Source organism: Seriola aureovittata, chromosome 3 (genome assembly GCF_021018895.1).
Source record: "Seriola aureovittata isolate HTS-2021-v1 ecotype China chromosome 3, ASM2101889v1, whole genome shotgun sequence".
In the NCBI taxonomy this organism is placed as follows: domain Eukaryota; kingdom Metazoa; phylum Chordata; class Actinopteri; order Carangiformes; family Carangidae; genus Seriola; species Seriola aureovittata.
Genome location: NC_079366.1, coordinates 8,173,801 through 8,429,239, shown reverse-complemented (window position 1 = coordinate 8,429,239; position 255,439 = coordinate 8,173,801). Strand labels below are relative to the sequence as shown.

At 41.1% G+C, this 255,439-nt stretch overlaps 17 protein-coding genes and 2 long non-coding RNA genes across 34 annotated transcripts; 8 read left to right on the top strand and 11 right to left on the bottom strand.

Moving 5' to 3' along the window:
- Window positions 1–28,582: 28,582 nt before the first annotated feature.
- On the bottom strand, window positions 28,583–33,247 carry rps15a (ribosomal protein S15a). Its single transcript, XM_056372941.1, has 5 exons — window positions 33,223–33,247; window positions 32,187–32,324; window positions 31,787–31,866; window positions 31,325–31,410; window positions 28,583–28,715 (listed from the first exon to the last, which is right to left on the bottom strand). Exons 2-5 carry the CDS (start codon window positions 32,317–32,319, stop codon window positions 28,622–28,624), a joined length of 393 nt encoding a protein of 130 aa, XP_056228916.1. The 5' UTR covers window positions 32,320–32,324; window positions 33,223–33,247; the 3' UTR covers window positions 28,583–28,621.
- Window positions 33,248–40,949: 7,702 nt separating this feature from the next.
- notum2 (notum pectinacetylesterase 2) lies at window positions 40,950–47,358 on the bottom strand. Its single transcript, XM_056372246.1, has 12 exons — window positions 47,211–47,358; window positions 46,692–47,034; window positions 46,500–46,552; window positions 45,817–45,912; window positions 45,644–45,704; window positions 44,947–45,059; window positions 44,693–44,795; window positions 44,119–44,307; window positions 43,818–43,918; window positions 42,727–42,874; window positions 42,562–42,609; window positions 40,950–41,988 (listed from the first exon to the last, which is right to left on the bottom strand). The coding sequence occupies exons 2-12, from the start codon at window positions 47,030–47,032 to the stop codon at window positions 41,685–41,687; spliced, it is 1,557 nt and encodes a 518-aa protein (XP_056228221.1). The 5' UTR covers window positions 47,033–47,034; window positions 47,211–47,358; the 3' UTR covers window positions 40,950–41,684.
- Window positions 47,359–57,623: 10,265 nt separating this feature from the next.
- Window positions 57,624–61,398, bottom strand: coq7 (coenzyme Q7 homolog, ubiquinone (yeast)). The gene is made up of 6 exons (XM_056368351.1): window positions 61,208–61,398; window positions 60,508–60,686; window positions 59,961–60,075; window positions 59,602–59,741; window positions 58,396–58,464; window positions 57,624–58,060 (listed from the first exon to the last, which is right to left on the bottom strand). Exons 1-6 carry the CDS (start codon window positions 61,290–61,292, stop codon window positions 57,983–57,985), a joined length of 666 nt encoding a protein of 221 aa, XP_056224326.1. The 5' UTR covers window positions 61,293–61,398; the 3' UTR covers window positions 57,624–57,982.
- A 13,273-nt stretch (window positions 61,399–74,671) lies between these two features.
- Window positions 74,672–99,380, top strand: abcc6a (ATP-binding cassette, sub-family C (CFTR/MRP), member 6a). Its single transcript, XM_056372082.1, has 31 exons — window positions 74,672–75,122; window positions 78,108–78,284; window positions 78,483–78,608; window positions 82,835–82,972; window positions 85,579–85,701; window positions 86,844–86,905; window positions 87,037–87,168; window positions 88,151–88,357; window positions 89,655–89,832; window positions 90,074–90,235; window positions 90,336–90,428; window positions 91,012–91,215; window positions 92,101–92,247; window positions 92,382–92,469; window positions 93,023–93,092; window positions 93,192–93,318; window positions 93,408–93,584; window positions 93,689–93,856; window positions 94,087–94,270; window positions 94,431–94,515; window positions 94,610–94,727; window positions 94,870–95,077; window positions 95,196–95,506; window positions 95,803–96,002; window positions 96,110–96,236; window positions 96,376–96,477; window positions 96,581–96,727; window positions 96,857–97,015; window positions 97,179–97,345; window positions 97,510–97,704; window positions 97,971–99,380. The coding sequence occupies exons 1-31, from the start codon at window positions 75,081–75,083 to the stop codon at window positions 98,077–98,079; spliced, it is 4,533 nt and encodes a 1,510-aa protein (XP_056228057.1). The 5' UTR covers window positions 74,672–75,080; the 3' UTR covers window positions 98,080–99,380.
- On the bottom strand, window positions 94,355–94,953 carry LOC130166471 (uncharacterized). Of its 2 annotated transcripts, none has more exons than XR_008827150.1 (3): window positions 94,817–94,953; window positions 94,586–94,733; window positions 94,355–94,492 (listed from the first exon to the last, which is right to left on the bottom strand). It is a non-coding gene; the product is annotated as an uncharacterized LOC130166471 (long non-coding RNA). The 2 variants fall into 2 exon arrangements; XR_008827151.1 differs by having other exon boundaries at window positions 94,356–94,492; window positions 94,632–94,733.
- Window positions 96,124–101,374, bottom strand: LOC130166470 (uncharacterized). Of its 2 annotated transcripts, none has more exons than XR_008827149.1 (5): window positions 101,257–101,374; window positions 96,845–96,918; window positions 96,559–96,702; window positions 96,354–96,436; window positions 96,124–96,250 (listed from the first exon to the last, which is right to left on the bottom strand). It is a non-coding gene; the product is annotated as an uncharacterized LOC130166470 (long non-coding RNA). The 2 variants fall into 2 exon arrangements; XR_008827148.1 differs by lacking the exon at window positions 101,257–101,374 and adding an exon at window positions 100,556–100,757.
- Window positions 99,883–102,512, top strand: cep20 (centrosomal protein 20). Its single transcript, XM_056372081.1, has 4 exons — window positions 99,883–100,110; window positions 100,775–100,972; window positions 101,346–101,430; window positions 101,979–102,512. The coding sequence occupies exons 1-4, from the start codon at window positions 100,083–100,085 to the stop codon at window positions 102,106–102,108; spliced, it is 441 nt and encodes a 146-aa protein (XP_056228056.1). The 5' UTR covers window positions 99,883–100,082; the 3' UTR covers window positions 102,109–102,512.
- A 6,057-nt stretch (window positions 102,513–108,569) lies between these two features.
- On the top strand, window positions 108,570–139,862 carry myh11a (myosin, heavy chain 11a, smooth muscle). Of its 3 annotated transcripts, XM_056367566.1 has the most exons (43): window positions 108,570–108,725; window positions 112,266–112,630; window positions 112,923–113,079; window positions 117,678–117,705; window positions 123,144–123,243; window positions 123,371–123,397; window positions 125,777–125,869; window positions 126,006–126,069; window positions 126,336–126,434; window positions 126,723–126,866; window positions 126,986–127,081; window positions 127,261–127,379; window positions 127,508–127,660; window positions 127,770–127,943; window positions 128,108–128,281; window positions 128,412–128,526; window positions 129,135–129,328; window positions 129,810–129,931; window positions 130,065–130,134; window positions 130,272–130,432; window positions 130,676–130,784; window positions 130,908–131,039; window positions 131,350–131,556; window positions 131,682–131,819; window positions 131,909–132,032; window positions 132,160–132,331; window positions 132,475–132,687; window positions 132,908–133,052; window positions 133,182–133,388; window positions 133,492–133,596; window positions 133,752–133,904; window positions 134,054–134,302; window positions 134,579–134,791; window positions 134,912–135,124; window positions 135,218–135,379; window positions 136,267–136,395; window positions 136,481–136,569; window positions 136,666–136,789; window positions 136,902–137,110; window positions 137,412–137,520; window positions 137,677–137,849; window positions 138,207–138,239; window positions 138,741–138,878. In XM_056367566.1, the coding sequence occupies exons 2-42, from the start codon at window positions 112,289–112,291 to the stop codon at window positions 138,229–138,231; spliced, it is 5,832 nt and encodes a 1,943-aa protein (XP_056223541.1). In that variant the 5' UTR covers window positions 108,570–108,725; window positions 112,266–112,288; the 3' UTR covers window positions 138,232–138,239; window positions 138,741–138,878. The 3 variants fall into 3 exon arrangements, with proteins under 3 accessions (XP_056223541.1, XP_056223523.1, XP_056223532.1); XM_056367548.1 differs by lacking the exon at window positions 138,207–138,239 and having other exon boundaries at window positions 138,741–139,862; XM_056367557.1 differs by lacking the exons at window positions 123,371–123,397; window positions 138,207–138,239 and having other exon boundaries at window positions 138,741–139,862.
- Window positions 139,863–139,864: 2 nt separating this feature from the next.
- On the bottom strand, window positions 139,865–146,821 carry LOC130163398 (nuclear distribution protein nudE homolog 1-like). 2 transcript variants are annotated; one of them, XM_056367579.1, is made up of 9 exons: window positions 146,679–146,821; window positions 146,162–146,254; window positions 145,921–146,074; window positions 145,268–145,416; window positions 144,947–145,083; window positions 142,968–143,144; window positions 142,782–142,867; window positions 142,486–142,640; window positions 139,865–141,993 (listed from the first exon to the last, which is right to left on the bottom strand). In XM_056367579.1, the coding sequence occupies exons 2-9, from the start codon at window positions 146,245–146,247 to the stop codon at window positions 141,900–141,902; spliced, it is 1,038 nt and encodes a 345-aa protein (XP_056223554.1). In that variant the 5' UTR covers window positions 146,248–146,254; window positions 146,679–146,821; the 3' UTR covers window positions 139,865–141,899. The 2 variants fall into 2 exon arrangements, with proteins under 2 accessions (XP_056223554.1, XP_056223562.1); XM_056367587.1 differs by having other exon boundaries at window positions 146,162–146,249.
- Window positions 146,822–147,595: 774 nt separating this feature from the next.
- LOC130166485 (pannexin-1-like) lies at window positions 147,596–153,043 on the bottom strand. Its single transcript, XM_056372111.1, has 6 exons — window positions 152,397–153,043; window positions 150,373–150,494; window positions 149,976–150,175; window positions 148,767–149,268; window positions 148,495–148,654; window positions 147,596–148,383 (listed from the first exon to the last, which is right to left on the bottom strand). Exons 1-5 carry the CDS (start codon window positions 152,575–152,577, stop codon window positions 148,505–148,507), a joined length of 1,155 nt encoding a protein of 384 aa, XP_056228086.1. The 5' UTR covers window positions 152,578–153,043; the 3' UTR covers window positions 147,596–148,383; window positions 148,495–148,504.
- An 873-nt stretch (window positions 153,044–153,916) lies between these two features.
- LOC130166974 (meiosis regulator and mRNA stability factor 1) lies at window positions 153,917–171,539 on the top strand. Of its 7 annotated transcripts, none has more exons than XM_056372855.1 (27): window positions 153,917–154,001; window positions 154,541–154,751; window positions 156,750–157,649; window positions 157,857–158,019; window positions 158,242–158,456; window positions 158,906–159,023; window positions 159,115–159,287; window positions 160,003–160,134; window positions 161,359–161,513; window positions 162,020–162,181; window positions 162,300–162,486; window positions 162,657–162,835; window positions 162,993–163,073; window positions 163,213–163,452; window positions 163,591–163,710; window positions 163,825–164,006; window positions 164,169–164,389; window positions 164,547–164,689; window positions 164,819–164,952; window positions 165,093–165,295; window positions 165,657–165,884; window positions 166,546–166,785; window positions 166,919–167,170; window positions 167,348–167,408; window positions 167,507–167,608; window positions 167,891–168,058; window positions 168,550–171,539. In XM_056372855.1, exons 2-27 carry the CDS (start codon window positions 154,596–154,598, stop codon window positions 168,732–168,734), a joined length of 5,100 nt encoding a protein of 1,699 aa, XP_056228830.1. In that variant the 5' UTR covers window positions 153,917–154,001; window positions 154,541–154,595; the 3' UTR covers window positions 168,735–171,539. The 7 variants fall into 7 exon arrangements, 6 of the variants coding, with proteins under 6 accessions (XP_056228830.1, XP_056228829.1, XP_056228825.1 ...); XM_056372854.1 differs by having other exon boundaries at window positions 160,000–160,134; XM_056372850.1 differs by having other exon boundaries at window positions 159,616–160,134.
- A 57-nt stretch (window positions 171,540–171,596) lies between these two features.
- Window positions 171,597–189,707, bottom strand: LOC130167067 (uncharacterized). The gene is made up of 10 exons (XM_056373036.1): window positions 189,067–189,707; window positions 188,316–188,386; window positions 187,831–187,860; window positions 187,123–187,365; window positions 184,222–184,360; window positions 179,753–179,873; window positions 177,028–177,101; window positions 174,472–174,586; window positions 173,354–173,436; window positions 171,597–173,238 (listed from the first exon to the last, which is right to left on the bottom strand). The coding sequence occupies exons 1-10, from the start codon at window positions 189,368–189,370 to the stop codon at window positions 173,120–173,122; spliced, it is 1,299 nt and encodes a 432-aa protein (XP_056229011.1). The 5' UTR covers window positions 189,371–189,707; the 3' UTR covers window positions 171,597–173,119.
- Window positions 189,708–190,423: 716 nt separating this feature from the next.
- On the bottom strand, window positions 190,424–196,102 carry ntan1 (N-terminal asparagine amidase). 2 transcript variants are annotated; one of them, XM_056372863.1, is made up of 10 exons: window positions 195,948–196,102; window positions 194,531–194,633; window positions 194,060–194,125; window positions 193,843–193,951; window positions 193,662–193,735; window positions 193,513–193,566; window positions 193,359–193,412; window positions 193,168–193,265; window positions 192,476–192,589; window positions 190,424–191,911 (listed from the first exon to the last, which is right to left on the bottom strand). In XM_056372863.1, exons 2-10 carry the CDS (start codon window positions 194,607–194,609, stop codon window positions 191,741–191,743), a joined length of 819 nt encoding a protein of 272 aa, XP_056228838.1. In that variant the 5' UTR covers window positions 194,610–194,633; window positions 195,948–196,102; the 3' UTR covers window positions 190,424–191,740. The 2 variants fall into 2 exon arrangements, with proteins under 2 accessions (XP_056228838.1, XP_056228837.1); XM_056372862.1 differs by lacking the exon at window positions 195,948–196,102 and adding an exon at window positions 195,184–195,402.
- Window positions 195,532–204,004, top strand: ddx17 (DEAD-box helicase 17). The gene is made up of 13 exons (XM_056372861.1): window positions 195,532–195,903; window positions 197,449–197,608; window positions 197,715–197,811; window positions 198,121–198,254; window positions 198,535–198,600; window positions 198,695–198,836; window positions 198,993–199,153; window positions 199,248–199,420; window positions 199,589–199,699; window positions 199,827–199,888; window positions 200,083–200,142; window positions 202,313–202,546; window positions 202,708–204,004. Exons 1-13 carry the CDS (start codon window positions 195,851–195,853, stop codon window positions 203,208–203,210), a joined length of 1,956 nt encoding a protein of 651 aa, XP_056228836.1. The 5' UTR covers window positions 195,532–195,850; the 3' UTR covers window positions 203,211–204,004.
- A 1,270-nt stretch (window positions 204,005–205,274) lies between these two features.
- On the bottom strand, window positions 205,275–215,062 carry LOC130166977 (ADP-ribosylation factor-binding protein GGA1-like). Its single transcript, XM_056372860.1, has 17 exons — window positions 214,969–215,062; window positions 214,128–214,212; window positions 213,136–213,211; window positions 212,842–212,940; window positions 212,318–212,441; window positions 211,582–211,682; window positions 211,291–211,371; window positions 210,579–210,716; window positions 210,384–210,465; window positions 210,143–210,253; window positions 209,907–210,035; window positions 209,465–209,508; window positions 209,037–209,230; window positions 208,554–208,834; window positions 208,256–208,425; window positions 207,422–207,532; window positions 205,275–207,312 (listed from the first exon to the last, which is right to left on the bottom strand). The coding sequence occupies exons 1-17, from the start codon at window positions 215,012–215,014 to the stop codon at window positions 207,202–207,204; spliced, it is 1,983 nt and encodes a 660-aa protein (XP_056228835.1). The 5' UTR covers window positions 215,015–215,062; the 3' UTR covers window positions 205,275–207,201.
- An 88-nt stretch (window positions 215,063–215,150) lies between these two features.
- micall1a (MICAL-like 1a) lies at window positions 215,151–231,236 on the top strand. Of its 2 annotated transcripts, none has more exons than XM_056372859.1 (16): window positions 215,151–216,073; window positions 219,441–219,489; window positions 221,963–222,104; window positions 222,443–222,543; window positions 223,747–223,895; window positions 224,635–225,236; window positions 225,322–225,382; window positions 225,580–226,013; window positions 227,079–227,428; window positions 227,520–227,654; window positions 227,777–227,903; window positions 228,121–228,211; window positions 228,815–228,888; window positions 229,359–229,473; window positions 229,559–229,605; window positions 229,730–231,236. In XM_056372859.1, exons 1-16 carry the CDS (start codon window positions 215,928–215,930, stop codon window positions 229,861–229,863), a joined length of 2,757 nt encoding a protein of 918 aa, XP_056228834.1. In that variant the 5' UTR covers window positions 215,151–215,927; the 3' UTR covers window positions 229,864–231,236. The 2 variants fall into 2 exon arrangements, with proteins under 2 accessions (XP_056228834.1, XP_056228833.1); XM_056372858.1 differs by having other exon boundaries at window positions 227,037–227,428.
- Window positions 230,730–233,892, bottom strand: c3h22orf23 (chromosome 3 C22orf23 homolog). Of its 2 annotated transcripts, none has more exons than XM_056372864.1 (7): window positions 233,726–233,892; window positions 233,097–233,197; window positions 232,876–232,938; window positions 232,417–232,590; window positions 232,091–232,225; window positions 231,821–231,921; window positions 230,730–231,551 (listed from the first exon to the last, which is right to left on the bottom strand). In XM_056372864.1, exons 2-7 carry the CDS (start codon window positions 233,188–233,190, stop codon window positions 231,432–231,434), a joined length of 687 nt encoding a protein of 228 aa, XP_056228839.1. In that variant the 5' UTR covers window positions 233,191–233,197; window positions 233,726–233,892; the 3' UTR covers window positions 230,730–231,431. The 2 variants fall into 2 exon arrangements, with proteins under 2 accessions (XP_056228839.1, XP_056228840.1); XM_056372865.1 differs by lacking the exon at window positions 233,726–233,892 and adding an exon at window positions 233,670–233,711.
- Window positions 233,893–236,371: 2,479 nt separating this feature from the next.
- klf1 (Kruppel like factor 1 (erythroid)) lies at window positions 236,372–241,119 on the top strand. The gene is made up of 3 exons (XM_056373080.1): window positions 236,372–236,772; window positions 238,370–239,210; window positions 239,292–241,119. Exons 1-3 carry the CDS (start codon window positions 236,698–236,700, stop codon window positions 239,465–239,467), a joined length of 1,092 nt encoding a protein of 363 aa, XP_056229055.1. The 5' UTR covers window positions 236,372–236,697; the 3' UTR covers window positions 239,468–241,119.
- An 8,414-nt stretch (window positions 241,120–249,533) lies between these two features.
- On the top strand, window positions 249,534–252,562 carry LOC130163465 (nuclear factor interleukin-3-regulated protein-like). 2 transcript variants are annotated; one of them, XM_056367691.1, is made up of 2 exons: window positions 249,534–249,690; window positions 250,381–252,562. In XM_056367691.1, exon 2 carries the CDS (start codon window positions 250,468–250,470, stop codon window positions 251,731–251,733), a length of 1,266 nt encoding a protein of 421 aa, XP_056223666.1. In that variant the 5' UTR covers window positions 249,534–249,690; window positions 250,381–250,467; the 3' UTR covers window positions 251,734–252,562. The 2 variants fall into 2 exon arrangements, with proteins under 2 accessions (XP_056223666.1, XP_056223674.1); XM_056367699.1 differs by having other exon boundaries at window positions 249,539–249,694.
- Window positions 252,563–255,439: the final 2,877 nt, after the last annotated feature.

The following is a 255,439-nucleotide window of genomic DNA, read 5'->3' as shown; positions in this document are numbered from 1 at the left end:
CTCTCTACTATAACACGGCCATCTGCACATAGAGAGCAGGGGGAGGCATGTTTGTCACCACTGAATACATTTACAGTCACAATAACGCACCTTTATTAAATGATAATACAGATCATATGTGAGATGTATGGTTTTACTCACCATACTATCAGCCTTAAAGATTTTGCTGTTGAAACGTCATTTTTTGTGAATATAAAATGCTGATTTATTTATTTATAACAAAGAAAAAAAAACAGGATTATCTCCAAATTGGTTGAAGGATGAGTCTAAATCTATCACCAGCTTTATTTTATGAAGTTTACTTTGTGAGTGAGTACTTTCAGACTTTTCTGTTTGGTCTTATAATTATCAGTGTGTGTGAAGATTTTGGGAGATTTGGATTCATAACAGTAAGGGCATTGAAGTAACGCCTCACAACGGTTATATACTATCGTCTCTCTGTCTTTCTATATGAAGATGTATACATCTGACAAATAGACTCACACATAGCATGTGTACATCACTCTTCTTCCTTTTAATAATATTTAATACACTTAAATCCTATGTAATAAGCAATAGGTTATACTTAATGTCACAAACTCACCATCTAATAGAAAGATACTCGATGATTGATTTCTCCTCTCATCCCTCTTCCTCTATCTGTGTCGCCTGCAGTTCTGAGATACTGAGCATCAACATTTCACATTCCAGCTGGCAAAACTGTTCTGTAGTCAAACCCATCTTCAAACCAAGTCAGCATCCTCCGGGTAAACTGAATGCAAAATATCAAAAACTCACTACAATTACAAATTCTATTTCCAAGGCCCAAACACAGACAAAAAACAACATTTATTGCAATATTTCTTCTGTAATATTGCAACAACAAAAAAATCCTGTGGTTTAAATGAAAAACTAGATGAATGTCATTTAAAAGAAACAATGTCTGAAAAGGAAAATGACTGAGCACATTTTTAAGTATACGGCTCAGCAGCCTGTACAAATAAAGCTAAACGTTACAGTGAAGTATTATAAGCATGTACTTACAGGAAACAGAGACTTGCAGTGTTGCAATAGTTTTTATATTCTACTACAGACTTGTGGTCTGTTTGATGTCCAAAATTTGAAAAGCCACTTTGCGTTTGGAAACAATGAAGACTTGATCAGAAAAGCCTGTGGCCATTTAACCAAGAAGCTCACATTCAAGTGTCAATCCAAGAAACCATCAAGTGTCCATCTGGCCACTAGCGCATGCCAAAACACAGATGGCGGATTTTTGATGCTTTTCCATGTTTGCATGTTTGAAGAGTCAATCACTAGTTAATCCAAACCCAGACCATCGGTGCACTAAAAATGTACAAGTACATGCTCAGTCAATTCACATGTGACCGTTGAACTACGAGCAGGAAGACATCTTTATTGTCCTCCAGCTTGTGCAGATTTTACGGGCTGGCTGAGGCTCAGGAAGTACGGCGGACTGTTCACTAATCGGAAAGTCGATGGTTCACTTCCCGGCTCCTCCGGTCCGCATGTCGACGTGTCGTTGGGCAAGATACTGAACACCAAATAGTGTGGGCGTGTGTGATAGTGTGTTGCAGTGTAAAGCTCTTTGACTGGTAAATAATACTAAAAACGCGCTATATAAGTGCAGTCCAATTACAATACATAAAATTCAACTGGTGGCTGTATTTCATGAGCGCTTGCTGCCATATTTCATAAGAAAATAGTCAAATGCTTCTAAAAAATGCCTCTAAATTTGCCATCCGGGCTCTTCCTTTTGTCACATATTATTTTAATTATTGGCGATTTTGACAATTTATAAATTGAAACCTAACTTGGAAGCACTGAACTGTAAATCCCCTTAATTAGCATTTAGTATATCAAGATTTACTAAATGGTTAATCACACACTATAATGTAGTTGTAAGCAGATATAAGGATATTTCAATAATATGGTCCTATGCATGGATCATAGTGAACTTGAATAATTTTGATCTCCTTTCATGTTGTTTGTTGACAGTGGGAGCTCCAGAGAATTTTAACAAAGTTTTTCCACACATAATGGTCAGTTTCACATTTCTCTGTATGAGAAAGAGAGGTGACATCGAACCGGCCGGCACCACCTCAGCACCTCAAAGTGAGAAAAATCTTTTATAGACCTGTTACCAATCCATTCTCACTCCTTCAGGTTAGGTTTCAGAACTGACCAGCTCATCAACAACAACAGCATAAGCCCAAAAACTGTCTCCTTAACCCTGATGACATCACTTGCTCCTGGACAGTCGACGCCACCTTTTATGGAAAGAAGCATCTCAGACTGCACAACACGTTTCATTCCAGTCAGCCAAGAACAGAAACCTGAGGCTGCAGCGGGCACAGGCTCACCAAACCCGGACAGCTGAAGACTGGGAAAACGTAGCGTGGTCTGATGAGTCTGGATTTCTGCTGAGGCAGCAGATGGTCGGGTCAGAATTTGGCATCAACAGCATGAATCCATGGACCCAACCTGCCTTGTGTCAACAGTCCAGGCTGGTGGTGGTGGCGGTGGTGTAATGGTGTGGGGAATGTTTTCTTGGCCCACTCTGTGCCCCTCAATACCAATCAACTCCCAGCTACTCCCAGCTATGAACAAAGCAAAAGTTGTCTGAGCTGCAGTTTTTCTGGATAAAAACCACTATAAAATGTTGACATTTCTCAACCGATTTCAATGAGTCATTTTTATATTCAAGGGTTTATGATGTACCTGGAGTACAGAAAAAAAGTTTTGCCTCCAGTTACTTAGACTCTTGATAGTTCGGCTATAATCCCCGCTAGATGCTGAAGAGAGGAGTGTGTATCAACCTTATGCTTGAACTGAATGACATGGCGGAAAATGAGGAATCGTAAAAACCCGTATTCAAGCAATAATTTGGTTGATTTTCTTCTGTTGACACTTGTGGAAACATCCCTACATGACATAATAGAATGTACATGAAACATGCAGTTTTTTTGTTTTGTTTTTTTACATTGTGGAAATGGCTTTTTCTGCCTGCGTCCCATTCCTTTTAGGTTTTCTTGTGCTCTAGGTCAAAACACAGCTCATTTGCTTTAAAATACTGAAAAAAAGATCTTTAAGTACTGGTAATTGACCATAATTTAAAAAAATGGAGCAAAATCAGATCAAATAGTGAGTGAATGGCAATCTGTCCTCTTTACAGATAAGACAGATAATTACAGACAAAGATAAGATAAAATAATATTGATCCCCAAATTCAGATAGAGTCGATTATCTGCAGGATGTATGATTGATTGGTTGCCCTAATTCCCTATAATTTATCATAATTCTAAAAGGGCACACTTTGTTCATTAACCACACAGATTTTTCTTCTATATATTGACTTATATCTTTATGGACTGAAAAATAATACAGACATGTTGTATTGTTTGCGATTAAAGGAAGTCGCCAAACCTAAATCTAATGTATAACACAGTCCTCTATAAAAACCTTTCAAACCCATTAGACGAAGTGAAAAATACAGGGCTGGCAAGCTCAAAACAACAGGCCTCTTCTCTTCGCTTCACCCACACCTTATATAATCCTACCTTATGATACTTTTCTGTATTGTGTATATTCATTTATTACATAACATATTCTCTGTCTTTCATGGGTCTGATTTAGACCTGCACAGCCTGCAGTTCTCTGAGAAAACCAGAGAAGAGTGACTTTGACACAGTCAAGCCTGTTAGCAGTGGCGCCTTTGGGTGAGAAAGACAGACTTCTCTCTTTGTGTTCAAACTGACTCTTTGGATAGTGCAGAGAGTCTGGTCAAAGCAGGAAAGAAGATGAAACGAGGATGTGATGTTGTAGAATATTTTTTTGTGCTTACATTAAGAATTTGTCAGTGAACAGTTTCTTTTCAAATTGGAGCTGATATTCAAGTTGAAGAAGTTGCTCATGTTTCTGGTATTTTATCCAGGACTGTAAACCTCATGTACCACAGGGAGACCAGTCAGGCGTTTGCCATGAAGCTGATCAAACGGCAGAGCTTCACCGAAACATCAAATATCCAGCAGGTCTTGGTGGAGCGTGCCATCCTCACCATCACTGATAACATCTATTTGTTGACTCAATGTTTTGTTCGTTCGAGACAAAGATGGACCTGATGGAATATGTAGGAGGTAAGTATAGCTTGCTTTCACACTAAGACTATATTATATATATTATTGTATTAAGTGCAGCATTAAACTTACTGTTTTCCATATTCTTCGGATTAGGCAGTAAACATCTGACACACACTTAGAGGACCTTGTAGGTGGCGATCGTGCCACCCTGCCACAGCAAGCATCTTCTGGTGGACATGGCATTGGATGTATGTTGACTGTCTTGGCTGTGGAGTATATCCACAGCTATGGCATCTTGCATCGAGACCTAAAACCCAGCAAGTGAATCCTCCATTGCTCCCCTTAAGATGCCTCCTTAACAATATGACAAGTGTCACTGATAGATTTTATCTGCTGTAGCTATAGCAGTTATTCAAGCTAATGTTATCTTTATGAGTTGGTTGAAAAAGTAATCTCCAATTCAGTTTTAGTGTTTCCTGCTGACTCATTTTAAAACAACAATCCTATAGGATTTGGATACGGGTCTTTAATATGACCTTTACAGCTAAATGAATAAAAGACAGATGTAAGACTTAGAAATGCTTGTTTGTATTTTTCATGTTTTCACTTTGAGTAACAGTAAAAAACAGACTTTTATGATGAGGATTAACCATAGACTGTATAAAAAGAAAAGGGATTAAAGGATGTGTTTGGCATCCCTAATGCTAGCTCAGGTTTGGCTGGAGTGTAAATTTCACCAAATCCAGTAAACAGCAGGACAGATCAGCCAACGTTCAATTCTGATAGCTAACACGCAGTGAGGAGGTGCTATTGTAACGGGGGCTTCTTTTAAAGGAGCTATTTGTAAGTTCTGCTGTCGTTACACAGCCAACGTTTCTTCTTGTTTCTTAAAGATTTGTGATATTAATCTTTACACTATGTTAATGATGTTTTTCTAAAGGATTGCTGCCTTTCCCTTCTTCCCGTGTCTTTGGTGGCATTGAGAATTTTTTTAATTACTTGATCAGATGAGTGATATCTGCTTCTTTTTCCAGTTAAGCCCTTTTGGCAACAAGGGGAAGATGCCATGCCAGCTGACCTCATCACCCTTCTCCTGAAAAAGATCTGTGTGAAGCGCCTGGGTACAGGTGAGTGTCAGCGTCACAAGTGATGGACACATGGATGAACACAGTATGACACATAAACTCCTTGGAGGAAAACCTGTGGAGTAATAGCGCGGGGGATTCCAGGTTGTTTCCACACATGCAGAAGAGTGTTTTTGTAACAAAAGAAGATATTAGTGCAGCCATGAGGTGGTGTGAAGAGACTGTCTCAGGTGTAGCTCTTAAGCCGGGCCAAAGATGTGAAGAAGTACAAATAAATGTTTGATTCACATACTTCTTAGGAGGAGCCAATAAGGTGAAGTCATAGCCATTCTCTCATGATCTGGACTGGACCGACCTCCTGAGTCAGGACCCTCAGCTGGAGATTGGGGGAGGACACCAGCTACTTTGAAAGTAGTTGCCAACAAAGACACGTGACAAACCAGACTCATGTTGGATAGAAAGCACAGGACATTTTCTACTCTTACCTTCCACTTCAGAAAGGTGCAGCTTTTATCCTGCTCCTCAACCCCACTCCTGTTTGAGATGATCTTCGTCTACCTTTTCACCATTAGATGCATATTGAATATCAATAATTGACAGTGACTGACTGATTACAAAATTGCTGTGATGGCCCAGTAAGTACTCATGTCCTGGATAATCATCAGGATTCAAGAGACTCTGTTGCCATTTGCACAGGCACAAAGTACTTACACACTGGAATTCTTCAGTCAGGTGACAGCCATCAACAACATAATGTAATATGTTCAGGTGTGTGGCGGCCCAGTGCCCCTGTCCTCCTACACACTGTTCAAGCAGTGTCAGAAGTCCACACGGCCAAGACGCAGGAAGGAGGAGGAGGAGCAGGAGGAAGAAGAGGAGGTCGATGAAGGTTATGGGGGGGAGGACTTAGACAACCTTCATGATGAAAAGGACAACATGAGACTTCTCACACCCTCACCTGACTGAAAAGAGCCGAGCCACATTTAGAAGGAGGAGAAGAAGAAGAAGACAAAGAGGACAGGGAGAAAGACGAGGTGGAGGAACAGGAGGAAAAGGAGGATGTGACGCTATCCCTCCACTACTACTCCTCCACAGGGTAAATTAGACAGGAGAAAACCAACAGGGAGCATTATTTTACTGTTTAATGTGTTTGTTTTGTTGTCACTGCAAAATTAAAAAAAATTAAATTAAATAAAAACTTGTCTTTTTTTTTGTAACTTTATTAACAAGACAACACCAACTGGTCATTTCGTTGCTGAGATTGAGACAGAAAGATCAAGGAAACACAGCACAACTGATGGATGTCAAGACGCCAATTTATCATTGCACAGCCAGAGACCAGCAGCTTAACTTTATTTTTTCTTCGGGAGCATTTTGGAATTTGTATTTGATTTTGTTCTGAGTATTTGAAGAGTGTTTTTTCAGTTTGGTTGTGTTTATTTGCAGCAGGTGATGAAGATGTTTTTCTGAATTTACTGGTGTTTTATCTATTTGCATGTGTTTTCTTAAGTTGCAGTGTGTTGAGCTCTCAGGGCCACCGTAATTATTTGACCTGGCCATGGGTCCCTCAGAAAACAAGGAAAGCCAATCAGAGGAGAGGCTCAGAGACCAACACAAAATGCCCTGATCTTGCTAGAGCTCCAGAGAGAAGTGTGTGAGAGATGTAAAACTATTCTGAGATGGTTTTTGGTACTTAAAACCACAAATATATCTACTTATGGACATCAAATCTTCAAATGAAACACTAGGTAAGAGTAAATTATGGACCCTTTAAACAGGTACAGCAGTCACAGCAGCTAAATGAAGAAAGGAAATGAAGTGCAAAACAATGAAATAGTTCAAAAATCATTACAGTTACTGGCAACTCCATCAAAGCGTACCTCAGTTCTTCCCCACCTCTCTGACTCACTGGACTTGTGGTGGTCTGAAGATCTGCTTTCAGCCCCATTAGTGGATTGATTACGTTAGCTTTGTACTATTTATTCCCACCTCTGGCTCCTGCTGAGCATCCAGCCATCTGAGGGAGGCACGTTTGTTTGAACTGCCTCTCCTGTGGTATCCTGCATTGGTGTTTTTCTCAGCTGTGCACCGTTAATGTTGTGGGTCAGTAAAGATGTCAGTAAATCTGAGTTACACTACCACTTGTACACATAAAGCTTCTTCTTATAAATAATATACGTTTATACGAACCTGTGAATCGAGCCTTCGGTCGTGCTTCGACATCTTGAAAACAGATGGCATTCAGGTTGGAGAATCGTGTGCAGGGAGCTGGAGGGAATTTTCATGCGTTTTCAAACATGTGAAAAGGAGTTGATCGCTCTTAGTGTTGTCATTCGCGAACGTTACATTCAAAAGAACGAATCTTTTGGTTGAATAAACTGAACTGAACCACCTCCTGAAACAGTCAGTTCAGTTGAGCTCTCAGGCAGTTGCAAGTGAACGTTGGTTTCGCGGGAGGAATGGGGTGTGTCCAAGTCAGCGATTACACAGCTGATTCGGGTCGCCAACATTTAGCTGCAGGGATTCAACAATGTTGCTTTTGGACTACAATCCAGATTTATAACATTACCTAGATTGATATTATAGATTTAATGTTACTGCACACAGCGCCACATGCACGTATACAAACACACATGATGTTTTGAAATGAGGACAGCTAAGAATACACTCACTGAGAAGATCATGTGTGTAGGTGTGTGTGTGTGTCTTCTGCTAGTGTGTATATAATAATAAAAAAAACATGCAATATGCAATATTTTTAGAATACAGGGCAGTTTCGAATTTGGTCGGATCAATACGGCCATTTGTCATCTCTGGGCCACATGAACTTATGGTGATTGTAATTTTAAGACCAGGCACAGAGAGACAGCTTAGATAGATACTTTCAGGACAGGTAGCAATTGTGTGGTGACACCTGCAATTAAGTCTGTTTACCAGTAAAGAGGCCAGTGAACAGACTGACAGGATTCGTAAAAACTTTATGGATTTTTTGTCAGTGAGCTGACAATGGATGAGAAAAGAAGTGTGTTGCGTGTGGGGACGGGATCGTGGTGTGACATAACTTTCTGATTTGCTGAATGAGTATCTCGATGGCATCCGCTGGACGGAACGCCAGGCTGTGGAATATGAAAAATAAACTTTCTTGACATTATTATGTATTAAGCTGCCAATCAGATTTATTTGACTATTAATTGAGGAGCGCTGCTGCATTTTTCACCAAAAAAAACCCCAAACTCTGGTTCCTTTTCCAAGGCCGTTATTGATGCATCCTTCGGGCCTGAAATGTATAAAGTTTGAAGAATTGGTGACAGCTCAAGGGTATGCATGTATTCTTTCATCAGCTACACTGAATATGCAATGAGCTTCATTGATTTTCTATTTGCATGTTTGTTATGGTCCCACCCCACTGGTATGCCTTTATGAACAATTCCTCCTCGCAACAGTTCCTCCTCCCTTCAGCAACAAAGCTGAAAATGTTGTTTCCTTGTGACTTTTAATAATCTACGCAGGGGCCAGTGAAACACTCAAGCTCAGATGAGAATCGATCTGAAACCGTGGGTTGGGGAAACTATCATCTGAAGCCACGTTCGCCAGCCACCAAAAGATTTAAACGAAATAGACTCTGATCACCAGCTGGCTGGTAATGACACTTATCTCTCCCATCTTCTTTCCAGTGGACAAAATAATGACATCATCTTTCAGGGCCATCATGCTGCACATCCGCCGAACACGAGAAAATGATCCTTAACAGTCAAATCCGATTTGAAGCACCTCCGCACTGCACAGCTTCAACTTACACTGCCAAACCAATACATTTCCAGGCAGGCAGAAGAAAGACAGTGCATGCTTGTGAGCTGGAGTGGGTGCTAAATATTTCATTATAACAGCTCACAGACAGTGAAAAATAGAGTGAGAGAGCAGAAGATGCAGCAGGGCCTGGTGCTAGACGCTGTGGGAGCAACAATGAGGGGTGACAGGTCTGTGCCTGTGTTACATGAGGAAGTGTCTGAAAACATCAGCGATCGGACGGTTAACAACACCAGGAACGGTAAGAGCGAGTAGAGGGCCAAGGCCACATGGCACATTGATCAGAGACGCTGGGGGAAGGCATCCGTCGAGCTTCCACTTATACACCTGCTGGTACAAGGTGCGTGTGAGCGGGAGAGGGGCAGGAAGAGACGAGCTTTTACTCTCACAGACAACATGACCACAGGCGAGGATACCCAGCTGAGAATAATGTGAGTTCATACACAGTGTTCATAAATTTATGTATGGAGAAGAAGAATGGGAAGCGTCTGCAGAGATCTGCTGCACATCAAGCAGACATGACCAAAAAAAAAAAAAAAAACAGAGAAAAGGTTTATGGATGTTGGACATAGATCTCATTTTCTTTGAAGAAATACAAGCAACTGTCATTTTTTATCATGCTGGTTGGTTCAGTGCTAGTCATACATTTCAAAGTCTGGACCCAAATCATGAAGACCAGTGGGGAAACCAGCATTGAAAACACAAGTCTGGCAGTTTAATTCCCCCAGCCTCCCCAGTTCGCCCTGTGTGTCCCGAAGAGTTCAACTGTGTCAGTCCCACACACTCACAAATTTAGATTACAAACTGTTGCTGGATCATCATCACAGTAGTTCAAGGAGTCCAGGTTATACCACCCTAAATTTCAAGAAAAAAGGGACAGTATCTCTCTTTCACAGCGATCTTCTGTCTTATGTTTATTTCAAAACCATTAACAAGAACGGTGAGTTTAATAGTGCTACTTTAAACAGTGATGACAAGCTGCAGCGAAATGTCCCTGGACAGCAACTGATATACAATGCAGGATGTGATGCTGTGCTGATGCTGTTTTAGGAGCTGTTTTATTTGGGTTATTTCCAGGCTGCGAAAAAAAATTACATCATTCTTAACATGGGAAAAATGTCCATATCAAACTGACACTCCATTAACACATACGTTTTCCAACAAGTAAAATTATAAGGAAAGTTATCCAGCTTTATGGCTGGTCATTAGCTAGCTACATACTAGTGAGTAACGTAAATATCCCAGTTCTTGCGACCCATTTGTACAGAGGCCTTGAGGTCAACGCACTGCAGACAAACGCACTACAGATTCAGAAAACACCTTCATCAATTTGACAACAAACACCTGCCAAAAATCACAACACATGCCAATAAAAAGCTGGCTTCATTTTCTTAATGAAATCATTCAAAACACAAACTCATTCCCCTGTGCTGCTTAATGCCACGCTAATTACAAACTACTATATTATCTAATACTACTTAGCTAGACGTCTAACATTTGATCATGTGGTCTGGCATAGTTGACTTATGTATGTAAATTTGCCACTTGTGGTTACATTATCTTGAGAAAGAGCCACAACTTAACCGTGTGTGTGCATGGTGCGCTCCAGTGCGTAAACAAAGAGCATCACACACCTGGTCACAGTGCAGCTTTAACCAAGTAGTTTTAGTTGCCTTTGGTTGGCAGCTTTATTTCTTTTTTACTGCAGGAAGGATATTATTTGTTGTCCATTTTTTCCCATAACACTCTCCATATAGTCAGTAATGCTTGATTCATATTCAGTGCTACTTGTGATATTTTTATTCATTAGATGACTAAATTTGCTCTAATTTGGTCCCAATCGTTGAACTGAACCCAGGATTTGTGTAGGTTAATGGAAAGCATGGTCATGTCCTGCCAGTGCCAACTTTTATGCAGGCCTACGTTCAAACTAGTCAACATTTTAAGTTGTCTGAGCCTCCTGTAGATAACACAAAAACAACACAATATCACACTGAAAAGAATCAATACACCTGTAAAAAAGCTGCCATTTATTAAACTGAAACACCTGCTAAGGAGGCTTTTTTTTCTAACAGCTTTTATCCTAAAACAAAACAGCTTTTTTTTTCTCCAAGCCCACTCTGTTGAATTAACATATCAGGATTATTCAGTCTCAGTCTCACACAGCCATGGATTCACTCGGAGCAAAGAGCCCTAGGTCGATTTTAAAATGCTGATCAGCTGTATATTTGAGTTAAGATGTACAGTGGAAAGAAGTAGGAGGGGAAACAGAGGGAGCCTGAGAAGTAGGCATAGAGATGGAGACAGAGAGAGACAAGGGAGTGTGTGTGTGTGTGTGTGTGTGTGTGTGTGTGTGTGTGTGTGTGTGTGTGTGTGTGTGAAGCAACTGAGAAAGAGACAGAGACAAGGAGACAGCTCCCAGCAGAACTCTAAAACAACAACGTGTCTTGCTGACGGATGATACGCAGAGGCCGGCTGGCCAGCCATGCGAGCAACCCATTCCCTCCTGGACAACCTGTCACAGAATAGGATCCACATCAGCAGTGCAAGAGGAGGAGAGGAGCGGGAAGGAAAGGGAGAAAGAAAGGGAGAAGGAGGGAAAGGGAAGGTCAGATGAGGAGAGAAAAGGGTACAAGAGGAATAGGTGAGAAGGGAGGAGATGGCACGATAAGGGGAAGACGTAGATCAGTGGGGGAGAAAGACGAGAAGCAGGGAGGCGAAGTGAATCAGAGAGGAGGCCAGGGAGATTTGAAAAGGGCAGTTAAGCCTACTTCCTCAATTATTCATTTAGAAATCGATACAACCCCGTACGCAGCAGCGAGGGCGGTTAAAGAACGAACGTCAGAGGAGAAGGTGGATGGCAGAATTTCAAGTGATTTCGTTTTTTAATTTGTCATCAATTATTTAGCGTTTGGATATTTGTGATTTCCAAACAGCCTTTACTGTACTTTCTGACAAGTTGACCGTGGGGTTATGAGAAAAAGGATGTGAATGTTGTGGCCTGAGAGGTCAGACTGCGCTCAGTGCTGTTTTAATGCAGAGATGGAGAGAGTTAAGCTGAAAACTCAAAGACAAGCATGAGTGTTGTGTGGGGAATGTGTTCTTAAATGACCTGCCTGGATTAGGGAGAAGGTTGTAAAAGAAAAGAAAATGGTTGTTAAAATAACAATAAAAATACGTCATGGATTTACATTCCAGATCAAGCTCTTCCTCTTGTTTTTAATGTGTTGCTGTTAAGTTGTAAGGCTAGGAAAGCTGCTGACTGGTATAACAAGAGAAAATACACATAAAGTGAGGGCAAGAGCCTGTTGTTTGTGATCAGATCCCACCCATTAAACCCCCTGACTCATCAGGTCCTCGCAGCCTCCTCTCCCAACTTCTCCTTTGTGTGCCATGGCCAGAGGGATCGAGGGATAGATCTCTTAAATGTCATGAAGACTGATGGCGGGTGTGTTAAAGTGTGGTGACATTACTGCCTCTACTCTCCCTCTTCCTAAGTCAGGCTTGTCTGCCTTCTGCACTGACATTTCGCCGGCCGTGTTTACGTGGGACTCGCCGGCCAAGATGTCACTCTAAGATTTATAGCTGTGAACACTGACTGGTGGAGCGGAGAGAAGGTGTGTGCAACCAGGTAGACAGAAGCGGAGAACAAATGAATTTGAGCATTCATCGGCTTTCCATCTTCTCGCTTTCCTTTTTTTAACTTTCATCTCCTTCTCTTTCCCTAGATATCCACTGTCATCTCCTTTGTACTGTGAAATTCTTTTCCCCTCCAGTCTAGCTTTTTTTTTTTTGTCGAAAACAACTGACTCTCTTCTTATGTTTCAGCTTCTCTTTTCTCTTTATTTCTCTACTCTTCTCATTATCTAGTTGTTTAGTTGTTTAAGAGAATGACCAAGGTACGTTTAACCATTTGGTTTTTTTTGGTGCAATTGACACTTGCAGAAACCAGAAACAGTTTGTGCTACAGTTGTTTGTGGTGAGTGAAATTCTAGTATTATTTTATTTATATGTTAGCACTAATTAACAGGTATCAGTGTCTGCGCCCACTGTACATGGCTTGTTAGCTAAGCTTGTTAACTAGGTAATTATTATTATTATTATTATTATTCTTTAACCAAAAAACAAACAGTTAAAACATACCTTGGTATACTAATAATACTTAGCAGTATTATACATTTTTGTTATTGTCAAGAAATCCTATAAAAAGACCTCTGAAGATGTAAACCTTTAAAAACTGGCCACAAATTTACGAGTGAGTCCCCCATTCGTGGATCTCTTACACATGCGATGTGTTGCTAACTGTCAGTCATTAACATAGCTCAGTCGTTAACAGGAAATAAGTTCACACAGTTTCACCGACGCCAACCGATCATGTGAAATTTCACCAGTCATTTTTTAAATTATTCTGCTCATGTTTTCAGTTTTTCTTGTTCCTGTCTTCTATTGTCGTCTATATATCATCTCTTTTTTTTTTTACCCTTAATTTCAGCTTCTTTTCTACATCTTTTCAAAAATGAATCTATTATGAATCACCTAAATAATCCTGGCCATCATATTTTTAAATAGACTCACTGTAAGTGATGAAAGTGGCGCTGTGACAACTGCGTGTCTCAAATCACAGTTTCTCCAAGTCCTGATTTCTCCCCTGGGGAGATACACAGACCAAATGACAAAAATTTAAAGCTTGCACTTCCAATGCAAATTCTATTTTGCTTTAAACACAATTTTACTACTTGTTAAATGCCACTTTTACGTTCCTGGTCGGCAACATGAGATGAAAAGAGAATAGTCGGAGGGGAAAATGTGACCAAATGCAGGATACAAAAGGAAGAACAACATAAGAGCGCAACTTTTCTCATGGTTCAATGTCACGGACATGTACCACATAACTCTGTGTGGTGATTCCCTGTGAGACATGAAGTCACGTCTCAAGGGCGTTGTTTTTCCTTCCTTTATGGGTTGCATGAAAAACGTCCTTTCTCCCCCGCTGCACCCCAGTATGCCGGGTGTGACCCACATAAAAGGAACAATAGCTCCAGCCTATGTGCTTACTGTTTGTACACACATCATATGTCATGATGCATGACTGCCATCATCGAATGGTGGGGACATCAACTTCCTCTGTGGGAGCAGCTCTGCTGTATAATGTGTGGGATGCATCATTCATCAGCCTCTGCACCAACCTCCAACCACCACAATCTCTCAGTGTGAAGAAGTGATCTGTCATGCTGGCAAGGTGGCACACTGAGTCCCACTAAAACATACACTGTGAATTGTTTCTCTGTGTAATGAACTACATCTCACTGATGTCATGTGTGACTGTTTGCTCTGAATACACACCGATTAAAACCACTAATTGGTTTTAATGTTGTGACTGATTGCTGTATATACATACAAACACACACAAACACTAAGAATCAACCTTGTTATTTGAATGAGAAATGAAAATGCATGTTTGACATTATCCAATCAACTCTGGAAAAGTTTTATGAGTCCAGTGGGTCACATCATTTCCTCACACATAATCTTCCAATAGCTGAAAATCTGAAAACAATTACAGACACTGGAAGCACAAGGTTTTTCAACTTCTTTGCGGTAAACTGTAAACTGAAATGCAACCGCACTACATTGTGCACCAGCACTGCCTGGACGCTCACACTAATCACAGGCTAAATGAGTAATAATAATAATAATGAATATTGGCTTTAATAGATAAACATATTGCTTCATCCTCTGTGTTTATTTCTGTGTGTTGTGTCACCATACCATCAACACACCTCTGAGTCCAGATTAGAGTGAGTGAGTGAGTGAGTGAGTGAGTGAGTGAGTGAGTGAGTGAGTGAGTGAAAGAATTAGGAATGCTTAGAGAACACAAATAAAAACTTAATGCCAGGCTGAAAAACAGTGTATAACTGTCTGTTGTTTGTCTGCTGGGTGTGGTCAGCACTGTGCTCTACTACATCTGTAACCACACCCAGCAGTGATGTCACAGTGTACCGACCACACCCTGTAGTACTACATCACTGCAGCAAGAAGACAAGTTACATGGGTGTAGATCAGAAAAAAAATCTTTTAAAGAATTAATTTGCTGTTGATGTTCATTATTGTCTAATGAAGCTTAGTGAAACTTCAGTCAGGAAGACTATCTCCTTGCGCATGCCTTCTAAGTCACAAGCAACGTTTCCCACTATCTATAAGCTCCACCCACTCATTCACGTCTTCGCCCAATCACAACCGTACATGGTGGCCTTCAGCCAACCACCTGTAAGCTGTCAAACTTTAAAAATTGTCTCTCTCTCTGCTGTCATTCAGCTGTCATTGCAGCACCACAAAGACTCTGCGACCCACCTCCACCCCTTCTCCACCACAACCATAGACGCCAGATCATCTCCAATCAAACCATCCAATCAGAAGTTTCCCTCATGAAGACCTTCCCATTCACAAGCTCCATTCCTCATCACCACCACCAGTGTCTAGACTCTGGGGGAAGATTCCTCTTAAACCTATGGATCTCGTCCATGGTGATCCACTTCCTGCCGAGGTCTAAGTGCCAAAGTCTAATCCTTCTGTTCACAATGAATTTCATTCTACTTGAATTCTCATACTCTCTTGTTCTTCTTATTAGCCTCTCCTGATTGAAATAATGCAATGCACAAAGGAATGGCAGCTCATGGTGGATCTTGGGAAACAAAAAACAAATATATATATATATTAATTTTCTTGCTTGAAATCTGTCAGCTACTGTCACATATTGCATCATTTCCCGTCAGAGCAAATCAAGTACATTCATTTAATTTATACTAACAGCAAAAAAGTATACCATTAAGTAGTACATAAAACTTACTTAGTATATTTACTCAATTTTTACAATTTTGAGATACTTGGGGACATATTATGCTTCATAATACTTCTACTCCACAGCATTTCAGTTTTTATTCCTTTTCAAATATCTCTGGTTAGAAGTCTCTTCTCAGATTAATATTTTACATTAAAAAAAATGTTGCACTAATAAAATAAAACGCATAATTAAACATTTAAACTTGCCTAGAGTACATGAATTAGTTAACACAGGCATGGAGCCTCAAACTACAACAGTAAAATGCTATTTGTATGTATTAACAAACAAAGGTTGTGTATGATAATATCATAATACTTTAGAATTAATCATTTTACTTTTGCTATTTTATGTTTATTTTTCTGATGATACTTCAGCTGTGCTTAAGTAGGATTTGAATACAGGGCTTTTACTTTTATTTTTTATGGTAGTTTTACTTAAGAAAAGGATGAGAGTATTTCTTCCACTACTGCTGTTTACAGCCAGTTTATGTGGTAAAGAATTGGGATACATTGTGTCTGAAGGTGATGATAAGACCATGTTTTATTAATCCTTTAATGCTAGAATATTCAAATTATCTACCTCACAGTATCTGCTATATCTTCCTCTCATTTTTCTTTTAAGCTCCATTACCAGGTCATCTCTTGTCTTTGCTCCAGCACAACACAGCCTGCTGCAGATGCCTTTGTAAGTCAGACAGACAAATATCATATCCTCTTTCAGCCCTGTGAGGTTTTCTTCTCCCTCTTTTCCTCTCTCCCTGCCTGCCAGGCTCCACCAGTCTTTCAGTCCTGCCTGCTCTCCGGGCTCCGCAGCCCAGTCAGTCATGATGAATGTGGAACAGGGCCCAGCCCAGGCTCCTGCCATTACCCTGTGACAATTTATTACCCTTTATCTGTGGGCACAATTAACCCAGGCCCAGGAAATAGGGACTTATCAGTCCTTCATTACCAGGACCTGCCCATGTCCCCATCCCTCTCTGTCACCTGACACACGCACCCTCACATACAAACAGACACACGCACGCACACTTCTCGGTTTATGTTCGCTTTCAGTTTCTCTTTTTGTACATAGCCTGCTGTTTCTCATGCCATCTCCAGTGTACCCATACAATCTCTCTCTCTCTCTCTCTCTCACACACACACACACATACACACACACACACACACACACACACACACACACACTTTGATATTCTGTGAGATTTTATTTTTATACTAAGATGATGAGCACCCAGAGTAACTTTACAGCTCCGGTGTTCTCATCTGTGTTTTTATGACCCGTTACATTTACACACAACTGACCTAAAGCAGAACGGAGAAACGGAAACGTCCTCACTGTCCACAGTTTTCATTGGAACAGCTTTTTACTGAAAAAAATTGTTCCAGTGAAATTTCTTGAGAGTTGGTTCTGGGGAGTTTCCAGAGTAATGGAGACATTGTTTCTGAAACTACTCTTGCTGTGGATATTTTTTTTCAGAGAGGTGACCATAAGAAAATACATTCATCTCAACTAGAGCAGCAGAAATTCCAAAGCCTGGGCAAATTGAACCTAATGACTAGATTACACCACTTCTTTATTTTTTTTAATTTTGTTTTAATTTTAACTTGGGTAAACTGAACCGTTGTGATACAGATGGGCCAACATTGTCATAATAACAATGCCTGAATTTCCTGTTATTGTAAAGTGATTAAATGTTGGGGATGACTGTTATTTTCTGAGGAAATTTTGCAGGCAATATATTTTTGAGAGGCAATTACTAATTTACTCATTTGGATTTAACTACACTGTTGATTTTACACAGCTACAACAGTCTAATTATGGCCTAAAAACGTGATTTCAAATCTCAAGTTTTTCTCTTTGAAATTCAATATTCATGACCAAATAAGCAACTATCGGAGTTAAAGATGGGGGAAAATATTAACTTTTGGTGTTAATTATAAAGATTATAAGTAATTAAGATCATAAGAAGTATTTTCCCTGCAGACAATCACTCAGAGAAGCCACTTGTATGTGCGTAACAGCATCTCAGTGTAAAGTCTATGGGCAGAGCAGGATGGTTTGGGCAGGGCCAGCACGTAAACCCAGTTTACGGCTTATGCACTGGGAGGGCGACATTCATTGAAATGAAAAGGTGCCATCTTAGAGTCTGGTATCCAGTTCTTATCCATGCTGAAGTCTGATTGGTGCAGGGAAGTATTTGACATCACCTTTTTCCATCTGAGCCTCGCCCTCCTTAAACCAGTAAAAAGAGCTCAGACCAAAACACAAATACACAAATCTCTCATATGAAACGACTGAAACAGTTCAAACTTTGCCATAAAATGTAGTACTCACGTAGGGAACCTGTCTCCCGTAGAGAGATGCTGATTGAGAGAACATTACATTTAAGCTACATCACAATATTATGATAATGAGAAATCTAGATTAGTCAGTTTCCTCATGTTATCGCTATATTGTTCTCAGCTGTTCATGGCAGTAATATAATCTGTAGGAGTACCTTTGTGTGAATGATAGGACTAATCTCTACACATTATCCATGCATGTCTGGGGTATATCCTCCCAGTGTGCATCCAGTCATCACACAATAGCCTACTATGTACACCACAGGCCAGGTTGCTATTCAGGCTTATTCAAAGCTAATCGGTGCCAGTCTATGAGCAATTGTCATTGGCACCAGCAACTGGCGACTGCTGATATTTTAGACTGCGCTGCAAAATGAAGGACCAGTATAAAAGCCACAGTCAATCAGGTCCGAGGTGAGCCAGCTCTCCTGCAGTCGTGGCCCCGACCAGTCTTCACTGGAAGCACCCGGGCTCTGCAGTCACATAAACTGCTGCTTGTAAATATTATATAAGAGTATGAAGTTGACTAATGAATGCAGGCCCTGTCCAGTTTGCCAAGAGCAGGAGGATGATGACAGCCAGGCTTAACAATACAGACATTTAGGAGAGCTGTTATGTATTTGTGTGTGTGGGTGTGAGTTTGGGAGGTGTTCTTCATTTGCAGCCTTACAGGCTTATAAAGCGATCAAAACTAAGTTCATGTGTTACATAAACAAGATATGTTGAATGATTTATAAAATCCATCTGCCCTTTGCTCTCTGATTCTTTTATTCCTTCCTTCAGCTAAACATTTCTCCTTATCCGTCTTGAAATCTATAACAGCTCTTCCTCCTATAGAAGACATCCCCCGTGAGTCTGTGTGTCTGTATTTGTCAACATACATTACAGTCACATACAGTATCTAACTCCATTTTGGCAATGATAACTTTCCCTTGTTAAGCTGGTGGGGAGCTGACTGAAAAGCCGGGGTCCATGTGGGAGCTGACTCTGGAGATGCAGTCGCTGGAAGCAAAGAAGAATCAGAAAAGCCAAGACTCCTGCTGCTAACTGATAACAACGTAAACAAATAGTCCTAGTTAGACATCCCTCTTGCCTTCCTCTCTGCACCATATATTCCACTGCATGTGGTTTACAAATTGAACAAATTAGAGGACACATATTTCAAACGATGCAAAGAGTCCGCACATGCCAAAGCGTGTCCACCTGCAGCCTCGAATTGACCAGATTTCTCGCCCTAAAGGAATCTCTCCGATAAAAATGGTATTACAGTGTTTACCTCCTCCTCTCCTGTAGGCTGCAGACAGAGACAGACAAGGATCTAAGAGAGCAGGCAGGCAGTCATTTTGGATAAAAGGATGAATTCAGCAAGGAGCACATTCAACCCCAAAGGACCTGGGGCAGCGGCTTGTTATTCTAACACAGATGTTTCCTCAAAGACACAGTTTGCGAGATGTACGTTCAGAAGAATATCTCAAATGTCACCATGAAATGAGCAGCAAGAAACTCCTCTGCGGAAACAGCCTTCATAATAGAACACTATTCCCATCTACGGAGCTTTGAAAATCTGGTGTCTTGACAAACACAAAAAGAGGATCTTAAAGCTCATAACTCCTTCTCCCAGAGGCACGCCACTAAAACTGCAACAGCTTGTGTGTTGTTTGGTTGTCTTGCCAGGAGAAGGGAAGGTAGCAAGCATCAAGGCGTGCTGGAGGCAACATGCCCAAACAAACGTCCACTGGCAGGCGGCGTTTTCTTTACAACTTACAAACTGCATCTTTAAGCAAAGATTAGCTTAAGGATTACAGGGCCGGATGCTTTTAGCTCCTTGAGAGTGCTCGATCTCTTTCCTCAGAGAATTATCCTCCCTCCCTTTTCACTCATCCTTTATACTCATTAAACAGAATGGAGATGTGTGATAGAGCAGGGAGGGAGAGAGAGACGGAAAGACAGAGGGAGAGGGTGAAAGAGAGAGAATTAGATTCTCTGACACCCTGCTAATTGAGCGATCTCCTTTGTGCCCGGCCCAGCCTGCCAAGTTTTAATTAGCAACTAATCAAATCAATATGGAGGCTGCCAAGCGAAGAGGAAAGCACCTAGATTGTGGGATGGCTGCCTGGATCACAGCTGCCTCTGACCTTTGCACCTGGAGGTTGTTTTTTTTTTTGTTTTTGTTTCATGGCTATAGATGATACTGGCCAGAGTTGCTGATGGTGGGTAGATCTTTTCTGTAAGAGAAGGATGAAGCGATGCTGAGACAGGCGGGGTAATGATATCTGGCATTACCCAGCTGCTTAAACAGAGGGGGAAACCTGTGAGCTCAGAAATGTTTTCTTCTAAGATGTCCGTTTACATGAGGGGAAACTATGGAGTCGAAGTTATTCTTTTGAAAGCAGCTGTGTCCACCCGGTAACTTTTCACATGCGAGCATAAATACCAAGGGCGTTTTTAATCGAATGAGGCGTCAAAGAGGAGGGTGTGTACGGATGCACATCTGCTCTGGATACACACACGTTTGCAAATAAATTCTGACATTTTCACATGAATTGATGACACATACAGTACCTGCACGCACGCACTCTCCGTCCTCCACCAGACACATCGAGCCTCCAACAAACACTTGAAAAGTGTTAATTACAGAGAAACCTGATGTGATGTGTTGTGTGCCATCTTCAGAGACATCCACATACGCTGGAGATGAAAGGCAGAGCCACTTCTGCTCTCTCATCTGCCTCGGGAAGCTGTCAACACATCCTGACCTCCCCTGGAGGCGTCCAGCTGGGTCTGACGTCTTCTAGAGCCCAGGGGCCCCCCCCGGCTCCTACAGCTGCTACCTCTCTCTCTCTTGGTCAAACACACACAAATACATAAATATACACTCAAATGCACTTTCATAAATAAATTAAAAAACACACACATAAAAGTACAAAGATTCACATGTGCCCCAGAACTCTAACATCTTTCCAGTTGCAGTTACGTGCACACACATCTTGTCACACGGGCCCCTCAGACTACAAGTGTTCTTCACTCACAATAAGCACAAAGTCAAAGTATTCGTCGCTGTTCCTGGCCTGTGATATTTAGGTTTCATTTCCCCGCGAAGACGTGATGATGTAATTGGGATGCGATGCCATTTTTTACAAAGTCTCTGGTGCGTTGAGGGTGTCAGGGTTTCAAATTACACAAGCATCCCAACTGAAAAATCTCACCACAAATACACTCAGCAGCAGAGCACCGTGGTTAGAGGAGTGGGTTAACATAAAGTATGTATGTGTATGTGTATCCATAAGGTGTTAGACGATGATCAAAGCATCAACAAATTTCACAATAACTGTCGTTAAATACAGGAAATGCTGAAACAGCAACAAGTGCACCCACAGCAGATTGTTGTACGGCAAACATAAGACAGCATGGTGAAGTAAAAGACGGTTGCCAGGCTAAAAAGAATTTGTCTATCATTGCATTTTGAGATAAGATTGTATGTGCTGTGAGGATTTTATTCTGTAATGGCCCTGAATCTTCAGAATGCTTGGAGGCATGTTGAAACTGTTAACACATTTAGTAAAAATCCTTGGCTTTCAGAAAGCTCTATTTTATTTCGATAGGAATTCTCATAATCTTTATAAAGGAAACGCTTATGTTCAGGGGGCATACTAGAAAAAGTGTTTTATTTTTGAGATACAGAGAATACACAACCTTAAAGAGGATGATTCACCACCTGCGAATAATAAACTGACTCGGATGTTGGCAGATGGGAGCCTGAAGCAGCGACTGCACAGAAAATGTCTATCAAGTATATGATGCAAGTCGGAGCTCAGGACTTGCAGGAGGTGCAGCGAACAGTTATCTGAAATCTAACGAAGAAAAAAAATACAGCGATCTTGTTCAATAGGTGCAGATTACATTTGATAATGTAATGAAATGCAGCAGTGACATGTGTTGCATTCACCATATGGCCCTATGTGATGCAATCAGATCAGACGGGGAAAAAATGACATCATTGGTTTTGGTTTCTACGTGTATTCTTCGGTGGTGGAAATTCTGAAAGGTCGCGTCCTGCACTGTGCCATCTCGCAACCGTATAACAGGGAGGGACTCACATGCACTAACATGTGTCACACGTGTGACCAGACTGGCTTCCAAGACTAACAACAGAGAAGCTCAATTACAAGACAAGCAGAGGGAGTGTGACTGTTCTCTGCCCAGGACGCCATTACTCCACTATATCTTTCCATAGAAAATAATTGTTTGCTGCTACATTATTGTTAAAAATGTCATATATACATATATATATATATATATATATATTATATATATATATATATATATATATATATATATATATATGTATATGTAACCTTTAAGTAACATTACATACTCACTCATCATTAATTATTAAAGCCTGAACAGTAATCACTTCTTACACTGTGATTTACTGCGGGGCATCATCCACATAAGAGGCCAAACTGCACCATAATGCTCAAGGTGATCTATAGCGGACAAATGAGAGGCCTAATTAATAACAGCCTCTCGCTGGCACCTCTCGGCCTCCCTGTTATTATACGTACATTAGCAGCTTGTGTTTATTACCTGCTAATTAAACGTTGCTTAACATACAGTGAGGGAGGAGGCGGATTGGTTGCTGCAGCGTTTACCTGGACGACTTGGGCATCATCTCAGCAGCAGCAGCGGCGGCGGTGGTGGTGGGACCCCCCAGTGAGCCACCGACGATGGGACCCGGAGGAGCAAAACGCCCTTGGGGACAGCCAGGGACTGCAGGGCAGAATGGATGGTTGCATTCACAGCCATAAATTCACTGTTTCCTAACTATCTCATTCATCATATGCACACCAGACTCCTCCGCACCGTGAATACACCAGCACCGCTCCTCCGTCCCTGGTTCGCCCTAGTAAATAAGGCATACAGACAGAGATAGGGCAGAGAGTGAAAAACATGAGATAAGTGTATCAGTGAAATGACCATATGACAATGCACAGCCCTCTATTTCTCCTTGGAATGTGTGCATTCATTCGTACTGGGGTGGGGACAACCGTCCTCCTCTCCCTCTCTCTCTACAAAAGATACATTTTCATATCTTCTTCTCAGCTGGTCACCATTTATTTCAGAATTTCCTCGGGTCTTTGTAGATATGGCGTCTGTTGGAGCCGTGTTGGGTGGTGGAATAAATCACATGGCTGGATGTAGAATGCAGAATATGATCTCTTGCAACACCAGTGCGGTAACATAAACAAGATGTTTGTGCAGAAGGAGCCGTGCCTGAGACTCTGTAACCTTATAAACTGAAATCCCTTTTATGTTGTTGTTTACACTCATGCAAAGGTTTTTTTTGTCCGCTTTTGATTTTGACTCTCACTGTAAATGCAAATTTGTTGTGACAGAGAATGGTGTTGATCAAAGTTTAAATAATTCCTCTCCTTTTATTACATTTTTAGTTGAATGAAAAAACCCTGACTTTGCTGATGAGCTTTATTGTTTCTTCAAACAGATCTTATAAAGATCCTGTCAGTGAGTCAGATTTGATATCCAACAGTCTTTGTTTCCCACTCTGTTTGGATCTTGTTATTAAAAGTATATTTAATGTATAAATTTATAAGCAAAAAAATTGCCTCAATTCACTTTGCACATCCCCTTTCCCTTTTCCAATTGTCTTTGTTTTTCGCCCTCATTTCACTGTGACCCGCTAAGTGATTTATGGCAGCAGAAGACAATGTAGAACTGGGTATAAAAAAAAGAATTCTTTCTTTTGGATGAATCTACGTTTCATACTTTTACTGCTATTCCAATATTAATTCTGTTATCTCTGAATCAATCATAATTAGTCTTGCTGCTTGCCAACCAGCCTGGCCTGAATGCAGTATGAGGACGAGGACCGGAGGAGGGATACGCAACATGAGACATGTTTCTACTGCCCTCAAGTGTTCGCAAGAGGAACGTTATGAACAGAGGAGGGAGAAAAAGTGCTGGTATCAGACCTCTGCCGACACCATCTGTTACCCACAGTACAGCTGGATGTGGGGGCGCCATGAAAAGCGATGCCCTAGCAGGAAGCATATAAGTTTCCAGACTGATGGTCAGTCCCTCAGTTGTTCCGTGGTAATGGGTGCGATGTTTGCACAAGGACCTCGGTGTCAACTGTAAAATGTTTTCTTACTGCCAGGAATTTGCAGCAGTGAATTTGCTTTGCTCCAGCTCCATCGCCATCACACTGGGAAAGAACACTGAGAGACCACAGCATCTCACAGCACACTGCTTTTTCAGCCCCAAGTCACAAAGAGAGTTCGTCGAGGCGATGAGATTTTGTCTACAGGATGAACAAAGATCAATGTGGATAGAGTGGTGCTGTTTCATCACTGGGGAAACTCATTCAGTATGTTCCCTTGAGTCCACACCTTGGCACAAATGACCTGGACTAAAGTCTTATTTTAGGATTTTTTTTTTTTTTCACCATAAAGAAAAGTCATACCACTGTTGCCAGACTGCAAGAAAATTTTACTTGCTTTTAAATAGAAAAATTTATTTAAAAAAAAATGCTTTTTTAAATTCACTCCTAATGACATACAGTAAAAAAAATACCATTTTATAGAGTTGGTTGGTTTAACATGGGAACTACTTTCTAGCAGAGGCAGTAGTAAAGAGAAGCAGGGAAATAAGAGTGAATGACACATTGTTTAAATTGTTTTAAAATTTGGCAAAATATGGTTAAAAACTATATATACTAAGTATTTAAATGTGTGTGTGTGTGTGTGTGTGTGTGTGTGTGTGTGTGGTGTGTGTGTGTGTGTGTGTGTGTGTGTCTTATAATGGTTTCAACAGCCAATACATTTCTGTGTGTGTGATTTGTGTTTTATATTCCACCAGCAGGTCAAATGGTTCAACCACCTTTGATTGTGTTTGTTACTCAGATTCTGTGCCAAAGAAAATATTCGACACATTAGCATATCATCATGTGTCATCATGTTTTCATAAGTACAATATTTTCAGTCTCACGCGTTCAACAAAGGCTTGCAAAGACGTGACCAAGTCGCTCTGTCGCTCCCTCTGCCCCTGGCGCTCTCTATCAAAGCGAGCCAAACAACAGACTTTTTGTTTCTGTATTAATGTATTCTATTTGTTTTGCGAGCTGCACATCTCCTCTTCTCCTCCACAGTTGTGCTTTAAACCCTTCAGGGATATGTGAGGGATCCAGCTGACATATGGTGAATACTGGAGGGACATGTTGGAGGCTGCCAGGCTCTGGACCCAGAGTCCCCAGATGTACGGTGGCATATTGTGTTCAGGCGGACTCCATCACTGTGGCGCAAACACTGGGAGGTTTGGAAGAACGAAGCAGACCTCTCAGATGTGTTTCTGACGTCAGGTGTTTTCCTCCTCAAGCCATTTTCAGTTTTTAAAAGCCTCGGGAGCTTTTCCTCTACTCACAGTTACAGTTAGGGCTCCTTCTGGCTACTGCTTCCTCCTTTAGGAGCTAAAACAGGTGTCTGACCAAACTGTGTTAATACTTCAATATCTCCATTTAATGTGTGCTAATAAAACATGGACACATGTTTGAATTATTGAATAAATGAGGGGCCATAATGATCACATGTCCACAACTACAACAAACCATCAAAGTGATCAATGTGGGTGCAACAGCGGGAGTTACTTTTTTTTTTTATTAAATAAAAATAATAATAATAATAATAATAATAATTACAGACAGTGGGTGTTTTATATATTGAATATTTTTAAACGAAATGTTTTAAAATTTGACGACTTGTCCTCTTGTTAACAGCCTCCTGCTCTAACTGTTCAAAAATCCTGGCCACGTGTGAACTAGACACAGACACTTGAAATTTGCTTCATTCTGTCGAGCTGCTGACATTTACCTCACTGTGGTCAGAGGCTCATGGGAAATGGGGTCAATTAGAGGCCACTAAAAACTGGATTATTAAATTAACAACAGAAGATCAATTAATTAAAAATATTTACCGTCATTATCAGTAAATATGTAATAAACCAGGTGAAAGAGTTGGTTGATGCTTTAGGGCTGGTTTTGTAGTTATTTGTGTTCATTAAAACGTCAGTGCACTTTTGAATTAGATTTTTTTTTAACTTCTGAATCAGCCTGGTTTTGTTTTTGGCTCTGTTCAACAGTTGAATTTGAACTATGAATAAACCAAGCGCGATATAGCAGTACTGACCATAACTGAAATAATGTTTCATACTTTATGAAATTCCTTTGGTAACAAACTCCCTATTTGACATTTCAGAGTTCTTCAGTTTCTTATGGCTTTTCATTTTATACCTGCAATTTAAGATTGGGTAACATACTAATCTTGATGAGCAATAAGAAACTCAAGTATATTACTTATTATCCTCTTGAAAGGGTATGTAAATGCCACCATCCAAAGCTCTGAAGTGCTGTTTCAGAGATTCTTTCTAAGCCTTTTCTGCTTCATTAGAAAGTTCAAAGTAAAGAAATATGATAAGAGACAGGAGAGAGGGGGCATTTGAGGTTTTCACCATATGGTCAGTGCTTTTAACCTACTCAGTGTTGAATTTGCTCTTTGGGAGACCGTGCCCCTGCATCTTTCAGTGCATGCCAAATAGCTCTTTGACACTAAAGCATCCTCCCTGTTGGAAAAAAAACTACAAGTAGTAACATTGCTCACAAGCTATCTAAATAATTGGTTTATTTCTTGCAGCAAAGACAGCTGACCCCCAATGCTTTAATGTCAAAAGGCTCTCTGCTAACAGAGCATTAAAGCCATATTTCTCCAGCCCTTCTGAACTCTCAGACCTTGGTATCCTGGCTGGTATCCCCGGTCTTTAAAACAGCAGCAGCGTTAAGAGTTTGTTTTCTTTCCTTTACAAGGCAGCGCTTAAGTGCTGTGAAGCCATGAGGGAGGCAATCAGTCTGTGTGCTTAGCCCACAAGGAGCACTTGGACAGAGCTATTGCATTAGCAGCCTGTTACCTCTCCTCTTCAGAGTCTAATGCAAGGTCAGCAGCCAGACTCCAAAGAGGTTGGGGACGCGACAAAATACGCTGAGGACCCCTGAAAAGGTCACGAGTGAGAGGATTGCAGGGGCAGAAAGCCGGGGCTTTTTACAAGCTGGCAGCCGTGTAGCAGAGATGTAGCAGCTCTTACTAGCCACTGGGGGGGACAGCTACTACATGGATGTGCTTATTTGAGGTTTGTCTGAAGGCAGGAGCACAACTTCTGTACGCTGTCAGGTGCATACTGTTTTATAGACATGGTCCTCTGGGATGTGTCCCCTGGTCATGTCATAAAATTCTCCACTTGCTGTATTGCTTCAGTTTTGCTGTCACAACAGGAGTCCACATGCCTCCCATAAGCTGCGATTGGTGGGATGACTGATGAATGTATTTCTCTATCTCAGTCACACACACACACACACACACACACACACACACACACACACACACACACACACACACACACACACACACACACACACACACACACACACACACACACACACACACACACACACCAGCTGAAAAGTAATGACCATAAATGACCTTCCTCCAACTCCTTTCATCACTTCATTACTAGTGTTCGAAGTTATTTTTCATGCCTACACAGTCAAACAAGCGTTTAATTTGAGTCTTAAAAAATGCCATTAAATCTTGTCTGCACATTTAAAGCATGCTTGTTTGGTCCCTGGATCCAGCAGTCTCTTTAGTCTCTCTAGATTTGTTGTCTCATGTTGCCTTGGAAACTGGTGTTATAGTGCTTAACATTTTGTAGCTAAAACTGACATTAAACCCAAAATTAATCTTATTTGTAGTTTTCCTTCATTTTCATGTCACAGTTCTTTCATGTTGTCACTTTAGTGTACACACATATACAAACACACACACACACATACAGTAGGATCCATAAGTGTGAGACCACTTTAAGTGAATGGGAAAGTGGTCTCAAACGTTTGGACCACACTGTATATAAGCATCTCTTTGAAGATCGTGCCGCTCTGCCAGTCACATGAAATTCTTTTCTCCCACTTATATTTGACATTAAGTGAAGCTCCTGACCTGAACCTGCATGAATGTGTGCATTGCTTTGTTGCTACATAATTGGCTGATTGGATGATAGCATGAATTAAGAAGTGAACAGGTGTTCCTAATAGTGTTTGGTGAGTTTTTGATCAACAGGAAAGTGTGCACATTGTACCTTTTTTGATTATTGTATGATGTTTTAATGTTTTGTCCATTATACAAACGTTTATATGTCTGTTATTTTGAGGACAGAATCAAATGTTGTTGCAGGAGTTAGATTGTCAAGTTGTGTTACCAAACACGACCAACACCCTAGTGTGCTCTCCAAGGATTTTTGTCCTGTCCAAAGGACAGTTATTGAACCTCTACAGACACCTTTTTGTATGAAATAAGTCAACAGCAGACGACCAGCTTTCCCCTGGTTGGATTTTTATTTGCAGTTCTTTACATCTTAGAAAAAGAATCCAAGGATTTTGCCTCCTGTGTGTTTCCGTCTGGCCTCTTCGTGGTCCATGATGCCAGCTGAGGTGGTCAGCACAATGTATCTGTGGAAAGAGAAGTCAACATGTTATTTGCATTACCTGAACCTATCATACTGCAAGTTTTCAAGGTAGCATTAAGACAGGCAGTACGTGAAGCATGATTCACATGCAACAGAATTAATCAACAGTTAATACATCACTTTAAAAAAATTAATTTGAATTGTCTTCACTCTGTCAGTGTAGCACGTGGAGGGGAGGCTTCTGAAAACATTGACTTTAGACTAGAGGGGGAGGTTACACACTGAACCATGTGATTAATACCAAAACAAACTTTATGACCTGCATTTCACACAAGTTTATAAACTATATGAAGACAATTTCAACTGTAGAAGAGAAAGATGTGTAACAGGGTGATGCTCTTCGTCTACAGGTCACAGCAGGGTGATGCATTTAGTGCATCTCAGACTGCTAACGTGAGCGTCATATACAACAGTGAACTGTAATCAACTCCAGGCAGGTTGGCTGTGTATAGACAGAAAAGCTTTCTGATTATGGTGTGAGCAGACAAATCAAAAGCAACAAAAACAGGCCGGTGAAACTCTGGAAGTAAAGCATGAAACCAGTCACTACACTGATGAACAACTACAGGCGACCTATTCAGTGAAGCCGTGAGCCAGCCAGCACCCACTGGAGCGATCAAAACTAAATGTGATATGAGATGCAAATTTCATTTTAAATCTAAACATAATGACATCTTTATAAACACCCTGTAATCCTCAATGTACATTTTAGTCAAGCTCATGACCTTTACATGCCATTCCCTGTTGTAGCTGCTATATCCTCTAATAAAACAAAAATGTCCAATATACAATGCAGAATAAAGACTTCAAAGAAAGTTTTACTTAATACTCATGCGCAGAGAACTCCTTGTACCAGTGAAGGGTTGAAAAAAAATTACTTCAAATAATTAACACCACTAAAACTAATTCAGCATGTTCAGAGGAACAGACGCCTGGTGCCTAATGAATCAATATTAGTTTAAGTTCATATTTTTCAGATTTGATGTTGATAAATGATCAATGTCTGAGCTACATGTGATGATTACACATACAAATCAAGTCATGCCAACTGCCCACCACAAATGTGCAATTATGCTCTAATTCAGGCATTACCACGATGTATATACAAAACCCATTTAGTCAGCCATTCTATATTTATGTTTTAGCCTCCTTGAATATGTACGATGTATGAATACCAGTCAGTTTGTACAAATATACAGGAAACACCATGAAGGGAGTGACAGACCCTTCGTCAAACAGTAACCATTTCTGTCACAAAAGACCAGACGTGGCTGTGTATCTACAGGGCAGTGATCATTAGCGCACAGCTTCTGGAGGGATTCTTTTCATCATTCATCTTTGCTTCCTCTGACTCAGTGACCTGTCAGACAACTAGGGATGGGAACCGAAACCCGGTATTTAATAGACCCATGTGCTAAATTACTAAAAGACAGTAGTATTGATAAACTCTGATGTTATGGATTCATCTTTCGCTGCTATACAAATTAAGAAAACAGATTTCCTATTTATTATTGCAACCTGAAAGTTATCTTGCACATTTTATTTCACCAAGTCCATTTCTGATTTGCTAGTCCCAATCCAGAAGAGGGATCTCTCCCACAAAGCCTATGTGCGAGGGGTGGGGGTAGCATTGTCACACTGCAGTACCGTGAAGCACGCACACAACACTGAGACCCTGCTTTAAGTGACAGTGGCCGAGTGAACCAAACATTCAAAAGTGTGGTTACACTCAAGTGCAACAAGTCTTTAGCTTGAAAAGGCAGAAACATCCAGCCGAAGTACATCACATACAGATGGAGAAATGCAGTATGACTGCCTGGCTCGATCTGTTATCCCAGGTTTGTCATGTACGCTAACAGCATGGAACCCACACAGTTAACCAAATTATACTAATGTGGGTAAATGATTAGAAGTAATCATTTGTGAAATGTTCTAAATAATGCTGTTCCAGTTTGAAACTCAAGAATGTTAATTTATAAATCAGTACATATAAATAAACCAATGTCAATTCTGTCCTTAATTTGCTTCTTTTCTATTAAAGTAAAAGAAGCGATACAAGTGTTGTTGAGAACCACATTTGATGAGCCGGATGAGCTGTTAAAATCTTAAGGATGCCCCTCCCTACAGACAACCACTGAAACAATTGTATTTAGGGCAACATTAACTGCTGTAGAAAAGAAAACTGTCAGTGAAATTTTTGCCACTGATATGCATTACCAATGCAGATCAATATTTAAAAACATGTTGAAATCAACACTACTTTCAAAAACAAGACGAATATGGCATTTTAAGATTCTGAGCCTTAACTGACCGACTATCCATAAATCTCTTGATTAAATCAACTATGTATCAATTTCTCTTAACCACTATAGAGTGATGAGCAAGAGAAAGCACGATGACAGCACACACTTCACACCGCTGCTGTAACTCTGATCAAGAGACCAGGACTGGAGACCATTGGGACTGATAATGTCAACAAGCTTTACTCTAAAAACAAGTCTTAACTCTCATTTCCAGTTCACTCACCCATACATTACTTTGACATTTCAGTTTATAAACTGTACAATAGAGTCAGTGTACAGGGATTCTCACCCAAACTGTCTAGAGGGCAGCAGGTTGTTCTGCCACTTCTCAAGGTCCTTGAGCTGGAGATCAAAACGTGGACTGATCACACCACACTGAAAGAGGAAAAAACAACAACATCTGGTTCACACTCCACCCATACAAGGTACCAAACACATAAAAAGCTACAGGTTGAATATAATAAGATGTTCCATCTGTGTTAACTTTGATAATCCACTCAGTTTGGGGCTATTGTATTTACCACTTAACATCACACAGTTAAGCACAGAGTAAAAAGAATAACAGTAGTTAGAAAACATTTTAAGTCTTGAGAGACTGGCCTGAGGGCACTGATGCAAACAGCTATACAGAACAGAGACTTCAAAAATCAAAATTTTCTGTGTAGTTTATGTTCACCCTTCGCCAGGACAAATTAGAAACAATCTTACAAATAGTGTTAACTAAAGAGGATATGCGGTAAATAGACTTTACCTTGTTCAGCCTGCCTGTGAGATTGACGACAATTTTTCCGGCTCTGTGGTCATCAATGATCTCAAACTCACCAATGTAACCTGGGGGTACAAATGACAAACATCAAGATTAAATAAACACTCACATACACCAGACCTTCCCCCTTTTGACAAGATGAGCTAGTGTCTCAGATTTGATCCAACTGAGACACCGAGTTCAACAACCATTATCACTACTTAAAGAACCTCTTCAGCTAGATGTGGACACGTTTACTTCCTCTCTTTAGTAACAGATACCTCCTTCAAGTAGGTTTACAGCAGCACATATATTAACTGGTCCAAAGCAGTGCCACTATTATGTAGCCATAGTAATAATTTAGTGTTTTCAGATCACCACAGACTCAATAGAACTAATAACTCACCGTGCTTCATCATGACGGTTAGGAAGCGCACAATAACCTTGGAGCATGGCCTGATGAGGACCTGGCGTTTCCCACGCTTCTCAGCATTGTTGATGCATTTCAGAGCATCCGCGAGAACGTTCATGCGCACCATGATGCCTACAGACATACGGGAGAAAATAATTAGGTTATTAACACGAGCTTTAACTTTATAAAAACTAAGCACCGCCTTATTACATATCCCATACCTATTCCAGTGATCCAAAACCATTCTACCTGTCAATACTTACTAGTCCAAATTAATCACATCTCTACATGATGTACCTCATACACATTGAGACTTGAAAGCTGCTTTTCCATGGAAACAGGAACACACTCAAAACAGGACCCAAATTTGAACCCCCGAAAATGTTACCGTCAAGATGTAATTCAAAATGTAAGCACAGTCTGGCTAGCACTTAATAAATCGCGACGCCTTCAATTATCACAATTACCAATTAGCATCTTGGCTACCAATCATATGTGACGTTGAGTAACTGCTTTTCTGATGCCACCTGAACATTACACACAGCAGTTACCGCTTTTTTTGACTGGGATACAGTGAATAAGTCATGCACAGAAACTCCCACAAAAGCATGGTCCTTCATGAGCAGACTGTAGCTACCTAGCCTCGTCGGCTACATTAGCAAGCTATTTGCTGACATTTGCAGAAATAACGATAAACACTGGACAGGCTGCGCATAAAATGTGTTGCACATGGACATCACCGGAGAAATTAAAGTTCTCATTTTAAGAGTGGAAACACATTTATGTGGTCGCTAAGCTAACAGTTCATCAAGGCGCATTGAACGCACCGATTCCCAGGGCCGTTCAGAGACTGTTAGATGAAATCTGAAGCCCAAATATGAATTATTCTTTTCAATAATCGAAACGATAATCGTCCCAAATCATTACTATGACCGTTCGCTTCAAGATGGTCAAATAAATGTAATATTTAACATTCAGATGCTTTAGATACTTAAAAGATTGAAGGTGACAGTGGAAAAAGACATCTTACCGGTTCTGCAATATGGCGGAAAGAGGAAGTAGAAAGAAACTGCAATGCAATATGGGAAAAAAATCAAAGACATTTTCAAGTGGAGATGACCCACACCCTCACGAAAATACTGTCTCTAATCGCGTCAATAAGTAACGTAGCCTACTGTACTGTGCCCATTATAATATAAAATGCCACAAAGAGTTTTTGAATATTTAGTACGTTTTTGGTAATTCGTCTTATGACCTCGTTACTTTGATGTAATCTGAAAGTTTTTATTGAGCATATTTCAATACTTACTCAGCCTCCCGTCATCTCTACAAGGAACTTTCTGAACATGCTTTATTAAGACATTTTATTCAAATGTTGATCTTGCAACCAGATTTCCAATACACGATCTTTAGTAATTACTTGTCAGATTTAAAGCAGCGCCACCCAGCACTGAGGATGAATAACTACATGCACCATTCTTATGCATTTGGTTTAGCCATAACTATTTGGTTGGATTTATTTGAAACCAAAGGGAAAAAAAGCTTTTTAGTGCCTCATATCAGAGCCCTTTATAAGGCATGTAGCCAATGACACAAAAATCATAAAATCCTTAAGACATAATATAGTTCTAAATCTAGGCTTAATATGTGGTTACAAAGGGACCTGACCTGATTTTGGGAGGACATACCTAACTAAAGAGGAATCTTTAGTAAGGGGCATTTACCCTGCATATTTAGGGACCATACCCAACAGGTTCTGATCACACATTAAGAAATTAAGAACTAATTAGGTTTTGGTTTTCAACCAAAAGCCAACTACTTGCACCTACCGCAAGAGAAATCATTATGTGTGGTATTAAAGCAAATGTCATTAAGAGTGATTTCATACTGAATAACCTGATACTCCAAGCAAAATATTTGATATTGTTATACAACACAACACAACATGTTTTTATACATAACCTTTCTCTCTATTTAGTCTCAGTTGTGTATGAATTTCATAACTGACAGCCAGAGCTCATTTCATATATATACATTTTTTTTATTTCCTTGTAGAAACACCAGAATGAACATGAGGTCTTCATCACCAATAGCAGCAGCCATCACAGCACATGAGACAGCCAATCCACCCGGCTTACCATGGATCTCTGTGCTGCTCTACAGCTGACCAATTACAAAGAAAGAGCTGACAGAGAGACTGGCTCCTCTGGGGGAAACAGGAGGCATCAAAGAGCTCAGGAAATGACTTTTGTAGCAAGATGTGATCTATTTCATTGGCTCTTGTCAAATAGGTCTCTGTAACTTACTTACACTGTGTCCATGTACATCGACAATTAGAAAGACATCTAATCTAGGTCTTTTATCTTGCAGACAGCGACCCTTTTTATTTATTTTAAATCTAATTTTTTGGCAGCATCCTCCTGACTCTGTGGTAGTTGGTGTTATCTCCACCAGCACGAAAAGGTTGTGGTTGAGAATGTGAATGTTGTTCACACCTCAGGACGAAATACAACTCAGTTAGTATCCAGAGAGGGAATGTCGATTATTTAATGAGAGAAAATCTAATCACACTTTCAGTATTTTGATTTTTTATATCTGCCTTTATCGATCTGTTACAGAGGATCAACTTCAGCCCATCATTTAAGCAGCGAAGTTTCTAAAACTGATAAATAAATGAGATATAGCTTGTCCATATACACAAAAAAGTAGTGAATTAAATTGAATTTTCCTAATAGGGGTGGGGGAATGTAACTATGTACATTTACTCAAATACTGTACTTAGGTACAATTTTGAGGTGCTTTACCTCATATACTTTACTTCAATATTACCATTATTTGTTAAGTTTGCCCCTACAGCCAACTTCATTTCAATTTAAACATAAAATATGGTGCATTGTTACAGATTTAACTATCATATAAAGTACTTCAAATGAGCTCCACTTCACAGCCTCGACAGTAAAATGCTGATTACACATTAAAGTGCCAGTAATAATGATATAATAAAATATATAATAATACTAGAAGGGCACTCAGAGAGCACAGAACTCCACCAAGACCACTGTCAAATAACATATACCACACTTTGGAGAAAGAAAATTAAATTTAATGGGTTCTTCCCTGACTCATGCCCCATCCCTCCACCAAGTTTGGTGCAAATCAGTTCAGTACTTTCTGCATAATCCTGCTGACAATGAAACAAACAAACAAACAAACAGACATGGGTAAAAACGTTACCTTCTTTTTAATATTTTCTTTAGTAAGAAAGAAAGAAACACATTTTCTCTCCGTCTAGTCTCCAACTGCTTCATTTTCTGCAGAATCTTCTTTTCTGAGATATTGAGGCCTACAGAACCCAACCTCAGTAATTTACATGCCGCTCAGGGATCCAACCTGAGTTATTTCATTCTGGAGGAAGCACAGAGACATGGGTTTTTTTTTTTTTTCAATAAAAAGAAGTTTTGACCTGTATTGTGTCTCTGTCGTCCCTGCAGCCGACCCACCAGCATGTAATCGACGCCTCACTGCTGCACAGGAGAGAGCTTGGGCAGAGGTTTGAGCTCAAGGTCTTGGGCGAGGCCGTGCAGCAATAAGTTTTCTCTTTTTCTCTCTGCCTTTGTGTCTCTCTCACCCAGCGTGGCTAATAATTCAATTTTACACTTGTGTCCCAGGAGGCAAATACAGACTGAAGAGAAGAGGGGTCATAATCCCAGCTCCAGGGCTGTGGCGACCCTGGAGCTGGCCCACTACTTTATTAACACAGGACCTCGTGAGGTAACCCATTGATCTCTAACACACACACACACACACACACAGAGAGAGAGGGAGGGAGAGGGAGGGAGGGAGAGAGAGACAGAGAGAATTGATACAACATTTTCTTTGTATGCTCACCGTCAGGTTGCAGAGCATCATCTGGAGGAGCTGTGGGGATACAAAATACAATCTGTATACCTCTTTACTTTCTTTACATCTGACTACATTCACTCAGACCTTGTCCACATTAAATCAGTAGAGCATATAGATAGATCCGTCCTCTGAGTTTTTGGCGTCTATAACCAAGACAGCAACTTTCACATTTTCCAGAGACACTCTCCATGATGGATCAATACAAAAACACAGCCTTCACATTTGAATAAAATGTACCTTTTAAATAACAATGACATAAGCCTCCGCACACACAGAAATGACACATTGAAAACATTGTGGATGCACATTGTTTTCAGGATTTCAGATTAACACAGTGTGGACCTATTTTGAGTTAGTCAACCGATCCCTAAATGTCTATTTAGTTATACAAAATGATTCCAGCTAAAACCAAAGGGTTGAAAATCCAAGATGATAGGAGAAAGATACATGTTTTTATCATGAATGAAAGCATGAAAATCTCACGGGAAAAAAAATCTTGCACATCTTTTGTTATTAATAGAAGGATTCTGGTTTCTTCATTCTCAATGTGAAATCCATCTAAACGTTTGACAAATTCTCCCTCTTTTCATGTGCAGGTTTGCTGACATAGTCCAGACACTTGTTCGGTCTCTAGCCTTTTTAAGCGTTCCACCACAGCTCTGGATCTGCCGAATCAGCAGTGGCACGACTCTGACACAGATGTTTGAAGTAAAGTGGTTTTGACTCAGTAGCCAGTCTATTCCCTCTTCCCAAACTTCCCACACTGCTCTGTCTCCAACATGTTTGCTTGTGTTGTGCATTTTAAGGTCCAGAGGTCTGTAAATGAGTCAGTGCTGGTCCTGGATCCAACTCTTGATGCTTTGATGGGTGACACTAACAGTCACCTCTATGTTGTTAAATTAAACTCCAGTATGGCAATAGATGCAGTTTTTGTTGAAGTAAAGGGTGAATTGTAGCAGCTCACCGCCACAAAGTCTTAACCGTCTGTGGAAACATTGGTCACTTTGGGACGGTGGAGATAGTCATCCTGCCTGCTGCCAAACCTTAAGATAATGCAAGGCTTGCATACACATGTGTGTGTAGAGCTGCAGTATTCACTCTCAGAGTATCACAGTATTCATACAGTCTCCTGCTGTATTTGTGGGCGTTTGCACAAAGGTTGTGACATTCTCCACTTTGTGTCTAGTTGACAGTTTGAGAGTTCAGAGGGCAAACATGCAGCCCTCAGCTCCTCTGAGGATTTCTGGAAGGAGGACTATTTCATCCGTCCATCCCTGACTCCAGCTGTTATGGGTTACCATGACAACAACGGTGACAACAGTGGACGCACAAGAACTGCAGTTCACAGGAAAGAAACAGGCTGCATTGAGCCGAGCCTGAGACTGATCAAAGCTGAATGAAGCCCGTAGAGCTGACCCGGACAAACTGAGTCTTGCCTCACTCCATCTTTCATCCATCCAAACACTTGTTTTCTGGTGTGTAATGACGATAATAGCCACACGGGGCTGCTAGTGTAGTTAGTCTTGTACTTTCTGCCCTGAGCTGCTACAAAGACAACAACTGTTTGGGAGATGTTTGAACATCATAGCTCAATGATTGTTCTGGCTTTCAGATGCCTGCCTCAGATAATTATCACTTCATATATTCTACACAAAAAAACTGAGCGTTTGAGATTCAGGGGGGCTTTGTGAAGCTCATTTGTCATGACATTTCTGTCTGCCAGTGATTGAGGGAGTTGGACTGCCGCCTTGGGACGGTCTTTGGATCTCTCCCAGACTGCACCTTTGCTGTGGTTGTGCTTCCTGGATATACCAGATGAGGACTCTGACTGTATCTGGGAAGAACTGCTACTACGTTTGGAGGTATGCCGCCTGGAGGAGAACACTGATCCAGCTTTAGGAACAATTAACAAAATATCTTTGACTCCAATGAAGCCTGATCCTGTGGATAACCTGAACCAGCTGAATCAATGGGGATGAGAAAAAGTAAAATAGAATAATGAAAAATAAATTGCCAAAGATTTAGTGTTTTTGTAAGACGTCCTTGACATCAGGTTTGTATTTTTTTACTGAAAGAGCTGACAGTAGTGAACCTGCATGATACATTTCCCTATTTGGTACATGTACAGTAAATAAAAGGAAGGTAAAGTAAAACAGGAACATTTAATAAAATCCACATCTTTCAGGATCAGCTGACTTCCAGTCAAACTTTGGAGTCCCGCTGAACTCACCCAAACGCTGGCAGTTGTAGAACAGGAGCTTTTGATTGTATCACCTGATCTTACCTTTCAGATCTGACAAGCACTTTAAGATGAGGTTTCAGTCTTTCAGAGTCTGCAGAGCCCTTGCCCTCAGTGGCTGACCTCGCACACTGTCAGCCTGAAGTCCTAAAGTGACAACCAACCTTTGCCGTCCGCACAGTCCAAGTCTAATCTTCATGTGAAGCCTTATCCATTACGCCTGTCCTCAGAGAAAGTCAGCAGCAACCTGGCAGGGTTTCGTGGCTCCTGTCTTCAGGTACTAAAGGGCCTTCTTGCTAGGTTTTTGGCCTTGTTCTACCCACGGAGTTTCAGCCTGATGACCAGTCCACGCAGATCATGCCTGCCCACCTTGAAGTCTGTTGCCTCTGGCATTTTGGACATCATAGTCTATGGTGTGAAGGAAATATGTCAGAAAAAGGAATCAAGAAAGTTCCCACTGAGAAGAAAGACAAAAGTAACAGGTCAATTCCACACCGACTGAGGTCTAAGTCACTCTGCAGGAAAAACTGCGAGTTTCTCACCTGCCACAGAGAAGCTGTGGAGGAGGGGAAAGATGATTGTGTCCACACTTGTGTCCAACCAGAGAGAAAAGACAGCAGAGCGTGAGGACACCCAGCAGGAGCAGATATCCACCTTCTAGATTATAACCAGTGCTGTCAGGACTCTGCTGCATCAGGTCGACATACGCAGCGACGACAGGGACAGATGGACTCTGATCAAACTGGAGGATCTGATCAGGGAGGACAAACTGTCCAGCTTCTCCCCGCTGCTGATGAGTCCTCTGAGTCCACCTGAGTTTCATTTGTTTCTTCGTTTGTTCTGTGAAGCAGCTGTGAAACATCTGCTCAGGTTGTTCTTTCTCCCTCCTCTCTCCTGGGGGAGGGGGTCTGGTCCTACGGGTCCAGAGCAGCAAATCATCCATCGACAGGTTCGCAGAGTCAGCGCAGCTGTATGATGACATCATCAGCCAGTACACTCAGCTGATGTCCAACCAGATGAAGAGCAAGCTCAGCAGGTCGCTGGAGGGGGACAACAGTGCACCACAAAAGAAGAAGAAGAGAAAGAACATTGTGCATTTCTTCCAGAAGCTTCCAAGAAGATCCAAAACTAATGGAGGACACCAACAAACGGGATGGACACGATCTTCATCTGAGGATGCTGAGGATGAGGAGGGAGGAGTGGATGCCTCTGAGCTGAGGAGGAGGAGGGTTGTGAACTCGGGCTCTCTTCCCTATTTAAAAAACTTTCTGTACTTGTCTCTGTAGTTCACTTAGGAGGAGTGAACTTCAGCCCACCTGCATCTAAAGGAGAAGGGACACTCATTTGAGGACAGCAATGTTGACATTTTGTGCAGAGAAGACGGACAGTGTGAAAGAGGAGCAAAAGAAGCTGTCCATGACAAACTGGAACTGAAGAAGCCTTTCAGAAGAGAAACCATATTATATACACAAGACATTTTATATTGTTCCAGCTGTGTTTTTATTATATTATCATTCATTATCTATTTATACAGCAGCCTCCACAGGAGGATTTAGTATTGTTAACAAATACATTAATAAGCACTCATTACATTATAGTCCGTCAGAAACCACTCCACCTCTAGCAGTCCCTCAAGGTTACACTGATTTTTAAATCATGTCAAACAGTGTGAACTTTCTTTAAATTTAGTGCATCTCCGTAGTGGCACAAACGTTAAAGATAAAAAATATAAATTAAGAAAAAGCAAAAACACACAATTAATAGCTTAAATAGCATACACATGAATTATAAAAGTAGGTGTGATTAATAAATAGACTGTATTGCATCAATAAGTCTGTATAACCCCAGTTGTTAGAGTTTAGCAGTATTATTGCACTTAACCAGGATTTTATTGCACAGAACCAGCCTCAAGTATTTCAGTTGATGAGTTCAGCTCTTTGATGGCAATTGAGTAAAAGCTGTTCAGTCTGGAAGTGCAGGTCTTAATGGATCTTTAGCGCCTTCCAGAGGGCAGCAGAGTGAAAAGGTGGTTGTGTGTTTTCTTTAGCAATGTACTGTACTTTAAAGATTAGAAAGGCTGCTTTCAGTAATTAAACATTTACTTGTGCACACGTTTGTGTTGACAGCAGCGGCATATTTAGTTTATGATGGCAATGACAAAGTGTAGACCCAAGACCCAGGTCAAGGTCAGTAATCCGACCCAAAAAGGGGTCAGAGGGTAATAGACAGGCCAGAGACTATGGGTGATGAAAGGGACCAATTAATGAAGCAGAGATATCAGCCACTGTCTCCGCCTCCATAGTCTCAAAAGTCAACTTGACGGGCAAGCAAGTGTTGAGCAGTTGCAAGCACACATGGGTCGAACTCACGCTCATCACAACCTCGGTCATATCATATGCATGCGTCTGTTTTTTAATGTCCACTGGTGTTGTGACTAATTGAATACCATATCTTAAATGAAATACCAATATCCAGCATGAATCATGTTTGTTTCCTTCATTGGGTCAATTAACGCAAAGAAAAATCACAGAAAGTATCAGATATAATAAATTTAAAAAATGAACAAACAGACTTGGATGAAGCAAAAAATGCAATTTAATATTTTTATTCCCTGTTTCAACATTTGCAACATCTCAATCTGATACATATTATCAGCAGATACAATTCTCATCAAATCCTTATCATATGACATAGTTACTACAGTACCTAGATGAAAATAAAAACATACAATTACAGTAGCATCTGTAAATGCCTGGCAAAACTAGCATGACATTATGAAAAAAGCTGGTCTTTAATGTTGACAATGACAAAGAATTGCAATACGTCATCTTTATTATGTCTTTGCATTCTAACAGCTGAGCAATGAATAACCACAGATTCTTTTTATTGTACACTTCACATGTCAATTAGCTAAACAGGACGTATATATTTTTTATAGATTATCCACTATGCATGAGAACAAATTATTGTAGTTTCATCTCCTGCTGGCCTACACAGAAATATATCAATAACTAATCAAAAGTATGACTGTTAGGTAAATAAACTTGGCCATCCGCTAAAACTCAAAGCTCTTCAACCAGTACAACTGAAACAGTTTAGTTTAGGCCTAAAGCTCTTTCCTCTTGTGTCCAGTAGAGGGAGAGCCAAACCACTCAGACCCAGACACAGTGACATACCCACCAGCCAAGTCACCAATTTAACACACACGGAGCATTATGGAATGCTGAGCAGCACAAGATGTAGTAACCAGATTTCTGTACTATTTCTATGGTTACATTAAAATTTCAACACATTCTTTTCCTCTTAAGCCTTTGCCTGGCCATCTCTTAAGCTGCAGTCCACTTTTACACTTAGCCACCATTGCTGACCATGCTAGCGAGAGAATCTTCATCTCCCTGGGGTTCCAAGGCCAGTTTCTGGAGGTCAAGGCCCATGGCTACTAGCATCTGGAGCAGGGTGAGCTCCTGCTGGGTGGCCTGGTCCACCAAGGCCGGGCAAGTGGGGTTGCACTGGGGCGACTGACAGGTGTCCACCAGGTGGAAAGGACAACCTTTGGCAGGGGTCCTGTTGTTGCGCGTTGCGTCCAGACTCCTGTCCCAGCACTGCAGTGCCCGTGGCAGAGAGGTGCCTCTAACTTGGAAACTCATCCAGTTACTAGAAGAATAACAAAATGTCAGGGAGTAGAAATAAAGAGAGGGGCAAAGTTTGTAAAAGAAGAGTGAAGGGAAAGGTTAGCAGAAAGCAAAAGAATAGGTAAGACGGTTGGGTAAGTAACTGAGGACCAGGAAAGTGTAATCAGCCACGTCATGGTCTTATCACAAGTTTTGCAAATTGCTTTGGACACTTTTGGCTCATCGTCTTGGTGTCGCAGGTGTTACAGCACAGAAATGCAACTGCAAGATTTCCTACAACGACCTTAGACCTTCAGCTCCTCCCATAAAGAATCCTCACCCTCAGTAAATACACCTAACGTAGACTGACTCTGTAAACTTAGCTCCGACTGCACTGACCCATCAATGTCCATGTGTGCAGCAAAACAATGAGTGTGTTCAAGGGGTACCGAGGGGTTAGGGAAAGTGTGAAATGGCATTTGGTGACATGAAGAATGTGGCGTGACGAATGAGTGAGCACAAACAGCAGCATAAGCTCAATTGGGAGAGATGGCTACTGAAATAGGTAAAAGTAAAAGTGTATTAAAAACACCACAAGTCAAACATCCATTCTTACCTTTTAGTGATCACTGTGTGGGAGAGGCAGGATGGGGCAAATACAGCCCTGAAAAACAAGCACAGTCAACGCTTTAGTTCATCCTTTAATTTAACCATCTAGTGCGTATTAGATCTATTCTTATCATTATATGTAGGTTTTCTAAATAAGTTGTTGGGAACGTACGTGACATCTCTCAGGGAGTTCTTGAGCTCCCTGCCCAGGTTCTGTATGTACTGCCACTGCTCCTCAGACAGAGTCTGTCCTCCCATGTAGATGTTCTCCACCCTCAACTGCTCCTCATCAAACAGCCACTGCACAACAAACAGTGGGGCTACAGGGAACACAGAGTTCAACATTAAAGCTGTTCTCATCAATATGTTAATATTAACAATTGGTCAGATGACTATGCGTAATGTGAACAGAGTCGCTGGTAGAGACAAACCCACTGAGAATTATCCCCCGATCACTCGAATTATCCCCCTGCTCTACAGAGCTGTAGATCGTTTTAGCTAATTGTTTTAGTTTTACAACATGTGACTTTACTGTTTTGGTTCATTCTGACAACTCTCATTAGCATCATTTCTATAGGCAGCTGGCAATTGTTCGCTCCCTGCTCAACACCAAGCAGCAGACAGACAAAGTAAGGGACTAACTGTTGAATAAAGTGAAGCATTTAGCAACTAAAGGCTCAGATATTCCCCTCAGAAGTTGGTGGAGACCAAAACGGAGTGAAAAAGGAGGATGTATATTGGACTTCCATACATCTTCTGTCTCTGCTGGATATGTAAATAGGCTGTTAAAGTCTTTGCTAACTTCTTCAGCAAAACAAGTTCGTAGCATGATAATAAGTCGATGTTTTGCTTGTAGCTTGTTGCCTCTGAGTGGTCGAAGACATATCAGGTGCTTGGTGGAAAAATTAGAAAATTCTCAGGTTCAGCCTGTATTACTGTCTCCATGGTGTGTTTTTCTGATACCAGCATCAGGAATTCACTGAAGTCAGTAATTGTCAAGCTTAAATGCAGGGCCATTTGTCAGATCTACAAAATATCAGAAGAATTCTGGCTTTTGTAAACTACAGTTTCTGTAGTTCTTCCGGGGGGGGGTTACCAACATGGACCATTAGCATATGTGCAGTCTGTTCACTTTTCAGCTTTTGATTCAATTAAACTCACAACTATCATATTTCTGTGCACCTTACTTCTGAAAAGCTGGAGTCAATCATATAGCATGTTAATCCAATACCATGACAAACTAAGGTATCAACCAGCACTCACAGGTCAAGGTAGAGTAAAGTTTGTGTCCAAAGAAGCACTGCCACTCTTCTCCTCTCTTATAGAGCTGCCGACATCTATCAGGCACAACACCGTTCCACAGCCTGAGGAAAAAATACATGAACCTTTAACACAATTAAACACAAATTTAGAGCTCAGGCACTTTTTTTTTTAACAACACTGTAAAAACCACTGGAACAACACTGTATTTTAAAAGAGCTTTTTTCAAATTATACATCTGTCCTATGAAAGTGACTCTTAACATCAAATCTGCACCGACTTCCAGAAGACTGCACATCTATACCTGAGTCCTATCTTGATGGCATCTTCGGGTGAGCAGGAAACAGTCTCAGGACAATTAGGTGATCTCTGCTGCTTACTCTCTATAAACCAGCCAGAGTCCACGAGGCCTCGGACCTGAGCCTCTGCACCGAGCTGCTCCAGCTGACTGGCCACCCTCTCAATGTTCAGCAAAACACCTGTCCCGCCCGCACTGCACGGGAGCCACAAACATCAATAAATAGTTTGGCTTTGAGAGAGACGTTTTCGTTAGGGGTATCAAAATGACAAACGCATGCCAGCTAACAGCAGGGAAGTGAACATTTAAACAGTTTTGCATTCAGACAGTGGATCTTGTTTTACAGCCTGGGGGTGTCCTAACAACAATGTTGCTAACCTGGGAGGAATGTTCACCATTACACACATTAATGTTCACAGTTGACTGTAAACATCTTTATTGTTGACAAGAGGATGCACCTTAAATAGGGCTTCTCTTGTTTAATGTTAGGCATGGAGATGGTCCATATGGGACAGGGGATTCAGGCTCTTGTCCAAAAGCTGTGGTCAGCAACAGAGCAAGAGCAATAAAACAAACTCACCTTGTGCCAGACAGCATTACAACCTTGGCCAGCTTGATTCCTTTGGGGATGAGGTCTTTGATGACCTCGCGGATGATCAGGGATCCCATGAAGGTATACTCAGCTGATAACAAATACAGACAGCAAATGACTGGGAGCACCACAAACGGGAAAGTTAGATTAACTGTGTTTTCTTATAACCAAGGGGAGCACAGATCTGTCGTTGCTATGAGGGACCTCACTGAGAAGATCTTGAAGGATCTGAAGAAACCTACTTGCGTTTGCATTTCTCTCTCTTTCTTTCTCTCTGCCTTGTCGTGGCCTCGGAGGAGGAGTTGGGGCAGGCCCAGTACCACTCCATACATCACTTGAACAGTACGGGATGAAACTACAGAAAAGGAAACAATCATATTTGTTAGTCTGAACCTTGAGGCCATCAAAACAATTCTTTCTCTCCTCCATAAAAATCAATTCAGGCTGCAGGTGGCTTCTTCTGTCATGTATCAGATTGGGACAATGTATTAGCCGCTATAAGCTACTGATATACCAGAGCAAGTAAAGCTGAAGCACCGAAACCTCTGAGTGTGAGTCTCACTTCAAAGCTGCACGAATGAAAATCTTTATATTAACAACGGATCAAATGACAATGTGTAACGTGATAGGGTAGGGGTCATTCATAGAGACAAAACCACAGCGGATTGTCATCTCACTCTGCAGTTCCCCTCAGCTCTCTGGGGTGTTTTTCTTCCACTCCCCTCAGATGCCAAAAAAATCAATTAGTTCAAAAATAGCTAGAGGAACAAACAAAACAAATTCCCTGCTGTGTTATTTTGTCAGCCATAAGATTATTATTATTATTATTATTCTAGTTTATAGAGAACTGTGAACATTTTACAGATGGCAGTCTTCTACACATGACACCTTCAGTAGCCACAATAATAAGACTCACAGTGAGGATATACAGATACTTACACAATGTTTGCATTATGCCAGTGTGGGTTTTCCTCCGCTTGAGAAGACAGTATTCCAGTTCCTGTAAATCCGGCAGAGATGAGACAGATGTCCTTTTGTCTCACCCAGGGTTACGTAAAGAAAGTAACACTATGGGAACATGTATGACATACTTTTTAAAACAGCTGACCTACCTCTTTTTGTTTGGGGCCACCCCGATGAGCTCATTAGTCGGGGAATATTTTGGTACCTGGAATCACAGGTCTCTTTGCTGTAGCAGCACCAGCCACCTAAAAATAACAGAGACTAATATTAGACATCAGGCGCAGCAAGGGAGACCCTCATTAGCCCGTCATGGAGGCCTGTGAGGAATGGACAGGGAAAGCAATGCACCTGTAGCCTGGTCTGCCAACAAGATTATACAGTCACTGACAGTTGGACAGAAAAGACATGATTCCTTTCATTTACACAATGTCAGCTCCTGATTTGTTGACTGACTTTCAACTCGAGTAAAGTGGTAAATAAAACAGCAGTATGCCTCATAGGCATTTCAATCAAACCAATCTATTAGGCTGCACAGAGCAATAGAGCCATAAATCCTAAATCTAATCATTTCAGCCAGGTAAAATGTTTGTGTTTGGGAAAATCTAAGGCACACATCTTATATTCTCTCAGAAGTCACTCTGGTGTCAAGCAGGATGATAATCCACACAAATTTCCCCCATCCAAAGTCCATCAGAGTGACAGACAACAACCAAAAAGACCAAGAAGATGACAGGACATGACATCCCCATCAAAATTCCAATGGGGGGCGTCGCGCCAAAACAAGCTGACCTTTTGGGACCAAAATTAACCAGTTGGGTTTTTAAATACTCACCTTCCAGGAATAACAGCCATCGGCGGCTTCCTCTGAACTCCTTTAGGTAAAACCTGTAGAAGCACAATTAAACAGGAATGAGGAGATAGTAAAGATAAAGCAGCTATGAACGGACACACTGATGCTCTATGTAGCTTCTGTTAAATCTCTGTATTAATCAACAAACAGATGGGAAATGGAAAAACATCTCACCCAGCGGCTGTTCCATCATTACACGTAACTTGGGTGTTCTTGAGGAAGTGCAGCCTCATATCATCTGTCTGTTGTCCAGCTGCTCGAGCTGCAGCGGCGCCCTCCCGTCCTGCTTCAGCCGTGCCTCCAGTGCCTCTTGTGCTTCCAGTGCCCCCAGTGTTTCCACTGCCCCCAGTTCCTCTAGGAGTCAGATCAACCGTGGGGGGTGACTGGCCAACTTCACCTCCTTGGTTCCCACCAGACTTCTTGGTGGCCTTTCCACTAGCTTTAGCATTACGGTTGTTCTGACACCAGATTCCCCCGAGCAAAAGCAAGAAAGCAAGCTGGCCCAGTATCTTCATATCTGTGTCAACATGAGAGAAAAGATTCATACATATAGTAATTATTACTTATTCATAATCCGTCTTCATATAGAAATTACCATTATTAACACCAGATCTTCTCCATCTTTTAGTCTAATTATCCATAACTTGCTGTTTAAATTAAATCCATCACTTTTTGACCCAGAAATCAGCTTACCTCTCTAAGAAGAATCAGCTTTGAAGACTGCTGCTGTGGCACCCCCGGGGTCAGGCAGATAAGTGGTGCTGCTGAGGAAGGAGTGAGAAGTTCAGAGCGCAGTGACCAGGTGTGAGAGGAGGATGCCAGTCATGAGTGATGAAGCCTTGACCAGGTTTTGATGAAGCCTGCAAATCAGTGGCGAGCTTTATAGTGCCACCGTATGGATCAGATTTCATCCTGTTTTCTCTTGCAGCGCATGCCAGGCCCTGAGATAAACTGCTGACGACACACCGCGAGGGGAGGTACTGGAAGACCAGTGGCGAGGAGAAAAGATAACACACGCGTCTCTTCAACATATTCCAAGTCAATGCACACACCCACCACCCGGCACTTTCCCATCTGACCGTGCCTCAAGAACGAGCTTCTCTTTCTCCCCCATCCCCTCTATTCTTCTCCCTCCCACCGTCCACCTCTGATTATCAGTGTTTTGATTTAAACATCTACGTGGTCGGCATAACTGCATAGCCCCTTTGTGTGGTATGTGACCCAGAGGTCAATGGAGCACACACCTCAAACACTTTCGACATGGGAATGAATAGTACCGTAACGTTCCCGCATGGTCAACAATTTAGTGGACACTCTCAAGTCACAGGTGGTGGACAGCAAGCACATTATGCATGTTCCCAAACTTTTTTAAATCAATTCTCTATATTATAAGTAACAATAACAGAAATTTGCCAAATAACAGCTCCTCCATAACAGCCTTAATGTGCTGTGTTAATCTCCTGGAGAACAACCATTACCATTACCACTGACAAGTTGAGAAGTTTGGTTTTGTTTGTTCTTTCCAGTCAATTTTTAAATTCTGAAATATTTTTTTTAAGTATAAAGCAAATTTATATTCTTTTGATAATAAAACTATCAGTGTTCCACTAAGGGAGATAAAGTCAAAACGAGGAAGTTGTTAACCATTAAAACATCTAATACTGAATTTATTATTTTAGAAAATTCAAACACTTACAATCTGCACTTTGAATTCTCTTGTCTGTAATCACTGAAATTAGATTAAAACTGGCTCCACAAAGTCATTTTTAATCAAAGAAATTTTTTATTTAATTGTTTGTGACTTATGGATGATCTGATTGATATAGGCCTGCTATTATTGCTAACATGCCCTTCAATATAGTTTGCAGATAGGCTACAACTTTCAGTTTCTCTAACACATCCTGAGAAAAAATGAATGCAGAGTAAACAATCTGACAAACTCAAAGAATTGAATCTGTCCATAATTGTTGAATAAATTTATATGTGAATGATACTATTTTGTAGTTATCGCTTACTCTTTTCAACATGTCATTAAAAAATTACAGTTCTCCTGTAATGAATTACATAAGACTTTTATTAACCTTACACTGACACATAATGAGAGTAAAGCAAAACGTAGGCTGTTCCTGGGATCCAGAGATATTGGTTACATTTGAAGGAGGATTTTTGAAGCAGTTCTAGTTCATGAGGTTGTAACAGATATGATGCCACCTCCACTCCTCTCTCTCTTTTAGATCCCATTTATCATTCTAGTCTAAGGTTCACCACTCCAGATAAAAATTTCAAACAGTGAGTTGCAATATGATAATAACTCAATAGTTCAGACAGAGAATAAAGTTAAAGCTTTTCTCTCCCTCAGATTGAAAGGTTTCATGCGGTGTGTGATAAGGTGTCTTTACCTACAGTTGCTTCCCCTGCCAGGTCTTCCTCTGCAGGCTCCTGGGTGGCAGGTTAGGTTAGCTTGCCTTTGGTGAAGAGACAGAGTATTTGAAACTGATCTGTGACTGTGCCCCCTGGGATGGCTGTTGGGTGACGTACCACCGATCGCTGAAGGATCACGAGCCCCAGGGCTCTGAAATTCTCATCAATGAAATGTACACCATCCTGACGTGTCAATCACAGCAAATAATGATCACTTGGGAGGCCAGAGGCTGCACGGGGCTGCATGGGGCTGCACAGGGCTGCATGGGGCTGCTGGGACTGAAAGGACTACAGGGTGGCAGGAGGACTGAGAATGGGTGAAGCACAGAAGACGAGATTAAATACATTATAATTAGGGCAATATATCTTGAATTCACCTCTCCCTCAGGAGAGAGGACACACCGACAGCAGCAGATTCACTCTACATTTAAACTTGAGATCTGAAACACATCAAGGGCTGTACAACAATTTCAGTTTTAAAGGCACACGTTAATACATCATGATTAGGTCAAAGGTGGACTGTAAAATGGGTAGCAAAATAGCTGTCTTTATTCTGGGAGTGTTGAGGATTATCTATCTCTTTTGGCAAAATCATACAGTATGTATACAGTATTCTGTCTGCAATAATCACCTAACCATTTAAAGACTTCTTAACACAGCAGACAGATTTATCAAGGTTTGTCTTATTGCTTTGGCAGGAATAAAAGGGTTTTTTTGTCTCATTTTCAAGCATTTCATGCTATTTTAGCTACTTTCAACTATGGCCAGAAAGAAAACAAAGCTACTCAAAAATATGTCTGTGAGATCGTATGCACCTACGCGCCATAAAAATGTACCCTAAGGACATCACTATACTGAATTTGATCTACCGAGCTGAACAATTTTTCATTCCTTCAGTTGTCTTGAAGCATGCACACCACCATCTGTCTTCCCAGAAATCAATGCAACAATCTGTTTAACAGATACCTCAAATAGCTGAAAAACGAAAGAAGTTGCTGTAAATCTATCACTGTTTCACCAGAACGTCACGAACACAGAGACGGCATTACTGCTATTTTGTTTTTCTTTGATATGGGATTGGACAGAATGATACGTTTTTCAGAGCCGGCTTCAGATCAATGGATTTAAGTGAATTTGTGTTCGACATCTCCAGTGATTCAACTCCCAGAACCTGTAGTGGGTCAAACATTGTCCCTGTCAGCAGCTACAGACACACATACAATGAAGCGAGACCTGACACACTTCTGGAGTCTATTACATTTGTCTCTTTACCTTTGAAAAACAAACATTTTGCACCCATATGAGGCTCAGGAGGCATGTTGAACTTCATCTTGAGCAGGGCAACAGCTTGACCCCTTGTGCAGCATAGGAGGCATTCTTTCTCCACTTGTGTTGTTATTTTTCACAGCCAACCTCCAAGGTCAGGACACCTAAAGCCCGGGTGGTCCGGGCACTTTGTCTGCTGAGCATGTGTGTCATCACCAGCCTCAAGAGCTGAGCGCCCCGGCCACGAGCTAGAACATTTGTCGGCTGATGGCTTCAAAGAACAACGAGCCAGAGACAGCAGTCATATGCTGGATTCTTACGCCCGCACCGAAGTGGAGAGAGGTTTGTGATTCACTGGTAACAACTCCAAAATCCAACACCATGAACAACAGATTAAAACCATCAAGTCCAATCAACAAACTCTTGTTTTAATATAAATTAAAACATCTACGCTGTATCAAACATGAAACAACAAAACCTTCAAATGAGGTTGTGATCCAACCAGAATCATGCAATGCAGCTCCCCTTGCCATGTCGCGTGTAATTTGACAATCTACAATAGCATCAATCTGAATTTATGTTGTCAGCAGCAGCGGGGGAAAAAGGCCCATGATTGATAGGAGATAAGAGTGGCATTTGTACAAGCCACATGAAAACGAGCCTCAGATGAGAGATATGAGACCTGGCAAGAGTAACACCGCCGGAGCTCGCCATGCAATCAGTGGGGACAACAGACGGGGTCTTAGCGGGATCGGTGTAAAGTGCAGGAGGCTGGCAGGTGGGGTGGGCAAAACAATCCCTATAACCAGGTGTTAAGAGGCCTTGCATGGTAACCTTCTGCAAACTGCCAGTGCATCAGCGTGATAGATGGAGGAGGGGTCGATGGCAGGGATACAAGGTGTGGGATTCAGGAGGGGTGGGCGTGGGGGGTAGGGTGATGTAACAGGCATAAAAAAGGATAAGTGACAAGTGGATATGTTTTGTGTGCTGCAAGAAACTGCAGCTCATTCTGCTGAGCCCCTCACAACCAACTATGCATTCTGTCCACCTTACTGGCGTGCCAGACGCATCTTCATTGTAGTGAAATATGTTCAGCCTCCAATATGAATGCCACAGCAACAATCCTAAACAGCCAAAGATGTGTAAAGAACAAGCTATGAAATCAGAGAACTGAAAGCATCAAATCACAAACGTTAGTATGCACAAATTTGAACTAAATATCAGGTCATGCGATTTGCATATACATTACACACAAAATACATACACAAAAATTTGGCCTTGTCCATCTGAGTGGAGGTAGCATATGACAATCTGATAGTAATTTTATTTTTCTAAGGGACTTCAACACATTTAAATGTTGCTTGAGCTTTGCACGTCATTATGTGTGCTCTTTATTGTTACTGATGAGGAAATTCTTTTGGTAATGACAGAGAAACTAAATTACTGACTTCACATGGGTGCTATAGGTCTTGATATTGTCCTCTTGCCTAAATGGGCCACTCATTCTGATGAGGGGAGAGACATACTTTGCTTGAGTGAACAGCTTTTGGGCTCATGACACAGTTGAGCAGCAACGCGGCCTTGGAGTCATGCGGGATGAACTACAAGGCCTGTCAGTGCAGTGATGGATACCAAGTGGAGGGGTCACACCGTGCTCAACTCCACCACAAGACAATAGGTCCTTCACATAAGCCCCCTCACCTGATCGACAATACAACTACGGAACTAATGGAAACAGCTGCTTAAACCTCATTTGATACCAGGAGATACACACAAATGTCACCTTGATGTCTAGTTGTCCATTTAATATCATTTAATATCATGGAGTTTTAAACTTTTGTGCATTCTGCATTAATTAGTTTGTGAGGACCATGGGCCTGTGTGGTTAAGAGCGTCACAGGACAGCCAAGCTAGCGGCTGTGTGAGGCTGCACTCAGGCACAGTGGGGCTTTGAGCAAAATACTAAATTGCAGCATGCTAACATGCAGATGTTTGCCATGTTCACCATCTTAGTTTAGCATGTTAGAAGGTATTTGGTCATAAAACAAAGTACAGGACAAATTTAAACTTTAATCTGATGGGGGTACCAACAGAACTCACTAAGATTCATCCTCTGGGGGCCATGAGTGTCTGTGCACAATTTCATGCAGTACTTCCAATAGTTGAGATATTTTAGTTGGGACCAAAGTGGTGGACTGACAACATGATCAGGCAGAAAACGTGTGTACATGCCATTTTGTTGTGTCAATTTAAGATCTTAATTATTTTATTATATAAACCTAATGTTACCATAAAATTACAGTTACATGCACAAGTCCTTTTTTCAGTATCTGTGTCTTGTAGCTTTATATGTTACATAGTGAAGCTGCTTAAAAGAGACAGATTGTACATTCACCTGTTAAATATCTAAATCATGATCAGGTTTCCTTTACCACTGTTGTGGTTGTTTTCTGCATGCCTGTTTGTTAAAATGGAGGTTGTCATGATAAACATGGAGCGACCCACAGTTTGTCATGATAAAATTCAGTTTTAGAAATTTTACACTGATGAACCTTCCTCGAAGACTGACCTTGGTGTGTTTTTCTTTCTCCAAAGCGATTGGTAGGTGGCACTGTGTGACAGGCCGTAAATCAGAGATTCCAGCTGAAGTGATGTCAGCGCTTTGCATCGTGTGTTGTCACTTCACACTGTGAAGACATGTGGACACGTGTTCACAACTCTTTCAAAGCATACACCCTCCAATCACCCAAAAGATTTATCATGGGTTTAAATAGTCAGACACACATGGACATGCACATATGCGTAGTATATATATCTTTCAGCACAGCAATTTAACATATATTCATTTATTTCTCCTTGGCTGAATGACAGGGGAAGAAATCCATGAATTTGAGACCAACCCCCATTTGAGATTTACTTAATTTATCCACTCTGTGAAGCACAGCAAACTAAAGCATACAGTGACATCACATATGCATGTATATGTATAGACATACCACAGTAAAAATGTTTACTGTTTACTATTTATAGAGTTGCCTGTCTGAGTGTGGCTGTGTTTCACACCATACCACTGTTTGTGAACAGTTGACCTCGATAACCAGAAGTATATGAAAAGCTCAACTGAGTCACTTCAGCTGATGGCCCCTCACTTCTGGGAACCCCTTGTTAAAGGGTCAAGGCGATGCATACTCTAATAAGTATGCTCGATTCATACATGAAATTTATGGTGACATGACAGTTAGCATCTGTGTTAGCTTGAGCACCCCGACCACTTAACTGGGCTGAGCTGAGCTCACCGGGCAAAATATATTATTATTATGTTCCCATAGTTCAGGTTGAATCTATGCTTAGCCATGTCATGCCAAGATATAAAGTTGTTGGGTTGTTTTTTTCTCAAGGTTGATAGATTTGACAACATAAAGGGTTTAAAGAAATTAGAGTCCTGGCAGAATAAAAAAGATATAGAAAGTGGGTTTAAATGAGTAAAGAAAATTATTTTTCACATTAAGGGAGGCTGAGGATAGGGAAATGCAAGCATATATAGGCCAGTGTCTTCAATTCATTCATTACATTTTGGAAAATAAGCTTTTTTGCTCTGTTGCTGAAAGTAAGATGAGAAGATTGATAAAACTCTCATTTGTGCACGAAGCTACAGGCACCAGCTTATTAGCTTAGTTTAGCTTAGCATAAAGACTGGAAACTAGAAGCACCTCTAAAGCTCAGCAAATAAGATATTATATTTTGGTAATCCAGACTATTTCCTGGCTGGGTGCAGTAATTTTGCATTTTTTTGACAGTCAGAGCAGAGATACCAGGAAACATGCAGGGAGAGAGAGAGAGAGAGAGAGAGAGAGAGAGAGAGAGGTACAACATGCAGCAAAGGTCAGTCAAAACGTGGACATTGCAGTTATGTCGTATGCCTCTACCAGGCGCCTTTCACACTACACAAACAAGATGTGACATGAGAATCAGTGTGCTTTGTAGTGTATGTACTTACCATTCAATGGATTTTCAATTCTGAAACAAAACTAAATGTTCATTATGGTCTTACATTCAGAAAGCTGTTTACACAGGACACTGTTAAATGGAACAGTGCATATGAAGCGTGTGTCAAGAATAAGTTAAAATAGCAAGACAAGCATTTACCTTAAAATGCCTTAAAATTACCTTTAAAATAAATTATGTCCTCAGGGAGAAAGGACCAATGCTCTATTCCTTGTCACTGGGCTTTCATTGATTTTCTAAGAGAAAACCTTTTTTGTATGGGCTGTGCATACGTCAAAACTAAAGATGATGGTTTGCCTTACAGCTCTCATCTGGCTTCCCAAGGCCAAGTTTTTGTATCATCAGAGAACAGGAGATGTTTGTTAAAAAGGTGATTCTGTATAATCCATGATTTTAAAGGCACTGGTGTGAGATTAAATCCTTGTATATTAGTGCATTTACAAAATCTGAAAGAAAACATTTTGAAAGTTGTCAGACATGAAATGAATACTATAATACTCCAAGCTGCTGATTCTCACTTGAAACAATATCTACAGTCTCCCGTGGCTTTTCAATGCTCCAGATGGACCTTATGCTACCTATTAGTTTCTATAAATCCCGGAAAGGCCTGATGACTGACAGTCTGCATATATCCAAATAGCCAAAAAGCAATACAATCTGTATCCGAAAGCTTTTATGACTCACAGGGATTTGTATTATTCGTGCTGCTCAAAATTTACAACCACAATTATTCACGCGTAGCAAGACAGTCCCAGTTTAGTTAAGTTTTATTGCCCTCTTCAAATTCTTGTTGCAAATTTCTCAGTCAGTGTTTCAGCAGATTCCTTTGGACGTGATTCTGAGAAAAGAACCTAAACAATTCACATGAATTCCTGATGGCCATAGATGGACACAGAATCAAGCTCTCTGATGTACTGAAGAGGGTTTTACATACAGGTATTGTGTACTATATAAAACATGTTTTATATCTATAGTTATACATGGCAGCTAATTTAGATGTAGAGTTGATGGTTTAGGGTTATTGACACCAGTACTGTGACTGAGTCATCACTCCTGTTTTTATTTATCAGTAATTTAATCACCCAAGGTGGTGCCACAGATGGAGCTGTACATTTGTTGCTTTATTTAAACAGTTGCACCTTGCTATAAAACTGTCAGCACTATTAATCTGGGGCTGAGATACTGAATGATGATCTACCTTTGATTTGCAAAGCTGCCCACTGTCTCATGATGCTTATGTAAAGTGGGTGACCTCCTAAGACCATTAAAGTGACTTTCATGCCTTTTCGTCTTTGTCACATCAAAACTAATTATCCTATATTTGTTTATATTGTACAGGTAAGGGAGTGAGAATGTTTTTCTAATTTTGAAAAAGTAGAAACAACTCTTGCAGCACACAGGGATCTTAACAGGGGCTTATTGGTGTCAGCAAAACTGACTAATTAATATCTCGTCAATATAACAGAATGTCTTAGTACAAATATGAATAAAAGGGGCTAAAGAAGTGGTAGGGTAGCTGCTGCCCTGAGGCAGCCCCCATAGAGGTATACTGACTATTTTTTTAATGAGGTGATCTCCATTGTACAGTATTCAGAAGTGCCAAGAATATCCTGTGATCACTGAACTAGATTCCCATCTTATTTCAGGGTTCAGGTTATTTACCCATAACACGAAACACACTAAATTTTGGCTCATAACATCCACCATCATAACAAACATGTCAGAGGGGGGGTTGGTTAACTTCAGCTTTTACTTGGGCTGATGGACAGTAAAGAAGAACCTATTTTTAAGGAATGGAGGCTATACGACACATTAACCCTTGAGGTCAGGTCTGATATGCAAACACACCGCAGCTAAAATAACTGCTCTGACCTCATGCTGGGCAAAATAGATCAGAGCCTGTGAACCTGGGTAATGGCTCACCTCCATGAGACACATCTAGTGCAGACCCTGACATAAAGATGGTTGATAATTTAAAGGAAAGACTTGAATAAATGAGTGGTGATTTACTTAATAAATGCAAAGGCCATGAGAGATCACTGAATGGTTCCATGTAGGGCTGCAAGTAATGATTATTTTCATAATCAATTAAAATTCTCATCACACTGACACAGTTCACATTGCTTGTTTTGTACAACCAACAGTTCAAAGCCTTAAAATATTCTGTTCATTATCTTGGATGAAGAAGAAAAGCAGATATACCACTGTTATGAGTTGGATTCTTTGTGACAGTCTGGGTCATAATAGAAAAATGTTGTCAAAATCCAAGCCACATTTTGTGCATCTCATGTGTTATCATTACATTTACAGTCACAGAGCTAAGTATCTGTTTCTCAGGAAGACCTTTTAGAAAACCTTGCAGGTCATCTATCAACTAACCACAGTTTTGAATGTATTTCCAAAATCTAACAATCTGCCTTATAAAATATTGTATCCACTGCAATATTCCTAATATTTCCCACTGTTTTTAAGGTATTTGCAGAAATGTCAGACTGTTCTGTCCATTTGGATCAAGATTAGACCAAGATTTCACAGCCATGTTAGCAGCTCTGAGGCTGTACTTAGGCACAGCAGTGCTTTGAGCTAAATGTTAAAACTTAAACACCTATAGATTTTAGGTTGATGTGATACAGACAGTGCTCTGCACCACCATTATTAACATCACTAATTAAAATTTTTAAAATGGTGTTTCATCCTTGCAGAGCTCCAGAGTTGTAGATTGAAGCTGCTCTGACGGTTCATGATGGCCCAACATTTAACCAAGGCTAAGTCCAAGTCTTTTGGTTTTTCCTTTATTTTCCACCCATCAGCATTAATATACTGTACACTGTGTAGTATAGGTTTTCCATTTAGAAAAACCGCCATTACTGTCTGCTCGAGCCAAGAGACAAATTACCATCAAAGGATTTCACTTAAGTCCTATCAGCTCCTGCCACTGATCATAAACCACTGCGTCATCATGTTCTCACTGCTTGAAAAGGCTAAAACACGAGCAAAAGGGCCTTGGGTCAGTACTCAGTGTACACTGAGGACAAACTGATACTGACTAAGAGGGGAATGAACACTTTGCTCAACCTGCTGAAAGGCCTAATAGATTAGGGGCCCCTGGACAAGCCTTCTCAGTGACCTAATGTACCCAGAACAGCTGTGTGAGGGTGCTTAGCAGTTAGGCCAGGCTGACAAGTCATTGCTCAGCTGATATATGAACTATTACATGTGAAACAGGAGAGTTTGTTGAAGGGTATGATGGCATGACCATGCTAGTATCAATATGTCATTATCATATGTATTTTAGGTATTTATCTTTTAGTCAAAGGCAAGCATAAGCTTTTTGAGTGCAGGTTAACATTAATTTCTGCATGTGCACAGGACTACTGAGGTATCTTAAGGCAAAATAAAGGCATTAAAAAGATGTTATGTAAGGTAATTGGATTATTTATTCTGTAAAGTCACATTTTACAAAGCAAAAGCAGTTATTCCACCAATTTTATGAGCGTCATCACTTTAAAGAAATTAAACCTCTACACACAAAACAGTGTAGAGATCTGCCATTTAATCTAGGGAGCTTCACCTCCACCCATTTAAACAGTCCATGAATTATATACTGTACAAAGCAATAAAATCTAGGTTCATGTAGATAACTATGAATGTTTGTATACAATACTTTAAATCTGGCAAAGGTGCAACAACAAAAATTCAAATGAACCTATTTACAAAAACTGAGTCAAAATATCAAAACAAACATTTGAAAAATGTAACTTTTAAATACAGAGTTAGACACGCTGAGAAACATATATTGCAGCTTTGCAGCCCAGCTGAATTGCATTTTTTAGTAGCCAGTATCCAGGTAGCTGAAATAACAAAACAAAACATAATGAGATCACAGTAGTTTACATGGCATTCAGTAAAAACTGCAAAGATAAAACAGTACTTTCATGAATTAATATAGATTTTTATGTATTTTTATGTATTATGTATAACTTATTTTAGCATTGTTTGATATCATAAGGTGTGTTCTGATCAGCTTTTTGTGGGACCAAAGTATTTGTGTGGACTGTGCAGTAAAAGTTAATTTCCTTGATATGTAACCCATAATGAATGAATGGCATTTATCCAACATCACCAGCAACATCAAGCAAAGCAACACAAACATTATTAACCAACCAAGATTATGCAAAATACTTACTTGTTCAGCGTCATGCTCCAATCCTGTATCGTGATGCTCCATCTCGTCGTCTCTGAATTCTTTTATAACCTATTAAAATATAGCCCGAGACATTCATTTAGAAAGTGAATTTATTCAGATTTCACTCCATTAGAGCCCGCTTTCACTAAACAAACCTACCTACCAAGGATGTGTGCAATTAGTCGACTACCCTCACTAGTCGGCTACAGAAATATTAGTAAGTCAAACTAATTATTAATATACAACACCAGTTAACTGATGCATCTAAGATGTTATGTAGTCACCTTCCCCCTTCTCCCCGCGCTAATGCCTGGAAGAAATTGTCCTTTGACACAGTTAAAAACTAAAACTGACATACACACAAATGTTTGATCTAGAAAATGAAAATAAGGCTGTGTCAGAATAAACTGACATACAACCACTCAACTGGAGCAATATGTAACCACATTCAGCAAAGGCATGTGGACATACCTGCAAGGCTGCTGATGTTAGCACTGCTAATGTTAGCCACACATGTCAAACCAATATGACATCAATTGCTTTCTGATTGTTTTCTTGCTGTTAGACTAATTGGGTAGTGTAAATTTTAATTTGCGGTCTCTTTGAAATTAAATAGAAAACGCAACCCACAGACAATGATATGACACTGTTGACCACCAACACAAAGTCAACATTACACTGGCAAGTGAACAAGGCTGTGCGAAAAAATCTCAAGAGGTCTGGCTAGCCTCTCTGCAAGCACTGCAGCAAACAAAGTAAAATGTGGTGAAAATATAGCAATCTGGTTTTGGTCCAGAGAATACTGACAGCCTTCAGTTCTCTATCTCTATGAGTATGCAGTCTCAATACTGAGCCACTGTGCCATCATTTTTACTTGTTCTTCCAACATTTGGTTGCTCACTTATTCAGGACCCAATTAATTATGCATTTGCATTCTGTAATCATCACTCTATTTAACATTTTCCTGAATTAGTGGTGGAGTCCACCATTTCCAGTTTGGAATCAAATTGCCTTTGCACACATGGGGGATTCACAGGAAACGTGGCACTCATGTGATCTCATTGAAACAGCCTCAACTTTTACTGTTCACTCTCTTTACACTGTACCAAGGTAATTTAATTATTGTCGATGCATACATTTTGTCCTACTGCTAAGTAGGAAATATTCAGTACTCCTAAGTTACAGAGAAAACAGTAGTTGACTCACTTTTAAGAGTTCAGTGTATCTCTCTGGGTCCACCTCCATCAGAGCTCTTATCTGGCTGTTGTAGTGCTCTGAGATACTCTCCTCCACCGCCACAGTGCAGGCCATGGCACCCTCCTTTCCAAGCAGTGCAGTGGATGCCCCTGGCAGAGATTTTTAAAAGAAGTATAGAGTTTAAATTTGATAAAGCAACACCGGACTATATTAAAACTGCAGCAGACTAGCTAGGGAAATATGGTTCAATAGCTTGTTAATATACAGTACTTGAACTGTGACAAAATCTTTTATGGATTAGTTTTGTTCTTGCAAGTAAGTGATCTTATAATTTTATGCATTTTACTCTGTTTATTGGCTGTACCAACCTAATAAAAACCCAGCGATGTTCCAGAGGGGTAACAGTGCTGTGGGCCGAACTCTGTTCTCAGCCATGATTTCTTTGAATTTCTCAAGGTGTTTCTTTTCTTGATCCCACATTTCCTAAAGAAAAACAAACTTGTTAATAGAGTATTGAGAATAACGCAGTTACACTCATGCTGAATACACACCTAGGCTACAGAATATAACATTTTTCACAATACAACAACTAAACTAAAGGCGTGGATTCTCCATGTTTGAGTTTTACTTAAGTCCAATAATGATAATCTTAGATGAAACATTAATGACACACTTAAGTAACATTTACACCCAACTTTTCAGATTTACCCCTCTACCTTAAAATCTAGTGTCAGAATTCCTTCAATAGAAATCAATCAAACCAACCACTTTGATGACATTGCTCTGTGTGTAGCTCACATGATTTCAGGTGTTTTGTCCTGGAGAGCCATCAGTGTGAACTGTTGTCTATTGATTTTTGCCAGTGGGCAGTGTTACTGTCGTACTTAAAAGCTACGTGTCGCTCTGTGCCCAGACCTGGATGAGAGGCCCGGATCTGGATCGACCCAACACTGCCATCTGGCCGGCGTAGATACGATTGGCACCATATTCACCCGCATGATCCACGCGCAGAATTCGGTCCAGCATCTCTTTCTCCCCACTGTCTCGCGGGGGCGGGATCACACTGTATGCACGTGAGCTCTGCAGCAGGGGCGCTGTTACAGAACAGAAATGTAACGTTAGAACCGTTGGCTACTCTGAGGCCGTAACCGAAATGTTTAAGCCCCTTCAAACATCCTCAAGGCTCAGCTTAAGTATTTTTTAAAAACTGGTAAAAGACATCACTGTGTCTTAAGTTACAAGATTAGACGATTTTGCTAAAACACACACAAAATGTTATGTTGAGAAAACCTTGGTTCAGACACCTGCTCCTCTGCAAAGTATAAAGTTACATAACGTTATTATTTAGTTAACAAGGCTGTCATGACCCGTCCTATTACACGGTGAGTCTTGACTTGCAGTATTGCTTACGATAATAACAACTGTAGTTGTGAATATATATGAATATGTATTAACGTTATGTATATAACGGGGGAGGGATATATGTAATATGTGTAACGCTCTTCAGGCAGACACCGTGACCACATAAGACAACACAAGACAAGTGTTTTTAGCATTTAGCACTTTAGCTCTTAGCTGTTGTTGCTGAAGTAAATCAAACCCTTCTGCTACTTACCTCTGCATTTTAAACACTGGCGAATCATCGCTGGACTGACAATATTAGACCAGTCGTATAAAGCTGTATGTGCGGCTCTTTGCATGGCGGACAGTTTATGGTTTAACTGCGCGTGCTATCAAACAAACGTAGGAAAATGTGTAGAAACCGATAGAAACTGTCATTGAATGTCAATAGGTGGACGTGGCGCAGGCGTTTGACGTCACACCGTTGCAAAACAAAGCCACACCCCCTCAAACAATATGTGGGGTGCAAAAGTCTGAGGCCACTTTTACAAACTGTATATGCATATATTTTTGCATATCAAGACCAGTATGTATTAGAATTGAAATCACTTTTATTTTTACATAGGTTAAGTTATTAATTTTATTAATGCTACTAAATTAAATTAAACATTATCATTATCACTTTGACAGAACTATAAAACTGTGACTCTGGTTTTTGTTTGGGATGTTTTTACAGCTGTTTATAAATAAATACTCATATAGTGTAGTAAAACCACCATATCTGCTGTCATTTTGAAGCATGGTTGTTTCATTTTTCTCATTTTGTTAGCCTGCAGGTCCATAGTTTGTCCAGTAGATAGCAGTACCATATAGATGTTCAGCTTAAAAAGATACTTGCTGAAATTCACAAATAAACTTAGCTATGTAATGTTAGACCTGTAGAAGTAACAGGTCAATAATAAGTTGGTAATCCTAAAATATTGAGCAAGAAGGCACCAGTGCTGGGGTGTGCAAGAAAAATGGATGAAACTGTTGTTCAAGTTCAAAGAAAACTGAGACACCAACTAACTCAAAGACACATTTTAAAAGTGGGTTTATAAATAAAATACAGTTGGGATCATTTTTTAAATATTAGCATTGTTTTCATTAGCATTGTCTTTTTTTAGCTCACAAAATCATTGATCTTAATGTTTTCTTTTAATATTATTTTCTTCAATCAATTCAGAGGAATCTGCTGTATAGTCATCCATCCAGTCTGCATTGTTGCATATTGCTGTGCACCGTCCCAGGGTCATTTGGAGTCTATCTCAGCATCCTGGACAGGTCACTAGTCTGTCACAGTGCAAACAGGCAGCCCAAATAATGCATAGTTAACAGACAATTTAGAGTTCACTAGTTTACCTGATCCACATATCTTTGGTCTGTGGGAGGAAACCGAGCATTTAAAGGAATAAAGTAAATACAGACAATTACCTTTTGGCCAGACACTCTCTGCTTTTCTGTGTCAAACAAATCATGAGTGCATCCTTTGTTTAGGTTTGTTATGTAAGACTTAACCTGACAAAAAGACAATTAAGCACATTTGTGGAGCAATCAGAGTTATTCTTGATGGTCTATGGATGGCAGTGTTTCACAGATAAAGGTTGTCTGAGGCAAACTTCACCTTGTAAACACCTGTTGGTCCCAGTTTTCATTATTGTTTCAGTTTCAGTCAAATTTATCACTGCACTGTGCCCTCCAAACAAGACAGCATGCAAAACCATTAGAATTCACCATTTGTAATGCAAAAAAACAACATATGTTTGCTCTGATCATCTGTCACCACCATTTACATCCATTACATTAACTAGAAGCTGCAGTCTTTAATGTGCAGAAAAAAACTCTACAAAAATCTTTCTGCAAAGCACATAAAATAGTGCTGGGACACAGGAATCTGTGGAATGATGGGGTTGACTGCTGAAGAACGGTGATGGTCATGTGTAAACATGGCCACGACGGTGAATGGCGGGGTATGTCGGTTTTGTCTGTGTGTGTGTTTGTGTGTTTGTGGTGAGACACCGGTTATGTGTTTCCTTATCTGTCTGTCTGAATGTGGATGGCTACGCATGTGCGGCTGCACATCGGTCCATGTGTGTTGCCTTTTGTCCTCTCTGCAAGAGAGTGTGAGTGTACGTCACAGGTGTGATGAGCAAGGCTGGATTAACAGCAGGGTAATGCAGACCCCCAAGGGTCCCAAAAGCCCCAGGTCCTCTACTTGTCATGTGGTTTTTGGTCATCTAAAAAACTGCAAATTTGTTTGAGAATTTGCAGGAATTTGCGTCACTGCAACACCATATCAATTTTTTCTTAATCCTGTGGCTGAGTCTTGTTAAGAGGCACTCGTCAGTGCACTCGTCCTGGGGGGGACTGAGCTGAAAACAGATGTCTTCTGTGGCTCTAGAGGGAGCTGTTCTAAGAACGTAACCCTACTTATTTCATGTAGTCCTGTAGTGGCATCATGGGAAATGATAGACCCAGCATACTAGGGACCAAAAGTCTTTTTTTTAAAACTGCAATAACAGTTTGTTTGTTTGTTTGATTGATAGACTGATAGACTGATTGATTGACGAACACTTGCTTATTTACACATCCAGCAGCTGCATAGACAACATTAATATTCATTTAGAGTTATGTTTCTGTCCAGCTGATAAATGTAATTCAAATAGTCACTCTCTTTTAGCTTTTTTTTCCTGAAGGAAATATTTGGCTCTTGAGCTGCTAAATTGATCTCATTCATCAGTTAGTCGTTGTAACTGTCTCCTATTGGTGCAGGTAGTGTACAGAACAGCCTGCTGCCTCCTGCAGCTCCATAAAGTTGAGGAGAGTTGCAGGTTCAGTTGCTAATTCTCTGCTAATTGTCATTTGATGCATTGTTATTATAAAAAATATTATAGCTGCTTTAATTTGGCAATAACTTTGTGGAATGTGCTCACATGGTGCACATTCTTAAATAATATTGTGCTTAATTACATCAGGGGAGTGTTATTCGTGCATAGAAGCATGGTTGTTTGGGCTAATAATGAAGCTGCCATGTATAGCCTGCTGTGTGCACTGTAATTAATGGAAGCGGTAGAGTACATCCACAGTGCACAAAGGAGGGGAGGTGAGGGGGCAATGGGGGCCTGACAGCAAATATTGAGACATCATAACACATTAATCCAGGCGTGCATGTGAAGAGTCAGGGCATGAATACCTGAACATCATTTGATTCACTATGATGTCAAGTCCGGTGGAACCTTCAAGTGGAGCTTGAGACAGGTTTTGATGTTGGTGGACAGACTGGAGTGTGTCCGGCACACTCAGGTCGCATGGTCGGGGGATTTGTGGAGAGAAAACTGAGCCTTTCAACACAAGTGGTTTTCAGAAAGGCTTTAAGTAACTGTCTGACAGATGTAACGTCTATCCCCAAAGAGCAAACACGCCTTCTCAGATTGTAGCGGATATATGAAGTAATCAACACTTAAGTCTAAAATTTGGTAGAGCAACTGAGGGAAGATAAGGCCAAGAGAAAGTACATGTTTTCTTGCTCTTTAGTGTGTTGTGAGTGATGAGCGGATTAAAGCACAAACCACAGAGCTGGAAAAAGAGCGAGACTGGCTTATGTATGTGTCTATGTACCTGTATGTATATGTGTCTGACTGTGTTTGTGTAATGTTTGCATGCATCCATGGACGTGTGCGAGTCTGCACACCCTTGCTCCGAGGCTCTGGTCAGACGGTGCATAGCTGTGGTGGGACGCAGGCTAAGAGCCTCGAGACTACAGTGAGTCAACAATGTCTGCTCTCTCACTGAGAGGAGACATGATAGGTCTTGTCTCATTTGGTCCCTGACTGGTGTGGTGGAACTCCCAAAGCTTGTGTGTGTGTGGTATGTATGATTTTAAGTAACATTAGGTTTTTAGTCGAATGTAGAATATATGACACCAACATGCGTCAGCGTCTGTGTTTGCACACGTAATATTGTTCTTACAACCCTCTCCTCACACAAAAATACACACTTAAAATAAAAAAAACAAAACAAAGAATTTGGTTAGAAGCCTCAGGAGCAGGGACAGCATTTGATCCTTGGATGATATTTTACTTAGGGGTGAGCATCTGCATCATTTCAAACTGGAAACTTTCAAACGATTTTGTGAAAATGGTCCAATGTGTATGTGTGTGTGTGTGTGTGTGTGTGTGTGTGTGTGTGTGTGATCATGATGGTTAAAGCAAAGAAAAGGCCAGGAAAATAATGTGGAAGGGGTTATTTGTAAGTTTTCTTTGCCGCCAAACGTGGTCTCTTGCCGGGAGGCGATGGTGATGATTGTCGACAAGAGTTTCGGCCATCGTTGCGTTTAAAAAACGAGGGTATATTACGCCCTCTGAACAGCACTACGTCTTCAGGTCAGATTGGAGGCTGCAGTGAGTCGCTATCGAAAAGTGACGAGGCGGGCCGGGGTTAGTTGGTTAGCGTGCTAGCTTCAGTAGACGAAAAGATGTGCTAGAGACAAGAGTTACCATTGGCGTTGCTTTCCACCGCTGGACACAGCTCTTGGTGAATAAGGAATGAAGTTTGATGCTGAACTTGCAACATTTCCTTTAGACTGGTAAATAAACAGCTGTTAATGCTAACAGCATGTCTATGTAGCAATAGCAAAACTTACAAATCGCTTCGTTCAAAGGGGTAAAGGGGAAGTTGAGAGACTCACATGATGTCCCACATTTCCCATGATCTAATATCTATGCATGCCCTGACACAATCAGGGTTATTTTTTCAGACTTTGGAACAAAGTTGACTGTCTTCCTGAGAAGTACACTGAACTTAATGTGTAAAATTGAAATAGAAAAAAAACACAGTTTCCCCCTTTTTTTTTTTACATCTGTATGTGTCTTCAAAACAGTGTTTATAACTAAATTGTCCTTTTGAATGACTCTTCATAAAAAGTAGCATTTTCCTTCTCAAAAATAAAGAATCCAACTCTCTTGTAAAAGCTTTATGTACATGTTTACCTAGTTGACATGAAAAATCCAAGCTGAAAAGAAAGTACATACCTAAAGTTTCACATCTTACAGTTGTGACAGTTTCTCTTCATGCACATGGAACTGGACACTGACTAGTTACTGTGCCATGACACCTCGAAGCAGTATTAAAAACACATACCCTCACGCTTGTGGCCCAATAACGGTTGTTATTCACTTATCCTGTGGGACCAACCCTGTACATGAGTACAGTTAAATGCTCAATTCATAAATATTCCTTAGCCTCCCATATTAATCCGCTGTCACAGCTGGGTGTTGGCTTCCATCCCAGGACAAATATACTCATAGGATACATAATCTCACATGTAAGGAAAAGACTCCAGTTCACCAAATCTATGTGTTTTTAGACTGTGAGGAGAAGTGCAGCACTCAGAGGAAAATGATCAACAACTTTGGAGGAACTGTGGCTGTTGGGATGGCAGCTCAGTAGCAGTGGTCACTTGTGCTGAATTTTTCATGTTGTTCCTGTGGTTCTTTGCAAAAAGAATGTGAGGTGACAGTACTAACCACTGAAACCCATGTCACTGTTACTGTGATTTTAAGATCTAAGCAGCTTCAACTAATCACTGATTCTGATGTCAAAATCAGCTAAATGCTTCCTTACAAAATTTCTTTTTGTTTTGACCCTCTTCATTCACATGTTAAAGTATAAGATCTGCCAGAAGAAAATGCCCCTTAATAGCCTATAGATTCATGTTTGTCACAACTGGAGTTGCATGTCACTCTGGTTTCATTTATGACCTTGGCTGATACTCACAAATATTGGTGGGGCTGCACTTGACAATATAAATTCTTTAAATGCATGGTATTCTCCTTAAAAACAACAGTTATTTATCCCAAATTGTTACAAAAGGGTTGAGAGAGAAATTAAAGTTATGCAACATTGTTTAAAAAAGCCAAGCATTTTATGGTTTGGTGGTATCCCTCTGGAAAATGCAAGATGTCTCATAAAATAATACAAAAAAGAGGTTCATATTCTGATTTAAATTCACCAAGTCTCCTAAAAAGCCATATACCCCTTTTTATAGATGGTTGTACAAGATTGAAACCAGAGGAAAGTGATTTCTAGTCCATTATTGAATTGTTTACACTCGAAAATCTATCTTGCACACCGTGCAGACCTAGTTAAATCACACTCTAAACCGCCTGTTTTCATGGACACTGGAGAGTGTATTTAGCCTCGTCTGGTACAAGTTAAATGGCCCTTGTTTGTCTGGCACTATTCCTTCAGTGATTCTTTTTTTTTTTACACCAAAGGGATAGGAGATAATGTTTAAATCTGGTCCTTATTGTGGGGGAATAGAAAACTCATGCGTGTTCAGGCAACGCTCATCAAGACACTCAGAGGGATTTCTGAATGAACCAGTCGGATAATAACTACCATTTATGAAAGGAAGCCAATAGAAAAAAAACATCATGGCAACTCAACACAAGACTTTTTAAATGAAGCATGTAAACAAACTTGGGAAAATGAGTCAAAAGCACAGCCTAGTCAACAGAAATTATGTTTACCTCAATGGCAAGCTCAGACGCATCCGCTAGTTTAAACTGTTCATTCTTGATCATGGTTTTCTCATTTACACTGATTTTCAAAGACAGCGACAGATACATTTAGGGAAACGATCCATTTGAAGGGTGTGATAGCAGGGCAAGCCGAGCAGCCCTTTATTTATGAAACCTGTCATTTAACCAGCATTTCCTGTTAGCCGCAGGATGTGGCTCCCTTTGCTTTGACGTCCTGGCCTTTGCTTTCCTATATGGTTTTCCGGAAGTCATGTTTGTGCTCTCTGATTTACAGAGTGCAAACTGAGGGTTAGCAGTGTATGGGTACATACTGTAGTACAAATGGCCCTGCAGCAGGAAGCTGACTGATGAGTGCTACTGTTGAATTTTGGTTACGCCATGTGGGCAGATACATAATTTAGTGTTGTGTATGGTGTTCATTTTTCCAGCATTTTTATGACTGAATTTCGAATGAAGGAAAGTAGAGAAGGATAGTTTGAAAGCATGGAAATAATGACTTGTGCCCATGAATGCTTTGGCATGTTTTAACTCCCTAAGATGAGGGGTTAAAATAAATTGCAGATGAAGTCCTAAGTTAAAGCACAAAAACATATAGATGCAAATATTTCATATGTTTTGGGGTAATTTTGCCACTGAGGTGCCGTTGCTGGGATGATGACTAGCAATCACCCGTTAACTATCTTTGTTACTGTTATTGTGAAACAGCCATGACTCAAGTTGTACTTGACAGCTGGCAGCAGTCCAACAGACATGAAAATAAAGTGAAGCAAACCACGATTAAGGCTGTGGCTGAATGCTGTGGTAATCAGAACATAAAAATATGATATTATAACAACAGCAGCGAGTGGTAGAAAATCCCGCATCACTTCATCATGTTACCACATTGTACTCATCCTATTTGTTTTCCAGCCTGAAAAAGACAATGTTTTTACAGCATGCAGGGAGTGGACGATTCCCCAGTAAATGTCACAACCACGATTCCGGCCTCCCCCTCAGTTTTTCTTGGTGATATTTTTAGAGGGGTTAGGTCCGCAATCCTCAAGTGAAAAGGCGAGGAATTGTTTTTGTTGATGCCTGTCTTACCACTTCAGTGTGGTGACTCGTGATGAGCTGGTGCCTCCATACGTCACAAGAGGCCAGAGCGAGTGGGAGTCAGGCTCCAGGCTCTATTAAGGGGGGAGCCACTCACCCAGGTTATTGGGCAACTAGTGACGGGGGACCGTCCCATGGATTTCCACTCGCTGCTATTTCAGGGCTGCAGCAGGTCTGTTTTCAGTTTAAAGAGAAGCCACAATATCCTATTAAGAATTGTTAAAGTAATTGAGCAGTGTTTACTCAGAGAGCCTGCCTCTGAGGCTCCTGAGTCTCTGCAGATCGAGGCTGGGGATGGATGGATGGATGGATGGATGGATGGATGGATGGATGGATGGATGGATGGACGGATGGATGGATGAATGGAAGATACAAATGAATTTTAATTATGATGTCTCATTAATCCACACCAATTTTTATTTAATCTCTGCATGACTTTAATCTAACTGCTAATTCAAATTATATGTTTAAATAAAATTCAAATTATATGTTTAAATAAAATTCCAATGTATGTTTAAATTTGAGGACAAAAGGGAGTTCGAGAGTTCACCTCTGATTTCTTGCCTGCAGCTGCAAAAGTCCAGCCATGCTGTGTCCTCCTGGCTAGCAGCCAGCGCCTCACTTTGTTTAGAGGCTGTCTAAACCTGTTTGGACTGTGGCTGGGTCAGCTGTGGCACAGCCAGGTCAGGCTCAACCAAAACTCACCACTGGCTGACAGCTACCCAATGTTGTGCCTCTGGCTTGAATTTAGTCCTAAAAAAAAATAGGCCCTCCAAATTATCTATCTATCTATCTATTATATAAAAGAGTGTGCAAGTTTTGGTGCATCCATTCTGATTCTATTCACGGAGTAAATACTACTGACTGACTGATCACAAAGCATAATAATTAGTATATAGTTAGCGATATAGTTTATAGTTATAGTTTTTTTACCTTTGGAAAATAGAATAAAAGTAATAGGTCCAACAATAAAAAGCTGATATCACTTAATTCTTAGTCTTCAGGAGAGTTCATTTTAACTGGAGCCACATTGACAAAATGAGTATCACCAATTTTGGTCGCTAGAATAAAATATAACACATAAGATCACAATTTTAAACTCTGTCTAGTCTCTCATCATTATCAGTGAAAACCTGAATGACCTCATTGGTAGTTTTCTTGAACTCAAACTGAGAAACACACATGACATATGGTAATGTGTTGCCAAACACACAAACAGGAATTTGTGATGAAACTCAAGAAGAAATGGACAACACACTTTGAAACACTCACAATTTCACTTTCTGTGCATTTCCTCTTCTTTACAGTGATAATGTCTTAAATAATCATTAGATTTATAACCAAGAAGCAAACACATTTCATCCTTATATTTAACAAAAACGCTCTTAGAGACTTAATAAGTTATTTCTTTATTGAGAGAGTAACTATACGATATGTACCTTATGACTGGTATATACATAAGCATATATAAGCAGGGACAAGAAATGCAAAAAATAACTTGCATTGAAGTGTTTATTTACATTGTTTGAGAGCGGGTGCTCCAAACTAGTTGTGCACCACCTCTGCCATTCCTCTGACTGGCTGTCGTCTCGCGTGGTTTTCCTCTGAAGGGTAATCACAGCTCAGTCTCATTCAGACACCTTCTGGTTCCAGGGCCGGGTGGGAAAATTATGGCCAGCCATCTGCTGTCTGAGAAGAAAAAGAGCATCTTTACTGTGTCTGAGGTTTGGAGATGTCGGGTTGAGATAAAAAATTTAAAAAAAAACTTGGGGCCCTAGCAATTACCTTTCTATTCTAAACTGGTTCTGCAACCAATTTATCTCTTAATGCTGCATATAGGACAACTGAAAAAAATAAATATCATGTGCAAGGAGCTGGTGAAATTCAAATCTGGATCTTTTCTTCCAATGAGCCTAAATACACGGCCCTCCATAACATTAGCTTGACATTTTGGGAAATGAGCTTATTTCCTTTCTAGCTGAGGGTTAGATGCCCGTCCAATGCAACTTCAGCCAACAGCCATTTAGCTTAATTTAGTAAAAAGACTGAGAGACAGTGAGATAGCTAGCTCTGTCCCAAAGTAATACAGTCTACCAAACAGCACATCTAAAGCTCAATAACTAACATGGTATCCATTGTGTGTTTAATAATTAGGAAATACTGTTAGTCAAGCATATAACCTCGAAGAAAACTGCAATGTGCCGCTTTTACAATTTGGTTTCATGAAGTCCATGTTGATTTGCTTCAAATATACCAATGTAACCAGAGGTTAGCTGTAAGCTAGCTAGCAGCAGACACACCAACCATGTGTGTGGGAGTATGTGTGTGTGTGTGTGGTGTGTGTGTGTGTATGTGTGTTTGGCACCTGTTTAGCTGTTTCCCTCTGCTTCTAGTCTTTATGCTAAGCTAAGCTAACTGGCTGCTGGATGTGGTCATACCAGAGAGCAGGTGTTGGGGCGGTATTGATCTTTAAACTTTATTTTGTGTGTGTGTGTGTGTGTGCATGTGTGCATGTGTGCATGTGTGTGTGTGTATGTGTGTGTGTGTGTGTGTGTGTGTGTGTGTGTGTGTGTGTGTGTCTATTACTTTAACATTATGTGAGTAATCAAGCTGAGAGTGCTTATGAATGAGTAGCTCCTCAGCAGGTGCCAAGGCAGCTGGGTGACAAATACTTTTAGGCTCATATCACTCACAGAGGCATGTGAGACTGGTCTAGAGTCTGCAGAGCCAGGTCTGACACACAAAGATACACACATACACTACACTCACACACATGCACACACACACACACACACACACACACACACACACACACACACACACACACAGTATCATCCTGATTAGATCAACTTGCACAGCACAGCAGTCCTGCCGACAGACAGGAAATGGGTTAGAGTCAAAGCTCAATCTCAACCATAGAGCAAGGACAGATTTAAGATGGCATTGTGGGTAAAAGCGGGAGGGAGAAAAGCAGAAGACATAGCCCAGTTATAATTGCTTGCGTAGGCTGACACACATCTGAATTTACAGGCTGCACTGAAGCTTTGCCACTCATTTAAAACTGCTTTTTTAAGAGCTATGAGAGAAAAAAATACAGAGCTGATATTTTGTTCACTTGTTTCTTAATCTGTTTTAGGCCCCTCCTTTTGCTTTGCTGTTGCTAAATTTGTCTCTGCTCGCTCAAACGTAAGAAGCCAAAATGACACCATTATTTTGACTAGACTGTTTTTCCTCCCAGGGAGAGAAGCCAGAGGAAGTGTAGGTGACCTAGGCTGGTTAACCACTGCTCGACCACGGGTTGGCTGGGGCACTGCCACCCCCGCAGCCACCCTCTGCAGCCACCGCCTGCCAGGTCCACATTACTACTACTACACGCCATGACCACAAGTGGCCCTGCTCCAGTGCCAGCCTCCCATTGGGTCCATGCTGGGTGCTTTCTCTCTCCCCATTGGTGTAAACAGTCTGCCGTCTGGCCATCGGCTGGCACAGCGCTCATTTGGGTCGAATTTACAGGCCAGACATGTGTATGTTTGTGTACGTTGACCCATCTTGGGCCTGGGCCAGCAGTTTGCACAGCTCTTGCTTTTCATTGCATGTGCACGACTCGGCCTCTATGTTGTTTTTGTGCTACTTTTTCTCTATGCATTGCAACATCTCCAACCTCAAGCTCCTGTCTGGGTCAAATCAGCTGAGGAGTCTTGGCTCAGAGGCGGCAATGAGGTTTATTCTGGACGCAACAGGCGAGATATTAAACTCTCTCGTTACTCCTCCAGTACATAAATGCATAGAATGTATAAGCACATTTACTAACAACCTCAATGGACAGCGTTGACAGACAGCACAGCAATTTCAAGACAGCACAATTTATCCTGGGCTGGGGGGGTGGAGACCGCAGAGCACAGGGCCCCTTTTCGAGAAAAGTTCTCACACACCCCTAAAAACGTCCTCCTACAGCCAAGCACCAGATGTTGTCATTGTCTCCTGTTGATTAGAAAACACAAACACACGGCCGCAGAGATTCAAGCATGTCAGTTACGTGAGTTAAAGCAGAAAGGGAACACATGCCAAGTCTCTCTCTCTCTCTCAGTGTTTGGACCATGGGTATTATTTGGGACAAAAAGGTGCACTGTAAACACTGCAGGCTGTGCCACAGTCACACACACACACACACATGCACGCAAGCAAGCACGCACACACACACACACACACACACACACACACACACACACACACACACACACACTGTCCATGCCACTGGTAGTGGTATAGCCCTCGAGGTGTTTCGGACCATTTCTTGGTGGTAGCTACACTCAAGTCAGGCTATGGGACTGAGACATAACACAACTGTGGGTTTGACCATGGATGTTCGCTTTGTTTAGATCTGTCTGACGGCTACATTAGACTTTGTTGCACTAATTTATTTTCTCGTAACCCTTTGGTTAATGCTGAAGCCAGCAGGATAAACTCTGTCGACAGCAAACGTTCACTTTGAACTTTCTGACCTTCTAACCAGACCTGAAAACACACCTAACACAAAATAATCATTTCTGACCAGTACCTTCAACCACAATTATAGCTCCAGTATCCTGTCTTTATGTCACATCCAGATGCGCCATGAAACAACAGCTTCAAATCCAACTTTTTTTTTTTAAATTATACATTCAAATGAATTCAAATGTCACGTTACATAATTGTCATCACTTTGCACCAGGATCCAAAGGGCCAAATAAAAGCACTCGTTTGGCCTGGAAGAGAAACATAAAGTGATGACTCATTTTTAAAAGAATAATAATCTCATATTTGCACATGGCGAGACACAGGGCCTCGTGGTGGTCTGCCTCTCTGCCGAACTTTCCATGTTTCTTCTCTGCGGTGATGATGGCAGCAGTGGTGTTAGTCCCAGTCGAGACGGTGTCATACTTTCCTGCGCAGCTGCTGCCTTGAAGTTTTCCCCTGTGTTTTGACCAGAGTGACCATCATCACGCCATTTGATGATGCGTTTCAGCAGACTACAAAGAGCTCTGAGGGCGCACACTCTTGTTTTTCTGCTCATATAGTGTATAATAATATTTCTCGGGACAAATGTTGTTGCATTTTTTACTTTATGATAGTTTTTTCCTCCCAGTGTCATATGTCAGAGTTACTCAGTTAAAGTATTTGCATACTTCTCCCTAACAACACAAAACAGTGACATTGAATAGTGACATTAACCCATATGTTAAAAGCCGAGCCCGTCTTACTTCCCTCAGTGTTCCTTCACTGACAAGATGACCACAGACATTAACTTAACCTCTCTAATAATTCAACAGGACACTTTGAGAAAAGGTTGAATGATGATTTCATATTTTCCACTTACAGTGCAAGTTTCAGTCCAGTAAGATGACTAATTAACTAGTTTGTTCTTTTTTCTTCCTATATCAGCAAGTTGTTGTGCAATGCTTTGAGATGCATGTGATGCTTTGCAACAGGGAGGTGACTACATTTTCCACTTAACAAAAACAGAAAAATCTATATGCATATGTCTGGCCTGAAATCTTAATTTTGCGACTCACCCAATATGTTATAAGTGAAGGCTGGTGACCATATGAAAAGGTGTTTCCACACATTCATTCTGGTATGGTCAGCTTAACACCACAGTGGTGAAACATATGGATAGATGCCACACAACTAGCAATGCTAATATCTTGGATTTAAGTTAAGTGGAGATCTTGAAACCATGGCTTTTATCCCAGTGCTGCTAGTCGCAGTTTAAAAGGTATGTCTGTGCACAAACAGACACTGTGTGGTCAGACGACTGGTGGTTTGTGACGTGGGGTAAGGGGAGAAAGGGGGGAACGAGAAAGGAGGTAAGGAGGAGTGAGTGAAAGTGTGAGGAGCGTGTCTGGGTGTGGGACTGTCATCCCATTGAGGGGAGTATCTGCGGTGTTTTGATTGAAATCCAGCAGATGTGGGAGCGAAGAGAGGGGTGTGAGTGAGTGAGAGAGAGAGAGAGAGAGAGAGAGAGAGAGAAATATTTCCACCCACCCAACAAGGAGACACACTCATAAACAGCAGGCAGACGGAGTGAGAGTCAGAAAGACACAGGATCTCAGGGCAGCAGCAGTTCAAAGAGCGAGGCAGAAAGACACAGAGTTTCATTGAGAGAAGATGTTTTATTAAAGGGAAGGAAAAGTCACACAGACACACTCAAACACACACACTTATAAACACAGAGTGTGCCACCCAGACAGAGAAGCAGGAACCGGCTTAACCCAAGAAGTACGACCATTAGCGAGAGAGGACAGATCTAATAAGGACACACATACTGCAGGCTACTCTTTCTCCATCCCATCACACACACACACACACACACACACACACATACAAACACACACTGGTGCTGGTGCTGAGTGTGTGTGCTACCCAGCGTGAGGAGCAGGAGGGCTGTTCGATCCTAACAAGTGGAGCATCAGGGAGGAAGGAGCAAGCGGGAGGATGGATGCCTTTTGCAGACTGAGTGGCCTGGACCCTCTGTGGGTGAGTTTGTGATGTGTTCACTGACCCTGAAATCACATTTATTGACTGAGTTTGTCTTTTTTTTTGTTGCCAAGAACAGATCATGTAAAGCCATATCCAGTTCAGTTATAATGAGTCTGAGTATATAATGTGAAGTTTTGTTGTAGTAAATTTGATGCTCAGGTGATATAGGAAAAGAGTTATATCTATCAATTACTAAATATATATATTAAACAGTGTTTTTATCTTTCTGAGGCTGAATAATGAGCCTCCACTGTTATTGATGGAAACTGAACTTGCATAACACAATGCGGCCATTATGATCTTATGTTTACTTAGTCTTTTTAACGTCTTTTATGAGAATTAATTAATATGATCCAGTGATTAAAAGCATTAGCACTAGCCACTTTAGCATGCTGTCCATGGGTCCTTGGCCATTAGTTACACTGTTCATTGGCATTAGACAGGTTTTTACTGGCCAGCTGAGAATTTAAGTCAATAATAGAATGAGAAATATTAAAGCTGTGTGTAGATAGGGGGATGGGTTCACTGGCAGCACTCAGCATTACAGTAAGAAACTCACAATAGCACACACTGACCTTCTCAGTTCACAGACTGTACATATGCGAGTGCTTTAGCAATTAATTCTAAAGGCAAGTCTGAATGGGAGAATTTACCTTTGGTGTGTGTCAGAGTTGCATTTACCGTCACTCTGCTCTATGATTCAACTCATTGAGATGCTGAGAAGTGAGGTTGCGTCACATGAATGAGCTGCTGTTTTTGGAAAGGCTTATTAGTCTTGTAAATTAGCAATCTTCCACATTCTGAATCCCGGCTCGAAAATAGAAGAATGGCTGCGATCCAGCTGGAACGCCAAAAATGACTGGATGCACTCGGTCCCAACTTGCCTCAAAAACCCCCTCCCCCACTTTATCCCTCCACTTCTCTGTTTTTCATTACAGCTCTTTCTCTGTTTTTGCCCCAGCAAAACCTCAAAAGCAACGGACATTAAACTTTGTTGAGGAAGTGAAACAAAACTGAGTATCATCCTGTGCGGCCCAGCTTTGTCATGAAAGTTCAAAGTACAGATATGATGTTGTTAGCTACATAACATCCACCGCAAAGCACTGAGGGTGTTTTAAAAGATGTTTTTGTCCCATGTTGGCTGCTGAGTATCCTCACTTATTATCTGTAGTAATCAACCTTTTACATATTTGTGGGAAGACGTCACTGTTGACTCATAAATCAAAGCCGTAAGGTATAGCTGGGGATTTATATGGCTTTGATAATGAACTGAGCTTGTACAGTCCAGGAGGAAGATTGTATTTAGTTTCACCTTAAATCAAGCCATCCTGTAATTTGAACAACAGGTGGTGGTGAAACTGTCAGGAGAGTGATCGATGCTCTCTGAAATTACAGTCCTTAGTTCGTACACGCTACATACTTACATTAGGTGAATAATGCTGTTTTCAAAACTGTTATACTCACAGCTAATTGGAAGATTTCACTTGTTTAACTCATCATTAGCAGTATTTTCACTACAAGGGCCTTTTAGGCACTGGATTGTTCTACCAAATAAAGAGGATGTAAAAAAAAAGGACATTTTTCTGTACAGTTAAATTCTCTTTTCTCCACTTTCACATCCCTGTGTTTGTTAGGTAAAAATAGACACCTTGCAGCACCCAAGCTGTTGGCATCTACTAGTTTATTGCAGCCACTTCAGCTGAGGGTGAGAAACAGGATAAGTACTGAGCAGAATGCACAAGAAAAAGCTTGGAGTGTGTTTGACAAGTTGGATTTCTTACATAAAAGTGCTCTGTTCATTTGCCTGCCATTGACCGCAGGAGTCAGAAGGGTCTGCGAAAGTAGCCTCCCACTCACTGCTTCTCAAGAGATTCATCACTTAAACAGGTTTTGGTACATCAGTGCTCACAGAGACCACTAGTATGAAGTATGTGCAAAATGGTGCGTTTATTACATAACCATAACCAGGTATGTTATGAAGATTTATGTGGGCATACTACTTGTCTACTTGTGGTGGAAAAGGTAGTAGCTTTGATTTGAACTGAAACAGGCAGATTACAGTGAGACCGTGCTTCAGACCGTTGCGGCTCCAGCGGCGGCAGCGATTGATGGGGAATTTGTATTAATCAGTCTTCATGCTGAGACATGAAGCCCCGAGCTGCAGCAGCATCCGTCCGTGTGAAGTGCATCTCACCTGCCGTGGCTCACTTGCATCAGGGGATGTGGGCAGACAGTTGTTACATAATGATCCTGCTGTTGCCACCAATTGTGGCCACTTTCCCTTATCCCGGCTGGAAGTCTATCAGCAGGGCCAGACTGCGCCGTCATGCTAGAATCTTTAAACCACTTCCTGTGGTGACTCCGCAGGGCAGTCTCGTTAGCGCAGCCAGACACCCGGCCCCTCATTAGGGCCAGTGAGGTGATAAACAAGGGAAGCAAGACAACAACAACTCACTTAGCTCCGTGTGTTTTTCTTTTTCTTTTTTTTAAACGATAGACAACCTATCCTGGTTCTGCTGCTGCTGTTACATAATCTCAAACTTTTGGCAGCATTTGCCCAAAACACCTCGTCTGCATGGGCTGTTTATAGGTTTATTTATTAGTATAAACCTTGACCTCACAGTTAATGTGTTGACAACTTACACTGTCCTGCTCCAATTAGGAAACAAGCCAGAGACGAGGTTAGAAAAATCCCAAAACGGACTCTGTTTTTTAGCCAAAAAAAAAAAAGAAGGCCTCTTCCAACTCACACCGTCTGAGGATTGGGCACAAACACATTTTCTGTCAACTTGCTGTGGTTTCACTCACCACTGCCTTGATGGATGAAACGTAGGACCTGCACCAAGTCTGGGTTCTCTCTGACTTAGCCCTCACCAGCTCTGTCTGTCAGATGATGAATATAATCTCACAGTTTGACCTCAATTTTTGACCCTTTAAGTCTATTCTACTGATCTGAACTTTCTTGTTTTCTCTTTGTCGCAGGACTGGAACCGCACATGGTACACAGCCAACCCAGACCTGACCCAGTGTTTCCAGAACACAGTGCTGGTGTGGGTTCCCTGTATCTATCTGTGGTTGCTGGCCCCTTTCTACTGCCTTCATCTCTACTGCCATGACCGCGGGCGAATTCAGATGTCGTGCCTCTGCACTGCCAAGATGGTAAGACTTCACACAGACTTTGGCCGGTTTTCAGTGTATTGTGTATGTAAGGTTTTTCACATGACTGAAAGCAGCAAAAACAACTGCTATTTTTCCTCAACAACGTCCCCAATTTCAACAGAAATATATCAGCAAATGCGACAGTACATCCAGAAAGTTTCTCAAATCAGTCTCTCATTACTCTCCCGCCCTGTTCAGGTGTTGGGTTTCCTGCTGGCCTCTTTTGGCTTTGTGGAGTTCTTCTATATTCTGCTGGAGAGGAGCCAGGAGATCCAGCAGCACATGGTCTTCCTACTCAGCCCCATCATACGCAGCATGACTGTGGTAAATATAACAATAGTGTTTACCCACACATCTATAACTGACCAAATTGGACTTAAAAAGTATAATTTCATGTTTTATTATTTTTCTAGATACAGCTGATATGTAATTATATGTGATATTTAAGCAATTATGATACAGGGCTTTAACCTTGATCATAAGTCTCTTGTTACAATCAAGCAAGCTTTATTCCTGATCAAGTTTTGAAAGGGTTATTAAACAAGATTGTGCTATGGTGATGCACAGTGAATGCAAAGGAGTTGCGTAATTGTGCAAAAGTTCACTAAACTCTCAATGGGTTCATTGTTTGCGTATGAAAAAAGCCTAAACTATTGAGCCATTGCACATTTTTACATCCCTGCTGCATTGCTCTGGCTAACTGAGAAGTTTGGGGAATATTTCAGCATGTGTCCTGTTGGCTCACATGTAAACGTGCAAACACATGAAAGAATATATAGCGTACGTGCAGTATGTTGGCCAGACACTGAGGCGCAAAGATGCATAGCCAGAGAGAGATTTATAGTGTTGCAGGCAATGCAAATATTACAGTACCCTGAAAACACAGCCTGTGTTTGGCCATCACTCACCAGGGTGCAGAATACATATGTCATGACATCACTTACTATTTGATGTGGACCTTAGTGTACGTATGTGCAAAGTTCCAGTGCAATGAAAATCTGATTTCTAGGTGCCATGTCATAAAGAAACAATTTTTCATACAAACTATAATATTTCAGATGCAGCATGACCTATTCTTTTCTAAAGTATATATTTACCCCACATCGCAGATTACAGGCCAATCAGTCATAAAGTGAGAGCGGCGCGATGGTTAGTGCTTGTCCACTCATGCAAGTGGTGAAAGTGCATTGACTAATCATGTGCTTTAATTGTATGAATCTCCTCCAACCTTTTGATTCATCTTTAAAAAACACAAAACCACTGAATATAAAGATGATGGCATGCAATTGTACCCTATGTTTAGTCTAATTACACAGAGGGATTCAGCCTTTTTGTATACGTACTACAGGTATGCTGTTGGACGAGAAGTTCTGACGCCAGTTTCTTCTTTGCGCGCCATTGTTCTGACCAAAACTGTATTTAAGGTGCAGCATGTTTAATTGCAATGTCTCTACAGACAGGAAGAAAAGACAAAGGACACAACATTCACCCAGAGGTTTAGAATTAATGAAACATATCCGAAATGCACAGTGTGCACAGTAGAAACAGCTCAAACAGCTAAAATGGTTTGATCCAAATCAGTGCAACATCCGTGCCAAATTTATGCTGTCTGGGTGAGCTCTTTAATTTCTACAAATGTTGTTTGTCTTTTCTCCCTCAAAGCATCTTGAATCAAACCATAATGGCCCTCCCTACCTGGATCAGGGTGGTATGTAAGGTGGGCTACAGAACATTATTTATAGAAGATAAGGGCTGGTGTGCAATCACAGAAATGTTTTCAGTGGCTGGTGTTGACAGAAATGATCCTGAATGTTTCGTTCCCACTCATTTTCAGGAGATTTTAAATTAGGCTTAACTGATGTGTAGGTATAAACAGAGGAGGGGTGCAGCTCACAACATGGGTGGCATGACACATTTAAAATGCTGGTTATCCTGGGCAGGAGTGGTATAAGAATTACAATGCAGTAAAAGGGCGCAGAGCCGAGATAGAGAGGGTTTCTGAAGTCCAGTGAGCCTTTAAAGCTGACCCACAGAGCCGTAGAGCTTTACTCACAAAGCTTCCTCTCTCTGCAGCTTCATACAGGTCCTGCACAGTCTCACTCTCTCCAAGTCAGACAGCCTTGACCACCTGTGGTCTTTTCAGACTCCTGAGTAAATACCAGCACGTGTTTGGGTAAAAATACACTGAGACGTCTCTTGTATTGAGGGATACATTTCAAAAAACGTTGTTTATTTCGAGGATATCATTTATCACAGCAGGGGGCCAGACAACAACCATCTCCTTTATCATATTACGAGCATGTCACCAATCTTTAAATCTACTTGCCAGACCTATCTTTATTAAAGGATATAATTTTCTAGATGTTGATTGTAGCCACCCACCACCAGCAGTTCTCTGGGCGCAGGCCTGGAACACTGTGCTCTTGTTGCTCTCACCAACTTGTTCTGTTGCCCTCAACTCATGTAAATGTATGGGAACAATTTTGACCACGTCAGTCAGCCCACATTCGAATCATAGTCACTATTGAAAAGTACAAGCATGACACTGACTATAATCAGTAATACCATGACGTAAAGCTCCTATTCCTTCCCCAGCACCGCTCGCTTCCCGTGTAATTATAAGTTAGGGTTTTGATTTGGGGCTTAGTGATGGACTTAGTTCCACCCACTGACTTGTACAAACAGATGGGCCGATGGTTTGCAGTAATATGGCGAGTCAGAGCGGAAGGCCGGGAATAGGCGGGCCCTTGCCCCAGATGCTGACCCAAGGTCAGCTATATGTTTTCCTCACTTATATAAAGGTTTGGATTTGGACTGATGCAGCCTCAACCTCATCAGCTCAGGACGTAAAGTACCAGCAGTCGGGAACAGAGAGTTCTTGCCATGAGCTTGGTACTGCTGACTGACAGACTGTAGGTCTGATAGATGTAGCCTAATAGTTATGTAATCATAACCAGTGTAAGAAACACACACTACTTGTGTGTAGTAGGGTGTAGTCCTCCTAGAGTTGATCAAAACTAGAGAAAAAGATCCAGAAGCATTATGGGAATATATATATTCAGCTAAAATCTAGTTTTTGACGAAAAGAATATTAAAATATCATCTTTAAGTTAAAGTGCTGTTATTTACTTTGAATATTAAAGCTACACTTATCAATATTTCATATTAACGAAATATTTTCTGTCACCTTCATCATTGCATATCAACTTTATAAGGTGGCTATAGATCGAAGGGTGGCCCACAAGTTGCAAAAAATCAGTTAATTAATGTTTAAGTAAAAGTAAGCTGCTTGCATTCAAAAACTAACAAAGAAAAGTACAAAAGTAAACAGAGTTACCAGTAACTAGAGGACATTTCCACTCGTAAAGCACAAAAAAAACCACATAAAATTCCTGGACGATTGTGTGCTTCGAGTTCACATGTTCTCCCGGTGTTCACATCCCCCCTATAGGTGTGCCTTTGGCTCCAACTTCCCAAACACATTCAAGTCAGGTTGACTGGAGACTCTAAATTCCCCATAGGTATGATTGTAAGTGACTGTCTATCTGTATTCATCCTTTGATGGACTGGCAAGAACCAAGTATGAGGGAGAAATAAATGACCTAAAAAATAAAATAATCACTACATCAAATAAACAAGAACCTTGGATGTTGTTTATATCAACACACACTTCTCTTCCTACAGTGTATCGTGTTGTTGATGCGAAAAACGTATATAATTACCAGACCACTATAGTTTATAACAGGACAGTGCCGTGGCTCATCCCAAAGTTACCAATGTGGTTCTCATTATGAAACCTAAACCCGCTTTCTCCGCACTTGGCGATGAGCTGGCATGACAAAGTGACGTCTCACTTGGCCAACCACTCAGAGACGAAACAATTATAGTGGTGCTAAGGCAGATGCATGACTTCTCTGAGGACGGACAGACAGCCGTGTCCAAACACTGAATCAGTCTTATTTTTGAGAAAACATCACAATTTAGAGTTTTGCTTTTTTTTTTAAGTAAAGTATATAGTAATGTTGAGAAGTGTGTGTAGGGCGTGCGGCATACCATACATGTCGAAGTCTGCCAGATCACATGTGCGCCTGAAACCAGGGGAATCCCAGAAACCCAAGTTCTTTCTTAAAACCACCATCAGCTGCATTAGATCAGCCGAAATCTTATTATATCCTTTGCGCTCTGTTGGAAACATTGGCAGTGACGCTGGCAGCTAATACAAGGGAGCTAGTGCTTTATTTTTCCCTCGATTGAATTAAAGGGGAGTAGCACTAAATGGTAGCTTGCGAGGAAGATTTTCCCAGTGCAACTACAACTTTTCTAAAAACTCACCAAAGAAGAAAAAAGATTTAGCCTGAAGTCAGTTCAGAAGTGATAATAAAAGTCAATTTGTACTTGGAAATCACTTTTTTCTTTGGGTTTTTTTGTCCTTGGTTTTGTCAGTGGAGTCGCTCCAAGCTCTTTTGGCTCTCTGCTCTCTGGCTCTAAAACAGATTTATTCCCTCTCCTGTGCAGAGAGTCACACATGTGAATTCTGTCTTTCTGTCTAGATCCTGGCCTTATGCATCATCCAGTTGGAAAGAATAAGAGGCTGTCGTTCCTCTGTATTCCTCTTCCTGTTCTGGATCTTGGCCGTCGTCTGTTCCCTGGTGCCTCTCAGAGCTAAAATCCAGCTGGCTATGGATGAGGTATGTAGTTAGCCTATTAATTAATATGTAATATAAACATGCCATACCATTTAACATGAATATTATCACCATGTAATTACACACGGTGCTGTATATGGCATCATAAAAAAACTTTCTCACAGTATTCTCTATATTGTATATCAGGAGTAAGTTGCAACCAAAGTGAATGTGTTTTGTCAGGTTCGAACTCATTGAACCTGCAGTGTCAAAACACTGTGCAGGGATATCTAATCAGGTCTACTCTTGCCCATAGTCTAGACACAAGACTCCAGCAACACAGCTTGAGATATATCCTGTGTCAGCAAAGAGTTTCTATTTCATCCCTCAATTTTAACCAAGGTAACCTAAAGTTAACCAAGTTTTGGAGGATGACACTGCCAATTCTGGTCAAGCCTGTGTGTGTTTAAGTTTGCCTTTTCTTCCTGAGTCTCCTGTCAGACACTGCAATCATTGTTGTATGGGGTAAGTTTCTATTTAAGCACACACAGCCATGGGGTAGTCACATTTGCATTTCTATAAAAACACACAAACACACACACATCCATATTTCTGTTTTATCGTCTTCAGTGTGACATTCCCACACTGCTTGGGGGAAAGTAATGATGGCCCTGGGATAAATGCTGGTGAGACATGGCAGCCCAGGGTCAGACCAGAGGAACGTCAGCGCTGTGTTTATGGGCCTACACTGCCGTAAACACAGCCAGATGGAAGTCTATGCATCCACACAGAATGCGAGGCCATTTAAGATCTAGACACAGATGTTTTCATTTCATTCAACCGCACGTGCACGAAGGATACACACGTGACCACCGTGTATTTCTCCTCCATATCGTGTCAATCAATCAGTGAACCAAATCAATATTCCCTGATTTTTTTCATCTGTTCAACTGTAGATCAAGGGCGCTAATAACACCAGTAAACATCAGGTGGATAATTTCTTAAAGACAGAATTGAAATGATATGCTGCAGTGTCAGATTTGCAGATGACAAAGCCACAGTTGAACTGTACTGGAGAGCTTACAGAGGTACTGGAAGGTGGATTTTGTTACCTTTGTACACCTGTGTCTGTGCTATGCTAAGCTAAGCTGCACATGAAAGTGGTATCAGTTTTATCAGTCTTCTTTGCAAGACAGCACAAAAGTATTTCCCAAAATGTCAACATATTCCCTTAATAACCACACAGCTGCAGTAGAAACAGTACAGGATTACCCAACATCCATTCAAAACTGAACTGGAGCTGAACTTATGCTCAGGTAAAATTTAAGGACGGACTTCTAAAAATGTAGGCATTAAATAGTTAAGTAATAGATCTGTTTTACAAATTTGACATTGTAAACAATTTTAAATTTAGATTTCTTGGCTGGAATGGTTCAAATTTTGTTTTTCAGGTATGAGGTTAAAAACCTTCCGATTATGCCTCATTTCATCCTTTCCCCACGTATCCCAACGTCTCTTGGACAACTTTTGGACGACACTGTGTGTATACAGCACATATGTAAATACACACACAGACATATAAATATATAGATATAGATATATCTATAGATATATATATATATATATAATATATATATATATATATATATACTTGTGTGTGTGCAGCATATACTTTACTTGCTGCTGTGTCAGTTCACATTTATATATTATAGGCTGCTGGGACATTTTCTAAAGAAAGTATTTTACATTGCAGTGTTGACGGCCCGAGTTGACAGAGTTCATGTTTGTGGACCCATTCTTAGTTGCTTGACCTACATTTTTCCCACCCACTCTCCGGCCATCCTGACCCTGTTTTTCACTGTGTGGCCGGATCCAATCGGCCCCTTCATATCAACTTTCTGGGCACTGCATACCCATACTGCTGCACAACAGACTGGCTGTGGCAGTGCTGTTGACCTAGTAGTAAACAATGCCTCTGCCAGAACCCACAATTTCTGTATGTCAAGAATAACATGCCGGTCCTACATTTCACAAAAGTCTCTGAGTGGTTAATATCGCAGCTGTTGGCTTTATTGAAAGTATGGGTTGTGGTTTGTAAAACCACAAACTCCCTATTTACAGATACGGCCGCTTCGCGTGACTGAGAGGCAGCTTTAACTGTTGCTTCATTTATATAAAGTACACCATTAAAGACTTTGGGTTTTCACCCTGATTTAGCCTAAAGGTCCAAAATACTCTTTATTGTGTCTGTGATCTCAGTGTATAAACCATATCCTCTGCTATACAATGTGTAAGCATGGGAAAAGCCATTTAATGAATCTGGTGCTGTTGTGAAACTGCACACAAAGCCGCAGTGAAGATAAATAGCGCAGTATACTACAGGATGTGTGATTTCTTTAGTAATGTTGAAAGAGATGAAACAACCGAAGCACATTTTGATCCTGTTGAAAACATTATGTTTTGATGCAAGTAAAACATTTTTTTTTTCTGTGGCATGTGCTTGGCCATGAAGCCAATTAATGTTGGCCTTGGTTTAAAATAAAAGAACAACTTGTCTGGAATAGGTTAAAGTAAATAAACTCAAGGAACTCTAACTCAGAGATTCTGGCAGGGAATTCTTCAGCCCTATAGCAGCCTCCTTAGTCTGTGCTTTCTTGTTTATTCCACAGGGCATTGCCTCAGACATTGTACGCTACCTCGCCTTCTTCTCCTACTTCACAATCCAACTTGCCCAGCTCTTCCTGTGCTGTTTTGCTGACCAGCCTCCAGTGGGAAAAACCGTCTTGGAAAAGGTAAGCAGAAGAGAATGTATCCCACTTCCGTCAGAAATGTCCACTCCGGTCTAATACCCATGACAGAAAATGCCTTAGCAGCTCTCTTGTGGTTTTCAACTTTTTTTGTGAAGACACTTTTCCCTTTTGGAGGAAATGGTGTGATTCACCTCCCTCCCGCCTTCCTTCCTCTCTCGCTCTGGTTTCACCACTTTGACTTCCTGTGTGAATGAGTGCATGTGTGTGTTTGACAATGTTGTCCCACATACCATGAACACGACTCACTCATTTCAGCGTCGGATAACATCATGACCGCTGCCTGGAGTCTGTGACCACACAACAGCAAAGCCAATATTTAATACAGATCTCACCATCCCCTCAAACATGAGCCTGACAAAAACCTTTTCAAGCTCAAAATAGCAAGTTGCTACTGGGCAGCTGACAGGTGAATGAAAATGAGCTTCTGATCAATCAACCAGACGTGTGACGTAATATTTCCCCGGTGATAAACAACATAGCTGGAAAAGTCCCGTACCGGCTCTTGGCCGGCAGTGAGGAGGCTGAGGGTGCAGAAGCCGCAGTCTGGTGTGGTGGACACACCCATTGGTCCCTCCTTGTTGTGTCCTCCTCTTCTTCCTCCTCTTCCTCCCCTCCGACCCACGCTCTGGTTAGAGTTACTCACAGGAAAAGAGGAAGTGAGGGGATGAAGAGCAACAGTTTTGGTAATGAAGCGAGCAAACACCATGGTGAGGGGGAGGCTGGGTGGAGGGATGCCATAAAGAATGCATGAGAGGACAAACTTTGTGTGTATTTTCGTGTGTGTGTGTTTGTGTTTGTGTGTGTATCCACTTGTTGGACAGTTTGTGATGACACATTTCCGATCTGTCTGCACTAGACCTCAAAACGTCATCTTCACCATGCACTAACACTGAGGTCTATTTATTCTGTCCTGTGGGAGTTCATGGCCTCCTCTCCCCACAATGGACCACCTGACTGTACAGTGTTGTTTACACACATTACCATTCTTAAACACATCCCTCACAAGCGCAGCATTCAACCATCAACCGTTGGCCTCGGTGAAGCTGTGTACTTCTCGAAAGCCTTTAAGTGGTGAGAGATTTACTGCGAAAACAACTGTGAGTCTGGTCTTTAATCTGTTTCAGAATCCCTGTCCCGTGAAAGATGCCTCTTTCCTGTCAAAGATCCTCTTCTGGTGGTTCACTGGGTAAGATGGTTCTTCAAAACCCCCTTATTTTTAGTCTGACTCATTACAGCAACAGTTTTTACTTGTTTACAATAATGTGTGTGTTTTGATGACGATTACGTGCGGGAATCATCTCTGCGCTCCCTCCTCAGGCTTGTTGTGAAAGGTTATCGAACCCCACTGGCAGCAGAGGATCTGTGGACCCTGAGGGAGGAAGACACATCATACAAGATCATCTCTGAGCTTCAACAGGACTGGACAGCAGAATGTGCCAAAATTCAAAAGTGAGGATTCATAGATATTTGGTATCTGACGGTTTAAAGGGCGATTTCGTATTGCAGTCATAAAGTTGGGGGACTCACGATTGAATAAAGGTCAAATCTGAAGCAGCAGAGGTTAATATAGCCTGACTTTTAGTAACAAGTATTCCAAAAGCACTGGAACCTACATTTCCCATAATGCAACCTGTAGCATCATTTCATGTGGAATTTATCAATTTATACACTCATCTTTCCGTAACTCAGACTTTCTGATATGAATCTTTATTATCCGAGTCATAGACAAGATCGCCTTGATGACATCATAACCTCAATGAAATCATCGGGTTATTTTCTCAGACTTACAAAAGCTCCGTCCAGAGCCACAGAAGATATAACAGAACTGGTCTCCTCACAATGAACTGACCTTCATGTAAAAAGGAACTGACATGTGCAGGACGTGCACATGTCCCTCATGTTTCCTCTGGCTCATATGGCTTGCTATTTTGACACAGGCCTGTGATCCACTGTACAGCTCTCACTATTGTCATAGTTTAACAGCCAAAGAACCAGTTCCATTTTATTGCAATGTGGTCAAACGTCAACATGGTGCTGGTTGAATTAATGACCCGAGCAGAGCATGACTTAGCCATGATTGCGGTGAACTGAAATTTTGGATGCTTCATCAGAGACATCCAGGGACAAAAATAGGTCCGAAAGAGTCACTTGAGGACATACAGTACCATAACGTCAAGACACGAGCACTGTGTCATTTTCAAGGCTTGTTAACATGATCCAGTGCTTTGAACATCCGTCGTTAAGTCCAATAATTATGGCAGTGAATAATGCCTTTAACCGCTGCTGGCGAATTCTTGAGTCCATCACTGATGGCACGAATAACCTAGCAGTCTGTTTTACATTAACGACTAGAAAGGCGCCAGGACCATGTTGGGGCATCTCTGACACAGATGTCTCGTCTGTAACTGTGTGCATTTTCTCCCTCTGGCAGGCAGGAGAAGGCCTTGGCGTCGGGTGTGGCGCTGGGGAGCAGACTGCCAGACCAGGCTCAGCTCCTCAGGAAGCTGCAGAAGGAGCAGAGCTCTGGCTTCTTTCTGCTCAGGACCCTGGCACGCAAGTTCGGCCCATACTTCCTAACCGGTACCCTGTGTATCATATTCCACGATGCCTTCATGTTCGCCATCCCCCAAGTGCTTAGGTAAGAAATGTGCGCTCAGACATAAACCTAGTCTCAACATGAGTTGAAATCTGGCAATAAGTAGCTGTGGCGTGACTTGCCACTGTTTGGAAATATTAGCTGTATCTCAATCCAGTCTCATAAGAATCAGGGGGATTTGGTTTTGTGGTGCTGAAAACCCTAAAACCCCCAAAAAGCTTTTTAGGTTTCAAAGACAACAGATGTTTGTGATTGTTGTGCATATGTTAGTATAAAGATAGAAATCAGGCAGCTGGACTTTGATGGCAAGACATTCGAAATAAAATTGCTTTTAAGAAGATTACTATTGCGAGTAACTGTCATTATATTTGGAAAGAAATGTTGTTGTTGAGTTTTTCACATACAACTTTTCAGTGCTCGGAGTCCCACAAACCAAATGGCATTGAACACGCTGTATTAAGGAAAGTTGCAGCCAATACTTCCAAACCTCAGCTCAGACTGAAATTACCTGGATGGACAGCAATTCAGGCTTGAGTAAAAAAAGGTTTTATTGTGTTTTTTTGAAGTGAAACTGTCCAGCTCAATTTGGAGATTTAAGCGAAAGACATTATAATTTCCTGGGATGATAATTTAAAGAAACATTGTGGGAAAGCTGGAATACCACAGTCTATAGATATTGCTGTATAAGCAGCTCCTCAGATGTCACCTTCGTTGTTCTGTTTTAAATGATTTGTTATACTGACAACAACAGAAGCTGGCAACAGTGAAAACAGGTCACGGCTGACCCGCCACCCGCCACACCATCCGACCAGCCAGACTGGAATGTTGTTGTTGATGCACAGCGCAGAATCAGTGGAAGTGTTAATTATGGTCACGGAGCTGTGAGCGAGAAAAGTAGACGAGACCACAGCCCTCTGTGCTCCGGCATGGGGGACAGGCAGAGAGGGAGAGGAGGCTCTAAATGGCAGAAATGCAATCAGACCACAATAAGGGAGCCGCTGGCCAAGTGTGAGGGCAGCCTGGCCACAGGCTGAGCACTGTTGTGCAACCCGAGCTACTTTGTGTGGACCAGTCAGACAGCAGCCACAGCAGTGCTCAAGGCTGTTGGTTTAAGGCACACAATGAAAGTCCAATGATACCAGATTGAACACAATAAATAAAATTGTGTTGACAGGGTAAAAGCCTGTCTGTCTGCTGTGATTTGTATCATTCACTACTTTCCAGGGAAATTCACACAGGACGTAGGGTTTTCATACAGCTTCGTCAAGGGTCAAACAAATAAAACATGTGCAAACGACCAATAATCTTGTATTAATCCTCTCCTTCTCTTCCACCACAGTCTTCTGCTGGGTTTCATGAGAGACGAAGACGCTCCGCTGTGGAAAGGCTACTTCTACGCGACTCTTATGTTCCTGCTCTCTTGCCTCCAGTCCCTCTTCAACCATCAGTACATGTACACTTGCTTCACAGTGGGAATGAGGGTGAAGACAGCTGTTATGGGCTTGGTTTACAGGAAGGTGGGTAGATCTGTGTCCACGGACATGTAGCGGCTAACCTCTAGATGCGACATAAATTACGTCTTAAATGGCATAAACAAAAGCCTTGTCTGCTTCCAGCCTGGAAAGCAGTACACAGCATGTGATTAACAGCTTTTACCTAAGATGAATGATCATCTGAAATCTTTATGAGGGTGTAAAATTATATCGGACAAAATGCGCTGAGTGCTAAATGTCTTTGTCTCTTTTATTGTCAACCCAGTCTTTGGTGATAAACAGCTCTGCCAGGAGGACTTGCACTGTGGGCGAGATCGTGAATCTGGTTTCCGCAGACACTCAGAAGCTCATGGACTTTGTGGTGTACTTCAACGCCGTCTGGCTGGCTCCTATCGAGATTGCTCTTTGTCTCTTCTTCCTCTGGCAGGTATGCTGAAATGCAGGATTTTCACAATGCCTCCCATTCATGCACAAATGCAATTTAACTGAAAAGCCCTTGACACTGCTTTATCATTTCTTCTATTCAGCATCTTGGCCCATCAGCTTTGGCAGGAATTGCCACTGTCATCCTTATTTTTCCACTCAACGGATTCATTGCAAAGAAAAGAAGCAAGCTGCAGGTAAAACCTGTTACAGGAATCCTTCACACTTTCACTCCAGCAGCCCTCACATCTGGCATGTTAGGTCAGGGATGCCACAGCTGGTTTAGATAGTGGCTGAAGAGCCGCGCGGGTGTTTGGCCTGGATCGTACATTCTCTCTTGTCCTTTTGATGTCTGCCCCATATAATGTGTTTGAAAAACAATGACAGGAAAGGGTGGGTAGTAAGAAGACATAATTTTTCATTTCTTTGGAAAAACAACAGACGATTCTGTAAATTTGGATGCCAATTTAATCGAACTTAGGCTTCAATGCAGTGACCGCATTCCTGGCCCTTTGTTGTTTCCTTGTCATAAAAATCACTAAAATGTAACAAGCAATAAATTCTTACTGAATTTAACAAGTTCTGTGATGTTCAGGAAAACTACTACAGCTGTAACAAGCGCAGACAAACCCATGTTTACAAATGTATGTATCTGCTTTGGTCTGGTAATTGTCTTTCCACTGTGCCCCAGTTTCAGTTTGGGATTAGGGTTTGGTTTTTTTTTTTAAATAAAATGCATAAAAAAGAAAAAAAAAAAAACATTCTTTGTCTGTTCAACAGGAGATCCAAATGAAGTTCATGGATGGCCGCATCAGACTGATGAACGAGATCCTGAATGGAATAAAGATCTTGAAGTTTTATGCCTGGGAGAAGGCCTTCCTGGAGCAGGTTTTGGGCTACAGAGAAAAAGAGCTCAAGGCCCTGAAAAAGTCTCAGATCCTTTACTCCATCTCCATTGCATCCTTCAACTCCTCTTCGTTCCTGGTAAGAGCACTAAACTGAAATAGCTACAAATAAAGAGGATAATCCTAAAGCTGGCTCAAAGGAGGAGGCTGCTGATATTTGTTTTTCTTACAGTTAATTTCATGAAACACCAAAACCAAAAATTCATTGATTCTGCTAACAAGCATGTGTACCCAAAACCTGATATAGCTTATTCCTCTACTCCATAGACCTCACTGTTGTCCAACAAGACTATACAGCTAAAGCATGCTAAGATGCTGATGTTAAGCAGGCATCCTTTTACATTTTGCTAATTAGCACTAAAGGCAGATTAAAGGTGAGGCTGCTGAGAATGTCATAAACCAAAGTACTGGATCCATTGGACCCATAGTGATGCTAGATTAAATGAGCTATTCATAAATTCTGCTATTGCTACATAGCCAGCATTAGAGTTAACAGCTGTTTACTGACCAGTCTACAAGAAACTTGTAGTCATGGCAAACCGACTAACAGTTGTCCAGACATTTCTCTCTAAACCACATGCCAACCTCATGGTGGGCGCACAGGAAGAGTCAGGGGATCACCAAAGTCATTAGAAAACAGCCTCTGGGCACCATGAATGTCTGTATGAGACTTTATTTTAACCTATCCAATAGTTGTTGAGATAGTACTTGTGACCGGTGTAGGAAAAAAAAAGATTGCCTTGCAAGAAAAGTGGGCTGAGTGCCAAAGACAGGGCAGCGAAGTCAGACAGTACCAAGAGACAGACTAATGCTTTGCTGTTGGTTTTGGTCTTTTCACGGGATATATTGACAATTACAAAAATTTAGAATAATGCCAGCCATATCCTTTAAATTGTGGCTCTAAAGATGATCCATCACGCATTATTCTGCCTGTAAAGGTAACATTTAGTGTCTTTACCCTAAGATTGCCTTTGCCATGTTTGGAGTCTACGTGATGCTGGATGACAGAAACGTCCTGGATGCACAGAAGGTTTTCGTCTCCATGGCGCTGATCAACATCCTTAAGACCCCACTTAGTCAGCTGCCATTCGCAATAAGCACAACCATGCAGGTAGGCGACATTTCACTTTAATACTTATGGTTGCTCTGAGATATTTTCTCCATCCCTGGTGACTGGTCAGGTATATCTTCATGTTCCCGTATGATGGATATAAGTCAGTTAACTAACCACGGACTCTGTTTTAGGCTATGGTTTCACTGAGACGTCTGGGAAAGTACCTGTGCTCAGAAGAACTGAAAGTGGACAACGTCTCAAAGACTACATTGAGTTCTGGTAGGAGCCCCACCCAAGTATAAAATATTACACTGAATGAATAAACTACTATACTTCACTGTTTAATTTGAACAATTTCCTCAATTTGGTTCCCATACTGCCTGAAATCATGGGCTGTCATAACATAAGCAGCCCACAAGATTTTGTTGTTTATATCTGTGGAGTACCACAGTCTTGTATGGATCATGTGCACTGTCACTTCCCGGGTCCAGGCCTGACTGGTAGACATGGTAATTATAGGATGTTCCCATTTAGTGGTTGAACGTAAATCATAGCATGAATTCAGACATATGAATCATAGAGAAATAAAAGAAAATGCTGCGCTCTATTGTCTGTAGTCTGTCAACACTTCCTAAGACAGCTTGTGAAAAAGCAAGAGCTCTGTAATTTGCATGATTAAGCAAATTCACTTGTAATTATGCCCAGACTGCACTCTGACAAGTAACTTCAAGTGGGAATTTTGTTTTGAAAGTTTGTTTGTCTCTCAGGTTAAATGAACATGTCCTGTGTTCAGTGTTTTGTTTATTTCACTCACTCTTTCTCTCTTGTTTAGATGGGGAAGATGTGATGATAGAAAACGGCACTTTCAGCTGGTCTGCAGAGGGCCCTCCATGTCTTAAAAGGTGTGAGTTATAAAAAAAACAAAAAAAAGAACCAAAAAAACAAAATGTCCTATCAAATCAAGAGAGACTTAATGGATAATTTCACTTCTTTGTTGACAGGATCAACATCCGTGTGCCACGAGGTTCCCTTGTTGCTGTGGTGGGACATGTGGGCAGTGGAAAGTCCTCTCTGTTGTCCGCCATGCTCGGTGAAACGGAGAAAAGAAGTGGTCAAGTCACTGTCAAGGTACTGACCTTATGTTCCATGTGCAAGATCTATTCGTAGTTTGTGGGTTAAATGTAATAAATATTGACAGTCTCTCTCTGTCTTCGCAGGGCTCTGTGGCATATGTGCCCCAGCAGGCCTGGATTCAGAACGCCACAGTCCAAGACAACATCATGTTTGGCCGTGAGAAGCTGAAAACATGGTACCACCGTGTGCTGGAAGTCTGCGCACTGCTGCCCGATCTGGACATCCTTCCTGCTGGAGATGCTACAGAAATTGGAGAGAAGGTATTGACATTTTTCTACTTCTCAAAGAAGTAATGAAAAATTCTTTCTTGTCTCCAAATCAGCTAAGTTATGTCTGAGATTTTCTAATAATCTTGTTCTTGCAGGGACTGAACCTCTCGGGTGGGCAGAAGCAGAGGGTGAGCCTTGCCAGGGCTGTCTACAGGAAGGCTGATGTATATATGCTGGATGATCCACTTTCTGCGGTTGATGCGCATGTGGGTCAGCACATCTTTGACAAAGTCATTGGCCCTAAAGGAGTCCTTAGAGACAAGGTAATGCATGTAGCAAAACCCACAATGTGCAATTTAGCCTCTTCAATTCAGCTGCAACAATCCAATGGTTTTATGACACCCAAACCACTTACAAGCACATGACCCTTGCTATTGTTATCATAATGTAGAAACCACCACTTTGCTGATGCTTTTGTTTTTAAGAAAGCCTCAATTTGGTGTTGGATTGTGCTTACATCTTATTTTTCTGACTTGTGTGGCATGCTATACAGACTCGCATCCTGGTGACCCATGGGATGAGCTTCCTGCCGCAGGCTGACCTCATTCTCGTCCTGGTAGATGGAGAAATCACAGAGAGCGGGTCCTACCAGGAGCTGCTCAGTCGCCACGGTGCCTTTGCTGACTTCATCCACACCTTTGCCAACACAGAGCGAAAAGAGAGCGCCATACAGAGAGGTGAGGCCACATTTCAGCAATTCAAAAGACGCTGCTCTGTTTATTTCAGCTTTTGTCAATTAGTGTTTGTTATTTTGTATAAAAGATTTGTCATAAATAAACTCATAGTATGTAGAAAAGAAAACTTAACATGTGCAATTAACATGTCCGTTTCCTGTAGCTGGTTCCAGGAGGTCCAATGCTCGCCTCAGCATGGTCGACTTCATGCCATTCTCCAGAGACCTGTCACAGGAGCAGCTCATTGGGTACGTAAACAAATGTGTAAACTGTCATAAAGATGTGTGGCATCCCAAGCATCCTTTTTATGAAACTGACCTTTGACCTCTCCATATTCTCCAGGGGAGACACCACTAATACCAACCTGCAGAATATGGAGCCTGTGTCTGAAGCAGACCAGGAACAGGTACCAGAGGACTTGGGCAAGCTGACTGTGGTTGACAAGGCCCGCACCGGAAGGGTAAGTCTGAAAATGGATAGATAGATAAATAGATGATTAATTGAATAAATGTAGATGAAAAATATAAAACTGTTGATACAAAGACAAACCAAGTTCTCTGAATCCTTGAGACTGACTGGTATTTTTTGTTTTTCTACAACAGGTGAGGTTGGAGATGTACAAGAAGTACTTCAAGACCATCGGCTTGGCCATCATCATTCCCATCGTCTTCCTGTATGCCTTTCAGCAGGGGGCCTCATTGGCCTACAACTACTGGCTCAGTATGTGGGCTGATGACCCCGTTGTTAACGGCACCCAAATTGATACAGACCTGAAACTGACTGTGTTTGGGGCTCTGGGCTTTGTGCAAGGTCAGTCAGTTAAATTTACGAGTCCTCCTGGACAAACACTACAAATGTTTTGAACGGTTCACAGTGGTTTGTTGACGTACGACTCTGGTGTGATCAAAAATCTCTCCCCGCTGCTCAGGTATCGCCATCTTCGGTACAACCGTCGGCATCTCTATCTGCGGCATCATCGCATCTCGCCACTTGCACATGGACCTGCTGATGAACGTGCTGCGCTCTCCGATGTCTTTCTTTGAGAGCACACCCAGTGGCAACCTACTCAACCGCTTTGCCAAAGAGATTGACGCCATCGACTGTATGGTGCCCGATGGTTTGAAAATGATGCTGAGCTACGTCTTTAAACTCATGGAGGTCTGCATCATTGTGCTGATGGCGACACCTTTTGCAGCCGTGATCATCCTTCCTCTCGCCTTCCTTTACGCCTTTGTCCAGGTACGTTTTCCCCCCTGACATTTAAACTGACCACTGTTGACTCTGATCTTTATTTTGTCTGAGAGCATTATGTTAAAGGCGGCTTAGCAAAAGCGCCGTTCCATTACTGTATGTTATTGGAAAGCTCTGGGCTCCAAAACCAACCCTGCTGATTTTGCCATTCACTTGTATTTTGTTCCCCACCTGCTGACATAGATGCTACACACATTCACTATGAATCATGGGAAAGCCCTCAGCGCTCCCTCTTGGTTTCACTCATTAAAGCTGGTATTTTACTTTTCCACTGTGGACTACAGAGCTTCTACGTTGCCACATCCTGTCAGCTGCGCAGGCTGGAAGCTGTGAGCCGCTCGCCCATCTACACCCACTTCAATGAGACGGTTCAGGGCGCCAGCGTCATCCGGGCCTTCGGGGAGCAGTCGAGGTTCATTCTGCAGGCCAATAAGAGGGTCGACTTCAATCAGACGTCCTACTTCCCCCGATTTGTGGCCACCCGGTGAGATTATATGTGATAATTACAAAGTGCTTTAACTTAAACAGTTCAGGGGGATGGTCATGATTCACATTTGCCTGCCCACAACTAAATCACTGTTACATCCACAGGTGGCTGGCAGTCAATCTGGAGTTTGTTGGTAATGGCGTGGTCTTAGCCGCTGCTATTCTCTCTGTGATGGGAAAAAACACACTGAGCCCGGGCATCGTTGGTTTGGCTGTGTCACACTCCCTCCAGGTAAGAGCCTCTACCTGCACACACAATCACACAGTAACAGTGGAGGTGTCCCAGTATGCATCTTATTAACAACAGAAATATTCATCAAATCATCAAATAAAATGATTTAAAGTAAACCTCATTGCCTTGGATATCGCAGGTGACTGGAATCTTGAGCTGGATTGTGAGATCCTGGACTGACGTAGAAAACAACATAGTTTCTGTGGAGAGAGTCAACGAGTATGCTGACACTGTTAAAGAGGTCAGTGCTCCCGGCACACACACATTCAATCCACTAAATTCACCACTGTGCAGGCGGAGGGCTTTTTTGTTCTCTACTAACCCTTTGTTGTTGTCTCATTTAGGCTAGCTGGAGTAAAGAAGGCAGCTCCTTGCCCCTGGCCTGGCCCCAGACAGGCACTATAGAGTTTCAGGACTACGGGCTGCAGTACCGTAAAGGCCTCGAGTTGGCTCTGAAAGGCATTACCTTGCATATTCATGAAAGAGAAAAGGTGAGTCATTTTGTGTGATACAAAACAATATTTGAAGTCTTCACCGGTCCTAATCCTGGATCACTTTGAATTGCTTAAATTGCAGCATCATGTCATACATAAATTCTCACTCCAAACCTCTTTTTATAGGTTGGCATTGTGGGTCGAACAGGAGCGGGGAAGTCCTCACTTGCCCTGGGAATCTTCAGGATCTTAGAGGCAGCAAAGGGAAAGATCTTTATAGATGGAGTCAACATCGAAGACATCGGACTCCATGACCTCAGATCACGCATAACTATCATTCCTCAGGTACGACAGTAGTAATAACAGAAACTGAGCCCTGGCTTTTATCACATAAACTGTTTGCAATAGTTTCAATCCTTATCCAGTCTAAAATAAGCCATTGCAAATTGTAATAATCCTGTTGCCAATCTGGACAGTGTTGAATAACAACTGCTGTCCTCTCTCCCAGGACCCTGTTCTATTCTCAGGCTCCCTCCGGATGAACCTTGACCCCTTTGACACCTACACCGATGAAGAGGTGTGGAGTTCATTAGAGCTCGCTCACCTCAAAAACTTTGTCTCCAATCTGCCTGACAAACTCAACCATGAATGCTCAGAGGGAGGAGAAAACCTCAGGTATACGACAACATTGATATGACACGTTGCAATCTAGATTAACCACTAGCTGTTGTTTTGCCTAGTTGGTCACCAATAAATTATTATAAAGATACGCAAAGCTCCAGTCCTTGTTTAATATGTGATTCTAACCATCCCTCTCCAACTCTCCTTTGTCTGTATAGTCTGGGTCAGCGCCAGCTAGTGTGCCTGGCCAGAGCCTTGCTGAGAAAAACCAAGATCCTGGTTTTGGATGAGGCAACAGCTGCTGTAGACTTGGAGACAGATACACTCATCCAGTCCACAATCCGCACGCAGTTTGAAGACTGCACTGTCCTGACCATTGCTCACCGCCTTAACACTATCATGGACTACACAAGGTAAAAATACCAAATACTTGATGGCTACAGCTTCTCAAATGTGAGGATTTGCTTTTGTTTCCTATCACTGTGATCTGAATACCTGCTCAGACAAAATAAACCATGGAAAGACATTACTTTTGACTCTGGGAACCTGTACAGACAACACAGACAAAACAACTGATAAAAAAAATTACTGCTAAGTTGCAACTCTACAGTTCACCAATGCATAATCATAAGGTACTGGATCTAAAACTCATCTTCCTCCTTTTTTTGCTGCTTCACAGAGTGATCGTAATGGACAGAGGCCACATTTCCGAGATGGACTCTCCAGCCAACCTCATCGCACAACGGGGACAGTTCTACCGAATGTGCCGGGAAGCTGGGCTGGTCTAGGGGGTCGTCGAGCTTCGTACCATGGTGCTGGTGACCCGGTGTACAGATGTGGCACCTTATTTGTGTGGCTCTCCAACACATGTTAAATTGGGCCATTCCAAGATTTATGGCAGCTCAAAGCGCCTCTCCACGAGGGCATTGTTGATGAATCTCAAGAGCAGCTGCTGACGCAGTCCCTACAGTATTTGTTGGTTTTTAAAACACACAGAAACACTGTCCTAAGAGACATTGTGAACCTCAGATGATGAACATTCAAAAGAAAGCTCTCCAAGCTATAAATATTGTATATAGAGTAGTGGAGTCAGTTTATTCCATGAAAGGATTAAGCCTAAGGCTGGGATGAAAGAGTACTACAAATCTTAAGGATTGTCATTCTCTTTATGAATGGGAGCTATATTATTTTTGTAGTTTTTATAAGTGTTTATAAAGCACATGACATATTGTTGATGTTCTCTCAGGCTTAAATGTTGATGTTTACTCATACTTTTTTTAGCCTTGTATACCAAAAAAGAGGCACTATTGTAATTGTAAATTGATAGAACTCTATTTTGCCTTCTTGTCCCAGAAACTGGGACAGGAAATACTCTGACACACTAACCTTCAAAAGGTTTACTCTGGCAAACGCAGGGGAAGTGAGGTTTTCGCAACCGTCAAAATCTGAGCTCAAAGCAGCCAATTTAGCGTTTTTATATGTCAAAGAAGAAGAGGAAAACACTGAAGTGAGCCAAGGCATTAGCGACCGTCCAACTATGTTGTGGCTGTTGTTTATTTCTGTCAAAGTAAACATATAAAAACGTCAATAGAGACCTTGCTGGTCAGATTTAACCTGATGCCGGTAGTGAAAACCACCGTGAATGAAGAGAATGCCTCTTCAAAACAATGGTGATAAATCTCTGTGTGATTGTCTCTCTGCCTCCACCACACTAACTCAGGCCATACACACATTTGTAGAGAAGAGAAAAAAAATCAGTATTGTTCTTTTGGTGCTGACATGACAGACTGTATATAGTCCACATTGACCTTTACTCTCAATTCAAAGAAAGAACCCAATGAACTTTTCAAAGAGAAGAGGCATTTACTGTTTTTGTCTTACTGGTTTAGACAATATATTCTGAGAGAAACCCTATAGTTTATTTATGTCAAATGACAAAATGTATTAAGTGTCCTTAAAATTTTGAGGATTGTATTATATTTATACTTTTTATAACAAGCTTGTTCATTTTTCACTGACTATTTACTGTTAATGTACTGTCTTGTTCCATACATCATGCTGGATAAATAAAATTTATTTGAGTCTGTAATCATGCTTTAACTGTCTTTTTAAGGGAGTTTGGCATAAAATGCATAAACATACTTGCTTTAAGGAAGCCCTTTAAATACACATTTAAATATAGAAATAGTAATGTTTTGAAAAATAATACTCATGAATAAATAAGGCAAGTTGAAATGAAAGCACAACTGAAGGGATTGTTTAGCTGAATGTACTGACTATTTCACTTTTGTATCATAAGTGATCCAGATCTTATGGTATAGTAGTGGGCTAATATGAATGGCCACGTTTTGATGTTTGAGACCAGGATGTGATTGACGCACTTACATTTATCTTAGAGATCCCCTCCACACATATTTAAGACATCGAAGAATTTTACTATGACATAATAGATTGTGTCAAATTATTATGATCAATTAAATAGTTGAAATTACATTTATTGTGCACTCTGCACATACATCATTCTGCAAAGTGAAGCACAAGCATCAAAATCAAGTGACAATATCCAACACAGTGGAGGAGGGCTTTAACTATCTTTCACCAATCATAATTTTGTAATTGAAACAGTGTTGACCCTCATTTTAAGGGTTGTTAATTTTTAAATAATAATCAATATTACATACTGTGAGGGTTTCATGATCCAGGTAGTTGTAGTTACTACACTCAGTCACTAGATGGCAGGAAGTCTGTGGTATGAACAGGAGCAGTTTGTCGTTTGTTTACACTTGTTGCAATGGCGACCATCACTGAACTTAAATGTGGTAAGCGCTCACTGTCTTTCCTGATTTTGTTGCTTAACTACTTATTATAGTCTTAATTTAAACAAAAGCAAATAAACGACAGACCAAGCCGCTGCACATGTTACTCCACAGCTACTAACACTGGCTAGCTAACGTTATTTTAACCATAACAACATGACGCCCTTGTTTACGAGTCTCCATTCAAAAGTTTGACAATTCAGCTTAACAAACTGGCTCTAAATCTAAGGCAAATGTTAGCCTTTAAACGACTCACCGCTTTCTCTATAATTAAAATGTACATTTCAATTCGGCACAGCTAAAAAACAAATACAAATCATACAAGTCTATTTTTCTATGGATTTCCCATTGTTCGCAAACGCTAGCTATCGTAGTTAACGGTTGCTAGCTAACGTTAGCTTGGTGGCTTTTGGGCCGAAGATGATTGTGATGAAGTTGTGATACACACTGTTTTTAAGTGAAGACGGCTTAGTTATGCATTACGATTTGGAGTCTAGTCTCTGAAGATCCAAATAGTAGTATAAATCATATTTGAAGAGCTCTGTAGTTTTGCTAATTACTAAGTAACTAAAAAGTAAAAATGTCAAGCCTTCCATTAATTGTGGTCACAGGGCCACTTAACCTGCCTGATTATCATATTAATCCGGTAAAAACGTGAACATTTTAGCCGTGAGGGAGACGCTGGAGTCCCGCGGTGTGCTTGGCCAGCTGAAGGCTCGTATCCGGGCGGAGGTGTTCAGCGCCCTGGATGACCAGCGTGAACCTCGCCCACCGCTGTCCCACGAAAACCTGCTAATCAATGAACTCATCCGGGAGTACCTGGAATTCAACAAGTACCGGTACACAGCGTCAGTACTGACAGCAGGTGGGTGGAAATAACAAAGCCGAAGCACAGATAGTATTTTCACACACTGGGGGGTAACATGACCACAAAGCTGTGATGAACTGATGCAGCATATTTGCCAACAGTACAGTGTCACTTAAAGTGTTACACAAGGATTGATACATTGGTTAATATTGCTACACTGTTGGAAACACTATGTACTTGGGGATCATCCTCTTTCAAATTAAGTAAAAGAAGTGCCATTTTTTTAAATGCATAAATGTTTTCATGTGAAAGCCGCACTATAACACTTGGAAAGTACTTACTTTTCAGATTCCAGCTGTTGTTTTGAAACCAATCACTATTGTAGAGCAAAGTGTACTACTTCTAAACTCAGCACTGTTTGTTTTCCCAGAATCAGGCCAGCCCGAAGCTCCCTTGGACAGACAGTTCCTGGCAAATGAGCTGAGAGTCGCAGAGGATACCAGCTCCAAGTCTGTGTAAGTGAGTAAGCCAGGATTTGGGAAATAGCTGACCAGTCTGCTATCCAACACAGATTTCAAAGATTTACTGAACTCTCTAGGGGTATGATCAGTTATAGGATGATAATTTCATAAAATCTGTGAATCATCTCCATCATCATAGGTTCATTTTGAAATACCTTGAGACTTTGAATAATTTCAGCTTGTCCCCCCTGCTTTGGAAAAACATGACTACAACCAGTTTGTGTTGTGAAAGTCTACATTTCTCTGGGGGTCTTAGTTCGGCACATGTGACTCAGCAGATGCATCAGGGATTATAGCCTGGCTAGTGTCATTTTCATATCACTCTGTTTCTCTTCCTAACACTTGTGTACCAACAGGGAAAACTGAAAACCCCATAATTAAAACAATTGGAAAGAGCATGTACCACTGTAACCATCAACCACGAGGACCCTATCAGTCAGACCATTTATCTCTGTCTGCCTTTGCTACCAAAAAAAGAGAGAGAAAGAAAAATGCAAAAATGTTAATTACAAGTTTACTTTTTCCCACATTTTACTTTCCAGACCTCTTCTCTATGGCTTAGTGTCCCACTTCCTGAACAGTAGTGACAATGGAGGGAAGGTGTTTCTGCGGGGTGCCTCTCTGCCAACTGCTCCCACTGGCAGCAACACAGTGCCTGGAACTGATGCTTAAAAACTGACAATGCACTGAATACTGAAATAGCATGGACTGAAAAGATGCTTTGACGCTCCAATACATGACGTGAGATGTTGCAGCATCTCCTTGGACTTCGGTGACATAATCTTCTTACATTACAGCACAGAGTATAAGAATTGTGGTATGTGAATGCAGGAAGTATTGCATTGTTTTTTTAAGTTGCCAAATGACCCCAAATGGCCTTTACCTGTTTTGATTTTAATATCCGGTTTCACCAATTTCACTTATGGTGGTACTGCTTACGTTAGTCCATATTCCTCGCTCTCTTGATAATTCAGACAGAGATAAATTGAGATTACGTTCTATTTCAATTTACAAATGTTTGATGCTTTAATATTGTCCTTTCATTGTTAAAATAAATGTTTTATATTTATACACTACACTGAATCAAAATCATTTGTGGAAGTGTTGTTTTTATCGAGTAACACAAGGTGGCAGTGTTACCAAAGATAAGGTTGAAGACTGGTGCTGCCAGAGGATAAACAGTGATTCTTTGTTTTAACCTGCTGCAGCCTGAACTCCACTTCTCTAACTCGCAATATGCATGAAAACTGTTGTCATGTCTCTCACTGTCGGGCCTTAATATGTAAAACACCAGGTTGATAACAAGTGTCAACAGTGTCAATAGTCTAAGAAACTTGATCGACTTGATTTTAAGATAATATTTGAAAGCTCATCAACCTACACTGGCTACCCATGGCCGCCAAAATCAAATTCAAGTCACTAATGCTTCCTCCAGAGTGACTTCTGGGTATTCACCCATCTACATGAACTCGAATTAAACAAGCTTATGCTCCTTATGCTTCTCAGCCACTGTGCTCCCCCAAGGAATGTTGTTTGGCATCACTATCCCTGCACACAAGGCAAGTACAGTCCACACTGTCCTCGTCTGTGGTTCTGAGGAACAAGCTACTTAATGCTGTCAGAGCAGGGTGTCCCTCTCTATCTTCAAGAATCTCTTGAAGACTCATCTCTTCCAACAGCACCTCATCTATTAACACCTCCAACACCCTAACAAGGCTAACTGGCACTTATTAAGCACTTTGTGTGCACCTCTGTACCTGACCTCCTTACACTTATTAAACAGATGTAGTACTTAGTACTTACAGCAAGGTCTCCTTTAGTGTTGTCCCTCACTTGTAAGGTGCTTTGGATAATAGCATCTGCCAAATAAGTGAATATAAATGTAATGTAAATGTGAAAGCCCTAGCAATAATCTAATATCCAAACAAGGAGACATTAGAGGTCAGAATTACACACAGACCACAAGTGCATTCTAATTCAGCTGTATACATAAATACTGACGCTAATATAATCTTACAACTTACATTATGTCATTCTAATAATATGAAGATATGCAGTTTTGTAAGTTTTATAAAGGTATCACACTCATTCATATGTGAGGTGAACTCCTGAGCATTTGCTTTGTGTGGTTTCCATCACAGGATTGTTTAAATAGAGCTGAAAAAACACTCACCTGAAAGTCTCCTAAATTGACATTCACTGACTTTCCTGTGATTGTCTGAACGCTTTGGCACTCATTGTGTTGTGCTGTGCAGTCACACCCACCCATGTTGCCCCTGTATCCTTGCCCTTGAGCTGGCCACAAATGTATTTACCAATGCTGCTTGAAGCATATTTGTGCTGTCTTATTGTGTTCTCTGCACACGTTTCTGCTAAACTGAAGGAGGTAGTCGCCAGACCTCAGTGTAGACGCTCTCCTGCTTGTTCACTTCTCATGCTCTTGTGTTCTCTGCAGCTTAGGAGCAGAGGCTGAGAAGTCCTAATGGCTGACCCAATTTAGACAAAAGCTAAGACAATCATACGATGCAAGACTAAAATCATATTAATCTGGCAGGAGAGTAATGAGGGCCCCTTCCACTGATTTCTGCAAGTCATAAAAAACCAACACCTTTAATCAAAAATATCCATACAATAAAAAAACAAGACTTACAAAAAAAACAACCACCGTATGTATCCCAGACCCTGTGTTGGACACGCACATGTCTACAGCAACAAGCACATACCTTTTGCATCTCACTTCCTCTCTCACCATTTAAGGGAACTTGACATTCTTATCTCACACGACTTAGACCCCTGAATTTCTGGAACTGATTATCTACGGAGCCGGCCGTTTCTTTCTCAGCCCGATTAGTGATGCTGCACACTCAGTTCCACCACTTCTACCATCTCTAACCAAATCCGTGTCTAAAGTGTTTTGTGCTTGAAAAGTTTATTTAAACTGCCTCCTCTAAAATATCCACATCTCTCATTCTTGATTGTAGGGGCTTTGATAGGTGAGATCATAGCGCTCAGATTAGTTCACTGAAAGAATGAGGTCATGATATTGAGCACACAGTGTTTTGCTGAAGGAGCGAGCTGTAAAAAATGAAATGTAATTATTTACCTTCATTGCAGTTCATACAACAAGATGTAAGTTTATACTAATTCACTGCTTCTCAATTAGAAAAGATAATGTGTTGTTTTGTGCATAAGCATAAGTAGATAAAGTGCCACAACAAGCTTCATCTGGAACAGTCCTAATTGACATTGCATCCTTGGAGCAAACCTTTTTTGCCCTTAAAGGCTGTGGCCTTGCGGCGTCTAGTTTATTGGCACCAGTCATGAGTGTTCTTTTGAAAATGGCTATATAAGCGGAGGAAGTTGAACAATGGCACATGATTGTTCAATTGGCAGTTTGCCCTGTAATAGGTAGCATTTCGTTTCCACTGTATAAATTAGTTGTGTGTGAAAGAGACAGCTGTATAAATAGTATTGAATGCAGTGGTCTTTTGACTGCAGCAGAGTCAACTGATGTTTGCCCCCGGGCTCAAATTAGAATGCAACGGCATTCCACAAGGGTCAAACAGATCCATAAACATATTTTCTCTCCAATAGATGGCCATCTATGGACATGAGGGTGAGGAAAACATTAAACATATTTTATGTAAGAGATATCTGCATTACAGTTTGTGTTGTTTTTACTGTGGATTTGTTCTATCACATTATGTTGAGGGACAGTCCACATGTACGCCACAAACTGCTCTCCTTGTTGTTGCTGGTTTAGTTGTGAGTGGTGAACTGTGAGTCCTGCATCTTCGGTTATTTGCTGTGTAAATAAAGTGGAAATCGCTAAGTCTAATAATATCCAATACAAAATACAATTCAAGTTTACAAATGGGATTCACTGAACACAACTGAGTTCACCATCCTTCACTTAGACTTTTTGTCCATGTTCACTCCCACCGCCTCCTCTCCTCCTTGTCACTGCAGACTTTTCGTAGGTTTATGAATTGCTCTGAAGAATCACATAGACATTATTCTTCATCTCGGAGAACCGGGGGAGGGGGAACATTTTGTCCAAACTTTAGGACAGACTAATTTCGTCAGCACATATTACCTCTGAACTTCCATGTGAACCTTTTCTACCTAAAGTTTTTAGGTAGAAGAAGACTGTCCTACCTCCTCCTTACATGGACCACCGTACATCACACTAAAGAGAAATATTGAAGTGACCTTTTCACTGACAGCAGTCATGGAGTAATGATCCTGTATTTTACCATAGAGTGAAAACCACTGACTCAGAGTTTTGGAGATTGATGCAATCAGATGCACTGTCTGCGTTCACTCAGGTTGATAGCATGAACCTCAAACTGCTAACTGCATCTTTCATACTTCTCTCCTCCGCAATAACAAGGCAGATGTAGAGTGTACTGTGCGGCCCTCCTCTGACGGCAGATGTTACCTTGGTGTATCGTAGATTGATCAGCCATAAACCATTTCTCTGTCACAGCTAACTAAAGTAATTAATAAGAGTTATTTCCATAGAGGCAACTTTGTTTGTTTGAACAATGCTATTGCTGCTGGACCATATTTAGTCACTGGGGCTCGGGGTGCTTGCCTGTGCTAGACTTTGATAGTTACGCGAGATTCCGTACAGACCCGCTGTCCTTATATGGCACACACTGCAACCTCTCTGTTCAGTGTATCTGCGTCTTCCTTTCCCTCTCTCCTCCTCCTCATCCTCCTCCTCTTTGTCTTGTTCTTCAATGCCTCCCTCTGCCTTGTCTCTCACCCTGTCTCCCTTGAGTTTTTCAGCCCTGGTTACTCCTTCGTCAAGGCTGGCCCGCCTCCTTGATGTTGGCCAGAGGTAGCCCAGAGGTCCTCCATGTTGCTCTTTGGTCTGTCATCAGGTTTCTCACACACACATACACACACATTCACACACACACACACACACACACACACACACACACACACACACACACACACACACACACACACATATACACACACCAGTGCAGTGCAGTGCTGTGCCTCTGGCAGAAAACAGGCCCGACTATCAACCAGCAGCTTGATTTATTGGAGCAAATAGAACGGTGTCCTTATATAGGAAGTTCCACTGGAAAGAAGCTGGAAACAGGAGGGATGGAGGGGGCAGGGCTGTTTGTGAAAGTGGAATGTGATGTGCGTAACGATAGAGGACACTTATGTGGATGTACACACACACACACACAAACACACATGCACAAAAAGAAACTCAAATTGATTATGTGAACTATGAGTTATGTGTATTAGGGGGGAAACCTCTCTGGAGCGGTTACAGAAAAGGGGGATTCCTGTGCTGGGGACAGCTGGTTTGCCTTATGAGGAGTTAAAGCTGATTGCATAATCTAACCCTACAGGGTGTGGGACTGGAGCGAAGGTGTAACTGGTTGTGGGTCCATCATATAATGTGATGACGTTTCATTTTTTTTACCCAATAATTTACCTGAGATGTTGTACACTGTGTTCCTGAACGCACCAACATCGATGCTAAGATTGAAAATACTGTATTAATTAGTGCCATAACTGATACAGTTTCTGTTGACATCTACAAAACGTTTAGCTCAACAAGGAACCATAAAACCTCACCTATGAGGAAACAGAACTTTTCATAGACATTGTAATACAGGAACGTTATGATACAACCTCACCAATGAAGTCATTTAAAACCTCAATCAACAACACTCAAAACTCTCTCATAAACCAGTGGTGAAAGTATTCAGATCCTTTACCTACATAAATGTGGCAATACCACAGTGAAAAAGTGGGACTTTTTCACAGGAAACATTTTGGCATGTCACAGTAAGGATGGCTGGTGGTCACGACTTACTGTGAATAGAACAGAGCCATTGTTAATGTCATTAGTAACACCTGTGCTTCTCCCACTACTGTATGACAAGTCAAAATGTCTGCTGTAAAAAAGATCTATTGTATTAAAAATGTTAATTAAGTCAAAGCACAGACGCATCATCAGCAAAATATACGTAAAGGTAAATGTACCAAAAGTTAACGTACCCATTAAGCAGCAGACTGAACCCCTGCTGTGTTGTTTTAGAATAATGTTTTATGAATTGATTATTATTACTGATGCATTAACATGGAAGCAGCGCTTTAATGTGGTAGTGATCAAAGTGAAGCTTATTTTAATAACCACTTCATATACTGTGGGTTGTGTAATCTATAATACACCGTGGGGGAAAGTAACTCAGTACATTTATTCAAGTGCTGTACTAAGTAGTATTTTGAATTATTTGCACTTTCATCAAAGAAACATTACCTGTCTATACTTTTGAGATTGTTTCATTCATTCATTTGAATAACTGTTTGAGGCTCAAAGAGAGAAAACTCACCAATATTTAACAAAAAAGCAACAATTAGAGAAAAGTTCAATAGAAAAAAAATATGTAGTAGATTTTTTTTTTTTTTTTATCCGTTTTGTTTTGTTTTTGCTACCTCATTAATCATCTCACAACCCCACAGATATATGTTGTGACCCTTTTGAGGGACCTTTTTTGGGAACCACTGGACTAAACTACCTAGACAAAGTAGCTATCCCTTAACCAACTACAATAGTAAAATGCTGCTCACATATTGTTTCATCACTATTAACAATCTAATAAAGTCATACATAATAAATAATATAAGTATCAGTCACAGGGGACCTATTACTACAGAACAAGTGCTTTCCATGCTTAAAGAAGGCTACATGTTGCTGCTAATACTTCAGTGCTTTTACTTAAATAGAGGAATATAGTATAAGTTTAATTAAGGATAGTTTAGTAAATTTACTTGTATTCCTCCACTGTCATATGTCTTATCTGACATCCTATTGCACAGGTTTACGCACAAACACAGACAAATGTCAAGTCAGTGTGCATGTTCCGGTAAGCTAAGAACAGTCAGAAGGATGAAAAAGTGACATATTTTAGTCCTCTGTCACTTTATCAGCAGGACTCTCCTCACCGTTCAGCACTTCTCCACTCACACCGTGACTCCCTCTGTCTCTTTTAACCTGCTGATTTCCGCAGTGCGCATGTCCTCTGCCTCCCGCCCCGCGGACAGATGCTGTCGCTGCTGGAGGAGGAGGAGGTGGGCCGCTCGTGCAGCTCCACCCTTGCGCCACAGTGCGCAGTTTAAATGGTAAGGCTGCGAAATTGACGGGGGTCATTTGGACTGTTCGTTTTTGGAGTACCTCGTCAACGCCGGCTGCTCCAAACCCTAACTTTCCAAATCCAAAGCTCCCCTGAACACAAATTTCTTCATAACATGTAAGTATATCATTTACCGCAGAGACCACAGAGAGTCGTTTTACGAGTAGTGATGCTGAAGGTGCACTTGTCAAACTGCATCCCTTTTACAGTTTGCTAACTTTAACTCCGTCTGAGAAAGAGGAAGGATTATGTCGTTGTTTATTTTGTTTCTCTAAATGCTTTAAGTCTGTAAATTAAAACAAGACTTTGTGCTAGCAAAGTTTCAATATTTATTTTCTGGTAGGTTATAAAAACAAAATTAAAAAAATATTAGCTCATCTGGTCGTTGACAAGTGAGCTCTTGTTTGTTATTTGCATCATTTCTTTTAACAACTAGGCTAATTGCCAATTAAATGAAGAAGGGGTCTGAGGTCTACAGTACATTAAGTAAAGAATGTGTGACTACTTTGCCATTTATGCAGACCTTTATTTTTGTATTAAAGTGTACCAGAGTGTAAAATGGTTTTAAACACTGAAACAAATGCTGCATTCAGGACATGCTGCAGTTTATTCTGTAGTAAGGAAGTTAAGTCTGAATATCTTTGACGCTAACCGAGGAGCTTCCTGCTTTCCATATATGGTTGTATAAAGCCACATGTCTGTCAAACTGTTGCACATTGTGGCTAAAGATGCAGACAAACTGAGTCCTGGCGGTTTCACACGTCACCAGTGAAACCCATCAGTGATGGTGTTGAAGGAGTTTATTTCTCATCCTCCATCATTGTTCTCCCCACACTTATGCACTTTATGGATAGTTCAGCACATGAACTGTATGAAATGTTTGTTAGACCAAACAAACACTAGCAATACTCTCATTTAACTTCATGGTACTGACAAGGACATTTACTACAGAGAAAGCAAAGTTGCTCACCAGAACTCGGTAAAGTGGTTCAGGCACAGATACCCAGTGTGACAAATGCCACAACAATGTTCGATCTCTAAGCTGAACACATTTGACTTATCATTTTAAACATCTAGGTTTCTCTGAAGGAGAAGGAAGTTATGTGTTGAGAATTGTTGCATGTTACTGAGCACCACCATTTCTGTAGCGGGACAAGTCAAGTGTTGTAATCAGTCTATTTTGGTCATGATTTAATTATTTTAATGCTATAATCGTAATCATGGCATAATGCATTGAAATCCTAATGTGTCTGGGTTTATTAACAGGATGATAACAGGAAGAATGTTTGTGAAACAGCTGAGAGAGGAAATGAGTAAAATCATTCACAGGCCCTGCAGGTCAACCTCTTTCACCCACAAATAGAAAGGTCACTTAGTCTCCTGGGTGACATTTCCACTTGTTTATTATGCTTGATAGAGGCTCTTGTCCTGTATAATGGACTCATCCTAAGTTTTGCTCTCATATCTGCTTCTGAGCCTTGGTGTGATGTGTTTAGGAACATGGGCCAACATTTAATGATAGTGAAGGATTTGATAATGTTACCAGAAATGTAATACTGTTTGGGCTTGATGGTTTACATTGAACTAAACAGGTCAGTGAGTTTGTGTGCTGCAATGGATACCCCTGTGTTATTGGAAGTTATGATTAATATTATCTTTTTAGTGATTTATTGTGAGCCCCCATTCCCCCTTGTCATCCTTTAGATTTGTAGTCAGTCTATATCAACCTGTTATCCTGTCAACCCCACTTCAGACACCTGTCTTCAACATACACTGGCTGAGTATAAAGCTGTGTTGCCACAACAGAGAGAGGGAGAGAGGAGGCTTTACGAAGCTATTAAGCCAAGGTGGTCACAGTTAAAGGGGGGTAAGGAGGAGGACCTTGACTGGCTGCACATATTTTAACACGGGGGGAGTGTCAGGAAAAGTCTGTTTATGTTATCGGCAGAAATAGCTGATCATCAAAGTATCAGCTGGTCCCTTCCTTGTTTCTCCCGGTTCACTGGACAACCCCAGCTTTGCAGTTTTGTATCAAATAGAAAGTGTCTGTCTCTGTCTGCAGTTAATATTTATACAGTATCTTACAGTTAGTTCTGGGTGGTTTGGTTTTGCTGGTTCCCTCGGGTACGTTTATAGGCTTTCTCAGGAGGCTCAGTGGCTTTTTTTTCTTTTACATAGTTCCCACTCAATTAAAGTGTGTGCCAGTCTCAGTGTACACAGAGGTGGAGGTGGGATGGAGTAACAGCCTGTGGACAGAAGTGACTCATTGTCTGTAATCCAAGAACCACTAAGTTTCCTACTCAGCAGTTCAGAGGCCGATCCAATTTGACACTTCATGGTTTGAGTTTTATTAAACACACTAGACCAGTTTTGCTTGGAGGCTGATTGAGGCGTGTAGTGCAGAACATAATGATATATTTGAAATATTTTGTACCAATCTGTATTTCTTATTCATATTTCTTTAGAGTCAGGTGCAGGTACAATGTTTGCACTTATTCCTGTTTGCATTTTTACATCGCCTCCCGCTGCTACGACTCCAAGACATGGCTGAGTCCCAGACACTTGTTCGTGATTTAGCCACTGACTGGTGCATTTAAAAATGAATGCTGCTAGGGGCCCATATGAAGCATGATTGTTTAAGGTCCGGGCCCCCCTCAGGCTCTCTCCCTCACTGTTATCATTTTGGAGTAAATGACGAGGCCGGCAAGAGACATACTATTCCCTATATGGGCTTTGTTTGGGAGTTCACTTGCCTTGCTGTTTAGGTCTGCAGAAAAGAGTCCTGCTCCAGACAAGGGGCCCATATATGGTCATCACAGCACGAGACTGAAGCCTCCTACCACAGAGACAGGGAGAGAGAGATCTGGAGGGGGAAAAGACATGGAAAAAAAATGGATGTTGTCAATTAAGCAATGACTTAATGATTGAGTGTGAGTACATGGCAGTGAACATTAAAGGTTTTGGGGATATTTCAGATAAAGCTGCTGACAAAATGTACTAGTCCTTGTTACTGAGTTAATTAAATTCAATTTCCCAGCATCAAGTCTTTCTATCTAAATTAGGGAGGGAATTGTTTGTGCGTCTCCCTGGTGGCGTGTGTGAAAGTGTAGGGTTGAGAGGGGGTGGAGGTCTGTGAGAAGGACTGCACTGTGGAACTCCCCGATGGATGAAACATGTTAACTCTTTGAGTTACAACCGCAGGCAGCTTTTGCAACATGTCTCCTACCAATGGAGACTCATCACTTACTGTGGTGTTTAGTTAACCCAGTGCAAAAAGTGTTGTCATTTTACTCAAAGAGTAAAGAGGATTCTAGCACCAAGGACTTTATTCATCTGTGATGTATAGGCTATTATAAAGTTTATGTTTTCTTTATGATATTGTATATCACATTCTCCGATCACAGTTTTTTCATTTAGCATGTATAACTAATGCATCACTGAAGTACCATGTCCTGTAAGATACATTGTGTTGAAATCTTCTCTTGCCCTCTCATCATTATTTATTACCTGCCTTCCTGCCTCGCTTTGTTCCCACTTGCCTCTATTCTTTCCTTCGTTAGTTCCTTCCTTCTTTTCCTCCTTCCTTGTTCTCTTCCTCCCTTCCATCTCTGCTTCCATTATTGTTCACTTAGTCAATTCATTTGTTGCCCCCGACAGCTGGCCCTCCACCTTAACCCAAGATGTCCAAGAAGGCCCCGAGCGAGGACGAGAAATTCCTCTTTGTTGACAAAGACTTCCTGAACAGCCCCATGGCGCAGGCCGACTGGGTGGCCAAGAAGCTGGTGTGGGTGCCATCAGAGAAGCATGGCTTCGAGGCAGCTAGTATCAAGGAGGAGCACGGCGAAGAGGTGCTGGTGGAGCTCGCTGATAATGGCAAGAAGGTGACAGTCAACAAGGATGACATCCAAAAGATGAACCCTCCCAAGTTCAGCAAGGTGGAGGACATGGCTGAACTCACCTGCCTGAACGAGGCCTCCGTGTTGCACAATCTCCGCGAGAGGTACTACTCCGGCCTCATATATGTAAGTATACACCAAAAACACTGATTGCTCACAAAATCATTCACCCACACCAAAACAGAACTATATGTAACTAAAACTACACAGATATTTGTATAACTAAACTCAAATTCACTGATTTAACTTAATCCCAATCTTAACCCACTGAACTATATCCTGATATAATCATAATTCTGATATGCTTAAAAACTCATCAGTGAGTTGCTTTTATTTTCTGACATGTTTCAGCCTTCCCTTACAAAAACATAAACATGTCCAAACTGTCCTCAATACTCTTATTTCTCTGCTCTCTCAGACGTACTCTGGCCTGTTCTGCGTGGTGGTGAACCCTTATAAAATGCTGCCAATCTACTCAGAGAAGATCATTGACATGTACAAAGGGAAGAAACGACATGAAGTCCCCCCTCATATCTACTCCATCACCGATAACGCCTACAGAAACATGATGCAAGGTAGGATTTATGTACTTGCCCCTTGTCATATACCTGTCTCATTCAGTTTCTTTCATTTACTTTTTCACTCTCACAAGACGTGCAGATCAGGTGGATTAGGACTGTAACAAATTGTCACAGTTATGTGTTTCGTGTTTTGTTCGCTCTGTAATGGGCTGATGACCTGTCCAGAGTGTCTGTCCACCCAGTGCATGCTGAGATTGGCTCTAGCTTTCAGTGAGTGGAAATCATTAAATAAAATGAATTAATAATGTCAGACTGAGGCAGGACAAAGTAACACAAGAGCTGGTATATAACTCATCGACAGCTCTCACACATAACAAAACGGACTGTTGAAATTGCAAGCTGCTGGCCTCATAAGGTTTCAAATGATCTGTGTCAAATTGAAGTGTCGGCTAGAAGCTTTAGAGCTTGGTGTGGGTGAGCTGTGGTATCAGCTGTCAGAGGTCTAACTCTTGTCTCTGGGTGATGACAGCTCGCAGCATTTGAGCTCATGTTCACAAAGTGGTTGATAAAACCACAAGTTGGCAGGTGCTGTCAGGCTGATAGATTCAAATGCAGAACTGGGTTTATTATTATGTCCAGTCCAAAAGCAACATCAGAGCTCCATCTGTCTGCTGGAAGCTCATTACAGAGTAAGTTGATATGAACGATATAATCAAATCTAAAAGAGGACTTTATGGACTATTTGACAGTCAGTGTCTCATGGAGGTGACGATAGTGGAAAGCAGCCTTGGCAGAGTTGTGCTTACAGTAAATGGCTCTCGGCTAACCCCTCAGTAGTGCGACTTCAGAGCGGCCAGTTTCCCATAAAGTTATGTTTCTTGTGCTTCCAGAGGGTCATGCCCACTGGACTTCATGTTGACGTGAGGATGTTCTCTCAGAGGAGCTCCCATCTGGATTAAGAGATGGGTGGAGGGCAGTAAAGCATTTCCTGTTTCAGCAACCTTCCCTTCCTCATTCAAATCCTCTAACTTTATTTCTTCTCTTTTGGCCAGTGTAAATAACAAAGGTTCTTTTCCTTTGGGTGAGAAGGGAGATTTTAAATGTCCTATTAAATGGGCTAGAGTCAGTACTTTTGATTTTTAATTTGAATTTTGAGTTTCCCAAATGAAACAGGATGTTTGGACAGGACTTAAAGACATTGTTAGGAAGTAATTGTTTAGAGAGCTCAAGAGAAAGTCGGATCATCCAGGACCACACCATCCCGTCTCTCTGGCTGCAGAAAGAGCTGCAGATGCTGATGGCGTCCTCACATAGACAGCCCGGACTGATGACAGTGCTGTTAATGCCAACTGAACAGCTGAGGACAGTGATAAACCTGTAAATTTTTTATGACAGCAGAGATTGGATGGATCGCTCCAAAATCTATGATCAAAGTCTAGATTTTGACATAAGGGCACACATACTGGGGCTCATGGGACTTTCATTTGAGAAAATGTAGACCGCATCAACAACCTCTTAACAATCAAGCCTCTTAACTGGCTCTCAGCAGCTTGAGGTTTTCCCAAACTTGTCACTTGTCTGTTTGTGTTGATGATTTCATATCAAGTCTATCAGCACATAAAAAGCTGCATAGCAAATCAGGACTCTCACGAGCATTCACAAGTTTGTTGTCAATTTTCCACCTTAAACCATCATTCAGTTCATGAAAACTTATGTCATTATAGACAAAAGTATTTTTCCTGCCTCTTCTGTCGAAACAAACAGTTGTGAATACTGAAATTGATTTAACTGTTTGCTCATTTATGTTTCTCAGCTAGGATGATTTTGAGGATTTTACCAAAGACATAAATTCACCTGTTCTCAGTTAACTACATGATAAAAGTAGCTCAATAGCTTTTAAAATGTTACAGTTATATAATTTTACATTCCCGGTAAGAGAAAATATATTTCATTATCATGCACTGAATACACTGTCCCTACTGTAGCAACTACAGTATGCTCCTGTTGTCACTTCTTCTTCTTAAGGAGTTTAGTTACAACACATGCAATTTATGCAAGTGCATGTAGTTGTTATGAAAGCTAACACTGCTAAGCTTGTAGCTTTGTTTCTTTCTTGGTGGTTAAGTTCTCTGTATTTGAATTATTTCTGACAGGTATCTGGCAGCTCCTAGACATGAATGATGATGTGAAAAGAAAATAAAGAAGCCTAAGAAATGCAGCTGCAACAATATCCATCTCTAATCTGTGGACAGATGTACTGTAGCATCAGCTCAAATGTTAAGGAAACACTGTCCTAAATCTGTTTTGGGTCTCTTCTGATGTAGCGTAATGCTTTCTCTTACTTTAAGAATGCAGCCATCACTAATATGTGTACATTGGAGGATTATACCAGGCTGGTACACAGGACATTTTAGTATTTACTGTTAGAGCTATGGTGTGTAAACACAGGGTCATAAGTAAACAAGAAGGGGGAGGATTGATTGGTGTTTGTGTGGGTGTTTGGATTAGACTTCATCTGCCTATCTTTGCAGAAGAACCGTACAGCTGCAACTTAGAGACTTTTCAGTTAATGGGAGAAACACACACTTGCTGCCGCCCAGGACACTGTGTGCACAAAAAAGAATGTGTTTTGATTCGCTGCATTTATTTCAGACTAAACACATGAGACACTTGCTTTGACTCATGATATATGAAATATATTTTAGCTCATTGACCACCCATTCAGCTTTAAGATTCAACACATGGCTTTACGCTGCTTTACGACCAAATAAAACAAAGGGCAAAGACAGTATAGTCTTTTAATAAATGCAAAGATAAATAAAAAGGCAAAACATCAAAGGAAAGTAGTTGACACAAAAAACATCAAAAAGTGAATCTTTGAAAATGACTTTTAAGATGTGGCAATAGATTTTACCTTTATGACCTCATTAAACAATTTGTTTCAAAGCCCTGGATACCTGACTGAAAGAAATTGGTACTGTAATTGCTAATATGGGTACTGTGAGTTCTGTTTAAAGAATAATATACTACAAATGAGAGAGAAAAAAGAGTCTTCATCCAACATGTTACCAAAAGGTTAGGAATAAAGCAACACATATGAGCCCTCTTTGAACCTTTATCATACAACATTGTGGCTGGCAGGGAATTGTTATTGTTGATGCGTTAGAGGGATTTCCCATGAAGAGGTGGCTAATGATGCAGGACATCCTACACTGACTGATGTAGTACGAATAGTTCACTTGTTAGTGTGGAATTGGTGCATAACTGCCGCAAATCCAGATAACTCTCATAAGCTTTGAAACATTATTCCTCCAGTCTTGGCTGAGATCCCGTCTTTGATGTCCAGGAGATAAAAATGTGAAATTCCCAAAGGGAGTTTTCTGTCCCCATCAGCAAATGACTGATGTGCTGTTCCTTTGTGCTCCCGGTGTATTTGCAGTGCTTGTCAGACAGGTGCAAAGGCATTGACACTATTGTGTAATCAGATTTTGATTTTTACCTCACATGATTGAACCAGCTTCACAAAAATATTCTTAATATTTTGCAGTGACGAAAAACCTGCCTCTCCTTGCCGAGTCTCTGGTGCATAAATGATTGTTTTTGGATGTTTTACAAAAGCTCTCTACTCTGGCGACCACTCTCTCTCTCTCCATCTGCCTTAATTAGGAAATGCAGAGAGGGAACAGGCATTTTGTGTGTGTATGTAAGGAATGGAACGAGTGGAACAGCAGCCAAACATGAGTCCAAACAGAGAAACAGCATCCGTGCTAGTTTACAGTTCAGGGCAGGCTGCGCTCTGTAACTGAGTGTCTGCGTGTGGGTGCGTGTGTGCGTGCCTGTGTGTGCGTGTGTGTGTGTGCGCATGTGTGTGTGCGCATGTGTGTGTGTGCGTGTGTGTGTGCGTGTGGTGTCCTGCACGAGTGGACAACAGTATGAAAGTTACAATGCTGCACATGTATGATACTCTTTACTGTATTAAGATGAAGAATAGTTGCCGGATGCTCTGTGTTGCATCTCTTTCCCACATTGGTTCGTTTTTCCAGTACAGCCTTTAGGTGTCATTTACTGAGAGGTCTCATCTCAAAAACTGACTGCAAAGTCATCTCTTCATTCAGCAGTTCTCCCTGTTTTCCCCAAGGGCCGTTTTTTATTCAAGGATACAGTTACAAAATAGCCGTACATGGACTTGGTGTGTTCTCTCAGGAGTATTTTCGGAGACAATGTAATGACTCATTGCTCAGCACATTGAGAGTATTTGTGGGAGTTACATGTTTCTTTAGGCACGGGGGAGCCATCGCAAATCACACAGCCTCCTCTAAGCTTTGAACTGAGTCCCAGCTGGTGTCTTAAGTTCTGCACTAGATTGATCTTTATTCCTGGAGAAAGGCTTGTGGTTTCACTTGTGGTCAGTACAGAAGTGCACTGTGCTAACTGTACACACATCCTCAGACCAAACAACAGGGGAAAAAGAAAATAAGTCCCTTGTGCTTATAACACAATAAAAATTACATCTGGTTATTAAAGATTCCTTCGGTTTACCACCTAGTTTTTCTGCTTTTATAAGCGATCTGGACACTCACTTACATCCTGTATATTTGTAAAATGAATTGTCATAAAAGTCGTGTAACACTGTGAACTTTTTGTTTCGACAGATCGTGAGGACCAGTCCATCCTCTGCACGTAAGTGAAAATCTGTCACCTCCAAACTCACCTTTGTTGTCTTTGCTTAACCTTTACCCTGGAAGTCACATTAATTCTCGAAGGAGGGCTGTGTGTGCATGTGTGGAAGAACAGTTACATAATGCCTGTGTAAACACAGAGTTAGATGAATGAGATACCTGTCTGGTGTCTCAGCACCCACTTCCAACCAGCAAGAAATCATTCATATTTTAACAGTAATATGCTAGTTTTTTGTTTTTTTTTGAGGATGTTGCTGTTTGTCATAACACAATGCTGTGAGGTTGTGTTGTATTTAGATGGGGCGCAACTGAACGTGCATGAATGCGTCCGCAGCGCTCCCTGGGGGCTGTGGCCTCGCTCTCCTCACAGACTCTTGGTCAGGAAGTATGCCCTACATCTTGATGGGAGAACCAGATTAGATCTCCAAATGTTTGGGCTCCGTTTTGATTGTTTATTTGTTTTAAACTAATTATTGAGAACTTTGACTGGGCGATTGGACATCCAGGAACAAACAGCCTTGTTTTGTCAGATAATTATAACCTGATTTGAAGTTGACTTTCATTCAAAGTTAAGTATCAAGTTCATTTAGTTTTTCTTTATATTTTAAGGGCCTAGTATAGTGGCTGTGTTCAAAAGCAAAAAAGCAGTGTTCTGTTTATTTCAGTCCACTTCCAGTATAAATGTACATCGTTTTTGAGAGAGGAAGGATTCTTATGCATTAAATCAAACAAGTAAAGACAGTAGAAAAAAAATAAAACAGCACATCCTTGTGTATGGACCATAAATGTTCGTCCTCCACTGGCTCTGCTACAGTCGTTGTAATTTGCCGATTAGCATCAAACAGCTGGTAAAGGCTAACTAAGATCATAATATTTACTTTTCTATCTCTGAGCTAACAGTGGCACCTCATGCTGCTCAGCTGTGGTAACAGTAAAGGAAATGAGAGGAAGGGCTCTTTCCTCCTCGAGGCTCTTTTAACTCTGAATTTGCTGATGCCAGGATGCAGAAAAATCTTTGATCACATCAGACCATTTCCTCAACTATCAAAATGTTGGTAGTATTTATCCCTGTCTGTCTGTGTGTGGACATGTTAATGGTTAACAGCACTGGTACACAGGCTGTTTTGAACATGAATCTGACTGTTTGATGCTAATGTGACAAGGCGTACACAAAGCCTTGTTTAAAACCATTTAAAGTGATGAACTGGAAGTGATATGATACAGTTGAGCTGAAATGCAAACTCTGCCTCTGTCAGTCAGGACCACACAGTCACTTTAAGATTTCTGTTTGAGCTACAGCCAGACTGCCTCAGCAGGCCTCTGGAGCCATATAAGGGAGAAATGTTTCTGGTGCGATACATGGAATGTCATGTATGACATTCCCCTCCTTTGTGTGTGTGTGTGTGTGTGTGTGTGCACATGGCACATGTATGTGTAATGGTACTGTATGTTATTTGTCAGTATTTACAGTACTGTTTTTACAGCAGTTCATTTAACTTCCCTATTAAGGATTACAGTCTTCTGTACAGACAGAGACAGTGTTTATAATACATTTTCAGATTAATGCAGATCAAGTGGAGCAGAAATTGTTAAACTGACGCTGAGGCTGTTTTCATGTCCTGTCACTGTGGTACTTGATTGGTGGGAATTATGGCATATAGGAAATGGTCTGAAGAGGAAAACCCTAGCAACACATGTAGTATAAAGAACAACTTTGTAAAACCTTTCAAACTTTTTTTAACCACCTCCCAGAGAGTGAATGATCTGATTTTAGAGAGGCTTGCTGCATAAATGTGAATTCAGTTTGTTTAAGTCCTTTATGTTTCATCCAAGTCACAGATTTCACAATGATACGCCCACCCCCTTTGTATCATGTATAGGCAGTGATGCCAACATAACTATTTCTTGAATAATATTAATCTTTAATAGTAAGATACTTAAAAGCACACTTTAATACTGTCAGAGACCAGTATTGTGTCAAAAAAAACTTCATAAAGTTCATGAAAGTTATGGAGGAAACCCCATAATTTACCTTTCCATTGTGACACCACAAGAAACACCTGACACATCTCTCATACAGTTTCAACTAAATGTTTTTATGAGGTGTTGATTGCAGGGCTCACTGAGTATATTCTGGGGATTCTATAGGTGATTATATTCCTCAGATTCCTCCACACAGTGGCAAGAATTTGCCATGGGAAATAGCTGAGAGGCTACTTAAATCCACTCTCAAGATGTTGACATTTCATCTCAGCAGGGTCACCAGTTTCCTTTGTATGTATGTGTGTGAAAAACTGGACTGATGAAATCTCCACAAAACAATTCTCTGAGTGGGATACAATTCTTATTATTTAATTATTGGCAGGGGAAATCCCAGATTTAGGTTTAAATCTTTACAACTCCCAAAGCAGGAAGGATGTATGGCTATATCACTTCTGCTTGGCTCACATTAGGCTGTTTAATCTGTGCAACCAAGATTGAAAGACATTGAATTGTTACAAATTAAATACCCTCCAATTCAGGCAGTATTGGCCAATAGGGCTTTGGAAAAATGTATTAACCTTATTCAAGACCTATGGATAAAAGTTCAACTTAAACTCTGTAACTCTGCTTTGAGGAATATAAATTACAAGATAAGACAAGAATAATTAGATGGTGTTCATATTACCCTGATTTTAAGCCTGATTATTTTGATCCTAGATTTAAAAACTGGATAGCCAAAGGAATAACAACATTTTAAAAGCAGGAATTAAATATATATCTACAATTACATCATTAAGTTGTTAGAAATGGCCCACTAGATACGGATTACTCAGGGCTGAAAGACATTATAGGAGCCTATTTTTCATAGTTAAACACATATCCAGACCTTATAAGGCCTACATGACAAAAAATCTCATTCCAAAGGCTATGTTAAAAATAAATGGGAAAATTAAAGTAATTTTGAGCTTTCAAAGGAGGAATGGTACAGCTTTTGTGATTTTCACTGGAAGTGCACTAACTCACATACGTGGAGAGAATTTAGATGGACATGTGTAATTAGATTTTTGTATTATCCCAAAGAAAAAAGCACATTTTACAGATGATTCACGTGCTGGAAACAGTGTGGGAGCCTGGACGCCAATCACTGGCATATAATGTGGGAATGTCTAGTAATAATGAAATTACATTTCTGGTCAGAGATGTACAAAACATTGACGGGCATATTTGATATGGAAATACCTTTCCAGTTTAACACTTTTATTTAAGAAAAGTCCGCTTTCACTCAGGGCATTTCAACTTATTTGTTGTTCTGATATCTGCTAAGAAAACCATCACTAAGCACTGTCTGCTTCCTCACTCCCCCACAATAGAAGAATGGACAAATATGGTTAATAAAGTATAAATAATGGGAAAAAATATTTTTCACTTTGCATACAAATAAACTGATTTACTAAGTTATAGTCAAAAAGAGTTTTCTTGTGAGACAGTCATGGCTATGTAAGGAAAGCTTTCCTGGTCTTCTAACCAATTTTGGGTTAGGGTTAGGGTTTGTTTTTAAAACTTAGATAACTTACTGGATTGTCTCACAACATGTTAATGCGTATCTCTGTTGCTAGAAATCCCTCTTTCACAATGAAAAATAGTTATTGGTCATTTTATAGGATGGATATTGTTTTTAAAAAATGCTGTTCATTTGTTGCAGACTTCTAATGCTCCCTTTAACTGCAAAGCTATTTATTTTTTACTTTTAAAATGTTCGCAACTATCTCAACACTGAATAAAGACTTGCAAAAAAAAATTTAAAAAATGATGAAATGAACAAAGTGGCCATAAAGTGGCAGGATGTTGCCAAAGAGTGTAGATTCACTGCCTTTTCTGACCTTGCCATGTATTTATGGAGGGGGAGGAATCCTGTAAGTTCATCTCTCTAGACTGTCGAGATTTTCTGTTTTTTCCTGAAATGCTAAAGAACTTTGCAGGATGTTGAGGGGACAAGTGTTTGTCCTCAGCCTTGTTGACTTGTGACCCTTTGAAATAATATAATCCCTGACCACATTCCATCACAGGTTGCACACACTTCTTAATCTGTTTATCAGTGAAGTTCGGTGAAAGTTTCACAAAATCATAATAAAATGTAATAACACGTGAATATTAGCAGTATGGTACCTGGCTATGGCGTAGGTGCTCTAACCCATTCTATACTTCCAAATAATCTTATGATCGTAAGTGAAACCTGTGCTGATGGTAAGCAGGACATGCAGGATGAGGCAGTTTGGAACATCTGTAGGAAAAACTCCCATCAGAATTAATTTTGCTCTAACAGCTGCCTACAGTAGGAGCCTGGATGTCGTGTGTCCTTACCAGACATGAACAGGACAGGGTAATTAGATTCCTCTCAGAGCTGCCAAGCCCTAACACTGAGAGCATCCCATGCCTTTTATGGACCCATGCTTGAGGATGTGTCTCTGGGTTAGACTGCTGTCTGATAGCTCTGGGATCGTTCAACTTTGTCTAAGTGTCTGAGGTCGTTTTCAGGGAAGAAAGAATGTGTTCTGGCTTCTGTTTGAAAATGTTTGAGTTAAAAACTGTTTTTAAGAGATAGCTCATCTTTTAGACGTCTGACTGGTTTGAGAGTATCTGTCATATAACTCCTAATAATTTTGTAGATGTCATAAGAAGTTAAGAAGAAGCTACTTACACTCTGATTTTGTTGCCATGAAGTGTCAGGCGAATGGTTCTGTGCTGCTGGTCATTTATTTAAAGGAATAAATCAACTTTATTGATATGTTTTTTGTTTTCTTATAGAGATTTACATAAGAAGATTGATATTACACTCATGTCTCTACAGTAAATATTAAGATGTCAGCAGCCTGTTAACTTTGCTTAGCATAAACACTGGAAACAGGGGGAAACTCTTAGCCTGGCTTTAGCCTAATGGCTAACCACCTTTGTTGTATGTCATACATCCCTCTTTCCCCACATTTCCTGTCTTTCTTTACACAGTCTACTATAAAAATAAAGGTAGAAATGCAAATAAAAATGTTTGAAAGAGAAATAAAAACTGCTAGACTTTGTGCCTCTCCGCATTTCCAGCCTTTATGCCAAGCTAAGCTAAGCAGTATCTGGTTGAAGCTTCGCATTTAGCATTATCAATCTCATCTAACTCCTGGCAAGAAAGCATTTAAAATAAAAATTTCCCCTAAATATGTATAGATAATGTAAGTGATGGTGAAAGGATCAGTGTGTAGTAGACAGACTGAACAATAACATTATTCTTTGTGTCAGGTGTTGGTGCGGTTATCTCTGCTGCACATGATTTCCATTCAATTAAACTGGGTTATTGAACTGTGAACAGAGAACCTGTCGGTGCTGATTATCTTCTCGTTCTCTGCATCATTCCCTTTCACTATCTCCCCCTTGCATCTTTTAATCCCCCTCTCATTTTTCCATCTCTAGTGGGGAGTCTGGTGCTGGGAAGACGGAGAACACCAAGAAGGTCATCCAGTATCTGGCTGTTGTGGCCTCCTCACACAAAGGCAAGAAGGACAGCAGTGCTGTAAGTACACATGTTAAGTGAGAATGTTGTATTAAAAGTTAGGATGTGCCAACCAGTTCCCTCACACTTCAAAATATGTAGGAACCTGCCCAGTTTAATCCTGTATATCAACATTTCCTCCAAATAGCAACAATCAGGAGCACAGTTGGCCTACGTGAGTAAAGGGGAATGCCTAAAGTGTGTTTTTGTGTGTAGTGTTTGCGTGTGTTCCTTCATTACGTTAGAAAAGTGCATGAAGATGGTGTCACTGAGTTACCCGAAAACCCTTTTTTTTCTTCATGTAATTATTTTTCTTACAGCAAGGGTCAAGATCCCGAACCTTACTGCTCTTGAGTTAGAAGGCGTTTCCCCTAACATTTGTCGTTTCTGTATCTTTACCCAACCAGAACTGATTTAGACTGCATGATCATCGTCGTCATAGTACTGACTCCGAATCACTTTTCAAACCTACAAAATGTTCAGTGAAGGACGTCTAATGTTGCATACTCCTGAACAGGTTTATCATGTTGAGTTTTGTGTCCTCTATCTTCTCAAGAACACCCTTTCACTGCCAGTGGAGATTAGACTGAATCCTCCCCGGCAGTGAAAGGGTCTCTCACAGATCAACGAGCACAGTGTGAGCATGCCCATCTCCTGGTCTTGTCTATCAAACACCGACCCCCCCTTCTCCCCCCCTCCTCATACACCTACCTGTCAGTTACCCTGACACGGGGCATTGACTGTGTTGTCCTGTAGCATTTATTGGTTTGCACCGTTTCTAAAAACTTCCTGTCTGGGCTAAAACAAGCTCTGACACCCTCTGTAAGGTTTGATTAAGAACTCTTCTTGCGCTTCAGGCTGGATCAGGCCTGAGTAAGATGAGGACTCGATGACTCCTGACTAGATGCTCATGGTTTTGGTTTTGATGGCATTGATGTAGGTAACAGAGAGATTCAGTTATAGGTCAAAGTGATACTTCCCTTTGCCATTGACCCTGCTCACCCCGCTCACCCACAGGGGTTTTGCCCCAGAGGAAATGTTGTACTGTACTCTGTCCTCTGTTGGACTTCAAGGCTCCCACGGACCTTGCCTGAACAGAAATAGCATTGGGTTGATCTCTTTGCTCTGCTCTCACTTTCTCTCCTCCTCAGGCACGACTTTGACTCCTGCTGCTTCTGTCTTCATAAGTATCTTTACATAAACAGAATCTCCAAGAAAACAATCCTTCCCATCTGCTGTTACTTTCACTTTCTTGCCATTTCGCTTTGCTCTGTTTCTCTTTTCCTTCTCTCTCCTTTCTTTCTCAGTGACTTAAATGAAAAGGACCCTCCTCTCTGCTTTGCCAACTCTGAACTGCACCTCAGCAGCTGGTCTGTATCTTTCCTCTCTTTCCATAAACTTAAAAAAGATCTTTGACTTTTATCTTGATGAATCCAATAGACAAACAGGACAATAAAGGTACAAATAAAAAACAACAAAGCAAACAGGGCAGCATATTTTCACAGCTAAAATGCTAAGATTAGTTATCTCCTATCACCTTTACCTCTTCATGTAAATTAAATAACAAAGCCAAACTTCATAGAAATCCCCTCATGAATTGTTAGCCTTTGCAATTAGAGATTCAGAAATGTCCATGGTTAATTCCAACCATTCAGCTTTGGATGGCTTTGGATGTTCGTCTTCCAGAAGGCAGAGAACAACCCTCCAATAGAATTGTTTGTTTTAATTCATCATCATTAGAAAGAACATTTGTCAACAGATATTTTGAAAATGAGTCGTCTCACATTCCCAGTTCCAGTGGCATTTTTAACACAAGTCGTGCTCTCCTTCTCTTCATGGCTTTAGCTCGTTTACAGGGTAGCTGAAGGGAGTGTTTTTAAGTGAGAGAGTAGGTAAGGTAGAGGTCTGTAGCACCTGACCTTGACGCTCGGCTGACACGGACCCCTTTGATCAGGTGGATTAGCTCGATGCAAAGTGACGGTGTGTCTGCCTCATTTACTGACCATCACCCAGCTCCACCTACAGTCCAAAGGCTCTGCAGTCACGCTGGAAGCAAATCGCATCTCCTGCAAGTCTGTTCGTGAATCAGAATCATTTTAGTTTGCCGATACACTGAATCCAAAGACTATGGGGGGATTCTTTAAGGGTTTTGTAATGCTAACATTATTGTAAGGCCTCGTCTGACCCAACATAACCTCAGTCTTTTATCGCCTGCTGTTTTTACATCGTCAACAGCAGCTTCTCCTCATTTTAAAAATTTCTCCCTAAACGGGTAGAGAAATCTTAGGTCATGGGTCTGTGTTACATAATATACTGTAGAAACTCAAAGGAGATTAGCATGGAATTATATTTTGCGCTTACAGATAATTGTACATTTACTTCGGCATCCTTGATCTTGTTCTTTTATGTTTTCTTTTCTTTTTACATATCAGTGAGCCTATCCTAACCCACACCCACCCTGAGCAACCTCATCCCCACCAAACACCCCCTGCTGCCCTCCACCTCAAGTAACCAATCAGTGTGTAACACCAGTGTTTCTCACTGTCATCACTAGGGGGAGCTGGAGAAGCAGCTCCTGCAGGCCAATCCCATCCTGGAGGCCTTCGGAAATGCCAAGACCATCAAAAATGACAACTCCTCTCGATTTGTGAGTTAACTGTAGACGTGGATATTTTGATGTTTTGGTTTCTAATGTGATATGATTCTTTATTTATATCTTGTTTATGTATTGGTAATCACGCCAGTCCATCCTGTAACATCTTCTTTCCTCATCACTCTAACAGGGAAAATTCATCCGCATCAACTTTGATGTGACCGGCTACATTGTTGGAGCCAACGTTGAGACCTGTATCCTTATTTATTTTCTAATCTTTGACATATTGTTCAGATTATTTCTCAGCCTAAAAAAAGAGATGTCTTAAGTCTCTGATCTGGAACATGAAATGTGGTCTAAAATGATTTCTTCATCTGTCCCTCAAGTCACACTCCTACTTTTTAACATGGTAGCATCTTATTTTGTATCATGCTTTCATTCAGATCTTTATATGGGGCTGAAGTTCGTATAGCATCAGCATAGAAAATGTTTGTATTCTTTAACAGCTAACTGCTCTCAGATCTGCTGGAGAAGTCTCGCTGTATCAGACAGGCAAAGACAGAAAGAGCTTTTCACATCTTCTACTACATGATTGCCGGTGCCAAAGAGAAACTGCGTGGTGAGTTACAATCTACAGCTCAGTCTTAGTTTCAGTTTGACTCTCATGTATTTTTAGTTGATCCACTGGGATTTAGAAATAGGTCATGTAATCCTTTAACTGATGTTAAACCATGATAATTAAGTTAAAGCTGAGAAAACATGCTCCTATGTGTGGTTGACCTGTGTTGTTGTCCTAGGCCAGCAACTAATTCACAAAAAGTGAAACCTTCATTCATTCAGAGGACACTGACTTGAACTATTAAGACACATTAAATCACCAACTATGTGACTATGTGTTTTTTCTCAGAGGAGCTTCTTCTGGAGCCCTTCAGTAATTACCGCTTCCTGAGTGCGGGCCACGTTCAGATCCCTGGCCAGCAAGACGATGAGATGTATGAAGAGACCATGGAGGCCATGAAGATCATGGGCTTAACCGATGAGGAGAGAATCGGTATCAGTGACAATTCTGATCTTACCTCTGCTTGGCGAGAGCAAGACAGGCGGCTAAGAGTGGGATTGGGTAAGACGCGACTACTGTCTCACTTTAACTGTCACACTTGTTTTTTCCAGATATCCTCAAGGTGTGCTCCACAGTGATGCAGTTGGGAAACATCGAGTTCAAGAAAGAGAGGAACCAGGAGCAGGCCACCATGCCAGACAACACCGGTTAGACACCTTTACTTCCTGCTTAGAAAATCTGTGTTTATCAACTTGTGTTAATTTGACAATTTTCAATAAAATATTCACTTTACTTTATTTTTATCTATGGACGTGACTCTGCACGTAGACAGAGGAAAGAGACATGCAGTTAAAGTTTACCAACACATTTCTTGTTGTGTCTACAGCGGCACAGAAGGTGTGTCACCTGCAGGGCATCAATGTGACAGACTTCACCCGAGCCATTCTCACCCCTCGAATCAAAGTGGGCAGAGAGGTGGTGCAGAAGGCACAGACCAAAGAGCAGGTACTGCAAGTGGTGCACTGTGTGAAACTATAAGAACAAGGAAACCCAACCCAAACCTGTCATCTGAGTTTAAATTATTCTTCTTCATCAGTCTCATTAGATATCTTCTGTTTGTGTGTATCTGTAAGGCCGACTTCGCTACTGAAGCTCTGGCTAAGGCTGTCTATGAGCGACTGTTCCGCTGGATCCTGTCCCGAGTTAACAAAGCCTTGGACAAAACCAAACGCCAAGGAGCCTCCTTCCTGGGAATCCTCGACATTGCCGGCTTTGAGATCTTTGAGGTATAGACATGTCGATCGCTGAAGAGTCAGAAAGCAGGTGAACACCAAAATATACACAAAATATTCATGCAGGATGAGTGTCTTTAGCTCTGTCTTTTGGTTGTTACAGGATAACTCCTTTGAGCAGCTGTGCATCAACTACACCAACGAGAAGCTGCAGCAGCTCTTCAACCACACCATGTTCATCCTGGAGCAGGAGGAGTACCAGAGGGAGGGCATCGAGTGGAACTTCATCGACTTCGGCCTTGACCTGCAGCCCTGCATCGAGCTCATCGAGAGACCAGTGAGTGGCCTTTAGACAGCAAATACACGAAAATCTACTTCACCTAATGGTTAAGCCAAAAGAGTTCTCTGGCCTTTCAGAGATGTTGTAGTGATTTAGTATGCTGTAATGTCTTAATGTCTTAATGCTGGTAAAACCTTGCACTCACTGCACTTTCTCTGTAGAACAACCCTCCTGGTATCCTGGCCCTGCTGGATGAAGAGTGCTGGTTCCCCAAAGCCACAGATATCTCCTTTGTAGAGAAACTCATGAACACACAAGGGAACCATGTGAAATTCGCCAAACCTAAACAGCTCAAAGACAAGACAGAGTTTTCTATTTTTCATTATGCTGGGAGGGTGAGTATGAATGGATGTGTGTAGTATGATATAAACATGATGTGTTGCCTTATTGAGGTTGTAAATCTTCTATTATATAAAAAAAAAGCATATATGTTTCAAGGTCAGATAACATTGATGTTGTTTGTAGGTGGACTACAATGCCACTGCCTGGTTGACAAAGAATATGGACCCTCTAAATGACAACGTCACATCTTTGCTCAACAACTCCTCCAGCCAGTTTGTGCAAGACCTCTGGAAAGATGGTGAGATGTCTGAATCACCTGCTCTCAGTCAGACACAGCTCGCCAACAAGGGGCTACATTTATATTTGAAGGAATTATCTATGAGAATCAGTTATAAATATAATTTCATATTTGTAGCTGTCAGCTTGCATAGACGATTTGTTAATATACTAATGAAGAAATTTGATCAAGGATCTCAGTGCAGTGATACTAATAAAGATGAATATTTGATAACTGACACTGCAATGATATTTGATTGTGAAGTACATCAGCTTGTTTGTAAATTAAAATTGTGTCCATCTCATTTTGGAGTTAAAGCCTCTATCTGTTAGATCTGAAACAACAAATAACACAGTGGTAGACAGAAACACATGCCGCTGCCACCCTCACACAAACCTTACCTGTGGACACTGAGGTGACAAACACTTCACCGCTTTACATCTAGGTTCTCTCATTTTTCTACAAACAAAACACTCGAAAGACTCACTCAAGATTTCATATTTTACTCACAGGAAATGAAATTACAATAGGAATCAAACACATTAGATCCAGCACACTTTTTACCATTTTAAGTTGAATGGACACACTTGTTTTTTTCCCGTTTAACATAAACGTGTTGAATGTTACAGCTGACAGAGTGGTTGGTCTCGACACGATAGCCAAGATGACGGACAGCTCCATGCCGAGCGCCTCAAAGACCAAGAAGGGAATGTTCCGCACGGTGGGACAGCTCTACAAGGAGTCTCTGGCCAAACTCATGACCACACTGCACAACACCCAGCCCAACTTCGTCAGATGCATCATCCCCAACCACGAGAAGAGGGTAAAGAAAAGTGTCACACGTGTTTCATATGGCCAATTTCCTTCCTAGATGACGTCTGTCTGACACAGTGATTATTGTAGGTGATAAAAATAACTTATTTGACCTTTGACCACTGTCAAATTGTTTCAGAGTAGGACAGTACAGTAGTGTAGTGATTAGCACTGTCATCTATCTAGATGTGTTAACCCTTGTGAAAGGCTGACCCCCTGTGACCATCTCCAGATCCTGTGAACCTGAGTAGGATAAGCATTTCAAAAAATGGATGTATGTTTTAGGGGAAAAAATAGGTATTTACAACAGATCCAGCACTTTAATCTATTGCGTCATTGTACAATCAAACAGTATTTGCTTTTCTGTTACATTTATGTATTTCCAAAGACACAAAAACAACAAAACAACACAGCCAGGCAATATCGAGGGAGTTATGTGTATTTCCTTCATAAAACCTAGTGCATTAAAAATGAAATCCTGATCTCCTCAGGCAGGGAAGCTGGATGCTAATCTGGTCCTGGAGCAGCTGAGGTGTAATGGTGTGTTGGAGGGGATCAGGATCTGCCGACAAGGATTTCCCAACCGAATCGTCTTCCAGGAGTTCCGCCAGCGGTGAGTGGGATCTGAGGGCTCACTAAACTCCTACAGTGCTACTGAGTGCATCGTGTTTTCAAAACCAGTTAATAATATTGCTGCAAAGCTTTCTGAACATATTAAGCTTGACATATTTATTGTCTCCTTACAGTTATGAGATCTTGGCTGCTAGCGCTATTCCCAAAGGTTTCATGGATGGTAAACAAGCCTGCTGCCTCATGGTAAACTTACTTCAAAATCCCAACCAAAAAAAACACATTCAGTGCAGTCACACAGATATTTCATCCCAAAGTATATAGTCTTATTCTTTGAGAGCCATTAACATCTCATCTTCCTCACTGATCTCCTGTCTGCATAGATCAAACATCTGGACTTGGACCCCAACCTGTACAGGATTGGACAGAGTAAGATCTTTTTCCGAACAGGAGTGTTGGCCCAGTTGGAGGAGGAGAGAGATCTGAAGATCACTGTGATCATCATCGCTTTCCAGGCCCAGGCTAGAGGCTTCCTGGCAAGAAAGTATGAATAAACAAGCCTCCTCACACACACTTCACCATCTAAATAAATGTCAATGTCTGTTATGTGTTATGCTGCTCACAGGTTCAGTATATCTCATCTTTAAGACAGTATTTGGGCCTTTTTTTATTTAACTGGAGAGAGGGTTTCATATTTATTTTTTTTGTTCTTGCAGTTTCAATCACTATAAATTTGAACTTTGCATATTATTCATCATATGTTGTTTTTACTGCTGTATTTCTAAAGGGCATTTGCCAAGAGGCAACAGCAGCTCACAGCCATGAAAGTGATCCAGAGGAATTGTGCTGCCTACCTCAAACTTAGGAACTGGCAGTGGTGGAGACTCTTCACAAAGGTCAGCTGCTTATTCATGTAACAATATCACAATACTCCCCTGTGCTTTAGGCTCTCTTCTCACTTTTTATGACCCTTGACCCCATGTTAAAAATGTGATGTTGCCCATTCTCCTGAACTACAGGTCAAGCCTCTGCTGCAAGTGACCCGACAGGAGGAGGAGATGAGTCTGAAGGAGGAAGAACTGCAGAAGGCGAAAGAAGTTGCTTCAAAGGTTGAATCTGAGCTGAAGGAGATCAGCTTGAAACACACATCGGTAAAGGATGAAATCTGCAGGAATGACACAGACACATTTTTGCTTTCAGTGGATGTCACAACCATATAAAACTGCCTCAAAGTATCAAATTGATGCTCCTTTTCAGTGATTATTTATATAATAATAATAATGATAATAATAATAATAATAATAATAATAATAATAATAATAATAATAATAATAATAATAATAATAATAATAATATTTAATAGTGTTAAATAAGAACAAAAAATAAGATACTGTGAGTTGTCCACCTGGAATCTATTGATAATGAAGCTGAGCCAAATCTTTTTCTCTCTGTGTGCTCCAGGTTTTGGAGGAGAGGAACGCACTGCAGGAGCAGCTTCAGGCGGAGACAGAGCTGTACGCCGAGGCTGAGGAGATGAGAGTTCGTCTGGCGGCTAAGAAGCAGGAGCTGGAGGAGATCCTTCATGAGATGGAGGCAAGGCTGGATGAAGAGGAAGAACGTGCTCAGGCGCTGCTATTGGATAAGAAGAAGATGCAACAGCAGATGCAGGTCTACACATCTGTTTCTTGCTTTGCTGTTGTTTTGCTGCTATTGTTGCTGTAAAATGTCACTTTGCTTATCTCCACATTTAGCTACGCATACTCTGACAATGTGATGATATTGGAATTGTGTAGGAATTGGAGGAACATTTGGAAGAGGAGGAGGACGCCCGTCAAAAGCTGCAGCTAGAGAAGGTCACCTGCGATGGAAAGATCAAAAAGCTGGAGGATGACATCCTGGTAATGGAGGACCAGAACAACAAGCTGCTGAAGGTAAGTACAGCATATATCAGACAGGCCTCACTATAGGTCAAGAAATGCAAATTTGGCAAATAGATGACCTTCTTCGTGGTGTTTTGTAGGAGCGGAAGCTGATGGAGGAGAGAATTGCAGACTTCAGTGCCAATCTGGCTGAGGAGGAAGAGAAGTCAAAGAACCTCACCAAGCTCAAAAACAAACACGAGTCCATGATCTCTGAATTAGAGGGTAATCATCTTTTATGCATTCTCACGTATTAAATGCCCTCAAACCATTACTGATGTCACAGTTAAAGCTGTACTATACCAAGAAACATAGATTTATGCTAACTGTTCCCCCTCTTCTGTACTAATAGTCCGCTTGAAGAAAGAAGAAAAGAGTCGCCAGGAGCTGGACAAGGCAAAGCGGAAGTTGGAGGCAGAGTCGAATGACCTACAAGAGCAGATAGCCGACCTGCAGGCTCAGATTGCCGACCTCAAAGCTCAGCTCGCCAAGAAGGAAGAGGAGCTACAGAACGCCTTGGCCAGGTAAAGTCCTGAAAAGTTACATTAGTATCCGTTTACCACCATATCCTGTATACCACATCAACTTTGAACCTGTTCAATGCTATTTCTATAACTTGTGTTATGCTCACTAGTATCTTCCTCTGCCCTTAATATTTTCTTCTCAGGTTAGAAGATGAGACAGGCCAGAAAAACAATGCTCTGAAGAAGATCAGAGAGCTGGAGGGACACATCTCCGACCTGCAGGAGGACCTCGACTCTGAGCGGGCGGCCAGGAACAAGGCAGAGAAGATCAAACGGGACCTCGGGGAGGAGCTGGAGGCCCTCAAGTCTGAGCTAGAGGACACTTTAGACACAACTGCCACTCAGCAAGAACTAAGGTCAGTCATAAAATACTAAAATATAATAAAATGCAAAACTTGATATTAATAAACTTATTTTCTTTGTTATCCAGTGTAATATACAATAATTTTTAAATTGCCAACACTGTTTCTAGGAACTATTTGTAATATTCCTTTGTTATTTAAAATTTTAGATATTGGTGTCAGAGGTCATAATTGTTTAGGAAATATCTGCATAATCCATCCACCTGCTCTGCAGAGCCAAACGTGAGCAGGAGGTGAACCTGCTGAAGAGAGCCATCGAGGATGAGAACCGAACCCATGAGGCCCAGGTCCAGGAGATGAGACAGAAACACACCCAGGCTGTGGAGGAACTCACAGAGCAGCTGGAGCAGTCCAAACGAGTAGGCCTGCATTATTTCATACAGTGTTATACATACTTAGGTGCCAATTAGCTTGTTTATTTAGTTTAAACTTCCCTTTTTTGTCAAATCTAAATGATACTGATGTTCTACTTTCTCTTTTCTGCTCAGGTGAAGTCAAACCTGGAGAAGGCGAAACAGGCTCTAGAGAAGGAGACGTCAGAATTAACCGTTGAGGTGCGCTCACTGACCCAGGCCAAACAAGATGGGGAGCACAAGAGGAAGAAGTTGGAAGGTCAGGTGGTAGAACTGCAGTCACGCTTCACCGACAGCGAGAAGCAGAAGGCTGAGCTGGGAGAGCGCTGCTCCAAGATCACTGTAAATCATCAGTCACATCAGCACTGTACAGAGCAAAAAATACCACACATATACGCTCAATATAAAACTCCAAGAAACCTCATCTATTTTTATTTTCATACAGGTTGAACTGGAGAGCGTGACAAACCTGCTGAATGAAGCAGAAAGCAAGAACATCAAACTGAGCAAAGACGTCAGCAGCTTAGCCTCCCAACTCCAAGACACACAGGTAACCTGACATGCAGCAGAACTTTCTGAGCTGTACTATATTCCTTATACAATTTGTATGTTATATTTCCTCTGATAGTTAAATACACAAAATAATGCTGGCTGGCAGCAAGTTGAACTGAAAACTTTGACCTTTGACCTGATGTGTTGCTACAGGAGCTGCTGGCTGAAGAGACGCGTCAGAAGTTGCAGTTCTCCACAAAGCTGCGGCAAGCAGAGGACGACAAGAACAGTCTGCAGGAGCAGCTTGAAGAAGAGATGGAGGCCAAGAGGAACGTGGAGAGACACGTGTCCACCCTCAACATCCAGGTCAGAGGTCAAACTAGGAGTCGCTAATTATCAGATTATTTAGGCAAGTGGGAGGTTTTTAGATGTGACTCTTGACTAAGTAACCTGAAAACAAAAGCAAAATTCCACTTTTATCATCAGTGACTGACGCAGTCTTGTTCTGCCCGCAGCTTTCTGATGCAAAGAAGAAGCTAGAGGAGATGGCAGGAAACATTGAGCTGCTTGAAGAAGGCAAGAAACGTCTGCAGAGAGATTTGGAGGCAGCCAACACCCAGTTTGAGGAGAAGGCCTCTGCATACGACAAGTTAGAGAAGACCAAAAACCGTCTGCAGCAGGAGCTGGAGGACACGCTGATGGACCTGGACAACCAGAGACAGAACGTGTCCAACCTGGAGAAGAAGCAGAAGAAATTTGACCAGGTCAGATAAATCCAGAAAAAAGAGATACTGCCAGAGGATTTTGATTAATACAAATTTGTATTACCACAAAAAAGTTGACAGAAGTGATTACTGCCACATAAAAGAAATATTATAGTGATTTGAAGCATATTGAGAAAACTAATATTTAACTGAAAGGTAGGTGTAGTCATTTTTCTCAGATTTCGAAGATGTTAATTGAACTTTAGCTCATGACTTTTCAAAAACATGTTGGATTGAAGCTACACATCCATTCATCAGTGGTTATTTGACCTGCAGATGCTGGCTGAGGAGAAGAGTATCTCCAGTAAATATGCAGATGAGAGAGACCGTGCTGAAGCTGAGGCTAGAGAGAAGGAGACCAAAGCTCTGTCTTTGGCGAGAGCTCTGGAAGAGGCCCAGGACGGCAGAGAGGAGCTGGAGAGAGCCAACAAGGCCCTGAGGATGGAGATGGAGGACCTGATCAGCTCCAAGGATGACGTGGGAAAAAATGTTAGTGCTGGAACATCCCTGGACAAATTACACTTCAGACTGATATCACTGGATTCATCAATATGATTTGTTTATGATAAATATAGTATTCTGGTTAATTTGAAAATATATTGATGGCAGGTCCACGAGCTGGAGAAGTCCAAACGAGGCCTGGAGGCCCAGGTAGAGGAGATGAAGACTCAGCTGGAGGAGCTGGAGGACGAGCTGCAGGCGGCTGAGGATGCCAAGCTGCGTCTGGAGGTCAACATGCAGGCCCTGAAGGCCCAATTCGAGAGAGACCTCGTGGGACGGGATGAGATGGGCGAGGAGAAGAAGAGGCAACTGGTCAAGCAGGTAAAGAGCCATAAAAACTATGAGAAAAATATGGTCGTTGAACGTTGCACCAGCTACATCAGAAATCTAAGTGACGGTGTGCACTGATCGCAGGTTCGTGAGCTGGAGACAGAGCTGGAGGATGAACGTAAACAGAGGGCCCTGGCAGCAGCAGCCAAGAAGAAGCTGGAGACAGACATGAAAGATCTGGAGGGACAGATCGAAACATCCAATAAGGGACGAGATGAGGCTATCAAGCAGCTCCGCAAGCTTCAGGTAAGAGTGAAGGGCTGGAATGCACATTTTCCTCCAACATTTCCTTCTATTTCTAAGCTTTCACATTGTTGGAGGCCTTTACTTCAAACAATGAGAGTACCAGCTTCCAACCCATATCCAAATGTAATATATGTACAGTACATATATTGAATTTCCATATATGAAATAAATGTACATATAAAATAAAAACATATTTAAAAATTATATAGGAAACCTATTAGAAATTGGAACAATTTCATATATTGACATGTCCCGCCCATATAAAAATGTATGTTTATGTATGTATGCTTAAATTATAGACATATGTTACATAAATATATATCCATCCCAAAGACTGTCAGTATATATTGATATTATAAATAGTGGGTTCCAAAAGTCGGAGACCACTTTCCCAGAATGGGAAGATAGACAGTAAGAAAAACATATAAAAGCCTATAAAATTTTTATATGTAGGTTGTTTTAATAAACTTGCTTGCAGCATATTATACCATATAAAAATTCATCATAGATATTTTTAATCTATGTACAAATTTTACTATGGGTATTTCATATGTATTATAAAGTTAAATCTCCACATATCCAGAGAATGTATATACATAATAATTATATATCCCCTTATAGGTGACATATATGGCACCATCACTCTTGATATAGGAACATACATATATGTTACATATTAGATTTTTCTATGGGACGTTACCTCATGTTGAAGTGCTCTGGTCAGAAATACTGGGTTACTATGTAAGAACAGACATGGAATGTGCTGAAAACTCGCTTGAACACAGCACATGACTCAAAAGCTCTGGCCTCAGTCCTGTAAATGTACCTGGTAAATAAATTAGTCTGATGCTGATTGTCTCTATTTGTGTTTCTCTTCCTCCCTCCAGGCTCAGATGAAGGACTACCAGAGGGAGTTGGAAGATGCCCGTGCCGCCAGGGATGAGGTGCTGACTACCGCAAAGGAGAGTGAGAAGAAGGCCAAGAGTCTGGAGGCTGAGCTCATGCAGCTGCAGGAGGTAACACTTTAGATTCCTAACAAGGTAGACAATTGTCTGAGAACAGAGGCTTGAAATAATGAATTCATCACTAATCTGTTTCTAGGAACTGGCTGCAGCTGAAAGGGGGAGGAAGCAGGCAGAGGCCGAGAGAGACGAGCTGTCTGATGAGCTGGCGAGCAACTCCTCTGGAAAGTGGGTGGAGAGTTCACGCTGTTGCCTTTGTCTGTGAACTAAAAGTAGAAAAGAAAATATGATTACATTTGATTTCCCTGTGGCCCCTGTGTTCAGGTCAGCCTTGGCAGATGAGAAGCGTCGTCTGGAAGCGAAGATCTCCCAGCTGGAGGAGGAGCTGGAGGAGGAGCAGAGCAACATGGAGATCCTCAACGACAGGCTGAGGAAGAGCTCACAGCAGGTGACCAGACTGTTGCAGCCATATGAGTCTTCACTAGGCTCATAGAGTCCATAGACCTCGTCCCTCTCTCCATTCCTGTTTCTCCTGTTAACAGCACATATTCCCGACACAGGTGGATCAGTTGAACAACGAGCTGCAGACAGAGCGCAGCACCTCCCAGAAGAATGAGAGCGCTCGGCAGCAGATGGAGCGCCAGAACAAGGAGCTGAAGGCCAAGCTCCAGGAGATGGAGAACCAGGTCAAATCCAAGTTCAAGTCCTCCATCTCCGCCTTGGAGGCCAAAGTGGCACAGCTGGAGGAGCAGCTGGAGCAGGAGAACAGGTTGGGGACAAAGAAACACAAAAAGTATTATGTCTGATAAATAAAGTTGTTGTTGTTGTTAGGTGGTTTCATGCCATTACACACTTGCATCCATCTAAAAGTAAAACAAGGAATTCATTTACCTGCTCCAGTAAAGTCTGTATCGTTTACATCAATGATACTTATTGTGTACCACTGTGAATTCAAGGTTCACTTAAGAAAAACCCTGCTTTCAAGCTCCTTTATTCTTTTGCTTTTCATTTTTTAAAATGACATCTGTTTAACTTCCTCAGTCACCTTGAACTCTTCTGTCTTTTCTCAGAGACAAGCAGGTAGCTGCCAAGAGCATACGCCAGAAGGACAAGAAGCTCAGGGACCTGCTGATGCAGGTGGAAGACGAAAGAAAACAGGCAGAGCAGTACAAAGACCAGGTACGATCTCTTCAAGCACTCACACACAAACAAACATGTCTTTCCACGTTTCTTGTGTCCACAGACAAGTACATGTGTCCAGTGCATAGGCGTGGTTTGGAAGAGTGGCCTGTCAGAGAATAGTAATCCTGTATATTATCCCCATTCACTAATCAGGCGGACAAGTCAAGTACTCGCATGAAGCAGCTGAAGAGGCAGCTAGAGGAGTCGGAGGAAGAGTCTCAGCGTGCCTCAGCCGCCCGCAGGAAGCTGCAGCGGGAGCTGGATGAAGCCACCGAGACAAACGATGCCATGAGCCGCGAGGTCAACTCTCTCAAGAGCAAACTCAGGTAGGACGAAGGGCCAAGGAATCTATCTTTCCATGTCTATTTACCTGTCTGTCTTTTTTCATAGCAACTTTATTCCTGTGAAGCTCCAACACTGCACAGATACCACAAAAGGAAAAACAAACTGTTAAATACTCCGTATCCTGAGGACATACTGTATATGTGAAATACACACTACAGACAAAAAGTACAACTTTTCACACAAAACAAATAATTGACACTTAGTCTTCACAAATCGTATCTACAGTCCTCTTCAGAGGGATGTAAACAAACATTTAAAGCATTGAAGATTGTCATTTAGTTCAGTGGATTTAGCCTTGCTGAGCACAAGCAAAACAATGATGTCCATCTCTATTCCAGAGGCAACCCTGAACCCAAGGAGTAACACAGCAGGTACCTCTGCGCCTGAACGTTACCCCATCACCATTTCTATATTAACTTATTGTAACTTTTCATTCATGCACACTCTTAATGCTGTCATTTCTTTCATTGAGCCTAACTGAGGGAAATATGGCTCATCGGCTACCAGTGATTCACTTGGAAAAAAAATGTTCAGCAGTAAGTCAAGTTGCCCCATTTGGTTTCCATTACACCTATTTCCTGGTGGCCATATTTTTCTCAGTGCTTGGTTTAATTGCCATAAACCAAACTCATTTTCCTGAGCCAGGACTTAAATGAGTTACAAAGATAACCAGCGTGCTTAACCCATAACCAAAGCACAACCTGTACATTCTTCGGCAATCCTCCCTGTAGTGTGCAACACCCGAGTGGTTTTCAAAAAAAACCTTAACCACCTCGGAAACTGCCACACACTCCTCTCACCGTCATGCTGTGTTTGTGTTTGTTTGCGTCTCTGCCTTGTGTGTGTGTGTGTCTGTCTCTGTGGCAATTTAGGCGTGGAAACGAGCCCTCCTTTGGCAGCGCACCTCGGCGTATGGGCGGAGGCCGCAGGGTGGTGGAGGATGCCTCAGAGGAGGAGCCCGACGTCCAAAGTGACTTCAACGGAACAAAAGCCGCGGAGTAAAAGACATCAAATAAACAGATGTCGACATTACCTTCCAGGGCAAGGTCTGCCACTTAAAACAAAGAATAACTTCAGAAGCCTGTTATGTTATCTAGTTCTTCCATATCACTTCAAAATATATATTTTCTCCCATTTTCAGTAGTGTACTGATCTATCTTCTTGTTTTAGAGCACCTTTTCTTGACACAAACCAACCAGGAGGACTTGGTATCAACTAGGGGAGTTGTTTTGGTGGCTCTGCTGATGTGTGATTTGCAGTTCTTTTATTTTTATTTTTTTTAAATTTACACTGTTTTGTACTGCACTGAATGACTGATACTTTCTTATGCAAGGTTTTGTACACAAAAATAGGTGCCTCTAATTACCACGCTAAGTTGCCAGCGAAACCTCGGGTCTCCACAATAAGTGACCTTAGAACTTAAAGCAGAGACATAATGTAAATCTACAGATGTGTAACTATTATCAGCGACTGTCGTCCTGTTGCCTGTGACTGCTGTTAGTGTTGTTTCAGAGCAGCACTGATCTGGTTTATCAGAGTGGCTATGTAGACAGATTCTTCTATACCCAGTCTGCTTCCAATCAGTGCTGCCACTTGTATCCCCAATGAACAAATATTTAGCTGTTAAACATTTTCTAAAGTCACAGATTTATATTATTTGCACCTTTCCTGTGCCCAGATGAAGATAATGTTTAGTCAAGAAAGAACAGAACGTTTGAGGGTGAACAAGGTTTAGGGTTGTTCCGACTATAAAATCATGAGCCAGATGTCAGTATTGGGCACTCAGCAGCACTCACATCTTCATTTTCAATATTTTTCCTTTGTCCAGATTTACTGTACCTGTTAAAACGCCGCTGATCACCCTAAACTTACTCATTCTCATTTCTCTAATGTTATATGTAATCAGCTGATGTTTACATGACACCATTTGTATCTATTAATTGTTGAACCACCTGCACAAGAAATAAAGATATTTAAAAAGAAAAAAGAAAAAAGCTTTGATTTATTTTCTTTTAATGTTTCTGTCTTGGTCAGTAACTTCAGAGATCAAACTGAATCATCACAACAGAACATGATTCTCATCTGTTCAGTTCAGTAGAAAAACAACTGCAAACCAACAGGATAAAAGTTGGGTAGAGTACCTCAGGCACATACAGTTTAAAGTCCAAATACAGAAGCAGTCGCAGAGGTGTTGCATACAAACAAACACCCAGTACACAGTGGTCATAGAGTACAATTACAGTTAGCTCATGTTAGTTTGTGGAAGGTTAAACAGCAAAGAGGAGCAAGAACTGCATTTCTCATATGTATGAAGTTAATTCCTACACACAGGCTACAGTGCAGTACAGAGCGATGACTGATGTGTAAATGTATTTAGATATGTACTGAAATATCTGCTTTATGGGCTGCTGTATGGCAGTAATGAGAACTCCAGATCAACCAGAAACATTTCAGGGGAAAGCTCAGGTGTCATGTTAAAACTGTTAATCACTATTTCCCATTCATAATATCTCTTACTAAAAGGCAGGAGAAGGGTATTCAATATAGGCTCTATATACCTACACAAATATAATATGAACTGTGCTTATCTTTGACCTGTTAAAATCTATTATTGCTTTGTCTTTTCTCCTCGTTCGCCCACCATATGACCTTCTATGGCAGACAGGTCTCACACCTATAGAATTATTACTATACATTCAGTAGTGTACACGTGCCAATCTGAAGTCTACAGTCAAATAAAATAATCTTGGTAAAAAAAAATTCTTGCTAACACTAGATCGTAAATCTGCAGCATGACAAATCTTATTTTTGAGGCATAAAACCTAAACCTACTCTTCACATTTATAAGCCTTACATACCAGAAAATAACAAGTCTGTTAAAACAAGTCTGTGCAATGGCAGGAAGGAGGAGACAGAGATGACCTGGGCCAATGGATTGAATTTAACAACCTACTGTGTGAACCTGCTCGAACTAGCCCGAAGGAACGTGACATTTCCTCATTTCTAGAAGCCTGGTAGCATGAGGGATACATCACCGATCATTTATTTGAACTTAGGCCTACAAACTGACGAGGTAATAACATTGAGGAAGGCAGCGATGGCTAAAACATCAGCTCGTGGCAGCAACTAATTCATTCTTAACTACATTTGCTTTGTAACAGTGGTGATTGAGGCAGAAAATAACTTTCATCATTGTTTTAACCATCGTTGTATCCAGCCCCCCCACACTGGTCTTTGTGACTTACAAGTTAATTGATGCCATACTTGATAAGAACTACATTATTCAAGCCCATAGAAGAATAAAGAACAACAACTGACTTGTTAATGAAATTACTAACAGAATTTTAACATTTCATCATCAGATTAAAAAAAAAAAAATCATAATTTTTTTCATTTATCACAGCTTTGGTTTGGACTTGGTCAGAAATGCAATATTTGCTTTATTTATTTATTTTATTTTTATGAACGACACTCCAGGTTTTTGGTCCCTATACCAGGGTCACTTCCAGTGGCTGTTATTAATAAACAGTAACAACTGGCTCTAGTTTCGGCCCCTACTTCAATGAATTTATGGGCAAGTGCAACAACCACCCTAAATGAGTTTTCTGGGAGCAGAAATGTTCCAAAAGCCCTGTTGTGCTTGATCCATCACAGAAAGCAAATCAGCAGACACAGACGGTTTTCTCAGATGCAACCCACCACAGCGTCAAAGATACAGTAGGACATAAAGTGTGAGGAGTTGGTTCTGCATTCCTTGATTTCATACAAGCTGTAGTAGTGCTGCTTCCTATGATAGATATGGTGTGATACTAGCCTGATGCAGCAGATGTCCATGCGCTGATTATGTGGGGCACAGAGCAAGGAGAGTGGCTTTCCTGTTCCAATAGTTCAGCAGGGCTCGAGGCAAACAAGGGGAGACAGCTCAGTTCACAGTCCCATTGCTGTAGTATATTAAGGAGGGGGGTGGGGGGTGGGGGTGGGGGTGTGTGTGAGGTTATTGAAGGATGGAGGTGACTCATCTTCTTTTTGTCTCATAGCAGGATCTTGACCCCTCCCTGTGGAGACTGGGCACCCTGGGTGACCCCTCTTGGAGGAGCTGGTCCAAACTCTAAGCGCTTCACTAAACTGAAAGACAAGACGTAGTGCATACACTCATGAACAAACCTTAAATTATCAAGTCCAAATGCTTATTGTTCCCAATATTTGTTGACTCGTACAGTCAAGTGGCCTGAGATGACTCAGTTCATATTCTGGCATTACTAGTATGCAGATTTTGTAGTTTATGTCATGAAATCAACATCCACCACACTGCTGGATCGTGGATACAGAGGAACTGAACAACTGGATTTGGTTATTTATGTAAACATTTAACATTTCTTAATTGTTTATTCAAAGATTCCTGTATTTTTCAACCAGGGTCTTATTCTCATAATTTGTTTTACAGAATTACATCTTATGAGCAAACATGCACAATTGTACCTATGGTTAAGCACAAAATACAAGTTAGATATTCCTTAACGAGAAAAACTAACTTCTATGTAGTTATTGATAGAACAACATAAACATTAGTTTCTCCAGTGGCCACACTTTGGATTTTGCTGCTGTCTTTTTCCTCACCTGTCGTACTGAGGAGGGGGGCTCATGCTGGTAGTTTGAATCTCAGGCGCTGCTTCTAAGCCTGAAGGACTACCAGAACCAGCTGGAAGTGCCGGCCTACTAACAGACGTGTCGTACACAAAGTCTCGACAGGATGCCAACTTGGACTCCAGATTCTGGTAGGGATTTTGAAAAATATCATCAGTCAGCTCATACATGCAAAACCCAAACCTGTAATCATACTATTCCATTAAAGCACAGCTCTGTGAGGATAAATTCACTTGGAACTACAGAAGTATTATTATTAAATGTCTTACTCCAACTTTTCTCAGCAGCTCCCCTACAATGTTGAGTGCAGATATTCTAGCAGACGTAGTGAGGGGAGTCCCTGTTAGACCATCACCTAAAACAAACCCAATGTGAACACGTAAACACACCGTATGTTAATACAAAGTTGGTATATCTACTAGAGTAAATACAGGGGTAAAATTGAATCTATTCACCTCGCCGGATGCTGGAAGCAGGGGGTGTGACAAATGAGCTGAGAGGTTTGGAGGGCGTGACAGGGAAGGATGGGTTACCAGCCGAGGGACACGGCAGATCTGCTCGATCTGTGTCTTTGCCAAGGCTGCTGGATGGACGTCTTTCCTTCTGACGCACAGCCAGCTCCTGGCGAAGATCTGCCACAAACAGAGAAACATACAGATATACCTGTGAGTCAGCTTTTCATTAATGACCAAGATTCCAGTGCCACATGTTTAAAAAACAACAACAACAAAGGTTTCCACTACACTCAATTTAGTACAAATATTAAATTACATACTCAAAACTACCTGAAACAGGTAATCCATTATGTCACATCAGCTGTGTACTATTACAATGCACACATTTAAAAATCAATCAATCTGAAGTAAAAACTGCATTTCCACAGAGTAATATTGCAAGTGTCCTGTAACACCTGTCCTGTAACACCAAGCCAATGTCAGAGTCCTAGCTCAGTAAAAGTCTCCTGTTAAAGACACACTTCAGCACACCCCAAGGTCTACATACAGCCAAGGGCCAGGTGACTGCTGATAGTCACATTCTGCACTTGCACAAGAGAAAATCTCTAGTCTATAATTTGACTCCCAAAAAAAAAAAAAAAAAGAGCAAAGACAGAAACCAACAATCTGATTCCTTCTGACCGCTAAAAAATACCAATTGAGAATACGGCTAATAAAAAGATGCCGCTGACAATGATAAGATTTGCTTTTCTTTGCCCTGTCATTGCCGCCAGAGGCAAAAAAAATGAGACAGTGTTGCGAGTCGTCGCTGACTGCCTCTATCACCAATTCAACATGCTCATTCAACTGAAAAGCCAGTGATAATAGTTGACTAGTGCATACTGCGACAGATGCACAGCTAAAATGATAAGCCACAGATGGTCAGACACAGACCCTCAACAACAGCCCAATGGCATCTGATGGCCAAATGTTTGTGGGTGGGCAGCTGACGTCAACAATAAAGGCAGATATGATGTTCAGTGTTCGGAATTAGATTTATTTTTGTAGTTTTAGCTGAAAAGGAGGGGGGATGCTCTTAAGTTTGTAGACACTCTTTATGCCTGAGAGAGAGAAAGAGAGAGGGAGAGAGATTGAGGGAGGTAAGAAGGGGCTGACTGAATGAATCAATGCACTGTGTGCAGCTCTACAATGACATAAAATTTTACCCATTTGAAATAGTAAATACTTTAATGCTGGGCTGCCACGAATTAATCAATGTATGTGAAACACTGATGTTTACTGTGATGGACAACCGTACTTTACTAATTTAATTTTCTTTCCACAGTGAAATTAATGGAAAGCAGCAGCTGTCTCCAAAGATGAAAAAACACAATTCAAAATCATAAAGTATATCTAACCAATATTAAATAGCTAAAACATGTAAAAACACTAGTTTAGACCTTTAACTTTCTAAAGCCCCTTTTACACTGGACAAAAAAACCCGCTAACATCTGGCTTTTGTCGTCAATGTGAAAGGGTACAATTAGCATTCAGGCCCTGGTCAAATGACTCTGCAGTTTGTAGCAGCCACAGGTATTTAGCTCCAATCAGCAGTGGTGTAACCATGACACCTAGGTGAACAAACTAATTTTCACCCCTTTTCCATGCAGGGACGTCTTTCTGAGCAGAAACACTGTAGACAGACCTGTTACCTGCCCAGCACACTGCTGCTGAACCAGAAACACTGGTGCTACACCTTCTGCGGAGAGTGAGCTGCACTTGGGCCTGTGCTCAATATGTTTTAAGAAGCACCAACCCAGGGATGAGACATGACATTTTATCTAACTTTGGTGTAAAAAGTGTATAACGGGGTTAGATGGTACAGACATATACCAGAATACAAGTGCGCATAGATCAGGTACTAAATACACAGGAAGGATAGACAGGGCATAAACAGACAGTCTTGAGAGGCTACAGTGAGTGTACATTTGTCTGTATACCTCTGGCTTCATCCTTGAGCCTCTGAACAGACTCAAGCAGGTTTTCCTTCTCATCCAGCTCGCTTTCAAGAAAGGCATTCCTCTCAATGACTTGGTTCATCCGTTGCTCAAAGTCCTCCAGAGACATGATGGTAGCCCTGGGATAAAATGAGAGGATAGGCCAAAAAATCTTAACAATCATTGTGTTTATAGACTTTGCATTCTTTGGTCTAACTCTATATATGCGTATGTGCACCACAGTCAAAGTCAGCCAGTTAGTTAGTCATTTGACAATTAAGTGAATTGGTGTGATAACGACATAAGATTTCTTAAGACACTGACCTTTTGGTTCTCTCCAGGTCATCATTGGACTGCTCAAGCTCTCTGATGTATTTCTGCAGGTGATCTCTAACTGCTGTGGTTTCTGCGAGATTTTCCTCCATGGCTGAGATGTGCCTCAAAGCGTCAGAATGCTGGGACTCAAATTTTTCCTGTAAACAGCACACAGGCATCAAATTAACTGACACTGACAATGTCAGTTTTGCTGTGTCATGGCAGATTATAAGCCAATGCAGCGGCAAGCACATTTTAATGAAGGATCTGTGTATTTATTTGGACAGTGGGTAAAGCAAACATCCTACTGGATGTTCTTTCTATGCTTCCTTGTCCCCAACAACCTCTCAGCAATCAGGAGTTTTTGGCACAATTCTGTGTTCATTTCTTCCACTAATGTTCTCTTCCCCAGTGGACCACTGAACAAAAATAGCAATCAGCTGCTTTATAGCTAGGCAGCAATTTTCCTAGTGGCAGTGGCAATGATATGCTGAATTTGGGCTGGCTACAAGCTGTCTGAGTGTGGGTGTGTCTGTCTGTTTGCTTGCTGGCTTCTCTGTCTGAGAGATGATAACATCTTTATTGGACATCACTAACTGGAGCACCAGAGTACTTCCCAGCTCTGTAGGGGCTAAGGCCTATTTATAATCAAGGTGCTCTACCTTTATGTTTTCCAGTTCCATGCGAAGTCGGTTGTTATTCAAAAGCAGCTCTTTGTTTCGACCCTCACACTGCTTCAGCTCTGTTTCCAGTTCTGCTTCATAGTCTCGACTCATCTGCTGAAACTCCTGCAGCTCCTCTTGAGACTCTTCTGCCCTGATGACAAAAAATGCTTCACAAGTCACAAATTTTCCCATGCTATATGACATGTATATAGCTAAAGTTTAAGCCTTATATTATTACCTTTGCTGATGTCTCTCTGCCTGCTCCTTCCAGAAGCCCAGCTCCTCTTCTAGGGATGCAAACTTGTGTGTTGTTGGCTCCACCATGTCTGCTCTGAGTCAGGATGATGGGGATGGGATACTTAACTACAAAATAAATCATATTCGAACCTTTCCTGCTCTTCTCATCTGCCATAAGACCACGTACATCCTCATAATTCAACACCACCAAACTGTTGTCGTTGGCGAATGCTAACTAGATTAGCTAAAATCAGTCACCGCCACCATGCATTTTGTCACGGAATACGAAGGCTGAGACAAGTAATGACTACGTAAATATGGTTTGTGTTTATTTCTACAGAGTAATAAAATATGAAAACGGGAAGTGAAAGCGCTGTTACATTTTAAAGCTAATCGCGGCGTTGTACACTGCACATACCTGGGCTAAGTTTTTCAGCTAAGCTAATGTAGCTAGCTAAGCGTCTTAGCCAGAATGTGTTATCCCTAAATAATGATAAACAGAAACAAAGCAGACTCACCTGAATACAAGGGAGCGATTAAAACATACTACTGCTAATGGAATGGATTTCGAGATAAGGATAAATTTTCCGGATCGAGCAACAATTTCTGTAACTTAAAACTAATCTCTTATTCCGTTGTATTGCAACGGTGCTTGACTCAACAACCAAATATAAACGAGGCTTCGATTCTCGGATTCCATTGGACAACGCAGATGACGTAACGCAAAGATTATCCAATCATATTATTCAAGGAACTTGTAGCTGCGGAAGGCGGAGCAGCCAAAACTACTGTCCTCTGCTGTTGTCTAATCGAGCTAAGAGTTGATGTCTGAAGTTTTCATGTAAAACTAGTGGAAGTTAAAGGTAATACTTGTTTTTGATTTCAGTTTTGTAAGGGTTTATAATATTTCCTTCATCATCATCACTTACAGATATAGAGGAACAAAATAGAAACAGTAAAGTAAATCCTCAGTCTAACAGACTCAGATCAAGTCTCAACTAAAACTGAACTTTAGATACATCATATTTATTTAAAGACAGTTACTTGCATTACATTATATTGTACAGATATTTCTAGTTTAGTGGTCACAATTTTTTTTCCTGAATTCTGTATGTTTGACAAAGAGAGTGAAATGGAATTAAATCCCTTAGGATAACTTTCCTGTACTGGGTGCATATTTGGAAATGCTGATTGGATGAAAGTAATGGGGAACTATTGGAATGATGAGGGAAAAACACCGGAATGTCCTCTACATCAGGTATGAATGATTTTACTATGCATGTTTTTCATCTCATCATCCCCAGGAGAAGTTTATGAAAAAGTTAGGAAAACATTAGTATGAGGATATTCTATATTAATGTTTAGTGTTATATGTATATATATATATAATATTAGTATGTAAAGGTGGGCAATGAAATGAAACACCTCATATTGATATAATTAAGAACAACATTCTTTAATTGTATAAGGGCCCATGACAACAAGGAGGACCATACCTCTGACAGTAACCGATAACTACATTTTATTCCCTGAAAGAATATTCATTCATCTTTTATGTAAAATGCTGAGCTGCCATCAGTTTGGACAACCCAGAGTCTTGTTTGACTTTCAACATGTACATACAGTAGTCTGCTGTTGTTAAAATCACATTTACATACAAATAACCACATGCTTTACAGTCCAGACAAAGGTGCTCCAGCAGTACTAATAATACCTAACAATTCATGTTTATTTTAGGATTACTTTGGATGGAAAAGCATTCACCAATCTCTACACCTTATTCCTACACCTAGACTATAAATACATCTAAGCCCAGTGTTCAGAAACCTTTCTCATTTTAACACAACCTGGCAAATTAATGTACAGATTTCAGTCCAAGGAACATGGCTTCTATTATAAACAATGATTGCAAGGCATTTCAGAAACCTGAGAAAGGTAACATGTACAACAGAAAAATGAGACATAGGAATTTAATTTCAGGGTTATCACATATATTAAAAATAAGACTCAATTTCACCTAAAAAGTGAAATATCTGTTGGCCAAACTACACAATGTGTGTGAGTATAGGCCACCTCTGTTTTTCTCTTTTAACACTGCTGTAGGTCAATACATGGGCAGCAATTTAGGTAAAATTAAGTGCACAGGGTTTGCTCCCACTTCTTCTCCATCACAGCAGGGCTTCACTTCATCAGGTCAGTTATTTATTAACAAGGCAGAGAGATCTGGAAGAAAATCAAACAAGTTTAAGTTGAAATCGATTGATTACACTGACGTCAGCATGTATTGTGCTGCTAATTTCACCTGGACAAAACAGAGTAAATGTGCTTCTTCACCTTATAGGAATCATTCTTCAGCCATATTCGTTTTTTTGTTGTCCTTGCGTTGGCACGTCTTCTTACTGTCTAAAACATCCGTCTTCACCTGACCCAGAGTTCGTAGCAGGCACATGGTGTCAAACCCCTCATCACCAGCCTCTTGCAATAACTCAAGCACCTGTGAATAAAACATTTCAACACCCTTTTAAAAAAAAAAAAAAGCAACAGCAAACACAAGTGGCATATTTTAACCACCATGCTAGACCTACAGTATCAGCTCTGTGACCCACCTGCAGACACTTAAAAGATTTGAGTTCACTCAGGTTCTCCTGCAGGAACAGCAGATAGATACTTAGATCGTTGTAGAAGGGCGTTACCACACCCAAAGCACCAAATCCTGGCAGCATCTCATAAGGCCGGAGGAAGTTGGAGCTCTGACGCGCTGGTCCAAGAGCAGAATACACCACCAGTGGAGCTAGAAGCACATACACCCCCAGGTTGATGTAGCTGAGCAGCCTGAAGACACCCACTGCCACGAGCTTGCACTGGACCGCGGACGGCACCATGCTGTCGTTCTTCAGCACTCCTGTCCGCAGGTCACAGGGAAACTCATCGGTGAAGGAGGCCAGTTGGATGTAGTAGCCAAGGTAGAGGCAGGCCAGCAGGAGGATCAGCAGGGTCAGGCCCCGGCAAGCCAGGTACTTGACCACAAGGGAGTGAGAGAAGCGCTTGGTCTTCAGATACTGCTCCACCAAAGGGTATTTGAAGCAGCCCTCGGTCAGGTCCAAAGCACTGTTGCAGAATTAAGGCAGATGGGCATTTAGCACAAAATAAAACAAGTTCACTTCTTTTGAAATGTACACCACACCATCTCCATAAAACAAGAGAAACACCTGACTCTGAATTAGAATAAGACAATTTTAAGCCCCTTTGTGAAGATTTTTGATGATTATAGCATCTTTCAAAATATTCTGATGGACTACGGTTTGTAGAAATTTGAGTAGTCCTGGTGCTGCAGCAGCAGTCTTGCAAAGGGCTATACATGTGTTTTCAGACCATTCATCGGGGGGGAGCAACAGTAAGCATTGCTCTCTGTCACTGTATCCTCTTTCACACTACCACTGGGTGGCACCAAAGAGAGAAAATGTCCACTCTATGGACCATTTTAACATCATTCAGCTAATTGTTTCGTTTTTACAGCTTGCAACAGTTACTTCACTGTTTTGGTTCAGTCTCACCACTCTCATCAGCGGGGGAAAAAAACTGTGAAACACATGATGAACAGCATGGACCACAATACTTTTTTACAGGTAGTGTACCATATGTAAACTCTGTAGACCATCATCTTCAACATGTCAACAAATCACTCACAGGAAGCATTAAAAACACTTTAAATTAAAGTAATTGCTTTTAAAATAAATTAATGTTATTGTCACACAATCACATGTCTAAGAGGGAAACGGGGTAAAATTGGTGGCAGGTGATTAAATGGTGTGTACCTCTGAGTGTCCTCGGGTGCATCCTTGCAGTCTATGGATGCCAGATTTTTTGCCAGTCTGATGGCACGATTATAAAAGCGGTCTAGCTCCTCCATGATGAAGTTGAGGTCAGAGGATAGGTGCGGAGCTGCAGTGAAACGCCAGAACAGGGCCGGGATGTACATGAGGATGGCCAGTAAGAGCAGGATATATGGAAAGAACTGAGTCGGGGGGGGGGGGGTATACAGAACAGAAGAACAACAAGTAAGATTAAGAGGACTAAGTCAAACTTTGATTTCTGGAAACTGTTCTGGATACTATTAAGTCTTAACAGTATGAAGACATTCCACATGCAAATGATCAAACTCATCAAACTCATCATTCTCCCTGGCAGTGTATGCTGAGGTGACGTCGGTACCTTGTGCAGCCATAGTGGGGAACTGTCAGCTTGTTGCTGCACTGCAGCCCAGCAAAATGAGTCCACGTATGCGGCCTGTCTCCAGGAGAAGTTAGTGGGAGCAAAGCAGCTGATCTGGGTACCTGGATGAGGGAAGTGAAGAATCAGTCACAGCTGACTGGTATGACTGCATTTTGGTAAGTCAGCATAAAGAAACAAACACTGCAACAATTGTCTTTGACCCTCTTCTGCACTCAGGGCCTAATTTGAGGTTTTCAGCGTACTTTGTGTCAGTAATTATGCCATGCCCTATTATGGTGGGGGGTACAATAGGAAATTCAGTCAGGAATGTACAATTCACAAATGACCCAGATAGTCAACAGACAGTGATATTTTGGCAGCACAAAGCTGTCACATATAAGAACGTGTGACAGATTGATGGTTTAAACAAACCGAGCACATCCTCACAGCAGAAATTCAGTTTTCTGGGTGTTTTCCATTTATGACATATAGTCCACCAACTATCAGTTATATCATCTATAGTATCAGTCACAGTAATATCAGTTATATTAAATATCATATAATATTAATAATAATAATAATAATATTAAATATATTCATATATTTGGTTTGAGCACCAGTGAAACATTCAGTTTGCCATTATACTGAAAAAAGCATCAAATTACACACTTGAGAAGATTTTGGCTTCAAAATTTACTTAAATTATTAACTCATTATCCAAGTAATTGCTGATTAATTTTCTGTCAATCAACTAATTTAATCAGCTAATCGTTGCAGCTCTAATACTAGGAGTCAACACTCAGACTTCAGTTTGCTTAACTTATAATATAAATGTAATGTAATATAAGGGATGTGGAAAATGATCTGCTGAATTGCTTTACAAGTATTTTCATACATTATTTTGATATGGCTAATTATTTAATTATCTAATTTATCATGTCTTGCTGCCACACTTCAGTCTGATGTCTCTGGTGTTTTGTATAATGTATGAAAACAAGCAACATCCTCTTTTGTGCCATAGGCCTTTTTCACTGAAGACATCTGGACATGTCGCAGTAGGAAAAGCACAGGTGTAAAGAATTAAATGAATGACGGCTGAATTCCATTTAGCTGCTTAGGTTTCATGTCTCATGGTCAAACTGTCATCACTTACTGGGACACTTGAACGGAGACATAGCTAATGTTATTAATAACACATGTGCTCTAGCCACAATGACAAGTCGAAATGTCTGCTGTGAGGAAAGCCGATTCACATCTCATATTCCTCAGTTTAGAAGACCTTCCTCTTACTCTCAGTATCTCTCCATTAGTGGTTGATGTAATGTCTTTCATAGGGAAAATCAATGTTGGGATTATGGCCATAATGTCTCTCTTATAATGTCTTGGAAGCACAATGAAAGATCTCTCTCGCCATCCTGTTTTAGTATGTCTAGCAAGGCGTCACCAGTAGCAGATAATGAAAACAACAACAGACTGTGGGTGTTGTGGCCTATGAAGATTATGTAGATTTGTTGAACTGCTAGTGGAGCTGAGTATATCACCTTCTGTTTAATTGTGTAACACCAGTCCATATGGCACCAGCTTATCTATAGATAAGGTCGCGATTACATGTTTTAGAGTGTGTCAGTATGTGAAGCTGCCCAAAGTTCCCATCATCATTATCAGCAGCTCCAGCAGCAGCTGTGTGTGGGTGACTGTGTGTCTGGACGTGAGAGAAGCAGAAGGGTGGAGACTGAAACCACACCTTCTCCAGCATCCACACCTCTTTCTGTATCTGGACATTTACTGAATCCCGTGCATATACATATCACCGTGCCTCATCCATCCACCACAGCATGTAAGAGTGGTTTTCAATGAAACAAATGTACTATAGCACTTATTGTGTAGCTGAGGGAGAGACAAAGAAGTTCCTCCAGGATCTATATTGCCTATGTTTTTATTCCACATGGTGGAATTCAAAGGATTATCAGCTAAGATGATGAAGGCTACCTCTCAGAGGATGCTCACAATTAGTAACAACTCACCTACTGACACCTCCTGAGCGAAAGCGAGCGAGATCAGAAACAAAGGCAGCCCCACGGCTAGAAACGTGACTATTTTGTCCACCGCCAGCTCCAGACGCAGCCCTTTGTACTTCGCCTCCGTGGGGTCCTTCAACAAAAAATCGGAAAAAACGTACTCCGTGGCTACGTGGGCAATCGCCATGACGGACGGGAACAAAAAGCCGGTGTTGTGTAGTAATTGATGGAAAAGTCAGTTTCTTTTCAATAAACCAAAAGCGAACTGCGTCTGAGGTTGAAACTAGTGAGAGAGTCCCCGCTGTGGAGAAATGTACATAATGTATAAAAACACGGAGCCGTTATTGTTTACCCATCTCCATTCACTACTGGGACTGATGGTTGAACCTGCTGTCCCGTAACTGTACCCCAGACCTCACGGACAGCAGGGAGGAGCGGGCTGCCTGCCAGCCGCCAGGGGGCGCCGCTGAGCCGTTAAGCGCATCTAAAGCCACAAAGTGTACACAAGTCAATTAAATTTTATTTATTTCAAGTAGGTTGAGTTTCTAATTAAATTCGTTTTAAAATTGGCTTGGTTGGTTCTGCTCTTTCACTTTTTATCATCATTTCAATCAGTAGTGCAGGAAGTATCCAGGTGTTCAATAAAAGTTTCAATAACCACCCAATAAAATTTCTGTGATCCTTTTAGAGTATTATATCATTACATTATAGAACTGGGTCATTTCTGATGCATTTGGTCGAGGCAGAGTTCATTTTGATGATTTTAAATACTGTTGCGTGGTTTAATCTGCAACAAATAATTGTGTTATAAAGTTATCATACCGTATATGTTAATGCTTGTTTTGTATGAAAATCTGAAAAGAATCTAGTAACTAGCTATAAAATGCAGTGGGAAAAGAGTACATTATTTCACTGTGTTATATTGTGGAGTAGTATATAGAAGATTAGTATGGAAATACTCAAAACTGTACTTTAATAAATGAGCTGAGTTACTTTCCAACACTGATTTTAACATATGGTTACTTTTAAGAAATTGTAAAATATGTCCAGCTCAGAAAAAAACTAAAATACCGGGGTATTTTATCCAATGGTGAATGGTCATCTAAACAAATGTAGACGATGATGAACTGCTACAGAAAAGAAATCTCATTGAGCACAGTTACTACACGTTGTCATTTTAACCTGGAAAGGTGCGTCCATCTGAAAACAATTCACATCATGGAAAAGGTCTAATGATCATTTTTTGGGACACATATCTAAAGGCTAAATAAACATATTGTCATAGATATACTATTGATCAAATGCAAAATTATAAACTGCAAATTCAATGTACCAAATGTATGCACTCAAAATGATTATTACAAACTTTAAATTGATCAAATAGACGTTTTTTTAGTATATTGCAGCTCTAAATAAAAAAAATACATCTTTTTGTAAATAACAGCATGCGGGTCCTGTTTATCTTTCAATAGATATAACAATAACATTTGCGACAACCGTGCTCGCTTTCTGGCAGACTTATGTTACAAAAAGGTGCAGGTTTCCAGGGAGACAGACAGAGGGGAACGGAACAGTCCTTTGAGGAAGATGTGAAAGACGAGACCTTCTCAGGTATCTAAATAACAGTTTAGGAAAATTTGTTCGCTATTACCGAAAAAAGTTTTTTGTTACCTAAAGACAATGAACGGCAGCATGTAGGGGCAGCTATGTGTCTGCTAAACAAGCTATGTAACGTTAATGGTTCCTGTTGTTAGCTTAAATGTAACGCTAGCTCCAGCCAAACAGTTGACGTTAAATTGGCTAATTTCAGTTGTAGCATAAAGCTAGTTGAATAAGCGAGTATTCCGCCATAAACAATGGTTCATACACGTAGAGAGACAACGGTAAGCTAGCTGCTTGTTGGTTCGATTTGGTAAAACATAACTGCGGCGTTTGTTAGCCTCACATGAACAGTCCAGACTTGCCAAGTTTGTAAACAGGTTTGTCCCCTTTTTTATTGATTTTTTTTTCACGAAGCTGTGTTGAATTAAACACATTTTCACGACCAGACCGTTGCTGTAATAGATGAGTCAGTAAGGACTTTAAACGTGTTTCACTTCATTGTGAACTAATGACCTCGCCAACGGCTAACTTTCGTTTCCTCTGACTAGGAAAGAATGAGAGAGAAGAGAGATGAAAGTATGGTGAAAGATCTCTCTGGGTTGTATGATGGAAAGACTGGGAAAGGAGAGATCCATATGCAGCGCTAGTCCCTTCCCATGGCTCAGTCACCCCAAAACAGAGGCCTCAACCCTGCTATGGAAACTCAAAGACTGCTTCTCCACCACTGAGACAACCACCCCTCATCATACAGATAAAGAAGTAGGTAATTACAGTGGCAAGAAAAAGTATGCAAAACCTTTGCAATAACCTGTTTTTTTGCATTGATTGGTTACAAGATGTGAACCGATTTTCATCTAAGTAACAAATGTAGACAAAGGGTGTCTAAGCTAATATCACACAGACAACTTAAATATTTTGTCTTTTTTTTTTTTAATGCATCCATTAATTATTCACTATGTTGCTGGAAAAAGTAGGTCAACTCTTGGATTTAATAACTTGTCAAACTTCCTTTGGCACCAATAACCTCAAGCAACCACTTACGGTAGCTGCTAGTCAGACCTGCACAAGGAACTTTGGATCATTTATCCATATAGAACTGCTTCAGCTCAGCTATATTCAGGGATGTCTAGTATGAGCATGTCTTTTCAGTTCAGCATCTCTGTTGGATTAAGCGCCTGGCTCTGACTGGGCCACCCCAAAAGGTGAAGTCATTCTATAGTAGGTTTACTTTGATGTTTAGGGTCATTGTCCTGATGTATCCCCCAACTTCTATGGAGCTTAAGCAAACCTTAACATTATCCTGTAAGATACCTCGATAAACTTGGAAGTTCATTTTCCCCTTGATGAAGGTGAGATGTCAAGGCCCAGAGGAAGAAAAGCAGCCCCAAATTATGGTGCCCCCCTTACCTAGCTTCACTTCTGGGATGATGTTTTCATATTCCTTTTACACATTTTACAGAGTGCTACATGTTCTGACATGTCTGACTGTGGACTGATGAATATCTAAACTCTTTGAGATGACTTTGAAACACTTTCAGCTTTACGCAAATCAACTATTCTTGATCTAAATTCTTGAGATTATTCTTTTGCAAGGCATGCTTCACGTCAGCAGACGTTTCTCGTGAATGCTTGAGTATTTTTTTATGTTTTAAGACAAATTAGCTCTAACCCACATCTTCAAACTCCTGACTCCAGTTAGCTTTTGTTATTGCCATTAGCTGTGGGGTTCACATACTTTTCCCAGCCTACACTGTGAATGTTTGATGATTTCAGTATGAACAAGAACAATGCAATGATTTGTATTTTATCAGCTAAAATAGCTTGTGATTGTTCATAATTGTAATTTAGATGAAGATCTGACCATATTGGAGGACAAATTTTTTTACATAAATGGAGGTAGTTTGAAAGGGTTCACTTACTTTTTCTTCCCAATATATCTGTATGCAGTCCAAATAACTTCAAGCATAGACTGCACACAGACATGTAGTCAGATGCGTGATGGTTCAGACAGCTCTTGTTCTTAGATTATTCTCCTTTTCTGATTTTTAAATGTTTTTACATTACAGAATAAAGGAAACTGTATTTGCAATAGACAATTATCAGTGTAAATGCATCATCTTTTTAAACTCTTCTCATGGGGAATTTCCATGTAGTTGAGCAACTGTGATCAGAGCTTGCTGTGCAGACATAACAATAACAGTTTACTGTGTGACAGAACAGCAAAGTAAAAGGTGTTTCCTTGTATTGATATGGGTTTGTGGTTTGCACCTCTTTGCCTAACCAGTTCATACTGTGACCACATCTACTTCTATTACATCTTTCTTGCAAAATTTATAACTTACCTGGTGCCAAAGCACAAAAAATGTCCATATTTTGGTGGATCAGAAAACACTGAGATTGTCTGTTAGGTAAAAGGAATTTAAAAAGTAAACTCTGAACCTCAGCAACTTGTACATAGGAGCTACAAAATGACTAAAAGCTGAACACTGAGAATTTCAATAATGGTGCCTTCTCTCTGGTCACCTGTGTAAGGATGGCATGTTCAGCCTATTGATAGTGATGACACAGCTCTGTTGAGGGTTGGAGAGCATTGGAATTTGGTCCTGCCCCTTGCATGACCACACTGGTGGGCAGGGTAGTTATCCCCTACTGTGAGGGTGCTGTATATTTTATCTTGTTTCACATAAACTTGTTTCGACACCAACCAAAATAATCCACAGAATTTATGAGAGGTCATGTCCTTTTTTTATTTTCCAGAAAAACTACATGGAGAGCAGAAAGCCTGTGCTGGAATTGAAAGATGTCCCTCCTCCTCCTCCTCCTCCACCACACCATATGTCCTCCTCCCAACCATCCCAGCCCTTTTCTCTGGCCCCTCTCCCTTTGCCTCATCCCCGCTTACCTCCTCCACCTCAGCTTACACAAGGCTCCCACCAACAACAGCCACCACATCAGCAACTAGAGGGGGCAACCCCTAAAGTAAGCATTTGCACTCATTGTGACTACTGCAGCACAGACGGCTATGGCTTATTGGGTGGTGGAGGTGTTGTTGGTAGCAGCAGTAGCAGCATTGCTGGTGTTGTGTCACTCTATATCGCCCCAGGCTCTGTGGGAGCACCCATCAGCAACAGCAGTATTAGCAGGTCTGGGCCTTGCTCTGTAACCTCATCTGTTCATCAGTATAAAAATAACTTGAGCTGTGGAAGAGAAGGTGAAACTCTTGATCCTTTGCTCAGTCTTGGCTACAAACCTCAACTGCCCTCTTCTGTTGCTACCTCTCAGCCTGTTTCATCACACCCCTACCTCCCCTGCTGCTCAGGACTTCTCCACACCTACCCAGCTGCACCTCTTCCATGCAGTCAACCCAGCTTTTTTCCCTCCTCAGCTCCTTTGGCTTCCTCTCTCCCCTCTGTTTCCACTCTACCTGTTTCGTTGCATGGCTCTTGCCTGGCCTCTTCTGGCTACTACACCTGTGGTGTGGACTGCAGCCCATCAGCCAGAAGATCCCAGAGAAGCACACTCGGTGACCACCCAACCCCCACAACCATCACTACTACAACCACCTCAGCACACTTCTGCTCTAATCCTATGCACCTTAATGTAGAACGCACGGTTTGTGTGAAGGGGGCGCACTACTGCCAAGAGTGCTTTTTGAAGGTTGGTAGAGTTCTCTTTGTGCCCTGTGGCTTATTATTTAGTATGAAGATCATTTTAGGTAACTGTTACATGCATGGATGACCCCAGTCAAGTAAACCCAGACTGGGGTTTTGTATTTGTGTTCTTACAAAAAACATTTGCATATTATTGTTGTCAGCGTTATTTCTGATTTCCCTGACAGTTGATTTCATATGTGACTATTTGCAGCCAATGAACGGTCTGGCATCAGAGTCAGACAAGATATGGCCCAATGTTCCTGCTCCCCAGACTGCTCCTATCCCTATCCCGATTTGCAATGGCTGTGGCACCTCCTCTGATAGCATGATGCTCATGCCATCAACCAGCCTTGGCAAGATTGGCCAGAAGTATGGTTAGTGGGCTCTACAATACAATTTTGAATCCTTGCTGATATGGTTGGACTGTTTGAAACAGCAGGCTCTATGGAATTAGTGTGATTTGAATATGAAATGTTCTTCCATCCAAATGAACTGCAACAACAATGACATAATTAATTAATTTGTATCTGTTATGTTACCTTTTTTTAAAAAATAAAAACAAAACTGTTTTAGAATGCTTGTTTACTGTGTGTCAGGTTCACCAGAGAATAGTGGTCCTGAGAACATCCCTCCAGTTGGTGTCTTCTGGGACATTGAGAACTGCAGTGTTCCCAGTGGACGCTCTGCTGGAGCTGTGGTCCAGCGTATTCGCAGCCGTTTCTTCCAGGGTCATCGGGAGGCAGAATTCATTTGCGTCTGTGACATCAGCAAGGAGAGTAAAGCTGTCATCCAGGAGCTTAACAACTGCCAGGTACCAAAAATGTATTATTATTATCATTAAAAAAAAACTAGTATTGGTGAAACATTTTCATGGTTGCACTAATACAAATGAGTGTCATTAACACCCTGTTTGGAGAGTTCTCTACCACTGAGCTACAGTTTTATGTTGGGCACAGATGGAGCACTAGGGTCAAAACAGGAGTACATATTCCATTTAAGATGGTCATTGAATAATAGACTTAACTGACCTGAGGCATTTTCATACTGTTCCATATTATTCCATTTCATTTTGCACCAAATTTGATGATGCATGTTAAAGCTTTCAGAAAAATACAATGAAATTACCACTTACAATTTAACACTGTCACTAAAGTTAGTTACATGTTCAAGTTAAGCTCATAAAATTATGTTGCACGTTAATGTTAATTATCACCAAAAAAAGACAAAAATTCCAACTGTAAATATATTTTGATTTTTCAGGTTACTGTTGCACATATCAACGCCACAGCCAAGAATGCTGCGGATGACAAACTTCGCCAGAGCCTGCGACGCTTCGCTGAGACCCACACTGCCCCTGCAACTGTTGTACTAGTGTCCTGTGAGTTCAGCTCAGATTCACATTAATCGGCTGCAGTCTTGCTACCACAGAGGACTTTGCCTTAACAAGTGTCATCTTTTCTTTGTAACAGCTGATGTGAACTTTGCAAGTGAGTTGAGTGACCTGCGTCATCGCCATGGTTTCCAGGTAATCCTGGTGCATGGCAACCATACATCTTCAGCCCTTCTACAGCACGCCCATCGCCACGTGGCCTTTCAGGAGATCACCGCTGATTTGCCACCGCGAATGCTTGTCAAAGCACAGGTAGGCCTCAAAAAATGCTTCTGTCAGACTTAAAAATACTTTTTGATCATATTCTGTATTAAATAAGGTAAGTTCATGCTGGCAAAAGTAATCGAACAGAATCTCATTTTAGGGTGGTTCAAGAGGGCAGAGAGTGAGGCACTTGGAATGTGAATTTGATTATATTGAATTTTCTTTTAGGGGTCATTACCATTTTTCCTAATCTGTAGCACTCTCAGCCATTCAGTCAGGAAGACTACTGCTTTTTTTTTTTTTTTTTTTTTTTTTTTTTAATAAAAGTCTAAATACAAACCAGACAGGCGCGCTGTCTCTTCCTCCCCTCCTTCAGCCCAGTTTCAACCTCCTCTATGTGCACAACCTCCCTGTCAACTGTGACAAGAGCCTGCGGAACGCTGTGAAGCTCAGGCTCCGCCGCCTGTCTGACAACTGTGGTGGCAAGGTGCTGGGCATGTCCCAGGGCACAGCAGTCCTCCGCTTTGGCAGCCCTGAGGCAGCTGCGCGTGCCCGCAAGCGAATGGAAAATGAGGATGTGTATGGCCGCCGAATCAGCCTCTCCTTCTCCCCACGGCCCAGAGACGATGCAAGTCTTGAGCCTGAGATTCAATCTCAGCCCCATCACTTGCTTCAGGCTCTGCCCCAACCCTATCAAACCCAGGATTCAGTGTTCGCCCCTCCCCCATCTATATCCTCCTTCTCTTTTCTGCCCCTGGAGAAGCCCAGGTCACCCAGGAGGCCACGGCGAGCAACCCGCCCGTGCCACACCCCTGGCCCAGTGCCTGAAAGGCCCTACAGCCCCAGGAGGGGGTGCAGTGGGCCTCCCGGTGGTGCTCCAGCCAAGCCCCGTCAGGTCAGCACTCTCATCAGTGCCTGCTTCCCCTTAACCTCCATTGCCCTCTATCCTTGTGTGGGCTGCTTTGTAAATCGCAGTAGCTTTTCCCCTCCCCAGTGTCCTTCTGATTGCTGCTTTGACACTAACGGCTTGTAGCTGCTTGCTTCATTTGTCCGCCTTTGCTAGCATGTATGTTGTTGGCAGTGCTTCATGTGTCCCGTTGTCCTGCATGTTCATTGGTCATTCATCATACTAACGCATGAATTAGCCCTTAGCTTTTATGCCTTTTTCTGTCTGTGTTTTGTCCAGTATATCAGTGCTGATGTACTGCTGCATGTGAGTAGCCAGTTTCAATGTTCTGTCCAAAGTTTGCTCCATCCCACTATCTATCTGTGGCTGATCTTGTTCCGTGCAGTTATTCATTATGAAAAACTGACCTGCTGGCTGGAATGACTTGGCTTTTTGTCGCTTGATTGTAATCTGACAGACCAGTGCGACAGACTGGAGAAAATGACCCATAAATGGATTACTGTAAAGTTAGACTAAAATCTACAGTAAAGAGAAAATTCAATTTGAAGTTTGTCCAATATCATTTGGCACTTAAATCAACGGAAAAGATGAAAACACTAGCAATATTAAAGTAACCTACAGATTTCTGTACAGATAGAGGTCCGTATGACTAATAACACAAACGGCGCACAATCAGAACTGCAGTAACATTTCTGTTATAGATCTGGTTCATGATTTTCAAACGCATTTTTAGGCACAATCTCATGGCTGTGTGCTTGCTGCCTGAAGTACAGTACTTGTTAGCTACAGCATGATGATGACAAGGTTTCTGAAGTCACAATGGCAATCCTGTTGGCTGTCAGCTTGGCCTTGAGCCTTGCAGCATTCTTGTCATAGTCCTGTTTAATCAGAGCAGAGCACATTGTGTCTAATACAGTACATTCAAGTTCAGCAAATTCTGTAAGTAAAGTACTCGCAAGTAATACCTTCGACAGAACTAAGATGTACAAAATGAATAACAATCAGCTGGTGTTTGTTTAAATGTGCACCCATAGTTAAACCATAGAACATCATATTGTGCTTTTCTATAACTATTTGTATTGAGCTTCTATTCATATGCACTAACAAATTTAACTAATCTCTTCACCATCCCACATACACATGCATTTACACACACATCAGCAGAATCCAACCAGTCAATGTTTCTCAATATTTGCCATCTGTCTGATCCAGGAGCTGGGTAGTTTCGAGGGCAAGTCCAGAATGGGCTTCCACCAACTGGATAAAGGGCGTGCTGCTTCCTCTTCCCCCCACAGTAATGGTGAGACCGGGGCCATGGATCAGCTGTCCAAACCTGGCCTCACTGGAGAATCCATGTACAGGCGGAGGTACACACAGGGGAAGGGGACTTGATTCTGAGGCTACAGCCACACTTATACTTTTTGGTTTTAAAACAAATGATCTCCATCCAGACAACTGTTTTGGCTCCATATCACAAATTATCTCCATCCTTACTGACGCACCTGAACATGCATATCACCCCCCCCCCCAATCCACCCACACTACAATGCAACCCTTGAGTTTTCAAACCAAAACAGGGCCAGCGTTTCCAAAAGTCTCTGTATTAGGGGCTCGGAAATTCTGGAGTAGTTTGGACGGCACACGTAAACTTAGCTAAAGTGATGCGTTTTGAAAACCAAAACGTATTAATGTGGATGTAGCCTGAGATGAATGGGATCTTATAACAAGTTTAAAAAACTCCTTTGATAATTGGCTCCTTAAACTTTTTTCATGACCATACTGACCAGCAACAGTGCAACAAAGCATTTGGAAGCACTGCACATTACTGCCCTTATGTGTCCTTCTCATTTTTTTTTTTCATATTTCCATGTAGAAGAGAGGGCTCCAATCCTCGCAGCTTGGCTGAATCCCCTGTAGAACAAGGTGACAGGAGTTCAGGGGAATTCCAGATTAGCACACCCTCAGCCTTCAGCAAGCTGAACCTGCACAGGAGCTTCAGTCCTCTTGTCCTCTCCCAGGGCTCCTGGTCCTCCAGGTCGCATATTCTGTTTAATTCATTCATGTTTGTTGGCTTAGAGCATATAAAGCCTCATAATATTAAATGTACTGATCTTTCTGATATTAGATGCAATATTCTCCTTCTCCAACAATAGGAGTGTGTCCCCCTGCCTGTCCAGCCGCTCCTCACCTATTCTTGCTGCCCCTCGCAGCCCCTGTCCTGAAGGTCCACCTGAGCCGTTCTCAGAGGGGACCGAGGTCCAGGTGGGCAACCTGGACTATAGGATGTCGCGCAAAGATCTGCAGCAAACACTGCATGACACCTTCTCTCGATACGGGCGGGTAAGCCCTGTTCCAGTGAAGTTAATGCCTTTATCTTCTTTGACAAAATGCTGAGTCTAAAAGAACAAAGTCTCTCAATGTTTCCTTTTTAAAATAATTGTGTCAGATATTCTGTTTGAAATCAGATTAACTGCTGTCTCAAAACATTTCACTGCTATTGTTTTGTCTAGGTGAAAGCTGTGGAGCTTAGCCCCCACACTGACTATCAGCTGAAGGCCACAGTTCAGATGTTGTCCCTACAGCACGCTATCAGCGCTGTCAGTGGCCTGCACCGTTACAAGATTGGGAGCAAGCGCATTCAGGTGTCTCTGGTCACTGGTGGCAGCAGCAAATCTCTTGCCATGCTCAGGTACAGTTTGTGTTGAGTTACACTGGAGGCTTGGTTAATATGTTGGTCACAGCTTGCTTTGATTCTCTGACATGAAGAAATTTTCAGATTTATTAATACATTTTCTCTTTGGCTGGTTTGGATTGTGATGGTAAATTTCAGCTTTGTCATTATACAGCACAGAGATCATCAGCATTCTTCAGGATGCCCCTGCCAATTGTCTTCCCCTGTTCAAGTTCACAGAGATCTATGAGAAAAAGTAAGTAACTAACTGGTTGTCAACTTATGGCCTTCCAACTTTTCTAATACACTTGGAGTATGGCTATTCCAAAATACTGTAAGCATTACAAAGAAGTCTGTGCTGCCAAAGTATATGCTTTTTTTTATCCCCTCCCCAGGTATTGCCGTAAGCTGGTGGTTGGGGATCTTTACAGACTACCAGAGGTGGTGGCTGTGCGGGAACAGGGGGGCTCAAGGCTTGTGTGCCTTCTGCCCAGCAGCCAAATCCGCCAGAGTCCACTGGGATCTTCCCAGTCCCAGGAAGGCTCCTCTTCTGCTAGTGGTAGCCCCGTGGTGTTTGAGGAGCTGGAGTACCATGAACCTGTCTGCAGACAACACTATGCACAGCAGGACTTCAGGTACTCAAGTTCAAATCACCTACAAAATGCACGTGATAGGGTCAATGTTAGGCACAGTTAGCTAAACTATACAACTTCAATTGACTGTCAAACCTGTCTCCATCACTGATAGTATCTCTTCTCTATGTCTTTTTGTAGTGAGGCTGACTTTGACCCTGACTCCTATAAAATCCCATTTGTTGTGATGTCTCTGAGCACCTTAGCCTCTGAGGTCCACAGTCTGTTGCAGTCACATGAGGGAACCCTTCCACTACTCAGGTGACAACCAGCTCTTAAATCCATGCACAAGTTTTGTTTTTTGTTTTTTTTTATGTCAAAAAACATGTTTACACACAATATAAATACAATCAATAATGTATATTTTCCATTTAGTTTTCCAGACTGCTATGCAGCAAAATTCAGCCCACTGCAGCTTGGCAATGAGACATTGGAGGGTGGTGTTCCCCTGGAGCACCTCATTACCTGTGTCCCCAGTATCACAATAGTCACAGCTCAGAATGGCTTTAAAGTCATTAAGTGGATCCACAACAAACCACCAGCACCAAACCAAACTGGTAGGAACACTTACAAATTTCACAATTTTGTGTTAGGTTGTTGAAATTTTTGCTACATAGTTCAGTCTATCTATGATATACATATTACATATTTCACACATTTTATAAGGTATTTCTTTTTTCTTTTTTTTTTTTCTTTCTTTTTTTTGTTTTAAAATGTAGAGCCATGGATTCAGCGCTGCAAAAGTCCAGTGGGCAACCCTCAGCTCATTCAGTTCAGCCGAGAGATTATTGACCTGTTGAAGAGTCAGCCTTCTTGCATCATGCCCATCAGCAAGTTCATACCCTCATACCACCATCACTTTGCCAAACAGTGCCGTGTCTCTGACTATGGCTACTCCAAACTGTTGGAGCTGCTGGAGGCTGTGCCACACGTTCTGCAGGTAGTGAGAATAATGAGGATCATGCATGATTTATAATATTTTTTTTTTTTTTTTTTTTTTTTTTTTTTTTTTACCAGTCCTATTTGTACTTTTTTATTTATTTATTTATTTTATTTGTCATACTGCATTTTTTTATTTAAATTTTCTTTACCTACAGATCTTGGGCATGGGTACCAAGCGTTTACTGACCCTGACACATCGTGCTCAAGTGAAGCGCTTCACCCAAGACCTGCTCAAACTGCTCAAATTCCAAGCCAGCAAACAAGTGGCCATCAAGGACTTCATGCAGGCATACCATTGGTCAGTCAACATTGCTTGGAGCTGTAGATGAAACTTTCACATTGTCTTTTTGTGTTTTGTAGAGGTCTAAAGAGTTTGGATCATCACTGTCATGGTTGTGCATTATGTATTCTCTACCCTGTGTTTCAGGTGCTTCTCCAGAGACTGGAGGGTTATTGACTATGGCATATGTGACCTGATGGACCTCATGACTGAGATCCCTGAAACCACTATTACCATAACACACCACACCACGGACACGGTCATCTCTGTTCCCAAAAGAGGTCATTACAACAGTTACAAAAATATAAAATGAAAATACATTTGGGTATTGTAAAATGTTATGAGGATAATCTAAGATGAAAACATCAGCAGCATGAAGAAATCTAAACAAATGTTTTTTCCCTTTTTTATTTGCCTTCAGAGCGTACCGTGGAGGAAATGGAGCGTACCAAGCAGTTTGCAAAGGAAGTGGTGGACCTGCTTCGTCACCAGCCTCACTGTCGAATGCCCTTTAGTAAGTTCATCCCCACCTATCACCATCACTTTGGTCGTCAGTGCAAGCTCAGCTACTATGGCTTCACCAAGCTCATGGAACTCTTTGAGGCGATCCCTGACGTACTGATGGTGAGTAAAATGTGTGTATTAGTATACAATAAAATGTCCTGTGCTTCTTGACCTCTCAATATAAGAAAGTTTTGATGGATCATTTTGTGTAGATAGGCAGTAAATAATCTAAGGCACAAGAGTATACTGAGGTGAGAGTATACAAGCAAATCTGGTGTGTAACAATGGCCCCACCATGTGGTGTAGCCAAGAGGAATGTGGCAATTCTCACTGGGCCAGATCATGCTGTTCTTACCTTTTTTGTTCTTTGTCATATAAACTTTTTCTCCAGTTTAATATCTGCTCTGTGCTTAAAATTTACGAATTCAATTCCATCATTTCTGAAAGCAAATTTACATGTAATGTTCCCTACGTGTGTCAGGTGTTGGAGTGTGGTGAGGAGAAAGTGTTGACTCTGACAGAGGTGGAGCGTATCAAGGCCTTGGCGGCTCAGCTGGTCAAGCTGCTGCGGGCTCAGAAAAACTCCAGCCTTCCTGTCTGCCAGCTGCTCACAGAGTACAGCAAGACCTTTGGTTACGGTCTACGCCTGCAGGACTATGATGCCAGCTCCCTGCCAGCTCTGCTGACCAAACTCTGCCATGTTGTCAAGGTAAAGAACACCTTGAAGGATTTGTTAGATTTTTTAAATTTTTTTTATTTAATTAGTTAATTTAATGGATAAAATGTCAGAATTTATTTTTTTTATTTAGAATTAATACAGTAAAAAATTTACTGTTTCTTAGTTTCACAAAATATCACAAATCAAACTGAAATTATGTTTGCAAAGTCAATTTATATAAAACTGTAGTCATGCATACTTCATAAAGTTAATATTCTTTTTGATGCAACAAGAGTCGTTATATTTTTGTTTCATTATAAATTACAGTCAGTTGTTCATTTATTATGTGCATTTTACTGAAACTACAATAAACCCTCCCTTCATGAAAGTGATGATGATGATGGTCGGCTTCTGTTGAGACCATTTTAGAGAGGTATTTCAACTGATAGTTATGAAGAATGAAGTCTGTGGTGCTGTTAAATTGTATTATACAAATTACAGTCTCCAGTATGATCAAGCAGTTGAATCAACACCAACTATTCTCCCTGGTTAAAGTTTACGTTGCACATTCAGCATCACTGTTAGGCGTATTAATGCTGATTAATGTACGTGGGAAAATCACAGAAATGTTCTCACTTAGTAAGACCAGTGTTCTCTACTATACAGTAGTTAAATACCAATAAACAAACACTGCTTTCTTTCCATTTTCAAGGTGGTGGATGGCTCAGAGGGACGGGAAGTACAGCTTATCAACAGGAAGTCTCTGCGCTCGCTGACATCCCAACTACTGGCTCTGCTCATGTCCCAGGAAGAGGAGCAGGTCACCAAGGGTCTGAAGGTGGAAGAGCTAAGCCATCATTACCTGACTGTCCACGGAGCCCCGCTCAACCCATGTGAATATGGGTTCCTCTCCCTCAGTGAGCTACTCAAGAGTCTGCCCTACCTCGTGGAGGTGAGTAAAGTTGTGTTTTTACCTTCGTCCTACCATCTCTTTTTAAGGAAGCTTTACATTCACGGTATTCTCAGTCTGTGACATCATTTCCGCCGGCACAACTGACAGTGTTGTGGTTTTTCTTCTTTAACAGCTATACTATGAGGAGATTGATGAAGACTGTAAAACTGGCAACACTGCCACTGATCATGGTGAGGAGTGGGTGAGGCTGACCAGGCTTTACCAGTTTGCCCGTAACATACGTGCTCTGCTCCACACCTACCATTACAACCAGATCTTTCTGACTGAGTTCCAGGGAGCTTACAAAAAATTCACAGGCTGCAGCCTTGAGCCACGTTCCTACGGATACGCCAGTACTGATGAGCTGCTCAGTGCCATCCCACAGGTGGGAATAATTTCAGTAGATACTTTGATCATAGTAATCTGGTTCTGAACATGCTCTTGGTGCCTGTCCACAGATAAGGACATTTTTAATGAGATAGTGCTTGTAATCTTGTACAGTTCATAGTTTCTCATTTCTGTAAATTTTGTCTCTGATTGTTTTGGGGCTTGTCATCATCAGGTGGTGTGGATCAAAGGACATGGTCACAAGAGGATTATCGTTTTGAAGAACGATATGAAAGGTAAAGTTGATGTGTCTTTTTCTCATTCCATTAATTAAAGTCAAGTCAAGGAAGTGATTTTCATTATATGGCTTTGTCTGTATGTGTGTTGAGTTTAGCAAGGACAAGCTCTTCAGTCCCCAACAGCCCCCAGCCAGAAGAGAATACAGAAACCCCGAGAGGCAGCCCCGTTAGCAACACATTTGGAGCCCAGAGTCCAGGTAACGCAAGTCTTTATATAGACTAGTCAAGACTTGATTTATTCACATAAGAAATGTAATGAAGTAGTTGTGTAGTGTTATGGAAGTACAAGGGAACATTTTTATGTTGTGTTTGCCTGTACTGCCATCATTTGTTTCTGCAGTAAAAGCTGACATTTGTATTTATCTGTTGTACCTGTTCTTTTATGCTTCAACATCTAGAAAGGCAGATCTGCTGTCAGTAAATCTTTTTCAGTTAAAATATCAGTGAAATTGAGTCCAGATCTTTGTTTTACCTGCCAGGAGCCGATGAAGCTGCAGAGTCTGAGCTGCTGTGTCTGACGTCCCCAGTGGACCTGCTGTGTGGTCCTGTACCATCCTGCTTACCATCGCCTCAGCTTCACCCCGACCCCGTTCTCCTCCAGCAGGCAGACCTGATTCGCTTTGAGGAGAGAACTCCACCACCAACAGGTCATTTTACTGTTGTGTTTGTTTTTGAGTTTAAATCCATATCAATTAATAGTAGTTGTTGCACTGTTGCAGATTGAGCAGATTTTGTTTTTACCAGCAATCAGTCACTCTTAGCTTTGACTATGATATTGATATTTTTTTTGTTGTTGTCTTGTATCTTTTTGTTTGAAGCCTGAACAGTAATCTCACAAAATTGTGAGCCCCCTCAGCCAGTCAGGCTGTCTATGTATGTTGATGATGATCCAGATGGTGATTTTATTTTAAAAAAAGTAAATAAATTAATAAAAAATTTGTAGATTTCCTTGTGCCTTGGCACAGATGTGTGCGTTAGGGGCATCTGGTTTTCAAAAAGGATGACAAGTAAAGAGCAAGAAATGATGCTGCATGCTAGAACAAAAATACATTTTAATGAGTACATGACACATCTATCTATTTGCACCTTTCTTGTCTTTCATGAGGCGTAAGCTCAGTCTGTACTTGTGTGATTTCAGACAAGCGTGACGAACTTGAGGTGGCAGCTGCTGCAGTCACTGACAGCACAGAAGACTCTGCAGTCACCAAACTTCCAACCGCCCCCAACATGAAGACCCCCTTGTCTATGGACAGTCCCAGCAGAAGAGCTACACGCAGCAGAATCAAGCTAGCTGCCAACTTCTCATTCACAGCAGGCCTCTGATCCTCACACAAACACATCCAGTCTCATGCACACAAAGCAATACTAGTTCACACATAGTGTAACTCTAAATGGAAGAGTTGACCGGCTACACTAAACACAGTACAGGAATTAACCCCAGAAGAGCATTGGTATTGTCCCCTCTACATCCAGACAGGCTGTTGCATTCTTCTGCTTTCTTCTTTGTTGTTCATCCGCCATCTTTGTTACTCTTTGCTTATTTCAGTGTGTTCTTCCAGTGATGCTCACCAAGCTATGATTTTTCTTCTTGCAGATTTTCTGCAATTCTTTAATTTGCCAAATTCATCTACCATAACTGTTTGATTTCATCCCAACAGAAGTTAATTTTCAATCCCACAAATGTGCATCTTCAGTTTAGAGTCACGTTGTGACGATAGGCACGTTAGCTTACAGATAATGAATGACATTGAGTTAGTTGTCACTGTTTAGAGTATAAATTAACAATGGGAGAAATGCCAGGGATGAGGTTTTCTATGTGGAATTCAAAAAAATTTTAGCTACCCACATAAATAACTGAAGATTTGTTGATGTTTTGTTCATGAACCATATTGAGAAATTACTTCGCTGTATTCCCAAAAATAGAAGATTTCATTTATGACATTAACTCATTTTTGAACTAATTTCAAATTTTGGAGATTTTACTTTGTGGGTAACCATAGACATGTCAACCAAACTGGCTGATAAGCCCCTGACTGATTAATTCTTTTAGTCTTCTCTGTAGATTTCTGAAGAGGTCGCTTCTCTTTGAGGTATATTCTCATCTTTTGTCTCTGTTGTAAAGCAGCCTAAGGACAGTATTTTCAGTTCCTTTTATATAATGCAGAGTATTTAGTAGTCTGTGGAGGAGTTTGGCCTAAATGTGTGGTGTATTTGGTGGCAATTCAATGATGGAACTGGAGAGAAACCACAGTGTGAACTGTTCAGATTATGTCTTCTTTAATAGAAGCTAACAGCCTTTGAACAGTTAAAGTTTGGATCGAAAGGTTTTGATGTTGCGACAAACACTGCTCTCAGGAATTTTTATTCTTGTAGTATTTTGACTTAATTTATAGCAAAGTTTTTGGCTTGTCTCTCCGAAGCCACTAATGAAGGCCTGAAAGAGAAAAGGTGGCTCTTTAAAACTCCAGCCAGGTGTGTGCTCAGGCAGCAGGAACTGACATATACTTTGATTGTTAGTCTTTAGCCAGCAGCCAGTGGTGTTTGTGTTCTCTTAGCTATATTTTGTCTGTTTGTGGTTTACACTGGAGTAGGTGGTGTGAAATGTGAATGGTGTGCATAAATGAGTTTATGCATGGTGTAAGCCCAGGAGGAGCAGACGGGAACAGATGATCGCAATACATTCTTTAAGATCAGTCTTTTATTTCCACCATGTTTTAAGGATCTTAAGAGTTGGCGTCACTCTTGCAGTTGCCAGAGAAATGCGCAAGGTTTTTTTGAGTCAACCTTGTTGCTGGCAGGCACTGTATCAGTGATGGTGTCCACACCGTCTGAGTTGATGAGTTCGAGGGGAGCAGTGAGCACTCCTGAGTTTTTGATTTTTAATGACAAGGCGAATGGTTGTGAGTTTTAGGGAAAAGAGATGGGACAGGAGGCGATCAGCGGTTTGTGGAGCAGCATGGGGGCTCTAAGTAGCCTCCTGAACAGTCTGACGTACACACAGAGGACCCTCTGCGGCTCTCTGGAATCTGCACGGCTTTTACAATGGCTTGTATTTGCCGCGGTGCCAAAGGAATTGCCATCGTACCCCCCATCCCTAACATCCCACGTAGAGAAGTTTTTACTTGCTGATGTGTGTTGGTTTTCTCCGTTTTCCTCAGTCTCAAGTGTTTACAAGGCTGCTGGCTGCTCAGTTGCCACCAACTAATGTCGCTGTCCCTGAAGTTTAGCACGACCCAAGTGTGCCGCAGTTCAAAGAATGGGTAAAAGCCCATTTAATCAGTTTCTGTGCAGTATCATTGTTTAGCAGTGTTATACCATGAGTTTTCTTTGTCAGACTTGATTTTGACTCGGTGCCTTTTTAATGCTGAGACGTTCCACCTGCCAACGCATCAAAATGTCTGAAACACCAATCTAAATGTTTTTAAATAGGGCTGTTGTGGCTCGCCTCTTCTACAATGTTTTACTGGCTGTCTGGAAACCTCTTTGATGAGGGAATGAGCAGTTCAGAATAATTATTTAGAATCGCTGATAGAAAATGCTCACAAGAAATGCCTAGATTTAAATTTTGTGGTAGGGATGCATTACTTTTTGTGTATGTGAGCAAACCGTAGCACTCCCCAGAGTACCGCAGTGACAACTAACTCACATGTATATTTAACTTCCCTGGTTAAGCCTTCTCTCGACATTTGGTTACATCAGTGAGAAGCTATTGTACCTGTCAAAATATGCACTTCTGCATAGTTTTGGTTCATGAAATACATGTGAAATTATTTTTAGTGTTGGGAGCAAGGTTGAAAAAATATTTGTCTTGGCCTCTTTGTTTGTTCTGTATGTCACTCTGTCTTACTTATTCAGTTTTTGCACTGCATGACGCTTCTGCAGTCCTGCAATCTACTGTTAAAGAATAATTTCAAGGAACTTCCTTTAGTCCTCACTGCAGTGTCTTTAAATCTCCTGCCTTGTGATAATATTTTGTTTACGTGCTCAACAGTTGACTCACTGATGTCTCCCCCCCCACACACACACTCAGATTGTATTATTGCCTCACCACACCAGAAGTCGTTGTAACAGTCTAACATTGTTGAAGGGACCAAAAAGATTTCCGTTTAATAAATTTCACAAGCATCACGTCTGCCTTGTCTCTAAGTTTTTTTTGTTTTAAGGAATCACAGGAAACCCAGCATGTTCCTGAAAGATGCTCTTTATTTAAACATATATGTACAGGTAGTTTCAGCTTATCTTCTGCATATTTGTTCGATATTCAACATTTGGACCTTTGTAAATTTACTACTACTACAGAACGCTAAAGTTATCAGAAGGAAGGTAAAGTGACAAAGAGCAACACTTTGCTTGACATGAGTCACTAAAGTCCTAAATACACTCAAACATACACCATCTATTGTAGGCATTTGCAAGAAAGTTGCATTCATTTCCTGGTGTTTATCATAAAAACGCAAGACTAAATTCAGAGGATGCAAGTTGTTTGTCAGCAATATTTGCAATATCCATAATAACTATGAATGATGTCATACTACCACAGTCAGTATTTCCCGGTAGCTGATGGCTGCGATGATGTCAGTATGGCCGGGGAGGTGCTGCATTATGGGAATGAGCAAGTGGATCATTTATTAAAAGAAAAAAATCCATGGATTATAAAATGGTGTAAGTGTTGGCATATACAGGGGTTGACCAAAATAACAATGTTAGTTTAAAAAGTGGGACATACGGGGTTGTATGGCTGTTGGTTTTAGCCTTTATAGAGTGTAAAGTAAAAGTCTGGACACACATTTCATTGTAGTGCTACAAAATGATCTTAAGTTATAATTTTGTCCAAACCTATTTCCCTATACATTTTCTTAACACTATCATAATCCTACAGTTTGGTTTTGTGGCCCCTGTTTATCAGCAGTGTTTGCAGCGGCACGTCAGCATTGAGTCTCTTCTTGAAGTGTGTCTGTTAATGGTTAAGAGTTTAGTGACTAGACATTTTTAATCGGCCAATTCCCTACGCTCAGAGAATTATTCTGCTGCTCAAAAATATTCCTCCGCTCCACTGCAAAATCATCCACTGGTTGTCACTGTCCTCTACCATTTCCAACCCAGTTTACATTGTTCACTCAATGTGCAGCCCTGTTGTTTGTCTGAACCATGTGTTCCTCCCACTTAGTAACAATGATAAATATGTAGAGTTGCAGGTCTGGAAATATCCATTACCAAACGTGATGAGGTGAAAGCAGATGTTTGTTTTTTTCCTGTCACACAGAGAAACCCAGCATTCACAGTTCACTATGTGGACCTTGTGCTTGTAGTTCTCTTCCGACATGTACTGTGTATCAGACACATCGTCGTAAACCACATCGCCATCTTGAAAAGGAATGTTGCATAATGAAATCTGTTTCTCAATTAACACACTTATATATTAGATTTATTTTTATCTACAATACCCATGTTTCTCCCTCATCATTTTTAATTTCTGTTGTCTTTAGTTACAAAAGCTCCTCGGGTACTGATTAGGTATCGGTGTCCAAACCTCTGGCTGACCCTTTGTGGCTGAAGCTGTTTAAACTAACCTGACTCCTTCACAGAGTCCAGGGGAGACCTGGCTGACCGGGTTTCTCTGAGTCACAGGAAGTTATAAATGGCATGTCATGTGATGTGAGTGTGTTGTGTCTGACACGTGGACTGGGTCATAAAGAGGTCTCTGTCAGTTACATGACGACACACTGGGTGGCTCCACAGCAGTCCTTAATGATGGCCACTCCTGACTTGGTGATGGATGGTTTGTTGGGGGGCGGCTCCAGGATTTGTCTCTTGGGCTTTGGAGGATCTTATCACAAAGATAAAGGAAAGAGAAATGTTCACACCATCACAAGGGGAAGTGCACAATACCCTCTGTCTCTTTCAGATAGTGCGTGCAGGTTATTTTTAAATCTCTCACTCACTTTGTGCGACTTTGAGCTTCTTCTCCAGAGGCATCAGCTTCAGTCTGAGGAACTCAGCCATCTCCTTGTCCTCCTCTTGCTCTCTGAGGTACGACAGTCACATCTTAGTTGGGTTTGCCTGACTTATAACAATACAGTTGGCGCTGATTGGACAGTGTGGCCTCGAGCTAAACACCTGTTTCTCTTAAACATAAATGTCTGATCATTTAGCATCCGTAGACTATGTACAACAATGAAACAAAAGGATATGCCACTGAAATATATAAATATATATAGTATCAGTCAAAGGTTTGGACACACTTTCCCATTCATGGAAGTTTGTAAAATGTGATCCACGCTTAAGTTTTGTAAAGTTTTATTATCAAGTATTTGTATCTATATTAATGCTTCTCTACATTATTTTATATTTTATAAGCAATCATGTGTTAACAGCTGGTGAATAAACAGCCTCGCCTTTGTAGCTTTTTGTGTTGTCAACGATGGTTAGGGAAAGACTGAAGCAGAGCTCTGTGACTTGAGTCTAATGATACACAAGAAGCACAAACTGGGGCTGAATGTGGCCTTTATATATCAGAACATTAACTCACGGTTCTATTGTGACTCAGTGCATCGTAAAGACTAATTCTGATTAAGCTGTTTAAAATGACAAATAACAATCTGATATTACACTTACAAAGACATTTTTTGCTCATCCAGTGATTTAAAACCAGCCAGTGATCTTACATCATTTTCTATCATGTCTATATGAATGTTATCTTTGTGTCACACTCTGTGGGGTTATCTGTGGCAGCAGAGGAGGAAGAAGAAAATGACAATGCACAGCCACGGTCATCAGTCAGCCTCCCTCCCACACACACACACACACAGCAGGCAGTGTTGTGGTGATGAAGTGACCCTGTCCCCTGCCTTCAGTCATGCTCACATTTGCTCCACAAGTTTACTCTAATGAGTCTCCTCCTGCTGTTTCTCAACCAGCCTGTGCATCAAATGAAGAAACAGTGGATGCACTTCATTCTGGCACTGTCTGTTTGTTTACAGTACTAGCAAACAAACAGACAGTCCGCTCCCGGGGACAACGTCCCGGATATTGAGTGAGCCTACACGTTGGAGCGCTCTACCTTAATCTCTCCACCTCAGCATCATCCACCAGGAAATCCCTCTTCTGTACCAGTTTATGGATCTTCAGGATCAGCTCCTCCTCCCGCTGCCTGTGCTTCTTGTTTTTGTCTTTCTCTGGAGGAAAGGAAGGAAGAAAATGAATGAAAGTCATAAACCAATAAATAGATGCCTGAAGGGAAGGACGAGTAGGCAGAACTGAAACTGAAATTCTTTTATTTCCTGGTGTAAAATATAAATGCAGGTTCTGTACATGGAGTTACTTGCAACTCACGTTAAAAAACTGACTTTACAGCAAAGTCAGCTGGCTCTTAAACACTGAGTCACATCACAAACAGACCCTTAATTCTGCACTCATGTATAATTTATAACAAATAAGGCACTATCTTAATTATGCAAATGCTAGAGAGCTCTGTTTTTAGTTTCATTTGGAGAAGAAATTTGCATTCAGAGATCCACAAACGCAACATCCACTGTGCTTTGTCTCACTTGCCTAACCTTCACGCTCCGCAGCACAGGAAAAGACACACATGAACACACCAAACAAAGAGCACGCACACACACACAGACACACACACACAGACACACACACACACACACACACACACACACATACACAGACACACAGACACATGCGCCGACAGCTGCAGAGGCAGGTTGTTTGGCTCTGCCGGTATCTAGGCTACTTTGAAAAAAGGGTTTGAAAAATGACTGCAAGCATCAGCTCTTTCTCCCATCTGGAAATAGAGCGGAGCAGTGCAGCTCCAGTGTGTATCCCCCAGGGGGTGCAGGACAATCTGAGGGGCGCATGGCTGCCACGCACAAACCCCAATGTCAGAGGAGCAGGAGCGGCAGCATGCAGGGTCTGTTTGTCATGTGACTCTCATTGTGCAAGTTTGGAGTAAATGGGATGCCAGAGCCCCCCAACGACTGCATACATGAGGCCCCAGTGGCTCATGGGAATGGCAATGAGGGGCAGTTTTTGCCTGACAGAGTGCAGTTTGTGTGACCAGTAATCCTAAATGGACAGGGGGGCAGACAATGTAACAGGGACACCTAACAGTACAATGCAAACCAATCAAAGCTTGAAGCCTCCATTGAGGAGTGAGGTCACATCCTCATTTTTTGTTGAATGTAAGTGTTCATCCTACAAAACCAAACAAATGACAGAGTTGTATTTAAATGTAATCCAAGTAAAATGAATAAATAAAACATGAAAAATCTAATTACTGCTGATGAGGACCATGTGATATGGTCACAAGCGAGTGTGTAAGTGGACCTTAAAGCTAAGACATTTTCTTCCTCTTACAAATTAAAAGTTGAATTCACAGAAAATACTTTGCTCAGCTCAAAGGTTTCGATTCTAGAGCTTCACTTGTTCTTGGTAGCTTGTGGTGGCTAATGTTAGCTAATGTCAGCTAACTTTAGACATGTATTGTTGTTTACCTGATAGAGTGAGTTCTCTTTATACATCTTTTCTATTTATGCTTCTATTAAACCACGTTTCAGCATTTAACATGATCCTGTGATTGCCTTTTTGCCACGGTTACTGCTGTCCACGATCGCTTTAAATTGGATTTGTCTTGTCAGCTTTCCTTGTTGGTATCTGGGGGGTTCGCACTGGGTGGATTCATGCCCTCAATATTTTGAGTCGTGGCTACAGCCCTGAATCAAATCAACACCAACAACAGCACTAAAACAGCTCTGTTGTATTGGATTACATTAAATTGTGTGGTGTTTCTGTTATTTTGTCCACTCTCTGCCATGTGGTTAAAAAACCCTCACTGTGTTTGACACACAGTGTCCCACAGTTTCTCTCCCAAAAACATCTGATGAGCACCCATGCGTCCTGTTGCTGCTGCATGTGTGTCCTTGAACAGACACCTGCCCGTCCTGTTCACACACCCTGACACATGATGTGAATACTCACAGAAGAGGTGTGTTTTCATTCTGTTGCTAGGTTCTCTGTGTGCAGAGCTTTATGGATCTGTTACTATGGGTGATGCAGCAGCAGCAGCAGCAGCACAGATACACAGACAATAGCAGAATGGACTGAGGAGTTGGACAAATATTTGATACTGTGCTCTGCACTTCAAAAACAATCCGGGGAGTCAAAAGGATTCATTTATTTCAGTATTGAGACACCTTGTCTGTAAAGCTTCCCCCAGCTCATATTGCCTTCACAGTAATGATGCATGTGTGTTTGTGTGTGTATGATGATCTGTCCCTCATAACTCACACACATCCCTGAGACTTACGATCAGTCCTGCGTAGTTTAGTGAACTGACACTTCCTGTAAATCACCATGATGCCTGCTGAGGTTATGGGACTCTGGCGAGCTACAAACACAAACACTTTGTGCCAAAAACTCTATTTTTGGTGGAGCTCAGACAGAGAGCGTGGATGGACAGTTTCACACACAGAGGATCAATTCTGAGAGGTTTATTTCCTGAAAGGCTTACAGCTGGTTTTCCTGATGTCGGTTGTTTGTGTGGCAGAATAAATGTATGTGTATGTATGTGTGCGTGTGCGTGTGTGTGTGTGTGTTAGAACTGTACCTGGTACTGCGACAATCTGTCTCAGCTCCTGCTTTAAACTCATGATGTCTTTGCAGAGCTGGATGTCATCCATCCTGAAAAATATGAAAAAGAAAACATTAAATCACTGGCTTCCGCTTCCACTTTGTTTATCTTTATTGGACTGAAATGATGTTAGACTCTTATATCTTATAACAAAGCCTGTAAGAAAAGCAGATGCAGTTGAAATAACAGTTGGAAGGATCTCTATCAAAAAATGCTATAAAAAACCTTACCTTTTAATATCTAATCTTGGTGATGTTAAATATTGTGAGTATTATATTGTGAGATTTATTTATTTATTTATTGCAATACCCTCATTAAATGTAGCCCATATAATAATACAAATAAAATGTAAAATGCAACATCCCAACAACAGATTATTTTCAACCAAAGATATTCAATATATAATAATATAAATTCAAATGCTAACATTTCAGTGAATGTTTGGCATTTTTTGATGAATAAATCACTAAAATAATGAATCAGCTATTAAAATTGTTTTGAATTTATTTTCCGTCAACTGAATAATTGATTAATCGACAAATCACTTCAGCACTAATCACTGTACTACTTGTCATTGAGACTTCACAGCCTCAGCCCCCCATGTGTCACACATCAGGAGAATGTGTGCAGATGGAAAACATGCACCATCAATCAGTCCACGCTGCTCTCTGAGCCTCCTGCAGCCCTGACGTCTCACCCTCAGGGCCTCGACGTTTTCCCCTCTTCTTCCTCCTAAATCCCCACCTCCCTCCCTCTCTCTGCGGAGCAGTGACAGCTTCCACAGATTTAATTCTCCCTGTGATAGATCAGGCCGATGACTCATCCACAGCTTCCTTCCTCCTTCCTCCTCCTCCTCTCACTCTCTGCATTTATCCCGGTTGCTCGGTTTTACACCGCCCTCCTCCTTCTTTCTCCCCCATGTCGCTTCTTTTTCTCCCTTCACCCTTTCAACGCTATCTGTGGATTCCTGCAGCTTCTGCACTCTGACACACCATCTGCTAGTTTTTGTGTGTGTGTGTGTGTGTGTATGTGTGTTTATGTGCCATTTTGAGTCACACAGAGCCTGACAACAGAGACGTAAGCAATAAGCAGCGTGGCGGCCTAATGAAGCCTTTCAAGTGGGCGTGTGAACAAACATTATTAACTGAGTGAGGACTCTAAGACGTGTATCAGCTTCATCCGACACAACAACTGCCACACTTCAGATGTTAGGGGTGTAATGACCCACAAAGTACACTGTTTAGTTGGATATGTTAGAGTGGTGATACGATCTGATATAGTTTTGACAGAGAAAAATAAACTGCCTGAGACACTGGCTTCTATTTCCACAGTCAATTTGTTTTTTATAAATTTGCAGTAATGTGTAATAGTACTATGCATTTTTCCTGGCTCACCAAGAGTGGGTTTTCAACAGCACAGTGTTTGTAACAAAAAGAAAAAATCTCTGTTTTACATAACATAAACAGATATGGCAACAAAACATCATTTGAACTCAACAAACCGACACAGAAACCCATTGATATGCTAGGAGTGTCCAATATACAGTACATGTATGAATAAAATATAAAATCCTCACAGTATCACAGTATAAGTAGTTTTATATTAAGCAATCAAAATATTGTGAAATCAAACAGAGAAATTACAGAACTGCTATTCTTAATATTGTCAGCTAGTCCTACAAATTCAATAATAAAAAAAAAAAGGTATTTAATTTTATTGATGTAAAAATCTTCTTGCTCACTGATATGTAACACCGCCTCTAATGGATTAATGCAACTAAAGATATTTCAGGGATATTAAATACAAATGTTACAGCAAAATTTCTTACGGATGATAAATATATCTCCAACCATCTCACAGTATATATTGTCATTTTGTCCAACCCTACATGTACCATGAGTTTGTATTAGAGCAGCACTGATTGGTCTGCTAATCAATTAGTCTATCAACAGATCAATCAATCATTTATGTCATTTATCATGAAAAATGTAATGGTTTCAGCTGCTCAAATGGCAGAATTTGTTGCTTTTCCTTGTCTAACATTATAATAAAAGTGTATATTAGACATCCGATGACATCACCATGGGCTTTAAGAAGCTGTGCTGAGCGTTATTCAGTTTTCTCAAAGATTAATTGAGATAATTATCTGCAGATAAATTCAGAATTAAAGTAATTATTAGTTTCAAAGCCTAGTCTTTACTGAACAATACAATGAGACACCAAATCGGTACTTTACAGTATTAAATTCATTTTGTTTGATCAGTTTATCCACATCCATGTCGTCACGCTGCAGAAAAAGTGCAGACACAGCGTTCCTGTGAAGAAGGCAGCGAGAGTTTAGACGGAGGAAATAACACAGAATGTCGTCCCGAACACTGATCCATCATCCTGGAAGCTATTGTTGATGAGGAGCCAACAAGTTCATCATTGTGACTCATTCGACTGCTATTGGCCTCTGGGTAATCAATAGACTAATGGACTGCTGCCTTCAGTATCGAACAGTCTTAAAACAGCCGACTTATATCACAAAGACAACACAACACTTGAATGTTTTTGCAGTGTCATGGCAACGAGGCCAGTCTCATTATCCACTCAAGGACAGCAACAGAGATCGTTGTGACACTGTAATGATTAAATCTTTGTCACATTCTGGTACATGTGGTGCTACAAAAACACAGAAACCAACACTTCCGCAACTCACATGAAACGCAGCTCTGACTCCCGGCGCACCAGGACCTCTCGCAGGCGCTGGATACGAGTCATCTCCACCTCGATCTCCTCTGGAGACATGGTGCTCTCTGCCATGGACACGTCTGAATGACCTGAGAGGCAGGGGGATAAAACACACAGTAAAATGAATAAGGAGGAATAAAAAAGAGAGAGCCAGGGGCGAGCAGGAGAAACAAACATCTGGCACTCTAGTAGAGAGACTGTTTTTCCTCCACAAGGACAGCTCTGCTTTAGTCTTGTCTGTTATGCAATTCTCTTCACCTTGGACAGTGTTTAAGGGTTCGAAGTTTATTTTCTGGTTTAAATTACAGAGAATACAATACATGTGGCCAAATTACAGATTCCAGTGGCACAATGCCCGTATCTCATTTGAAGTTTTAATGGTAGGTTCATTCTCCTATGATTTCATATGGCAGTTGCATCCAAGAGTTCTTAAATCCTGTCTTTTTATCCTTGCAAACTTTCTCAAAGCGTCAGCTTCTTGGCAAACACAGTTCTCACCTCATCCCTCCTCGATATGTGGTTTCACAGCAGCCAAGAACATGGTATTTGGAAAGAGAGCAGCATATGTAATGGTGATTGGAAATTTAGAGTCACAGCAGTGCCTCAGGCACAAAGACTGTTTGAAAGCCTTCAATCACATGAAAATGTACCAGGATTTAAGAATATATTACAGGCACTGTGATAAGTGTCTGCTGACAAAAAATCCTAACATGGATCAATGATCAGCTGTGGATTGTTGCTGATCGGGTTTTTCCTTCCTGAGCTGGACCACAGACTCACACTGCAACCACCAAACTCTTACTACACTGACCAAACACTTATTGCTCTGATCAATGCACTGACCACTGCTAATGCTGCAGCACCTGCAACAGACTGACCTCACCAGCATCTTACGTCATACAAACAACAGATAAACAGTGCGGCATTCATATTAAGAGTGGAGCTGAAGTTAAATGTGGAGTACAGAGGTGCCCTGGTCCCTCCTCTTCAGGACCTTTGCTGCATTGTCATCCAGCTCCTTTCTCCCAATATTCCCATCTATCTCCATCGCAGATCTTTAAAGGAAGACCACAACAATTTTACACATGAAGATCAGCTTGTCATGATGAGTGATACTTCTGTGGCTGTGGACAGAGCTTTACACAATTTGAGGATGGAAGTTTGTGGATTTTAAAAGACGAGGGTTTTTTACCAGGCAGGGAGGGTCAACTGAAAGACAAGTTGCATCATGGGAAGTTAAGGATCCAGGGTTTTTGGGACATGATTTATACAAGGGGCTAAAAGTCAGGATATTTTGGGCTCTACTGTTTCTATTTAGCCATTTTTTTAATCAGTCTCTCACAGGTTCCCTGATTATAGAGAAGTAACACTTAATCACCAGAGTAACGCTTTAAACAAAGGTAAAACTTAAAGTAAAGAATCTCAAAAACATCTTGCAATGCTACAATACAATAAAATACCATCAATCATATGTCAATGTTCACTTCGTTTCTCTAAAGACCCGAATCATTAACAGCAGTAATCTTCCACTTAAGTGCACAACATAAATATTTCCCAGAACCAACAAATGCACCTGTTGTCATTTTCCTGTAAACATGTCAGGGCTGCAAGTAACACTGACTTTCATTATTGAGTGATATGCTGATTGTTTTCTTCTATAATTCATTTTTTGGTCTATAAAATGTTAGAAAAATGTCCTTTGCCATTTTCCAAGGTGATGTCTTTACATGTCTTCATGCGACCAACAGTCCAAAACTAAAAGATATTCTGTATATAATCACAGAAACTTGCACATGTTCACATTTGAGAGGCCGGAACCAGAGACTTTTTTTTTACTCAAAAATGTCTTCAAATATTCACATTTCTGAACACCGTATGGACACTCAGTTTTCCATATGCTCATTAAAAGAGTTGTGCAGTGTAATCATTATGCTCCTCTCCATACTGGCTGTAAAGTGATCCCTTCTTTACACGACTACACAGTAAGAGGACAAAATCCACAGTCCACACCCTGATAGGTCTTAATACACCTGAGTAAACAAACAATTGCATCTTTAATCCTGAGCTGTCAAACGTGATGCACGACGTTTCTCCCCAGTATCTCTCGTAACATTAGAGGACTGGCTCAGCTCCTCATCCTCCTGCAGCAGCACAAACTGCAGTCTGTCTTTGTGGTACTTTTCGTGGATGCTTGCTGAGGACGGAGCTGACTCACCACAGCAGACAGAAGTCTGCACAGGAGGGCCCGGTTTGTTTGTGCCTCGCTGATGTTGAATCATCACCCAATGGTGTCTGCTGATGATAGAAACCGGACGATATGAACTGCATCTTTCTTTGTCTTGTTTTTCTTCGCACACAACGCACCTCAAACTCGGCCACGTGTTCACCATCAATAAGTCCTGAATGGACTATTAAAGGTGGTGACGTGCCAGCTCAATAATGTGTTAACAGCTCCCCCTCATCTGAGCAAGCCACTCACACATGCTCTGCCTTAAAAACATTGCGAGGAAAGAACAGCTTTGATACTTCCTAATTAAAAGCAGCTTGTTCACCAGGGGCAGGCGAGGTTGACTCCAAAGTTTCAGCAAGCAACACCGGCAGATGTAAACCACACACCTAATTAATCAGCTTGAATTATACCCCATTTCATTAAAAACAAACTGGCTCATCAGTGTACTTCAGGATTATGATTTAATGAGGAATAAATAGCCCGGAGAGCCTGGATCGTGGCGTGGCCACAGGAGGCTCCGCACCAGGGAAATGCCAGCATCTGTATGACATCCAATGCAGACGCCCCTGACACATCCTGCAGTCACACTGTACACATAGTGCTGCTGATGCTGTTGCCTCTTAACCCCCCTCACCTCCCTCCACACCCCGCCCCCTCCAAAAGAAAAGAAACAGATGGTGAGCAAAAAATGGAAAGTGCGAGGTAAACACAGGCAGTATTTGTTTTAGAAATAAGAAGAAATGAACCTGGAAGAGGGAGGTTTGCTCTGCTTTACCTCTGTCTTGTTTGGCTGTATGTGTGTGTTTGTGTTTGTGGGAGACAGAGAGCGAGAGCGATGACTGGATCTGTGTCTAAAAATATCCACAGATTTTTTTTCCCCCTTCTTCTCTCACTTAATCTGGAAGTTTCTTCACACCCTGCTCCGCTGTGACGAGTTCTCCACAGCAGAACCAACCAGGACCCATTTGAAATCACATTACTGTGTTGCTTCTGTCAACACATGCGTCATTCATCACCCTTCTGTATCTGAATTGTTTATTGGACAAAATAATAGAAACGTCTAAAACAATGGCTGCTGCAGCTAACAATCTTTATGTTTGTTGAAACTGTGTTTGTTCAACTATGCATCTGTCATTTTTGAAGCTGTAATTTGTGGTATTGTTTAGAGATAAAAACATCAGATGATTAATTAATTAGTCAATTGACAGAAAATGAATTGCCAATTAGAGTCATTTATCAAACACAAATACAAATTTCTCCAGAGTGAGAATTTGCTTTTACATCACTGTGATTTGAATATCTTTGTGTTTTTAAGTATTGGTCGGAGAAAATAAATAAATAAATAAATCTAAAAAACAAGCAATTCAAGCACTTCACATTGGGATATTGTGGTCTTTTTTTTTTTTTTTTTTTTTTTTTTTTTTACTGTTTTCTGATATTTACAGAACAAATAATCAATTAATTGACCAAGAAAACAATCTGAATCAGTAATAACAAGACACATTAATAGATACAGAACAAAATAATAGAAACATTTCATTTACTGGCTTTGCAGTCTATAATTTTCATGTTTTACCTGAATCTGTAAGAGCTCTGCTGTTTGTTCAGCCTCACCATCATGCTTGAGGCTGTTGCATTGAGTGAATTAACGCTTTTATTGTTGGGAGCTGTTAATATTGTGAAGGCTTCTGTACTTCAAATCAGCCCAATTTAAGTTATTCTTAAAATAAACAAAAGTATGGAATATATCCTACCACATACAAAGTATGCTCTCGAACTGCCAGCTGTCTCTAATTTTGACAGAAATGACTCAATTGTCCCTCTAAATGTGAAAGCTATAGCCCACATATTGATCATTGGACCAGGGTATTGACTCAAAGCTGTCCATGCTCTTGCTTCATGCTTCCGCACCAGCTCAGGATGAATCAAACACACAAGTTTCTAAATGCGCTGGTCTTCCTGTGTTTGTGGTTTAGAGGCTACACCTTGTCTCAGACTCATTCACAAACCGCGCACTGCCCATAGTGTTCATGCAGGGAAATTAATAGGCCTTTGAGCACCAAGGCACCGCCACTGATACATCCCAAACCTTTGTGAGTCACGCGTTAACCCTTTCAGAGCCGCCTGCTCGCTGGATTTTCACTGAGTGAAACATATGTTGGCAAAAACTGACACGTTCACTGGCTATTTCAGAATCCACACAGTACCTTTGTCCGTTGTCCACGCCGTTTCCGACACGGCGCCGTAGCTCCTGAGCGCGCGCTCGGTGTCCGAAATAGATTTCTTCAGTTCCATGTCGCTGGAGTGCCCGCGCGCCGAAACCCGAGAAGAAACGATGATGTCCCTCTGCTAAACCTACACGTCTCCTCTGTGTGCGTCCTCCCAGATAACTCAGCTTTACCCGGTGACAAGGTTCCGGCGACCCGAGACGTTGAGCATCTTTATTCAAGCTTTCAAGTCCCTCGACGTGTGGCTAAAGAGGAGAGGATGTAGGGAGCATGCGCAGTGCGGGCAGGGATGTGGGGGACCTGGGAGACACCCACTTGGCACCGAGATACCGTTAAAAATAAAACAACAGACACACAGTTGCATCGAAGTTTTGATTGTCAGCCTGTCCAAGAACTAGTTCTTTGTATGTCTAAAGACCCCTAAGCTCTGCCTGGATATATATCATGTGTTTATTATTATTAATAAAGACATATGAGAGACTTTCTGAAGTGTACCTCTGGTTGTTATTTAGCATGCTTATACAACAACTGCCAAAGGTTAAGTGGCAGGTGGGTCTACATGTAGTTGCATAAGGTAAAATTAGACAATGAAATCTGTTGGAGAAGATTGTTAGATACATTTAGAGACGTTATTAATAAGTGCCTGGAGTTTTTTTTTTAGCTAGCCTGAGTGAGTAAAACAGATGCCAAAGAGAGTGAAAACACAGACTGCAGAATAAAGTATGTGACAGGCAGACCTTACAAAGTACATATTGTTCTTAATATATTCCCACTAGAGATGAGCCAGAGGCGCAGTTGCATCTAAACGATGAGTAACACATACGCCTGATTAATATTTCTGTCTGAACACAAACCAAAACACTCCCAAGATGCACCTCTGACAGCAAAACATCACACGTGATATTTAACATAAGAAAAGTGCAGGTCTATTATGTACACATAAAGACACTGCAATCAAAGTGGTGTTTTCAATTTATTCAACAATAAATAGTATCTATCTCATTTTAGCATTTACATAGTGTAAGTATAGTGCAAAATGTGACCAAATCATTTGTTCAATACATCATAGCCGACAATGCTAATCCGGTAGTTGTTCTTTGTGATATCAAAATCTGTTACAAAATAATTAAGACAGAAATTTAAAACTGTACAACAGAAGGGTACTAATCCTCTGCTGAGTTACATGTAGTTGTATCACCCGGTCTTCAGCTGTTGATATGAACAGAGGGAATATTCATTGATTTGACCTTTCAGTTCCAGTGTAGCATATAAACAATCAAGAATTAATTAATAAGAAACAAACACTCTAATACTACACTAATATTAAGTTACTATACTTAAGAATGCAATTTAAACATCTGGTAAAAGGGATCAAACAGCAGCAGTGACTACATTGTTTTTTCTCTACCCCAATGCAGACACTGTAGTATTATTAATACGGTATTAATTCAGCTCTGTGAAACACATCAAATAATATAATCACACAGTGTCTCAAGCTTATGCTACTTCAAAATGCAAAACTACAACTACGTTTCAGACCACATCAGAAAAGCAAAAATAGATACATCCGTTTGAATGTTCTTGTTAATTATTTGGCTGAGACAGACGAGAAAAGTCTGCCCCAAACCTTTTAAACTCTATGTATACGGATACTGAGCTGCACTCTATTTAGAAAAATGACCTCTATAGAAAACTGGAGGCATCTGATGTTACATTTCAAGAGTCGCTGCTGGCAAGTCAAACCTATAAAGTGACATTTTCACAAGGAGGTAAAATTTAAACTTAAAATGTTAGGATAACAAACTGCATCGGACAATTTGGCAATGTTGCAAAGAGAGACCATAGAGAGCACTCCACAGTATCACATTAACATAAAGTACGACATCAGGCAGGCAGCATTTCCACAAGTAAATGGATGTCTGAGACAAATTTCATCAGTCTGTATTAGACAACGTCAAAGTAATCGTCAGTAGTATCTCATTACAACAATAACTAGATGTAAAAGGAGAATGGCTCAAAATATGGAAATCTAACATTTATTTTAAGATATGTCTAAGTGTTTTTTATGATTTTTTTCCATTATGTCCCTTCTGTTTGCTCAGTGCATTGTGGTCATTATGTATAAAATACCTATACATAAAAAATAAACAGATGCACGTTAGAATACAACTGCTTATTGGTACCTGTGCAGTGTGCATCTGTATTTGGCACATCTTGTACCAGAGTGGAAAATGGAGCTAAAGCAGATTTGTTGATGAGGCACTCTGTTACAGTTGCAGATAACAGTCTAAGCACTTGTGCTGATAAAGAGAGTGATATCTTAGTTTTTATAACTTTAGTCAAATTTTATGAAGCTAAAGGTCTAAGCTAATATGTTAGCTGCCACTCCACATAGTGGAAAAAATTCTTTCCCACACTCGATGCATTTTTTCATTTACGTGAAAAGCAGAGGAATCTGGAACATCAACCTCACATTTCTCCATCGTTACAGCTACTTTCCCAAACATACACATCCTCATAAATCTTTTCAGTATTATTTAGTATTTTCCAGTTGATACTCTATTGTTTGCATTTATAAAAACAACAATTAAAACCTGATGAGAACTATAGCATGACGATGGAAGGGTATTGAGCAGTATTTTCCCATGGAGCTGATGTGTGATTATTGAAAAATAAACTGTAAATACATACTTTCCATTTGCCTGACGCTGGTTCCCAAACCACCTTGCAGCGTCATGTCACGTTTTTAGTTCGATCCCAGTGAAACTTTAATCTCATTCCCTGCCAATGCCAGTGCAACATCAACCAAAGACAGGACAGCAGTTGTATCCTGTTTGGACCAGTGTTTCCCTGTTAATGTTTTGTCTTTGTCACCTTTCAGTTCTGAGTGGTTTTAGATGCTACCGTTCCATCTTTGGGAGCCACTATCTTGTCTTCAGTGTCTACTTTGCCCTTTGTGGATTCTGCTTCATCCTCTTTGGGAGGGAACAACCATGCCAGAGCAGCAGCAGCTGTGCCGTCGCCACTTTGACGTGAGAAGCACAGGAAGGTGGCCCAGACGAAGGCACAGCACCCGGTGAAAGTGGTCCGCACGTACAGAGGCACCAAGGCAAAGTTCAGAAACTGAGGGAAACAGGGATTACAGTATTTTAATTCCTATTTACTGGCATATATTTTACAGATCATTCATTATTTAATATCGGATATCAGTTCCTAAAAATTCAACATACTTAGTATTACTGAATGTGTTGTTGTAAACAGACTCTTTAAATCTAAAAAAAATGGGTTGGTGTTATGATTTGGCTTTATTTGAGGGTTGCTCTACAGATTTCTCTTTCAAAATATTGTGAGGAAAACTGAATCTGGGTCACTTTGTTCTTATTATAACAGCCACTGAAATGAACAGGAATGTGAGGAAATGAAAGATTTTAAAAGAGAAGAGAATCTATGCTCAAAGATCCACTTACTAACACACACATCAGGTTTAATCTGGTAGTGAGATGTGGTTATATTTAAGATTTTCTTTACCATATATAGTTCCCAAAAGTCAAGAGTGAACATCTATGCACAGGAGATGTTGATATTTACCTGCATGAATGGCCAGAACATTAGCCCTGTCTGAGAAGAGAGACAAACAGAAAGGACAGCAGTCATTTGTAGATTTACAAAATGATAAGCAGAGAACCTCTACTGACACAGCTGAAACCTTTAATGACAAAAAATAAACTTTATCTTTCAACTTTAGTGACCAAGTGGCTGAGCTGTGTTTTGGGTAAAATACAGACATGAAATCTTCATCAGTAGAGCTCTTCCAAAACGAAATAAATATATGATAAATTTAGCAGTACACGTAACTGTGGATATAAAGTACATACACTGTCTCAAAAATACACTGAGCATCTGTTTTGGATGAGTGCACACTAAAGCTTCTCCTCTATTTTCAGTTGAAATGGCACAAGTTCACTGTCACAACATATCACAGCTCAATCTACAGTACAGTTTAGCGACAAGCACTTCAAGATGATACCGGCAGGAAGAACATGATGTGACAGCCCGTCTCTGCTCCTTCTCACCTTATATGTATTCAAGAATTTTTCTCTCCAGTCTTCCAGGATGTCCTCTTTGCCCTCCAAGAAGCTGACACCTGGATGACACACACGACAAATGAAAGTCCATTCTCTGACTGCCAGCTGGAAAATGATTTGACTGACTGGAAGGTTTACAGACAATGGACGTATAATCCTGTGCACAGCATGTGCTGTATATAGGAGATGGGAAGATAATCAATATGGCAATCAATATGTCATTGATTAATTTTTTTTCAAGCTGTGTTGTTGATATACTGGTAGAAAATATTGCAACACATTCTCTTGAAAACATTATCCGTACAATGATAGCATATTCGTTGTTTTTATTAAGCATTAGAATAAGGATTTTCTAATGTAATCAAACACAAAAACGTTAAAGGAAGCATTTAACAGTGTTGTGATTGTTCGCTGGTGTAAATTACCATATAGGTATAATACACATCCGTCAGATTTAAGCTTGTGATTATATTGATGATGTCACATCTAACGTTATCTGCTGGGAGCATCGCATCTCCCCAGTGAAAGCTATGTCTTTCGTGTGACCTCTGCCAGTCAAGGTTAGTTTGACGGGACAATGAACAACTGCTGATCTTTGCACCACCAGAGAAGAGCACAGAGAGCACGTGGGTCAAGTTACAAATTGACAGACATGTGATCTGCTTTGAAGTTAACTATTAACTGCCCGTGAGGCTCTCGGTGTGACCCCGGGGAGCTGTGTGTCCTCCTACCCACCGACCTGTGTAGAAGACACTGGTAGCCAGGGGCGCCGCTGTGGTCTGATCCAGAAACAGTTTCCTCATCACCATCCTGGCAGAATTGCCCGGAAACCTCCGCTCTAAGAACCGCATCCAAAAGAAATTGAAGTTGCCATGGAAACTGAACGCGACCACGGCGACGTTCCTTGTGTGGGACCAGTCCATTTTCTCCCTCCGCGAGAACCACTGGTGGACAAAGTCCCCCCCGGCGAACAGACAGCCGTACAGTGTAACGTTGGTGACCCACGGAAACCGACGGACATGTCTCAGAAACGCCTTTCGCATTATTTTAAGGTTACTGTCACGCCGTGGAATCAAATATGATGTTATCAAAATGTGTTATTTGAACCAGTGGGCTGACGTTAACTAAAGGTGTGAGTTAGCTAGCCAAACGTTACTGTACTGACGGTTATACAAGCGTCATCTCTGTGATGATCTCCGCTGCATCACAAATACTGTACAGCTCTGTCCGGTTTTCGATGGATCAGCGACAAAGTATATACGTTTCTGATATGATGAAGGTCAAAAAGTATTCTAATCTCAAATAGGATACTTGCTTGTCGACCACCATCAGACACCCGGCACGGGACTGCAAGCCTGTCACCAGCCGGGTCGCCTCATTCTGCGTAAAATTACTACGCCCCTTTTGACGTAGAAAAATCAGAGTAGAGTCGAAGGGAGGAGCAACACTGAAAACCTTCAGCGACCATGGTGGTTCATCTAGAGTACCTGGACATGTCAGGACAACGTGTCAGGATTTGGTTTTGCTGTGAGAAAAATACTAGTACAAGAGATGGTTATTTGAAGAATCAATCGGGAGACCTTAGGACCACTGCGGGGGCTTTTACAGAGACCTGAGTGACATGACGTTCTGCTGAAATCCACTGTGATACAGACAGAAAGCTTGTACAAATAGTGAATTTACAAGGAAGTCCGGCCAGTACCGGATTCATGAGACCAAAACCGGTACTGACATTAAATTAAAAAAATATATATATGTTTGCTGAGAGTAATATAAACACAGACAGAATGCAGATTTTACATATGGATGAATGTTTGAAACTATTTAGTTTGTACTAAAGGACAAACTAAGAATGGACACACTGTTTCTAAATTACTTCAAAAATGTCTTTATCATTCCTGTGCTGCTGTTTCTTGACATGCACCATGCCAACATCTATGCCAAAACCATAAGCCAGTCTATCTGTCAGGCTCCAACCTGTAATGTGATATACAGTAATACCCACTAATTACACTGTTCTTAAATGGCATTGGACCAAGTGGTTGGCAGAACGTCTTTTCTTCTAAGTGCTGAACTCATGAAAAATTCATTTCCCACCCTTTCCACCAGCTCCATTTACTCAGCTTTTCAAACTAGATTTGGCCATTTACATTTATTTAGCAACAGGTACAGCATGTCCACAAGTTGCAACAAGTTGCACTGAATGCTTTAAGCACCCTGCAACCTTCTGAATAACACAACTGATGAAAAGGCCTTATACAGTATATGATGTTTTAATTTTTAACCATTTCAAAAAAGACAAAACTAGTTAAATTGCTTTGTTTTTTTTTGCTTTTGAATAGAATCTGTATCATCCCTGGCAGATTACCATGCACTTTACACATGCAATTTTCTAAAACATACACATTCATAGCCAAGTATACAGCATCATCTAGAGTATGTAATGAAATATCATATTTCACTCTCATCAGGAAGGTGCACTTGTAGAGAAAAATAAACTTTGCTCAACTCTTCAACAATGCAGAACTTAGCAATAAGCACTCTCTTCACTGTTTTAAACAAAGTGCCAAAAGAAATTAATTTCTTCATTGTTGCTGCATCAAATACCCATCTTTAATTGCTCCTCACCAGTAGGTCAAAGTCTATATTTAAGAGCCATACAGATATTTTTAAGTATATGTTTTAGCCTGTTAACTACAAATCATGCATAAAAGTATAAATCTTTAGGTTGATTTCTGATCGAAATGTATTGGTTTCGGACTTTTGATTAGGTAAAGATCAATCAGAGCTTGACACTTGCGGCAATCTAGGCAATCATTGGCTTTGTCTAATTTTTTTTGGTAGTTATGTTATCATAATACACTCCTTGTTGGTTCATTTAGGTACATGTGGGAAATGTCAACCACTGAACAGCAACCAATTACTTCATTCTTCAAATAATATAATCGTTTGCTCCTATTCACAACTTACATGTTATTCTGTACATGTACAAACTGAACTTATACTTTGGAAAAAGTTCAGCAGGTGTAGTTATTAGGCTAAAAAAAAAAAAACAATAAAATAAAAATCAATAGATCAAAATACTAAACGCATAGAATATTGACCTTGACTTACTGCAACACAGCAGGAGGTGTAAGGTGCAGACTTTAATGCCCCCTCATAAGAGTGGATATTAACTATGGCAGGCATCAAAAGAATCCCTTATTCTTCCTCTGTCCTCTCTACTGGACCAGCCAGATGAGTCAGGAGAACCACTCAGCAGACACATGGTCCAGTCTGGGGTCACCTTCTTGTTAAGACACAATGAATAAAAAACAGACAGCGAGTGGCAGGGTCACAGTGTATCCAATTAACTGAGAGGCAAAAATAGTCTGGTTCCATGTTAAGGTTCAGTGAAAAATGGGAGTAGGCCTCTATGACTGGACAGCCCTCTCCCAGTCCCCCCTCTCAGTCCTGCGGTAGAGCTGCGGTTGACCCCCAGGAAACAGGCTATCGGGGTTGGGGTGCTCTAAAAGGAACCGGATGGTGGACTTCATGTGCTGGACGAAGTGTGGCGGCTCAGCCATCGGAGAGGTGGACAGGTACTGAGCAAGAGAGAGAAAGACCAGAGTTAAAAACAGTTTTATGCCACTTATTAGAGCGCTTTGTTTCACCCATTTTGGGAAGTGTTTGTGTCAGAACAGAACCCCTGCATGAAAAACTAGAATTACCGCTTTGAAGTTGTATGCCACCACCAACCAGGTGCAGGAAATATGGTCACAATCTCTCCTTGTGTTCCTGAGTTACTGCACTGAATAATGGCCAGAAGTGTTTTTTGCAGAACATTATTACAATGTCACAGTGAATTTGATGACATTTGATCCTATTAAATATCTGTGTTAATTTGGGACATAATTAGTATACAAATTCTTGAATTATGGTCAAAAACATGCTTTGGGACATCAGTGATTTTGACCTTTGACCTTTGACCACCTAAATCTAAGCAGTTCATCCTTGAGTCCAAGTGAATGTTTATAAACTCCCGAAAGGCGTTACTGAGATATCTTGTTGACGAGAATAGGACAGACAGACATAGGAGTCGCCGGCACAGTGGCATAAAAAATATTTAGCTATATAAAAAGGACAAAAAAAACAAAACAAACCTTTACCTTTAAAATTGTGTCATCACTTTGTGACAACCAGAAGGCAATATCCAGATTTGGAGACCATTTGCAGGGGCCGATTTTTACAAGTCCCCGACTTGAGTCATATATGTCAACCATCTGTAAGGAAAAAAGACATTTTATTAATGATCTATAATTTTTGCATTCATCTTTTACTTTTGAGTCTTCTACTGAGACTGTGTCCCCAAGTGTAATCTGCAAAGTATGTTAAAATATTAAAATATTTGGACAATGAACACATTGTTAATTTTAGAAAAAAATATCAGGTTGCCGAAACAATTAGTCAATTAAACAAGCTACAGTTTGTATATAAATAATTTATCAACAAAACAGTTGAAAAGGTCTCTGTTTCCAGCTCCTCCAATGTGACAATTTGCCGCGTTATCTTTTTTATACCTTTGTAATTTAAATATCTTCGGATTTATTAATGGTAGTTAGACAAAAAAATAATATGAAAACTTTCCCTTGGGCTCTGGGAATGTTCAAGTATTTCCAGACATGTAATAGATTGACTGATTAATCAGTTAAATGAAGAAATAATCAGATTAATTAATAATGAAAATATTCATTAGCTACAGCCCATCTTAAAATAATGTTTTTGTATCACACAAGTGGAATTTGTTTACACAGAAATGTCCATATTATTCATAGAAAACAAACTTGGTATTGTAAATCACCTGTTCCCCAGCGAAGGTCCGTGCTGATCGCAGCTCCTCTGCAGGTCCTTTATGAGTGAATGACGAAGGGAACACATCCCCTGTTTTAACATTTACACCTGTGCAGAAACCAACATAGACACAATATATTAAAGGTCATATGCCATGAAGACAGTGCATCGTTCTTGCTCTTTAGCATATTCATCACTTACCTATTCCATATACTATCGGTCTGTGATTTCCATCAACAACAACGTCATTCATTTCTACAACAAAAGAGACCAGAAGGGTTAACTGGATGAAGGTATGATTGGTAGGATATTTCTAAACAATATGAAAAAAGTAACATGAAAGTATTAAAGCTACCTGTGATGCAACATATTTCCAGATGAATGTCCTCTTTCTGTTTCTGGAATGCTGCTGTAAAGAGGAAAAGAGTCCTTTAAGTTTTACAAAGTTCAAATGCTGTCGGCATAATTTTACAATGACACATGAGATAGCTTAGAGGACTATACCCAGTATGTTAAGGCTGAGTTTATGGGATGTCTTTGACTCATCGTTAAATCCCCCAACGAGATGGAGCTCAAGCCTACATAACAGAAAGCAAAGGAAAGAAGTAGAAGAAATATTTGAAAAGGAAGCTCAAATTGAGTGATGTGCACCGTTACCATGTGTGTTTGTCTGAGTGTTTCATACCTTCCCTCCTTGCTCACGTTACTCAATGATGTGACAGCCTTCACAAGGAGCGGCACTTCAGACCAAGTGCTGGACCCATCACAGTGAGCGATGCAAACAGCTCCACTTCCTAAGAAATAATACAATTCAACCATGGCAGTTATTAAAAATGCCGTTACAAACTGTACACATCGGCAGAATAAGGCACACAGCATAAACCTCATGAAAGGAACAGTACCCGTGTGTCGCAGCACAACCAAATGGCAGGTGGTGGCATCATCAGATCCAATTACTGAAACACAATCTGTGAAAGATGGGATAAGAAAGCATGTATTACCATCATGATCCAGAATGGTTAACCTGGAGAGGTATTTGGGAGTCAGTTAGAGGTGTTGTAATTGCAACATTTCAGACCTAACTGTCTAACCAGACCAGTGCTCCTTATTCAAAAAACGTGGTGTGGCTAAACTTACTGCATTATGGACAACTGAGGCTGCTGCTGATGGAGACAAAGTTACCTCTGTCTCTTCAATGATGGATTGTTGAAAATCAATAAAAATGGCTGGGGCCTATTCTCCTAAATTTTACAATTTGAGTTGTATATCTTAACAAGATTTGCTATAGAATTCAGAATAACATTTGTGTGATGGAGAAAAGAGACGAGTTGATATTTAGATGATCTGTTTCCATCATGTATAGCTTCACTTACTGTCTGCTGGTGTTGTTGCAGCAAACTCTCTCTGTTGCACATACAAGAGGCACTTTGGGTCGACATCGACAAGCGGCATGGAGCGAAATGTTCTTGCGTTTTCCTGTGACATAAGAGTTAAAAGTATAATTTAGCACAAATGTCAAAACTGATGCTGGCCATTGCAGATTTGTTACAGTGAAACCAGTACACTGTAGGTGTAATCATTTAATCATTAGTGTTACTTCATAGGTATTAATACAGACTGTAAACCTTCAACTTTGGGCTCTGGTTCGTTTTATTATTATTTGACAATCCTTGTCAATGTCATTTTACATCATCTATCATCAATTAATAATAAGACAGGAGTCATCAAAAGTTTCAAACATTTCTCATTTAAGTGATATTTCTATTTCTTCTTTTTTAGGAACATGCACGGAATTTACAATTAGTTACACAACTTTAGATGTAACAAGATATGATTATATGATAGTATGCTTTATCGTCCATTACCGATTTGCGTTTACCACATCTCACAGCCCAATCCGGTAATACGTTCTCTTTAACATTGACCGCCAGTTTGTTATGAAGCGATTAGCTACTAAAAAATACTGTTAATAGGGGACGACAGTTTCTCAGCAAGCTAAATTTAGCCACACTTTCTGGGAACAAACCTGTAAATGTGGATATTTGTCGAACAGTTCCGCTGTCGCACTTATGCGCTCTAGTCCTCTATTTTGAATTAACAAAGGCATTTCCCTGAAGCAAAGTCCACTTTAAAATCAGCTGGTTACCAAACTATTACAAAGATCAGTAACTTCATATTCTAATAGCTGAATGTCTCATATTATCCACATATCGCAGCAGCCACAGGACCAGTTCGTCGGCTGTAACTTCCTGGCAAGCTTTCTTCTTCTACGGTTTCCTCCTAAAGAGAGGCTCGTGGTTTCTGATACACCGCCACCAACTGTTAAAAGGCACGAGGACCCACACCAATGGAATGCACCATTTTCACTAGGCGAACATTTGACGTAGTGTTGGTTCTATCGAAACGAAGCTACGTATAATTACTAGTTGGAGTTACGTCGCCAAAGAGGGCAGGGTTGGTATAACCAAGGCAGTTGTTTAGTTCCGTGACGCATACAACAATTGCTTGCTAAAGTCCGTTTTAAGCGTAACTATCGTCGGGTAACTGTACATTTAAAAGCTAATGAAGCCTCCGACATTTTTGCAAGCGTAAATTGCGCATATTTTGCCTTACAGTGCGAAACGTAAACAATCTGGTGTCAAAAGTTAAAGCTAACGTGACAAATACAGAGGATAGTACAGTGACTCGCCAACATGAGAGGGGGTTCGTCCTATGGAGACAGAGACAGGGACCGTGGACGAGACAGGTAACTTTTTAGTTTATATATGGAAACAACACACACATATTTACCACGGAATGAAGGTTGCATAATGTCTATGCATCACAGGAAGTTTGACCCAAGGCCATGGCTGTTTTAAGACTCTAGTATTCTCTGAGCAGTGTGAGCCGATAGCAGGAGAGCAGAGAAGCACAAACCTCCTCACCGCCTCTCTTCAGTCTGTTGTTTACTTTCACAGAAAAAAACAGTCACAGTTGACATGGCAGTTATATAAGTGTAAGATTAACCTAAAATTGACCTTAAGGTGGCGCCTGGGTAAAGGTCTGGTTGTAAACAAAGTCTGTACATTTGGCCTGATGGTGGCGATAAAGGTGTGGTCACGAGGTCATCAAAATTAGTTTGTGTCTTCCGCAGGAATGAAAAAGTTACACAGTCAATTTTCTGGCAGATCTTAATTTTTTACAGTAACTTCTGAAAGTATTCAGACCCCTTGTCTTTTTCCACTTTTTTTGCATTTTTTTCCCATCAATCTACACTTACTATCCCATGATGACAAAGGGAAAACATGTGTTTAGACAGTTTTTCAAATTTATAAAAAAAATCATAAACTGAAACAGCTAATTTCCAAATGGATTCAAACCCTTCAGACCAGATTGTGAAAACTCTTTGCTTTAATTGTCCTTGAAATGTGTCTTGACTTTGACTGGAGTACATATGTTGTAATTTAATTGATTGAACATAGTTTAGAAAGACATACACCCATTAGCTACACATTAGCTCACACAACTCACACTGCATCTCGAGATAAAAATCATGTCATGAAATTAAGTCATGAAATCCAAGGAACTCTCTGTAAACCTCCATGATAAAACTGCATAGAGTAATGGTATAAAACTATTTCTAAAACCTAAAGTGTGCCCAGGAGCACGGTGGTCTCAATATTTGTGAAATGGAAGAACCACCAGGACTCTTCCTAGAGTTGGCCATCTGGCAAAACTGATTAACCATGCAAGAAGGCCTTGGTCAGGGAGGTGACCAAGAACCCAAACGGTAACAGATGAAAGCCACTCTGAAGCACATGACAGCCCACTTGGAGTTTGTAAAGACTTACCCAAGAAGACTCAAACCTGTAATTGCTGCCAAAGTGGCCTCTACAAATTACTGAATTAAGGGTCTGATTACTTTTAGTAAATAAGAGATTTTTAACAAATTAGCAAAAAAATGTAAACATATTTTCACTTCAGTGCAAACTAATGGGCAAAAATTTAAATCCAGTTAAATAAAAAACACAATAAATTATGCAAAAAATGATTAGGTCTGCTGTCTGAGCTGGGCATTTGCTCTAGAAACATTACATTCATCTCAAACACTCAGCTGAAAATCATCACACTAGTTGGTTTTACAATTTTTGTGATGTTGTCTATCGAACTACAAACTGGCAAAAACAAGATGTTATAACATACAAATGCAAATTAGTAGGTCTGGCTGTCTTTGTGCAGTATCAGACTTCATTACATAACTACACTTAAAGATCACACTAGTGCACCTAATGTCTTGACCCTTATTTCTCAGGCCACGGTTTGGGACCATGAGTGGTCGTGGTGGACCCCCCCCAATGAAGTTTGGGAATCCAGGTGAGCGTCTCCGCAAGAAAAGGTGGAACCTGGACGAGCTGCCAAAATTTGAGAAGAACTTCTATGCCGAACACCCTGAGGTCCAACGCATCAGTCAGGTGAATTTCAAATCTAGATACCAGACAGTATTCTGAAAAATATCAATAAATATTAACCATATCCACATATATGTTTGCTCTTTTTTCCTCTTGCTGTCGTATCCAGTATGAATTGGAAGAGTATCGCAGGAAGAAGGAGATCACCATCAGAGGCTCTGGCTGTCCAAAACCTGTCACCGCTTTTCACCAGGCGCAGTTTCCTCGTTAGTAAACCACACATTACACTTACTACAATGTCTGTACAAATAATCTCTGGGAAACAGTACAATACACTATTGATTCACTCCTGTGGCATCTAGGGACTTCACAATGTCATTGTTTTATTTTTTAGCCACTTACATGATGAATTTAAACAAAGTAATACAACCAGTCGAAATGAAACGAAACAAAATGTCGCAATGTTAGTGAAATGTGTTTTACAAGGATCAGTGGTATGTTTATTTTTCCTCTGATGTAATGACCGACAACTTAAGTAACAGCCTTGTTGACTGTCACCCTGCATCTTCTGGCAGAGTATGTGATGGATGTGCTGATGCAGCAGAACTTTAAGGAACCCACAGCGATTCAGTCTCAGGGTTTCCCTGTGGCCCTGAGCGGCAAGGACATGGTGGGGATCGCACAGACTGGCTCTGGAAAGACACTGGCTGTAAGGATACCTGGCTATCATAATACTGCATGATGATGACCCTTTAGTTTAGTGTAGCAGTAGTACTTTCACAAGATAGAGAAAGAAAGAAAGAAAGTAATACACTATAGGAGAAATGCAACATAAAGTCAAGAACAAATGAGGAACAGCAGCACAACTGCAGAAGGACAGAGTTTGGATAATATGAGAAGATGAAATACTATCTTTCATAGGAGAATGAATTGGTTTGCCTGATTTCCTGTTGCCCAACATCTAACTAATTGTCTTTTGTGTGTTGCAGTATCTGCTTCCTGCTATTGTGCACATCAACCATCAGCCCTATCTGGAGAGGGGAGATGGTCCCATTGTAAGTACTTACACCGAACGTGTTACTCTGTTAGATGAAGTGTTTAATCTGAGCAGACAGACAGTGTGTAAAACCCTTCCTCCTCTCTGCTCAGTGTCTGGTGCTGGCCCCGACCAGAGAGCTGGCTCAGCAGGTTCAACAGGTTGCATATGAGTATGGCAAGTCTTCTCGTATCAAAAGCACCTGTGTCTATGGTGGAGCACCCAAAGGACCACAGATTCGAGATCTTGAAAGGGGTGGGTATTCACAGCCTTTACTGAAAAAATTCTGTTCAGTATATTTGTGTACTTTTTAGTGTAGATGACTTTGAAAACTTAACACTAAAATGTTGTGGCAATATTGTTGATAAAATAGAACATTATATTTCATTCATGGTGATTTCGTATATCTAGGTGTTGAGATCTGCATCGCCACACCTGGTCGTCTTATTGACTTCTTGGAGGTGGGAAAGACGAACCTGCGTCGCTGCACCTACCTCGTGCTGGATGAGGCTGACCGCATGCTGGACATGGGCTTTGAGCCACAAATTCGCAAGATAGTTGAACAAATCAGGGTAGGAGAACATCTTAATTACCATGATCACTAAATTTAACATGAATGTAGATCTTATAAATCAGCTGGATGCTTTCTCTCTTTCTGTCTCTCAGCCTGACAGACAGACTCTGATGTGGAGTGCAACCTGGCCAAAGGAGGTTCGGCAGCTTGCTGAGGACTTCCTGAGGGAGTATGTCCAGATTAATGTTGGTGCTCTGGAGCTCAGTGCCAACCACAACATCTTGCAAATAGTCGACGTCTGCATGGAGACTGAAAAGGACAACAAGTGAGGACAGCCACTGGGAGTATATCTGACTTAAATGACATCATGTTATGATTATCATTCTGCCATAACTGCTATAATAGAGTTACAGAACATGAGCTCATACTTTCACACAGTTAAAATTGAGCTCAGTACTGTTGATGTGCTGTGAGTGCCTCTCTCTATCTACAGACTTATTCAGCTGATGGAGGAAATTATGGCTGAAAAGGAAAACAAAACCATCATCTTTGTGGAGACCAAGAAGCGTTGTGATGATCTAACCAGGAGAATGAGGCGGGACGGGTGAGGAAATACTGATAACATGATGACACAACATGATGACAGTGGTTGTAGGATGAATTATGCAAATATTTGATAGACAGAAGGTGTTCACAATGTAATATTGCCACTTTGTGGTTTTGTGTTCTAGGTGGCCAGCCATGTGTATCCATGGAGACAAGAGCCAGCCAGAAAGAGACTGGGTGCTCACAGGTAAGAATACATCTAATGCAATTCTACCTCTCTCCTTCCCTTTGTTGTAGATCAGTGTCTTGCCTAAACTGTTCTGTCCAGCGACTGTTCATCAATATTTATTAGTTTAAAGTTACTCTACTCACTGTTGCCTGAGTTGAGCATGAGCTTAGATGTTCATCTTGTTATTCAGTTTATTTTGTTTAATTCCACAGAATTTCGGAGTGGCAAAGCTCCTATCCTGATTGCTACTGATGTCGCCTCTCGTGGTCTGGGTATGTCTCCTCACACACACAGTCAATGCTGCATAATCTCACACGATCGTCTCTTCTCTCCTTGTTTTGGTGTTTTTCCTGTACTGTTTTTTTCTTTAAGCCATAGTTTATTAAACGTAATAGAATAACAGATGCAGTCAATATGGTCACATTGCTGAGTTCAAATATAACTTTTTTTTGCCGATTATTTTTTGACCAATGGGTAAGTACACTATGAATCAGTAGACCAGCTACGACATTGACAGCAACCCTTTATTGGCTCTATATAGAGAAGTACATATAAATCAATGCACATCACACATCGAATAAAAACAAAAACATACTTTTATTGTGTAAATTTGTTCCTTTTGATTATTTTCAAGTGATATTATGACGGTTTTTATGCAGGATATCACACTAGGAGCCAGTAAAACATGTAGTAATGCTGTTCACCAAAAGTGTGAAAATTCACAGAAGGTGCGATCATTTTAAATTCAGTGATGTACAGTGAAATGAAACGAGCACATTACATCGAAGGACTCCCCGTATTATTGTAACCTGACAGTTTAATGAACTGTAACGTCCAGTAGGGAGGCTGCAGGCCTTCTGGTCCACTGGGTTTATAGTCTGTTTCTTGTTACTGCAGTTAAAAAGCTTCCTTCAACCGGGGCTCTTTGGCACGCTGCCTGAAGGGAGGGGTGTCTGGGGCAGATGCTCCTGCACACCTTTTCTCATGTCTCCTTCATGGTGTCAGTACAAATTTACTGATGATATTGCTGATATATCACATTTCTCCACACAAAATAGTAAATTAGTTATAGTAAGTAGTTGTTCTGCAAAAGGATGCATTTTGTTATGTTTTGCAGATGCATATGTGCAGGACAATGACAGAGACATCAGGAAGGCTAATGTGAGAAGGGGGGATGAGTGAAGTGTCTTTGACTTGCCAAAATTCCTATGACCATATCCTTGTTTTTTTTCCCCTCTTCTCCTCTCAGGGTTTGGCAGCACACGGCAGCTGTAACAGTCTGCGCTGCTGTCACTGCCCCCCTCAGTCACGTTAAAGTAGAGGCTTGGCTAGTTTTAGAAGGGTTAAAGCCCCTCTTATTCTTCTTGGTTAACTAAGATCCCCCCTGCCCAGTATTGTCAGAGTTTGTAAATCCAACGAGCCTTCCTTGGGAGCAGCCTGAGGTGCCTGTATGTCTGCCCATCGGTCCGTCCCAAAAAGCAGACAGACAGGGGAGAGAGTTAGACGGGCTCGTCTGGATCCAGTCCTGGCCAGGGTCTGAGGAGGGTCCTGCAATGCAGCGAGAGAGCAACAGAACCAGCCGTTGTGTGTGTGTGTGTGTGTGTGTGTGTGTGTGTGTGTGTGTGTGTGTGTGTGTGTGTGTTTGTGTGTGTGTCTCGTGTGGTTAAACGGTTCTGCTCCCGTCTGACGTTGCTGGTGTGCGCAGAATGTGAGGGATGAATCCTGTCTCCCTCCCCCTCAGCCCCTCCCTATGAACCAGGACTGATCAGGGGGGACTGACTACCTTTGTAAAAACATCATGAAGGGGGTAAGTACCTCACCGCCCCTTTCTCTCAACTCCTCCATGAGCTCACCATACATTCCATCGTGCCCATATTTTAGTCAAACGGACCATTGTCACTGTTATTCAGTAGGTAATGGGTGATGTAACAGCTTCCCTCTCAGGGGAAATGGATGGAGGGGAAAAGGGAGACTTATTGATCAGCAGTGCTGTCAGAGCCCCACATCTTCTGTAATGAGAAACAGACTGTGTCTTCACACATTTTGACCAGTTATCACGTTGGTGTGAAGATTACAAAGCCTTCACATGCTCACTGCACGCCAAGTGAGCATGAAACCCTGAAGTCAAGTTCAGCTTTAACTGTATTGGATTTAAATCAGTTACACTGGTGTTTAACTGAAATGAAACCTTGGATGTGTGGATTTTTGCACAGTGTCTGATACAGCAGGTAAGTTACTCTTTTTGTCGAGTTTTGATTTCTAACTTAAAATATTTTAGCAATCTTCTGTATAGTAAAAAATTTAAAGATTTAATTGTAATTTATTTAAATAAAAACCATCAGCTCTTGGATTTGAATGAAAATGATAAATTTTTTCCCCTCTTGAGATGATCATCTTTTTTCTTTCCCTATCCTGTAAAACGGATCATTCTTTATCCAAAAGACGTGGAAGATGTCAAGTTCGTCATCAACTATGACTATCCCAACTCCTCTGAAGATTACGTCCACCGTATCGGGCGTACGGCCCGTAGTACCAACAAAGGCACTGCCTACACCTTCTTCACCCCAGGGAACCTGCGGCAGGCCCGAGACCTTGTCCGCGTGTTACAGGAGGCCCGGCAGGCCATCAACCCAAAACTGCTTCAGCTTGTGGACTCGGGCCGTGGTGCAGGAGGAGGTAAGAAGACTGTAACTGTTTTAAAAATGAAGATATATCACAGTTCATCACACTGTAGAATGGAATAGATGGGAACGGAGATGTGTTTATAGATCTGAAGAGGAGAAGTAGAGATCTACAGGTTAAAACTGTGTTGATGTTGCATTTGTTTTTTGTTACAGGTGGCAGAATGCGTTACCGTGGCAGCAACTCTAACAACCCTAACCTAATGTACCAGGAAGAGTGTGATCGCCGCATGCGCTCTGGTGGAGGTGGTGGTGGCAGCAAAGACAACCGCAGCGGCTTCAGCCGTGACAGCCGCAACAGCCGCGATGGAGACCGCTCCACTTCCTCCTCCTCTTCCTCATACAGGGACAGAAGTCGGGATCGAAGGAACAGTTACAACTCGGGCTCAGATCAGTACCAGAGTTACAGTGGCAGCGGGGGCTACAACTCCCGCAGCGGTAGCCAGTCTGCTGGCGGTGGAGGTCAGGATCAGTCTAGCCAGCCACAGGGTCAGTTTGGCCAGCTTCTTCCTCCTCCGCCACCAGGTGGGCCGCAGCCCCTCATGGCGCAGCAGTTTGCTCCACCACAGGCCCCGCTAATGGGCTTCATGGGGCCACCACCGTACCCTTTTGCTTCGCCGCCCCCTCCTCCTCCAGGCCCTCCACCCCCCCGGAAGTAGAATTATGAGAAAGAAGCACTGAGTCAGTCTGTGCAACTTAGTGTGCTCACAGTGTAACTTTATTTTTACTCTCCAACTCTTGTTTACTCCACGATTGAGGGGTTTGACAAGGTTATATACCTATGGAGGTAAGGGCTTATATTTTCTATTTTGTACTTTTTTATAAAACCCAACATAGAATTTAACATTTTCCACCACCACACTGTGGACTTCACCAGGTTGTTGTCCATCTCTAGCTCAAGCTGTGCCTTTCATCAGATGTATTACAATTTGTTTAGAATGAAAACAAGCACATACTCAGGCCTCAGTGGGTGTTTGAGGGTGCTGGTCTATGGGCAAAATAATTTCTAATAGATACCATCACATTCCAGAGTCATGTTTTTCTCTAGCTTCAAAATCCTTGAATGAGACTTTTTTTTTTTTTTTTTGACCAGCAATATATTTGAATTGTTGCATTTTGGGTTTGTGTTATTCTGAATATTTTTTTAAGAATCCTCTGCAATAGTTTGGATTTTATGCAACCAATATTAGTTTTTTTGGTGTAATGAGCTGTCACACTAGGTTTGAATACATTTGTCATGCATGCCTTTACCTTTTCCTGTCTTGTAGCATGTCAGAATGGAGATGTCCATATTTGCTTGTAACTGTTTAACTCATATTTTATTAAGCAGATCAGCTGATGCAGGCTTGTTTTCATGCACATTGATAACAAAATTACAGTTTGTTTCTTGTTTCCTCTTTAACTCATTGTGCTCTTTTTACAGTGTTTTCTTAATAAACAAATCAAAGCTTTATTTTCTACTGAGCAAGTTATTGATCAAATTATTTGTACGTCAAGTGAATTCCCTGTACAAATGACTTTATTTGCCTTAAATACACAGTTGTAGTACATCCTCATTTTGTACCCAGCAGTATGTACATGTGCTGCTTTGATTGGTAAATATACATAATGGCATGAAGCTTTTATTTACAGTAGGAGCACAGATAGACATGACTTTTTCCCTTCCTCAGAAATATATCTAGAAAGGCCTCACCACTCTCCCTCCTCCAGTAGCTAACACTGAGTTTTGTGTATCATTTTGTTGTGTATCAATCTGAAAAATCTGGATCCAGTTTTAGTTTCCTAAGTTGTTTGTCGTGTTTTTCTTGTCAGTCCAAGTGAATGTGGGAGGTCCAGTCTGATCCATATATTCCAAAGCTGGGCAAGGGTGGTCACACTGTGCTTGATCATGTTTGAGTGAAGTGTTCTGCAAACTGTACCATAGAAGTTATGAAAGGGGAACAAAACAATTGTGCCCTTAAATGGACCTCAGTTAAGAAACAGACATGAAATGGGAAGGTTATAACTGGTATGATGGCACGTAGCTCAGGGGTAGTTATTGCATCAGTTTGACATGTATTTGGATCCAAACACAGAGATGATGCCAAAACCTCTACAAGGTCAAGAAGCAGGTGTTACAGCCCTTCAGTCTGTTGCTCCCAAAAGTTATTCCAAAAGAAGTGAGACTTAACCAATTTGAACATTCAGTAATTAAAACTACTCAAGTCAAAAAGTTACTAAGCTACTTTTCTTGTCGTTCTTGTGGCAATGACAAAAGGCAAATTTGCATGTGTGACTTGAACAAAAATACATCTGATCTGAGAGTGACGAGTTAACCCTGTCAAACCTGTAACAGCCCCCTCAATGCATAGTTTACGATAAATCATGCTGGGAGATGCGAATATTCATTATTTACAATCTGATCGATCACTGAAAGACTGAAAGGTTGTCACTGAGGCCACTTTTTGTCTCATTATTGCTCTTCTTCTGCCACAAGTTAGCTAAATTAAATGGCTAATTTATAGTAATATAAAACTGCCCGTCAGACTGATTAATGGCACTGTACCATGTAATGAACGTTTACTGATATGAAAATTAGCACTTGCTTTCAAGTATGTTAAAATGAGTAAATGTTGTTCAGCATGGATCCTCATGATATCATGAACAGAAGCTCCAGCTTTTGTCTCTACTGTAGTTACACACACTTGGAGTTTCACATGTACTTCAGAATCTTATCTCTCAGGTGGAATCAGTCTGCCTCCAATCTTACTTTATTTTATGACCCTAAGCAGTGATCATAGACCCGTGCGCCAATCAACTCATGACCACGGATATTCAGATGATCATGTAACATCATTTGTTTCACAGAGTCTTTGCTGATAAGGACATGGACGTATGAAAACAGAAACAAAGATCAAACCAGTCATTTGTATACATATATGTACAAAGCAAATGAAAATCAAAGGTTTCATCTCAGGCACATGTGGTAGAATCAAACTGGATGTCAGCGACGTCAGCTCAGGACTTCACATGTCCCTCTTTGGGTCAATCGACAGTAGAAAGGCAGCAAATGAGGAATGACAAGGTCAAAGGGAATGGTTTCATGTGCAAAATTTAAACAAAATAAGTGCATGTAAAGTTCAGGTTGAGTAAGAAGAAAATTACCAAATCAAAATCCTGAGTGAAACATAATGATAAATAGTGTCCCAATCTTTTGAAAGCAAAGAAAAGTGCAGAAATAAAAAAAAAAAAAGCTAAATTTTAAAGGGGCAGAGATTCAGTGCCCTACCTTCATGGGCCTTTTTCACACGAGACACTGGTGCATCACAATAGGAAAAATCAGAGATATAACTAATCAAATGAATGATGGCTGAATTCCATTTAGCTGCTTCAGTTTCAGGGTCCTGGTATTGTACATGCTGACACACTGGCCCACTGTATTGGCTTCCTGGGACATGGTGACATTGTTAATGTTGCTGCTGTGAAAAAGCCCTACTGCCAGAGCTTAGACACACACTGCCAAACTGTTATCTTTCACACAGTATGTTAAAACCAATACTTAAAAACTATGTATCATGTCATCATGTATCCTCCTTGGATAATTTGGTTTTCCCAGTCCTTTAACAGTTATTACATCATTTCCGATCCTTTCCTCATACTCTGATCTGTCTTCATTAGATCAAAAGAAAACCCACTATAATGGTTTAAATTGTGGGAGTTGACAGTTACATTTAGTTTGATTATTTCCATTTGCAACCCTGTGCTTGACAAATAAACAACACAGTTTACATTATGTGGTGAAGAGGTTTTCCAGTAAGTTGCACATGATTCAGTTTGACTGCTGCCCCTCTTCCTGAAAACACTGTTGCTGAAACAATGAGAAAAATAATCAATTCTTCATTTGAAAGGAAAACAACTTCAGTTCCGACAAGTTATCAGGTAAAATGGCGACTATTCCATATCATGAACTGAATGTATTTGAGTTTTTTGGCTTTTGGTAAGATTGTTCGCACTTATAAAATAACACTTTAAGCATTAGCTGACTTTAAGTTAAGTTTAACTGAGAAACAGTATTGATGGACAGAAATAAAACAAATGACTTTCTCTGACACTCAAAATAAACACTGGACACACAAGTTGTGACAATACTCTGAATACGTAACATTTTGAATCCCAAGTTAGGTATGCATCAGACACTCGCTTCAGATTGAGCTTTGGGTTTTGTAAATAAAAAAAAAAAAAAAGAAATAATGTCAAATGCCAGCTGTTACATGTAATTCACATGACATGGGACGAGCAGACAAATGCACATATTCGTTTTTTTTTTTTTTTTAAAGGCTCAAGATGTTTTTCCAGAAGTCACTGCATAGAGTCAGTGTTTCTGACAGTTTGCTATATCTCTCTGCGTTGAACTGATTGTTGGAAAAGGAGAAAGTAGGTACAGAACACAGGAACACGGAGATGATGGAATAAAGACAGGAAGGCTGTGAAGGAAGGCACAAGGTAGAAGCTGGCTCCCACAACTGGTCTCATGTCAGTTTGTATTATTAAACTTTTGAAAGCCACTGACGTGTTAAGAGGCCATCTTGCCTCTGCCAGTGATGAGGGACAACTTCAACCTAAATCTAAAAGGAAGCAGCAGATCAGATGACAGGAGGGTGGTCCCTCTCATTAAAGGTTCCCCCAGGTGTTCGGAGGGGGAAACTGGTCCACATCACCAGATTCGTCATGAGATTTGTCCCCCAGGTTGAATGTTAGTTTGTACCGCAAACGTACTTTTTCCTGAAACCGAAACAAATGTCAGACCAAGGTTACATCACCAGCAATGATGAAACAAATCTTTGCTGCCAAGTTTCCTTGTAAACAGACAAAAGGGTCGAACAAAGACTACCTTGTGAGGGTTAGCCAGCAGCAGGATCTGTGTGATGGCGGCTGGAGGCAGGATGGGATTGAAGGCTGGGAGCTCAGTATTAGAGGGAGGCTGCAGCTTCACTTTCATCACCTAGGCAACATGGACACATTCACACACACAAATACACTTAAAAAGGTTATAACAGATATTTTCAAAACAACTATTTATCAAATAACAACATGAAAACAATATAACAATCTGAAAGGTGTTGATTGTAGAGAATACACAAGAAATTATCACTTGAATCTGCAGCTTCCCTCAGTTTTACATCGAATTTCAGCTCATTGTTTAGTGGTATGATCCACAACTGAACTGTTCTCGTTCACTCTCACTGCTCTCCTGGCGTCATTTTGCGCTGCAGCAGTCAGCTGTTTTCCGCTGTACACTAACTGCTCAGCACCGGGCAACTAACTGGTTAACATAGTGGAGACAGATATTTCCTCCAAGAGTTGGTAGAGACCAAAAACAGAGCTAAAAAAAGAAGGAAATATTGGAGCTGTTTAACAGGTGGCCAGAAACACAAATTCAGTGTGTCAGTATTCAGTATCTGCTGGATGTATTGATTAGCAACTGTCTGCCCCCAAGTGGCCAAATAAAATTTGCAGGTTTAACAAGTGATATCCACAAATAATATTTTTGTCAACAGATGTGGTTTCCAGGTGACTAATTGTTAGAACTCTAATAACACAAATGCTGATAGCTACTGTTGGGACTGGACCAGAAACAGGTCCGGTACGCTTCAGGTACGCAATGGCATCTCGGACTACTAAGCAAGCCTCTTATCAGTGTGACTAGCACACAACATGAACCCACCTTGGGCACAGCTGCCTGAAAACGGATGTTGGTGACAGGAATGGGGGCTGAGGACAGCATGGAGATGATCACCACCAGCACGTCTGGCCGTGATGGAGGACAGTCACGGGCAAAGGTGAACAAAACCCGGAGGCTGTGTTTGTCAAATACAGTCACTGGTAATAAGCTGCCTGAAACATATGTGCAGACACAAAGGAAAACCCATCAAAATATGATGTGGAGATATAAAGAAAGAAAAACTGCACCCATAAGCACAACCAGCGTCACTGTTGGGTGTGGTGTTATTGCTTGTGCTTACTAGGTTTGATTGATTCCAGAGGCACAGTAACGTCAGTGAGGGAGATGTTGTCACAGGGGTCAGCAGCAAGTGATGAGCCTTTCTCAGCAGCTGTGAGACTGAGGTTAGAGAGGAGGAGAGTGTCAGGCTGCTCCGATTGGACGGCCAGGCTGGATGTGGGCCCTGGAACGGGAGCTAGACCAGAGGACGTGATGTTTGCAGGGGGAGCAGGTCTAGAGTTGGTGTTGGACTTGGTTTGGAGATCTCGTAAAGAGACTCTGGATTGAGTCTGGATCTTATCCCTGCATGTAAAAGCAAGTGATCAGTTGTGTAAAGGAACAGAAAACATGGACGGTTACAAATGCCACCCATCAACAGGTATGTTACCACTGTTTCACTTCATGGTTATGAGAGGTCAGTGTATTAAACGTGTCACAGTCATACTTTCCTCCATCAGACAACTTTATGTTATTAACTCCACATCTTTCTATCCGTTTGCCTTACCATTTGACCTGCAGGCTTTCTGGAGGTAAGGACTGCTGCATCAATGTCTTCCCCAGCAAATCTAGCTCTTCCATGGCTTTAGGAGGAGCAGTAGTAGAGCTCCCTGCTGGTGGAGCCTGCTGTGTCTGGACCACAGCTGGGAGCAACACTGCAGCTGGTACAGATGGAGCAGATGATTCTGTGCTATCAGAGGACTGAGAAAACAGAGGGTTAGAGTTCCTGTTTCAGGACTGTATAGGGGAGGAGATTATGTTAATAGTTTTTAAAATGTACCATTTTTTTGTGTGATTATAGCATATTTTGTTAATATTTATTTGTAGAAGAGTGTTTTAAAACTTCCACTCCATGGCCCCAAAGTTACGAAATTTCAACTTCTACAAATACTGGCTTTAACATGAGCATGTACAGAACTATCTTGCAACACGCACCTGGAAAGTGTTCTGGGAGTCGTAGTTTTCTGTTACATTCAGTCCTAAGAAAACAAAAACAACAAAAAGGTTCATTACATTTGATCCCTGTTTTTGGTGGTTAAAACAATAAAATTAAAAACGCTTTCCAACAAATCCCAAACACAATTCAAAAATAATGATTATAAAAAAAATAAAAAAAAATCACTGCCTATGTAAGAATTTGTGGAAAGTTTGGTTAAATACAAAGACTGAGAATGGCTTCTAGCTTTATTGTGGCCAGGTTTAGTCTTCCTCTACGGATGCTGGGTCAACAGGAAGGCTACACCCCAGCCAGTGGAAATAAGGTATAACTGTGCTGTGCAGACTAACACCGCTTATACTGCTAACTTAGCCTTTTTAAGATTGTTAGAAATGTTCAGAAGCCAGATGAGTTTCTTTGTCAGCACTGAGCTGTACTTACCCAGAGACATGAGTTCATCATCCAAGAGGCTGATACCCACGTTCTGAGTCAGGGTCTGTAGGCTGGAGGACTCTGTGTTGGGTGATGCATTAAGTCCCATCAGGTCTACAAGTGCTGAACTACTGCCTCCTGATTTGGACAGAAAATACCCATCAGCGATCATATAGTCTACAGGAATGTTTGGAGAATATGTTAAATCCATAAATACTGATGGATGCCAAATCACATGTACCTACCTGGTTGTGAGGGCATGGTTATGTCATCTTTTGTTACCTCCTCACCCTTTACCAGCTGTCTATACAGATTGATGACCTGTGTCAAGCTGTCATTGGCCTCTAAGATGTCCGCTGTAAGCAGAAAACTAATTAGCAATACCAAAGTGGTTTTCTAGTCTTATGCTCTGGATAGGAACTGATTACATGAAATCTGTAAAAGTCTTGTTCTTCCTTATATAATACCACGTACTTCCTAACTTACCTAGGGCTTCATCATTATCCTCTGTATCACTGGCTAATCGGAATAGTGTAGGCCTCATCTTTTCACAGCGCTGGTAAAGATCCTGCAATTAGACACATGTTAAAACACTACAGCAACACTTCTACTGAGTCGGTCCCAGCTGGATTATGAGACTATAGCTGAAGCAATGTTTTAAATGCGCTGAGCTGTGCTAACCTTAATGAGTTCCTGGTTGCTCTGGGAGCAGCTCTCCTTGCTGTAGCCCTCCAGCAGCTGGCTCAGCAGGCTAACACTCTCCTTCACCTCCTGGATGGCGTTCACTCGCTTTGATACCTTCTCCACTCGCTTCTGGTCCTAGAGGAAAAAAAAAAAAAAAAAAAGCATCTGATCTCACAGTGCCCGGGACCAAGAGAAACATTCAAAATCTCTAAATCTAAAACTGAAGCATTTTTGCAGACCTTCATTTCCAGACTGATTTTGTTCAGTGATGTGACAATGTAGGGATAATTAAGGCTATATTACAGTTTAAGACTTGTCTTTATCACAGCAAACACCCACAGTATTTGAGGTTGAGGCGTTTTTTTAATTAATTTAAATATAATTAATGTAATAATAATAAACAATAAATAATATAGAAACTGAAGCCTGATGTTTGATTTTTACCTGGATCAAAGCCTTGATTATTAATTGGATGTTCAGCTTCTTATATCTGTTGCCAAGTGTTGGAGGAGATTGATTACATAACTTAAAACAAAGTATTAATCACTATAAAAATCTAAATAATTAAATAGTTAAAAGGGCCTTCCGACTAGTATTCAGGGGCATTAATATCATAATGCTACATAATCAGGTGTATTTTATACAAATGGTGAGCAAACACACAGCACATACTGCACAGCACATTTAGTTAACAAAACTGAAGACTCACTTCCTGGACCATTTCCTTGATGAGTTTGTTTGCTGCTCTTAGATCTTCTGGGTGAGTGCTGTTCAATAAGCGTGACAGCATCTAGAAAAACAGGACAGGACAGAAGAGGGGGAGGAAAGAGGAGGGAAGCAAACTTGTAAACCATTGGTGCCTTAACAATTTTTGGAGGAGAGTTTCACGTCAGAAGGATTTGATGGGTAAAGATGATTTTCATGGATCAGGAACGAAGATGATATGATTTGCAAATCCTTCTCTTTGTAAACCTTCTCCATCATCACTCATACTTCATACCTTGGATTTCTCCTCATCCTCAAAGATGGCACTTTTGGCTCTGGGTGGAGGGGGTGGGAGGGGCTGGTCATCAGGAAGCACAGGATCCTGCTTGACAATACCTGGAAGAGAACAAGGACACCTATTAACCTTATACATAAACAGCACAGCCCCTGTTTCATACATGTGCACTGTATAGTGTATAAATCTCAGTCACAGAATCTGCATTACCTCTGACTCAGAGTACTGTGAGAGACACTGGCGCAGTAACACTGTACTTGACACAAAAAGGTAAACACACCCAGCGTGGTACAGATGTGGTTTATACACAACCCTACATGAGGATTGACTGTACTGCAATAACTCTGGTCGGAAACTTTGTCTACATTCACCTAAGCATGACTAAGGACATTAGTCTCATGTTAGTGGCTCATCAGCATAAAAAGGAGAACTGATACCACTTTGTACAAAACACTATTTGTTAAAACAGGGAAAATATCAGGAACCAAAAACACATTATCAGTGAAACATGATAAAACACTGAACTGCAGACGGACTGTTATTATTATTTGTGGATGGTTTGCAAATCTGCACTGTGGGAGCTACTGGACACCTGAATTTCCCGGAGGAAATGTATGAAATGTGTGGGTAGTTGGTTGGTTAGTACCATCTATCCATCTATAGATGGAATAACACAACTTGTCGAAGTCCTTCAGCTTGATGGTTACTCATGTTCTCAAACATCTGGAGCATTCACCTTGTTTTTTCAGCATCTGATATGCATCTGCTATCTTGGTCTCATCTGGCAGCTTCACCGTCCACCTGTACATTATTTCCAACACCTTCTTCTTCACTGGCTCTGGAGCCCGGGCACCTAAATACTGCAGGGAGAGTGGGGGAAGGTATTAACAATTGTTAAAGAAAAATGTCTTTATTCTTTACGACATATTAATACTAAAAAAGAACCATCTCCTAAACTGACAAGTGTGTTGCGACTTACTCTCTGGTTATCAATACTTTAGTTAAGTTAGATTAGGAGGGAAATCTCATGGTCACAGTCTTAGCTTCATGTTCCAACAAACTTGCAGCTTCACATTGTGAATTTCTGATGCTTGTGATGATTGATTCTGTTATCACACCTCCTCTTGGAACTATGCTGTGTGATCAAGAATACAGTTGCTGTTTCCACTATTTAATAAACCCCCACAAAAAAAATCAATTTCATGGTTATATAGCATATAACCAAACTGATATGACAGCACACTGGACAACAGTCATTACCTTGGGTGAGACCACCTTGATGAGCTCATTGAGAAAGCGAAACTTTCCCACTTCATTATGAAATCGCTTTCCACAGTTCTTCATGCACGTCTCAAGAACCTGGGAATTGGTCAAAGTTTGCTGGTTTTACATTTCAGACAAGCCAGTTTTGATAATGACAAATGACATGTGCTGTGGACTTTTGCCGGCCTTTGCACTTGTTAGCTACAAAACACAGGGACACAAGTGAAAATTTAACTTCAAGTTTTGATGGTAAGCGAACATGTTAATGCTGCACACAGTTCAATCTCTTACTGTAAGCGCTTGCATAGCCTCCCACTCCTGAGGAGACTGGATTTTGTGGGCCAGAAGTCTGGTTGCAAGCTGAGGACTGAGGGATTAAAAACAAAAGACTGTTAACTGTCACTTTACTGACAGTAAATAAGGTGTCAAGAATAATCCAATACAGAAAAACACTTTGTACTAACGTACACAAATTATTTTGCAACATGTGAGGCAAAGCACTCTTGAAATTAAAAAAAAAACCCTGTGAGAGAACGGACAGGCTTAAAGTTGTAACGAAATATCACGTAGTTTATAGGTTGAATGTTTTGAGTTATAAAAGCTGTGAAACTGGATGTAAGCAAGTTGTTAAAATTCACAGTCTAGACAATGAGTATTTGGACAGGTTGCAGTTCAAAAAAACATACAAAAACAAAAGTTCTGTGGACTGATGAAACACAAATCAACTTCTATCAAAATGATGGAAAGAGTAAAGTGTGAAAGAAAAAAAAAAAGGAAACTCATAAGACAAAGCCACCACTTCATCTGTCATGCATGGTGGTGGTTTTGTTATGGCTCGGTCATGAATTGAACCGTCTCACTGGAATATATTGATGATTTCACTGCTGACTGAAGCAACATGATAAATGCACAGGTACAAACTCAAATTACCTTAGTAGCCTCCAAGGGAGGATACAAAGCATCTGCTATTATATTTGGGTCAAAGGCTTCAGGCAGTCATCAGGCAAAGGATCTTCCACAAAATATTAATGTGATGATTTTGTTTGACTTCATGTGGATCTGCCAATTATATTTGAAAGCCTAAACTTTGGGCATTGTGTTAAAAGGGCGATAACTCCCACACAGTTCTTTCTATGCTGTGTGGAAGATGTCTCTCCAATAATTATGGTCTGGACTGTAGCTCAACAACAGACATAGCGCAGGTGTTTGTGCATTTTGTTTAAGGCGAAAATCAGAACAGATATTCTGAAATAGTGTGATATTCATCACCACCATGATCTCACCCTTCTGGTTCATCGTTGAGCTGATCACAAAATCCCTTGATACTGTCCCAGTCATTCTCCTTATTCAGAGGATTGGTGGCCTTGTCTGTGTAAAAGAAAACACATTAAACTAAAATTCTACATTTGCTCCATGTCCTGATTTGAAACCAGCTGCATGTGAGTGAACTTCTGCATTGAAATTTGGCAAAAATGTTTAGATTTGTCAGATCTATCACACCTCTCAGACTGACACCAACGTTTCGCAGACTGAGATTTTACAGGAGCAAAGTTCAGAATTAAGTGTCGGGTAAACTGAACGCTTGTGATCCCTGTCAGCAGCTATAGCCTCTGGTTGTTTGCATTATGCAAATGATCAGTTCTCTGGTTTGAAGTATATGAAGAGAGTTGCTCGTGTTTGCATTAAATGTGTGAGTGAATCATGAGGTTACTGCAGAAGCGGCTGGTTCCTGGTTTGGGTGTCGCTTTCATTCAGCTGACATGTCTTGATCAGCAGCTAACTAGCTAATTGATTTGTTAGCATTCAGCTGGGCATTACTCGGATTTTTAAAATTAAATGTCATGACAGCTATCAGCACTGAACATAATGTGGGCTCATAATGCAAGGACATTACAGCAAATATGATGCATTATCCGAATGAGCTTGTTCCTTAACGCCAACTGCACTTTTTGATTTGATGACATTCGCTCTCTTGACTCTCAAAAAAACTATTCCCCAGAGAGAGCAGTATGGCCGACAACGGCAAATTCAAACTGACAATATATCTCTCTATCTCTGAACAGTGTCTCGGCTATCGCTTTAGGTTCAAATGATAAGATGGTATTGTAATGTATGGTGACTTACTGATTCGAGACTGCAGGCTAACCTCATCTGGAGGCGCCGCCGCCATCTTTCGGGAATAAACAAGTGGTCAGCATCGCGTGATTTTGTAACATATCGCGCGAATGGACGCCGGGGCAGCGGCTCTGTAGCTCCCCCAGTTGGGCGCGAAGGGAAACAACAACATGACATTGGGTACGGTGGCAGGCAGACTGCCAATCGATGCAGCTAACATGGCTTGTCACTGGCACCAAGCAGGCTTGATCAACATTAATTGCCCGGGATGTGTTTTTTACTGTTAATTTTCTTGTCGCAAAGAGGGCGACAGGAGCAGCGCGCGGTGTAACGGACCTTTTAACCAGTGTTTTAACAGCCGTTGTTGCAGTGATTGCACCAACCAAAAACCGTGTTGTGGTCCATCTCAAGGAGGAAACTATCACCTCTGTCTCCTCGCCAAACTGCATCACGGAAGACTATTCTCACGGTGCCAGCGCCCACCAAAACAGACAAACCTGCAAACTGCCTACAGGAGCTAACAGCGGGATACCTGAGCTGGTTAACATTAGCTAACTTGGCTACGTCAAGAACTTTGTTGGCAAGCTACCGTCATCTGCTCTGGATATCAGCCGTGTTTTAACCGGGTGGCTCTGGTCAAAGTTCCAGTTTAGATGTTGTAACGTTATTCGCTGCCTGGAAAACTCGGTGCAGGAGATAAAGCGGGGGCATAATGCTTGTTGTAGTTGCAAAAGTTAGCTAACATCTAGCTAGCAAGCCGTGCTAGTCTTTTTAACGTGACTCACTGGCTGTAGATGAATGTAACGAATCGTAACATCGGGTGTTGCCTGCCTGTCGCCCCTTCACTGAAACGCTGGCGATGACTCGCCTATGACTGAAGAAAAGACTTTGCATTGTCTCCTGCCACGCCGGGGACAAAAAACGTCGATTTTATTTGACAAGAATACTTCGATTTCTGTGACAGCAGTATGATGGGATCCCTGAAGGCTCTCCAGGAGTGGTGTCGGATACAGTGTGAAAATTACAACGATGTGGAAATAAAGGACATGTCAACGTCCTTTCGGGACGGTTTGGCATTTTGTGCCATAATACATCGTTACAGACCAGATTTAATGTAAGTAGCCAGCAGTCTAACAATGTAACATTGCTACTAACTAACGTGACAGGCCATTGCAATCGAGAAATCACTTAACAATAATTTTATTGCCATTATAAACTGGTTTTGGAAATAGCATCTGGCTCCAGTCAAAGACGGACACATCTCTTTGAGGGGTGACAGGCTGCTAACTGTTGTCTTTGAATTTGTATTCCATGTTAATTCATTCAGGATACCAATGCAGAACATACTTAGTAGCCAGGAACTTATCTGCCCTAGATTATTCTGTGAAAAGTTTTATAAGGAATGTGATTATGTAAAGCACCAGTCAACAAAGACTACAGTTTTTTCTTTTTTGAATAAATTTTAAGTAGAAAGCTTCGACATTAGCATGGCTGAATATGATTATGCTACTTGTTATATAACTTTTGCAGCAAAAAACATGCCATTTGTGTTATATTGGTCAAAACTGTATGTTTTAATATGTTTCTGTGTATGTTATATCATAGCCAAAACCACCAGTAATAATATTTTTATGAGACAGTGAGAGGCCAGTGTGCTGTAATTAATTCAGGCTGACAAGCCATACCCCCTCTGTAACAACACACCCCTCCTCTCTTCATTTTACACCTACTCACACAGTACAGAAGCAACCACAAAGTACAGCAGCAGTGTCAGTGTGAGTTAAAATGGCTATTATAGGCATGAGGAAGTGATGACTTTCTATTGTCTTGGTATAGACCAAAAACAGAAAATATCATATCTTACTAATTTTTCAACTCTGAGCTGGTAGCTTGCTTACAGTTGTGTGTTCATCCAGCCTTGATCATGCTAAAAGTACAAATTGTGTTATTTATTTGACAACCTACCTATTTCTTTTTGAACTTACCTCCCAGATGAGGGGACCATCATCACCATCAAATAATTGGATCTTTTTTTATATTTTTTTATTATTATTATTATTTTTTGGGGCCTTTTATGCCTTTATAGACAGTGCATTAGAGAGAGACAGGAAATGGGGAGGCAGTGAGAGGGAGAATGACATGCGGCAAAGGGCTGACTCGAAACGGGGCCATCTGCAGCGATGACCTTAGCCTCTGCATATGGGGCGGATGCTCAACCAACTGAGCTACTCGATGCCCCAATTGGATCATTTTGATTTGAAAAGTTTCTAGTATTTGCAGTGTGACAGTAAACAGAAACTCGGACATTCATATGACTCACATTGGAAATGCATCTCTGTGGAAAAGCACTAGTCCCATGTAGCTGAATGGGGCCTGTGTATCTAAGTGTGTAGAGCAGCCTGTTGACAGCATCAGGATTAGTGGTTTGATTCCTACTGAAACAAGTTGGTGACCCTTGTTGTTGTACAAGGATTGTGTAAAAGCATCTGCTAAATGACATGTTATGTCCCTCCTCTGTCCTGGAGGAAAATGTGGTCTGATAGAATGATTCTAGACAGTAGGTATCTTGCTCATGCTGTTCACCTCTCAGGTGGTCCAGACTTTTGTGAGCAAATTGGACTATGCTTGGATGGCAGCAGAGCAAACATTCACTGGAGCAATCACTGGAGGACAAGTCAGTGAAGTGGAATATATCTGCATACACATCACAGCAGTAAGACTCAAAGTATGACAGTGGAGAAAATCCTAAACACACAACCTTTTGAGGTTTGTCTCTCCAATTTGTGTCCCAGCATGCGTCCGTCTTCAGCCCTGCGTGTAGACGCATTGGCCGAGCCAAAGTGCTCTGATCCAGACAGACAGTCCGTCAGGCTAATCTGCAGCTGAGACCTCCGCCTGTCAAACTGGATTTAACTCTAATGCTGGGCCGGGCCAATGTAGAGCCACCCTGCACTCATTGCAGCCAATGTATCCTCATCAAAATACATCACCCTGATCCAGAGGAGAGACGTAAGCACAGCAAATGGCCTCATCTTAGTTTCCTCAGCCGAGACCAGCGGTCACTCAGCTCTCTGGAGAGGGATTAGATATGGCTGCAAGAAATCATCAGTGGCCTAGTTATCCAAACTGCATGAGACAGCACAGTCAAAATTGAATTTAAATTCAATTGTGTTCATATAACGCTCCTGATCAAACTGTCATGCAATTTAGCAGTGCACACACTCAGATCACCTATTTTGTTTTACTGCTTTGTTTTTTTGTCCTCTCTGAATTGAAACAACTCCTCTACTGAAATTACTGATTATAACTATAAATTTCATTTTTGACTGTCACAACAGTACTAAATCCCAATCCTCCTTACTGAAGCACAAACTTTTCCATCTGACTGAACCAGATCTAGCAGATATACTGGTTCATCCAGGTTTTCATCATGTGGATTTTAAATGCCTGACGCACTCACATACACACACACACACACACCGTTCCTCAGCAGTCCTCTTTCCCAAAATAGACCTTGGAGCGAGACTCTGACTCACAGTGGATTAGGTTCGCAACTCAAATCACACACAGCCCTCCATCATCCGTGTCAGTGTCGGCTGGCACTGTCTGTTCTGTGAGGGGCAAATTTAAACTCCCAACAACAGTTTTGACAGTATTATTTTTAAGGTTCCATCTGGCTATGTTGGCAGACCTGCCCCAGTGGACTTGTTTTGACATGATCTTGATATTAGAGGTGCTGCTCAGTGTGTGTTTGTGACCATGGGAACTAGATTAGAGAGAACAGAGGTCACTTTGTGTGGCTCCAACACGGAGCTCATTCACAGGGTTTTGCCTTGTTGAGAGTTCCGCATGGTCTCCACAAGCTCTCACCAGGGTCGATGTGTTGTTTTTTCCACCATACTGTTGTCCTTCTGCTAGACACTTGAGTCAACATAAATTTACTTTATACACACAACCACACTTTCATCCCAGAACACCTCAGACATTTTCTAGTTTTACTGCAGGATGTTTACTGGTGAGAGAACGGCTTTAGTTCCTCGCTCCAGGCATTTCAGAGCACAGCCTTGTAATTATCAGCCCATCGCTCCCGTTTAGTGCAGCTACTTTTTTCCTTTTGTCCTGGCAGGTTTTCACATCAGACATTATTTATGTGTGGTTTGGGATCAATTGTCTGCAGCGGTAGCTGGGAAGCTTAGCTGAACACCATGTCTGCCTATCTTGCTGTCAAACCAATAATAGCTTTTTGATGGTTCATAGCATAGCTGGAAATAGGCCAGCAAGCTATATACAGTTCTGTACTGTAATAGCATGGCATGGACAGTTACTTCTTTATGATCTTCAGTATGATCTCTGTTCTAAAAGGAGATATCATGAGTTGCAGTTGTTGCAGGCTATATAAATGTACAGACTGGCTACCTGCATGCTCAGCCTTGTCTCACATGTTGTTTTGAATTTTAACATTTATCCTCTTGTGATTCCAGAAACTTTGGCTTGCTGTCTAAAGAGAATGTCTACGAGAACAACCGACTGGTGAGTCAGTTTTACAGCTGTATGTTTCGAGGTTAGATCATTCCTCTGATGTTTTGTTGTATGGTGATGTCAGTGTGGCGGTTGGCCGTTACAGGGAGGGTGAGTTTAATCACCTGTGAGCTAATTTTTATCTATCACTTCCATCTGTTACTGCATGTGCTTCATTCAGCCACAAAATTATTAAGCCTTATAATTACATGCAGTCATGGTGGGTGTGGCTTCAGTGTGTTTGACTGTCTGTCTGGAGAGAAGTGTTACTTAATCCTGATGGACCCTGATGAGGGCAAAGAGGGAGGGAGCCAGAGCTTTCAGCATCCAAAAAGATTTTTTTTTTTTTTTAAACGAAGAAAATCCTTGACATAAGCTTGTCCGGAGACCATGTAGAGAGGATTTTGAGTGTGGAAGTGCTGAATTTGCAGCTTTATATTATAAGTATAACGAATCCAAGAAATTTTTTTTATCGTATTTTCCTCGTTGGGTTTTTCCACATCTTCTGTAAGCCAACAGAACATTGAGGGATGAAGTGGGAGTCTCCACATCTTCAGTCTGAGCTGAGCTTTGGCAGCTCTTTGCTGCTGTTTACATTTTTTTTCATCCAGCAGCTTTCAGGGAAAGTGAGGCGACTGGTGGTAGCACCAGAAAGAAACTCTCAGTGTGCTGTTTGACATTTGCGTTTTTATAAATAAAGCAAGTACTTAACAGTATCCATAAGGCCCAAGCTTGAGTGATTAATCCATGACTGTTAATGTAGAGAGCATGCAAAGCTTTGAGGTCAGATATGAGCTTCTTTAATTTGGTCATGCTTGTTTCTCTCCCTGGATTAATTCTCTTATAGCCTTTTCATACAGGAGATGCAGGTATACTGACATGTTCAACCTGTGTTTGACCCGGTTCATATGAGACTGTTGTCAAAGATTGATCCATTGTTGTCAGTGTTTGGGAGCTACTCTCAACCACAGTTCTTCACACATTACTGCAACACCGAATTACATTACACTGTATAGGCAGCAAATAAAATTACTACAACTGTCATTTTCAATTCCACTCGCTTGCGCTCTATTGCTGCCCCACCCATGTCATGTTGTCTTTCTTCTTTTTTTTTTTAAACTTTTAAATGTCACGCACATTAAATTTAATTTAGCCCTATCCTCAATATACTGTAAATGACCTGGATCTGACCTCCTGTTGATCCATTTAGCAGGCATCACTGCATCAGTCTGACAGGACAGTGACTCATACTTGCATCCTGTTTTGGACTACAACAGTCATCCGAACTGCTTTTCAAAGTCTCTCAATTTCTAAAACTAAAATAGGTTCATGTGAGCTATTGATGTCTTTACCAAGAGCAGCAGTGTGCTTGTTTTGGTGACTGCGTTGGCATGTGGCTGTGAAATAGGTCTTTGTGGTGGATCATTAATATCATTAATAAGTCTACAGCATTCATTAGTGTTTAGTAGATTGGAGGACAATAGATGGGTAAAACTAAGAGGACAGAACCACTAAGTACAGGGTAGACTGCAGTACAATGCATTTTGATTAATTTAGGTTTGGTTCTCATGTTTAGCATTTGCTGGCCGGATTATGTCATGGTTGTGTAACTGCCAATGATTGTATCCGTGTTGTTATGTAACCCTACTCGCACTCTTGTTTCTTCAATGGAATTTTTCATTAGAGTGATGGTTATCCTCAAAGGACTAACCACTACATTGTGAACAAGTGACTGATGTTTTGGCAGCAGAGTTACATTATTCAGGGCATAAAGTATCTGCGGGTTGGTGAGTTATGGCAAGCATCTTGGTTCGTTTCACACATTAAAGATATTATTTTGTCATCAGTATGTTTACATGGAGACAAATAACTGATTAAGGGTTTAGCTTGATTAAAACATTTTCATGGTGTGTAGTAATCTAACTGTATATTGATAGCGTAACGAAAGGGTAGGTTCAGCCAAATTATTAAAAAAACATACTTTCTCACTTGCCTGTAGTGGTATGTAGCTGTGTGTCTAGTTTCAGTTTTATTTGCCGAGATTTGGGATATCAGTGTCTGAGATTTCTCCTGCCACCCCAGTACAATGAAGGTGAATGGATTTTTGTTTGTGCTGCTTGAAGCATTGTGAAGTCATATACAGTATGAAAAACAGACATCACTGTCATTCTCCATTACATTGTAAGAATTAGTCCCAAAACACTGATGGTAATTAGGACAAAATACTACAATCACTTCACTCCACTTCTAATCCAGGTCTGTTGGGTGAGTCTTATTTTGCCCATAATACGAGTTGGGTCACCTGGTCAAGGTGAAGAGATAACAGCTGCACTGATCAGATCACTGTCTTTGAGTATGATTGAATTATAGGCATGTATATAAACTCAACACTCCCTGTTTCTCAGCTTCTTTCTTATCTCCTACCCTCACCTACCTCTCTCATCTCCCACTGTCCCTCCTTTTCTCTGTTATCGCCTCATTGTAGGCATTTGAAGTGGCCGAGACACAGCTGGGGATTCCAGCCCTGTTGGACCCAGAAGACATGGTGTCCATGAAAGTGCCTGACCGGCTCAGCGTCATCACCTACGTCTCCCAGTATTACAACTTCTTCAACAACAAGTCTCAAGGTTGGTGCCCTAAATTCAACTGGATTTGACTTGCAGCAGTGTGAACTCCATAAAAGACATTTGATAGTTAGATTTTAATCTTGATATTAAAAGCCCAGCAAGTTTTTTTTGACCGTACACTTAACAGGTATAGCCATTAATGTAATACAAGAGTACTACAATTTACAAAAAAATCATTTTTTTAGTGTATTTCTCATCTGATCTTTTGAAAGCCATGTAAACTGTCCACTCCAGCACATGTTGAGATGGAGCAACTTAACTTGTGGGTGTGACAACAACAACTTATTTAATTTGTTCCTGTCATTAACTGATGATTTCCTCTACTTCCTCTTTTACAGCAAACCCTCCTTGCATGAAGAGGCTGAGTTCTGTTGATCATAACGAGCCAGTCCAGAAAAGGACTCCGACCCCTTTGGAAGACAAAGTGGTTGAGTCTGAGGTGAGAACAAGACTTGGCTGCAGGAAAGGGCATAGAGATGTACCAGGAGGTACCCTCATGCATGTGTTGATTTTCTTCTTCTTTTTTTAATTTCTAAGGCCTGGTAGACTTTAGGCAACACTAAACTCTATATGCTCTGCATGCTAAAAGTATCTGCTGAACCTGCATGTTATAAAGCTACTAAAGTATTTTTAAGTAATATTTTGTTTATGGTTTCCCTTTGAGGCCTGGATAAGCACACTCACATATTTTTTTAGTAGTATATTGGTGTCTATCTGAAGCCTTGGAATATCTAATCTGCTATTTTTGGGGTATTAACTCATCAGATATGTACAATACAAATCCCATCCTGGCATTTGAGTACAACAATGAACAATATCCATATATGTTTTTTATAATCACCACTTCCTTGTGTGGGCTTTGTGTTGCACAGCAGGGGAAAAACAAGGTAGAGTAAGTCTATAAAGATAGCCTCTGTATCCTGTCTCTCTTTTCTTTCGCATGCCTTCAACTTCTTTCCTTCATCCCCATACTCCCATGTACTGCCACCCTCCTCCACAACTTCCACCCCACCCCCCCAAATTCTCAGATGGAAAACCATTCAACTCCCTCCTCTTCCTGTTCTTCTTCCTCCTCACATCTGATCCCCCCTCCACTCTCTGGTCCTGAGCCTAGGCAGTAGGATGGGGGTGGGGGGTGGGCTAGGAGTTGAAAGTAAAACAGTTAGGTCAGTCGTTTTTTTTTTTTAACCATCTCTTGTACATAAGAGACTAACTGTTGTACTATTCTAACACTGTGTGCCAAGTTTTTGAATATGCTGCTTCTATCTACTTAATGCAAAAAACAAATGCCTAAAACAATATATCAATCCTAGAAATCAATCATATCCCAGATGTGTGACTCTTAGAGCCACTAACAAGAGCTGTTTGGATTTTTTACTAATTAACACTTTTTTATCATGACATACAATTGTGATTTTTAAATGAAAAAGATGCAGTAGTGAACCACATGAATCAATGAGCAGTAGATGTTGCAGTACCCAATCAGATGTAGTTAGCCTAAAAGAATGAACGGTCCACATCCTCAAATCCTGACTCCGTGTTTGATCTCCCCCCTCCCCCATTACTCTCCATCTTCCCCCCTTCCCCTGACGTCTCCGCCCTGTCCCCTCCCTGCGAACAATGTCCCGGTCATTTGCACTAGTCGAGCCAGCCAACGCAGACAGGTGTGGCAGCGTTTGCAGGGGCCAGGCGCAGCACGCTCAGCAGCACCTGCGCTGCCTGCCAGAAACATGTCCACCTTGTGCAGAGGTTTCTGGTGGACGGCAAGCTCTACCATCGCAACTGCTTCAGGTGAATGCTGCGGCTTACAGCTACTGACTACTACTTTATTTAGCTCTGAGTGAACACTACAGCCCTGTATTTTCTAACAATGTAATGAAAAGAATACACTTTTCATTTTCTTGAAGTTATAATCCTTAAGATTTCAGTCATGGATGACTTGGTGACACCCATGGTTTGCGGTGGTAACAGCAAGTGCAGTTTAATACTACAGTTTCATGCTTTGTTAGAAATACAACATAAGAGCAACTGGTATATCTGTTTACAGTGCAGCCACACAAGCTCATATTGTTTAACTGAAGAGGTCAGGCGGTAATTGGCCTTTTTCTATCATGCGATAAAAACGCTATCCATGTTTCACTAGTTGAATGCTTTTAATTAGATTAGTTCACAGCAGGAGGAAGTGTTCAGTTTGTGTTACCAGTACATTATCATAATTTGTCAATTTGACAGACTCGTGGCACAAACAATGAAAACTACTTTGATTGGCTATTGATGAAAAAATGGCTGTAATAAATAGTGTCATAAATTAGGGTTTGATTTCATGAAAATCTTAAGACTTATAACTGAAGAACATTTAGTTCAAGTTCATTTTTTTTTTCGTGTAAAACAATACCAGATTTCTGAGTGTATTTTGGTATATTTGTGCTTACTTAATAATGATTCATGGTTTGTAGCTTTATATAGTATCTCAACAGTCTTTGTGGCCCATTGATGATCTTACTGTCCTCCTGTGTCACTGTTGTCTCAGGTGCACAGAGTGTCACAGCACTCTGCTTCCTGGATCTTACAAATTGGGGAGTGACACCGGGGCTCTGGTCTGCACACATCACCTTGCAAGGCATGCTTTAGCCAACCAGAATGGCCGACCAGATCTTAGCAAAAAACCAATGGCAGCTCAGTCTGCCAGGATTGGTCGCAGCACAACTCCTCACACTTCGCCCTCTGAGAGGGACGAGGCCAAGACTCCATCCCCAGTGGGTCGAACAAACGATGCTGACATGTCTGCCAATGACTCTGTCTCAGTCACTCCTGTTCCAACAAGTAAAGCAGACTCTTTGGAAACATTAAAAGAGATGGATGGTAGTGGAGCGACAGAGGAGATGCCACGTTCTTCTTCTCCTCCGAACCCTTTTGACGAGAGTGATGAAGAGGAGGAGGGAGAGAAAGAGAAAGACACTCAAACACCAGACAAACATACGGCCAATGGGGACCTCCCCTCTGCACCTGTCACTCATCATGAAGGTGCCAGTCGGCCGGTGCCAGCACCTCGCAGGGTTTCTGAACCGACCCCTCCTCCTCGTCCCGCCCCGCGGGTTCGGTTGCCCCGAACTACAGACGGCCTTGCAGTGGGTGTGTGCTTATTGCAGGACATACATTATTATAAAGATAAATATACCATTTGATACTCATCTTGACATTTTATCTGAAATCACAGCTGAACATCAGAAGCCTCCAACTCCTCCCAAGCCTCGAGAAAGATCACAGTCTCCTGGAAGGTAGCTCATTTTCCTCTTTTCCTGTTCATTGCCACCATTTCACCTGCCTTAATCGTATCAGCAGTCTTTCTCTGAATGACATCTTGTTATAGCATGCACTGTACTTGTTTGCTCCTCCGTGCCTCCATTTGGCTGTTGTTTTGTTGTCTTCCCCTCTGTGACCCCTCCATCCATATTTGTGTATCTTCACTGTCCAGCTTGTCGAGTGGCACCCATAAACCCAAAGACCCACCTTGGCTGGCCTTGGTCCAGTCAGAATCTAAGAAGAAGAAAGCCCCTCCCCCTCCCCCTGGTGGATTGGCAACACCTCCCAATACAGGCTCTCTGTCCTCTCTCAAAGGGGAAGGCTCCAGGCCCAGTACACCCCCTCCACCCTCCAACCCATTTGAGGATGATGATGATGATGATGAAAATAACGAGGTAGAGGAAGAAGAGGGGAGTGAAGGGGGTGCAATTCCACCCACAGTGGTGGCTAGTCACCCGTGGTACAGCATCACTCAGGCGGCTGATGCGACAGGTACAGAGACTCCCCCTAGTGGAGGAAGCTCATCCCGCTCTGCCAGCCCCGGGAGCGCAAGGAGTAAGAAACGTCCGGCACCCCGGGCTCCACAACCAGCTGCTGCTAATCTAGGTGAGTTTTATCAGAACAGCAAACATCTTATACTGGAATGAAATGCAAAAAGAACACTATAGATTTTATTCTGTATTGTCAGACAGATCATTGAGGGTCTTAAGGTAGAAATGAATAAGTTTGTGGAGGAGAACATGCGTCTGCTCATGCTATAGTTTCCTTTGCTGTCACTACAGGTTACTGTTGTATTTGGTTATTTATTGGAAAACTCATTTTTTGCAGTATTTTTGTAGAAATTAAACCATGATCTTAAAGTGTCCACATCATATAAGAATTTTAGCCATTTTAAACATACTTTGTTATTCATTGGATCAAATGTAATTGGACAAATTAAAGTAGTAATAAATATAATTGTATTTAATATTTGGCTCAGAGACAGAGTCTGCAGCAAGTGACATGCATGCTTTATGGGACTGATGGCATATCATCTTGTGGTATGGTGATCTGTTGCACTGTGGTTGTTGTTGCACAATCTTCTATCAACCACTACACCCTCATATCTGCAAACCCATAACAACATACCAAACTGTTGGTGCATTGCTTTAGTGCATTATCTTGGCTGTGTCAGATTTTTCAGCCTCATCATAGTCTGCTTCCTCCCACTTCCTCCTCATCACTGATGTGTCCTCTCGTTGAGAGACTGCAGCCCACAAATGCAAATTTCACACCTACATTCAACTTCATGCCCTTTGCTTTGTCTTCTGCACATTGAGTGACAAAATATACCTCAACACTGATGCATAGTTTATATGTGTAAAGCTTCTACTCCTAAACGGTTCATTCACACACTTTCGAATATAAAATGCTTTTGTACTGCACAGTGACACTAAGGTGTGAGTACAGAGCTAAAGGAACAAAACATACCCTGTATGCAAATAATAATAGATGAGACAGAGGGATATTGTATATAGATGTTCATTGTTTTTTGTACTTTCCCCCATCCTCTCTTCATTTCAATCCACTCCAACTACTTCCTGTGTCATTTCTGCACTCTGCTGTTTTTACCAAAACCTTCTTCTTCAGTTCTCCCTCACTCGCAGCCCTCCTCTTGCTCTCCCTCTCCAGCTCTCAGCATAGAGAGTCTGTCCTCTGGCTCAGACCACAGCTCCTCCCAGCCCCCCTTGAGTGGCAGTGCCAGCAGCGACCAGGAACACGCCTTCACCAAAAGTCTCTCAGAGCCTTCCATCTGTTCACCGTGTGACTCTACGGCCTCCCCCTCCTCCTCCTCGACCGAGCGCCTGCCACATCCTTCCCCCAGCCCCTACCCTTCTCCCATGCCATCAAATGCCAGCTCAGCTCCAGCCACCCCACAGACCAGTCGCAGTTCGGGGACCAAAGGGGCTGGAGCCCCTCCACCACGACCCCTGACGACACCCAGCCCACTGGCCTCAGGGGGCACCCAATCACACATCAAGGTAATAGGACCACCTCCAAAAAAGCAATATAAAGCAATGCGTTTTGCACATTATATGAATTCAGAGGTCTGCCCTGCTGTTCTCATTTTAGCGGATATGTAAGGAGAACCCGTTCAACAGGAAAGCTTCTCCCTCCCCTGCTAAATCCAAAAACAGACCACCCAAAGGCCCTCGTCCTGCCAGACCCCCGGCCCCTGGCCATGGCTTCCCACTAATCAAACGCAAGGTATTAAAACTAAAGAATCAGCTTCAGCATAGAAGCAAAATGGTTAGAATGCACATTTCCAATTCTGGGTCAAACACAGAAGAAGTATTCAAATGACCCATTGTGTCCAAACCTCCCTGCAGGTGCAGTCGGATCAGTTTATCCCCGTGGAGGACATCCACGGGGAGATGGGTCAGCTGGAGAAACAGCTGGATGAGCTGGAGCAGAGAGGAGTGGAGCTGGAGAAGAAACTGAGAGACAACCCTAATGGTATCGTGCAACGCTTTTAGGGGTGTTCCTCGAGTCCCCACATGAAAGTTGCAATATATTCAAAACTGAAACATTACTTTCCTGGAGAATATGAATCACAAATTGTCACTTAGGCAAGAGGCAAAGTAGTCTAGATGCCTTTTATTTTGCCTAAAAAGAACAATAAATAGAATGTCAATTAAATATGTATCCTTCTCTTCCTCTGTTGTGATCACAGATGAGGATGAAGAGCACCTGTTGGTGGACTGGTTCACTCTGATCCACGAGAAACACCTTTTAGTCCGACGAGAGGCTGAGCTGGTGTACACGTGAGTTTCAGGCTGCAGGAAGAGGCAGATGTTTGAAGCGTTTGACCTCTGTGCCCATCAGTCATATAACCTGACACCAGAGTGACTCACAATCTGTCATGTGAATGTGACACCAGTGTTGCAGATTCCTTCAATCGTCAGTCACTTTAATTACAGATAACCGCTTCATTAATGAGTGAACTAAGATATGGTGGTTCTAATTAATGATGACACAGCTGTACGTGAGGGTTGAGACTGAAGCTGTGATTTCAGCCATTGTTTGGAGGAAATATGGTTGTGTGGAACAAAGTGAGCATAATGATGGACAGTGGAGAAGTAGATTGTGTTGTAGCAAAGTTTTGAGATGTTTCTGAAACAAAGTTGATTTTAACATCAAATAATTTGAAAGAGAAGATCTCAAACTATACATGGAATAGAGTCAGATAAGCATACATACAATATTTTTGCTACATAAGCTGTTTGAAAAAGTCTTGTTTTTAGGGAGGATGAGATGTTTTCTTAGTTGTTTCTTTGTTATTTCTTTACCTTGCAGAAGGTTGGTTAAAAGTAATAAATGGGAGGATACCAGTTTCTAACACACAGTGTGTATGTTGCTCACTGCAGGGCGAAGCAGCAGAACCTGGAGGAGAGGCAAGCTGATGTGGAGTATGAGCTGAGGTGTCTTCTCAACAAACCAGGTGTGCTTGGCCTTATCACGTATAGTCATATTCATTGCCTGTTTGCCTTGTGTGTTATGTGTGAGTCGTGTCACACTTTAGCTACACATCTACACACAGATTACACTAAAGAAGAACCACTCTATTCTGACATGTGCAACAAAAAACGCTTGATGTTAAACAATAGTATTTCCACTTCCATTCACTAAAACATGCCATACTTTAGAACATCAGTACTTGTTACATACACTGCATACACCCATCAACAGTGAAGGACTCTCCGGTGAGTTATCTGCTCTGACGATGATGTGCATTTACATGTTTACTTACTGGTGTTACTGTTGCATGGATAATTGATAAATCTTCCAAACACCTACAAAGTGTGCTCGTAACTCAATTCTGATATTTATTATATATATTATATAATAAATAATATATGAATAGTAAATGGTATACAATAAATAATTCATCAACTTCCCATTCCTTCTCAGAGAAAGACTGGACTGACGAGGACAAGAGCCGGGAGCAGGAGCTGATGGCTGAGCTGGTTACCATCATTGAACAACGCAACCAAATCGTCAACAACATGGACCAGGACAGACAGAGGTAATCAATAACTCTGCAGAGAGCCAGGTTGCACTGATCGGTGATGTTTGCAACTACCAGTGATCTAACAACCTTTCTGTCACAGGGAAGAAGAGGAGGATAAACTTATGGAGGCCATGCTGAAGAAGAAAGGTAGGAATGATGAGTCAGTTTCATTTGTAGCTGGTGAAAGACTCTTTAGTTGAGAGCAGTCACTAAACATTAGAACCTATGTGAGTTTTAATATCAATTTATTTCTTATTTTCTTCCTCATCAGACTTCCATAAAGAGCCGGACAGCGACCAGCAGAAGAAAAAAGCGCCAAAGTTCAAACCCATTAAGGTGCTGAAGCGGCTGAGCAATAAAGGAGAACCAGGCAATAGCCACAGCCCTCGCAAAGAGAAGAGCTGAACAACAGAGGACATATTCACTTCCAAGAGGATATGAGACTGTTTTAACAAGACTAAGGAAAATAAAAAAGGATGTGAGAAAAGAGGTACATCAGGTCAAGATGAGATGTCGTTTTCCTGTAAATGTCTTATTAATGACTCTAAAGTGCAACCCAGAACCCTCTCCCTGCTCATGTCTTACTTGATGCTTCTCCAAAAAGTCTCTTCAGTGACTATTATCTGTTGCCTTTGTGTGTTAAGACAGTACAACTACTCAAGTGCTTTAAGAGCTGATGTATTTGCAAGCTCTCTGACCTTTCAAGCTAGTGAAGTTTAGATTAGGTTTCTACATCACTGCACTGATTTGTTGTATGTTCTCGCTTCACTTTCCCTGCATTGCACAGCCACTCTGCCCTCAAGGTTCAACAGTCTGTCAGTTCACCTTGAATGAATCAGTTGGATGCAATTTTATCCCTGGTATCTAATGAGTTTTTAATATGTTTTACTCACACCTTGAAAACCCGTCTCCTGTGCTCGTTGTGTTCAAAGGTCAGTAGATGGATATCTGAGAAGGAATTACGTCATGTCTGGTTTGAGCCTGTGGTACTAGTGAAAGTAAAAGGTTTTTTTTTTTTTTTTTTTTTTTTTTTAAAGATGAACCCTGCTTTAAATTTTGAAACATCTACCCTTGAACGAAAGGTCAATGAACAATGGGATACATAAACGGTTCTAGCTGCTTCATTGTGAATGTTTGTTGTTTTCGTCATTTTTGTAAATGCATACCATCAAACACGTGGATGAACGCAGACACAAAAGTGGGATTCAAAATCAGACAGACTGAGAAAAGTTGTGGAGGACAGTGATATAGAAATTACTAAACTGCAGATGTCTGGTAGAAAGTTTTATTAATATGAAAGGTCACACATGCAATAATGAATATTAGAAAAGGCAGATATTCGATATTTTAACAACTGTATATGACAGTTTTAACCATTGGGGGAAACCTGAATATGCAATCATTAATTTATATTTTACTATGCCTTTTCCTTGTTTCAGTGTTTTGCCTTTTTAAATTGGAAAAAAAAACATGTTAATATTGAGACTGTATGAGTGCCATTATTTAATTGCATATGTGGATTAGCGTCATTTAGCTAATGTAAATGCCCATATTGTTTACGCATTCTGTTCCTGTTTTGGCATTGAGATTGTCTGGTTGTCCTCCATTTTAAATGGTAATCTCTGTTGTGTCTGTTTCTGCTCTGTGCCTGTCTTCTTGTCCAGCTGAAACCAAGGGCTTCTGTAGCGCTATACATTGTCCTAAAGCAGCAGCAGGATTATATAAAAATATTGACACTGGAAGGCAGAGAAATAAAATAAGTTAATGCAAATAGATAATGTTTGTTTCTTGTCAATTTAATGCTTTCACGGCCTGACAGCATGTTTTGTCTTCACTGCTGTATTGTATCACACTCATTGTAATGAACTTCACTCAATCAATTCATAACCTGAACATGTGTTAGGAGTCTGTGTTGAATGGTTCTGCTGTTATATTGCTTGCACCACATTTCCAAGTAATTTCCAGGTATTGAGTCAGTGGTCAGTCTCTTCCACATTTTCTGTCTGTTCTGCACTCTCCTCTTTCCGCTTGGATGTCACTGCATCCTTCATGGAACTGCGCGCCTTGTCCAGTATCTCCAGTTCTCTGATTTTCTGGATTGGAGTCATGACACAACACAGGTTTCAATGCAGTTGTATTTCAAAGAGAATAGATTTTACCTTTTCCCTTTCAGTATGCACAGAATGTGAACCTGATGCCAGTTTAAGGATCTATTTGCAATGCTACTGATCTGCCCGTCAGCACCTACTTACATTGTATATAAGATTAAGATTAGATTTGAAGTTACAAAAACCTTTTTCAAAATACAGTACAGCATAATACAGAGTAATCTGAGCTAAAGTGTGAACCGTTGCTTATTTACCTGGGATATTTCATTGTTGATGATGTTGATGTACTGCTTCTCCTGACCTAGAGAGGCCATATCTGCCAGAAACTGTCTTCTCTCCTCTATCTCATCCAGAACTACAGAGGACACAGACAGAAGATAATATTAGACTTATTCAAGGCGCAGTGGACCTACCTATTTAGGCTGAAATGATCAGAAACAAGACTATCAACATGATCATCTTGCTCTCTTACACAGAACATTTTACTGTAACTCTGTAACTCTTCTCTATCATCTTAGTCTCACCTTCCTGATACTCGTCTCTCTCTATGAGGTCTGGCTTCCAACATGCAGGAACCTTTTGGGAAGATGCAGCTGTGGGCTCCTCTTGTCCTGTTGCCAGTATATTCTGAAGCCTCCTCTTCTCTTTCTCTAAGTCTCCTAAAATAAGAGCGAAATAAGGAGAATGACAATATGACAGATGGTTTCTCAGGATGCAGAAGATTAAAAAAAAACTGTGACTACAAATTTAGATAGATTTAGTGACATATGACCTGTGTTGCAACTGTTTGCAACATAAGCCTGTAAAAACACATTCAGAACAAGTAAAGATGTTGGCTTCAAGAACATACTTGTGGGAGCGGGACGGAACTTTTCTCTGACGTAGCTGTTCCCAGACTGACAAGATTCAGCGCTGCGTCTCTGAGGCTTGGCTGGCAGGCGTTTCTGGATAGATTTACTGGTTTTAGGCTGAGGGGGAGAATCTGACGATGTGGGGTCAGGGGGCAGTGGCAAAGCTGCTCCGTCTGTGGAGGAAAAGATTTTAAAACATAAAAGTTTTCAATTTTGCAATGTAGTGATGCTTAATGATTCGAATAATGTATTGAGGGAGCAGTGTAGCAGAAAAGTAAATGCAATGCTCATTGGGCAGTTGTCTATTTTAATTAATGGCATGCAAATGTGGAGCTAATTGACATTTCAATGTAGAGAAAGGACTCATCAGAGGGCCAATAAAATGTGATATTTTAACGTTATGTTATATGCTGAGTATTGCAGGAAAGATGTCCAGATGTCCAAGGACTCAAACTTACTCTTCAGACATTCATTGATCTGTTTTTTCTGGCGGTTGGTGAGACTTGACTCCTGCATCATTACTGGGCAAAGGGAGGAACATGATGAAAAATAGACAGCATTAAACAGCGGTAAACACTTAAAAAGTTAACACACATACACACAGTCGGTCCTCTATCTGTGTATGTAGCATTTATACCTAACTATCCACACCAGAACATCAACAAGTGCATCATCTCACATCTTAGCATATCCTGGGTCTCCTTGCTGTATGGAGTGGCCTTGGGGTTGTTCCACAGCCCCCTGCCAGCTGTTCTTTGTGAAGAGGCCTCCATCTGCAATCTCAAAGACAAATAAAATACATTACCCACAATCCCTGGGGTGTAATTTAACGTTATCTCTGTTATATATAAGCAGCCTGTAATGATATCATTTAAAGACAAATCGTGAAGTTGCTCCAAAGACACCGGATGTCTGACACCCACTTTTTTCCATTTGGCAGCTGTAAGGCCACCATAAGAATAAAACTTTGCTTATAATATTATGTCCAATAAAAATAGTCATGGCCCAAATTTCCACAATGTGCCACTTAATGATCATCAGTAAAATTTCCGATGCTCTTGTGATTGTAGATATTGGTTTTACCGTTCAAGATCACTGAAATATCTCAATTTAGCTTAGCTAAATTCTGTTTACGTTAGATCTGGCTAACATTGCTCGTGCTCGGTGGCTAGTAACAGCTGAATGTCAGATGCTTTACACGAAATAAACTAATGACAAAAGACATATAATACAAATAATACAAATAACTTACTGAAACACTTCTTTATTTATCACAAGTCCTTCGTACACACACTTAGAGTTACTCACTGTGAACAGCAGTGTCTCCTCCCGTGCAACTGAGTGATGTTGCTATAGCAACCAACAAAAAACTTTGTGTTAAGGCAACATGATGATACGAGTTTTTGCTTCAAACTTCAGATAATGTTTGATCACATTTGTTTTTATCAACGGCCTCTCTAAAAACTGATTGATTGCCTGTGTCGTTAATTTCCCTTTACACTTGTTATTGTTCGTACTAAGAGAAGCGCAGTGACAACATGTGGCCACTAGATGGAGCCAAACACCGATTGACTTTTGTGTTGATACTGCATCAGTTACTATTGATAGTGAGCAAAATACGTTTGTCATATACTCCATGAAAAATATTTATCAAAGCCAGGGATATTTTTAGTGTGGTGCATTCAGATGAGAACAAAACATACCATGGTAATGTTTTTTATTTTTATTTTGCTGCCACTTAGGTCCACTTTCCCCACAGTCATTAAAAAATCCATATTATATCACTAAGCACAAAATTAATGTTCCCAGAAAGAATATTAAAAAATATATATTTATGGAAATTAGATGATGACATTAAAACAGAATCATAAAAGTCACTTAATAACATAGTCACTTAATAGTCACCTAATATTCAGAAAAGTCCCTCACATTAAACTGGCAATTATGTGGCTCTATATGCAAAGCACAAAAATCTCACTTCTTTTTCTGTTCCATCCAGATGATTTCATAAATATTTTATGGTATTTCTTTGACCATTTACAATGCCTTAATTACATGTAGGTATGACTACGTACAGCACAGGTTATCTCTTCTTGGTTTTGTCACTTTTTGTCAGCAATCACACAGAAATTCACACATTAGCCTGGAGCCTTTTGAATTGAAGTCTGCTTTGGTAAACAAACAGGCTGTAGATGAACTTGTGTAATGTGTTTAAGGCCATAAAGAGGCTGTTTTGTGAAGCTACCCACTAGAAGCTTTTGGCCTGCGTAATGGATGCCTAGTCAAGTCGTCACTATGAGGGAAAGAGTCTTTATCAGTGGTGGGCTAGTCATCGGCGATCAGCAGCAGTCAGGGGTCCATTATCTCTGGGAAGACAGCAGCCTGCCTCTGCCCCATGTCAAAAGATAAACAGCAGCCAGAATATAATCACCTTTTACACACAGGTCTTCTCAGAAGTCAGAACTGCACGTCCTCACTGAGAAGACAAAGACTGATCTGTATATGCAAGTGTATGGAGTGTGTTAAAATTATTACTGTGTTGGCTCAATAAATAGGACGATGTTGTTACGGACTTAAAACCAGAATATGAAATGTATTAGATAGTGGCGTGTTGTTCATGAGATATGTCAGCCTACTTTTATCAAATAATAGACCTATTTGTTTATGTACTCACACTGAACCTCTGTAAGTAGCTCTGTAATAAAAAATAATCTCTGATCACTGTTTTTAAATTAACATTACATTAATTCAAACATGTTTCTGTCAGTGCTTCACACATCATGTTAATATAAAATGTCCACATGCTTCACCATACATGCACCAACGCACGCTGCACTCTGTGCCAAAGCATGCTTTATTAGATAGAGGCCAGTCATCTGATAAGGACCAATGTTTACTTGTGAATGAAAAATAGTGAGGGCCGTGTTGACCTGCATTGTTGAGTTAATTTTACAGCATTTCAATTAAGTTAATTATTAATTATTAATTAATTTAGTTAACTAGAGGTTAACTATAATTTGTAGTAGCTTGGCTGAAGCTAACTAACTTTTACTTTTAGATGATATTGTTTGGCTTTTTTGTTATTTTCAGGTGTGAAACCAAATATCTTTTTATTTTTTCCTAAAAATATATATTTCTTAAGTATGTTTTAACTGTTTGTTAACATACTGTTTATAGTAACTAGATACTACAGTACTACAGTGCTACAGTACAGTTTAATCTCTCTCCCTTATTTTTTCTTAGTGTGTCCATGATTTGGTTTTTGTTTTTTTTTATGTTCTGACTTATTATGCCACTTGAGATGAAAAGACAAGATGAAATCACCTTTCTTTTCACTTCTGCCAGTGAGAAACCCAGACAGGATGTGTGGTTTGTGTATGGAGGTAAACAAAAGTCTCACAGGAAACGTTCCTGTCATGCACTATGTTTCAAATCACTCGAAATGATTGATTTCATTCTCATTATTATGTGATTCCCTATGTGACATTTTAACTACAGATATAATCTTTTGCAGAATTTACATTTTTTTTATTGCTATTTGCTGTAATTCAACTATTTTCTATGTGAAGTGACTATTATCTTGGGAAAACAATGAAAGCAGCTTTCCCAGCACAGTCCATGTTTCAACAAATATTGAAGCCTAGTTACCTCAAAAAAGGTTTTTGCTTATTAAGACATCAGAGAAATGTATTCAATAAAGATGTTCAGCGCTGATTTTAACATTAATATCACATTAATATTTAGTTATAGTTAGTTTGTTAGTTTGTATTATATGCACAATTTATTTGTTTATTCACACATTGGCGCTCATCAGTTTTTTCTGAGTTTTGTTTTTACTCTGAATCACACAGAACAGGAAGGCAGTCAGTTGAGGTGAGATAGCACAGTTTCTTGGTGAGTGTTAATGAACAATCTTAAGGCATAAAGAGAAGTAGCCAGCTCAGAAACTCACGTTTACGCTCCACCTCCTAACGGTCAAGACGTACATGAAAAAGAGAGATTTGAAGTAAGACTCACAGCTGACAGAGATAGACAAGCAAGAGGAGGGAGAGATAGCAGGGGAGGAATGGAGAAGAGGAGACCGCTTTAACAAACTGTTTGTGAGGCCTTTTAGCTCTGAGTGGACTGTAACGGGGATGAGTGGCCTGGTGAGCTACAGGGTTTGACTTTCTGTTGCTGAGGATAAGCCGATCATGTAAAGAAAAAAAAAAAAAAACAGAAAAATAGAAAAAGCAAAAAGAGGAAAGAAAAACTTAACTGTTGTTGTATCAAAGTGCTTGATGGCTGTTACACAGGCCGTGCTCCCTTCCTTCAGCTCCTTCTCCAGCCTCGCTCACTCCAGTGACAATATGAAAGTAAGTATTATTTTGTTTGAGTCCTACACAATAACTGAAAAAAAATCTGAATTGATTTAGATAATGTCCAGTGCAACCTGTTGCCTTACCTAAAGAAATGACAGACGGGGCCAAAGCAACTAATGCAGTTCCATATCTGAGAATATCATGAAGGTAATATTAACCTTTGCCTTGTGTAATGCTCATTGCTGTGGCGCTCATTTGTACATGACACATCTAATTTACTGTTTATTACAGTTAGTTTTTATTTTACAAGTGTGTCTGTTTGAATTTGTGATATTAACACACAGTTATGAACTTCTACACCTGACGCGTAAAAAGCATGTTTTCCTGTGTTCGACCGGGTTAGAAGAAGGACTTTCACATTTCTGTTTCTTATGCAGACGCACGATATACTGCACAGAGAAAAACCAACAGCTCATGTATTTAGACGCTGTTGCCAAGTGCCTGCTCACTGTTGGGACTGCTGGGTTTCTCTCTATAACCTCACTCAGTAAAGTGCCCTGACATAGTGTATGTTATGATTTGGAACGATACAAATAAAACTGAAAAGTTGATTGAATTATTTAATTAGTATCGCAATGACATTTTCTGTAGAGTTTGAGAATAATGTTCAGACTCCATTACTGTCTGAACATTATGAGAAGCCGCACTTGTACTGGAGCACTGAACGTGTTTTTAGTTGTTGACTGGGAGGAACGCTCTTCCAGTCTTGTGATGAAGTCTAGCTCTCGTTCTCATGGAGTTTGAATGCACTTGTTGTAAGTTGCTTTGGACAAAAGTGAGTAATTGTTCCTGCTGTCTGTACTGGCTGAACACAAATCCCTTCCTAAATCAGTTACAGTAAATGATTGGGGACAAAATCCATAGTCATTGTTATGTGTAAAAATTAAAGTTCAACTGTCTTTGAGTCTTTTTAGCACCAAATTTCCTCTCTGTGTTTCTACAGACAGTGTTTCCTCTGTGGCGGGATTGTTCATTTCAGTTTAGTTCAGTTCAGCTTATTTTGGTCTCTATACACATATAAATAAAACATGACAATATTGGCCAAAAAGGTGTAGACTGAAGCTATAGTTTATTACGCCGACCCTCTCTTTATAATGTTACATGAAACAGCAACCCTCTCACTACAAGCCAATGTAAAGTCAAAGAAAAACTTTACGCAAAAACAGAAAGAAACTTTTCACCACGAAGATTAGACACTATTAAATTAAAAATAAAAAAAAACATGAAGCAAGATTTGGAGTTCCAGCACGTCATACACACTGAGACCAAAATAAAGAAAAGAAGAGAAAAGTAACAAAAAAAAGACTCAGTTTCATATCTATTTATCACCATATTTTCAAAGATTTATTTTAAACTACACATTCTTAATTCACTGTCACAACTCATCCATCAGCTGTGAAGTATAACGAAGAAGTAACAACGTAGGAATTTGGTATTAGAAAGACTAATAACTTTAGAAGAAGGATCCCTTTGCATCTGGCAACAGTTACAACAACTTATAACCCTTCAAAGATTCATATGGGAATGTGAATCCTGTTTTAAGATAGATATGTAAAAATGTGAACCTTTAACACTCTCTGAAAACATCTAGGTGTGGAAAACTGAGGGTGGCTCTCTCCCTCTGGACTCTCTCAGCAACAAACTGTCACCAAGCAGCTCTGAGCAGCTGCAGGTCTCTCAACAAATGACAGAGGAGCTCCTCGACGATGACAGCCGGGCATCCTGGGACATTGAGTTCCTGTTGTCTGACTGGAGCAACCCTTCACCTGACCTCAACCCCTCTCTGGAAAACACTGATCAGCGGCTCCCACAGCTCGACCCCAACACGGCGTACCAAGAGGCCGGTATGTTTAAGGACCAACCAGGACAGGAGTGTCTGCAGGTGAACAGTGGCAGCCTCATGGCGGAGCTCCTGTCCCCTGCTGAAACCTCAACAGTCCAGCCAGAGCTGTACCACCGTGGTTATAATGGTGAGCAGACAGGTCGGACTTCAGTTCCCAGTCTACCTAATGTAGATCAGTTTGGCTTCCCGCAAGGAAGCAGAGGAAACCTTATTAAAGTCACATCATGGGACTTCAACCCCTACTATCCCCAGCAGCACCCGACTGTGGTCAATTTCCCTGACAACAGGTTCATCCAACCTCAAGCCGTGACCCCTGACCCCCGACACTACAGCTACATGCCCAACTTCAATCACAACACCAGCCTTTTCTGTGACTACACCCACGGCCAGGCCACCACTGGTCATCTGCCCCTCCACCAGCAGCCCTTGCTGGTCAGACCCCAGCTGCCCCCTGCTGGGGTGGAGGGGAAGCGTGGTCGAAGGACCCCAGGGAAAAAGAGGCCCGCCATCCACAGCTGTGAATACCCTGGCTGCAGCAAGACCTACACCAAGAGCTCACACCTCAAGGCTCACCTTCGCACCCACACAGGTAAACCAAAGAATCCGTCACATTTGATCTCAAGATGTGTGTGTTTGATACTTACCATTAGTTTTATTGTCTGTTCATCAGGGGAAAAGCCTTACCACTGTTCCTGGGAGGGCTGCAGCTGGAAATTTGCCCGTTCAGATGAGCTGACACGTCACTACCGCAAGCACACGGGCCAGAAACCCTACGAGTGTCTGCTGTGTCAGAGGGCCTTCTCCCGCTCTGACCACCTGGCTCTGCACATGAAGAGACACACCTGAAGCTATCACACACACACACACACACACACACACACACACACACACACACGCGCACAGACACAAAGAAATTAAAAGGTAGAAAACTTATGATGACTTGGATATTGAGTGCTTGTCAGTGATCACAGATATTGCCTGAACATTTTTCCAGTGTTAACTTTAATAAACATGAACTTGAGTACTTGAGTAGTTGGCAGGTAAACAATACAGGTTCACAGGTAGACTTAGACTTAGGCTGTGAAAACTGACAACGAAACCAGTGGTTGGTTGGTGTCACAAATCATTGTGTACATGCTGCCTGGATGTTGTTGATGTTGTAATTGTCAGATTTCTTGTCTATTTCTTGTTACTTCAGAAGACAAATGTGACAAATCCAATTCAAAATCCTTCAACATATGAAATTCTCTTTTTTAAAGGAACAATGGATATCCAAAGCTTAAAAAAATGACCATCAGATAATGTTTGCTTAAGCACAATTAAAAAAAAAAAAAAAAAAAAAAAAAGTATCAGAATTGATGTAGCAGAAAGAGTGATATCGTGGCATGGCACCTACATCACCCACAGTTCAGTTGGAGATTCAGGTGGATTCAGGTGTGTTATGCCAGTAGCAGCTAATGTAGCCATGAGTCTCCAGCCTCAAGCAGAGATGAGGAGCAGGCTTTAGACCTTCAACTCCACACTCCAAGATTTTTATTGTTATTTTCAAACTTGTTGTCTTCAGCCCCAACTGAAGATGACTCAAGTGACATCACTTGAGGCAATACATCAGCCTTCATGCATCTCCCTCTGGAGCCACAAAAGGCTTTATACAACTTGTTTCACAGGTGTAGTTGCACTCTACCAGACCTGTCACAGGATCTGACACGTGAAACTGGCACACTTCCCCTATAATGCGACAGTCTAGGTTTGTTTTTAATTCCAGTTTAGATTCCATGAAGTCACACTGGTTACCTGGACATCGTTAAGACACATAAGACACACACTTTGAGGACCTTCATTGGTGTAATGATTTCCCAGATTTCCCAGTGGTTCTCAAACTTTTTCTGGCATGTCCCCCTTCAGAAGCCAAAAAAGTGGACTAACACTGTACACACTATGTAGACAGCGGACTTAAACACTAACAAAAGAACTACCAAAAATGTGTGTAACATAGGTTATAACAGTGTATCCAGTAGGAAGTCGTGGTTCATTCACAAAGTCATGACCACTGAGCTGCATCAGCGCTGGGATGATCTGATAACGATGTCTGATTTCCCTCTCAAGCAAGAACTTCAGTGCCGCCACTGTGGTGATAATGATTGTAACTTTACGTATATGATTGTACAGTAAGTGCAGGGTTGTGTATTTTTGTCATCTAACTTTATTTTTGTCTGTTTGGGGAATTTTAATTTAAGAAAAATGTGTATGCCTTTTTTCTCTCTTATCAAGCAGAATTCAAATGTGTAAATAATCTGCATCTTTCTCAGTTGTCTATTATCATCTACAATTGAGCAACATATTTATTAACATGATCTTTTATATCAACAGAAGATATTATATTATTATAATATACAATGTTTTTCTATTCTCAGAGGAGTGCTTTAAAGTTTTTGTTTTTTTTTATTATTGCTATCGTTGTCATAGATTCAATAAAGACCTCTAATGCTGTAAAATTGCCTCTCAGTGTAACATGATTTATTTAAACAGCTCATCTTGAATAAATCTAAATATGGGCAAATACCAAGTGTAATGTCACCCTTTGGCCTTTAGGTGTCAGTCCTCTGCTGCTGCTGCGCCAGATCTCAGGCCTGCAGGCTGGTATCAGCAGTCTGTTGGCAGCTGCATGTGCGGTGTTTCTAATCTGGGTGAGGGTGATGTGAGGCTGAGAATCTGTTTATGTAACTCAGCACTCACTGATTCATCCTGATTATGTCAGATGATGGAGATCGTCATCACATTATGAAGCTCCCTCTCCCTCTCCCTTTCTCTCTCGCTCTCTCTCTCTCTCTCTCTCTCTGAAACACATGGACACATGCACAGGCATGCATGGCCTCTGGAAAGACAAACAGAGAAAAGCAAACACAATTATGCACTCACTTGCCAACATTTGCAACATGTGCGTATGCACATACACAGAAATGAATTTACATGCATTTGTAAACTATGTTAAAACAACCAGAGGTAAGTTTTGTTTACATCCGCCGTGACCCATGGCCTAACATCTCCATCACCAGGGTCATTTCAGCTGCATAAAACATCACATGTGAAACAGAAAAGAAAGAGTCAGATGTTCTAGTAAAGCAACAATAAAATAAAATCCGATCACAATATACAGTACCTGCAAAAGATAACTGCTCATTGATAAGACATACTTTGGACGAAGACAATAGTCTACTTAAAATGCTGACACATTTATTTGAATCTAAAAGGTGAATTACATCCTTCACAACCAGTCAGCCTCCAGGTTGTAACATGTATCTCTTATGGCAAGGCTCCGGCTCAATGAAAGATGTAGAGGTCAGTGTTTGAAACATTAAATATCCACAACTAAAAGTAAAGATATTCCACGCTCTGCGTCTTTGATTTTGGCCATTAAATCTGTCCCTCAGCTTTATGGAAGTGGCACAATAAATTGCTGGAGTACCCCTTTAAGAAGTTTACAGTGACAGATTCTAAGGAAGGTTTAGAGTACTAGTTCAGAGATGGTGTGATTAATCTCTATTTGGTAACAGCAGTGAGCTCCACTCCGAGTTTCCTTTTTGGTGTACTATCATGGCTATGATTGGATTCTTAAACCTGCTCATCCGGGGTGGCATGATTACAAGCGAGCCAGTAACACCCAAGCTGCACACGCACATCAGCAACACATTGGTGCCCTACTCACAGCCAAATGTACACACATGGAGTAATCCTGATAATTATAGTGCTACAGATATACTCCGTGTATAATCTGTTATCCACTGAGACTGTGCTCGCTTAGCAAGTTATTCCACTTCACTAACAGGTTGGAGATGGTCATGAGGCTCCATCTGCAGAGTTTGATTTAGTGCTGCATTCGAGGGTACGTGATCTTGGATTTAGAGATGACACGAGGACAGGGGCAGAGCTATGACCTGTTGTGGCCCCGAAAAAGAACAAACTCCTAAACAAATGGCCTCTCTTCTTCCACTTTCTAGTTCCTCCTTCCTTGTTTACATCATGTCACATATACCTAAAGAGGATATTATGCTGGCATTATGCATGACTGAAATGTTGACAGCCTGCCAAACAAGCACCGCAGTATGAACATGACATGAAATATTTACCAAGAAAAATATAGTGGTCTGATCAGAGGGTAGCAGCAGCTGAAGAGGTCAAAGCTTAAAAAATAATAATTTTAATAATGCTTGTGACCAGGCCAAGGCTTAAAGTCTGAAGAGCATGTGCTCTAAACAATTCCCATAATGAAATGTTTTGGGACGCGCTTATCATCTTTTGGTAAATGACGACTGTTCTGTAGATTTACAAGTTTCACTTTCTGTAAATCCCCATGGCATAATGTAAAATTATAAATGGAAAAAGCACATTAAACCCCTTAATTTGATTTTTGAGGGAAGGTTCGCTGAGGACAGATGTGTAATTAAATAACCTCTCTCTGTCTTGTTTTGTTCTGTGGAGAAACGCAAATTCATCCGTCTCTGTGGAAGACTTTCTCCATGGAGAGGACATTTCAGGACAAATGAAAATGTCAGATTTAATCTGTGTATGTTGAAGAGAAATACTATAAAGTCTTAAAAACATACTTGTATTGATGCATATAAAAATATGTTTTATATTTTAACGATAACTACAGCTATCATTGATTTAAAATAAAGACATTTTCAGCAACAAAAACATAATGGTCCACTCTATGCAAACACGCGTCCTTTAACTTGCTCGTCCTGAAGGAGAGACACACGTAACATCCTGTGTGACCTCAGCACAACAACAGTGTTACTGAGAGGAAGCCGAGACATCTCTTACGCAGAAGATCCACCTCAGTTCACCAGACAAACGTCTGCACACACGCAGTCAAAGAGAAACACACACTTCGACACCATTCAGTGTACAGAATATTGTAGCATGAATATTTTAGGAGCTCTGCCTCTCCAGTGAGCGTCCATAAATGGATTTTCTCTGCATTATTAAAGCCTGCTACTTTAGGACAGCATTGATACCAGCACCTCAAACTGAGATATCTATTTACATTTGAATTTTGTAGGGGTTACACATTCATGGACACAGCCAAACTGGCAACCCTCCATGTGGGAGGAGAGATAAGGATTTCTAAATGCAGATAAACCTGTCCAGCACAATGAGCTGCTCTCTCTATTGGCTTAACTAATTCAATGCACAACACTGTAAGTTAATATGTGTGTGTAGAAATATTGACTGAACTGTATGTTTGTGATTACACAACCTCACATAATGGGAATCTTGGCCTGATGTCCAAACACAGGATGAGGATTAGAGTGGTGAAAGCCGCTGCAGCACTGACACCGGTGAGAGGGATTGTGAGTCCAAGTGGATCGAGGGATGTGAGACGGAGGGAGAGCGAGAGCGAGAGAGGGGGGAAGAGAGGGAGGGGGGTTCTCCTGATTTGAACTTGAGCGTACACACACAAAGTCAAACAAGGCCACTGTCCGATCTGTGCTCAGGCAGTCAATTACTTTGTGCCTTTGTTAGTCAAGGCTTAATGAAACTTGACACACACATGAATGCACATGCACACATATTTGTACTGCTATACTTTTGGGGACCTTCACTGACCAAATGCATTCACAAGATCCTCTTCCTAACCTGAGATAGGTACTTCAGCGCAGGGGACGCACAACAGATGGTTTAAAATGTTGCTGTTGTGTTTCGGCTGCCCCCTCGTGAGGGGTCACCGCAGCAGATCACCTTCCACATGTTTGATTTGGCATATATTTTACGCTGGGGATCGAACTGCAAACCCAGGGATCAGGTTAGAATGTCAAGTAAAAAAGCCCTGGTGAATACCAAGGTCTTTCAAACTCCTCCTGCCCAGTTTATAAGACAGCCTTTCTGTTAAACACGCTAAAATCCAATCTCAGTCCAAACCTCATATCAAATTTGGACATTTTCATGTGAGTTATATTCTCCGACGTGACAAAACTCAACCGAAGTGATTACACAGCTGATGTACAGACTGGATAGTTCCCCTCATGACTAGCAAACTAGCGGTTAGCACGGTCGCCTCACAGCAAGAAGGTTCTCAGTGGTGAATATGAGTGTGAGCGGTTGTTTGTCTCTATGTGTCAGCCCTGCGAGAGACTGGTGACCTGTCCAGGGTGGACCCCGCCCTCGCCCAATGTCAGCAGGGATTGGCCCCAACACCCACGACCCTATAAGGATAAGCAGTATGGATAATGGATTGATGGATGACTAGGAAACTGACTTTGACAAGCAAATTTGGGGGAGTAACCATCACAACATGCCTAATCTAAAACCTAACCCTAACTTCAACCTAAACCTGATTCTAATTCTAACCCTAAATCCAAGTCTTAACTCTCAAACAGTCGTGTGAAGAAGTCTATACGAGGTCTATTTCACCTCCTGTGAGTAAACCATAAAGATACACTAATTTGTTGCTCAATCATTTATCTTTCTACCACAACACTATGTGTGATGAAATGTCAACCATTTGCAAACAAAGCTGCTCCTGGTGTCGTATAGTTTGTAGTTGTTTTGGCCTTAGGCATTATAAGAAGGATAATCAAATTCAGTGTTTCTCACCAAGACGCACAGCGTGTCCTTCAAGTTATGACAAATGTGTTGAATGCATCTTTTTTACCATCCATCTTTACTAGTTTACAGTCTTCTTCCTCCCTGCATTTGTTGGTCATTTCCGTGTTTCCCGGCACATTACCTCCACATATATGATCTTAATGTGAAAACGTTAAGATGTGTATTATGTTACCTGTGTAGGTGTGCCTGTGCATCTTTGTGCATGTGCATGAAACAAAGAGAAAAAGTGAAAAATGCTCTCTTCAGCGTATGACCTACAGTATCTCAGGCACTTGCTTCATCTACAGTATACTGTAGAGTATGAGTATATCTATGAAGAATCCAGTCTGCTGGAAGTCAGATGCTTTCCACCTGGGTTAACAAGGTTCAAATGAGAGTTTACCCTCTACATGAAGGCACACACACACGCACACACACACACACACACACACACACACACACATGCACACACACACAAAAAAAATTGTTACTTTCATATTTTGCACAATATTTGTTAGATAATCCATGGTACAGCGCGGACACATTGTCAGTGAAGCATGTCCAGTGAAACAGCCATTGTTGAGCTTTTACAGCACCAACCTTCAGCACAACACATGGGGACATGATCAGAGTCATGGAGGGTAAGAGCTGATGTTCAAAGGTGAGTTAGTTCACACACATACTGCACCAGAGAGACTGTGACTTATTGTGACTAATGTCTAAAGACTGACAGAGTCGTTCCTGTGCTGAAACAGACTCACTGTGGTGAGATAGAAGGCTGTTTTCTTTTTAGGTGTACTTATTACATGTTAAAGCAAAGCTACAGATTGTGTCCAGTTGTCCATTCATTGTTTAGTTTGTAGGTGTATATATAGTCAAACACAATCCAGATTGAACTTTTTACATTTTGCATCAACGTTTTTCAGGATTCCTGGAAAAGGTTTTTTTTTAAAAAAAAAAACAACAAAAAAACAACAAAGAAAATCTCAAGGCAGAGTAGTGAAGATTGCCGCAGTTGAGCTGGAAATAGGTGAAATTATCTCAGCCCACTTTCTGATTTTTAGTTACGCTAGTGGTATGTGCAATGTCAGTTGGTGCACAACGCTGGTCCAAGGGGGAAATATCTCAGCATCTATTGGACGGGTTGCCGTGACATAACGTACAAATAATTGTGGTTTGTATGAAGCCTAATGACTTTGATGACGCCTTGAGTTTTCCTCAGGCGCAACCAGCTGGTTCACATTTTTGGTTTTGATTGAAATGTTTCAACAGCTATCGCATTGCTTGACATTAAGTTTGGCACAGTCATTCAGAATGAAATGTAATAACTTTGATCTCCTGAGTTTTCATCTGTCACATCAACAGCAATTTTGCCCAACACTTTGGTTTATGACCACATACATGCAAAACTAATGACATTCCCATCGGCCTTAACCGTATTTAGTGTTTACTGCTAATTAGCAAATGTTAGCATGCTAACAGATTTGGTACACATGCTAACCATTATACCTGCTAAACTAATATTGTGTATTGAACTGGTATTGTAAGCATGCTACCTTGCTGATGTCAGCATTATCTCAGTGTACAGCCTGACAGAGCTGAGAGTATGGCTAAAGACTCTTCATCTAGTTCAGGAAATAATTCCTTATCAGACCATGTATCATGAAGATGATACGCCATTGTATAAAATTCCAAATTTAAATGGATTTTTCCTGGAAACAGATTATCCATCAAGTGTTTGTTTGTTTGTTTGTTTAGAAAACTAGATTTTTTGGGATAAAAAATGACATGTTACAATAGATACTTTTTTCTGCTAAACCCTGTGCTCCTGGAAGATGTCAGCATTTATGGAAAAATACTTTTTATACAAAAGATAACCTTAAAAAAACAGGAGGAATGAAGTGAAATCAAAATGTTTCATTTAAGATAATTTGTTGGCAGCTCATTCAGCTGGACCTCGGGACAGCAGTACAGTTTTCTTTTCTCAGAATTTCACCCCAACGTCCTCTGAATGTGTGTGTACACCACTGCATGTCACAGCCATACACCAGCATGTTCAAACTGATCAGTCAAGGTCATGGCAACAGGTCAATAGTGACACTGTTGTTTCTAAATGCTCCAGAGAGGACATACATACATAAATTAAAGAATGAGAAGTCAACTGTTGCCTTGTTTTGCAGAAACTGGTGAGACTGACAGAGACAGAGAGGTCCAGTGAGAAGCATTTCCATGCGCAGGGAGGAAGTATCACTGTCCAGCAGATCGCTCATAGGAACAATGTTCCTTTTTTCTGTGCAACCTCACCCCAACTGAACTTCCAGTACTGCGTAGTCCTCACATGCTCTCTCTCTCTCTCTCTCTCTCCCTCTCCCTGTGTATTACGTAACAGCTCTCTTTTCCATTTACACTATCTACTGGCATTCAAGTGATTAGCTCTCTCTGTATGGCTTTCTTTGCATTCTTCATTTACAATACATGGTTATTATAATAACTAGATTAAGCCACAGGTGCAGTGACACAGCGATTAGCTTCTTTTGTCCTTAGACAGTGAGGCCAACAAGAAGACAGGAAATACACTGAGTGAGTGACATTACACATCCTCATGTTTGTTCTTTGACAGTGGAAACCGGTGTTTGATAATCTAATGTGATGGAAATAAAAATACAATCGTGTTCTTTTTGTGCAGAAACAAAGAGAGCGTGTACAAAACACATACTTCTGTGTAACTGTGTTACCTTGAACTGCTCATTATGGGTACTTACCTGCAAAGAGCAAATGAGGACAACTCAGAGCACCATGACGGCTGTGCACACAGGCTTTTGTAAACTAGATGAGCTAATCTAACAGTGAAAGTTAAAAAGGTGAAAACAGAAACCTGTTAGTGCTACAGGTGTTAACTGGATCAGCAATGATCCTCTCTTTATCAATATACATACATAATACATATTACATTACATTCTCTCTGCTCAAACTACAACTTCAGTAAAAAACAGACCTTATGTCCTGAGTTAGAGCTCACTGGATGAGTGTTACAAACTAAAATGTTAAACCCAATACATAGCAGGAAAGCTCTCGTGGATTTAGATTTATGAATATTTTTTGAGGATTCATGACCTAATTAAACCTGTTAAACTGAATCAAATGTGTTGTGTAATTTACTAAGATCAATTTGACCTGTTTCATGCCTGTGTGTGTGTGTGTGTGTGTGTGTGTGTGTGTGTGTGTGTGTGTGTGTGACAGATAAAGACTGTAACACTGTGGCTTTTGACGATTTCCTCCACTGTTTTACAGTGAAAGAGTAAATGAGTGAAGGTTGAGCATAATAAACTTGTCTGGCCACTGTAAGGCCAGCCAGAATAAAAACTAAAGCAACAGCCCCAGATAAAATCCTCGCTGACGAACAGTATAGACATATACGATGCCTTCTTTGGTGTTGTCCTGCTGGCCCAGGAAAAACTTTAATTCTACATCTATTTTTAGCCAAGCTAATGGCATGACTCCAGGGAGGGGATTGCTGGTCTGTTTTTGGTCTATCACTTTGGTCCAGACTGAAATATCTAGATCATTTTTATTATTATTTTAATTTTGCACAGGCATTCATGGTCCCCAGAGGATGAATCCTAATCCTAACATTTTAAAATTAAAAAATGGATTAGCACAAAATTTTATACACATATCTAAGATGCCCTGATCATGTATCCTAATAACGTTGCTGATCCTCTGACTTCATCAAGTCCTATACTTTTCTTTGTGAACAAATACCTGCAAAACTGACGCCACTCCCACGAGCCTCAGCTGCACTTTGTGTGTAGTGCTAATTAATATAAAATACCATCATACAATGAATTTACATGGCAAACATTATATCCACCTAGCATTGTCACTCGACCACTGGCATTTAGCTCACAGCAGCACTGCGCCTCAGCAGCCTCGCGTGGCCTTTTTGTCTCAAATATAAACATTCAGGCACCAACTTGTAAGATGAAATGCTATACAAGGGGAGCAGGAGCTAGACCAACACTACGTACTAAGTTAACACAGCAGTCTGTAGCCTGGTTGCTTGTGTTATTTTGGTTAACAATTTATTTCTAAACTCTTATGTCCTTTCAGCGCCTAAAGTAAAAAAACAAACAAAACAGCTTGTTTAAAAATACTTTGAACGCAGCTCTGTTTGGTCGCTGTTACAGTGTTTCTCGTTGGTTTGACTCAGCTGGCTTCCCGTTAGGAGGAGGAGGGGGAGAGAGGAGGAGGAGGAGGGGGAGAGAGGAGGTGGAGGAGGGGAGGAGGAGGGGGGGGGGTCACCCGGGGTGAGGATCCGACCCCGGCTGAACCGATGAGCGGGGAAAGAAACGACAGAGAGATGCGGAGCTTTTTAGGAGCAGAAACATGCAGACGACCTGAGAAGCTCCACATGTGCAGTGGACAGCTCCTCGCGCTGACTGAACAACTTCTCATGAGAGATTTCTGCAGCTGTTTCATTCGTAAGTAAGAGCTCCTATTTATCCTTTTTTTAAATGTTTTACTACAGATTTAATTTGTTTTATCGTGCGAGGGAATGTGGCTAAATTTTTATGAAGGTTTATGAATAATATTTTACAGTTATCATGCCACGTCGGATTAAATATGGAAGTGAACTAACATTATGTCAACAATAAACTATTTAGGATTTAGGGTTTGATAAAAAACCTATTGATAGGGATAACTGTAAATGCCTTGTTGTGGTGTCTGGTGAACTAATTTGACACTTAATCAAATTATATAAATGAAATTCAATATTTAAACTGGAATAATCAGCCTTTTTTGGATGTTTCACCTTTTTTTCAACCAGAAACTTTTAAATTAATCTTTATTAACTGTTTTTACAGTGAATGGTTGCTATGAATATAATTAATAAAAATTTCTCTGGTGAAATATGATATGATTATAATTTTTGTATCGAATTAGATGTTTTCAGTCTATATTAATGTGGCTTTATCCCTCTGAAATGCTCGTAAATATCAGTTTAATCTGAGTGTTTTTTGTTTTATAAGTTTTTTATTATGATGGTTTTAATGTCTTCCCTGCTGATAATTACAACATTCAATTGGCACTAGTGTGATGTCGGTTAAATGTTTTGCAACCTTGTGAACAAACTGAGCTCATCATATGTGCTTGTGTTTTTTCACCACCAGGTGGTGCCAATATAGAGCATTTCACCCTCACCCTCCAACCATCAGTGAGTTCCTAACAGACCCTGCAGCTACCTGAAGTGATTGAACATGACGGGTCAGACTGTGGGCGCCGTCATCCAGGACCTGTCAGTGCCATCACTGCGGGGTGTGGAGGGACTGGAGTCCAGGCCTCGGGGTGGGGCTGGGTCCTTCACTGATGAGGCTGTTTCCATCCTGACCTCCACAAGCCAACTGGCCCGAACCCTTCTGGGTCGCACCTTTGCTCTCAAACACAAAGACAGCCTCGCCAACGCTGAAGCCAAGGCTGGGTGCAGCTGCGATGAAGACAACAGCAATAATGCACGCCGCAAACGGGAGTTCATCCCCAATGAGAAAAAAGACGATGGCTATTGGGACAAGAGAAGAAAAAACAATGAGGCAGCCAAGCGGTCCAGAGAGAAGCGGCGAGCCAATGACATGGTGCTGGAGAGACGGGTCCTGGGTCTGCTGGAGGAAAATGCACGCCTGAGGGCCGAGCTGTTGGCCCTCAAGTTTCGCTTTGGTCTGGTCAAGGACCCGTCCGATGTGACCATCCTGCCACTCTCTGCATCGCTCTGTGCTCATCAACCATCCAGCACAACACATTACTACCAGCCTCACACTGATGGACCCTCATACCTCAACACACAGCAAAGTGCCAGCACCCACTACATTCATCCTCACCCTCTGCAGCAGGCTGCCGTCTACGGGCCGAGGGGAACCGGGCCTCTGTCAAGTCATAGTGTATCAGAGGAGTCTGGTGTTTCCACCTCATGCAACTCAAATATGGGCAGCCCTGTGTTTTTTGACGACACACTGAGTGAACGTAGTGGGCCTTCTCCGAGGGAGCTGGTGGAGGAGCAGCAGGGCTACGACGCCCACATCTGTCCCCTGGAGGTCAATGAGGGTCAGTATGTAACCAAGCAAGACTCACATGAGGGTTTGAGGAGTCTCCCACACAAGCTCCGATTCAAAGGCCCCGGTGGTAGCAGTGACGGAGGGGAGATGTCTCCTCTCTCTGATAACAGACACAGTGGACCACCTGTAGCTACAGTGGGGCCAAACATCCAGGTGAGGAGCCACCATCAGGCAGGGTGGGACAGTCGGGCAGAGAGTCAGGCTCCTTGGTCCAGGGAGGAGGCCAGTGGTGGACCTGGGCATCAGTATCAGGGCCCGTCCTCTGGATATTATAACTCCTCCTCTCTGCAGAACTCCAAGGACAACACCTATACGACAGAGGACGGTAGTCTGAGGTTGCAGATCAGCTGTTTGTCTCAGGAAGTGGCTCAGCTCAAAAGGCTCTTCTCTCAGCAGCTGCTCTCTAAGATCACTTAAAACCTGAACAGACCAAGATCAAACCCAGACTAAACTAATGGACAGAGTTCCCCTCACATCTTTCCAGAAAATCGATCTCACAGACTGCTGATTTCCGCAGACACCTCTGAAATGACAAACTTTATTTTCAACGCCTGTTTCAGTGGAAAAGGTTAGTTTAGTGATCTGTTTGCTCTGTGATGGTCAGCGCACCACTGCCAGAAAAGACATTCATCTTTTAAAATAATGCTCAACGGAGGTGATTCATGTGTGGTTCATCGCGTCCTTGCATCATTTGAAACTGGCCGTACATTTGTCTGAACACTCGACTGAGCAGATCAGTCACACACACTGGAAAAACATGTCGGATACTAACTATGCACACAGTTATCATTTGTTAGACTTCAGTCTCACCATGTTCAACACTAATGTAAACATTAACACATCTATCCACAAATGTCACACACCTTTTCTAAGACATACATTTTACATTTTTAACCTTTCAGCACAAGATATGTTGTGTATAACATTATCTTGTTTTAAATGTGTGATAAACGTGATAAATATGACTTTTTGGACTGTACTGTGGTTTTGTGTTTGTTCACTTTATCTGTTTCTGGTTTATCGTAGGACAGCAAGATACATAGATATCGCTGTCACCATCACTGTTCAGAACTGTAACTGAATTGAACTGTATTTGAAAATAAAAGTATATTTTATCCAAGAACATGGTGAGTCTTTTATGAAAAATTGAGATATTCTTAGTGTAATTTAAATGACTTACACATTACTGTTTTATGTGTTCTGAAGGCCACATGTACGTTAACCCATCAACATGCAATATGCAAGACTTTTATGCAAGAAGTGTTTTTAAACTGCACTTTGCATTACATCACAGACTCAGTGTGGCTGGGCAGAGGGAGCTATGGTAGGCGTGGCACTGGAGTGAGGAGGTGCACTGCACAAGAGTATGAACATGACACAAGTGATTAACTGATATCATTTAGATTTTATTCATGGCCTTCCTTTCTTTGATAAATTCTTTAAAAATATAAACACCACCTCAGTGTCGGCCGGCTCGTACTGAACTAAGGTCACTGAACTGAAGGGGGACAGTGGGGTGTCGGACAGTGCCAGGGAGAGAGGGTGGCTGCAGGGAGAGGAGCGAGACTCTGCATGAGTCATCTATCACGTCAGCAGTAGAAAAGCTATTTTTAGGCTTGAGGCAGTTGCGGTGGAGACTGATTGGCCCACGTGGAAGCGAAGGATAGAGGTCCAGAATACATTCACACCTGGAAATAAAACAAATCTTGCAGATAGAAAGAAACATTTCCGTGAAATACATACTGATAACAGTGTGAAGCCAGAAAGCCACAGTACATACACTGAATTATTGATTTTTGTCTAAAAATAGGATTCATTGGACTGAATGTCATTATTCTGTATTAACACAATCTTTGATGTTTCCATCTTCAGTGCTCAGTATTTATTTATTTTTATCAACACCAGGTGGCGCCAAGTGTCTTTATCAGCATGGATCACCGACTCTCATTCATTCATTCACAGCAGTGTTACTACAGAGGTCATCTCCTCCATTGTGCTTCCAGTAGTACCACATGCTGCACATAGAGAACAAGCAACACTGTCATTTTGTGTTGCAAGCACAGCACTCCTACCTTCAAATTATCAATATAATTCATAAAGCAGAGTGTAAGCACAGGGTGCATCAGGCATCAGCAGACCTCTGCAGCTGGAAACCCCTTCTTTAAGCCGTGTCTCTGTTTCTCTCTCTCCTCAACAACAACAAGATGCTCAGGAGCTCTTTTGTCTGTGATCAATCTTCATCCAGCCCAGTCTGCAACCCCCCGTGCCATGAGCAATATAGACGGGAGTGAGAGCCTTTTGGTTGCTAGGCAGGCACCACCACACCACCACAGTTGCCAAGGGAATGCCTGCATGCAGAGGCAGCTGGAAAGATGGAGCAGTGTGTTGGGGGTTGGTGGTTCTAACAGAGGACTGGTGGGGGAGGAGCTAGACAAGTTCAAGGCTGCCGATTCCCCAACATGGTATAATGGTGGCGATGATGGTGTGTGTGTGTGTGTGTGTGTGTGTGTGTGTGTGTCTGTCTGTGTGTGTGTGTGTGTGTCTGTGTGGAGACAAAGCAGGGGGAAGGGATATGAGTGAGAAAGTGGGATGGAGGTGGATGTGTGTCTGATACAAAACAGGGCTGACGTAACTGCAGATGAAATATGGTGGTGATGAGGACACCAGGCTTTGAGGGATAATAGAAAAGCTCCTAAGCAGATAATACACTTCCATTTTTCTGTATACATAAACAAAAACAAAGAAGATGAAATGGTGCATAAAATTAATGATACAATAATGTGTTTATTCATAATAAAGAAGATACATTTTGTCTTGTTTTATTTCATCTTATCACTGTCATGGATATTGATACTGATTTCATTGTAAATTTTTAAAGGGTGTGTTTTTACTGTTTTCTTTAAAAAAAAAAAAAAATTCTAAACAAGCAACTAGCAAGATGGGAGATAGAATCAAGTATTTATTATTTCTATCATTAATTATGCCACAATCTTCCCACAGAGCATGGAAGAAAAAAGATTGATGAATGTGGATTTTATATTAAGCAGGAAAAAAATTTTAAATACAAAAAAATAACAAATAATAACACAAGAAAGACCTTAATGTGCGAACAAAGGGTTCAACGCTGCTGTCTGCCACTGCAAACACAACTCAGCTAACAGATATACAGTCTGAGGCCTGTCAGGATTCATTTACACTTATTTGAGAGAGAGACTTAAACGAGACACATGTGGGGTGAAAAAGAGGCATAGCTTTGTAATCCATTTACAATTATATAATAACAGTTACACAAGTGCTGTGTTAGTTTTAAAACCATGCTGATATTGAACTTAATGTTGCAGCAACATCACACATTTCATTAAAGAACAAGAGTAGATGGGTTGTTGTCTTTACTTTCATAAAGTAAAGCTGATATTTTTCATTATACAGGGTAACAATAATAAGGTATAATATATGATATATCCAATTTTTAAAATACCATCAAATTGTACCATCAAGCTGTGGTGGGTAGTATTTACATCTTTTAAAAAAGTAGCGTTCAAGTTAATTCTATTAATAGCCCAGTATCTACGACGCCCTGTGTCCTTAGACTTGTCATGTCCTGCATTAACAATCCTATTTAAGTTAATATACACAAGTATTATCAGCTATTTTAACTACTTTATATACTATTGCACAGTTTAATCTATAATAAAAATCATATTTTATAAGATGATTGTGTTCTTTATATAAAATCTTACTCACGTAACTAATAACTATATATGTCATACAAGTGTAGAAAAGGAAAAACGCAATATTTTCCTCTGAGTCTAGCGTAAGGTAAAAGTATTTGAAGATTGCATTTATCATCAATACCACCCCTGCTAGCAAACCCCTGCCTTTCATCAAGACAGTGATCTCTGTAACTGACCTTGACCTTTGACTTGATTGTGGAGAGAAGAAATTGAAGGTTCAACTATCTATCCATCTATCCATCTATCCATCTATCTATCTATCTATCTATTTATCTATATATCTATCTATCTATGGAATAGCATAATCATAATCTGTAATTTGAGCAGAGAGAGGAGAAAAGAGAGTTAAAAATGAAAGAAAAGCAGAGAGATTGGCAAAACAAATGATG

What these genes read in the sequence shown, in the direction of transcription:
- micall1a (XM_056372858.1), top strand. Translation starts at nt 215,928, where the DNA reads ATGATGGGATCCCTGAAGGCTCTCCAGGAGTGGTGTCGGATACAGTGT. An exon ending in ACCAGCTGCTGCTAATCTAG is followed by an intron (nt 226,014 to 227,036) that starts GTGAGTTTTATC and finishes CTTCTTCTTCAG; the next exon opens with TTCTCCCTCACTCGCAGCCC. An exon ending in GTGTCTTCTCAACAAACCAG is followed by an intron (nt 228,889 to 229,358) that starts GTGTGCTTGGCC and finishes ATTCCTTCTCAG; the next exon opens with AGAAAGACTGGACTGACGAG.
- LOC130167067 (XM_056373036.1), bottom strand. Translation starts at nt 189,370, where the DNA reads ATGCGAAAGGCGTTTCTGAGACATGTCCGTCGGTTTCCGTGGGTCACC. An exon ending in AATTCTTGAATACATATAAG is followed by an intron (nt 187,861 to 188,315) that starts GTGAGAAGGAGC and finishes CTCTCTTCTCAG; the next exon opens with ACAGGGCTAATGTTCTGGCC. An exon ending in GGCGTGGACAACGGACAAAG is followed by an intron (nt 179,874 to 184,221) that starts GTACTGTGTGGA and finishes CCTGCCTCTCAG; the next exon opens with GTCATTCAGACGTGTCCATG.
- c3h22orf23 (XM_056372864.1), bottom strand. Translation starts at nt 233,190, where the DNA reads ATGGAGGCCTCTTCACAAAGAACAGCTGGCAGGGGGCTGTGGAACAAC. An exon ending in GAGAGACGAGTATCAGGAAG is followed by an intron (nt 231,922 to 232,090) that starts GTGAGACTAAGA and finishes TGTCCTCTGTAG; the next exon opens with TTCTGGATGAGATAGAGGAG. An exon ending in TCAACAATGAAATATCCCAG is followed by an intron (nt 231,552 to 231,820) that starts GTAAATAAGCAA and finishes ACTCCAATCCAG; the next exon opens with AAAATCAGAGAACTGGAGAT.
- LOC130163465 (XM_056367691.1), top strand. Translation starts at nt 250,468, where the DNA reads ATGACGGGTCAGACTGTGGGCGCCGTCATCCAGGACCTGTCAGTGCCA.
- LOC130163398 (XM_056367579.1), bottom strand. Translation starts at nt 146,247, where the DNA reads ATGGTGGAGCCAACAACACACAAGTTTGCATCCCTAGAAGAGGAGCTG. An exon ending in GCAGAGAGACATCAGCAAAG is followed by an intron (nt 146,075 to 146,161) that starts GTAATAATATAA and finishes TTTTGTCATCAG; the next exon opens with GGCAGAAGAGTCTCAAGAGG. An exon ending in TGGAACTGGAAAACATAAAG is followed by an intron (nt 145,417 to 145,920) that starts GTAGAGCACCTT and finishes TGCTGTTTACAG; the next exon opens with GAAAAATTTGAGTCCCAGCA.
- LOC130166977 (XM_056372860.1), bottom strand. Translation starts at nt 215,014, where the DNA reads ATGGCGGCGGCGCCTCCAGATGAGGTTAGCCTGCAGTCTCGAATCA. An exon ending in AGGATGAGGAGAAATCCAAG is followed by an intron (nt 211,372 to 211,581) that starts GTATGAAGTATG and finishes CTGTTTTTCTAG; the next exon opens with ATGCTGTCACGCTTATTGAA. An exon ending in TGATGAACTCATGTCTCTGG is followed by an intron (nt 209,509 to 209,906) that starts GTAAGTACAGCT and finishes TTGTTTTCTTAG; the next exon opens with GACTGAATGTAACAGAAAAC.
- abcc6a (XM_056372082.1), top strand. Translation starts at nt 75,081, where the DNA reads ATGGATGCCTTTTGCAGACTGAGTGGCCTGGACCCTCTGTGG. An exon ending in GAATGTGCCAAAATTCAAAA is followed by an intron (nt 87,169 to 88,150) that starts GTGAGGATTCAT and finishes TCCCTCTGGCAG; the next exon opens with GCAGGAGAAGGCCTTGGCGT. An exon ending in AAGGAGTCCTTAGAGACAAG is followed by an intron (nt 93,857 to 94,086) that starts GTAATGCATGTA and finishes CATGCTATACAG; the next exon opens with ACTCGCATCCTGGTGACCCA.
- coq7 (XM_056368351.1), bottom strand. Translation starts at nt 61,292, where the DNA reads ATGCAAAGAGCCGCACATACAGCTTTATACGACTGGTCTAATATTGTC. An exon ending in CCAGTGTTTAAAATGCAGAG is followed by an intron (nt 60,687 to 61,207) that starts GTAAGTAGCAGA and finishes GTTCTGTAACAG; the next exon opens with CGCCCCTGCTGCAGAGCTCA. An exon ending in TGGAGCATGACGCTGAACAA is followed by an intron (nt 58,061 to 58,395) that starts GTAAGTATTTTG and finishes TTGTTATTTCAG; the next exon opens with CTACCTGGATACTGGCTACT.
- LOC130166485 (XM_056372111.1), bottom strand. Translation starts at nt 152,577, where the DNA reads ATGGCGATTGCCCACGTAGCCACGGAGTACGTTTTTTCCGATTTTTTG. An exon ending in CGCTCAGGAGGTGTCAGTAG is followed by an intron (nt 150,495 to 152,396) that starts GTGAGTTGTTAC and finishes TCCCTCATCCAG; the next exon opens with GTACCCAGATCAGCTGCTTT. An exon ending in AATCTTTTAAGTGTCTGCAG is followed by an intron (nt 148,655 to 148,766) that starts GTGGGTCACAGA and finishes TTTTATTCACAG; the next exon opens with GTGCTTGAGTTATTGCAAGA.
- LOC130166974 (XM_056372850.1), top strand. Translation starts at nt 154,596, where the DNA reads ATGATGGAAAGACTGGGAAAGGAGAGATCCATATGCAGCGCTAGTCCC. An exon ending in CAAGATTGGCCAGAAGTATG is followed by an intron (nt 158,020 to 158,241) that starts GTTAGTGGGCTC and finishes ACTGTGTGTCAG; the next exon opens with GTTCACCAGAGAATAGTGGT. An exon ending in TATGCACAGCAGGACTTCAG is followed by an intron (nt 163,453 to 163,590) that starts GTACTCAAGTTC and finishes GTCTTTTTGTAG; the next exon opens with TGAGGCTGACTTTGACCCTG.
- ddx17 (XM_056372861.1), top strand. Translation starts at nt 195,851, where the DNA reads ATGAGAGGGGGTTCGTCCTATGGAGACAGAGACAGGGACCGTGGACGA. An exon ending in AGATAGTTGAACAAATCAGG is followed by an intron (nt 199,154 to 199,247) that starts GTAGGAGAACAT and finishes TCTGTCTCTCAG; the next exon opens with CCTGACAGACAGACTCTGAT. An exon ending in GGGCCGTGGTGCAGGAGGAG is followed by an intron (nt 202,547 to 202,707) that starts GTAAGAAGACTG and finishes TTTTTGTTACAG; the next exon opens with GTGGCAGAATGCGTTACCGT.
- cep20 (XM_056372081.1), top strand. Translation starts at nt 100,083, where the DNA reads ATGGCGACCATCACTGAACTTAAATGTG. An exon ending in CATCACTGAACTTAAATGTG is followed by an intron (nt 100,111 to 100,774) that starts GTAAGCGCTCAC and finishes TGAACATTTTAG; the next exon opens with CCGTGAGGGAGACGCTGGAG. An exon ending in AGCGTCAGTACTGACAGCAG is followed by an intron (nt 100,973 to 101,345) that starts GTGGGTGGAAAT and finishes TTGTTTTCCCAG; the next exon opens with AATCAGGCCAGCCCGAAGCT.
- rps15a (XM_056372941.1), bottom strand. Translation starts at nt 32,319, where the DNA reads ATGGTGCGCATGAACGTTCTCGCGGATGCTCTGAAATGCATCAACAAT. An exon ending in AACCGTCATGATGAAGCACG is followed by an intron (nt 31,867 to 32,186) that starts GTGAGTTATTAG and finishes TTGTACCCCCAG; the next exon opens with GTTACATTGGTGAGTTTGAG. An exon ending in TCACAGGCAGGCTGAACAAG is followed by an intron (nt 31,411 to 31,786) that starts GTAAAGTCTATT and finishes TTCCTCTTTCAG; the next exon opens with TGTGGTGTGATCAGTCCACG.
- klf1 (XM_056373080.1), top strand. Translation starts at nt 236,698, where the DNA reads ATGGCTGTTACACAGGCCGTGCTCCCTTCCTTCAGCTCCTTCTCCAGC. An exon ending in ACTCCAGTGACAATATGAAA is followed by an intron (nt 236,773 to 238,369) that starts GTAAGTATTATT and finishes GAAAACATCTAG; the next exon opens with GTGTGGAAAACTGAGGGTGG. An exon ending in TCACCTTCGCACCCACACAG is followed by an intron (nt 239,211 to 239,291) that starts GTAAACCAAAGA and finishes TCTGTTCATCAG; the next exon opens with GGGAAAAGCCTTACCACTGT.
- ntan1 (XM_056372862.1), bottom strand. Translation starts at nt 195,264, where the DNA reads ATGCCTTTGTTAATTCAAAATAGAGGACTAGAGCGCATAAGTGCGACA. An exon ending in TGCAACAACACCAGCAGACA is followed by an intron (nt 194,126 to 194,530) that starts GTAAGTGAAGCT and finishes CATCTTTCACAG; the next exon opens with ATTGTGTTTCAGTAATTGGA. An exon ending in GGAAATATGTTGCATCACAG is followed by an intron (nt 193,413 to 193,512) that starts GTAGCTTTAATA and finishes CTTTTGTTGTAG; the next exon opens with AAATGAATGACGTTGTTGTT.
- myh11a (XM_056367548.1), top strand. Translation starts at nt 112,289, where the DNA reads ATGTCCAAGAAGGCCCCGAGCGAGGACGAGAAATTCCTCTTTGTTGAC. An exon ending in GACCAGTCCATCCTCTGCAC is followed by an intron (nt 117,706 to 123,143) that starts GTAAGTGAAAAT and finishes TTCCATCTCTAG; the next exon opens with TGGGGAGTCTGGTGCTGGGA. An exon ending in TCGAGCTCATCGAGAGACCA is followed by an intron (nt 127,944 to 128,107) that starts GTGAGTGGCCTT and finishes CTTTCTCTGTAG; the next exon opens with AACAACCCTCCTGGTATCCT.
- notum2 (XM_056372246.1), bottom strand. Translation starts at nt 47,032, where the DNA reads ATGAAGATACTGGGCCAGCTTGCTTTCTTGCTTTTGCTCGGGGGAATC. An exon ending in AGAGAGAAATGCAAACGCAA is followed by an intron (nt 44,796 to 44,946) that starts GTAGGTTTCTTC and finishes ATTTGTTATCAG; the next exon opens with CTGAGTATACCTTCATGGGA. An exon ending in CACACAGTGATCACTAAAAG is followed by an intron (nt 41,989 to 42,561) that starts GTAAGAATGGAT and finishes TTATTCTTCTAG; the next exon opens with TAACTGGATGAGTTTCCAAG.